Source organism: Phyllostomus discolor, chromosome 1 (genome assembly GCF_004126475.2).
Source record: "Phyllostomus discolor isolate MPI-MPIP mPhyDis1 chromosome 1, mPhyDis1.pri.v3, whole genome shotgun sequence".
Lineage (NCBI taxonomy): Eukaryota > Metazoa > Chordata > Mammalia > Chiroptera > Phyllostomidae > Phyllostomus > Phyllostomus discolor.
This window is the reverse complement of record NC_040903.2, coordinates 157,429,665-157,655,976: the sequence shown is the minus strand read 5'-3', so window position 1 is coordinate 157,655,976 and position 226,312 is coordinate 157,429,665. Positions and strand designations below refer to the sequence as shown.

The following is a 226,312-nucleotide window of genomic DNA, read 5'->3' as shown; positions in this document are numbered from 1 at the left end:
GGCCTACTATAGTGACTCTCAAACTAGTCTGTGCATTCAATTCCTTTGGAGCTTAGGGAAAATTGTTTTATAAAGTCTCATCACAGCAAGGGGCTGGAAGTGGGGGAAATGATGAGATGCTGGTCAAATGTTACAAACTTCTAGTTGCATGAGGTACATGAGGATGTGGTTGGTGTTGTGTGGGCCGCCGTATGTACAGCATAGTGACTATAGTTAATAATAAGTGTATTGTATAAAGTTGCTACTGGAGATTTTATTTTTAAGGTAACAGTTTAAGATTTTATTTACTTCTAGAGAGGGGAAGGGAGAGGGAAACATCAATGTGTGAGAAATACGTCAATCAGTTGCATCCCTCACACCCCCAACTGGGGGCCTGGCCTGCAACCCAGGCATGTACCCTGACCAAGAATTGAACCAGCAACCTATGGGTTCACAGGCCAGCACTCAATCCACTGAGCCACACCAGTCAGGGCTGCTACTGGAAATTTTAAATGTTCTCATCATAATGGGGGTGCCAGGGGGGGGGGGGGGTAATCATATGAAGGATGTGTTTCCTGTGGTAAACATTTCAAAATATATCCGTACATCAGACCATCATATTGTATACCTTAAACATACGTCATATTGATGTCAATTTTACTCAATAAAACTGGAGAAAAAATATCAGATAGGGGGTGGGACTAGAGTACTATTTTGTAGCTACATTGACTCAAATTATTTAGCCCATTACATCAAATATAAACTTTTCATTTTAGCTTACCTTAATCTGGCTCTTTCTTGCCATCTTAACTATTTCTTAACAGTAACCCCTTCTTGCCCTGGCCAGTGTGGCTCAGTTGGTTGGAGTGTCATCCTTCATACCGAAAGGTTGTCAGTTTGATTCCCCATCAGGGTATACAAGGTCTCTCTGGAAAAAGTCCAGCCATTGTTAATATAACAGGAATGGTTTGAGCAACACTGATGTAACCTGGAAGCCAAGGAGTATGGACTGGAATGAGCATGTGTGAAAAATGACGACTTCATTGTACTGGTGAGGGCAGTAGATGCTGTTGAGTGAGCATGTGCACTGTGTGGCTGTTGCATTCAAAATGACTGAGCAAGTAGAGCAATGAATCTGCATCAAATTTTACATTAGGCATGAACACTTCTCTGCGGAAACTTTTCAGATAATTCAGAAGGCCACAGCTAGAGGCAACTGATTGGCCTCTTCATCACAACACACCCGCTCATGCATCACATGTGGTGCAGTTTTGTGAAACATCGAATCACCAGGTGACTTGGCCCCACTACAGCCCAGATTTGGTGCCCCATGACTTCTGGCTTTTCCCAAAACTAAAACCACCTTTGAAAGGGAAGAGACTTCAGACCAGCAATGAGCTTCAGGAAAATACAATGGGGCAGCTGATGGCAATTGGGAGAACTGTGTAAGGTCCCTAGGTACCTACTTTGAACGGGACTGAGGCATCATTTTCCTATGTACAACATTTCTTGTATTTTCTTCAGTTAATGTCTCTATTTTTCATATAACATGGCTGGATACCTTCTGGACAGACCTCATATACCTAAGTTGCAGGTCTGATCCCTGATCAGGGCATGTACAAGGCGGCAACTAATCAACGTTTCTCTCTCTCAAAATCAATAAACATATCCTCAGGTCAGGATTTAAAATTTTTTGCCTTAAAAGTAACTCCTTTATTCAGATTTTATTCAAATATTTCACCTCTGCACACAGTATTTCTACAAATTAAGAATGTCATTCCACTGAGTAACAGTAATTGAAATCTAGATTCTAATCCCAACCGTGATCCAGGGAAGACTTTTCTAGACACATTTCCTTCTTTGAAAAATGAAGAGGCAGGCTTAGAAGTTGGAGTTTCCTTCTAGTTTAAGAAACTGGATCATTAAACTCTAGGGCCTAGTTTGTACAAGCTTTTACATTGTTATATTCCTTATTATAAGAACATTTTGTTGGCTAAATTGATTTATAAACTTGAGAAAGCTTTGTATTTATGTATCAACACGCCTATACAAGAATGCCAAGGCCTTGGGAAAAAGCATGATGCAGTGCTACTTGAATTTGAGTCCCCGAACAGTTACGAGGTCTTGGGTCACAGCCCTATCTGAGCCTCAGTTTCCTTATCTGTAACCTATTCTGTTCCTTACAGGACTGTCCTAAAGATCATCAAGAGAAAGAAATGTGAAAAAAAAAAGTAAACAAAAAGAGCACTATACAATTGTTAGATATTACAATGTTCCTAGTGGCTGATAAAATATCATCAAAGAAAAGTGCTTCCATAAAAGTTTATTGATCCCCACAACAACCCTGTGAGGTAGGGTGATCAGGGCATTGGAAGATGAGATAACTAAATCTACATTGCTTGTTCATGGCTATACTGCATAGTAAATATGTAGAAATTAAACTGAGGTTTTTAAATGTCCATGACTTCATATTGATTCACATGGAAAAAGGCAGAGAGAATATTAACTACCCCCTACCTTAATGCCAAATGGACAATGCCTTGAAAAAATCCCATTTCAAAAGATGAAAGTAGTATTTCATTGCTTATTTCTACAAAGATTTATAAAATAAAAAAATAGTGAAATATTTTACAGTTTATATATAAGGGTCTCATTCAGGGATATGTCCTTCAGTTGTGTATATGATCAACTATTCCAAGTGCTTGGAATGCAAGTTCTTAAAAACTACGAAAGAATGATAATGAGCAGTAGCTTCAATCTTCTTTATTATTCCTCCATGCATCTTGAATAAGTTCTGTGAAATCGGGTCCCAGTTTAAAAAATAAAACAAAAAAACCTCTACCACAGAGATGTCTGGTAAACTTTTATTTTGTTGCCTACCGTCAAACTACTGTCACATTTTAAAAATAGTGATTTCCCAAACCTGGTTATTAGAATCACTTGGAGAGCTTTAACCGCCCCCCCCCCCCCCCCCAACACACAATCAGGCCCCACTGTAAACCCAAAGAGACAACTTTGCAGGGGTTAGGCCTCAGGAATCTATTTCCAAAGCTCAAAGTAACTCTAATGAACAGTCAGGTTTGGGAACTACTGATGTATTTTAAAGTACTAACTAATATCAAAACCGTAAGTAACTAAGTATAATCTTGCTGCTTTTCTTATCCCAATTTCTCAAAACACACATCCCAAGAACTCTTGCCTCTGGGAAAGTAATTTCAATTCAAGATATGGAGAAACATTTTATAAAAATGTATCCTAGTGAGTGAGACTTGGATTCCAATAATTTAAGTAGCATTTAAATACAAGATACTGAGTTTTGTGGTTCTTATTCTGAATATTTAAAATGTATTTCATACAAGTTCCTAACAGGCTTTCAACTCAGGGGAAGACATGAAAAGTAATGACATAATTAAGCACATCAACACTGAAAAAATACTACACTCGAACATAGGTCATGAGAGGAATAAGAAAGTGAATGACAACCTAAGGCCTTTTGGCCCATACATTTTTGTTCCCAGTCCACTCTTCCCCTATAAGGGGAAATAAAATAAACATTCTTTCCTAGTTGCTTGGCATAGTTATTCGGTGGGTAACTATTAACTAAGTTAATTTTAGATACACAAGATTAAAAGAGATAACAAATAAATATCTATGAAGACAAAGAGAAATCAGGTCAGAAAACCTTAACTAGCTAATGATGTACTATGTAACACCATCATGTTAGTACAATTAAATGAAGGCTTCAGTGTCCTTTACATTTCATATTTATGTGATTGACACAAGACGTGGAAAAGATCTGGTCCTTATGGAGAATTCTGTGCTCGCTGTAAAGATTTGTAGGAATAGTGAAATACTTTCTTCAATGATGAGATGAAGTCTCTGTTTTCCAGGTAACTTGACTGAACTAAGCAATGAAAAATGAACTTTAGAAGGCTGAACGAAAGTAGTATCTAGTTGAAAAAGTCATTGGCCAAAAGGAACTTTTTAAAAAAACCATGCTATGTTTAACCCCAAAACAAAACAAACAAACAAAAAAACAAAACCAAAAAAAACCCCAGAGAAATATAAAAAAACAATGTACACATACATTTTCACTGACAGATACAAGAAAATAGCCATTTATAGAAGTCACAATGCTTTTAACAAATTCCCCCCAAATTTTGGGAAACAAGATAAAGCCATCGGGTAATAAATATACATACTAGCTAATATAAAACAATTTATGGTTTCAAATTGTTATTCTTTTAAGACCCAAGGAGAAATTTGGTAATATAAATCTGATTAGGGCTACATATATTACATGGATTAAAAATACAACTGATTAAAACATTCTAACAATAATACAAATATTTAAAAGAATGTCTTAAAAGTCAGACATTTATCACTGGAAATAGCACAATTATAATATGAACTTCAGAGCTGTAATGTGTATATAGGTCACTTGCACTGTGTCTTATTAGGTATCCATCTCTCCTGCATTTACTATAGTCAGTTTTTAAGAGTTCATGTTTCCTGTGTGAACTGTAGGGCCTGGGCACATCTCAGTTCATAAAATATACTCATACACTTCCACTTAACTGAATGGAAGTATTTAAGGTAACATCTATAAACACATTTTTAAAAAGGGATAATGAGAAGATAAAACATTAACGTGAGACAAAGCTGGACAGTTGTCTCTACAAATTATTTAAAATTTTGTTATTAAATTTAAAATGACTCAAGTCAAGTAATGAAAAAAATATGTATTAAATTAGTCTCAAGAAATTTTCTCAGGCCATACAAATTTCCCTTACTTTATTTCTTTAAAGAATCTTGTTATGCTTGATTCAGTTGTCAGTCAACTTGAGGGAACTCTCCCTAACAGGGGACTGAAAACAGTGTTTATTTAAAGTGCCCACTGGCACAATGGTGTAGGTGCTTACATTTCCCTTCTCGTTATGGGAAAGCCCTTTGGGACTGTATCTACTTAATCAGAAAAGCTTTCAGCAATTATAATGCAGGCTGAAAGCTTAGATCTCATATAGTTTTTGGATTTTGCTGTTTGAGCATAAAAAGGGAGCAAGGAAAATGTAACTAGGTTCACAATTTTGAGCAAGAGCATATGTAAAGGTAACGTATGTACATTTTATTTCAAGAAAGACAGAAGACAAACAGCATAAAGATGCCCAGATGCCCTAAAGATAAATACATTTCAAAGATTCTCATTAAAATGAATCTGTAGTATTTTTTCCTGCAAGCAAAATACCTTTCTTTAAATTAAAACAAAACAAAAACAAAACAAAAAAAACAGTATTCTGAATTGCAAATGCTTCTGCTTTTTTTTTTTTTGCAGAAAACCTGCCATGATTATTTAATGAATAAGGATTTTCCACAAAACAGGCTTGCTCTACATGCTAGATTTTTAAACAGTTCAGTGACACAATATACTAACTACATACACAACGGATAATATAGTAAGAAAACACTCAACCTGATGAAAAGTTAAAATTTTCATTAATACACTGAAAACTGACATAACTCATGCCTTTAAAATCAAAAATACAAAAATTAAATGTTTTCCTAAAAAGATTTCCTTATTTTAAGGACTCATTTGAAAATGAAGCTGCATGTAATTTGTACAGTAAGTTGTACAAGTAAACAGGTAATATACATAAAAAATTAAGTGACATACTCCTCAATTATCAGTTGTCCACCTTTAATTTCCAATACTGTACTTTCTTAACAAGCATACAAAATATCAAACTTCTCTTTAGAAAAAAGTGCCGTTCTTTGACATCCTTTACACAAAAACAGTCTGAGCCTGTGGCATGTTAATGCAGTGGAGAGGCAAAGCATACTAACTTTACAAATTCTACCTTCCATAAAAAGCCTCCCGAAAAGGAGATTACACGCCACTATAAAAATATCAACCTCTTGTGGTAGCTGCATTAGAGTAGAACCAAGGCTTGAAGACTATTTTCATATAGCATAGAAAAACCACTATGAGAGCATATTAACTGCATCGGTGGCTTGGGAGTTTACTGTGCCACAGGATTATGCATAGCTACTGTAAGGTACCAAGACTGTTACACAGAGTTTTAAATTGATTGTAACCAAGAGCATAACAGAGGTACTACCAGCCCATGCAAAGTAACTAAAAACAAAAAACACCGATTCACTGTGCTGAATACTTCATTCCTGGAGGAAACCAAAGGCAGCAGTAACCAAATCAAGCCCCAACGGTGACCAAACACATTCTCCTCAAAGATTGGTGAGCACAGTGAAGTCTGAGGTATACCTTTATCCATTAAATCCGTGTGCCATCGCAAGATATTACCATTTGGGAACACATGCCATCACAATGGTTTAAGTCATTTGAATATTAGTCATTTATATATTCTTATCTACCCAGTCTCTTGATTTTTGAAAAGATTTCACCTACAGTAGAATATTACAGAAACAAAATATAAATGCATGTCTTTCTAAATGAAACTTACATGGACTAAAAGTAGAGAATATTTTTAAACAAATATACAATATGCAGGCAGACAAAGCAGGAAAACGGCCATTCAAATGTATAATAAAAAACTAAAAATTGACTATTTCCAGAAAACTATGAAGCGCCTCAACTAAAAGGAATGCATAATGAAATTCTAATCTAATACAGGTCAAAAATGTAAAAAGGTTATAAACCTTAACAGGAAAAATAAAACAACTTTTACTGGCCATTCCTGTTGAAATGAGAATCTTAAAGTAACAGAAAAGTGGCTACAAACCCACTTAGAGCACCAAACAGAGAGAAAATAAAAGTCCATTTTCATCTCTGTTATTATCATAAAATCCTGTGTGACTACAGGTCAAACTGCTGGTGGCAGAAACAGAATTCTTTATAAACTGCAGATGTCCTGTACATAAAAAAATTTCACTGGAGTTGCACTAGTTCTAAAGACTCTTCTGTTTTAGCCTACCTACTGTATGTATTCAATCTGAGAGAAAGTCTCTTTCTGTAACCCTTGATTATTATTGGGCACCAAAGATAAGAAAAGCAAGACGGGGTACAAAAATGCAAAATTTCAACAGTAATGGCAATGTTTTGTCTTAGTCCAAAAGGGTCCTGCATTCTCTCCCCCTTCAGTGATTTGACAAGTCTTTGTACTTAATCAGGGGGCAGCAAATCATGCAAGCGAAATCGGTCTCTGATGTGAGGTCGAACATCTTCATTCTGTGTGTACAGAAAAAGACATTTTAAAGGCCATGTAATTTCGAAAATATCCTCAAAGCATTATAAACATTTTTACTTTACAGAAGTGTACCATTACTGATTTTCTAACTTATTTTATTTGCCAAATATAAATGTACTACACAGAAGCAATTAACTTAGAATTAAATTTAGATTTTAAAAAAACTGCCATTAAAAGTTTTAATTTTGTAAGAATGATTATGCTGTAACAGCGTTTGGTTTGGTCTGGTTTTGCTTTTACCAAATCAAAAGCTAGATAAAAGTGTTAAGCCACTGAATTCTATTTCATATATTAGTTTTAAAATGAATCCATAAATAAAGGAAGAAAATTTTCAGTATAGTTTAAGTAGCATAAGCAATAATTCTATACCTGAACTATGAAAGCAAAATGAAATCGACTTAATGAAACTAGTTTAGTGACTTGCAAGAGGAAGCCCAGTAAAATAGTAAGACTCACTTTATAAATTTTAAAATATTAATAAGTATAATTTAAATAGAATTGATAAGGTTGATAAATGCATGTAATCCTTTTCAATCTCTGTCCTAATCTCCCACCACACTGACTTTTTAAAGCAATTTAAAAGATTTATTTCACTCAAGTTGAGCCAACAAAAACAACAGAAAAAGGTAAGATATACTTGCCAGTTCTACAAGCTTCTCCAGAAATGGAATCAATTTTAGGAGTTCATTGTCATTTTTATCCATAAACCAGCTTTCTATAGGGATTCCATTAGATAGCTAAAATGATAAATAAATAATTAAATCCTTTTTGCCTACATTTTGCCTACTTTGGAAAAGCTTAAAAAAGAAATAAATTGAAGCCTAATTGGGTTTTCAGCATAATTGCATCTTAGTGTATATAAAACTGAACAAGAAATATTCATTGAAACAAATTTTGCATTAATGTAACTAAAAACATCCCTTTCATTCATTCAAGGAACAGTTACTATTAGTTAATGCTAGGCATTGTGAATGCAGGGGTACTGCCAATCTAAACAGAGAATACTATTGGAGAGCATATACTTATTATACACAGGGACCATGTCCCATTCATCGTTTTATTCCCCCCAAATAGCAGGATAATCTAAAACACAGGAACACAACAAATTGACTCAATACTATTTCACTGAAGAGTCCAAAAATAAGAATGTAAACTTTATCTGTTTTATAGTAAATAATCTCTAGGATAAAATATCTTTATTTAAACATTTACATGGAACATTGTGTTTGAGATGAAGGATAAATTAAATGATTTTATCTAGGAACCCAGAAAAAAATTCTTAAAAACATATTTCAAAATGCAAGCAAATAAAAAAGTGACTTACACTGAACATTTTTCAATACCATAGGCAGTTTACGCACTTTATTGTTTTTATTATGGACATTTTAAAACATGGAAGTTAAGGGTAAATCTTGTTTTATCTATACCCAACCTACTTTCCAACATCACCATTCTATACCAATTTATTGTGAAGGAAGCCTCAAGCAGGTCACATGAATATACTCATAATGTAAAAAATGCCCTGGCTGCTGTGGCTCAGTGGATTGAGTGCCAGCCTGTGAACTACAGGGTCGCCAGTTCAATTCCCAGTCAGGGCATGTGCCTGGGTTGCGGGCCAGGTCCCCAGTGGGGGGCACGTGAAAGGCAACCACATATTGATGTTTCTCTCCTTCTGTTTCTCCCCACCTTCCCTTCTCTCTAAAATTAAATAAATAAAATCTTAAAAAGGGTACAAAATATTGACAAAACAGCCAATATATAATATTAAGAAGGTCAAATTAATATTTCACTATTTAAGTCAAATCAGACCAGAAGAACAAGATTAAGCTATTCATAATTATCAAACATGTTTACAATCAAATTACTGCTAGAATAACTCATAAGAAAGCTATTAAATGATATATACTTTATAGTCCCTTCTTATTCACATTTACTGCTCAGATTTTTCTTTATTTATGTTGTACTCAATTTTAAAAGAAACGTTTCCACCAGGAATATGCCAATTTGGCATTTCTAATTCTAAATGCGACACTAAACAGGAAAATGCCACCAGTGAAAATCCTTTTCTCCTGTCATACTATTTGGCAGCATTTGTCCTCATTGTGATTTTTTCCCCCAATATGAGTTTCTTTAGCAACCCTCTTCTTACCTGATATGCAAAGGCTTGTGGTGAGTTGTCAATTATTATAGTTTTTGAAAGATCTCTTCCAAGGATATTTAAGTCTTTTATATAGTTTCCTTGTACACAAACACAATGTTCACGAAAAAGTCGGTGCCCTAAACATAAAAATAAAAACAAATTAACTAAAACAAAGCAACCTCTAAAAAAACAGAATGTATACTGAAATATATACACACACACATACCATAGGTTTAGAGGTTATGACTTATTTTGTCTCACAAAGGAAATTCATGTGGGCCTAAGCTTTGGGCTATAGTTTTACTATAAAACTTCTTAGCAACTATTAAAACCTTACAACCAAATATTACCATGCCTTAAAGAACTCTGGTTTATCCCAAAGTGTTATATTAAATTACAGAAAAGAACTAAAAGTTCTGTAATTTGTTTTTGTAATTTTTACCCAGGAAAGCCCAGTTCAAATGCAGCATCTGGTTGTCAGCAAACACCTGATTTTTAATCAATTTTCCAGATGGCTGACTGAGGCACAAGGGGGACAAGTGACTCGCCAAAGGTCACACAGTAAGTCAGTGGTTAGCCCTGCACTGGAATCCAGGATCCTCTTGGCTTCCAGTCCTTTGCTCTGACCAGAAGACCACACAGCCTCCCTATCCCTGTATATGCCACAACAGGATATATAAGAAGGAATGTTTCTGTGTTGGCATTTTAAAAAATGTTTCCAGTTTCCCTTACAGTTTTTGAGAAAAGGTGTGGAGGCCAAAACATTCCATCATTTCAACTTTTCCCAAACACCCATCTTTTAATTTTGTGTGTGTGTGTGTGGGCGGGGCGGGGGGGGGGTCACTTCAAAAAACAAGGATTGAAATGAATTCAGATTTAACATGTAAACTGATGTTTTACCAATGATAGATACTAACTTGAAAAATTCTGTATCATTTAAAAAAGCTATTAAATGTTTTATAATAGAAACTTTAACAATTATATAATCTTCATTTAAAGCTCAAAAATATTAGTCTCTGTATTTATTAATAGTTGATACAGATTACCTTCAAATACTCCTTTTATATTCATTAATTATTTGGTAGTTTGGCTTCCTTATGTCTTAATCTCACACTAAACATTTTTTCAGGAGCTAGGGCCTACTTATACCTGTATTTTCAATCATGCAATTTCAAGAATGGGGCATTTTCCACAAATGAAATCTGTCTTAGTTCTAGCAACAGCAACACCACCACCCCAACAAAACTCAGCCTTAAATATCAGTGCTAGTGGGTGATGGCAAAGAGCAAGAATTTTACCACCAGACAAAACATAGTATAAATAGCTCTTTCCCCCCTTATTATAAAGAATACTTTTAGTTATATGATAATCTATCTCTAAAAGGTTTAAAGATGGTCCTACTTTGAAAAAATAAGACGAAACAAAAGGATTTAAGCAAACATTTAGATATGAGGAAATTGGTGAGGCAGATACAGCATGCATGTACAAGTCACTACTGATGTTTTTTCCCCAATAGTAGCAAACTCACCCAAGACAAGCGACAACTGAGTATGTATGCATACTAATAGTTACTTTAAATTATACTAAAGCCTCTTCAGTTATTCAAAAATCTGAGGGTTGCATGTATTTGCAGTTTTAGAAACAAACTTTTTTTTTTTTTTGCCAGTCATCAAATTTACATTTGGACTCATGGGATTCAGAGACCTAGGAATTTCTGAGTCTACCTTGTCACCAACAAAGATAATTCCCTACAGCACTCCAATGAAATAAATATGTTAAAGTTTTTCCTGTTTTAAGTTTTCAAAATGTAACAAAATAAACTTAAACTAAATGTGTAAATTTTAGAAAACTAGTTTAAAAGAGGGGTGTTAATTTGTAACATTATAATTGGCATGAGTATAATTTGTCCTCCAGTAAAATGAAAGCTCGAAGAGGGGAATGAAGGGCTTGTGTCCCTCACCAATGTTTCCTGGAATGCTGGAAGTAGTGAGTAGAACTCTTCAGAATGAATGATCAAAGCAAACAAAATAATTTGTATACTTCTGTTGAAGTTGGGTAACATGAGCATAAATTATAATATACTTTGAAAGATAAAATGAAAACTAACTCCAAGGGCAAATTTTAATCCTTTAGATTAAAGAAAAATCACAGTTCTATTTACAAGAAAGAGAAATCTCCTAAGCATGGACATCAGGAAAAGCCTTTTGCTGCAGTTGCAATCACTCAATAATAAAGGTACTAGTAACAGCCCTGGCCGGGTGGCTCAGTTGGTTGGAGCATCATCCTGTACACCAAAGGGTTGTGGGTTCAATTCCCGGTCAGGGCACATACCTAGGTTGCAGGTTCAATCCCTGGTTAGGGCTTATACAGGATGCAACCGATCGATGTTGCTCTCTTTCCCCATTCCTCTTTCTCTAAAATCGATAAAAAATAAAAACATATCCTCAGGTGAGGATTCTTAAAAAAAGAAAAATTAAAGGAACTATTAATAGCAGAAATTAAGTTTAGGATTTTCCACTAAGACAATATGGGAGAAAGTATTCGAGAAAATGAATACCCACCTATTAAGGCTGTTATGAGTTTTTTGTGGCATCTCTCTCACCTCTTGGTCAAAAGGTCAAAGATTAACTCGTACATCTTATATGATGCAACAAAAGACTTTAGTCTCAGTATCTCAGTTGAACTAGTTTTCAAACTGTTTTAAAATTACCCAAGGAACTTCCACCTAACCAGGAACACACTGCATCTGTTGGCTCAGGACACACACAAGAAACTGAGTCCAGATCAGGATAAACTCAGTGACTAAGAGAACTGAAATTTCCAATTTGATTCATGTAACATTTTCTCTCCATGGAAGATAAATTTGCTCTTGAAAAAAGCAATAGAGTTTAATTTGTTCCTTTCTATTGGAACTAACGTTTCTCTATGCCATTAAAAAGATGCCATAACATGCATTACTTCAGAGACATAAGGAAGTGAAAACATCATGCACACAAGTGAAAAATTCCACATACCCCACTCTCTCCCCAGTCCCAAAAGTGAGGATACAGATGTAACAATAAATAAATACATTTGATCTTTGTATCCTTTTAAAAACGTCTGTCTGTAGTTATATCATTAGGAACTCTTAAAGAGTTTTGGGGTTTAAAAAATCCATTTATTTTCACCATTCAACACAACAAATCTCAAAATATGTAGCCAACTGAAAATGGCCATGAAAGTTAAATATAATCATAGTAACTTCATAGTTCAGTGTGACAGACATTTCCACTATTTCTTAATTAAATTTACCTGACCAGTTGCTTTTTAGGGTCTAGTATGTTCAGTAACTTGTCTGCATACACCTTCTTAGAAGCAGTAAAAAGAATGATCTACAAATTCAGGGGAAAAGAAGTAATCATTATACATGATCTAAATATGGGTACGACGTTGAATAAAATAAAAATACTTATGTAATTAATTCATGCATGTTTACCTCATACATCTGAGACATTCGTTCCAGGAATTCCCTGAAGAATGGCCTTAATCTCACATAAACCTGAAGAAATACAAAGAAAAGCTTTCAGCAAGTAAACACATAAAATAGAACCAACTTATTTATGAGATATGTTGTATTCTAACTCTGAATATATCATCAAGTTCATATTCTAAAGAAACAGAAAAGTTTATTACTAAGTACCACTCAAAATATATTTCACATACCAAAATTCACTTTAAACAACCTTTTGGCATGGCAATAATAGTCATTGGTGATCATTTCACTTTCAGCATACAAGAGTACTTCATGGAATATAATTCTAATGAACATTTAAACTAATAATGGAAGGTTTCCCTCTGATAGTTTGATCCACCAATCAGCTCCATCTTCCAGCCAGGTGGCATCCATCCAATTATTAGGCAGGCTGTGTGTCCATCTCTAGCTGACCTGTCTCAATGACCTTCTTCAATAACTACTCAGAATTTCTTCTCAACAATCAGCTGCTAAGAATAGTTTTATTTCAAATTTCTACGATGGTAAATAATGTTCAAGAAAGATGTTTGGATTGGTGGGTTTAAATAACTGAAATTTTTCAGAAATCAATTTAGTTGTTCTACATTTACTGATTCAGATGTGGCATCTAAATTAGTACTAATTGGATACTTGAGATAAAACTAGAATAGTCAAACACCTACAGTTGTCAAAACCTACTGCCACGATCAGGAAAGACCAGAGCACCCAAAGAACTGTCTTATTTCTGTGTCTGTCTACATATAATGTAGCTCTTGTAATACACTCCAGTACTCAAAAAGCACATAAATATAAGTCATAAGCAACCACTAAAACTGATTTACAAAAGACTTTGACCCTTTTAAATTGTATTTGTGACAGAATTTTATAAAAAGAAACTTTTGTATTCCACTTAAAGGTGATTATTAACCTCAAATACCATGAAAAGACATTTGCACAACACCTATTTACCAGATTCACTGGGTTCAGATTAAAAACAAACAAACAAACAAAAAAACTGTGGTGGTAACAAATTCAAAATCTAGGTTTCATAGAGTCTGTCATCAATACATGTTCACAGAAAAATGCCTTCATGATAAAAATCTAGTTCTAGGAATGCTGTATGGGCACAAGAGCGAAATCGTGCCAAGGATTCTAGGAGTCAGGGACTATGTACTACCTATCTTTGTAATTTCCAAAGCCCAAAGGGCATAAAACAATGCCAAATATATCGTAAATACTTGATAAAAATCTGTTGAGTAAATGAAACAGAATTGCCCAAAATTAAGCAATATAGAGAGGCTAGCCTCTCTAAGGATAATTATTAAATTTAACAAGTTGATCACTCGTATAAGACAAATTTTGAAGAAATATGCTAATAATATCGTTTAACCCTACCGCCAGGCTAGAATGATAAGGGTTTGCTTGTTTTCAATCTTATTAATCAGGCATTTTATTTCAATTTCTTGACTAGCCAAAAAGTAAGCCACAAACCCCATTCCTAGCAAATAAAAATAACCAAATCCTCAGTATCCCATCACTATCATTTAGGATGAGTTACAAAAATATTAACTAGAGTTGTCATTAATCTTAACGTTTTCAACCTGGAACATTTGGTAGTTTGTTAGTTTGTGGCAATGGTTGAAAACCACACACCTTACATGTTTGGTAATCCAAGTTAACTGACAGATTTTAGATATATTGCTACCTTAACTGGTAAAATTCTGTTTTTAATTAAGTATGAATGTTTTCAAAATAGATTTGTTATGGTTAAGGAAAAAATATCAATTCTGCCAATACTTTTTAAAAAATCACCTCATCTCAAGGATGATAAACCATGAAACACCTGTTCATTACTAAGGTTTTTATCACATGTACTTAATAAAAAACATTTTACATATGTATAAATTATTTCAATTACCTGTTTATCACTTGCCCCATATTCTGAACTAAGATAAACAGGGCACTTGTAATTTGGGATGTTTCCTCTGAATACTAATACAATTCCATTTTACAGGAATACTTCTATTTAAACAATATTATATAGTAAGTAGAACATTGTACAAAGGTGACATTTACCAACTTCTTTTTTTTTTTTTTTTTTTTTTTTTTTTTATTTTAATCTCTGCACATTTCCCAACTTCTTATATGATTGATTCCAGATCAGGTCAAAACTATAACTCCATTATGTATTCAACTACTTTGACTATATTTAAATATAAAACACATCTTAAGTGATATTACTTTCAAAATGTGCTTGTTTGCTGGGGATAAAAGGTGTCACTAAAGATGAGGGAATTTATTGCTAGGGTGTTTCCTTACCATGAGAATAAAATATAATAATTATTGGCTGTAAAAGTTCCTATCCTGAGAACAATGCCACCATCTGAACAAATCTCAGGATTAAAAGACATAAGCAAAAACCTAGGCAGTTAGTGAAAAAACAAGAATTTGAAAAGGTACAAAGTAACAGTGAGCAGGGGTGGGGTTGGGACCACATGGGGTTCTGCCGTCTGCTGCCAAGGCAAAATCTCAGAAAGAAAAGTAGAAATAGAGGCATTGGGCCAACAGGGTCCAAGACATTTGGATGGACATATTAAAGCAGAAATATGCAGAAGATAAGATGCACTAAGTACTGTCCAATAGGAAACAAACAAAAAACAACTGTACAGTATGTATAATGAGACTATAATCACTTATTGTGTTAGGGCACAGAGCTATATCCACATACAGATGCACACATAGTAATGCCTCCAAATGCTTCAAAATCTATTCCACAGATGCTCTTAACTTCATTTTCTTTCCTTTACATTCTTTCTCTACTTAGTATTTCACCAACCATTCTTCAAACTTGCAACTCTTCAAAACCATGTCATCTCCCAAATGTAAGATTTGCCAAAAGTTTCAGTTCAGTCATATGTATATACCACATATATTCCTCCCAACATACCGAAATTATTCTATCTACATTACAAATAGTTTTAATCTTTTATCAGTAAACCAAATATATTTTGAAATTAAGTTAGTAGTTTAAAAATAACATGCTATAAGAAATAATTATATAAAGTATAATACCAACACATGCCTTCAATTAGATTTACTAGTCCAAAATAGTATTTATGAATATATTCATTATATAAAAGTTTTAAAATAAAATCTATTATAATAATATCAGCAGAACAGTGATATTGGAACTGATCTTACCAAAAACTAAATTTTATATAGAAAAGTGATAAATATGTAACAGGAAAATAACATTACATTAACAAAACTTAAAATGAACAATATCTGACAGTCAGCCTGTATTTTCTTTGGTATTAAGGCAATGGGAATGTTCTCTGACTGTGTATATAGATGGTCATTATAGGCTATAAATGGTGAATAGAACTAGATTTAATAAGAGTAGTCATTAAAATAGCAATCTAGTTATAAATTGATTATAAATATTTTGTGATGAATGAAGTCTAAATTCAAATTCGTGTCTAAGTATTCAATGTCAAAATATATATATTAATTTCTGACTGCCAGTTTTATTTATAATCATGGATAACTTTAATAGCATGACCAAAGAAAGAAAGAAAAAAAAAGGAAGAAAAAAAAAAGGAAGAAAAAAGAAAAGAAAAAAAGAAAAGGAAAAAATCCCAAAGACAAGCAGTTTCAATTTTTCACTTTGTCAGCAAGTGATTACCAAAAAAGCTTATTACATGTAAATCTTTTTTGGAAAAAATATTTCTAAATGGTTTTAAGGACAGAGATAATATGACCTTAACATATTCAAAATGATACATCTTTAATTGTTTTTCCATGATATCCTTAGAATTTATTGCTACGATGTTGTAGGTTTAAAAATAAAGGTAAATTCACTGGAACTCACTCACTTAAGAGTATGGGACCTTTAAATTAAAAAATGATTTGTAAATGCTATTTCATCAGCAGTAAGAATTTAAAGCAGAAGAAAACTAGCAACACCGGGGAATGTGAAGAATGAGATGCTACAAATCAGTAAAATATCTTAGGCTCTGGCCAGGTGGTACAGTTGCCTGGAGCACCATCTCTTACACCAAAAGGTTGTAGGTTCTATCTCTGGTCAGGGTGCTATGGGAGGCAACCAATCGATATTCTCTTTCTCAAAATCAAAACATATCCTCAGGTGAGGATTAAAAAAAAAATAGATAACCACAGGTGTTACCCTTCTGTACACCTCAGTTTCCTGGTCTGTAAGATGGGTATAACAGTACATACCTCATAGAGTTGTGAGGATTAAATACATTAGTGCATGCAAAGTACCTAGAACTGTGCCTGACACACTGAAGCTACCAACAGCTATTACTACTATACACCTTACTATTTAAAAGCAATCAATTGAGAATAAGGTTTAGATGGCTCCTGGGGGATAGTATTTGTAGGTAGATCAATCTGGGAATGAATAGGTAAATGCTAAAACATCAGAACCAATAAAAACGAAAACAACAAAAAAGACTCTGAAAATCCCTAAACTAAAAGTTTCTGTAAAACCTAATACTCGACCTGGCTGATGTGGTTTAATGGATCAAGCACCAGCCTATGAACTGAAAGATCGTTGGTTGGATTCCTGGTCAGGGCATGTGCCTGGGTTGCATGAGCCAGGTCCACCATCGGGGGCGTGCAAGAGGTAATCAATGGATGTTTCTCTCTCACATCAATGTTTCACTCTGTCTTTTTCTCCATCCCTTCCCCCCTCTCTGAAATATAAATAAAATCTTTTAAAAAATAAAACCTAAGTAGAAACAAGTTAAAAAGGAATCTTCTTACAGAGTCCAAATGGGATAAAGTGAAGCTTAGTAGTTATTTTTCAAATAAAACCGATATATATAGAAAATATTAATGTGCTTATTTGAAAATAAAGCTTAGTCATTTTAAGAGCAAAAAAGGTCTTTGTAGTAAAATTAAAATGTTGCCTTTAAATTCTAAACTTTGAATCTTCTAATTTAATATATTTAGTAATCAACTGTCACCACTCCTGAATTTGCAGAACATTTTTAGCTGTTGAACAGAATTGTCCATGTATTTTTTAAAGAACTGCTCCTAATTTTAAGATACATTTACAGCTCTGGCCAGGTGGCTCAGTTAGTTGGAGCATTGTCCCATACACCAAAAGGTTACACGTTTGATTCCTGATCAGGGTACATACTTAGGTTGCAAGTTTAATACCCCGTCAGGGCATGTACAGGAGGCAACTGATCCATGTTTCTCTCTGCCTCTCTATCTTCCTCTGTCTCTAAAATCAGTAAACACATCCTTGCGTGAGGACTAAAAAAATTTTTTTAAACATACATTTACAAAGAATATGTACAATTCCCCATAAAATAGGTTTTATCTTTTGAGAAGTAGTTAACTATAGGTTTCAGCTATATTGTTCTTTTTTAACCTAAAAATTAATCACGAATAACTATGATTAAAAAATGAGTGTCAATGAGCCCTCGCTGGTGTGGCTCAGTGGACTGAGTGCCAGCCTGCAAAGTAAGGGGATGATCACTGGTTCAATTCCCAGTCAGGGCCCATGCCTGGGTTTTGGATCCGGTTCCCAGTATGCATGTGAGAAGTAACCACACACTGATGTTTCTCTCCCTCTCTTCCCCTCTAAGAATGAATAAATAAAACCTTAAAGAAAAGAGTGCCAATGACTAACTATATTTACTAATAAGGATAGGAAATTAACTTTAAAATTGTTTTTAATATTTACCTACAATTAGTTATCAAAATGTTTTTCTGGACCAGCTACTTCATTACTCTTCAATACTAAGTGTCCCTGACCCCAAATGTTTTAAGACACAAATATACATACTACTATTATGCAACAAAATTACGCTCTATGAAAGTTAAAATAAATTCCTCTTGGTTACTATCAATTTAAGTCAGAGCTTCAGAGAAGGAGAAACTTCATTAGGTATTTACTACAAAATTCTCCATTTAAACAATTGCTTTTTTCTTCATGAAGCAAAAATGTTGACTTTTCTTGGAAAGACTATAGAAGAGTTAGAAGCTTCTTATTCTGTGGTATAAAATACTCAAGATCCTTATGGAAATTATCCTAGGCTGTAAGGTCCCCAAGAAAATAAACAAATTATAATAATGGAGAAGAGGCTGAACTTTACTAAACATGGGGTTTCCCACCCACTTCCCCCCAACTTTTCCCATAAAAACAACCTCTACTAATAAAAGTATCCTTTAGCAAGTAGCTCCCTAGAGGATCCTGTCTCTCCTTGAGTGCTTACCACAATCTGATTTCTGGACAGCTGACCCAAAGTTTGTTTGTTGATTTTACTGATCTTCAGAAAGCCACTGACTGGCTAAAGTCTTAAAGGTGAACAGAGTCAAAAATCAGATGCCCCTGCCATACTTTACAGAATGAGGAGTTGGACAACACAGTTACTTTTGGCTGCACTGTGGTGAAACATATGAGGCATCTTCTTTTGTCTTCAATTAGCCACGTTTGGGCTGAGTAGCTCTATTACATCTTCAAAAAACTGAGCTCCAGTTCTTGATGGAGATAGAGGAAGGTCATTGAGGAGGTGGTTCAGCTCAAGAGCTAAGTGAAAAATCTGTCTTTTGATTCAGTCCTGCTTGTGGATAGAAGTCATCTTCTGGATGGAAGAGGGAGTGAGATGACCTAGAGTCTTGAATTGGTGGATCTGCAGGAACAGAAACTAAATACAGTGGAGACCTCTTAACTGAGTAACACCACGAGATGGATTTCCTGACAATGTGTCAATATAAGCTAAATATAAAGATTAAACATGTGCAATGGAACTGATCATGCACCTGTTTTTCCAGATATCAAATGCACTTCTATCATTCTACAAATAAATATTTTCCCAATAACTGTAAAATAATTTATGGAAAAAGTAACAATTTAAAAGGGGAGGGAAGACCCATTCAAACAAAAATGTATATACTTTGCCTTTGTGAGTGCCATACCCTCACTTAAAAAATTCCACTGTTTCAAATTATTATTCCTTCCCATACATTATCTGTCTATATATATATAGTGTTAGTGGTAACATACATTAAATTTTAATTTGAGTTGAATTTTTAAGGTATTTCTTTTATTCCCTAGAAATGGAACTCAAGTATACTCAAGGTGCTACACTGAGGCTTGAATAATCTACCCTTCTGGTAACTTCTAAAACTTGCAATAACTAAGTTGAGTCCTACTTGTTAATCAAGAGAATAATATAAATCACTGAAGTCAGGCAATCTTTAAATGTGAGTAGTGGCCATCTTAAATTTCCCCTTTATCTAAAAAAACCTAAGAAAGCCCACGACCAGATTAGAATGAATCTAATTTTAAATTTCTCTCAATATTAGCGAGAATATTGATGAACATTTGATTACCTATTTCCACTTAGAAAGAATCTGATTATGTAAATTTACTGTATATACTCTCATAATTATTAGACCAAGGGTCAGCAAACTATGGCCAGATCCAAACTGTCACTTATTTTTGTAAATGGAGTTTTTATTTGTACACAGCCACACTTACTCAATTATGTACTATCTATGAGTACTTTTATACTACACAATGGCAGAAAAAAAGTTGCAACAGAGACTGCAAAACCTAAAATGTTAACAAGTGCCCCTTTATAGGAAAAAGTTTGCCAACCCCTGATATAGACAATTATTAAAATACATGTCAGAAAATTTGCACTTCACATTGTTTTGAAAGAAAGAGAAATAACAAGTACAATTAAAATTAGATACAGTCCAACTTTAACAAACTTACCACAAAAAGAAAGCAAAAGTAAAGTAAGTCCCAAGAGGGCATTATCTGGCTTTGATTCAGATTAAGAATTTGATCCTATCTTAACTTTACCTTTTTGTTTTTAAGAGTGTATATACACAAATGCTATGGAACTAACATATTAAGAGTATATAGATAAATGCCACAGAACTATTCACTTAAAAATAGTTATGTTGTAAATTCTACCTCAAAAAATTACTTTTAAGAGTATATACAGTATTTTACAGGTTCCTGTCTTTAAGTGGGCCACATTATATTGTAGTGGTTAAATATGTAAGTTACATCTTACCTAATAATGTGGTTTCTCCAAAATCTCTTAGATCATCTCAGACCCTTGTGTATATTTCTTCTTTGCCAGTAGATGGAGACAACACCACTGAAAGTTTAAAAGACATCATTCCCTGTTTAAAGGGAGCTTGCTGGTCTGAAAACTGGGGGAACTCTAACCCAAGATTTCTTCAAATTATTTTTTAAAAGCAGACAGAATAGCTATGCCAAAACCAGGAATCCAAGGAAATGTACCCAATTTAACTATGGACATCCTCAAAAATTTACTAAAGGGGAACTCAACTCTGTGTATGATATAGTAACTAAATCGTATTAAATTGCAATCATCTCTATAACTTGTAAGATTCAAACTTCCATCTCACTGCTCCTAAATTAGGCAATTTCATTTATTTTTCAGTTTCAGAAAGTGTAGCTCAGAATATGTAAGAAAAAGAGTTCTTTTAATTCAATAGAAGTAGATACAGTACATATAGGATTTTATAAGTATGATCATATGTACTGCTAGAAGCCTTTTATTCAAAATAAGACACTATCCAGCTCCAAATGAAAATAATAAAAACTTCATAAAGAAGAGAACTGAAGCACTAATGGTCAAAGCAGTAAGGAAAAATTCAAGTTTATGGTCACACTGAGAAGAAATGCTCATGAAAAGAAAAGAATCAATCTATTTTCCACGTTATTTCACAATTAAAAATTATATAAACAGACCAAAACCATCTTCAGAAATAAACTTCAAATCTGAAAGCTTAAGAAGTCATCTCAAAATATTATTTTAAAGTAACAACTTACTTTCCAAATTCAAAGCCTGTAAGCCATTGTTCTTAAGTGCAATTCTGAACAAAAAAACAAAGTTATCAAGCTAAAGAGAGAACTCAAGTATTGCTACACTATGTTTATTTGCCAAAGACTCCTGATCTTGAAGTGTACTAAACAAGAACAACCTACTGGCAGAAAATCTTAATAGAAAGATTTACCTTAAACCAAATAATATTGTTTAAAAATACCCAAACCTATAAATCTCTTGTTATGTATATTTTGCTCATCTTCTGACCATATATATCAGAACTAAAATCAGTTTCCATAAAAGGGAAATGAATATAGTATTCAGATGTTACCATACCTACAATACCCATCTAGGTTAAAGTAGAACTGATAAAAACTTCAAAAATAAATCCTCTTAAAACTAATTACAAGATAAAGTAGGTAAACTAGACTCTGAACCAAAAACTTCTATTTAATTCTGAAACTGAAAACTATACCCAAGTTCTAACTGCCTCTAAGAGCAAATAAACAACCATAAACACCTTTTCACCATTCTCATGATAATGTTCTGTGGCTTTATTTAGTTAATCCTTGGGGTTGACTTCCTCTTGACAAACAACAAACTTTTTGACCCTTTCCCAATCCTTCAACAACTGGTAAATATAAAGGTAATACTAATTAAAAAAAACAACCGCCATTAGAGAAAGGAACTTTTCCTTGCAATTTTCAAAGTACAGTCACATATATTAATTCAAATTTTATATTAGGAAAATCTCAAACATAATGTAAAAACTATGGCCAACATACATAAAATGTAATTAACAGTGAAATGTAAATGTGTATTTTGCACTGTAACCTGTTCAACAACACAGATGAGAAATACTTATACCCAAATGTTTTAAGGAAAGCAGTAACTAGAAGAGTATCCTGGAATTCTGTGATGAATATAAAAAATATCAACCAAACTGCAATCTACAGACCATATGACCACTAAAGGAAATAAAAATGACCAACAAGGAATGAGTTTTCTTTATCTCATTTGGATTTTGCAAGAAAAAAACACACACCAGGTATTAACCTGGCAAGTTCTTCTTAGGGATCTATGATGTCAGTGCTCCTGCCTCCACCTGCTGGCAAACAGATGATAAAACTAGCAGAGATCACTCAGTAAAAAAAAAGTTTACATCTTTTGGGTAACAAATTAATTTTGTTTTGTGTAATTTTTAGTATGATGCTACTTTGTGGTAATCCAATAAAAAGCATATTAAACTTCACCAAAAAAATTACAAAAAACTTCTTATATCAGAATGTTATCTAACAGGCCAAAAAGCAAGTTAAAAATTTAAAAATTACCTGATAAATGACATCTTGAAAAAGGACTGGAAAAGTAAGTGCTGCATCTTCTAGCTCATTTAGACTACAGTGTACTAGTGTTTCATCCTTAAAATAAAAAACACATACTGAATGAACCAAGATAGTAAAAAACTTTCCAGTGATTAATTTTATGTATCAATGATCACCAAAAACATGTACTCAAGCACCCATTCATATGTGGACTTTTATATTCATCATATATTATTACTGTGTGAAACATAGCAATTTAGAATGTTCTTTAAAAAAATTTTTTAATTTATTGATTTTGGGGTGGGGAGAGAGAGAAACATCCATTTGTTTTTCCACCTATTTATTTGTTCATTGATTGCCTCCTCTATGTGCCCTGACTGGGGATTGAACCCAAAACCTTAGCATGTCAGGATGGTGCTCTAACCAACTGAGCAACCCAGACAGAGCTGGATAGCATTTTCTAAGGCACTTTTTCTGGTATGGTCCCAGGACCAGCAAACAGCATCAACCATCACCTGGGAACCAGTTAGAAATGAAAATTCTCCAGTAACTCTTCTTCTACTTCAGAAACTCAGCAGGAGTGAAAAAGAGCTCAGCTCAACAGGTTCCCCACCCCTTGCCATAAAAGCCATTTATTTGAAATGCCAACTACATGTAGGATAAAGTTAGCATTGCATGCTTATCAGCAATCTGTTTTGATGAACTCTTCAGGTGATTCTGATGCATGCTCACATTTGAGTTTCCAACTTTTGTTAAGAAAATCGCATACACACTGCCTTTTTAAAATACAGTTGACAAATGAAAGTTTAGAATCTAATTATTACATATATTCCAAAAAATACATATATTCTAGTCAGATATCCTTAAACCTTTTTAATGAGTATTTTCGTACCTGCCTGAATATTGCCAGACATAAAATATTTTTAACTAAATTAGACTTGCCATCTTTGATTACCAAGCACTGTTTCTCATTAAAAGAATAAAGTGAGATCATTCATTCTAAGACATGTGCAAATATTTATATTTCTTAAATCCTGAATGATGAAAAAAAACATGGCTTCCATTTATGTAAGTGACAACTTTAAAAAATAAATAAAGCTGTTAATAACTATACTCTCAATTTTTCAATGCATTTAAGATGAATTAAAATGAGACACAAATGTCCATACCTTGTGATTCCAGATCTTACAAGCTGGAATGTTTCTTTTAACCTAAAGTTAAACTTTGGGGAGGAAGACAGCCAAATATACTCTAGATACACCTCATTTTCTTTTAATAGCACAGTTTCAAGGTATTTTAATTGCATCTTAAAAAAGGTAGTCTTTCCTACAATTAAGTCGTAACTAATTCTACTACTTCATCTATAGCCTAAATTTTGATTATTCTGCTTTATCCTCTTCTGTGAAATAACTCAGCCAAGTCTTATTTTTCCTTCTCATTGAATAAAAAATTATATAGCCAAACTTGTCACATCAACTCCTAAAAGTCGAGCGAGATCACCCTGGCCAGGTTCCAGGTTCATGACCATCGGGGCCTATATGATGGGCACTGATGGATGTCTCTCTCCCGCATCATTCTCTCTCTCTACCCCCTTTATAAAATCAATAAACATATCCTCATGTGAGGATTAAAAATAAAATAAAATAAAATAAATAATAAAATAAAATAAAATAAAAATAAAAAGCTTTTCCTAAAGAAAAAATTTTATGAGAACTAAACTACATCTTCAATTATAGGGTACCAGTAACAAAATATAATGTTTTCTAGTATTACACGACACATTTAGTTTTCAAAGTTCTTCTGGTACCCTAAAATATAAATTTTCAAATCAAATTGAGAGCATGTTAAAAGTTTAATTAGTCAACATTAGATATCATGCTTTTGAGAGTCTATTAATAGTCACTGGTATTAGGTAATAGACAAAAACAAGAATAGAAAAAAAGTGTATCTTGTATAAGGTTAACTCATTGAGACCTAGATTATATTTGGTCCTTCAAGGAAACATAATCCTGGCCCAAAAGTAGGTGAAAGTGGGCATGAAATGAATTTAGAATTTATTGGGAGATTTAAAAAGGTACCTGATACCAACCAAGCTAGGAATTCTAGCATTAGACTATGCTTAAAATAAAAACATTTCAGCACATCTAAGACATATTTATAGTAAATGTGTAAGGCTATTCAGTCACTTACATTCTTTTAGGTATTTTGGGCTAGTATTTTAAAAGTGTAATTTAACTCCTTTATTTTTCTTACATCCACAAATAATATACTTACCAGGTCTAAAACTAGGGAGAATTCTGGTGTGCTTCTTGTTTTCAATGGAAGAGCAGGTTTCCTATTTAGTTGTTCTTCTGTCAGTGGTGGAACATGTTGATGAAATAATAGCTATAAATCAAATTTTAAGAAAATTTCAATATTTCTAGTTTTAATAAATATGACATTATTACTCAACTCAGCCCATCTTTAAATATTTCATTAAATAATGCACATTTAAACTAGTAAACCAAATATGTAAAACATGTAAATAAAACTAAAAATATACAAATGAATATTTCAGTAACTCAGTAAAAGTATTAATACCTATAGGTCACATGCTCATTGCAATATACCACCCAGGTACCCCTTCCTACATGTCTGCTCCAGGAACTTTCATTCTGCTCCAAGTAGGAAAGAAAAGAACTCACGGGTCAAATACTTCCCAGTCTTCTTCATAGGTGGCTTCTGCATGGGCTGATGAATAACCACTGTCTGGAGTTACTGGTGCTATGTAATAAATGAAGAATGTTACTTTTACTCAATGCTGCCATGAAGTACACATTTTATTGTTTTTATATAGGTTCTTCCTGAAGCCCTGGGTACTTTAGGTTAAAGATAAGACAGAAATAATATCTAAACAGTACTCAAGGTAAATTTACTAGCACATAGCTCTAACTTCAGATCCAAAGGAAAAAACTATTGTTACAGTCAAAACAGCCAGCTATATCGTGGCTAGCAGAAAAAAATCCTAGGAGAAAACTTACTGATTATCAAAAAATACACTCCACAAGAATTCAATTTCTAAGCAGATGGTGTTTATATACGTAACTATAAAAATTTCAGCGTGCTCTTATAGCAGTAATACTTCACAAAAGTGCCTTATACATATAGGTAGTCAATATATGTGTGCTCATAACAGAGCCAAAGCTACAATTTAACCTACAATCTGTGAACAATCTATTAAGTCCACAAACCCCTTGAAGACTTATGAAAAAAAATGCCATATGTACATTTTTCCAGGAATCTCAAGGCTGTTTATGATCTTAAATAGTTATGAAATGCTGCTTTATAAAGAAGTCATTGATTTAGAAGACCCATTATGTTACTTCTAATGCACAAATGACTTAAAATAATCAAGAAGCAATTCTTTATTCTATGACACATAATCCGTTCTATGTTTGAGTTAAAATTTTATCAACTGACTGAGCTTTAGAAATTATGTTGAGAATTTTCTAAGATAATAATTACAACCTAAATTCAAGGTAGAGGGAGAAGATAACACACAAACTAAACAGGTAATATCTAACAGATGAAAGTTTAAGACAGATGCTAGGCACAGAATGTTTGTGCCTACCACCCACAGATGTCATACATTGAAACCTAATCTTTGATGTGATGCTATTTGGTTGGATGTGGAGCCTTTGTGAAGTCATGAGGATAGAGAGCCCTTGTGATTGGGATTAGTGCCCTTCAGAGAGCTCACATAGCTTCTGCCATGTGAGGACACAGTGAGAAAACAGCTGTCTATGAACTGGAAAGCAGTACCTCACCAGACACTGATGCTACTGACACTGTTAACTTGGATTTCCCAGTCTCCTCAATTGTGAGAATTAAATTTTGTTATAGCAGCCAAAAAGGACCAAGACAGTGGAACTCAATAAAAATTGCTGTAATTTTTGTAACAACCTTACGCCAACTGAACAGTTCATTAGCACAAGGGGGTAAATGGAAAACTGTATCTTCCAAACACTTCTGTTTCAAATTCCTATTAACCTCAGAGAAATGGGGAAAGGATTTCATGATTCTCCTAATCAGTGTAACTGCAATGTGCCACTTCATTATTTTGCTCATTTATTATTAAGTTTTAAAATTTATTTTTCAATTATAGCTGACACAATATTAGTTGCTGGTGTACAACATAGTGATTAAACATTTATATAACCATATGAAGTAATTAATCATCCAGATAAGTCAAATACCCATCTGATACCATATATAGTCATTAAATATTATTGACTACATTCCCTATGCTGTACTTCATTTTATTATTTTTAGAGAGAGGGGAAGGGAGGGACAGAGAGGGGGCCAAGAAACATAGATGTGAGAAACACTGATCAGTTGTCTCTCATATGTACCCAACTGGGGACCAGACCGACAACCCAGGCATGTGACCCTTGGGTTCATGGGACAGCGCTCCAAACAAGTGAGCCACACTGGCCAGGGCACTGTGACTATTTTTTTATTTTAAAGATTTTCTTTATTTATTTTTAGACAGAGAAGGAAGGGATAAAGAAAGGAAGAGAAACATCGCTGTGTGGTTGCCTCTCACATGCCCCCTACTGGGGACCTGGCCTGCCACCCAGGCATGTGCCTTAACTGGGAATCAAACCAGCGACCCTTTGGTTTGCAGGCCCATGCTCAATCCACTGAGCCACACCAGCCAGGGCTATTTTAATAAGTGGCAAATTGTATTTCTTAACCCCTTTCACCTTTTTCACCCATCTCCCCAAACCCCCTCCAATCTGGCAACCACCAATTTGTTCTCTATACTCTGAGTTTGTTTCTGTGTTATTGTTTATTTACTTTGTTTTTCAGAGGTCCACATATAAATGAATCATGGTATTTTTCTCTGTCTAACTTGTATCACTTCCCTCTAGGGCATAATACCTTCTAGGTTCGCCCATGTTGTTACAAATGGCAAGACTTCATTCTTTATTGTGGCTGAGTAATATCCTATTGCTCATTTATTTTTACTAGCACTCACCACACTGTATAGTAACTTTTGTGTATAGTTGGTTCACCAATTAGATCATATACCCTTCAGGGTTAAGAAGCTTATCTTACTTATCTTATGAACAGTGCCCATCATAAAAAATAGGTGTTCAATACATGCTAGGGGAATAAATAAATGAATGAGACAACTGGAGTAAATCTATTTTTTCCCCTCTAGAAACCACTAAGGTTACAGAAATCCTTTCTCCATCTTCACAGTTATCAGATAAAGTAAATACAAAGGTTTATACAACAACATAAAAATAAAGAACAAACATCAACTGAAAGCCAGAAGCCCTGGACTTTACCATTCAATAGCCTGTAACACTGGGCAAAGCAATCAGCATAAAATGATAGGTCAACAGTAGGTCCATTTGAAGTCCTATTCACCAAGAATAAACTACATGCGTAATCCATGTTGATTTGCTTGTTAGATTCAGTATTATTCTTAAATTATAACAATTTAATGTTAATATATTAATACACTATAATGTTTAACACAGGCATTAATCTTTTGAGAAATTTAAAATCTCTCCTCTATTATGCCACTTTTCTCTTTATATTATTATTGGGTTGCACTACATAGAAGTTTCATAATTATATGCATTTTCTTTGAGTATTAAAAAAGTTTACCTTTTATAGTCAAAAGAAGAACACCATTCTACTCCCTCATACAAAATTATGTTTCTCAACCAATACATACGTACTAGGCTCTTTCAAATACCTAGCACCATAAGGAAGTTTTTTAAATCCAAAAGTAAAAGTGTAAGATCTTCTCCCTCTGGGAAAAGATGGCCATCCTCAATTTTATTTCAGCTTTTAAGCATGATGAAACACAATTTCATTTTTCACCTTATATGTCTATCACAACCCCTCCAAGGTAATAATAAATTATGATCTAATGTTTTTCTACATTTCTATGACAACTGGCACAGAAACTGAACAATTATGTTAGGCCTTTATTAGGTCCCAGTATTAGGCTACAAAGTTTGGGTACAGGGAGAGATCCAGTAACAGAGGCTTCTTTTTGGGGAACATCATCTATGTATGAATGTATGAAACAAATCTGAGGGTATGAGACGAGACTGCCTCTGGACAGGAACTTCCGACCTAAGGGTTAGCTAAAAGTATTACAATTACAATTATAATAATGATATTCATAAAATGAGCACATATTTTGCTAGTTGTGTTAAATTTCTCCAAGTAATAAGACTGGTACAAATAATTACTATAAAATATTATTAGTCAAAGCAGCCTTTTTGAAAAATTCAATTTCAAAATGACTAAATTTTAGGGAGAAAGTTTTATTTCCAATGCTAATTTTCTTAACTTCAAGGAAGAACACTTATGCATTAATCTGCACATTTAAGAAAAATATAAAATACTGTATTTTTTATGAACTATTCTTAAAGATGCATAAGACAAGACATTTTCTTCACCTGTAAGGGGTGGGATATCACGATTAACTGTTTCTTCTGCTTCTTCTAAACCATTATTTATTGATGGCCTCACTTGAACTGCTTGATTTGAATAAGCTGCTCCATTAGTTGATGTAGTAGTACTGGTAGTGATCTCGTCCACCTGTTCCATATCAAGTTGTTTTACTATCTCTTCAGCTTCCACAGCCTGTCCTGGGGAATCGGATCCTGATGTTCCTGAAATCATGATTCAGTGTACTCACAATCATTTAAAAACTTATAGGGAGTGGAAGAATAAAACATTGTTTAAGGGTACAAATTTAAAATGATTAGCAAATAAGCCCTAGAGATCTAATGCATAGTACAGTAAATACAGACAATATTGTATTGTAATCATCAAACTTGCTATTTAATTATGCCAACCAATAAAAAGAAAGGGTAATTATGGTCCATGATAGGATTGCTGATTATTGCTATAATAACGACTGTAAGATATAAATGTATCAACTCAACATGCTGCATACCTCAAATTTGTACAATGTTATATATCGAATATATTTCAATAAAAATAAGATAAAATAATTAAACCCCATAAATATTTAGAGAAATTGAATACAACAGAAACAAAGCTGAGGATACCATTGTTTAGTGAGCCTCTTCTAGACATTTCAAACAGTGAGGAATAGACTATTTTAAACTATGGCAGTATTTGTGAACAGTTTTTAAGAGTGTTCAGATAGTTTAGAAATGCCCATTTATAGCCAGTCATAATTTAGAATTTTTTATTGAGATATAACTGATATATAACACTGTAAGTTCAGATGTACATACTGATTTATATAGTGCAATATGATTAACAACCTGTCATTGGCTAATATCTCTATCCCACAATATAATTATCATTTCTTTTTTGTGGTTAGAACATTTAAGATCTATTTTCTTAGCAACTTTGAAGTATATAATATAGTATTGTTCACTATAATATTCATTACATTAACCAAGTATCATTTATTAAGTACCTACTATGTATAGACACATATACTGCACATATATTTCTCAAAAAGCTCCTGATCCTTTCAGTTCTACGCATCATAGCCATTGTCAGCAGTTGTGATTTTTAAAAGATGTTATTTATTTAAGGAGAGGGGAAGGGAGGGAGACAGAGAGGGAGAGAAATATCAATGTGAGGTTGCCTCTTGAATAGACCCCACTGGGGACCTGGCCTGCAACCCAGGCATGTGCCCTGACTGGGAATCGAACCCATGACCCTTTGGTTCACAGCCCACACTAAATCCACTGAGCTACACCAGCCAGGGCTGAAGTGAATTTCTTCATTATACTCAGCCATCATGTACACAACCATGCTGCCCAATCCTCTTTCCATTATGGAATAACCCCAATCTCTTTCCATTTTTTATGGAATCCTCCAAAGTTGTTTGCAACAACAAAATCAACCTCCAATACTCTCAACTTCCTCAGAGAATATCCCTTTTGCCTAATTACTTTAAATTTAACCTTATTCCAAAAAAACATCTCTTTTCCTGATACCCTTCCCTCAAAGCTCTTTATTCTCCCATACTCAGTGTACTAAGTCAGAATTCATTTCTCTCCATTGCATGCTTTCTCCTTTGAGATTGATGTAGCTTGGCTATATAATTCACTTATCCCCACTGCTGTCATCTGCCATCTATTGCAAGCATCCTCTCAATCGTAGAGGAATTTAACATCTAACTAAATTTAACCAGTTTACTGCTGTATTAAATGCCTGTCTAATTGTTCTTACAAGTGATGTCGATGACTCATCCAATGACTAATCCCTCAAAGCTCTTCAGCTCCATCTTCATTCATACTATTCTTTAGTGGCATTACCATGGCCATAACCTGAACATTACCACTAAGAAACTGTTTACCTCTGAAACCTAAAGTTCGAACCTATATTAATTCCCTACCACAACTTCCTAATCTTCTAATTATCTATCTCATACTCTTATTATATGTGATCTTCATGTTTGATAAAGAGCAGTCTTTTTATTCCAAACACATCCCTCAACAGCTTCTTCCCCACCCTCTTCATCTAGTTAGACTTCATGGTACATCATTTATAAGCCACTCTCCAGCTGGCAGCTTCAGTGTCCTTTGTTCCCTTGTCTTTCCACACTCATCCATCACTGAATCAATGTGACTTACAGGTTTCTGAGAAACAATACAATTATAAAGAGCAGTCATACTCCAAATGAAACCCTCTAATCTTAGCTAGGCCTATAGCATACTTCTCAGTACACTCATGCATGTGTCATTTAGCCTTTTACTTATGCCCACCCCTAACAGCATACATTCTAAACTTTCACCATTCTTTAATCCCTACCGCCAGAATTATCTCAGCAAATGATACCATCTCCTCTTTTAAAGAAAAAAATTATAACTATCAACCCAAGCATTTATTTCTGCACACACCTTCACAGCTTTTTTACTCCAGCATCAGAGAAAAATGCTTTTTCTTCCTGTCTTAGTTTCAATCTTTCTACCTGTTCTCTTCATCCCATCTCTGTTAGGATACTCTAGAAATTTTCATTATTTATTTTTCTCTCTATTTTCAACTTCTTCCCATTAGACCCATCCCTGGAACTTAAAAATATGCTTGCCTCTCACAAATACAAACCATCCCTTGAGATTTTGTGACTTCTCTAGTTTCTTTCATACTCCTGTTCCTCATAACAGTAATCTACACTTGCTGCTTCCTTTCTTACTCTCCATTTTACTCTTCACCCTGTATGTTAGGGTTCCAACTCCAACCACTCCTCTGAAAATGTTCTGGCAAAGGAGCCAGATGATGTTTTAATTGCCAGGTTCAGTGGTGTGTTTTCAATGCTCATTTCCTTTTCTTCTATCTTCATAGCTATTGATTCTGGGTTTTGATATTCTCTCTCCCTTTGGCTTCTATGATATAAAGTCTCTCCAGGATTCCTCCATGTTCCTTTGTTTGCTTCTTTTACTTTGTCCAGTCTTTAAATGTTCCCTACCAAGATTCCGGTCTTAGTTTGCTGAACCAGACAGACTATTTATTTCACTAGTCTCAACTAACATCTCTAAGAAGCAGGTAATACCAGTGTCTACTGCTTAAACCCAGATTTCTAAGCTCCACATCAGAATGACACACTGCTACTAGATATTTTTATTTGGCTGTTTCACGGCATCTCAAACTCGGCATGACCTAAATTAAACTGAATTCTTTCTCTCCCAGGAATTTACTATTTTCTTGTTTTTAAGATTTTCTTTTTTTATTTTTAGAGAGGGGGAGGGAGAGAGAGAGGGAGGGAAACAGTAATGAGTGTAGTTGCCTCTTACACTCTCCTTACTGGGGACCTGGCCTGCAACCCAGGCATGTACCCTAGGCTGGGTATTGAACAGGTGACCCTTTGGTTCACAGGCTGACACTCAATCCATTGAGCCACATCAGCCAGGGCCATTCTCTCTTAAAAAGTCTAACCTTGTGTCATCTTAACATCACTTCTCTTTCACCTACAATCTGTGCTCAAAATTTGTCTATTCTGAAACTCTGGTCTTTTTTTTCTAATACCACAATTAGGTTGCATGAAGTCTCACATGGACTAAAAGTATAATTTTTCTCCCTGCATCCAGCATCTAGAGAATCTAACCTATACACTACGACCAAAGAGATCTTTAGAAAACACATGTCAGTTCTCTAATCATCCCCCAGTGACAAAGGAGAAAGTTCAAATACCTTACATGTTAGCTTTATAATCTGACTTCTTTGTAACTCCTATCTTATCCCTTCCCATGCACTTCTCAAATCTAATGCTCCACCTGTGACAAAATAATTTGTTTCTCGAATACACTATGTCTTTGCTCACACTGCTCCTTCTACCTTTACCACCTTTCAAGATTCAGCTTTTCTATGAAGCCTTTTGTGAACTATCACCCAGAATATAGAACCACTCCATTCTTGAAATCCCTCACTGCTCCATATCTCTATCAATGCACTTATAAAAATTTATTATACTCATTTACATATATTTCTCCTTCTCGTAAAAGGTGAGCTTCTTGAGAGCAGGAACCATGTGTTAATTATCTTTGACTCTCCAGAGACGAACACAATGGCTAAAATACACTAGATGTTCAATATTTGTGGAGTAAATTAAATCTTCAAATTATCCTTCACATTTAAGTATTATTATCCTTTTCCACAGATTAAGAGACTCAAGAGAACTGGTCCAAGGTAACATGGATAAAGAGCGGCAGAGCTGGAATTTTAAAACAAGTTTAACTTCAAAGCCCATTCTTTTCCATTACCCTAAGCATTTATTTCCAAAGATGTTCTAAGAGGCACAGCTCTACAAGATATTAGTAGATGATCCACAGAATAGGATTCTTGGTCAAATATGTCTAGGAAATACTGAGTTAAAAAGTTCAAGGCCGTTTGTTTTATTCCCATTATAGGACCTCACAGCCAAATTAATGTGCTAATATGCATTATTTTGCCCCAGGGCATCTTGATTTTATAGTATACTATTCTCTTAAAAATCACACCAATATGCAGAAACATAATTCAAATTAACATTTTAATAACCAGACAACAAGCATTCAGTGACTATTCTCTATGTACCTAATACTATATCAAACAACATAGTAGGTACAAAAATAAGGACATAGTCTCTCTCCTTCAAATAGTATGCAGACTAAATTATCATGTATTAATTAGGTATTAATCATCTGAAAATATAAGACACTAAATCTTTTTGAAAAATACACTGATAAAGAACCCTATTTTGATTCTTTTGGAAAAGCATTATATAATGAAAACCTTCAATTCATTAGAATTAGGCTAGTTTTACTATGTCTAAATTGAAGATCCCTAGGGGGCAAAAAATAAATAAACAAATGATAATAAAATAAACTGTGTCACAAAAAATAATCTAGTTTCAACTCACTTAAAATATTCATAAAATTTTACTTTATTGATCTATGATACTGAACATGCTTCCAGATTCTTTCTTGCATACACTCTAAAGATTATAGAAGTCATCCCAACAAAGAAAAAATAAAACTTTCCCTCCAGCCCAAAGTTTAGCATCTAGCTTTTCAGATAGTGAAAGCAGAGTTCATTCACTTCAATAGAATTAAACATATTCTATACTTATTTCAGTCACTTTAAAAAAGTGACTTTTTGGAGCTGTGTATTTATAATAAGGCTAAGAACAAACATAAGATGCTGATAAGTAGGCCGCTAAAATCAAATAGAATTAATGGTTTTTACTTACCATTTTTATTTGCTGGTGAAAAAAAGTTGAAGACAGGAGAAAATATGGTCCCCAACAATGTAGTCCTTGGAGGACTGCCAGAGGAAGGGTTATCTTCTAATTTTCCATTCTGTTTTACATGTTGATTTGTCATTTCGTAACTACCAGCTTCTAAAAAAGAAACAACAAAAAAAGATTTCCAGAAATGACTTCTAAACCATTCATTGTAAAAATAATATTTCATGAAGAATAACCGACATTAACATTAGAAAAGTTTATTTTTTAAATAAGTCTTGAAGTAAATCACTTTAGGTCAAATTATCTCTTTACAAATTTACTTATGTTTTGTAAACACTAAAATTCACTGCGCTTTTCAAAGTACAGTTGACTCCTGAACAACACAGGTTTGAACTATGTTGGTCTACTTAAACTTGAATTTTTTTCAATAAATACAAAATTGGCCCTCCATATCCCCAGGTTTTGCATCCATAGATTCAACAGCTTTTATACTACTACTATTATATTGAAAACAGCACTTTCCATCTATGGCTGGAAATCCACACACAGAAGGCTGACTGTATGCATTGTTCTATGCCATTTTATTTTATTTTTTCAGATTTTACTTATTTATTTTTGGAGAGAGGGGAAGGAAGGGAGAGAGGGACAGAAACATGAATGTATGATAGAAACAATGATCAGCTGCCTCTTGCACTCCCCCAATTGGGGACCCAGTCCACAACCCTGGCATGTGCCCTGACTGGGAATCTAACCAGCGACCTTTTGGTTCACAGGCTGGCACTCAATCCACTAAATCATACCAAGTGGGGCTCTATGCCCTTTTATATAAGGGACCTGACCATCTGCAGGTTTTGGTATCCACTAGGGTCCTACAACCAATCCCCTGTGATACTGAGAGGCAATGGAAGTTTTGCAGGAGTCAAAAGTTGTATGTAAATTTTTGACTGTGCAGGGGGTTGGTATCCCTAACCCCTGTGTTATTCAAGGGTCAACTGTAGATTTACATCTAGAATTATATAGACTGAAAGTCTTCAAATCAACATGGGGCAACAGTGAATGAAATAAACTCTTTGGAAGTAAAGCAAGTTACAATATAAAAAACACAAATGCCAACTTTTGTCCTCGTTTATATACATTTTGGGATGCTAACTACTTCATAAAACCTAACCTCCAATCTACTTCTAGTGAACAAAAGCACATAACTCTATTGAAGCAGACTACGTATAGCAATGCCAAAAATTACTTATGGGTACTAAGGTATCATTTCAAAGTGGTTAGAAAAAAATAACCATTTTTTTCTGTTTCTTGTGAATAGAAGATTTTCCATGGGTTTAAAAAAAATAAATTCAAACAAAAGTTTTGATTAATCATTCTTGACCTGCAACCTTACTATATACCTCAGTTCTTTCCTTCTTGTCAAAGTCTCTTTTAACCTATTACTGTATCTCTTTTCTCCCTATTGGTCAATTCTAACAATAGAGATACATTACTGTACTGAGAGGAAAAAGCTAATAAATTATTATTGCTGTTGTGTTTAAAACAGCATTGGTTAAAAAACAGTACTCCATGCTCTTAAATATTGTTCTTTAGAGATTTCTCTGCTTGTCCCTCTTGTTTTTCTCTTCTGAGGTGCTTGATTGGGGTTTGTCAACAGCAACACTGTTGACCTTTGAGCTGGATGATTCTTTCTTGTAGAAAGATGGCCTGTAAGGATGTTCAGCAGCATCCCTTCAATAGGCTGTGACAACCAAAAAGTTCTCCAGATACTGACAAATGTTACCTGGGGAACAAAACCACCCCTAGTTAAAAAGAGCTGGCCTAAGTGATCCAACCCCTTCTGAGCTCTGAAATTCTATGACCGAGAAACAAATTCTTTGTACATATTAAGAGCATATTTCAAATTTGTAATGCAGAAGTCACAACTTTAGTGCTTTTAAGAAGGGAATTTATGAGAAATCAAAAATGTTGTTCCATATACATTTTGATGCTAAACAGTATAAAGTTAGTTGCTCTGCCCTTGTTATTTTAATTCATCAAAGTAGATTTATATTAAGAAAGTAAGTTTTCATTTCACTTCACACTACCAATATTTAATAAAAAGGAAATTACAAAAACAAGGCAGAAATTGCTTAAAGCAGATTTTTATAACAGAAATGGAACATGTTGGGTGAGATCTCTGCCTATACCTAATAAAGCAATTATCTAAATATTAACAAACCTCCATTTACTTGACTTTTCCGTCTTACTCGAGATATCTGTTTGTTAGGTTTTCCTCCTGCTCTTGGTGTTGATGTGATCAGATTATTATCTATATCGCGTTCAATTCTACTCCGTTTTGAAGGATTTTCTCTCTCTTCCTTAAGACATAAAAGGAAAAACATTCATTGAGTAGTCATTCTGCCTTATGGGTTACAACTTTTAAAATGATAAAATATGATATGCACCCCGACCATGTTCATTGCAGCATTATTTACAATAGCCAATGAATGGAAACAACTTAAGTGGTTCACTGTGAATAAAGAAAATGTGTTATATATATGCAATGCAATACTGTACAGCCATAAAAAAAAAGTTGCCATTTGGGAAAATATGAATGGACTTTGAGGGCATTATACCAAGTAAAATAAATCAGACAGAGGAAGACAAATAATGTATGACCTCACTTATATGTGGAATCTAAAATTTAAAGACCGAAACAAACAAAACCTAGCTCACGGATACAGAGAACAGGCTGGTGGTTGCTAGAAGTAGAGATAGGGTAGAGGGGAGAAATGAGTGAAGGAAGTCGAGAGATACAAAATTCCAGTAAAAAAATAAGTAAACCGTGAGGATATAATGTACAGCATGGTGGATATAATTAACAATACTCCTGTATCACATATTTGAAACCTGCTAAAAGAATAAATCTTTAAAGTTCTTATAAGAAAAAAACCTATCTGAAACTAGGTATTGTAACAGATGTTAACTAGTCTTAGTGTGGTGGTCATTTCACAACATCTGCAAATATCAAATCATTATACTATATACCTGAAACTAATGTAACATTGTATTTCAATTATATAGTCTAAAGGACAAAATATAGTTTGATCTACTTTCCCATTTTTCAACCTAGGAGAAACAAAATATCTAACCTTAATAGAAACTATAGGAAAAACCTGAGAGTCATAAGAGTATTTATTAATACAATCACAATACACAAATATAATTATAGCATTCTCACAGTTCAGATCCTCTCCCCAGGGTCCACTCAATTTCCATGCTATTGAAATACTGAATTGCACAATGTGCTCTGAATTTTTAGCTATTTTCCCTTATGCCTTGAACTGCCTAAAAGAACAGAGATCATTTCATAACTTAGGGTAAGAGAGAAAAACCTTACTGGAATTTGCTGGCACATCACACATCACCAAAAATGACAAAAACAAAAACAAACAAAAAAACTCCACCAACAATACAGACTAACACTGCCACAGCCTCTGATGACAACCTTAATTCTTTTATTTTTTTTTTAAGAAAAAAATTTATTGATTTAGTTTTAGAAAGAGGGAAAGGAAAAAAACAGGAAAGGGAGAGAAAAATCAATGTGCAAGAGATACTTCAACCAGTTGCCTCTCGCACACCCCCAACTGGGGACCTGGCCAGCAACACAGGCATGTGCCCTGACTGGGAATCAAACTACAGACCTTTTGGTTCTCAGGCCAGCACTCAATCCACTGAGCCACACCAGGCAAGGCCTAACCTCAACTCTTTAAATATCCAAATTAACATTAAGGACTCTACACCTTAATGAAGTCCTCTATTCATTTACTTGTATCGGGCAAATCCACATATGACTAGCTTATACTATTTCTAACAGTATTGCTGTCTAAAGTATGTCCCAAGCAATAGCCTGATTTACTTTTCTCCATCTACTTTTCTCATTTGTAATTTTTTTCTTCAGTCATTCATAACATTAGCAATTTTCTTACATTACTGTAATAGTGGCCAATAATTCCTTGCTGTTTTAATGAAACCACCTGAAATCTTTTGATAAGGACTAGACTTTAAAATCTATAGTATATATATATAGCAAAGGGAAAAAGGGACTACTGTATAGCACAAAATGCCTGTGATCCATGAAATTCCTCAAACTTTTACGGTTTATCATTCCTTTGTATGTTAAAATTAACATGACAACTCATATCCCAAACACAGGATCTCTATTACCAAAAAATACAGGGGTCTCTTTATAAAGTCTTTCAAGAACAAAAATAAAGCCACAGAGCCCCAACTACACTAAGCTCCATTATCCTTTTAATGAATTATCTTAGTATATCTTCTATTAACATAAATACATATATTTCTGAAAAACCTGCATTCTGTAACACCAAAAATATTAAGGCTTATGGGGAAAAAATACGTCCAGGAGGGTAGAGAAGTCTGCACTGGGGCATATCAGTCGATCCTCTAAAACTCTGTAACCACAGCACTAACAAAAACAATGGCTGGGACCTCCAAAAGTAATTTGGACACCCAGTCAGGAAGCTAAGAGCAGCTGAAATGCTACCTTAAGGCTTAAAGTAAAAGTTACTAAAAACAGAAAAGTAGAAACAAAAGTTTATGGGAGCTAGTAGGAGAAGCTTTAAGCAGGCAGAGCTGCTAAGATGGACACAAAAGGAAATGCAAACTGCCACATGAGAAGAGCCCCTGGTAGGACCAGGCTATACCTCACTGAAAAGGCACCCCCCAACGCAGATTATCACCTTTAATTAAAAAATCTGTGTGTGGCCCTGGCTGGTGTTGCTCAGTGGATTGAGTACCAGCTTGCAAACCAAAGGGTCACTGGTTCGATTCCCAGTTAGGGCACACACCTGGGGTGCAGGCCAAGCCCTCACTGGGGGGATATGTGAGAGGCAACCACACTTTAATGTTTCTCTCCCTCTCTAAAAATATGTAAATAAAATCTTTAAAAGAAAAAAAAAAAGGTCTGTGTGTGTCAGTGTAGAGAGATCTTTTGTCTCTGTAACACCTTAATCTTTTTTTTAACTTTCCCGATGGACTATAGAATTCCATTTCCATTATTCAGGATCCCCATGTCCATCCAATTTAGGGGGAAAAATCACATAATACCAGCACACCACCCATGTTATACTAACCCTATTCCCCTATTTACCAATACTATATACGTTAACTGATATTGTGGAGGTACCACATATTGTAGCAGAATGAACTATATACTATGGTCAATTGAGAGTACATTCAAATACCTTAGCTTGCATCACTCAAGTGGAAGAAGAAACACAAGTTATTAAGATCAAGGTTAAGATTCTTCAATGATTGATAATAAATCCTATTATTCAGAATAATGTATTCAAATGTCTGATGATGGTCCAATTCTAAAATATAGTCAGCCAACCAATCCTGGTCTTCCTTAGATATTCAACTGTATACTTTGGGGACAAGTTTTTGGACATGATATGATTTTCAGAAGAGAAACTATGAAAAACAAGAGTTCCACATTACTGTATAAGATGTTTTAATTAATGTAATAACCCTATAGTGTCTTCTCTGGAATTTGCATTTTTCAAAGTTGTCTCTAAGACAGGCTTTTCAGGGAAAATCTTGGGAAGGTAGTGGTCTTAAATCTCTGAATCCCAAAGGAAATACACATAACTAAAGAGGCAACCAAAACCCAAAGGTAAATTTAAAATAAAACCAGGACACAAGGTAACTCCCCCAAACTCCATGTGGATGAAAACAAACCAACAGTCACAAACTTAAGTGCCCTTATGTACCAGTGCAGAAGAAAGCACAAGGATGCAACAAGGTATATGCATCTGAGAACAGAAGTCCAAAATAGTTAAGAGGTAGGTATTCAACAGAAAGCACGGCAGGCCAATTTGATGAGATCAGGAAAAAAGGGGAAGAGGGAGCTGCTGCCCAATCCAATAGCAAAGGGGTCCAGGGTGAGAGTGAAGCAAGAGCAGATTAGCTTTTATAAACTCTTGAAAATGACCACCTATGGCTCCTTCTAGAATAGGGCTCCAGGCAGGGGAGAAACTGCTGAGAATGTAACCAAAACCAAGTAAGAAATGCACGAGAGAACAAGGGAAAAGAAGTTGCAGATAAACATGGGGTAGGGATAGTGACAGGATAGCTCAAAAAGCAATCACATTTTTTAATACTACACAAAAATAATAAAACCAATTTAAAAAGATACCCTAAATCACAACACCCTCTAATAATTCCAAAAATCTAGTACCATATAAAAATGAGCAAAAAGAAACTATTGATTTCAAATCCCGAAAAAATTATTACAATAAAACACACAAGGAGTAAAATAACATCTCTAAGATGAAGAAAACATGCATGTCAGAAAAACATGCACAGAGAATAGATAAAAATTATAACTTTCTGCCCAGACTGGTGTGGCTCAGTGGGTTGGGTATCGTCTTGAAAACCAAAACATTGCTGGTTCAGTTCCTGATCAGGGGACATGCCTGGGTTGTGGACCAGGTCCTGGGTTGGGAGCATGCAAGGGGCAACCAATCCATGATTCTTTCACACATCAATGTTTCTCTCCCTTTCTCCCTCCCTTCCCCCTCTCTAAAAATAAATATTTTTAAAAATTATAACCTAGTTCAAAACAAGACATTAAGAAAATGATATGAAACATACATCAGAGTCAGAAAAATTCAGAAATGAAGTGACAGAACAAAATAATTAGAAATAAAAAAATCACTTCAGAAACAAAGACTGAACTAGAATGAACATAAAAGTGAATAAACAGAATAGATTATGACTTTAGGAGAAACAGAAGATAAAAAGGTTAAAAAAACTTTAAAACATCAAAATGTGACAAATATTGCAAGACAGAAAAAGACCCAACAGACAGAAAACAGTAGTCCTTGAAGAAGAAAACCTAAGCAAACCATAGCACAAGAACAAAGAAAATTTTCCTCAAGTAAAAGATTTGAAATTACATATTGAAAAAGTACTGTTTAACTAGAACTATCAACCCAGAAAAACAAATACCAATTTGTATCCTAAACTTAATAAAATTTAATGAAAAAATCCTTTGGAGAATAAGGCAAACACTATTAATAAAGGGGAAATTAGATTATCCAACTTTTGACAGCAATGTTTTTTTTTAAATGCCAGAAAATAAATGGAATAAAACTTAAAATAATCAAGAAGAGAAAATGGAAACCCAAAATTTTAATATGCAGCAAAATTTTAATATGCAGCAAAAGAAAATCAGCAAAACTGATTTTCTTTTTAAAGATTTTATTTATTTATTTTTAGAGAAAGGGAAAGGGAGGGAGAAAGGAGGAGAGAAACAATGAAGAACAAGAGAAATGTTGTTCGGTTGCCTCTTACACACCCCCAACTGGGGACATTGCCGGCAACCCACGCATGTGCCCTGACTGGGAACTGAACTGGCAATCTCTTGGTTTGCGGAACGATGCCCAGCCCACTGAGCCACACCAGTCAGAGCTGATTTTCAAATACAAAGGGCACCATTAGCAACATGCAAGAAATCAGAATATTGTTACATGAACACTTTTTGTGACACTACTCAAGAATGAGCTTCAGAGAACCAAAATGACTTCAGACGACAAAAATGTCTACAGACAATGACATGAAGAATGAGAGTAAGCATTAAACATACTGAATATGTGTACTGAGTAGGGTAAAAATAGGTTTACAGTTATGAGTATGCAAAACAGTATTTACTTTTGCATTTTCACTTATTAAGTATTGTATTATTTGCCATATAAACAACTGTAAACCTACTTTTGTCCCACCCTGTATAACAAAGACAAATGAGGACTAAGATATAGTACATAATGACCACAGGCTCAGAATGTATAGCTATAAAACTACAGTAACTATGTATGGTGCCAGTGGGTACCAGATTTATTGAGGGGATAACTTCATACATTATATAAATTTATGAAACAATTTATTTTAGACAACCACTATGCTGTATACATGAAAGTAATAATACTGAATGTCAACTGTAATTGACAAAATTTAAAAATTATAAACTTAAAAATTGGTAAGATATACATGAAAAGCTTTTTTTTAGTCGTTCACTTTTAAGGACATTCTGAGAAAACGTGACAGAATTCAAAATACAAAATAAAGTTCTTTAGGCATAAAATAAATAACACCAAATGATATCCTCAATCTGCAGTAAGGACTGAACACTACTTAGGCGAATGTGTGAGTAAATATAAAAAATTTTTGTGTTTATTACTTCTACTGTGCTCTTAACTAGCTATCTTCAATAGTTACACCTGCTATAATCTCTATAGCCTTATTATGATCTGGTAAATTATTATTTTAAAGTCTCAGATTTCCTATATATGTGCAAAGACAAGAAGAGTCCATTTTTCAATATATGTAGAAACACAATGAGAGTACTCCTGTTTTGCATTCCAATATTAAATTAGGTTTAAAGCTTTTTAATCTAAAACAATTATTTTAGAATTTAGTAATATTTTAAAATAAAATTTATAACTTTATAATTAAAAATAGGTCATTGAATTTAAAAAGGGAGATTAAATGATGTGTGATTTCAATTTATTGCTACACTGATGGAAAGAAAAACATTAGTATTCTCTTACAAAAGGGGGAAATCTACTCCAAAGAAATTGGATGAAATTATATATTACAAATGAAAATATGATAAACCTATTTTTCTTTTAGCCATAAACATTATGTTGTTTTATTATGTCTTATGTTTTAAGACACAACATATTTAAATTGAATTATGGTGCCAATTCAATTGCACTGTCATTTGAAATCTTTCAGCATTTTTAAAACAAGGAATTTAATATTTTAAACATATACGTGTTGATTTCTTTAAAAGCCAAAAACGATTATAGCTTTTCAAACTAAAAATAAAATACCAATGAAGTATTTAAAAAGTTATAGTGTATCAGTTGAAAAGTGTCCATAATATCTGAAAGACTTATAAACTCTTGCATAGTTGCACTTAAAGCCAACTAAATAAAAAGTCAATAAAAGAAAACAGGCATTTCCACCTGCCAAGGATAAAGTTACTCAATGAATTAAAAACTTATCTGCAAACACAAAAAGGAGTTAATATCTGGTCTGCAGAATTGTACTTATGGCTTAACAGATGTGGCTGGACTTTCTGGGGTTTTTTGTTTGTTTGTTTGTTTGTTTGTTTGTTTGTTTTTTAAAGATTTTATTTATTTATTTTTAGAGAGGGAAGGGAGGGGGGGGGGAGAGAAACATCAATGTGTGGTTGCTGGGGGCCTGCAAACCAGGTATGTACCCTGACTGGGAATTGAACCTGCGACACTCCGGTACTAGCACCAATTAATCATCAAAAATCTAATTATCAAAGACCTTCTTTACTGTTAATGCATGGTAGGAAACACAAGTGGTGAATAATTTTTTACATCTCAGTTTACCATGAAATAACTTGTGCTGACATTTGAACTAACTTCAAAAGCAATGATGGATATGACTACTACCACCTGAGTACAAACCAAGGTACTGACACCCAATAGTCATTGTATTTTTCATTGCCATGCACTTGCAGGGGTGAAAAAAAAGGATGGTTCTATTTAAGATTGTCCTTTATGAGGCTATAAAATTAATTAAATCTCAACCCTTAAATATGTGTTAACATTCTGTATGAGACTGGAAGCATACACAATGTACTTCTGCTGCAAATTTGTGCCTCTACAACTGTCTTGAGAAAAAGCATTTGAATAACTGTTTGACTTATAACCTGAATAGATTACCTTTTCTGATGGAAAACTATTTTTACTATTTCTGAAAAGTGAACAAAGCAAGCCTGTCACTTCAAGAAAAACTGACACTTTTTTGTTGTCAACACTGTAATTTGAGCTTTCAAGCAAAAACTGGAATTTTAGAAAACGTGAACTCAGCACCATGAGCTTAACAGCTTACCAATGCTTAGAGACTGTTTTTGTTGAGTGGAGATATTCAGAAATGTGATTTTTAAATAATGAATAATAAAGTTATGTCAATGTGGACACACATGGAAAATCTGTGTAATTCAGTGAACCAATATTTTCCAAATAACCAGTGCATGATATTACAAGGCATACATAGGTAAAAGATCCATTTCAAGTGCAAGACAGACCAACAAAAAGATCATTGCATTGCTTTCAAATTCAATCTTGGAACAAGAAGAGCTTAAGATATTACACCAGTTGTCAAGTTTTGAAATAGTATCAATGGAGTATTTGTAATTATCTAACAAGGACATTAAAATATTCTTCCCTTTTCTCAATACATGTGTAGTTTTCTTGATATGGTTCAATGATAAACTACCTTCTATGAAGCCATGATTAAAGTGATTTGCAAAACTGTAAATAATGTCCTGCTTCCCACAAATTTTTGTTTTCAGAAAATAGTTAAAATTTCATTTGTATTAACATGCAGTAGGTATATAATTGTAATTATGAATATTTTCAAAATTCTTCCGTTTCAATATCTAATGATATACTGATAGATATAACCCACATAAACAAATGTTCTTTAGAGTTTCCAATACCTGTGAGAAAGTAAAGGATCCTAAGATCAAAAACTTTAAGAACCACTTGCTCAAGAAGCACTACTAATGAAATCACAAGTTAAAAAGTCACCTCCCCCAAAAGGAGAAAAAAAATTGAGCAGTTCACAAAAGAAGATCCACAAATGGCAAACAAGCACATGAAAAAAAATACTCAAAATCATTAGTCATCAGGGAAATGCACAATAAAAACACAATGAGCCCTGGCTGGTGTAGCTCAGTGGGTTGAGCATGAGCTGCAAACCAAAGGGTCATCAGTTCGATTCCCAGTCAGGGCACATGCCTGGGTTGCAGGCCAGGTCCTTAGTGGGGGCCATGTGAGAGGGGCCATGTGTTTCTCTTCCTTTCTTTCTCCTTCCCTTCCCCTATTTCTAAAAATAAATTTTAAAAACATTTTTTTAAATACTTAAAAAAAACCCCACAATGAAATACCACCCCACCCCTGTAGAAAGGCCCAAGTTAAAAAGACTAACAATAACAAATATTGGTGAAGATGTGAGAAAGTGGAACTATCATACATCGTTAAGATACAATATAAAAATGGCACAAATAGATGGAAAATAGCCTGGCAGTTTAAGGTAAAGTGTCTTTTTTTTAAAATAGCTATTATTTATTTATTTTAGAGAGAGGGAAAGGGAGGGAGAGAGGGAGAGAAACACTGATGTGACAGAGAAATTTGTATGTGAATGTTCACAGCAGTCATTTTTCATAATAGCCAAAATATGGAAACCCAAATATCCTCTAGCTGATGAACTGATAATCAAAACGTGGTATAATCATATAATAATGAAATAATAATAATAATAATGGAATATTATTTGGCAATAAAAAATGATGTACTGAAACATGGTACAAATGGATGCACTTTGAAAATATTATGCTAAGTGAAAGAAGCCAGACATAGAAGACTACACCCTGTATGATTCCATTTATATGAAATGTCTAGCACAGGCCATCTACTCAGAGATAGAAAGTAGATTAGGGATTGCTCAGGCCTAGGCAAGAAAGAGGAGTTGACAGGTGATAGTGAAAGGGTACATACAGAGTTTCTTTGGGGGATGATGTAAATGGCCTAAAATTGATTGTGGTAATGGTTGCACAACTCTGTGCCTATACCAAAAGCTACTGAATTTATACCGTAAGTGGGTGAGTTTTATGATCTTTGAATTATATGTCAATAAAGCTACCACACACACAAAAATATCATATATAATCTAGCAATAGCAATTTTATTTACTGAAGTTTAACTGAAATATATGACCACACATGGGTTCAAATACAAATATTTATAAGACCTGTATTCACAATAACCAAAAACCAGAAACAATCCAAATGGATAACCAAATCAGGCTATGTATTATATAATAGACGACTACGGGGTGGGCGGTGGGGATGGTTAAGTTACAGATATACATGCAATAACACAAATGAACCCAGAAACTATGCTGAGTGAAGGAAGCAAGACACTGTATCATTACAATCATATGAAACTCCAGAAACGATTAATATGATCTATAATGATAGAAAGCACATCCATGGTAGTTTAAGGTGATGCTATGAAACTATCTGTAAAAATTGCAAGGGTACTTTTTGGTCTTGGGTATATAAATCAGTTAAAAGTCATGAAAACATAATACTTTAAATGAGTGTGTTATTATACTGAATTATACCTCAATAAAGTTAATTTTTTAAAAGTCAATACAGGATATAAAATCGAATCCTAAAAGATAGTTTACCAAAAGAGGGATAAGAGAAACCAATAACAAATGGAATAAAAACAGAATATATAGCAAAATGGGAGCCTTTAAATGTAGCCATATTAATAATTACATTAAATGTAAATAGACTAAATATGACAATTTAAATATAAACACAGAGTGTATTTATACACAGGGTAGAAAATGTGTATCATACAAATGCTCAGCAAGAAAGCTGTGTGACTATAACAGTACTAGGAAAAGTAAAATTCAAGGCAAATGTTATTACTAGAGATAATGAGACATTTCACAACAATTTACACCCAACAATCCATAAAGTGTATGGATCTAACAGAGCTTCAAACTAAATGAAGCAAAAACTGACAGAACTGAAAGGCAAAGCAAATTCAGAACTGTTGGATATTTTAATATCCCTAACTTAGAAAATGATGAAATGATTTTAAAAATGAGATGCTTGATTATTATCAACCAATCTGATCTAACTGATACTTTAGAGAACACTGCACTTAACAATTCCAGAATACACATATTTTTTAGATACACAAGACATTCACCAACACAGGTATGTTAAAAGTATTTAAAAAACCCCAAGAAATAAAATCATAAAGAGTATATTCCTCAATCACAATGATATTAAATTAAAAAATTAACAATTAGAGATATCTAAGAAATGGCCAAATATTTGGAAAATTAAAATAAAAAACACGTTTCTAAATAATCCATGAGTCAAAGAATAAACTGCAAAGATAAGAAGGTAACAAAAATAAAATGTGGTACAGCAGTGCTTTGAAATTTGTAACTTTAAATGCTTCCACTAGAAAAAAAATAAAAGTGTATTTTTAATGATCTAGGTAAGGTGCTAGCAAACTATAATCCAAAAGCCAAGTCCAGCATACTAACGGTTTATGCATGGCCAGCAAGCTAAGAATGGTTTTTAAATTTTTGAATGCTTGGCTGCGAACGGTGGAGGGGACTCAAAGAACAGTATTTCATGACACAAGAAAATTATGTGCAATTCATGTATCAGTGGCCCATGTCATGTTCACTTATTTATGTATCATCTACAATGGAAAAACTGCATTGTAGCTGCAATAGAAACAATGCAGTCTGCAAAGCCTAAAATACAGGGTGGGCAAAAGTAGGTCTACAGTTTTGAGTACATAAAACATACAAGTTGATTCTTATATTATTATTAATTATATTATTTTCCATATGAACATCTGTAAACTTACTTTTGCCCACTCCTGTATTTCTGATTTGAAATATTTACAGAAAAAGTTAACTGATCCCTGATCTGAGCTAAAAAACTAAAAGCGAAGAAAACATTAAAAATAATAAGTAGAAATCAATTAAATAGAAAACAAAATGAGCAAAGACAAATGTTGGTTCTTTGAAAGAGTGAAATTGATAAAGCTGTAGCAAGACAGATCAAGACAAAAATAAATCATAAATTATCCACATCAGGAATGAAAGAGAATCATTATAGCTCCTATGGGCATTATTAGATTAATACAGAAATACTATAAAATCTTTACACGAAATAATTCAAAAAATTGAATGAATGGACAAATTTCCTTAAAAAACATATAAGATGACTGAAACTGAAATAAGAAAGGAATAAGCAATCCCATATATATTAAAGAAATCAAATTGATAATAAAAGCTATCCTGAAAAGAAACTTCTGGTCACATTCCCAAAATCCCACTCCAGAATCACCAGTGAATTCTACTAATTATTTAAACATGAAATATTACTAAACCAATACAAGCAGAGGGGACAACATAATTCTGATCCCAAAATCTGAAAGTAGGATAAACCAAGACAACTACAGACTAAAATCCTCATGAATAAAGATATAAAAATCCTTAAAACAAAACAAAGCAATCAAATCCAGAAATACTTGAAAGTTTGGTTTCCCATTCAAAATAATGTATGCACTACTCCATGTTAAAAGAATAAAAAAGGAAAATCTAAAGAACATCTCAACAGATGCAAAAGTCTTTGTCAAAACTCAACAACATGATGGAAAGTTTTAACAAACTAAAAATAGAAGAGAAGTTCCTCAAACTAATAAAAGATAACTACGAAAACCATTTAGCTAACATCATACTTAATGGTAAACAAACTCTTTTCCCCTAATATCAGCAACAAAGACATGGTGTTTGCTCTCACTACCTCTACTTAACACTGTACTAAAGGTCTTAATCAAAACAAGTGAAGAAAAATAAAAGGGCTAGAGATCAGAAAAGAATAAAACTGTCCTTATCTGGTATATATGATTATATATGTATAAAAACCTATGAAATTTTTTTAAAAGACTAGAACTATTAAGTGAATCTAGCAATTTCACACAATTTCACATAGTACCTGGTCAATATACAAAAATTATATTTATGTGTATTAGCAATAAACAACTAGAAAATAAAAAAATTTACCATATTTTGCTGTGCACAGTATGCTCCCATGTATAATTCACACCCGCATTTTTGGCCCAAACTTTCAGGTAAAAAGAATCTTTTGTTTTAAATTTTTTAATTCAATTTTTTATTTTTTTGTATTTAGATACTAGTTTTTTCTTTATAAAGCAATTTTAGCATTTATTTTTGAACATTAAGGTACAAAAAAATCTTATGTAACAAATAATGACAAAACACAAGAACAGATACTAGGTATTTCAGGTATTATCCATGTATAATGTGCATCCTTATTTTTCCCTCAAAAATTGGCCAAAAATGTGTACATTATACATGGCAAAACATAGTTAATGTATACCATTTAAAATACCATCATAAAACATCAAATATCTAGGAATAAAACTAGTGAAAGTTGTATAAGACCTCTACATTACTGGGAGAAATTAAGAACATCAATTGTTAATGAAGAGATATGTCATGATCATGAATTGGAAATCTCAGTATTGTTAAGATGTCCATTCTAACTAAATTATCTACATAGTCAATACAATTTCTATTATAATTCCAGTAGGTTTTGAGAAAACAAGCTAATTCTAAAATTCACATGCAAGTATAAAGAATCTAAAATTATAAAACAAACTTGAAAAAGAACAAAGTTGGAGGACTTACACTATCTCATTTCAAGACTCACTATAAAAGTCAAACAAAAAAAGACCATGCAGTATGGTATAAAGGCAGATGTATAGATCAATGAAACAGTATATTTCAAAAACAGAACCAAATATACACAGCTTTTGACTTTAAGCAAGTTATCAATTAATTTAATGTGGAAAGGAAAGTCTGACTAACTGGATAACCACAGCAGGGTGGGGTAGAAGAGGGAGAAGAAGCTTTTCCTTCTCTCTTATTCATTCCTTCATTCACTCTCTTACATATTTATTGCAGTCTCATGGGTTATTTCATTCTCCAGGTTATAATCTGTTACTCCTCAAGCTGTAGAACAAGACATGTCTTCACAGAGCTCCAGTAGCTTTTAGTGAAAGATGGCAGTCTTTAGAAACTAAGATCTGGGTGCTAAATACACATAGTTCATAAGCCAGAAGAAGGAAATATATAAATACATGCATGCATGTAGGGTTTTTGTGTTTGTATGTACATACGTATGTATGTAAATAGAGAGAGGAAAGAAAAGGCAAGAGAGAATGTGAATGAATTACAACAAATTACCTTTTCCTTCATTGAGTTCAATCAGCCAGTCTAAGTTTCTAATTTTTTCATTCCATAATATATGATAATTTACTTCTTAATCTAGTTGTTAAAAAACACATCTAGAAAGGGGGACTTAACTCTGACAGGAGGAAAATTTCCAAATAAACTATGAAGCTTGGTAATTCAAAAGTTATAGTTTTCATTTAATCATGTTTTTCATATAAAAGAATGCAACACATCAGTAGATTATAAAACCAATTTAAAGTATTAAAATCACTTTTCAAAGGAGAATAAGAGACAACAGAAAAGAAGAAAAATCAGAGCACATAAAATATATTTAGGGTGAGTTTTGTTTGGTATGTATGGCTACACTACAAGATGTATTTCTATGGGTCATAATTAAAAGATCTAAAGACACTAATTTAGTATAACAGGGAAGGATTTCACTATTTCTTTAGAATTACAACCATGTGGAAATTGATGATCCTTAACTATGAGAGCATAACAGTATTTAGCTAAGAACAGAGGGAAAAAAATCATTTCATTATGGGAAGTTCTAGAAACCACCTATTTAGAAAGGTGTAGAGACATTCCTGGTATAAAGCAAATATATTTTAGTTGTGAGGCCTTCACTTCAAACATATACAAGAAATCTTATATTAAAAGCAGAAAGGCTGCATGTGAAAATTCCTGAGTGCAGTTGCTGACAATTTCATAATTCTGGAATCTGAGAAGTGGTTAAGTATTTGAAACATAAAATGTGGATCTGAAAGAGATCAAAGATTTCATTCACCCCCAACAGGGGCTGAACTGTGGTCTCCCCAAATTCATTTGTTGAAGCCCTAACCCCAGAACCTCAGAATGTAACCATATTTGAAGACAGGGTCTTCAGAAAGGCAATTAAGTTAAAATAGGGTCATTGGGGTAGACCCTAATCCACCAGAGCCTGGTGTCCTTATGGAAGAGGAGATGAAGACACAGACAACACACAGAACAAGGAGCAACCATGTAAGGACACATCAAGAAGGCAGCCACTTCTCCAAATAAAGAGGCCTCAGAAGAAACCAACTTGCTGACATCTTGCTCTTAGGACTTCTAGCTTCCAGGGCTGTGAGAAAATAAATTCCTATTATTTAAGCCACTAAGTTTGCAGTATTTTGTTGTAGCAGCCCTAGAAAACTAAAACACACCCTTTATATTCATAAATACATGTTTAGAACAACCTATGTTTAGATTACCTAAATACTCTCATGGCTAATTTATGCAAGGTTAAGACTAGAACACAGATTAAAACTTGCTAGCAATATAAAAATGGGTCGGTTATAGTAAAATGTCAAGAACACCAGTAGCCACTGGTCCTAGAAATCATAATAGTAAAGAGCAAAAAAGTAGGCTGATATAAGGAGAGCAAGTTTCAAAGCGCCAGACTCATGAAACAGGCATGAAAGCAGTATCAGAGGTCTTTGAAGGGGAGCAGCTCAAATGAGAAAACTTGTCTAAAAGTTCAATTCTAGTCATGTAACTTCAAAAGTCCAAAAGAAGAAAAAAAGGAAAGGTACCAAAGAAATAAAAGTGGCAACAGAGGGAGTTGTCTAACTAACTTGGTTTTGAAAATGACACTTGTGGAACTGACAGAGTAGCCTATCATGCTGTCAGAAAGACTAAAGACAAAGGATAATGATATATTCAAAATATATTTCCTATAAAAAGGATAAGCCTCAAGCTTTGAGCTAATGACAGAATATAAATAAATGACAAAGTGGGTGGCATAGGAAGACTCAACTCTTACTTACTTTCCTCAAGAATAATTTTCAATTCCTACACAAGATAGATAATGCTATACAGACAATATCTAGCTATACTGAGACAGAATGGTATAGGAAAAAGACCACAGATACCAGAGTGAAATGTACCTGGGTTTAAATCTCAGCACTGTCACTTATTGGAGAGGCAGTAGTGTTCAGGGGTTAAAAGTGTAGGCTCTAGTGGAAAGAAGTTGGGCCTTGGGAAAAACCGTCACAATTTAAAGACTGAGTTCACACAAACACTGCACACCCTTTTGAAGAAATAAATTTGGGAGGGTACATCCATCCCCAGTATCAAGGGTCTGGGGAAATCTAATGAATAACCATAAGTTTGCTTGGTGGAAGCTGTGAACACTAAGATACCTGCTGGAAGAGGAAATCCAACAACAAAGGAACCACCAACAGATAACAGAAAAAGCTGAAGGAACCTCAACCCAGGACCTATCTGGAAATACAACTAAATAGTGGAGAAATTACCCAGAACAAACAGTTGAACAAGAGCAAGACAGAATCATCAAAACCTTGTACACACGGAAGAACCAGCTTCAACACAACCTGCCCACACCACCACAACAAAATACAAGAGGTGGTGGACAGAGTGACCCTCAGTTAAGGAGCTGGTGGGAAGGACCCACCAGACCCAACAACAATCAAAACAAACCCAAAGCCAACTTAAATGACAGCCCAAGACCAGTGAGCTCGGGAGATCGAGGAGTCTGCATCACTGAATCTCACAGGTATTCTACCATAGAAGTTCACACCATACACCCAGGGAGTCAGAACAGATAATTTAAGAAGCAGAGGCTGAGCCCTGGCTGGCGTAGCTCAGTGGATTGAGCATGGGCTGCGAACCAAAGCATCGCAGGTTCGATCCCCAGTCAGGGTACATGCCTGGGTTGCAGGCCATGACCCCCAGCAATCGCACATTGATGTTTCTCTCTCTCTTTCTCCCTTCCTTCCCTCTCTAAAAAAATAAATAAATAAAATCTTAAAAAAAAAAAAAGCAGAGGCTAACAAGAAGAGTCTCACAAACAATGGGAAGACAAAGAAACAATCCCCAAATGAAAGGAAAGGAGGAAGCCTCAGAAAGAATGATAAATGAAAGAGAGGCAACTCAACTATCAGATAGTGAGTTCAAAGCAATGGTTATCAGGAAGCTCAAGGAGCTCACAGTGAATTACCAGAAACTACAGGGAAACTACAATGAACTCACTGCAAACTCTATCAACATGAAAAAGGAAATAGAAACTATCAACAAGGGCCAAGAGGAAATGAGGAATACAATTTCTGAACTGAAGAACACAGCAGAAGGAATCAAAAGCAAAATCAACGAGGCAGAAGATCGGATCAGTGAGCTGAAGGACAAAATAGCAAAGAACACCCAGAAAGAGCAAGAAAAGGAAAAGAGGGTCAGAAAGAATGAAGAGGGATTAAGAGAAATGCAGGACAATATGAAACGTAATAATATCCGTATAATAGGGATACCAGAAGGAGAAGAGCAAGGGATAGAAAACCTGTGTGAAAAGGTAATGATGGAAAACTTCCCTAATTTGATGAGAAAAAGTCACCAAATCCAGGAAACACAGAGAGTCCCAATCAAGAAGAACCCAAAGAGGCCCACTTCAAGACACATCATAATTAAAATGGCAAAATTCAAAGACAGAGAGAATCTTAAAGGCAGCAAGAAAGAAACAGGAAGTAACACAAAAGGGAGCCCCGATAAGGTTAGCAGCTGACTTCTCAATGGAAACGCTCCAAGCCAGAAGAGAATGGCAAGAAATATTCCAAGTAATGAGAACCAGAGGCCTGCAACCAAGGCTACTTTACCCAGCAAGGCTCTCAACCAAGATGGAAGGCCAAATAAGGAGCTTCCCAGACAAAAGAAGTCTAAAAGAATACACCTCCACCAAACCAGCTCTGCAAGAGATGCTAAAGGGACTGCTTTAAGGAAAGGAGGGAAAAGAAAGAGAGAGAAACACAGGTACGAAAATGATAATGAATAAGTACCTATCAATAACAACCTTAAACGTAAATGGATTAAATGCTCCAATCAAAGACACAGAATAGCCGAATGGATAAGAAAGCATGACCTACACATATGCTGTCTACAGGAGACCCACCTCAGGACAAAAGACCTACACAGACGGAAAGTGAAGGGCTGGAAACAAATTTTCCAAGCAAACAGACAGGAAAAAAAAGTCAGGGTAGCAATACTCATATCAGACAAAACAGACTTCAAAAAAAGGGCGACAGAAAGAGACCCAGAAGGTCACTTCATTATACTCAAGGGAAGAATCCACCAAGAAGAAATAAACATTGTAAATATATATGCACCCAACATAGGAGCACCCAAATACATGAAGAAAATCTTAGAGGACTTCAAGAAAGATACTGACAGCAACACAATTGTAGTAGGGGATTTTAACACCCCACTGTCAAAAATGCACAGATCTTCCAAACAAAATATCAACGAAGATATTGTGGCATTGAACAATGCCCTACATGAAATGGACTTAACTGATATATACAGAGCCCTCCATCCTAAGGAAGCTAAATACACATTCTTTTCAAATGCTCACAGAATATTTTCAAAGATAGACCACATGATAGGACACAAAACAAGCCTCAACAAATTCAAGAAAAACGAAATCATACAAAGCATTTTCTCTGACCACAAGGGACTGAAACTAGAAACCAACCCAAAGGGAAAAAACCCAAAACACTAAAAATCATGGAGACTGAACAGCATGCTATTAAACAATGAATGGGTCAAGAATGAAATTAGGGAAGAAATCAGAAAGTTTCCGGAAACAAATGAGAATGAATTCACAACAAACCAAAACCTATGGGACACAGTGAAGGCAGTCCTGAAAGGGAAGTTCATAGCAATACAGGCCTTCAGGCCTTCCTAAAAAAGATAGAAATATTTCAAATAAACAACTTAACACTACGCCTACAAGAACGCAAGGAACAACAACAAAGACAGCCCAAAGCAAGCAGAAGGAAGGAAATAACCAAGATCAGAGCAGAATTAAATGACATAGAGACTAAAAGCACAATTCTAAGGATCAATGAATCCAAGAGCTGCTTCTTTAAAAAGATGAACAAAATAGACAAGCCTTTAAGCAGGCTAATCAAAAAAAAAAGAGAAAGGACCCAAACAAACAATCAGAAATGAAAGAGGAGAGATTACAACTGATACCATGGAAATACAAAGGATTGTTAAGAAATTACTATGAAGAACTGTATCCCAAGAAATTTGAAAACCTAGGTGAAATGGACAAATTTCTAGAAAAATATAATCTTCCAAACCTCAATGAAGATGAAGCAGAAAGCCTGAACAGACCAATAACAGCAAAAGAAATTGAAGCAGTAATCAAAAAACTCCCAACACACAAAAGCCCTGGACCAGATGGTTTCACAGGAGAATTCTACAAAGCATTTAAGGAAGAGCTAACCCCTATCCTTCACAGACTACTCCAAAAAATCCAAAAAAGATGGAAGACTCCCAAACTCTTTTTATGAAGCCAGCATCATCCTAATCCCAAAACCAGATAAAGACACAACAAAGAAAGAAAACTTCAGGCCAATATTGCTGATGAACAGAGATGCTAAAATCCTCAACAAAATATTGGCAAACCACATCCAACAATACATTAAAAAGATCATACACCATGACCAAGTGAGATTCATCCCAGGGATGCAAGGATGGTACAATATTTGCAAATCAATAAATGTAATACATCATATAAACAAAAGCAAAGACAAAAACCACATGATCATATCAATAGATGTGGAAAAAGCATTTCATAAGGTATAGCACCCATTTATGATAAAAACACTCAGCAAAGTGGGAATAGAGGGAGGATTCCTCAACATAATAAAGGCCATATATGAGAGACCTACAGCCAGCATCATACTCAATGGGCAAAAACTAAAATCGTTTCCACTAAGATCAGGAACAAGACAAGGCTGTCCACTTTCACCACTTCTATTCAATATAGTACTGGAAGTTTTGGCCACAGCGATCAGGCAGGAAAAAAAAATAAAAGGCATCCAATCGGAAAGGAGAAAACTAAACTGTCACTGTTTGCAGATGACATGATAGTACACATAGAAAATCCTAGGGACTCAGCCAAAAAACTGCTTGACCTAATAAATGAATTTGGCAAAACAGTGGGATACAAAGCCAATATCCAGAAATCAAAGGCATTTTTGTATACCAACAATGAAACAGCAAAGTTTCATTGAAATTTGCTGTAGAAAAAAGAAAGTAGAAATTAAGAAAGAAGTCCCATTCGTTGAACTTTGCTGTAGAAAAAAGAAAGTAGAAATTGAGAAAAAAATCCAATTCAATATAGCAACTAGAAAAATAAAATACCTAAGAATAAACCTAACCAAGGAGGTTAAAGACCTGTACTCAGAAAACTACACAATACTGAAGAAATCAAGAAAGACACAAATAAATGGAAACATATACTGTGTTCATGGATCAGAAGAATTAACATCATCAAAATGTCCATACTACCCAAAACAATTTGCAGATTCAATGCAATACCTATTAAAGTACCAATGACATATTTCACAGACATAGACCACTTCAAAAATTTATATAGAACCATAAATGACTCTGAATAGCTGCTGCAATTTTGAGAAAGAAGAGCAAAGTAGAAGGGATCACAATACCTGATACTGCACTGTATTACAAGGCCACTGGAATCAAAACAGCCTGGTACTGGCATAAAAACAGGCACATAGACCAATGGAACAGAACAGAGAGCCCAGAAATAAACCCAAGTCTCTATGGTCAATTAATATTCAACAAAGGGGGCAGCGTCATAAAATGGAATAAAAATAGCCTCTTCAACAAATAGTGTTGGGAAAGCTGGACAGCTACGTGCAAATAATTGAAACTTGAGCACCAACTTACACCATACACAAAAATAAATTCAAGGTGGATAAAAGATTTAAATATAAGTTGTGACACCATTGAAGTCCTACAGGAGAACATAGGCCGGAAAATCTCACATATTTCACACAGCAACATTTTCACTGATATGTCACGTATAGCAAGGGACATAAAGGAAGAATAAACAAATGGGATCTCATCAAAATAAAAAGCTTCTGCATGGCTAAAGAAAAGAGGATTAAAATAAAAAGAGAACCAACCATATGGGAAAACATATTTGCCAGTGATACCTCAGATAAGGGTTTCATCTCCAAAATATATAAAGAACTTACACAACTCCACTCTAAGAAGACAAGCAACCCAATTAAAAAATGGGCAAAGGACTTGAACAGACACTTCTCCAAGGAGGACATACAGAGGATCCAGAGACACATGAAAAGATGCTCAGTATCGCTAGCTATCAGAGAGATGCAAATTAAAACCACAATGAGATACCACTTCACACGGGTCAGAATGGCCATCATAAACAAAGCAGCAAACAACTGTTGTAGAGGTTGTGGAGAAAAGGGAACCCTAGTGCACTGTTGGTGGGATTGCAGACTAGTACAACCACTATGGAAAACAGTATGGAATTCTCAGAAAACTAAAAATGGATCTGCCTTTTGACCCAGCAATTCCACCGCTAGGATTATATTCTAAGAACCCTGAAACACCAATCCAAAAGAACCTATGCACCCCAATATTCATAGCAGCACAATTTACAACAGCCAAGTGCTGGAAGCAACCTAGGTGCCCATCAGTAAACAAATGGATCAAAAAACTATGGTACATTTACACAATGGAATTCTATGCAACAGAAAGAAAGAAGGAGCTCCTACCCTTTGCAACAGCATGGATGCAACTGGTAAGCATCATGCTAAGTGAAATAAGCCAGGCGGTGGAAGACAAATACCATATGATCTCACCTTTAACAGGAACCTAAACAAACAAACAAACAAACAAACGAAATATAACCAAAGGCACTGAAATAGAGAACAGGCTGACAGTGACCAGAGGGGAGAGGGGAGGGAATTTCAAGGGAAAAGGGGAAGGGTTTACAGGAACAAGTATAAAGGACACACGGACAAAAACTAGGGGGGTGTGGAAATGGGAGGGAGGTGGGAAGGGCTGGGGGTGGGCTGGGATGGGAGTAAAAAGGCAGAAAACTAAATTCAACAACAATTTTTAAAAAATAAAATAAATTTTTAAAAAAGTGTACGCTCTGAAGGCAGTACCTGGGTTTCAATTCCAGTGTTGCTATTTAAAGCTAAGTAACCCTGCACAAGTTATTTAACCTCCCTGTGCCTCTGTTTCCTCATCTATAATGCAGATGATAGCACCTACTTTATATGGTCTGTAAGGCTTAAAGAAGTCATTATACTTAAAGCACTGAGAATAGTGCACAGCACATAGTAACTGCTCAATTTTCATTTGTTCTTTATTGTTATTTTTATCCTGGGCAAGCTATTTATTATATCTTTTGTTGTGATTATTGACATTGTATACATTACCAAAATTCACTAAGCTTCAGTTTTTCTTGTCTATAAAATAACAAAAAATAGTTTAAGGATTAAAGAAATACCAAATATAAAGCACCTAATAGACACTATAGAAACATTAGTTGTCAACCCCCACCCAAACTTTGTAAAGGACAATGATATTGTATTGATACTGAACATGGGCAAGCATTGCATACTCAGTAAAATTAGACACTCAGGAAAATTTTAAATTATAAGGAGATAGTGTAATGACAATATAGACAAAAAAGGAATAACAATTAGAAGGTACTAGAAGCTCATTAGGAATAATACATGACAAGTTAAACTTTTAATTTATTTCTAACACAGGGTTTGTAGACCAGGAGAAAAAAAAGTATACCTTGATTTTAGTAAGACATTCAAATACTATTTTTTATAATAATCTTATTGAATATAATAAAGAAATCTGGGATGAATCATATTAAAATTAAATGAAGTTGTAGGAAAGATTTTGCCCCAAACCATTAATTAATGAATAAGATACTAGTTTGCAAACAGGTTTTTTATGGTCCTATACTAGTTAACATATTTGCGTAAGTAGGCATTAATTTAAAATCTTAGATGTTGGTTAAGAAAAGAAAAAAGAAATGACGGCAGATTCTATAGGAAAATCTTGACTGTTTTAGTTAAGACAAGGGCAAAAATCTAACCAGTGAAGGAGAAAAGAAATACAATATATAACATAATGCCATGTTAATATAGTAGAAGTATGCCCAATTCAAAGGAAGTAAAAAATTAATAGCAGTAAGGAGACACTGGAAACTCTTTTATGAACAACAAAAAGGGGTGACCAAGATAGTGATATATCATAAACTGTAATACAATGAAAACTAGAAATATTCAGCCTAGACAGTGATTGAGGGTTTGCCCTTGGCATGTGCAGGAAAAAAACAAAAGAAAACAAAGGGTAGACCTAGCTGGCGTGGCTCAGTGGATTGAGCACTGGACTGTGAAGCAAAGGGTCACTAGTTTAACTCCCAGTCAGGGTACACGCCTGGGCTACAGGTCAGGTCCCCAGTAGGGCAAACACAAGAGGCAACCACACACTGATGTTTCTCTCCCTCTCTTTCTTCCTCCCTTCCCCTCTCTCTAAAAATAAATAAATAAAATCTTTTTAAAAAGGGTAGATATATTTTCCTAAGATGAAGAACTTGACAAGATTTAGAGTTGCTAAACTGACTATTCTCTATTTGTCAGAGAATAAACTGACAAACAGTAACATTCCCATCAACAAAAATTGAGGACAACCCATTAGGAACTTAAAGATTCAGGAGTTTATATTTCTGAAAGAAATTTAATGCTTGTTATATAATTGCAGTAGATTACTACTAGATTTATAAAAATTAACTCAAAGAAACTTTAAGAGAGAGGGGAAGGGAGAGGGAAAGAGAGGGAGAGAAATATTGACAGAGAGAGAAACATCAACCAATTGCCTCTGGCACAGGCCCTGACCAAACCTTCACCCCAAACCAGCACCAGGAACACACCCAGACCTGGAATAAAACTGGCAACCCCACCCCTTTGTGGGGCCCAAACAATGGAGCCACACTGGCCAGGGCAACTCAAAGAAACTTTTAAAACATTCTATTTAAATTAACAAAATTTTTTTACTTATATTAGAAAAATAAAATAAGATTAAACCATCAATACAAAGAAAAACTCTACAAACATACAATACTCCTAAAGTCTCGGCCAATGCTTTATAGTTACTAGGCTTTATTAGTTATATGACAACAAAATCTACCACTGTCAATAAGTAGCAATAGTGATTTATTTTTCTACTTATCAAAGTAATAAATTTACATTATAATGAAAATTTATAATATATAATAATAATAATCCAAAAAACACAATAGTAAACAGTGATACAATCTACATACAATGAATGTTAATAGCACCATCCATTAATATAGAGTGTATTAAAATTCCTCAAACTGTTTTCCGCCAGTTTGTCATCTACTCTGAATACAACCCTGAGATAGACAAACTGTTGGTATAGTCCCATTTTACTGTCTTCCTGAGGCTCAGAGGGATAAATGACTTTCTGGAGATCACTCAAGTAGGGGCAGAGTATGAATGTGTAGCACCTGACCCTTGGTCAGTACCCATACTTTAATATGAAATACTATGCTTTCATTGCATAAACATTAGAATGCAGATAGATAAATCATCTTTCTAAGTAGACAATGTATTACTATATTGGGTTGGTCAAAAAGTTCATTCAGTTTTTTTTTGTGCGGGGGAGGAGGGGTAAGATGGTTCTAGTGTGATTAGTTGTCTTTAACTTCATTTGAAACAATTTTGTTAGATTGTATTGTGACAGCTGTCATATAAGTGTGCACTTAAAAAGAACATCAAAACTGGTGAATTTTTATGTAGCCATTTTAATATTGAACATGAAAGAAAATAAACACCCTGGCTGGTGTGGCTCAGTGGACTGACAGCCAGCCTACGCACCAAAACAATGCAGTTAGGTACATCTATGTTTCTCTCGCTCTCTTTCTCCCTCCCTACCCCATCTCTAAAAATAAATAAATAAAATCTTAAAAAACAAAAGAAATATGCAACATTTCCAACATATGATGCTGTTATTTCAAGGAGGTAAAAATGCAATTGAAACACAAAAAAGATTTGTGCAGTGTATGGAGAAGGTGCTGTGACTGCTTGAATGTGTTCACAGTGGTTTGAGAAGTTTTATGCTGGATATTTTTTGCTGGATGATGCTCCATGGTCGGTCAGGTAGACCAGTTCAAGTTGACAGTGATCAAATTGAGATATTGTTGAAAACAATCAAAGCTACCAGTATATCATGCTGGAGATAGACAACATACTCAAAATGTACAAATCAATAAAGTTATTGGTGAAAATGAAAAATGTTTTTTTATTTTACGGAGAACACCATATAGATTTTTTGGCTACCCCAGTATTAATAAGAAATTTTACCTTTTGACATGAAAAAAAAAAGTGAGCAAAAGAAAAATGAAGTGAAACAACTCAAGGTAAAAAATTTCTTTTAGCCCTGGCTGGTGTGGCTCAATGGATTGAGTGCCAGCCTCCAAACCTAAGGGTCGCCAGATCAATTCCCAGTCAGGGTACATGCTTGGGTTGTGGGCCAGGTCCCCAGTTGGGGACTTGTGAGAGGCAATTGATCAATGTATCTCTCACACATCGATGTTTCTGTCCCTCTCTTTCTCCCTCCTTTCTGCTCTCTGTAAAAATAAATAAATAAAATCTTTTTTTTAAAGAAATTTCTTTCACTTCCCATAATACTATGCCAAAGAAAAAATCCCAGAAGGCTAAGTGGATCAGTTAAGTAGACTAAATGTTTTCTTAAATAGTCATTAATTGAATGACATTACAATTAAATGAATTTGTAGGAAAAACTTTGCCTAAAACCATTAATTAATGAATAAGACACCAAATGTTAGTATTCTTAAAATTAGTACCACATTCCCTTAAAGTGGGTTCTAACAATATTAGATTTCTCATCGAAACTTTAATTTTAATAATTTAAGTATAATGTAAAACCATTACCTTGGGTGTGCTTCCTTTAATGAATTTTTTAATTGAAGACAACAAGCCGGTTTCATTCTTCGGTGGTTTTTCTCCTCCTGAAGGTAGGCTATCATCAACCTCTGAATATTTCCTTTTTGCTCTGGCAGTGCGCTGTGTTTGGATTTGATTTGATTGCTGAGAAGCCTTCCGTGTTCTCAGCCTCATCTTTTATGGGTGCCACATGTAAAACTATAAGATAAAAATAACAAGAGTTATTAAAATTAATCTAGCATACACGTTTTCCCAGTTTACTTAATATAAAAATATCTTGGTTAAAAAAAGTTCAGGTATCTAAGGCACTGAAATAAGAAATGAATATTTTCAGTGAAAGGCACTGTACTTTGAACTTTATAGTATACATTATCCCAAATAATTTTCTCAGCTTCTGAAATATTATATCCTATGATTGAGCACCAAAGTGTGCATACTTTTTCCACAGCACTATGCTGCCTCCACCCGTGCCAACACTATCATTCATTTAACCATTCATTCAACAAGTATTTATTGAACACTTACCACATTCAAGGCACTGGGCTAAGAAATTACCTAAATAGTAAACAAGATAAAGTTTTTGCCCTCTAGAACCCAAATTATAATGGGGGGAAAAAAAAACCCACACTCAAGCTCTGGGCTGCATTGCTCAGTGGTTGAGTGTCCTCCTGCAAAGCCAGAAGATGCTGGTTTGATTCCTGGTCTGGGCGCATGCCTGGGTTGCAGGCCTGGTCCCCACCTGGGGCATGTGCAAGAGGCAACTGATCAATGCATCTCTTCCTCTTTCTCCCTACCTTCCCCTCTCTCTAAAATAAATAAATAAATAAATAAATAATCTTAAAAAAAAAAAAAAATCCTCAGTCAATAAATGTATTCCACAGGCACAATTCTAATAGCAGTCATACAAGCATAACAAGTTGAATTATTATGTAGGATTCAATCTTACCATACTTAATGGTACTGTAAAAACTGAATTCCCATCAGAAAGAAAATATGAAGCAATCTACTCGAACTATCTCATTTTTTAGATGAGAAAAATTAACGGTTGGCAAAAGCGTCTCAAGACTTAGAAGTTAAGAATATACCCTGAATTAGAATCTGTGAAACAGAATACAAAACTACTAAACTAGAAATAAAGAGATGTGAATACTCTTACATGGATGATTACACTTTAGTATAAGAAAGAAATGTAGTAGTGGAAAATTTGGGTCAAAAGAATAAAACAAAATCCCATGATTAAAACTTATATTTTCCTGAATATTGTATATAATCTTTAGAACTACTCATATTTTTGGTTACTTTTTTTCATTTTGCAATTATATGTCTGAAATAAATATTTTTTAAAGATCTTATTTATTTATTTTATTTGAGAAAGACAGGGAGAGAGAGAGAGAGAGGGAGGGAGAGGGAGAAGAGGGAGAAATATGTGTGTGTGTGATGGGAGGGAGAATGAGAGAGAAACATTGATGTGAGAGAGGAACATTGGTTGGTTGCCTCTTGCACATGCCCCAACTAGGTATCAGGCCTGCAACACAGGCACGTGCCCCGACTGGGAATCAAACCAGTGACTTATTGCTTCGTGGGATGATGCTCAACCAACTGGGCTACACCAGTCAGGGCTGAAATAAATATTTTATTTAATGTTGCATCATGTCTCGGTAGGAACCCCAATGGCTAGCTAGAGTCATTTTTCAAGTTCTTCCAGAGAACTTTACACCATTTTAGCTGATACAAATGAAAATAATTTGGAGTGGAAATAACACAGAATGGTAGTTACAATATCTGTTTTCTGCAAACAAGCTCTACAGCCTTGGCCTTCATGTAAAATGACCAGTTTGGGATGGATCAGTTCTCAAACTTTTGTGTGCCTCCAGGTAGATAAACATTTCCTGGCCCAGCCTGACAGATTTTAACTCAGGAGGTCTGGGGTGGGCCTCAGAATCTGCATTTTCCCAAAAGCACACCAGGTGATTTACAAACAGATGGCCTGTAGACTTTTAGAAAACTGGGCAGGATGTTAATTTATTATGTTAATTTCCCACAAACTTTTACTGAGCATGGGCTCTGCCATGTATTCTAGAGTATGGGGATATAGCTATGAACACAATAAATCAATCTCTTTTCTGTTGGAGCTTCATTCAATAGTTGTATGTGCATGTGTTTGTCGTGATGGGAGACACAGATAAAAAACCCACAACAGATGTATCTATAATGTCAGATGGTGCTAAGTGCTAAAGCGAAACTGAAGTGAGGGTGGGGTATAAAGAGTGCTGAGCAGGATAGGGGTGGTGACTGGGGTTGTAATCAGATAAAACCCATTGAGACTGAGTGAGCATGAAGCTATATGGGAGAAGAGGGAGTGCAAAAGACTGAGGAAGAGGCTTGCCAGGCATGCTGGAGGATGGGCAACCACTGGAGTGAAGCGGGGAGAATAACAGGAAATGGGAAGATGACCAGATTACACAGGGCTGTGTAGGTCACTTTATGGTATTTGGTTTTACTCTGACCAGTTAGAAGCCTATGGAGGACTCTGAATGGAGAACAGATAGTTTGTTCTACTCTTTAAAACAGGTGTCAAACTCATTTTCACTGGGGGCCACATCAGCCTAGTGGTTGCCTTCAAAGGCCCGAATATAATTTTAGGACTGTATAAATATGACTACTCTTTGACAATTAAGCAAGAGCTCAGCACCGGGTAGAAACAAGGTGGAGGGCTGGATTTGTCCAGCGGGCCTTGTTGTTTGCCACCTGTGTTTTAAAAGATTCACTTCACAAAGAGTGGAAGCAGGTGTGTGCTAAGTACTTTTTATGTGTTAGCTAGTTTAATTCTTACAACAAAGAGATTTAGTATTCTATTACCTATCGGCTGTCTGAGTACGTGAAAAATAAAAAAAATTTTTTTATTAAGAAAAGAGGTGTGAATTCTAATCTTATCTGAATCATACCTAAGCAATAGTCACAACTGCTTTTTCAACTGTATAAAGAATACCTTCATCTTGCCCTGGCTGGTGTAGCTCAGTGGATTGTGCGCGGGTTGTGAACCAGGGGGTCGCTGGTTCAATTCCCAGTCAGGGTACATGCCTGGGTGGTGGGCCAGGTCCCCAGCGGGGGCCATGTGAGAAGCAACCACACATTGATGTTTCTCTCCCTCTCTTTCTCCTTCCCTTCCCCTCTCTCTAAAAATAAATAAAATATTAAAAAAAAAAAAGAATACCTTCATCTTAACATCTTGAGGCTCAAAATGCAAAAGGAATTAGAAAAGACTACAAAGTGTGAAGAACGATAAAACTACTCACAATAGTGAATGTATTCACAGAAATTCTAAGTAGTCTAAACTCCTAAATGTGTAGAAATTCCTGGCAAAGGTTAGTGTCTTCACTGAGCAATCAGGAGGCTTAACAAGTTGTGTTTTTACTAGTTCAACGTAATGGTTACAGAAAAAAAGTTAGAAACCTTTAAAATATATATAAAAACTTCACAGTCATACCTCGGTACTCATCAGTTTCAGAACTCGTCAAATCCCATACTCATCAAATTTTGTTAACAAAAAATGTTTCAGCGCTGGGCACCTGCTCAAGACTCATCACATGTGCCAGAACTTGTTATGAATCACCACACTGCCCCACAAGAGAAAATGCTTCAACATTTGGTACTCATCGGTTTTGGCACTTGTGAATTCTGGAACAAATTAACGACAAGTACCGAAGTACACTGTATTACTATACTATACTGTACCTACTTTAACAACAACAACAAAGACAAAGACAAAAACCCAAACTCAAGGGATTCACCAGATATCCCAAAATATCTTTCCAAATAATTATTTTTCCCGATCATCAGTGCTCATAGGTTTTAAGGTGCTATCCCCAAATGAAATAAATATTGCCTTTTCTCCTAAGGAGTCAATGTTAACTTCTTTTTTTTTAAAGATTTTATTTATTTATTTTTAGAGAGGGAAGGGAGGGAGGGAGGGAGGGAGGGAGGGAGGGAGAGAGAGAGAGAGAGAGAGAGATCGATCAATGTGCGGTTGCTGGGGGTCATGGCCTGCAACCTAGGCATGTGCCCTGACTGGGAATCGAACCTGCAATGCTTTGGTTCGCAGCCCAGGCTCAATCCACTGAGCTACGCCAGCCAGGGCTAAGACATGTTTTATTTACTTAATAACCCTATTTACAGGGGGCATAAATATATCTTAATTCCTTTGTCTTAAGCTCAGCAGTCCTTAAAAAAGGAAAATTTGCCCTGGCTGGTGTAGCTCAGTGGTTGAGTGCCAGCCAGCAAATCAAAGGGTTGCTGGTTCAATTCCCAGTTTAGGGCACATGCCTGGGTTGCAGGCCAAGCCCCCAGTGGGGGGCACGTGAGAGGCAACCATACATTGATGTTTCTCTCATTCTCTCTCCCTTCCCCTCTCTAAAAAATAAATAAATAAAATCTTAAAAAAAAAAGGGAATATTCCCATGTAGCAAATGCATAGGGGAATTTTCAAAAAGGAAGTTACTTTTAATCAATTTCTCTAAATATTACTTAAGGGTAAACCTATCTTAAACCCAGAATCACTGAGTGATTCTGGAAATTATAAAATTTTATGAAACAACATATTGATGGTAAAGTAGGTCTTAAAAAACTGGAGACATATAGGTAGTCTAGTTTTATGAGATTCGGTTCATGAAAGTTTGATTGCTTATTGGTCACCTGCTACCAGAATGGTAATGAAAGGCTGAAAATGACCTCTGTCCATGAGAATAAAAAAGTCTAATAGATAAATATACAGACATAGCATGGACTAAAGAAGGTTCTGGGAAAACTTGAGAAAAAATCCTCTCAACTCAAAAATAACTAGTGGGTATTCACTTGAAAACAAGACATGGACATTTAAAGAAGAAAGATGGAATTTAGAGAGTTTGTGCCCAGTCCAATGATGAGTTGTAAGAGGTATACTTTTAGGTCTGAAAGGGCTAGAGCAGTCAGGTCCTTGTGAGCTTTCAAAACTGACCACTCCTGCAACAGATGAAGAAAACACTACTTCTCAATCTCATGTGGAATGCTCATCAAGACAGACCACATGGTGAGCTGCAAAACAAGTCTTGTTAAGTTTCAAGACTAACAAGTACATTCTCTGACCACATATTATAAATCAAAAACAACAACAACAAAAATGTTTAAAAGTACCAAATACATACTTGGAAATGTAAAAATGTAAGTATAAATAAATGAATTTAAAAAATCACAATAGAAAATATTTTCAACCAAAAAATAACAAAAACAGAGCACATCAAAATTTGGGGGATGTAATAAGCAGTATTTAGAGGACAATTATAGACATATATGCATCCAAACAGAGTCCCAAAATATATGAAGTAAAAACTGTAAAATTAAAGTGAAAAATAAGCAATTCAATAATTATAGTTGGAGACTTCGATACCCCACTTAAAAAAAAAAAAGATTTTATTTATTTATTTTTAGAGACAGGGAGGCAGAAAAAAAGAGAAACATCAATGTGTGGTTGCTTCTTGTGTGCCCCCTACTGGGAACCTGGCCAACAACCCAGGCATGTGCCCTGCTGGGGAACTGAACTAGTGACCCTTTGGTTTGCATTCTAGCACTCCATCTACCGAGCCACACCAGCCAGGGAGATAACCCACTTTCAATAACGGATAGAACACAAGACTATACTTCCAGGGACAATTTCTATAGTTTGTTAATAATGGATAGAACAACTAAACAAAAGATCAACAAGGAAATAGAAGACCTGAACAATTCTCTACGCCTAAGACAAATATACATAACAATCCACTAAACAACAACAGAATAGATATTCTCAACTTACATATGAAACATTCTCCATGAGAGACTACATGTTAGGACTCAAACCAAGTCTCAATAAATGTAAAAGGACTAAAACCTTATAAGTATATCGTCTCCATGGTTTCATACAAATATAGTGTCTCTAACTAGACTGGAATGAAATTAGAAATCACAAACAAGGAAATCTGAGAAATTAACAAATATGCAGAAATTAAACAACAAACTCCCAAATAACTACTGTGTCAAAGGAGAAATCACAGTGGGAATTAGAAAATACTTCAAGATGAATGAAAACAAAAACACAACACACCAAAACTTTTGTGATGCCCTGAAAGCAGTGCTCAGAGCAATTTACTGATCTAAATCCTTATGTTAAAAAAAAACCAAAACACTCAAATCAATAACAAAACCTTTCACTTTAAGAAACTAAAAAGAGAAAAGCAAACGGAATCTAAAGCAGAGGAAGAAAAGCAGAAATAAACCAAACAGATAATTTAAAAGAAAAATAACACAGAAAAACCAGTAATGCCAAAAATTCTGGTTCTTTGGGAAAAAAAAATCAACAAAACTGACAAACTTTTAGCCAAGGAAAAATAAAAGACTCAAACTGAAAAAAGGGACATTAATATCAACTTACAGAAGTAAAAAGGATTTTAAGGTAACATTATGAACATTAAGGGAACAGTATACCAACAAATTACACAATCTAGATGAAATGGACAAACTGCTAGAAAGATACAAGTAAACTGGACTCAAGAAAAAACAGAAAATCTGAAAGGCTGATAGCCAAGTAAAGACTGAATCCGTAATTCAAACCAAACAAAAACAAACAAAAACAACATACAAACAAACAAACAAACAAACAAAACAACGTTCCCTGGCCAGCACGGCTCACTTTGTTGGGTATGGTACTACAAAGTGAAAGATCCCCGGTTCGATTTCTGGTCAGGGTACATGCCTGGGTTGCTGCAGACCTGGACGCTGGCTGGGGATGTGTGAGAGCCAACTGATTTATGTTTGATTGATGTTTCTCACATCAATGTTTCTCTCCCTTCCCCTCCCTCTAAATAAATAAATAAATAAAATCTTAAAAAAAGAGAACCTTTCCACTATGAAAAGCACAGGACCAGATAGCTTCACTACTGAGTTTCACCAAATATTTTAAAAATTAATACAAATCCTTTCCAAAAATCTTACAAAAAGAATTAAAAAACTCAATCTATGAGGCCAACATTACCCTGATACCAAAGTTGGACATAAACGCTACCAGAAAAGCAAACAAAAAACCCCTACATGTTAATTATGCCTTAGGAACATACATGCAATAACCTCAACAAAATACCAGGAAACCAAATGAAGATTAATAAAAGGATTATAGACCATGACCAAGTGGGATTTACCCCAGGAAAGCAAGGGTGATTTCAAATAGGAAAATCAGTGAATATAATCAAGAGAAAAAATTCACATGATCATTTCAACTGATGCATAAAAAACATTCTGACCAAACCCAACACCCTTTAATAATAAAAACATCCAAGAAACCAGAAATAGAAGGGAACTTCTTCAACCTGCAAAAAAGGCATCTATGAAAAAATCCACAGCTAACATCATATATTATAGTGAAAACTAAATACTTTACTCCTGAGATAAAAAATAAGACAAGATGTTCACTCTCACTTCTTCTCAACATTTTACTGTAAGCTCTAGCCATGCAATCAGGCAAAATAAATAAATAAACAGATAGATAAAATAAAAGGAATCCATGTTAGAAAGGAAAAAGTAAAACTATGCCTTTGCAGATGACATGCTCCTATATAAAGAATAACTATAAAAGCAAAAATTGGATAAACTTTATGAAAAAGTTATTTGTTCACCAAAAGACACCAGTAAGAAATCAAAAGTCAAGCAACAAATTGGGATAATATTCAGACAATATATGTATTACAAAGCACATGTATGCAGAATATATAAAGAAATCCCAAACACAAAAAGAAAAACCAGCCAATAGAAAAGTAAAGCAAAAAATTTGAGAGGACACTTCATAAAAACTAGACGATTGGACACAAGTACATGAAACGATACTCAATATTATCATTGAGAAGTACAAGTTAAAAATCCCAACAGCACACTAATTCCCATCTACTTGAATGGCAAAAATTACAAAGACTGACAAGAAATGGTAGCAAAAATGTGAACGAGAACTCTCATAATCTGATAGATATGCAAGGTTTTTGTTAAAAGTTCAGCAATTTCTAATAAACTAGATTTTTGATCCAGTAAGTTCACTTCTAAGTTTTTATCCAAGAGAAATGTGAACATATCCACAACATACTTTCATAAAATTGTTCCTGACAGCATTATTTAAAATAGCCTGAAACTGGAAAAAAAAAAAACACAAAAACGCCCAGCAACAGAAAGATGAATGTGTTGTTTTCATACAGAGTAATAATAATAATCAGAAACAGAAAGCAACAATTACTAGTACCAATGTGACACTTCCAGCCAAGATGGAGGCATAGGTAGATACACTTTGTTTCCTCATACCAAAAGAAAGACGACAAATTTAAAAACAAAAAAACAACCAGAACTGCCAGAAAATCGAACTGTATTAAGTCCAACAACCAAGGAATTAAAAAAGAAACATTCATCCAGACTGGTAGGAGGGGTGTAGAGGGACAGCCAGGTGAGAGAACTTATGGCAAGGCAGCAGCTGGAGAAATGGGAGGCCCAACATTCACCAGTAGACAAATTGGGAGGAACAACTGGAGGGCAAGACAGACCATGCAACCCAGGGTTCCAAAATAAAGCCTCAAAACCTCTGGCTATAAAAATCTGTGGGGGTTACAGCAGTGGGAGAAACTCCCAGTCTTACAGGAGAGTCCACCGCAGGGACCCACAGAGTTCTAGAACATACACAAACCCACCCACCCAGGAATCAGCACCTGAAGGACCTAATGCCCTTGTGGGTGGTGGGGGAAGTGACCGAAAGTAGGGTGAGAGCCTAGCAAGCAGCACTGTTCCTTTTGGGACCTCTCCCCCACATACAGCGCCACAACGCAACCCAGGTGGGTTGCCCTGCCCTGGTGAATACTTAAGGCTCTGCCCCTTACAATGTAACAGGTACACCGAGACAAAAAAATATGGCTCAAATGAAAACAGATGAAAATTCCAAAAAAGGAACTAAGCGACAGGGAGATTGCCAAACTATCTCATGCAGACTTCAAAACACTTGTAATCAGGATTCTCACAAAACCGATTGAGCTCCGTCACAAAATGAAGGTTATACAAAGTGAAATAAAGAAAAATATACAGGGAACCAACAGTGAAGGGAAGGAAACCAAGAGTCAAATGAATACTTAGAAATAGAAAGAAGAAATAAACATTCAACCAGAACAGAATGAAGAAACAAGTTTTCAAAAAAAATGGTCCTGGCTGGTGTTGCTCAGTGGTTGAGTGCTGGCCTGCAAATCGAAGGGTTGCTGATTGCATTCCCTGTCAGGGGACATGCCTGGGTTGTGGGCCAGGTCCCCAGTAGGGGGTGCATGAGTGGCAACCACACATTAATATTTCTCTCCCTCTCTTTTTCCCTCTATTCTCCTCTCTAAAAAATAAATAAATAAATATTTTTAAAAAATGAGGTGAGGCTTAGGAGCCTCTGGGAAAACTTTAAACATTCCAACATCCAAATCATAGGGGTGCCAGAAGGAGAAGAGGAAGCGCAAGAAATTGAAAAATTATTTGAAAACATAATGAAGGAAAACCTCCTAATCTGGTGAAGGAAATAGACTTCCAAGAAGTCCAGGAAGCTCAGAGAATCACAAAGAAGTTGGACCCAAGGAAGCACACACCAAAGCACATCATAATTAAATTACCCAAATTAAAGATAAGGAGAGAATCTAAAAAGTGGCAAGAGAAAAGGAGAGAGCTACCTACAAAGGAGTTCCCATAAGACTATCAGCTGATGTCTCAAAAGAAACACTGAGGCAAAGAGACTGGCAAGAAATATTCAGAGTCATGAAAGGCAAGGGCCTATGTTCAAGATTACTCTATCCAGCAAAGCTATCATTTAGAATGGAAATGAAAATTCTATTCAGATAAAATGCTTCCCAGATAAGGACAAGTTAAAGGAGAGTTCATCATCACCAAGCCCTTACCTGAAATATTAAAGGTACTTACCTAAGAAAAAGACCAAAACTATGAACAGTTAAATGACAACAAATTCACAACTATCAACAATTGAACCTAAAAATCAAAAACAAACTAAGCAAACAACTAGGACAGGAACAGAATCACAGAAATGGAGATAACGTGGAGGGTTATCAGTGGGGAGGAGGAGAAAGGAGAATGGAGGAAAAGGTACAAAGAAAAAGAAGCATAATTGCTAGGTACAATACAGAGAGGGGGAGGTTAATAATAATATAGGAAATGGGGAAGCCAAAGAACTTGTATGTATGACCCATGGACATGAACTAAGGTGGGGAGGGATGCTAGAGGGAGGGTGAGTGCAGGGTGGAGGGGGATAAAGGAGAGAAAAAAAAAATGGGACAACTATAATAGCAAAATCAATAAACATACTTAACAAAAAAATTTAAAAATAAGTACGTGAAACAAATCAAAAAATAAGTGAAACAACAGATTGTGAAATATTCTCACACACATCATGCTAAGCAATGGCAAACACAAGAGTACCTGTTTGATGACACCACTGAATAAAATCTATGGGGCAAAAATAATCTAAGGAGAAAAATATCAGAATACAGGCTACCTTGGGAAAGGAAATGTCCTGTACTGTGACAGAGGTGTGGATTGATTTGTCAAAACTTACAGCCTAAATCAACGTGTTTCAAAGTACAGAAGTAGGCAATTTTTACACAAATAAGTGCCTGTAAAAAGTTCTTAGCAATAATAACCATCAACTAGGCAGGAGGAAGTTGGGAGTAAGTGGGGTATAGATTCAACAAGAAAAAAATGTTCACTACTGAAACTGAGTGATGGTTATATGGGGATTAATAATACCATTCTGTTAATCTGTACATATAATTCGTATTTTCCATTAAAAAAATAACAACAAAAACCAACCCAGACTACCAAAGGTACTGACAATGTTCAATACTTGACAAGAAACTGCTGGATGTCAAGTAAAAGAAAGTAGGATAGGATCAAATAAGAAAAGAGAATGTCTAGAAAAAGTTGAGAAGAGGAACACCAACTAAGCAATCTCAGAGCGCAATTCTCCATATTTTCAAACATGGTAAGAAAACCACAGAAAGTTCCATTTAAGTAAAAACAAACAAACAAAAAAAAAAACATGAACCAAACCTCCTTCCAAAAATTGAGGAAAGCAAGTTTCACGTTAAAAAGTAATACAGCCCTTATCAGCGTGGCTCAGTTGGTTGGGCACTGTCCCTTAAAGCAAAAAGGTTGTGGGTTTCATTCCCGGTCAGGGCACATGCCTGGGTTATGAACTAGGTCCCTGGTTGGAGGCCAGCCAATTGATGTTTCACTTGCAAATCGATGTTTCTCTCCTTCTCTTTCTCCCTCCCTTCCCTTCTCTCTAATCTTTTAAAAAAGTGACAAAAGAATGAGGACAGCACAGAATAAAAAAAGTATATATAAGGCTTCAGTAATCAAATTCCAGCTGGAATTGCTATTTTGAGACTGTTGTAAGATAAATCAATACTTGGATTTCCAATCCAAGTCTGTCATCTACCATGCCATCTGAGTCCTTGAGAAACAAGACACAGTATGGATCAAGACAGACAGGTTAAAATCCCTGAAATTCTGAATATGGCCAAGTTAAAAGGCAACAAATCCTCTCCCCAAAAAGCAACCATACAGCTGGACAAAATGACAAAAACTACTTCAGTACCATAGAAATCAACCAGAGGCATATAACAATTTGAGAATGCTTATAAAACTGTTCAATGTGGGGTAAGAATATTGAAAGTTTGTTCTATTCACACCTGGGGCTGCTCCTGTCTCCTATCCTCCCACCTGAAAGTGTAGATGATTTGGCAAGCTGAGAGGACTGGCAGCATTGAAGTCACCATAAAGAGATATTCACATGAGTTAGAGCAGCTGGACAATGACCACACTCGGTGGTATCATCAGTGTAAGTTATAATGTTAGTATAAGTGATAATATCTGTGACAGGTGAAAAGCTGCAGGGTTTGTCGGGACAACCATATTGCTGGCTGAGGCAGCACACATGCACAGCAGAGACTAAGAAGGCCCAAGTTATCTATATACTCCTGGCCAACCCTGTGGCTGCACATATGAACAGAGCAGATATGAAATGGACCAGTGGAAAATAAAAGCTGAGATAGACATGCAAAAGGCCTGAACTTTGAATGTGCACCCCACAAAGATTCAAAGGCAGAGGAAGAAGTCTTACTGTGCAAGGTATTTGGGCACAATGTGTGTTATATCATTAGCTGAACCACAAAAACTACACAGGTACAAAGATGTGCCCTGGTATGCCAAGCTTAAAACAATAATTTTTTTTAAAGTCACTGCACAATACAAAGAGATAGATTTCTGAGATTCTATCTGTGGAAGACAGTAAAGAACCTTCAAGGCAAAAAAGTTCTGAATCGAGTGGCTAAAATATGTTATCTAAAATTGTCAGTTTTCAACAAAAAATTATGAGACATGCCAAGAAACAAGAAAATATGACCCAAACTAGGGGAGAGGGTGGGGTGGGGTGGAGCTGTAGTGAATATGTATTGTGTACCAGGCTTACAACAACTCAAAAAGCACCATAGGTAAGTGTTCAATCTGTATCAGATGAAATTCACTCTGATCGCTTACAAGTTTGACAAATTTCTATTTCTACTGGCTATATCTAGCCTTTTCTGATATAAATTTTAAAATCACAGAAGTATGGGGGAAAAGCTCACATAATTCCTCAATTCAGAAATGACTAAAATGAGGGTATATACTCTGCCTGTTTAAATATGTATACATATTTTTATAGTTAGAATTATACTACATGTAGAATGGAAACATATTCCCCCCCCCCCCCTTTTTAAAGATTTTATTTATTTTTAGAGAGGGAAGGGAGGGAGAAAGAGAGAAAGAGAGAAACATCAATGTGTGGTTGCTGGGGGTCATGGCCTGCAACCCAGGCATGTACCCTGACTGGAAATCGAACCTGCGACACTTTGGTTCGCAGCCCGCGCTCAATCCACTGAGCTACGCCAGCCAGGGCTATATTCCCCCCTTTTATACTATAAATTCCGTACTAATGTTCTTTTAAAAACCTGAAAACATAATATTTAATGGCTACTTAATGTTCAAATATACAGATAAATGTTCTCTAATTTATGCAATTATTGACCTGTTAAAAATTAAATTGTTCATAATTACTCTCACCTCAAATGTAATTACTTTGTACATAAATTTCAGTCCATATTTGATTATTAAGATAGTTTCCTAGATGTGAATTTATTAAATCAAAGATTATTAACATTTGGTGGCACCTCTTGAAATACTAACAAACTGCTATTTAGAAAGATGGTTTCACCAGAATACATAGAATGCCTATATAGCAGAATCATGCACATCAGAATATATTTTTAATTTTTTAATTGGTTGCTAATTGAAAGTAAAAATTATTTTAAGTTGTAGTCATAATTAGTAAAACTAAATGCTTTAATTATATTTGTAGGCTACCTGTATTTCCCATTAAGTGCCTGTGCATGCTTTTTTCTAATTTTTTTCTAATAATTTACAACACTACAGTTGAAAAAGATTTTAGTTTAACCTTCCCAACCAAAGCAGAAATCTCTCAGGTAGGACCCTGACCGGTGTGGCTCAAGCAAAAGTTAGTGAGTTCCATTCCTGATCACGGCACACGCCTGGGATGCAGTTCCAGTTCCGTCCCCACTTAGGAGAGGCAACCAACGGATGTTTCTCACATTGATGTTTCACTCCCTCTCTTCTCCTCTCCAAAACATAAATAAATAAAATAGCAATCTCCCAGGTAGCATTCCTGTCTAACCTAATGTCTCTTTAATCATTCAGGCAGACTGAATCTGTTTGAATGATTAAAGAGACATTAAACTCACTACTTCATAATGCAAATATTATTAAATGTTAAATAAGTTCTAACAAAAATATCTTTTAAATAAAACTTGCAAATATGTACTGCCAACTCCCTTACTTAATACCAAAGAATCTCTAAGAAGAATTTAACTCCAGCCACTTGATTAACCATAATTTTCCTCATTTTTAAACCCAAAGTTTAAAAAATTTTTCATTTTAACACTTTAGAACATTTTTAGTTTGCCACTTTGGCTCAATTTACAACGTTTAGATATTTGCATTAATTCTGCTTCAACTCCCCAAAATAACAAGACTGTATTAAAAACTTTAAAAATAATCTACATTTCCAAAGATCTCAATAAATATTTGCTAAATTTAATCTCTTGGCATTTCTTGCAAATTACTAAAATCCTAAAATAAAGGCTTACATATCTATGTTTACCTGAACACTGAAACACAATCTAACAAAGCACACTACCAAAGCACTGTGTAAAAAGTATTGTCAACTTCAGGAAACCAACTCTCAACCTATGCTTTTAAAAAATTACCTAATGAACCCTGGCTGGCGTAGCTCAGTGGACTGAGCGGGGGCTGCGAACCAAAGTATCACAGGTTTGATTCCCAGTCAGGGCACATACCTGGGTTGCAGGCCATGACCGCCAGCAGGCCCCCAGCAACCGCACATTGATGTCTGTCTCTGTCTCTGTCTCTGTCTCTGTCTCTCTCTCTCTCCCCCCTTCCTTCCCTCCCTCCCTCCTTCCCTTCCCTCTCTAAAAATAAATAAATAAAATCTTTTTAAAAAATTACCTACTGTAACTACACTGATCTGAACACAGGAAAGTTTAAGTGATATATAACAAACAGCTGTTCTTTGTTAACAGCTAGCTATGTGCAAGGGAGGCACTATCCTAAGTGCTTTCACAGATGGTACCTGGCTCGTGATGGTTCAACTTACAATTTTTTACTTTATGATGGTACAAAACTGATACGCATTCAGTAGAAACTGTACTGCAAATTTTGAATTTTTCACTGTTTGCCGGGCTAGCAACATGTAGCAGCAGTGAGCCATAGCTCCCAATCAACCAATTGATCACAAGGGTAAAAAACTGATACACTTACAGCCATTCTATACCCATACAATCATTATTCTTCAATTTCAAATACAGTAGTCAGTAAGTTACAAGATAGTCAACATTTTATTATAAAGTAGGCTTTGTGGTAGATAATTTTTCCCAACTGTAGGCTACTGTTAAGGTAGATTAGTTGTAAATGCTTTGTCACGTGATAATATTTTCAACTATGATGGGTTTATTGAAACATAATCCCACTGTAAGTCAAGGAAGATCTGTAACAAATTATTTCATTTATTATTTCAACAATATAAAGTAATATCCATTATTTCCATTTTAAGACTGAGAAAAATGAAGTGGAGATGGCAGAAGTATTTAATAATTTCCAGATGCTATCAATAAAAATAATCAGCAATGTAAAAACAGTGTACTTATCACCAACAAAAAACCTTAACTAGTTAAAAGTTACCAAAAATTCAAATTTTCCTCTGAAGTTTTTTTTACTTCTACTCTTTTCTAAACAGTCATTCACAATGAGTGATTTTCCTGAGGAAAAATAGCGTTAACTGGCATACAGCTGTGTTTACAAACTGGTAGTTGGGAGCTCAAAAATCAAATTTCTTGTAGAAAGAAATCTTTCTACAAGAGTTCCAGAGCAGCTCCTATGGCATATTTCTACCCATAATATAACTAAAAAGAAAAATCTAGAACCCAAACCATTATACAAACAATGGAAAACACTATATTCCATATTTCCAGGCTTATCTGTATCCATATTAAAATTGTAGAACTTTAGTCCTGGGGAAAACTGTATATCCAATGCAAAAAAGCAAAAACAAAACAAACTCCAAAGAAACCCGAACAACAACAAAAACAAACCCATCACATACACAAACAAAAAACAAACATGAAGCTGGATCCTTATCTTACACCATACACAAAAATTGACTCAAAATGGACCAAAGACCAAAAGCTAAAACAATAGAATTCTTAGAAGAAAACATAAGGGGAAAGCTCTTGACATTGGATTTGGCAGTGAGTTTTCTGCACATGACACCAAAAGTACAAGTAACAAAAGAAAAAAAAATAAATTTGACTACATCAAAATGAAAATTTTTGCACATCAAAGAACACTATCAACAATGTAAAAAGGCATCCCATTAAATGGGAGAAAAATATGTGCAAATCATGTATCTCATAAGGTATTAATATCCTGAATATATTTTTAAAAACTCCTACAACTCAAAAACTTTAATCAAAAATGGGCAAAAGACTAAAACAGAATCAAAAACTCAAATCAAAAAAGGGCAAGACTTAAACAGACATTTCTCCAAAGAAGACATACAAATGGTCAATCAGCACATGAAAAAAATGCTCACTCTCACTAACCACTAGGGAAAATGCAAATCAAAACCACAGTGAAATTCCTCTTTACACTTACCAGGCTGGCTATTATCAAAAAACAGAAAGTAACTGTTTGTAAGGATGTACAGAAATTGGAATCCTTGTGCATTGCTAACAGGAAGACAAAATGATGCAGTTACTATGGAAAATACTATGGTAGTTCCTCCAAAAAATTAAACATAGCCCTAACCATGTGGCTCAGTTGGCTGGGCATGGTCCCACAAAGCTAAAAGTCTCTTGTTCAATTCCTGGTTAGGGCACATACCTGGGTTGCAGGTTCAGTCCCTGGTCAGGGTGTGTATGAAAGGCAACCAATTGATGTTTCTCTCTTTCTCTTTCTTCCTCCCTTCCCCTCTCTCTAGATATAAATAAAAATCTTTGAAAAAAATGGTAAAGAATTACCATATGATCTAGCAATTCTACTATGTATATACTCCAAAGAACTGAAAGCAGGGACTCAAACAGATTATTTTGTATAACCATAGTCACAGTTGCCAAAAGGTAGAACCAAGTGTCTATCAATGGATAAAATGGAGAAACAATACACAGTATATACATAAGATGAAATACCATTCAGCCTTAAAAAGAAAATTCTGGGCCCTGGCTGGGCAGTTAAGGTGGTTAAAATGCTATCAGGATGAGCCAAGGTTACAAGTTTGACCTCTGGTCAGGGCACGTACAAGAAGTAACTGGTGAATGCATAACTAAGTCGGAATAACAACATCTCTTTCTCTCTTTCCTAAAGTTAAAAAAAGTTTTTTTAAAAAAGAATATAAAGTAAAATTCATATCCAAAATGCTACAACACGAATGAATCTTGAAGACATTATGCTAGCTAAGTAAAATAAGTCAGTCACAAAAGAAAAAATATTGTATTTTACTTATATGAGGTTCCCAAAGTAGTCAAATTCATTGAGATGAAACAAATGGTGGTTGCCTGAGCCTAGGGAAGAAGAGGAAAGAGAGTTATTGTTTAACAGATAAGGAGTTTCAGTTTGAGAAGATGAAATTATAGGTCTCCATCACTTTTTCTTAAGCCACTAAGGTAAAAGTTTCCCTCAGAACTCTGGGTTGGGAAAACAATTTTGTTTTCTTTTTAAATAAAATACAGTGAAAAGGGGAAGGACAGATAGAACAGGGACAGAAATAAGGTATACCAAAGGGACTGAGTAAAATTATCCCTCCTGTTCTGCCTTTTAAATATTTACTTCTAAAACATGACAAAATAACCTATAGACAAAAAAAATAATGGCCTGTCAGGTATACCAAGTACAGAAATATCTCATTTAAATTATGGATTAAAAAATTCAGTATGTAACTAGTTTATCTGAGCACTTCATAACAGAAAATGGAATGGCAGAATAAGCAGAGTTGGGAGAAGACAGGTTCTAGGAAAAGACAACAAAAATTATAGGAGGAACTGACCACAAAATAGTTTGAGGGGAGCCACAGTGTTTAGGGAAGAGAAAAAAGCAATCTATGGCCAGTTAAGGAATTATTCTCTTTCTTTACAATCAATCTAGCCAACCTGATTGCTTTCCTTTAGTCTAAACGAGTGATTTTCAATCTTTTCCAACTCAGGACACACAGAAAGTAATTACCAAAATTCTGTGGCATACCAAAAAATATGTATACTTTGCTGATCTCACACAAAAAATAGGTATAATTTTGATTCATTCACATCAGATGGCTATTTTTGTACTGACTGTTGTCATTTTTTAACTTGACAATCTAAGATAAAAGAGGTCTTTGACTAAAGAGTGTCTTTGACTAAATAGTCAGGTATTGCATGTTTTAAAAATTCTTGCAGCACGCAGGTTAAAAAACGTGCTCTAAACCAAGGAAAAGGAAAGAGTTTTTCCCAAGGAACCTGAGGCCAAAGAAGTCACAAAATTATAAACTACAGCTCCAGAAAACAGAGGAGAATACCTCTGATTAACTGGAGTTTTGTATAAAAATCCATTTATATACATTAATTGGCTTCTGCCTATGCAATAGAAAGCTAGGAAGAAATACCTAACAACAAAACTGAATAAAAAACAAAACTAAACTTTTCTTGAATCCATCAGGAGATAAGGACTTGAGGCAACCAACTATAGAGCCAACAAAAGATAAGCCCTTCCTCAGAGAGAAAGAATATAAACACTGGCTCACAGGTAGCAGAGCAAGGGAAGAGACGGTGGTATCATAAAAGTAGGTAAAATGAATTCATCTAAAAGGTAAAGAAGGGGCTAAGCATAAGCATGTAGTTCCTGAGAACTGCAGACATAACAAGAATCCAAATCTTTTTATTTTTATTTTTTTTTATTTTAATCATTGTTCAAGTACAGTTTTCTCCCCCCCACTCCCATTCCAGCCCACCCACCCAACCCTCCCCCCTTCCCCCCATTACCCCCCACCCCCTAGTTTTTGTCCATGTGTCCTCCAAATTTGTTCCTGTACAAGAATCCAAATCTTGTAGGATCTTTGCCACAGACCTCCACCAGGTGCTCACAACACGGGAACATCAGATTGGATAAGTATTCCTCTGTGGTGCAGGACTGGAGGAGGGGAACAGCCTTTACTAGAAAAATAATTCAAAGCCCCAACCAAATCCTTCTCTCACAGAAGGAAAAAAACCTTTAAGGCTGGGATGGGAACACCAGTCACCCACAAGAACACAAATGAAGACATACTTAAGAAAGGTGGTACAGGGAAAGACCCTAACCACTAGGAGAGGGGCAGGAAATAATCTTGAGCCCAGATCTTATACCAGTGTCATTAGAGATCTCCCATCGGTAAGAAAAAGACTCAGGAAACTTTTCCAAACACAACGCGGCCTATCTAAGACTGCAAATGAACCAGGACAACAGAGTCAGTCCAGAGTCCACCACCAGGCTCACAAGCACTGATTAACACAAAAGTAGTCTACCACTGGGAGAGGATCAGAAGCAGCTAAATTCCACATAGAGTCACAGTCACACAAGGAAAGACAAAAACTGAGAGTCAACAGGAAAACCAAGAAACACTTCCCCACACTTTAACATTAGCCTAAGCACAAAGTAACACTAGAGAAATTTGAAGGTACTTAAAGTATCCTTGGCAACAAGACCCAAACTCATCTTAACTCCATCCCCTACACTAGAACTCCAGGACAGCAATTTTCCAGGTATAAATACTATATACTCAGTCTTTATTGTGATATTCATGATATTCAGGATTCATAAAATATTACAAGACTCACAAAAAGGAAGAAAATACAACCCACTTTTAAGAGACAAAGCATTCAACAGAAACAGAAATCAATGAGGTTAAAAACAGAAAACTAATGAAATCAAGTTGATTTAAAGAAAAAATCAGTAAATTGATAAACCTCTAGCAAGACAAAAAAAAAAGGAACAAGACACAAATTACCAGTATCAGGAACCTGATCATTAGACATTAAAAGAAAATTAATGGTTACAAACAAATTTATGCCCATTCAACAATTTAGGAGAAAAAAATCAAATTCCTCAAAGAAATAAATAAATAAACAAAACCACCAAAGCTCACACAAGAATAATGTGAACATCACTGTATTTTTAAAAATGAAACTGTGAGCCCTGGCTGGCGTAGCTCAGTGGATTGAGCACGGGCTGCGAACCAAAGTGTCGCAGGTTCAATTCCCAGCCAAGGTACATGCCTGGGTTGCAGGCCATAACCCCCAGCAACCGCACATTGATGTTTCTCTCTCTCTATCTCCCTCCTTTCCTTCTCTAAAAATAAATAAATAAAATCTTAAAAACAAAAACAAAAACAACAAAAAAAGGAAACTGTTGAAAAACACCAACATAGAAAACTCCAGCCCAAATGGTTTCACTGAAGAATCATACCAAATGTCTTTAAAAAAAAAATCTACACAAACTCTTCTAAAAAACAGAAGAGAAGTAACCTCTTACCAACTCACTTTTATGAAGCCAGCAGACAGGAGCAAGACAACGATGCCCACTCTCACCACTCTTATTCAGTACAGTTCTGGAAGTTTTAGCCAGAGCAATTAGGCAAGAGGGGAAAAAAAAAAAAAAAAAAAAAGGCAGATGATAGAAAACCGTAAAGGCTCCACCAAACTATTAGAAATAATTCTAAAAATATAGTAATGTTGCAGAATACAGCTTTCCTGTATACTACCAATGAAGCTTCAGGGGGAAAAAAATGAAAAAAAAAAAAATCCTTTGCAATTGCAACAACAAAAAAAATACCTAGGAATAAACTTAACAAAAGATGTGAAGACCTAAAAAAAAAAAAAAGATGTGAAGACCTATATACTGAAAACTATTGGGTTAGCCAAAAACTTCATATAGCTCTTTCCATAAAATAAAAGATACATTTTTCATTTCACCAATAGCTTTATTGATTTGGATATTTTGAGTATGTTGGCTATCTCCCACATAATAATAGAACATTGATTGTTCTCAATTAACGTCTTGGTTTGATCACTATCAACTTCAATTGATCTACCTGACCACTGAGCATCATCCAGCGAGAAATCTCCAGCACAAAACTTCCCAAACTAATTCTGACACAATTAGTCACAGCACTTCATCCATACACTGCACAAATCTTTTTTTTTTGAGTTTCAACTGCATTTTTACCTCTCTTTAAATAATAAAGCATAATATGCCAAAAATGTTGCATATTTTCTTCCACATTCAATATTAAAATGGGTACACTAAAATTCACCAATTTTGACAGGTTTTTAAAAATGCACCCTGATATAACAGCTGTCACAATACACTCTAACAAAATTGTTTTGAATGAAGTTAACAACTAAGCACTACTAGAGAGAGTCCCCTTATGGGAAAAAAACCAATGAACTTTTCAGCCAACCCAATACAAAGCATTGTTAAGAGAGATTAAGAAAGACACAATGAAATGGAAAGATGTTCTGTGTTCATGGAATGGAAGAATCAACATAGTTAAAATGGACATATTACCCAAAGCAATACATAGATTTAATGCAATCCCCACCAGAATCCCAATATCATTTTTAAAAGAAATAGCACAAAAAAATCATCAGATTTGTATGGAACCACAAAAGACCCTGAACAGCCAAAGCAATACTGAGAAAAAAACAACAAAGCCACAGGTGTCCCACCATCTGGCTTCAAATTATACTACAGAGCTATGATAATCGAAACAGCATGGGACTGGCAGGAAAACTGACACACTAACCTATGGAACAAAACTGAAAGCCCAGAAATAAAACCATGTTATGGTCAAATAATTTTTGACAATGGAGCCAAAAACACACAATGGAGAAGAGAAAGCCTCTTCAATAAATGGTGCTGGGAAAACTGGGAAGCTACATACAAAACTACATTACAATCTGTCCCTATGTACAAAAATTAATCAAAATGGATTGAAGACCTAAATATAAGACCCCATACAATAAATTACACAGAAAAAAACATAGGTAGTAAGCTAATGGACTTTGGTTATAAAGAACATTTTATAGATTTGACCCCCAAAGCAAAAATAAATGAATGGGACTCTATCAAAGTAAAAAAGCTTCTTCACAGCAAAAGAAAACAACAAAACCAACCAACTACCACCACCACCAACAAAATGGGAAATATTTGCAAACAATGCTTCCCACAAGAGGTTAATATCCAAAATAAAGAACTCATGAAACTAAACACCAAACAATCCAATTAAAAAATGGGCAGAGGACCTATAGAAATACCTCTCCCAAGAAGACATACCGATGGCCAACAGATAAGTGAAAATATTCTCAACTTTACTAGCTATTAGGGAAATGCAAATCAAAACTACAATTGGATGCCACCTCACGTCTGTTAGAATGGCTATTATCAATAAGACAGGTAATAACAAGTGCTGGAGAGGTGTGGAGAGAAAGAAATGCTCACTTGCTTCTGGTGGGAATGTAAACTGATACAACCACTATGGAAAACAGTATGGTAGTTCCTCAAAGTTAAGAACAGTTACCATATAACCCAGCAATGCTTCTTCTCCGGGTATCTACCCGAAAAACTCAAAACTGTTTATTTGCGAAGATTTATGTACCCCTATGTTCACTGCATTATTCACAGTGGCTAAGACATGGAGACAACCAAAGTGTCCTTCTATAGAGGACTGGTATACACTATGGAATACTACTCAGCCATAAGAAAAGATGAAATAATGCTATTTGTGATAATGTGGATGGACCTTGTGACCATTAGACTAAGTAAATTAAGTCAGAAAAAGCTGAGAACGATATGATTTCACTTATAAGGGGGATGTAAAACTGAAACTCATAGACACAGACAACAGTATGGTAGTTACAAGAGGGAAGGGAGTGGGAGTTGGGAGGCCAAATACGTGGTGATAGATGATGATTTGACTGTGGCTGGAGGGCACACAATGCAATATACAGATCATGTATCATAGAAATGTACACTTGAAACCTATGTGGGCTATATTAACCAATAGCACCTCAATAAATTTAATAACATTTTTAAAAATAAATATATGTGCAAATAAAGAAACCACTTACCAACTCATTTTCATGAAGTCAGCATTACCATAATACAAAAATCAAAGACAATACATATGAACGAAACCAAGTACATGTCAGTAATTGCCTACATAACATTGGTAATAACCAAATTTTATTACCCAAACTTAAAATATAAAGGGAAAAGTTTTAAACATACACATACAGTCTCATCTTGTTAATCCGACTATTCATCTTAGAATTTGACACATCCTCTAGGTTCTTTAGAGTTCCATTATCAGTTAAGTTCTTTTCTATTATTAATAGTAAGAATAAAACAGGTAAGTAGGAAATGACTGATCTGGGGAAATAAATCTACTACTAATTAATAGAAGATACAATTTAAGAGATTACAACAGAAAACAAAGAGCAATGGGGCAACAACATTTACAGCCTAAGAACTCATGAAATTGTGGGAAAAAGTATATAGTGAAAAACATTCCCACTTTCTCAACATTTCAGTATCTCACTTCGTATTCATAAACAGAAAAAGCTGATTGCTCAAAAATCTAAAACTGGGCAGTGAAGTTTGCTTTCTGTTTACCTGCAGCCCAGCTAAAAGGAATAGGGTTGTGGGGGAAAGACTCTCTTCCCACTGCTCATTATAAATTGACACATAAATTCTATTAGTTTCTGGACCACCTCTAAATTTTAGACTCACATCCAACACCCTATGCAACACTTTCACTTGGCACTTCAAATTAATCTTATCTAAAACTGAAATCACTTTTCCTATCCCCATGCTGGTTCTTTCTATTCTAATGTCCCTACTACTATCGTCTTGATCAGAAGTGCCATCACCTACCTAATCAGTCAAGCCAGAAACCATCCCAAACATTCTAGGCATTCTTCCTCTCCCTTATGCCCTATGGGCCATCACCAAATCCTGATTTTATCTCTAAAATATTTCTCAGTCTTTCCCCCATCCCCTAAATTCCACAAATCTGTCTTTTTCTTCCCATCAACTCCCTTCAAAATAAAGACTAAACTCTGGCATTATATTATATATATAACTCTATAGATTCATGTCTTTTTTTCATTGCTATTTGCTGCCTCACTCTTTGTATTCCAGTAATAATAGTTTCCTGACCACACTATGCTCTATCATGCTTCTGCTTTTCTCTCTGCCTCAAATATTCAATGAATTCTTAACCTCATCATTTAAAAACTCAGTGAAAGTATCACACACACCAGTAAGTAACCACTTCCACATCCCAAGCCTGTGTAGACCTGTGATTATCTCTACCTCAGTCCTTAGAAAATTATATTGAAATAATCTCTTTTTAAAAGATTTTTATTTATTTATTTTTAGAGAGAGGGAAGGGAGGAAGAAAGAGGGGGAGGGAAACATCAGTGTGTGAGAGATACACCCATTGGTTGCCTCCTTCTGCATCTCACATGCCTCCAAATGGGACCTGGCCCATAACCCAGGCATGTGTCCTGACTGGTAATTGAACCAGTGACCTTTCTGTTTGCAAACTGGCACTCGATCTACTGAGCCACACCAGTCAAGGCTGAAATAATCTTTTTTTTTTTTTTTTTGTCTTTTGTAACTGCACTAGACTGCAAGAGTCTTGAAGGCAGAGATCTTCTCTGTAATTCCAGTAAAGTGACACACAAGATAACTCAATCTCTGTTGAATTAAACCACATTTTTTCTCACTTCCCTAAAAAAAAAAAGGGGGGGGGAATCACTGGGTGGGGGAGGGGGACTATGTCACTGAAATACAATCTTCATAGCAGTAATCAATTCTTCCTCACAAAAGGTGCCTATAAATAAACTAAAAATGTTCCTTCCTCATAGAATTTCCTTCCTCTTCAAAAATCCCTGATCCCAAACAATATTTGAGCCAAACAATTATGATTGCAAACTACCTCGTGTTAAAAGATTATAATAATGACACAAGCAAAACTCAGTTGATAATTTGCCTTAAGGTCTGGAGTATATAAATTTCTATTAAAAAATAGTACATTGTATATGAAGGATTCTTCCAAAACTATCTAGGACTAACCCAATGTGAATTCTTACAAACGTTTACTGAATGAAGGGGATAAAAGGGAAACAAAATAGGATAATAAAATTATGAAAAGATGTTTAAAGGTAATAAAAACTTTAAAGGTAATAAAGTCAGGTTTTTCACATAAAATGTGGTATATATAAATCATAAGTTGGCTATATAAAGAATATATGCATACAGGGTGCTGGAGTAGGCTCCTGAGGGAGTTACTACAGGAATAACCTCTCTGGAGCAAGAGGTACCAGTCCTGAATCTTTCATTAATTAGCTGTGACATTGATTAAATCATGCAATCAGTCTAGCACTTTATTTCCTCAATAGCAAAGAAATTATTGGACATCAGATCTGTGCATTTCACTACATGTAAATTTTACCTAAAGAAAAGAGTTGTCAAAATGAGAAGTGAGTTATTAAACTGAGCTGTTTTCATCCTTCTATCACACACAACTCATCCCGAAGCACCCCAATTAAGACAAACATTTACTATATGCAGTTATAAAGCCTTCTGGCTCGTGTGGCTCAGGGAACTGAGTGCTGGCCTGCAAACTGAAAGACTGCTGGTTCCATTTCTCGTCAAGGCACATGTCTGGGTTGCAGGCCAGGCCCTCAGTTGGGGGTGTGCAATGTTTCTCTCCCTTTTTTCCTCCTTCCCTTCCCCTCTCTCTGAAAGTAAAAATTTTTTTAATAAGTCCTCAGAATGGTTCATCATTAAGAAAGAAAGATGTTACTGGACAAGATGACCCCTTTGGTCTCTCTAGCTCTAAATTTCTATGGGTTTGTTAATTTATACTCTATTACAAATGGCATCACTACTAAATATTTTATGTTAAAATTTATGTTCATGAAAATAATCTAAAAATCACTGCCTTCATTGGCACCAAATGACATTTTCAAAAGCATCAGTTTCTATTTCACTGTCTATTATTTCTAACTCGACTAATCTGAAAGCAAAAGCTTCACGTATTACAACTTGTCTACTTTTACTCTCTACTAATTCCTTAAGCCTTCATTAAATAACTTCAGAGAAGGAGGTTTCTCTGGCCCTCCCACTTATCACCTAATAAAAGCCAAAAGTCAACTAGGGCAAAAAGAATAAACGGAGGAATATTACATAAAGCATCAACTCCAACATTCTTTATTGAACCCTTCCCAACAAAGTATGTGGTAAATACAGGTAGTCTCTCTGGGTCATCATTATTTCTGATGTATGATTTTTGTTTTATTAGCTAGTATCATGGAATTCCTCAGAAACTATTAAAGAAATGTATAAACAAAAACATTTGTTAAAATATGAGAAATATACAAAAAAAATAAAAAGCTGCTGCTGAGTTAGGTTGATACAATTAAGGAGTTTTTCCCTCTTAAGGTTTTCCTCAATGAACAACCAAAAGAGAGAGAAAGACAATTTTCTAAAACCATGATCAATTAGTTTTCTCTAGAGAAACAAAACATGTTAGATTACTGATGACTAAAACACTCCATGAAAATGTCATTATTCTGTTTGTTAATCACTGAAAACACTTAGGCACAGTCATTCAGATGTATTTTTTTAATCTTTTAAATATATATTTATTGATTTGAGAGAGAAACATTGACTGGTTACCTCCTGTATGTGCCCCAAGGGGGGGACTGAACCCACAACCTAGGTATGTGCCCTGACCAGGGATCAAACCTGCAAACTTCAGATGTACAGGATGATGCTCCAACCAACTGAGCCACCAGGCCAGGGCCAGATACATGTTTTCAATTACTAATAACACTCCAACTCAAAACCTTGTATGTCCTCAGCAGAAATACCATTAGAGCAAAATCATTGTTACAGACAGAATGAGACACTATGTCCTTCTGCTGAGGACATACTTGCATTTCTTTAACTTAAGTTTTAAAAGAACAGTAATTTGGAGATTAACTATACCTCCAGTAAATATAATTTAAACAACCTGTAAAAAGCATTCTATTACATGGTATGAAAGAAACTCATACCAATAAAACTTTGTAACACAAGTGTTATTTTATTAAAAATATAGGCTAGGAACTCATAAGAACTGAGTACCATAATATTCATGAGAAATTTTCCCTTTAAAAAGCACACAGGAAATTTGTCACTCTAGCTTACCATTTTTCATCTTATTACTACAATTTCTATAAAATATACATATTCTAACATATATATTTTAATTTACTGGGGTGAGTCACCTGTACACATATAATTACAATGTACTCGATGGATACATTAACAAAGACAAATTGTAGATTCAAAAAGTGAACTTAATTTCAGTAGTTTTCCCAAAAGTGTTTTTTTGTTTAAGTAGTTTTCAACAAAACAGAACAAAAGGAGAGAAATAACTACCTATTTATACTCTTTTGACAAAAACATCTAATTAAAAAAATTAATTTTATGCTAAACTTACTCTCTCATGCCAGTAGAAATCTGAAACCCTCAGAACACATGAATTTGATACTAAGAAAAGAATCAATGAGATGTTGACAGAGAAGAAAAATAGTTATTAACTAAAAAATTTTAAAATTATAAAGTAAAACATCAAGGTCTTTGTCCAACATAAATTTGCATTAAATATCTGAAATAATTTTGCACTATTGTTACCACTACATACCAAGGAAAAACTAATGATTCAATAAACTGATAATAAGGTTTATGAATAGTGAATTTTTAAATTACTAATCAAAAATAAAGTATAAGGATAATTCTGTAAAAGATTGTTTGCTACTACTAAATAAAAATATAAAAAGGTATATTCCCAATCAGGGAAAAATAAATGACTGTTTGAAATGTGACTGTGAATATTTTTTGAGTAATTTTTATCAGTACATCAGAAATTTCAAGGACTGTATAATTATCTTATTTAACAAAATGCACTAAAGCAGGTGTTTGTAGGGTCAGTGAGAGGTTCGTCATTTTCAGCTCAATAGGATGATCATACAAATTTGGAAAATACCAGGAAGAAAGCATTTATTACTAAATAATCAGTTTTTTCCTCAACTAAAAAGATATTCATGTGTTCCAGATATTTTTCTTTAACAAGTAACACTTTTTTAAACTAAAATGTACTTGTAAATTCCTACTTAGAAATTACTTTAACTGGTCAACATGAAAAACTTAAAATATCAAGTTATGCTGCTAACAGTGTCTTCCCCTTCTTATTATTAGCAATGTCTCTGCTTTTTAAGTTCCCATACAATTTCTCAATATCAAAGTACCATATTTAACCTAAAGAAAAAAATATCCTCCCATCCAAGTACTAACCAGGCCCAACCCTGCTTAGCTTCTGAGATCAGACAAGATCAGGCATGGTCATATTCTTTCTAAACTAGGAGTGTCAAACTCATTTTCATTGGGGGACACATCAGCCTAACAGTTGCTTTCAAAGGGCCAAAATAATTTTAGGACTGTATAAATGTAACTACTCCTTAACTGTTAAGGAGTTGAAATTACATTTGGCCCTTTGAAGGCAACCTCAAGGCTGATGTGGCCCCCGGTGAAAATGAGTTTGACAGTTCTGTTCTATCTATATAAACCACTATTACTAAATACGAATCCCAATTATTTATAAAGTACTCAAACACCTTCCAGTACTAAAGTTTTGTGCTTCTTTAATCCAAGTAGTAAGCACATTTACTTCTCCTAAAAGTATTATAGCTATCATGAAAAACTGATCACTAGAACCTCAACTCAAAGCACTGCTGTTGATTCATGTTTTAATCTAGACACATTTCCTTTTCTACAATCTTTCTAAATTAATACAGGAGAGCCTATGAATACCATAAAACACGAAGTCAGTAATATAATCAATTGGCCTACTGTGACCTTAAAGTTTAAAGACTTTGTATGTAAATCCTTACAACACTCTTTTTAAAATGGCATTTTACTGTTTCTCTTTGCTCTTTTCTAAAAATACCATACTAACTGGGGGACCTACAGAAGAAGTAAAAAAACAAAAAGGCTGGCCAAACCTATAAATCATATATATCCTTAAGGTCCCACAATTCTTCCTGGGATCACACTTAGTCTCACCCATCATTACTGTCAGATTCAAAAGATTCCCAAAGGACCCCAAGAAGCCCAAGCTTCAAACTATGATTCTACACCCAAATTGCCTTTCGCCCCTAGACAATTTTCCTGTGTGTCGCACCTGTCCTAATCACAGACATTGCATAAAAGCGTACTTCTATATTCCATTGCTTCTGAACCCTCACCTGTTTGTAAACTACAGCACGTTTACTTGGCAAACTAATCTGTCCCAATACTGTCAACAAAAGACAGTACTTTAAAGTTTCTCTTCCAGAAAATTTGTGATTTTAAACAGAAAATTTTAGGAAAAAATCCATAACACATAGGAAAGACACAAATAAAGTTTGGCAATGGCAATTCTCAAACTATACTTCCCAGTCGACCAACTATTTATAGGTCCACTACTCACTTGTAATGTAGCTCCAATTACAACATAATATAGTTTGAATTAAAAATTAATGTAGTCATATAATCAGTAGTGAATATATGCCTGGCTTAGATATATGTCTCATGGCGAATGTCAAGTAAGTGGAGACTGAAACTGCAATTGTATGGTTTTATCATAAATCCCCTATCTTCAAAGTAGAGCAAATGACCCCCTGTAGCCAATGCAGCAAAAATGGTCAGATAACTTTTAAGTAATCTCAATTACTTAGAGCACACCATCCATGTATGAAGTCCTCTCAGCACATTTGACATTCGGTATTTAAAGCGTCTTTTCTACTTTATGCTTTCGTAACAACTTGGTAAATTACAAATATAATTAGATAATAGAATACTTTGAATTCTGACAGACCACTTTATTCTTTACCACATTAATCCAAAGTATTGTCTATAAGATCATTTAATAGCATGTTATTCAATCTTCAATTAATCTACAAGTCTAGAGCCTAGCTAGTCTTTCTGAACAACAGGTCCAAGTTTTTTTAAAACAAGAATTAATCTCAAATGGGGAATCAGTTAGATGTATTTGGGAAAGATGCAACTTTGAATAACATAACTAGCTCTATCTGGATTGTAATATTATAAAACATACCAATCCGATTCGGTTTTTCTCTGCAATCCTATTTGGAATTTCTATATAGCTACAAGTCCAACAAGGTTAAGGACTATATAACTTAGAACTTTTATATCCTTTTAGAGCATTATGAAGAGTGCAGGCACTAAATGAATGTAAAATTAAAACAATCTGGGAGAATTCTTGAAGACAAAATCTACATACAATGCTCATTCAGTTACCTGTAAACCAAATTTTATTAAAAACATTAATGCTTTATAAACTACCTTAAAAAGTCATTAAAATACAGATAAAGCCTACACCAGACCAATAATTCAGTTTACATCCTCTTAAGTCACACATTTGGTCCTATTTTTTAAACAAATTGGCTCAGCAAGTATCTAACATGCCCTCACCTCCACTTCTCACTTCCTATTTTTTTGGTCCTAGAAGACAGTATGAAGTTCAAGTCAATCCTAAAAAGCTGCTTCGAGTAAGAGCTACATTTTGCCTTGACTTTCTTTATGACCTTGGGTGAGGAATCTACTAAATTACAGCAACAATGATGTTTGTGTGTTCCTATTCATTACGGAAATTTAATCCTAATATACTAACAACAGTGAAGTCTTCTAAGCTGGACGGAGTGCTAAAAAAGCCTTTAAGTCATAAGCATCAAAAGATATGTAGTAAGAACCACATTTTAAAAACTTAATTTGACTAATTAAAAAATAAAGTATAATTCTGAAAAACAACAGCTTCTTTATTACTTCTTTATGGATAACTAGTCTGCAATGCAAAAAAGAAATAAGAAGAAGAATAAAGGAAAACTAAAACTAGCTGTAACTAGCCATTTCCTTGCCTTAATAGCTAAACACATGAAAATTTAAAAGTTGTAAAAGAACAGAAACAGTATATTTAAAAATCTGCAATCTGAAAGTTATTAAGATAAATACATCATTTAAGTCATTAATCTGTATACTCATAATGGTATTGTTTTATTAACATTAGAAAGGTAAATCCCTGCCTTGGAGGAACATCTACTAAAAGTACATTTCATTTCATGATCTTAGGACAGTTTACTAGCAGTGTCGCGTTAGGCTTCCCTAAGGTACTCTTAAGTGTTTAACATCATTCACACATCCAGCCACAACTAAGGTAATAAGTAAATAAACACGATTTACTTCTCCAGTATTTACCTCGGAACTCTAATCAAGAATGCAAAAGTAAACATCCATGCAGGCATTTAATAACCAAAGAAGGCGTATAATACTACGGACGATAAGATTCACCCTTAACTGACCACTAAAGAAACCAGAGGCCTTCCACATGCGCTGTAAGTAACAATGTCAACTCAACATTTTAGCAATACAGAAGATAAAACGGAACTTGATGAAATCTCTTCTTCCAGATCCTCAATAGATGTTCATAAAAACTGAGATAGAGCAACGCCCCCCTAAAAGCACACTACTAGGAAGAATTGAAATAGCGAAAACATCAGGTGGGCTAAGATTAGAAAAACTGATCTAACCCAATTATCCGGGGGGACCACAGGATTTGGGGCGAGGAGCGTGAGCCCGGGGTGGGGGTGGGTAGCAAAGTGAAATCTAACCCCAGAAATCACAACACAGGCCGCGCAGCCTGGGAGCTGAAGCTGGCGGGAAGTGAGCTCCTTTTCTGTTCCCAGGGGAAAGTCCAGAGAAGAGCGGCTCCACACAGCGGACGTACGAGGCGCCGACAGTACATGCCTACCTAGGCGCGGGAGCCGCTGGAGAACCGGGTTGAGAAGGGGAGGAGATCCCTGCAGACGGCCCTGGAAGAGGAGGAGGACTAAGGTTGGGAGCAGCGGCAGTGTGTGAACAAGGGGGATTACCTAACTGTGACGACAGAGAAGTGTCCTCAGGCTCCCGCGATGGTCCCGACTGCGCAACGTGTGGTGTCTTTCCCGCTTAGCCCGCAGCAGCAACAGAACCAGCTCCTTCAGCCAGTCGCCATTTCCCGCCTACCGACCTGCTGCACTGCTCGGACAGGGACCCGGATGGAAAGCGGCCTCTCCGCGCAGGCGCCTTGACTTCCTCCTCCCCCTCCCGCCACAATTCCGCGAGGTGGGAGGGAAGGAATGCAGACGGCCACAGCGGCAAAAGAAAAAAAAGAAAAGAAAAAACTTTTATTTCCGTGGAGAGCGTTGGACTTCCTGCCGCCGGAAGAAACTCGCGAGCTTGAATTCCTGACAAAGATTGAACTCAGGGCCTTACGACCAGATGAAATAGCAAAAACAAAACCTATCAAGATACGCCAAGGGCCTGAGAGATATTTGTACTTTAGGGGCCGCCGTAGCTGGCAGTGTAGTGATCGCAGTGAGAGTACAGAGTAAAGCGTTGGGAGTGGAGAGGCGGAGACCCGAAGGACGGTTTTTCCTGCCGCTACTAACGGAACTGCTTAGGCAGAGCTAGGAGGAGGAGCGCGCCCTCGCCCCGGAGGCGGGGCTTAGCATCGCGTAACGCGCTGGAGCAGAGGCGGTTTAGTAACCCGGGCGCGCCAGGTGGGTGGAGCCAAGTTGGCTGAGTAGGACTAACGGTTTGGCGCGCTAGTGGAGGTAGAGTTAGGGAGAGCTCTGCTTTTTCAGTTCCGAGGTCGGGATTAGACGAACCCTTCGTTTTTTCTGGGATCCCGGTGGCCCCTAAAAATTCTCTTTCACTGGCTAGATGGTATAATAGTTGCTCGTGGATCTGTTATACAAACCCGCGCCTTTCGACTCCACCACTTGTCGGCGGTGATTCTGATAAGTCGAGTTATTCAGACAAATGGGTTTCTACCGGCGGGTCTAGGTCAAAGGACGGTCAGCCTTACAGGTGAAAATGTACCAACGCGGACCGTCTAATCCTAATGGAATATCAAAAAAACCAAGCTGAATGATTGGAAGTGCACCATCTGTTTGGTAAAACTCCGGCTACTTTCATAATTCAGTCAAAAAATATTTATCGAAACAAAGGTGTTAGGATCGTACTATGTGCAAGAGGTACAACAGTGACTGGACCTGCCCTCCCAGAGTTCACAGTGTATTGAAGGAGACAGACAAAAAGAATTTAAATATAGTGTGATACACTGACATAAGTTGTAAAACAAACAAGAGGTGCTGGTGAGGGTGTGGGAAGGCTTTTGTGATATGATATCTAAGTGTGACATTAAGGAAGAATTGATGCTACAGAGGAAGAGTATCAAGCAAACAACAGATGGAAAGGTCCAAAAGCGAGATTTCTTTGAGCAGTTGGGGAAGTAGTTCTGTGCACCGGGAATGGAGATGGGGGAAGATAGTGGAGAGACAGGAGACTGAGAGGTAAGCAGAGAACACCTGTAAATCTGTTTCAAAGTGTGAAGCAGGGGGACTCTTCTGAAAGCTTTGTATACTACAGATCCTGTCAGAGCTCTGAGTTGTTTGCACGCTATATCTTCTAAGTACAAGAATGCTCTAAATGAAACATTTATTGAGAGCCCGTGGTATACAGCGTGCAGAACGGGTAATAGTCCACAAAATAACAGATACCTGCCCTGGCTGGGTGGCGCAGTTTGTTGGAGCATCTTCCCGTACATCAAATCTTGGGTGAGAGCACATAACTAGGTTGCGGCGATACAGAAGGCAAACCAATCTGGAGGAAACCAATCCATCCATCCTCGTTTCTCTCCCTCCTCGCCCTCCCCTTCTCTCCCTCTCCCCCTCCCCTCTCCCTTCTTTCTCTCTCAAAATCAAAAAACATATTCTCAGGTGGGAACTAAAAAAATAATAGTAATAGGTTCCTGAAAAACTAATTGGAAAGCAACAAATAATTACTGATTATCCAGTGTGTCATAGAAAGCAATAGATTATAAACTAAACAATTGCCCCAATTGATTAGTAAAATAAAATTTAAATCAGATAAAAATATATTTCTAAAAAATATTTCCAGATAAAAATATATTTCTAAAAAATATTTCCAATATTACTACACTCTTAAAGTAAAATATGCCATTTAGAAAACATTTTTGTATACATTTATATGCATTTTGATTCTCCCAACAACTCTGTGAGATAGATACCATGGATATTAGTTTTCCCACTTGAGTTGAAGAGCTGAAATGTTTTTGAAAAAGAGGGGAGGAGAAAGAGGAAAAAAGGTGTTTATCCAGACAGTAAAAATCAGCTGGTAAAAAATGCAATCAAGACTTAAGTCCTCCTTGTTACATAACATCATACTGTCTTCTGTGTGAATGTTATTACTATTAAATATTAAGGTTTTTTAAAGATTTTTTATTTATTTATTTTTAGAGAGGGAAGGGAGGGAGATAGAGAGAGAGAGAGAGAGAGAAACATCAATGTGAGGTTGCTGGGGGTTATAGTCCGCAACCCAGGCATGTATCCTGGCTGGGAATCGAACCTGGGACACTTTGGTTCCCAGCCCGCGCTCAATCCACTGAGCTACGCCAGCCAGGGCTAAATATTAAGTTTTGAAAAGTTGCTGGTAGTAAGCCTAAATGCTTTTGCAATTTAACATTTTAACATTATTTAAAAAAAGATTTTATTTATTTTACACAAGAAGGGAGGGAGAAAAAGGAGAGAAACATCAATGTGTGAGAGATACATGGATCGGTTGCCTCTTACACACCCCCATCCAGGAACCTGGCCCTCAACCTAGGCTTGTGCCCTGACAGGGAGGGCACAGTCCTGTGATTTTGCAAGCCAGCCACTCAATCCACTGAGCTGCGCCAGACAGGGATTAACACCATTTTTCACAGAAGATAACTGTGTTTTATTGTTTACACTTCAATCTTTTACATCCAGTGGTCTCTTTCTACTAGCCTCTTTTCTGCAACATCTAAGTGGATTGTTGCAAATATCAAATGAGATTATTTAAGGAAAATACTTAGCAAGATGTTTTTCTTGTGCATTAAATGGTAGTTAATGTCATTAAGCTTCAGTAACAACCTAGTGCAAGATTTTAGAATAAGCTAAAGGTTTAAAAATATTAACTTAAAATGAAGTCTGAAGTATATTTAGATACAAAACAGTGGACCCAAAAAAATGTGATGCAAAAAACTGGTGGCATGCATGCTTTGCAAGCTATTTGAAACTATTATTTTTATGAAAACATTAATGAAATAGTGTTTGCTAAGTAATGTCACAGGAGTATCTCGAGTCTTCAACAGCCTTTCAGTAGGTCCCACATTTCAGAGTATATGGAATATATTTACCTTTTTTACCCAATACATATAAGGCATTCCTATGTTAATTCTATCTCTGAGTTATATTTTTATCACTTTTATTTTCCATTCACTAAGAAGTAATATAATAAATACTGAAATATCAGAGCTGGTCACTTTGCTCCAATATTGTGATCAATTGATGGCAATGACCTTTTGAAACTTAATATGGTCAAAACTAATTCAATTTTCTCTCAAACCCGCTACACTCTGTGTTCTCCACCTTACATAATATAGTTTTTCTTTCTCATATCTAATGGCAAATTCACTGTAAATGCAATAAACTAAACTTCAAAATATATCCTGAATCCAAACACTTCTTGTTACCTCAAATACCTTCCTAGTTCATTCTTGAACTTCCTTTAGTCTTTCCAACACAGAAGCCAGAGTGATTTTTTTTTAAAGTTTATTTTGAGAGAGGACAGGAGGGAAAAAAACATCGATGTGTGAGAGACTCAGCAATCAGTTGCCTCTTGTACACCCCCAACTGGGGACCTGGCCTACAACCCCGGGCATATGCCCTGACCAGAATCTAACTGGCAACCTTTCGGTTCGTGGGCTAGCACTCAATCCACCAAGCCACATCAGCCCAGACTGATTATTTTAAACTTCATTATAAATTTTTCATCACCCTTAAAATCTAGTCCCTTTATTAACTAACTCTTGGCTACTTCACTGACTACATTCTCTACCTCTTGCTCCTTGTACTCAAGACTTTTGTATTTGTTGTTCTCTCTGCCTCTAATTCTCTTCCCCTAGACTCACGCTATTTAAAATGCCATTAGCCATGTATGGCTACTAAGCATTTGAAATGTGGCTAGTGTGATTGAGAAACAATTTTACTATCATAACTTTTATTAAAAGATATTAAAGTTAATACTTGAGTGACTATTTAATAAGGTTCCCATTTGGAGTGATGAAAAAGTTCTGGAACCAGGTACTGGTGATGGTTGTGCAACATTGTGGATAGATGTACTTAATGCCACTGAATTGTACACTTTGAATGTAAATGTTCAATGGTAAATTTTATGTGTACCTTACTACAATAAAAAAATTGCTCCTTGGTATTTACCCAAAGGAGTTGAAAACTAAGGTCTACATAATACCCAGCACATGAATGTTTACAGCACCTTTATTCATAATTGCCAAAACTTGGAATAACCAAGATGTCCTTCAGTAGGTGAATGGATAAACTATGGTACATCCATACAGTGGAATATTACTCAGCTAAAAAGAAATGATCTTATGAAGTCATGAAGAAAGACATGGGGGATCTTAAATGTATATTACTAAATGAAAGAGGCCAATCTAAAAAGGCTACATACTCTATGATTCCAGTTCTGGCAGAATGTGCATTCTGGCAAAGGCAAAACTATGGAGACAGTGGTTGTCAGGGGTCTCGGCTAAGAAAGGAGGAATAAGTATAACAGAAGATATTTTTAGGGAAGTGAAACTATTCTGCATACTTTAATGATGGATGGATGTAATTTGGCCAAACCAATAGGAAGCACAATATAAAGTGTGGATCCTAACATAAACTAAACACTTTGGTTGATATTGATGTGCAGTGTTGACTTATCAATTCTACATTTGTACAGGATATTGATGGTTGGGGGAGCTGAGGGTGGGCAGATTGTACTTTTTATCCCATTTTACTGTGAACCTAAAACTGCCCTAGAAAATATACCAAAAAAAGTTAATACTTGATTCAGTTATTGGAAAACTTTTTAAGTATGCTTGGAACATGAGTATGTGAATATTCTTATTCAACTATAAATTATATGAATTCTATATACTATAAAATGTTTCCAATGACAATTCATTGTCTATATTGAAATGTGCTGTAAATGAAATATATATATATATATACTATAGACTTAGTACAAAATAATATAAAATATTAATAGTATTCTATATTTATTATATATTAAAATGGTAATATTTTGGATATATTGGTTAAACATCAAAATTTTACCTGTTTTTAAAATGTGGCTACTGGAAAATTAAATTACGTAGATGGACCTTCCTGATCATCCTATTTTAAATAGCACTTCTCCATCACTGTTCCTTTATTCTGATTTATTTTTCTAATGGCATTTATCAGTATGAGTATAGAAAACATCTCTATCTGGCATGTAAGTTCTATGAAGGCAAGGACTTTTTTGCTGTTGTATCTCAGTACTTAGAACAGTTCTCTACACATATTCAGGGGTGTCCAACCTGCAGCCCACGGGCCACATGCAGCCCAGGACAGCTGTGAATTGGCCCAACACAAAATCAAAATTTACTTAAAAACATTATGAGATTTTTTTGCAATTACCTGTTGCAATGTATTTAATGTGTGGCCCAAGACAACCCTTCTTCCAATGTGGTGCAGAGATGCCAAGATGTTGGACACCCAGAGAATGATCATTGTCCTTTCATGATAGAATATTTAGGTATATGATGTTCAAGGGTGGGATGGGCAGCATCTTGAGGACTCAATAAATATTTGAAGAATAAATCCCAAATCCACATTTCTCAGTCTCTCAACATTTCAACTGTCTATTTCCAAATACTCAATGGAACAACTACATTTGTTGTATGCCTTTAAGTTCATTCTACTGTTATTTCTATTCTGCTATTAAACTCATCCAATGCATTTTTCATTTTAGTTAGTATACTATGCAGTTCTAGAGTTCCTGTTAGGTTTTTTGATAGTTTTCATTTCTGTGCTGAGATTCTGTTTACTCATCATACATTTGTTTAATCTCTGAACATGTTTTAATACCTGCATTAACAAGTAACAAAAATATAAGAAGTAACAACAAAGGTCATGCCAATTTTTAAAAAACTACGCATCACATTTTTTGTGTGACTTTGTATATTGTAATATTTTTATTGAATACTAAACATTGTACATATTTTGTAGAGATTCTAGATTCTTATTATCTAGATTAATGATTCTTGTTCAGGCAACAGATTGGTCTCATTAAACTAGTATAGGCTTGGTTTTATGTTTTGTTAGTTCATGTCTCTGGAAAGCCTGAGGAGTTTCACAAGTTCCAGCCTGCCAGAACTCAACTTTCATACTCTGTCTCCTTTTTAAAGATTTTATTTACTAAATTTTGTCATGTATAAACCACACCCATGTTTTGTGTGCATTACACATGGGATTATTATACCTATTTTCATACGCATGGTATGTGATCATTATACGTATGGTATGTATAATGTGCATCCTTATTTTTCCCTAAAAAATTTGGGCAAAAAAGTGCGCATTACATGCAGCAAAACACATTATTTCTTTTCAGAGAGAGGGAAACAGTGCCAGAGAAACACAGATTGGTTACCTCTCACACACCCACAACTGGGGGCCTGGCCCACAACCAGGTCCTGACCGGAAATTGAATCACTTGTGATCTTTTGATCCACAGGTTGGTGCTCAATCCACTGAGCCACACCAGCCAGGGCTCCCATTACAGTCTTTTCAGAGAATGTTAGAGCAGGTTTAGAGTAGGTTAACTCTAGGACATGGTTTTTACTCTTAAGGTACAACCTTTCTATGATTTCAACTGGATATTACAGTTGTTAAGGAGATCTCCACTTCAGCAGGCACAGAAACCTAATGTCTTTTAAGCACTGCTTTTATGCCAACACCTGTTGAACTTGGGTATCTCTGTTGTATTCTCAACTGTGTAGCAACTGTGATCTGGTAAGCATCAGGTGGTCTTACTCTGATTATATACAGCCCTGGACCTGTGATGCTCCAGTATGGATTTCTGGGGTCACCTTTCTGAATAGCTCTCTCTGATGCCCAACCCCATAGATTTCAACTGCTTCAGCTGCTCCCCACTATGATCTCTTTCTTCTCAGCTCAGCATTCCAGCCTCTTTTTGCCATAGGTGATTGTGGGGCTCAACTGCTTGAGTTTCCCTTCTCTTGGGATTTTCAGTTTTGTGTTGCCAGAAAATAGTTGCTCAATATATCCTGTCCAGTTTTATAGCTGCTACTAATCTAGAAGGGCTAGTCAAGTTATTCAATCACAGCCAGAAGCAGAAGTCTGCCTTACCTCGAATTTTCTGAAGTGGAGCTAAGGAAAGAGAAGCAGCCCCTCTCAGGTGGCAAAACTAAGAAAATGTGACCTGCTAGAAGTCTTAGTTAGAGCTTCCAATGAGGGAGCTGGTGTGAGAGGATGAAGTAAAGAGAAACAGAAATGGGAGTTGGTGTAACAAAGTTGGCAGTATTCAGGTTGAAGTTTCAATTGTTCTCAATTCCAGGAGACTTCTGCCCTTTCTGCAATTTGCTTATCTGGACCATTAAATTTCCTCCCTTTTCTGATATAGTTGGTTGAATTTTTGTTTGGCAAGCTTAGTGAGGCAAGTCTTTTAAAAGGAACTGTTATAGCAGAATTGGAATGGAATATTGATGGCTCACATGTGATGTTTAGACTTTGGAAATGTACTGATGTTAACAGAAGTTCCCAAGGTCAGCCATTTTGGGAAGTGACTATCTCCTAAATTTGGGTTTGTTTTTTTTTTAAACAGATTCTCTGTCCTTATATTTTAGCAAATTTTGTTGTTACTGCATTATACAAATGAGAAGTCAAAAAGGCACACTATCTTCAGATCTTTTTAAATAAAAGGACATATTTTAGGAATCATTTTGAAGTCTGAATATTTTCTCTGGAATCATCCTTCCATGTATATATTTTTTTAATTTTTTAACTGTTTTTCAAGTACAGTTTTCTTTTACTCTTGTGCCAGCCTCCCTAACCCCCCCACCTCCCTCCCATTTTCCATGTATATTTTATATTCTGCATTTACTCTTTATGCATCAGTAGCAAGTGACCTGAATTTATAAGTTTCTCCATATCTTACCCCTTCCATACCACTTCAGATGCATTTCTCTCCTTCTTGCTCATGATGTTCTAGCCTCACAACTGTAATGTTTCAGTGGAGTAAAAACCTGAAAATTTGTAACCTTAAAAACCTTGGAATCTTGGAACTTTTCTTTTTAATAGCTCTTATCACTATTTAAAGTGATCTGGCTCATGTGTTTACCTTGTATGTTGTCTGGCTGTTCTCAGTTGTTGAATGTAGTAAGCTCTATGAGTAAAGAAATCTAGTTTATCTTATCCATTGCACAGTCTTACTCCCAAGAACAATGTGGGCACATAGGAATCGTTCAGTATTCATTGAATAAAAATCAGCACTACAGCCAATAGCCTGGTATAAAAATTCCTACCTTTCTAGTTTAGCTTAGCTTAAATATTCTAAATTTACTCAAATTTTAACATTAAAATGTAACTGTTTGCATAACGTGTGATGTGTGTATATGTTATTAGAATCAGAAAAATAGTAAAGCAAGTTTAATTTTTAATTTATTAGAACCCAGTAAGTGATGATTTCAAAAGCAGAGTTTTCATCAAATTAACACTTAATTCAGGGCAAAAATACATTTAAAAACCTAAATCTTAAGGCAGAGTAAAACATTACAAAACCAGCATGTCTAATACAGACTGTAGAATGTCAGAATTTTAAGAGACTCACATAATATTTTATAGCATTAAAATGTTAATACAGTTGGAAATATTATCAATTGGTCTAAGATTTCTCAGTTTATAAAATGTCTACACTGCTAACTGAAGAAATTTGGCTGCATAAGTAACAGCTACCATATAACCAAGTGATTGTTTTTATGACAAAAGAACTAAGGCAAGAAATTTCATGGTTTTCATTTGTAAAGATTTTACAGTATTAAACATAAGCTATTACTAGGAGTGTATTTTAGATTTACTGTCCCATCCTAATGCCCATAAGATATATGTTAATTCCCTTTAACTCCATTTTAAAAAATTATGTGAATTATCACACCTATTCATTTATAAGCCTGACTCTACTCATAGCAAAGGCATGAATTCCATACTTTGATATGGTAGAAAAACAATTTTAGTAAATCACTATATCTTTTCCTGGTTGCTTAATAATTTCTAAAGTCTAATAATTTTTGTACCTCCAATAAGTGAAAAACCTGTAAAAAAATCTCTAAAATTTGAATTTTGACTAGGACCTGAGTATGGGGCGGGGGGTGGTTAGAGGGGTAAGAGCATTTCATGTTTATGTGCAATTACCAGTAGCCCTTCTGAAACACAGAGTTAGCAACCTTAAATTACTCCTTATGATCAAAACCTTTTATTTTGGGGTTGGGGAGTTAGGTTTAAAGTACTTTAACTCAGAAAACAAGGATTATCTAGCTTACATATTCTACTGAAAAGTGTCAAAAGACAAAGCATTTAAAATAATTTTGTAAGACTAGCAAATATGAGGTTTATGGGTTCTTAACTAACATTTAGGTAATTACAAAGATTCTTCATCTTTATTACAAACTTTTAAGCTATTTTAATAAAATGGCTGTAGACCTCACTGTACTTCTATTTATCTGTGCATTAATAAAAATCTGTTAAAACTCCTTACTTAGTAATTCTGAAAAAGTCTCATCAAATTATATCACTAAAAGTACCAGAGGAACTTTGAAATACTGATTGCAGATTCATCTCAAAGTTGATTTAGACTCTTTCAGAATCTGGCATTTAAATCATGAATATATTCACCAACTTGAACTCTGAAAATATAAAAATTTTAGCCAGTGCTGGTTATAGTTAAACAGTACTGGTATTATGTGAGAAAAATAAAAATTGAAAATATATTGTCAATCATGCATTTCACAATTTCATGAACTAAGGTGTAACTCATAAGTATTATATCTTTGCAGGTTATTTCAACTTTCATCAGGCCTCAGCTGCCAGCTTACCTGCCGAAACACAGCCACACTCATGTAAAATAAAAGGATTAGAGAAGTGATTTTGCACACATGCTGCCCAATGTTTGGTTTCCACGTTCCCCCTTTTTATCTAACTATTATTCTAGGTATAATTCCTGGAAGAACATGAGATAAGGGGTAAGATAGAACAGAACACCTGTTGGGCTAACTAGAATATATTAGTATACAAAAAGTTTTTCAGCTGAATAACTGTTCTCACTGTGGTTATCTTGTGTGCAACTTACAAACAGTACAATCATTTTTTCCTGTTTGTACATTTGTATAAAGAATTAGGCTCAATAAAATGTAAAACATACATTAGTTTGCTTTAAATGCAAAGACACCTGTTTTGCTTACTTTTTTTTTTTTGGCTCATCCAAAAAGGTCTCTGCTTTACTAATACAGTATGAAAAAGTTCATATATGTACATGGGTACATTCCTTCATTAAAACTTTTCCTTAAATCTATCTCAATGTATCTTTACAACTGATACAACTGATCTTTACAACAAAAGTCAAAAAAGACAAAGTAGAAATGATTCCATTTTACAGCACTTTAGGTTTTCTGAAGTTCTTCTTTAGGACTTAAAGGACATCATTTAAATGTGGCTTTCCATAATCTCCAGGATCCATTTGAAGTTCTCGTTCTTCATCATCTGAAAGGGAAATAATTGTGTATCAAGAATATTATTTTTAAAATTGCAGAAATACAATGTAAAAAATGTCTCTTTTTTTCAGGTAGTTTTAAGGTAATTTTTTTTCTTGTTATTTTACACCTTCAGCAAATAGTGTTCTATTTCTCAGTTGCTTGGCTAAAGAGCAAAAAGTCTGTACCTATTTTGGAAAATTAATACTACTTAATTTTAGCAAATCTTTTAATGATGGATGGATGGAAGGAAGGAGGGAGGGGAGGGAGGGAGGAAGATAGACAAATACAGCCAAGAAAACTTTAGGAACCCACAAATGTTGAGGAGTTTATCTGTTTATATATTATCTCTATATAGATGAAGTTCAGTCCTTTTAATTAAAACGGGTAGAAACCATTCTGTATATATTTTCATGCCTCTAAAAACCAATTATTTTTTCTAATTATAAAATTAATCCATAGTCATCAGGTAAAATTTAGAAAATAAAAATAACTCAGCCTGGCTGGTGTAGCTCAGTGGATTGAGTATGGGCCTGCAAACCAAAGGGCTGCTGGTTTGATTCCCAGTTGGGGCACATGCCTGGGTTGCAGGCCAGGTCTCTAGTACCTGGTGCTCGAGAGGCAACCACGCATTGATGTTTCTCTCTCTTTCTCCCTCCCTTCCCCACTCTCTAAAAATAAATAAAATCTTAAAGAAAGTAAAAGTAACTCATAATCTCAACATTTAACATTTTAGTGAATTTCTTTGTTTCTCTGCAAAGAGCTTACCAGTTAACTCCCTAAGTGGAGTATACAACCCAAAACTTAACCTTTGCTCTACCAAAAAGAAAATTAATTACATCATATTGTTAGATAGTAAGTCCGCAAAGTCACTTTGAGTAACTATATTAAGCAACTCTGTATAGTGCTTTGGAGTTTTGACTTATTCGGCTAGTCACAGGTTTTTCTGAGTCCTTCATGGGTATCACTTGTCACTTTACTGTCAGTTTATCTGACAATAGCAACCCTTCTTTTCTAATTTTACTTTTCTTCTTTTCTAAACTACAAGTTTTGAAATAAGATTGCTTAGAGTATTAAAATGTTAGAATAAGAATGAAAAGTATTTCAACCCAAGCCTAAGAGGTTCCCTTTTTAGTACACAGCTTTTAAAAATGACATCTTTTGGTTCCTCGAGTCTTGAAAAATGACTTCTTGCCCTGGCTGGTGTGGCTCAGTTAGTTGGGCATCATCCCACAAAGTGAAAGGTCAATGCTTCAATTCCTGGTCAGGGCATATTGCCTAGGTTGTGGATTCAGTCCCCATGTGGTATATGTTTTATGTATTAATTTTTCATAATGATGTTTATTTCTTCACATTTTTTCATAAAAAATGACAAACTTCCCTTTCAGTAACTGTCCTGTTTAACTTATAGAAATTCTCATTTAGAATTGCAGAAAACTGGCCCTGGCTGGCGTAGCTCAGTGGATTGAGCGCAGGCTGCGAAGCAAAGCATCACAGGTTCGATTCCCACATGCCTGGCTTGGAGGCCACAGCCCCCAGCAACCGCACATTGATGTTTCTCTCTCTCTCTTTCTCCCTCCCTTCCCTCTCTAAAATAAATAAATAAAATCTTAAAAAAAAGAATTGCAGAAAACTGTTTTATATCATATTCTAACAAACTGATCTCATATCTTTTTTTTTTTAAATTGTAGAGAGAGAAGAAGGGAGAAAGAGAAACATCGATTTGTTGTTCCACTTATTTATGCATTCACTGGTTGCTTCTTGTATGTGCCCTGACCAGGGATCTAACCCACAACCTTGGCATATGGAAAATACTCTAAACAACTGAGCAACCCAGTCAGGGCTTTGATATCTTTTATGAAAACCCCAAATCTATTATGTGTAAAAGCTGACATTATATCCATAATCATATTTGTATTTTAAAATTATCTTTACTTTATACAGTTATCTTTGATTTTAAAAAGGAAAAGAATCACTGGCACCTAGGATCCATATGATGGGACCTTACCTATAGTTCTAAGTACATCTTTCAAGACTTTAGTAATTAAATGAAGACAATTACCATGAAGTGCTGGGGAAAGCTATTATATAAAGAACTTGGAGAAATTTAACAGGCAAGTTATTGAAAAAATACTGTTACTTTTTGGTTTTCTTAAATGAGTAATTATAAAGAGAAAATAAGTGCAAAGATCTAAGAATAGAAAAAAATGAATTCTAGTCCCGGCTTAGACACTCAACAAACATGATGTAGTTCCTAAACCTCTTTAGATCTCTAATTACCTTCTCAGTAGAATAAGAATAACAGCTGTTTTTTGTCTCAAAATAAAGTAGTGCATATGAAGGCAGCCTTTCAAGGTCCTCTAGAAATATAAGGAGAAGCTTGTTGTTTTTTATTAATTTATGTTCTTTAGCAAAGTTTTAATATAGTGCCTTCATGTTGTTTTTCAGAATTTCAGAGGACTTTTGGAATATTATCTTTCTTACATTGAGCTATCATTTACATTAAGTAGAGTCCCTTTTCAGTGTAGCTATTCTAACCGGAATTCAACTTTCTACTAACAACTTACGCATTTATCTGTTAAAGTGTGATGAAATTAGCTAATCAAATCTGACCACTAAATATAATTCTATGACCTAATGTTTTATTTCACTTTACAAAGTAGCAAAATCTAGATACTTCACAACATGACTATTAGAGAAATATAATATAAAGATATTAATAATGTATTAAATAATTTTTTAATTACTTTTGAGGTTAAGAAAGGACCATTGCCACAATGCAAGTTCTACCAAGCAGTGAGGTTCCATTAAAACATACAGATTAATCTATAGTCTAAAGTGCCATTATCCCTAAATCAGGCAACCCAGAGAAAAAAGGTCTAGATTTGCTTTTACTTTTTAAATCATTATTTTATTTGACAAACACTTATAATAATGTTACAGTGTGAAAGACTGTGTTGTAAATGCTGAACAAATATTTAAATCATATAATCCACATAGCTGTTACGTTAGGTAACTGTATTTATCCTTATTTCACAGATGAGGAAATTGAGGCATAGAGGTTATGTAATTCACAGGTGGCAGAACTAGTAAGTGGAACAGCTGGAATTCAAATCCAGGCAGTCCTATTTAGAATCAGCACTTAAGTACTATGCTAAGCTTCCTTCCATAGATATACTCAGTAATATGCATTACATATCTTATAAACAAATTTGGAACCTCTATGAGATTAAAAATAAGAGTACATGGAATTTGTAAATATCCATCTCTTTATTACAATGAAGAATAAATTAAAAGATACATCATCAGATGTGCAGTCTTTCCACAATTTTTTTCTTTTTTTAATATATTATTGATTATGCTATTACAGTTGTCCCATTTTCCCCTCTTCACTCCCTTCTACCCTCCTGTACACCCTCTCCCACCCATATCCCCCCCTTTAGTTCATGTCCATGTGTCATACTTATAAGTTCTTTAGCTTCTACATTTCCCATACTATAAGTTCTTTAGCTTCTTACCCTCCCCCTATCTATTTTCAACCTACAATCTATGCTACTTATTCTCTGTACCTTTTCCACCTCTCTCCTCCTCCCACTCCCCTCTTGCTAACCCTCCATGTGATCTCCATTTCTGTGGTTCTGTTCCTGTTCTAGTTGCTTGCTTAGTGTCTTTTGGTTTTGCTTTAGGTGTGGTTGTTAATAATTGTGAGTTTGCTGTCCTTTTACTATACATGTTTTTTTTACCTTCTTTTCTTAGATAAGTCCCTTTAGCATTTCATAAAATAAGGGTTCGGTGATGATGAACTCCTTGAACTTGACCTTATCTGAGAAGCACTTTATCTGCCCTTCCATTCTAAATGAAAGCTTTGCTGGATACAGTAATCTGGGATACAGGTCTTTGTCTTTCATGATTTGGAATACTTCTTTTCAGCCCCTTCTTGCCTGTAAGACCTCTTTTGAGAAATCAGCTGACAGTCTGATGGGAACTCCTTTGTAGGTTACTGTCCCCTTATCTCTTGCTGCTTCTAGGATTGTCTCCTTCATTTTTACCTTGGCTAATGTAATGATGATGTGCCTTGGTATGTTTCTTCTTGGGTCCAACTTCTTTGGGGCTCTCTGAGCTTCCTGGATTTCCTGGAAGTCTATTTCCTTTGCCAGAATGGGGAAGTTCTCCTTTATTATTTGTTCAAATACATGTTCAATCTGTTGCTTTTCCTCTTCCCCTTCGGATACCCCTATAATTCGGATGTTGGAACGTTTAAAGATGTCCTGGAGGTTCCTAAGCTTCTCCTCGTTTTTTAGGGGGTTCTTATTTCTTCATTCTTTCCTGTTTGGTTGCTTTTTTCTTCCTTCTGGTCCACTCTATTGTTTTGAGTCCCAGTTTCCTTCCCATCACTATTGGTTCTTCGTGCATCTTCCTTCATCTCTTTTATGGTAACCTGCATTTTTTTCGTCTAATTTGCACCCCAAATCAATCAATTCTGTGAGCTTCCTGATCACGAGTGTTTTGAACTGTGCATCTGACAGATTGGCTATCTCTTGGTCGCTCAAAAGAATGAATCCTGGGGCATTAATCTGTTTTTCTGTTTGAGACATGTCTGTCTCTGTCTCTGTCTCTGTCTCTGTCTCTTTTGGTCTGGTCACTCCTGTTATGGTGAGGGGTGGAGCCTTAGGTGTTCACCTGGGCTGGGCACCCCAGTCGCTAGATTGTGACATTGTATGTGGGGGTGGGGGGAAATAATGGCGGTAGCTCCATTCTCCTGGGACCTCAGTCCCTTCTCTGGGATCCTGGGTTTTGCGCTCTGCCCTGTCCACAATCGCCGTCTTACTGGGTCTGCTGGCTGCGGCTTTCGTACTCAGGGTCCACCCACTGTGATCTTGCGCGCCCCAGATGCCTTACGCGCTCACAGTTGCCTTATGCGCCCAGTTCTCCCTGTTCTCGGTGCGCCAAGACCCGCGCCCAGCTGCTCCCCTCTGCCCCTCCTACCGGTCTGGATGAATGGGTCTACTTCAACTTCTTGGCTGTCCGACTTCCATTCAGATAAATTCTGTCAGTTCTGGGTGTTATTCTGGCTCTAAATTGTTGTTGTTCTAATCTTGGTTGTGCGTGGAGGTACGGTGCGTCCACCTATGCCTCCATCTTGCCGGAAGTCCCACAATTTTCTTTAAGAAGCCAGGAAAATATTTTTTTATACCAATGTAAATATATTTATTTTAGGATGTTTCAGGAAACCAGGAACTTCAAACCAAAATAAGGCAGGATTGTAAACACAGGAACATTAGGCTTCACTTAATTCCACAAGAAAACACTGTAGATAGTGCTGAACCAAATAATCAATATGTATGAAGAGGCATCAGAGTTAAAGCTGGAATCCTTTAGCTTGCTATGGCAGAGGTGCTGCCCAAACCTCCATTTCATAATTCAGGGTTTTGGAGACCAAAGCCAGATTGTCTTTAGCTGAAGCCAGAATCCCAGTCCTACAGCTGGAATCTCTAATCTCAGGTACACAACACCCTGAGGAAAAACTCCTAATACCAGAGAGAGCAGATAACTCTGGCTGCAGAATCTCAATGGCTGGAGTAGTTTCCGTTTTCTTTCCTGGGTTTGAGGGAAGATGTTTTTTCAGGCATGCTGAAATCTGAAATACATTTTCCCATAATACTTGTGTTATATATAGTGGTGCCACTGTGAGTGTAATAACGACAGCATTTTAGCACTGAGAACACTAGTTCAATACTCTCACATTACAGATGAAGAAATTTTGGCCCAGAGAGTTTAAGTGACTTGAAAAGCAATACACAGTTGATCTCTCAATTGTCAGGCTAATGTATTTTTCCACTCTACTGCCTGCTTTTGCTACAAGTGCAACTGGCCTGGAAACTGAACCATTATTTCTACCCTGAAGCTATGCTTTTAAATTCCAAATATTCAAACTTAACTAGGGAATAACCATAGTATCTCCTCCCTACTTTTTGAACAGTTAAATACTATACCTAAAAATTTTACCAGAGAGGAGGGAGTAGAGGGATAATAGGGCAGGGCCATCAAGGAACATGTATAAGGGACACATGGACAAAGCCAAAGCGGGTGCGTTTGGAGGTGGAAGGCAGGGATGGGTGGGTAGGGGGTGTTGTGGGGTGAAAACAGAGACAACTGTACTTGAACAACAATAAAAAAAATTAAACATGAAACATTTTTAAACATGAAAACATGTTTAAAATTATTTGGGTCTTCAGTATTTCTTTTTAGTCATTTCATCCAAACTTATCCCTCTTTAGTTGCTGGAGGCTGATGTTTTTGCATCTTTCTGTTCTTTATGATAAGGGAGTACCCTTGGTAGCTGCCCTCTCCTCTGCTGCTATCATTTAGTGAACCCCAAAATGAGATAAAAATGTTAAATGGTAAACCTCAGTTCAAGGTAAGATTCACTTGCAAATGAAGAAATCAAAATTTACCAATTCTTCCTACTTCACTAAGGATATCATCCTAGGTCATTTCCTTATATTTCTTGAATTAATGAATCAATAAATTAATTTCTTGTGAAAGTAAAGGCAGGGCAGCATGAGGGTACTGAGGGCCTACAGTGGAAAGTGGCAATGAGAACTGAGGGTAGGCAAGGGAGGAGGGTACCAAAAGAGAGAGAGAAGCACTAAAAATAAATGTATCTGCTATGGATAAAAGCCACAAAAATATTAAACTAAAGTTCTATAATAAAGGCCATCACCTTAAAGATAGCCAAAATATAAGAAATTATTTTTAATTATTGTTGAAACTAACTAAAGAAACCTCAAATTATCTGAGATGATAGCAGCCCTTCTGAAAGAAAATTAGAAATGTTTAAAATGTAAAACCAAGCAAGCTTATGAGACCAGAAGATAAAGGGTTATTGCCCTAGTCACAGTTACAAGAATAAAATTAAATGAGAAAGGGGAAAAATATCACTTAACATTTACTGAGGGCCCTCTGGGTGGTGGGGAGAAATATGAAGGCAGAAAGGATACAAACTCAACAGTAAGCAAATAAATAAAAATTCCTGTACTCTGAGAGCTTAAATTCTAACTGGTGATATGATATAAATGTAAGAAAAGGCCTTTAAAGCAACATTACAAATAACTTGCAACTAAATGTAATCCAAACAAGTCACAAAAGCAATAAGAAAAAAATGGTGTAATTTATGAAGATGGATGAGAGTAAAGAAAAGGATAGTATAATGTATTCAAAAGTACCAAAAAGTGTTGAGAAGTTTTCATTTAATGTATCCTTAAATAACTCAACATTTATTAATCTCTTTCTAGTCCCAATGACCATTCTCCCAAAACTAGAATGGGTTATCAAAGCGATGCCTAGGTGGAAGTCAGAGCTTTGGTTTCCCTTTTTCTATTAGCTATGTAGTATTCTAGGACAACTATGTTTTCTTCTGAGTTTTATAAAAACAATTCGTGTCATGAACCTAAATAAAATTTAATTAAAAAGAGCTAAGGAGTAAATCAAGACAGGTTACATTAAAAAAATATTTCATGCATAATATAAAATCTAAAATACATGTATTAACTTTAAAAGAAAGTTAGTAGTTTTATAGAAAAAAAACTACATAAGTACTACTAAATGATGTAAGTAGGCAGAAAACAGTCCTAAAACTTGCAATAAAGCAACATACTCTGATATACATGCATGGATAGGGCTGCATGCACACAGGTAGATTCTAGGTTAAAGCTCAGAGTAACACAGTTAACAAGAAAAAGATGTTGAATCTGTGTATGAAACATAAACAGACAATCTTCACAAACTGATTGTTAAATATAAATTTAAGCCTCAGGAAAAAATTTCAAAAACAGCTCTTTCTATGCTGAATCAGCAGTGAAATAATCTTATCTCTTGACTATTCCTTTGTGGCTTCCCTGATAACAAAAAGGCTGTCTGGTCAATATTTGTATCTAGAATAATGAAATGCTTTCAGATGAGAAACTGGAAAAGAATTATTTTCTGGAATAAATTGCCTAAGGCAAAGTCAAGAGCCATTTAAAACAATTTAATTCTAAAACTTCTCAAGATTCTGAGTTTCAAACTATATCAATAACACATATAACTAAAAATAAAAAAATAATTAAAATAATTTATCTACAAATCTACTAATGCCACTATCATAACATGGTTTTTAAACAAAATTGAAAAACTGCACCAAATGGGATCAATTTTACCTACCAAGGATCAAACTGCACCAAATGGGATCTGCATTAAGACCATACTGGTGCTAATAAGCGGAAAATTCTACACAAATTCAAACCAAATTGGAATGGTGGGTTTCATGGGTACAGCATGGAGACCAGGCCCACGCTCACCTTGGACGTCTTCCTCTCCACCATCACCATCTTCTTCCTCATTGTAAGCCAGCTCAGCCTGCTTGTCTGCCTCATACTCACCTACGTTACCATCATCCCCATTATAATCCGCCAGTTTAGAGCCATGCTGCGGATCAACAGGGGATTCATTCTCATCAAAGAATCGGCCTGTGAAGTAGGTAGAGGATTAATTCCAGAGTAAAGAGAGAGAAGAAAAAGGAACCTGTACTGAAGGCAGATCAGAAAGTAAACAAGTGAAAACCTGGCCACTCTCAGGACAATGCTTATAATAAAAGATACATTTTGTGAAGGTTATTCAAGAAAAAAGGAAAAAGAATGAAGACAGAAAATACTTTTATTTAAGAATTTCTCTTTTGTGTTAATTTTAGTACTTGCTACTTAAAGGTATTAATGTTTTATTAAAGAAAAGGGCACCATATTCAGTATTGTTTTCCTAATCAATGACTTCTCTGATATAAGTATTTGACTAATTTAACACTTTATGGGGAAGAATACTTTTATTACTAGATACAATATATACTTGAAATTGTAGTCATTTATTGCTTTATGATATACTACTTTCCATGAATAATTTGATAACTTTCAAAATATAACACCAAATAAATACTATGCAGGCTAATTTCTTTCATGATACTAAGAAAAACTGACACACCTGGGAACTATCTTAAGTTCCTTCAGTACCAGAGATTCACTATAACCATGAATTGGTTTCCAAGGAGTAATGGCAGAGAGTAAACTATCAGAATCGTAATGGTATATTTTTGAAAAAAACAACCCAAGTAATTCTGATTTATTCTTTCCCATTCCCTAAACTAGATATTTAAAAGTCAATGGTAGAGGAGACTTAAGAAAGTTGACCTACATGAAACTGTCATATTATACACATTAATTAACTAGAAATCAAGAAGAGCTACAGATGTAACACCTACTCTATAAAGCTACTCAACAACCAGGCATTAAAAATAAAAGTTAGGAAAAACTATGATCTGACTCATAAACACATGTTAACTCTACTTTGATATTAAATTTAAGTAACAAAGCAGATTTTATCCCAATCCCTAAAATATGACATTAAATTCCTCATGGTGTAAGAATTTAAGATTTTTAAAAAATTATAAAAATCTTTTTTAATAGGACTAAAATTTTTGGAATTATATTGTACAAATTTTTGCAATGAGACATTCAGGGGAAAAAATAACTTCTTTTGCTTGGAAAGCAAAGTTAAGTACAAATGAAAAAAATATGGAGGTATTAGTTATTCCACAGATGCCTCACCACATCATCAGGCCAATATATTTCTAGTTGCTGAGTGATGAGTCAATCAGGAAAATAGTTAAAAAAACAAATCACATTTACACAAAAGACTTTTAAAGCTGGGTGGTGTGGCCAGTAAAAAAACAAACAAAACACAAAAACAAAACAAAACAGAAGGTCACTCAATCTATTATTCTAGAATAAGATTGAGTATGTGTAATAAATAAATGGAAAATGTGATAAAAAGAAAAAAATAAATGAATATACAAGAGTTAAAAGGAAAAACAGTAACAAGAATAGGTAAACAGCCCTGACTGGTGTGGCTCAGTGGATTGAGCTCAGACTACAAACCAAAGGGTCGCTGGTTCACTTCCAGTGAAGGGCACATGCCTGGGTTTGTGGGCCAGGTCCCTGTTGGGGGGTGCTCAAGAGGCAAACACACATTAATGTTTCGCTTCCCTCTCTTCTCCCTTCCCTTCTTTAAAAATAAATAATAACATCTTAAAAAAAAGAATAGGTAAGCTATTTGTGAGGACACCCTAATGACAGTAACACAAACAAAAAATTGAGTCTTTTTTACTAGTATCTCTTTCCTATAAATCATGCCAATGTAAGAAAGTAAAAGAGAGAGATTTATAGAAATCTATATTTTCTTCTTCCTTAATATGTAAATTTACTATGGGCAAAAACACCTAGAGCAGTGAATTATCTTTATACACTGTGAAATTGCTGTTTAAGTATACAAACATATTATTGTAGTTAACAAGAGGGTTGCTCAAAGTACCATCTATTTCCTCCAAGAAAACATTTTCAATTTTTATCAGTTATGAAAAAAGTTATTACAAAATATAGTTAATATTGTCAGACATGGTATATAACCAAAGAGATGGCCCATCTGTGCCTATTATAATATTCCAACATAACAAATATATAAAGTTTCTTTTTTTAGTATTTTGATGATCCTGACTACTGTGAATTTAGTTATAAAATTTTAATACTACAATTACAGTGATATTCAGCAACAGTCAGAAAATCAGTGGTAAGAATGGATGACCATACAACTGTCCTTTGTAAAATAGTAATTTGTGCTATCTTATATACAGAATTTTCATCTCTGTAGAAAAAGCTAACCCTTATAAACAATGAGGGATAAGCCCTGGCTGGCGTAGCTCAGTGGATTGAGTGCGGGCTGTGAACCAAAGTGTCACAGGTTCGATTCCCAGTCAGGGTACATGCCTGGGTTGCAGGCCATGACCCTCTGTAACCGCACACTGATGTTTCTCTCTATCTCCCTCCCTTCTCTTTCTAAAAATAAATAAATAAAATCTTAAAAAAAAACAATGAGGGAGAAAAAGAGCCAACTACACAACACTGTCAGTCAAGTTGTGGACATCAGACAAACTTCACATTAAACAGGAATGGATTTAACAGTATAAATAAAAAATGCATAATGCTGATTAATATAACAAACTGTAAACTACATAACTGTCAGGCAATATTTGCAAACAAAGTCATACAACAGAAAAATTAGTGTGGATTAGAGCTAGAAGATATTTCAAAAAAGAGGCATATATATGGGACCATGACAGAGAGAAGGTAAGAAACATTCAAAAATAAGAATGAAGATGGAGTATTTAGGAAACAGTAAAGAGATTAATTTGACTATTTATATTAGAAAGTGCAAAGAAGAATATAAAGAATGGCAGGTTTGATCTCCAGTCACAGCACATACAAGAAGCAACCAATGAATGCATAAGTAAGTGGAACAAATCTGTTTTCTCTCTATACACCCCCTCATCCTCCCTCCCTTTTTCTCTCTAAAATCAATATTTAATAAATAAATAGATAAATAAATAAAAAGGCCTCCTATATCTACTAGGCAAGATCACAGAAGGAATCATGAAATATATATAAGTACTGGGTTGGACAAAAAACTTTTGTTTTTTGTAAGATGACTCTAGTAGCACTTAGTTGTCTTTAACTTCACAATTTTGTTAGATTGTATTGTGACAGCTGTCATATCAGCATGCATTTAAAAATTTATCAAAGTTGGTGAATTTTTGTGTAGCCATTTAAATACAAGACAGAAGAAGATAGGCAACATTTTTGGTATATTATGCTTTATTATTTCAAGGAGGGTAAAAAAAGCAACTGAAACACAAAGAAAAGATTTGTGCAGTGTATGGAGAAGGTGCTGTGACTGACTGAATGTGTCAAAAGTGGTTTGCAAAAGTTTCACGCAGGAGATTTCTCTCTGGATGATGCTCCAAGGTGGGGTAGGCCAGCTGAAGGTTGATAGTGATCAAATCAAGACATTAATTGAGAACAGTCAATGTTTATACCATGCAGGAGATAGCCCAACATAATGAAAATACCCAAATCAGTAAAATTATTGGTAATAATGAAAAATGTGTCTTTATTTTATGGGGGGAGAAAAAGAATTTTTGGCCAACTCAGTATCTACTATGCTTTTCATCCATCTATCCAACAAAGATTCACTGGTGTGACAGAAAATATGCTATGCACTATGATACAAAATATATTTACAATCTACATTTCCAGTAATTCAGAGTATTAAGGGAGACAACATGTAAACAAGTAAGTAGAAAGTGATGCTATGTGTGCTATAACACAATAATTTAGAAAGCTATCTGAATGTGGGAGGACTTGGTTTCTATTTAATAGAGGAAGTTTGAACTTCATACAGGAGACAATAGGCAGTTGTAATGATTTCTTTAAACTGAGATCAGGAATCTAATCTGCCTTATGTTCCACAGCATTTCCAGGGTCTAGTCAGGTACAAAGCTATAGGACTTAGACTAGGAAGAATATCAGAAAAATTGTTAGGTACAGGTAAATCAAATACATTTACAAATGACAAACTGAATGAATACATGGCACAATGGTATAGAAAGAGTCTAAGAATGTTTCTATAATCCTAGCCTAGAAACTAAAATAATGGTGCCTGACCCAAAATGGAATAATTGGGAATGTATGGGAAAGCAAATGTTGCTTTAGGTATACTGAGCTTGAGTTACAGTAAGATATCCACATGAAAATAATTTATAGATACATATATGGAAACTAGACTAGGTATAAAGTGAGGGTTAGATGTGTAGATTTAAGACCCATAATGTAATGATAATAGGTTACACAATGAGAACATAATTTCTCCTTGGAAATAAATATTTACAAAAACAGCTTTAAGTCAAAGAAATGATCCTGGGAAAAAACTGTATTTGGAAAGGAAAAAGGAGTAGTAAAGTTACTACATGATGGTACAAATCTGTGATGTGTTTCAACAGGAATTTAATATCAGACTTTGTCTCTGAAGAATTTTACCTATTTAAAGATTTTTAAATTCAGTCTGTCTCTTATAACCACAGTGTAAAGCTGTGCCCAACCAGTGAAATAATACAGTAATCATATTAGTTTGGATAGCCAGATTTCCTTATATTGTAGCAAGATTCCAATTATGTACTTAAATAGTATTTTCACCCTGATGGCTGGTTGAAATTATTACTTAGAGACTATTAGTAACAAGATAGCTTTATCCAGCAGTTGAAACGTGAAAACACAAAGAAGCAACATATACACTAGTTATTCAAAGTCTTCAGGCAGTATCAAGTTGGAAAAACAAATCATAAGAGACTGTTCATATATTTTAAACAACATAATAGAACCTCATATAGAATGACACATATTCTTTAAAACATATTAAATATCAGACTGTACACTTCAAAGACCAGTAGAAAATTAAAGGATAATGGCAAATACCTAGAATATTCTCAATCACAAAAGCACATTTGAATCAAGATAGCTAATGGTATATTGTAATTCTATACTATAAGCCAAAGCATATTAAATTATTCTTTAAAGGTTTTACTTATTTATTTTTAGAGAGAGAGGAAGGGAGGGAGAGAAGAGAGGGAAAGAAACATCAATGTGGTTGCCTCTCACGTGGCCCCCACTGGGCACCTAGCCCACAACCCAGGCATGTGCCCTGACTGGGAATCGAACCAGCGACCCTTTGGTTCACAGCCTATGCTCAAATCACTGAGCTACACCAGCCAGGACTATAAATTATTTTTTTTTCTATATTAGCTCCAGGTCATTAATGGGTTTCAATTTCTCAACTATCCTATTGAAAAGAGGGTTATATTTTTCATGTCATTCTTTTAATATATTGCCACTATTATAACAAAAAGAATCAATCTGACTTGGTTATTATAACTCTAGAGAGAAAAAAAGAAGGAAATTTTACTCTAAGAAGGCAACCCCTTTTTGTAGTCTTCATCTACTGATAGTATCTACTTTGTACCATTCATTTGGCAATGAACACATTCAACTGACTCCTGCATTATTCAATTTAACACCTACAGTTTTGACTATTTCACGTACCCCTGAGGGTCCATTACATATGAAAACTTAATCTGTTGAGACATGAGATAGACTCATAAGTGCTGGGAGGGGAGGAGGGTGTACAAATTGTGACAGAAATGTTACTGCACTTCCTTACAAAACAATATTTAGGGAATGCTACTGACTGAAGTTTTGAACTGTTTACTCTGATTTCATTATCAGGAATATTTTGGGGCCAAAATACCATACTTATTTTGCATTTCAGGGTATGGGACCTCAATGTAATGGGCACAGGAAGGAATCTGTTAATTTACTGGACTTATGGAAGATAAAGAGAAACAGGAAATGAAGAAGCATGGTAGCTAGAAATTATGGCTAACACCATCTGAACAATTTGACCATTCCCATTACCAATGCAAAGAGGTTCAACTTCTTTTTCTGCTTTTTGATATAATACACAAATTGCCTTTTTGTTATTTTTTTTTTCCTTAAGACTAATATCTGTGAGGGGAAAAAAGAAGGGAAGGAAAACACACAATTCAATTGTTTCGAGGTCAAATAATGTTCTCCTTTGCCTCTCTGCTCTCCCTTTTATTTTTACACCAAATTTACTGGACTAGCTGCAACACTAGGATAGGATAAAGGGCCTGAGGTGGAAAGTAGTTTGCTTATTTTTGGAGAATACCAGGCATGCATCACATATTTATGGCAACTACATTAATCTAAGTACATTAAATATTCAGACATTCCAATTCAACTTCAGTGTTAAATATTCTTTAACATTCAGAATAAATAAGGCTGTAACGTAATTAACAAATTCTTATATGCTGAGCTTGATTTATTGCCTTTCTGAATCCATATCAAGAAAATGTCTTAAGACAATATTCTAACACACTGAAGAATGAACAAACCATTTCTTCAAATATTTCACAAAAATTTTTCTTTTTAATGTAATACTATGACTTACATTTATAAAAGTTTAACAGATTTTTCTATTTTTATTATTAAATATTTTCAGATATATAAAGAAGTATGGAGCATATAACATCTGTGTTCCTATCATCCAGAGCTTTATCAAATTTTAACTTTTGGACACACTGTTTCAGAATTTTTTTTGCCATACTGTGTATTTATTCAAATAAACATTACAAATACAATTAAAGTTCCCTGGGTATGTCTCCTTAGCATTCTCCTCCTATCTTGAAGATAACTTCTATCTTAAATTGGTTGTTAAGCATCTCCATGAAGGTTTATGTATTCATTAATAAATAGTAATTGACTGACAGGCTTTCAAACTTACAGCATCTGCGCAAGAAAGAGTTAATTCAGCATGTCTGGGTTGCTCAAACCCTGCAAATTCCAAAGAAATGCATGTCTTCAAAATTGGCCCTGGACTGGATCCTGGCAGATAACTTGAGTCCTTCTGCCTGATAGGTGACTTTGTAAGACTGAGGTTTTGGGCCATGGTATACCAGTTTGACTGGATAAATTTATCTTAACAAAGTGATTTATGGTGAAGATTTGTTTTTGCTAGGTGGACAAGGGGAAGGCTAGGGACTGGTTGGTTAGCTGAGTTCAGTCATTTGAGCACTGAGTGACTACATGCGGATACTACATGACTGACCCCTAATAAAAGCCGTGGACACCAAGGATCAAATGAGCTTCCCTGGTTGGCAACACTTCACGTGTGTTGTCATATATCTTTACGGGGAATATTAAGCACATCTCCATGCAACTCTATTTGAGGGAACTCTGAAAGCTAGTGTCTGGTTTCTCCTTGAACTTGCCCCACAAGTCTTTTTCATTTCCTGATTTTAATCTGTGTTTTTTCACTGTACTAAACTGTAACTGAGTACAAAAGCTCTTTTGGGTCCTATGAGCCCTTCTGCTGAATCATCAAGCCTGAAGGTGGTCTTGGAACTCCCAACACAGCATCATCTTGTATCTATTCTAGAACTTGATTTATTCCTTCTACATTATGTCTTTGAGATTTATCCATGTTGATAAATGTGGCCTTGTTCATTCATTTTAACTTTTACATACGATTCCATTGTATACACAGTATATATACCATGATTTATCCATTCTCATTAGAGTATTTGTAGGTACATATTAGGTTCTAATTAACCTTTTGATTAACAAAAGTTCTTCATAAAATCCAATTTATTTTGTTTATTTATGGTTAGTTTTTTTTATGCAGGGAGGGGATCTGATTTGATCTGATACTTGGTTTAAGAAATCTTTGCTAAATCTGCATCGCAGAAGAAAACAATGAAGATATTGTTTTCTTCTAGAAGTTCTATTTGCTTTCAATTTTAAATCTGCAATCTATCTTGAATTTAATTTATGTATATTGTGTGAGGTAGGGGAGTAAGGTTAATATTTTTCCATTTTGCTATTCAACTGACCCCATACTATTTATTGAAAAGACTATGATTTCCCCCATTGAACTGCACTATCAACTTTTTCATAAACCAAATGTACATAAATGCATCATTAGTTTCTGGATTCTATATTCAGTCCCATTGGTTCATCTGTCTATTTTTGTGCCAATATCATTGTCTTAGTTACTTTTTCAATACGAATTGTAAAAGCCTTGATATCTAGCAGTGGAAGTTGCTAAGTTCTGTTCTTCTTATAGACTGTCTTGGTTATTCTTAGTTTTTTGCACTTCCATACAAATTTTAAAGTCAGTTCCTCAAAATCCCACCCCCTAAAAATGCTGCTAGAATTATAATGGGATAAGCATTGAAATTCTATATCAGGAGTCTTCCAAGATGGCAGCATAGGTAAACATGGCTCACCTCCTCGCAAAACCATATCAAGCTTACAACTAAGATACAGAACCACCATCACTCAGAACTGTCAGAAATTGAGTTCAATGGAAGTCTGACAACTACAGAATTAAAGAAACCACATCCATCTAGACTGGGAATGAGGAGTGCCAGCCCCACACCAGGACCCACAGCCCAGGGTTCCAGTGCCAGGAAAGTCAGTCTCCAAAACTTTTGGCTGCAAAACCCAGCAAGGATAGAGTTGGTGGAGGAAACTTCTGGAGTCCCAAGCAGTTCCTCCTCAGGAACACACACAGAGATTTAATCAGAGTCACTTCTCTGACCTCCAGCATCGAGGTAGCAGCTTGAAAACCACCAGTGGCATACAGAGACAAAGTGAAGTGTCTGGCATCAAGACAAGAGCTAGGGACAGGCTTCTTCCTCCAGGCAGAAAGACAGGCAGTTGTCTCTTTTCTGGACCCTTCCCACACAGAGCCACAGAGCTGGCAGGACTGGTGCCATATCTGAGACTCCATCAACCTGGCTAACACAGTTTGCCTGACCCTTGAGATGCCCAGAGACTCTGCCTTACCCAACTTATGGGTCCACCCAAGCTGCTTTTCTGTTTGAATAACTGGTCTTGGCTCGTGCTTCAAAACATCCTAAGTTCTCTCAAATAAGCAACAGCCAGCCTCAGTGAGCCCCAAGCTCCATCACCTCTTGCTAAGGGCCCACAGGCCCAGCAGTAGAGTAACCAGCCTTGATTCACAGCTTGGCTTCTCCTGGGAATCTCCAAGCCCAGCACAGGTAGCAGCCATTTCAGACTGCTTTATAGCTAAGGCAGGGTGGCCCCAGGAAAAACACAGGTGGGGGCTGACCTTGAACTGGACCACCCAAGAAACCCCAAAGCCTACATACCCAGTGGGTAACTACAAACCACAACCGAGTACCACCACCCTGGCCCGAAATAGCTGATCCGCCACGGAAGCCAGAGGTTGGTGGTCAGTAGTCACAGCCAGTCCTAGCCAGTCCTGTGGCTAACTGGCCTAGGTAAATCCCTCCCACTGACCTTCAAACAGCAATCAAGGTTTAGCTACAAGAGGAGGGTATACTCAGCCCCCATGAAGAGTGCACCTCAAGTACCCAACTTCAGTGATAGGAGAGTCTATGCCAATGGACCCTGCAGGATACCTAGTACATTAGACCACACTACCAAAACACAGAGTCAACACAGCTCTATCTAGTACATAGAAACAAACACAGGGAGACTGCCAAAACACAGAAACAAAGAAACATGGCCCAAATGGAAGAACACTTCAAAACTCCAGAAAAAGAGGTAAAGAAAATGAAGATAAGCAATCTATCAGATGCAGAGTTCAAAACACTGGTTAAAAGGATGCTCATGGAACTAAGTGAGGACCTCAGCAGCATAAAAAAGATTGAGTCAGAAACAAAGGTTATACAAATTAAAATAAAGAACAATTTACAGGGAAACAACAGTAGAATGGATGAAGGCAAGAATCAAATCAATGATCTGGGACATAAGGAAGCAAAAAGCAACCAATCAGAAGAAGAAGAAAATAAAATTTAAAAAAAAATGAGGAGAGATGATGTAAGCAGCTTCTGGGACAACTTCAAGCAATCCAATGTTCACATCTTATGGGTGCCAGAAGGAGAAGAGAAAGAGCAAGAAATTGAATAATTATTTGAAAAAATAATGAAAGAAAAATTCCCTAATTTGGTGAATGAAATAAACATGCAAGTCCAGGAAGCATAGAGAGTCCCAAACAAGATGGATACTAAGAGGCCCACTCTAAGACACATCATAATTAAAAGGTCAAAGGTTAAGATAAAGAGAAAATCTTAAAAGCAGCAAGAGAAAAGCAGTTAGTTATCTACAGGGGAATTCCCATAAGACTGTCAGCTGATTTCTCAAAAGAACTTTGCAGGCTAGAAGGGAATGGCAAGAAATATTCACAGTTATGAAAAGCACAGATGTGCAGCCAATATTACTCTATCCAGCAAAACTATCATTTAGAATCCAAGGGCAGATAAAGAGCTTCCCAGATGAGAAAAACTAAAGGAGTTCATCATCACCAAACCATTATTATATGAAATGTTAAAGGGATTTATTTAAGAAAAAGAAGATCAAAACCATGAATAATTAAATGGCAACAAATATGTATCTATCAACAACTGAATCTAAAAAACAAACTAAGCAAACAAGGAGAACAGAGACAATCTTGGAAACAGAGAGTGTTTTGATGTTTGCCAGATGGCAGGGGAGTAAGAGGGAATGGGTGAAGAAGTGAGGGGATTAAGAAGTCCGAATAGGTAGTTACAGAATAGGCATGAAGATTTAAAACACACTATAGGAAATTGAGTAGCCAAAGAATCTACGAATGAGCCATGGATATGAACTATGGTGTGGGGATTGCCTGAGGGAATGGGGTGAGTTGGGTGGAGGGGGCCAAAGGAGGAAAAATTAAGACACTGTAATAGCATAATCAATAAAATGTAATTTAAAAAACGATATTCTAGATCAATCTGACAAGAATTAACACCTATAAAATACCAAGCCTTCTAATCTATGAATATAAATTTATTTATGTATCTAATTTCTGTCAATATTATGTAGTTTATGGAGGTTCTTGTGACTATTTTGTAAGATTTTTTTCAAGGAACTGATGTATTTTATATTATTAAATATACTTTCTATTTTAAAATTTAACTTTATATTTGGTTGGTAACATATAAAATACAACTAATTTTTATATTAGCCTCGTATCTAATAACTGCTAAATACACTTGTTTGTTGATTATTTTAAATTTTCTATATACAAAATCATGTTTGCAAAAAGTATCCATTTTTCAGTTTATTTCTTCCTTTCCAATATCTATATTGTTTATTTCCTTTTCTTGCACTTTATTTCACTCACTAGGATTTATAGTAAAAACAAAAATAGAAGTGATGGTGGTGGTTATCCTAGTCGTCTGGATTTTGGGAGAAAACTTTTGATACTTTATCATTGAGTAGGATGATTGATTTGGGATTCTTGTAGATATTCTTGGTAAAAATATTTTATTGATTATGCTATTACAGTTCTATTTTTTTCTCCCCTTTATTCCCCTCTGCCCTGTACCCACTCTCCCACCAGCATTCCCCCACCTTAGTTCATGTCCATGGGTCATACATAGAAGTTCTGTGGTTTCTCAATTTCCCATACTATTCTTAGCCTTCCCCGTGTATTTTGTACCTACCATTTACGCTTCTTATTCCTTATACCTGTTCCTCCATTCTCTCTCATCCCTTCCCTGATGATAACCCTCCGTGTGTAGCCTCCATTTGTTCCTGTTCTAGTGGTTTGCTTAATTTGCTTTTGTTTTTCTTTTTTTAGATTAGGTTGTTGATAGTTGTGATTTTGTTGTTGTTTCTGTTCATAGTTTTGTTTTTCTTCCTTTTTCTTAGGTAAGTCCCTTTAACATTTCATATAATAAGGGCTTGGTGATGAGGAACTCCTTTAACTTGACCTTATCTGGGAAGCACTTTATCTGCCCTTCCATTCTAAATGATAGGTTTGCTGGATAGAGTAATCTTGGATGTAGGTCCTTGCCTTTCTTAACTTGAAATACTTCTTGCCTGCAAGGTTTCTTTCGAGAAATCAGCTGAAAGTCTTATGAAAACTCCTTCATAGGTAACTGTCTCCTTTTCTCTTGCTAGTTTTAAGATCCTCTCCTCTTTGATCTTGAGTAATGTAATTATGATATGCCTTGGTGTGTGCTTCCTTGGGTCCAACTTCTTTTGGACTCTGAGCTTCCTGGACTTCCTGGAAGTCTAACTCTTTTGCCAGACTGGGTAAAATTCCTTCATTATTTGTTCAAATAAGTTTTCAATTTCTTGCTGTTGTTGTTCTCCTTCTGGCACCCTATGATTTGGATGTTGGAAAGTTTAAAGTTGTCTTGGAGGTTCCTACACCTTTCCTCGTTTTTGTTTTTGTTTTTTAAATTCTTATTTCTTCCTTCTGTTCTGGTTGAATGTGTCTTCCTTCTCCAAACCATTGATTTCAGTCCCGGTTTCCTTCCCTTCACTGTTGGCTCCCTGTACATTTTCCTTTATATCAGTTTTCATAGCCTTCTTCTGTTTTGTGACCATACTCAACCATTTTTGTGAGCATCTTGATTACCAGTGTTTTGAAATCTGCATCTGATAGGTTGGCTGTCTCCTCTTCACTTAGTTCTTTTTCTCTGGTTTTGATCTGTTCTTTCATTTGGGCCATATTTTTTTGTCTTGGCCACCTGTTACATAGTAAGGGGTGGAGCTCAGGTATTTACAAGGGCAGGGTAACCCAAGTCACTGCTTTGTCTCACTGTATTGGGGGAGGAGTCCCAAAGGGAACAATGCCACTTGCTCAGCTATCAGCCGACTTTCAGTCCCTTCCTCCTCTACCCATAAGAAAAGTGGGCCCTTCTGGTGCTAATTCCCAGGTGGGTGGTTTTATGTACCTTCTAGGACCTTGTGGGTCTCTCCAGTGAACTCTCCTGTGAGGCTTGGAGTTTCTTCTGCCACCTCAACCCCCACAGGTTTTTTCAGTCAGAGGTTTTGAGGCTTTATTTCCTCACTCTGGAACCATAGGATGCATGGTCTGCTGGGATCCCCCATTGTTCCTCCTGGTTTATCTGCACGCAAATGTGGGAACGCTAGTCCACCAGCCACCACCTCACCTGCCCCAGTCCTCCAGCTGCTGCCTTGCTGCAAGTACTATACACTGTGGCTGCATGTCTCCTCCTCTCCTACCAATTTGGATGAATGTTTCTTCTTAACTCCTTGGTTGTCAGACTTTCATACAGTTCTATTTTCTGGCAGGTCTGATTATTTTTTGTTTTTAAATTTGTTGTCCTTCTTTTGGTTATTTAAGGTGGCAAAGAATATCTACCTACGCCTCCATGTTGGCCAGAAGTCCCTGGATTCTTGTAGATACTCTATCAGATTGAAGAATTTTCCTTGTAATTCCAGTTTAGTTTGTTGATTATCATGAATACACATTAAATTTCCTCAAATGTTTGCAACTACAAAGATTACTATTTGATTTTTCTCATATATTTTGTTAAAGTGGTAGATTACATAGACTGCTTTTCAAATATTACCTTGCATTTGAGAATAAATCTAACACAGTCATCACGTATATCATATTTATCTGTATATTTGATTTGCTAATATTTTATTCTACATTAAGAGGGACTGTAATGTAATTTTCCTTCCTCATAACATTCTTAGTGTTGCTGTCCAACTTATGCTGACTTCATAAAACGAGTTAGGAGTGTTTCTTCCTTTTCTATTCTTTGGAAGAGTTTATATTAAATTGGTCGTATTTCTTCCTTAAATGTTTAGAAGAATTCAGCAACAAAATCATTTGGGCATGAAAATTTCATTAAGAGAAGGTTTTAAATTACAGTTTCAAGATCTTAAATACACATGGAACTATTCAGATTTTCCATAATTCTTGTATAAAGGTGTTTTCCTAGGATATTGTCCATTTATTCTAAATTTCCAATTATTTTGGCACTAATTCACAATACCGCATTTAATATCCTCTAATATTGTTATCCATAGGATCTACATTAACAATCTTTTTTTCATTCTTAATATTGGCAATTTGTGCTATCTCTGTCTTGATCTGTGCTAGGGATCTTATTTTTACTCTTCAAAGAATCAATTTTTGGTTTTGTCGACATCATTATCAATTTCATGTAGTGATCCTGAACTCAGTAACCTAGCCAACTTCTGTTATTACTTCTAGCAGTGTGTCTTTTGGGATGTAGTCAAACTTTTGATTACCTATTGAACTTTGTGGTTATTGGTTTATTCAGGTTTTCAAATCTTCTTGAGCCAATTTTGGTAATTAATAACTTTACAGAAAATTATACATTTGATATAAGTTTTGAAATTTATTGTCAAAATTTTAGGTAATATTTTCCTGTGATTTAAGTTATACATTCTTTGTTGTTCTCAATACTATTTACCTTTTTTATTTTTCTTCATTAGTATTACTAGAGTTTTGCTTATCGGGGGTTTTTTTGCTCCTAATTAATTCTTTATCTTCCATTTCATTAATGACTGCCTTTGTCTTTAATTTTTTCTTCCCTATACATTCTCTTTTTAAGATATGAACTATTTTATTTTATTTTAAAAAATATTTTATTTATTTACTTTTTAGACAGGGAACAGGAGGGAGAGAAACATCAATGTGTGGTTGCCTCTTGCCCGCTCCCTACTGGGGACCTGGTTGCAACCCAGGAATGTGCCCTAGAGTGGGAATCAAACTGATGACCCTTTGATTCCTAGGCCTGCACTCAACCACTGAGCCACACCAGCCAGGGTTCCCCTGTACTTTCTTTAGGTGAATCTTTTCTCTCAAGCCAGATTATCTGAGACCTAATCTCAACTCAGCTATTTACTAGCTAAGTAATCTTGGAAGTGTCATGAAACGTCCTAGGTCTGTTTCCAATCTATGAAATGGGAATAATGATAGTACTTACACATGGGTTTGTTGTGTTTCTATATACAAACAGTTTAGGACAGCAATTGGTACATATTAACTACTCCAATGTTAGCTATTATTAGTATTACCATCATTAGTGGCAGTAGTACAACTACTACCACCACTTCTATTATTACTACTACTATTTTTTAGTTGAATTCAACTCATTTGATTTTTAGATTTTTTTCTTAGTGCTTTTGAGGTCATAAACTTAGCTATAAATACTACTTCAGAGGTATCCTTCACATTTTGAGATGTGTGGTATTTATATTATTGTTCAGTCTGTAAATTTTGAAATGTCCATTATAAATCCCAAGAAGTTACTGAGGATTGAATTTTTAAAGTTTATAATGTAGAAGTTTTTAAAACAATGTTTATGATATAAATTGCTTGAAATGTATTAAGATTCTTTGGGACCTAGTATCAAGCTAATTTATGTAATTATTCCATGTATACCTGAAAAATGTCTTTCTCTTTATTAAGGATGTATAAACATTTATATACTTGAATAAACTTGGTAATTTTTGCCTCAAAGTTTCTATAGTCTTGGCTTTTTATAAGTTTTAATGGAAGTATGTTAAAATATTTCACATTAATCATGTAGTTGTCAATTACTTCTTGACATTGTGTCAGTTTTTTCCCCTCTATTTACTAGCTATTTTTCAATGATTATTTCCTTTTATTTCCTCTTTAGAGTAGATAGTTCCTCTTGTTATTAGGGATTATACTTTCATTTTTTCTTTTACACTTAAAATCTACTTTTCATCTGTAAATACTTTACAACACAGCTTTATTTTTATTAATTTTCACCAAGGAATATCTCTTTTTTTAGGTACATGTGATTTATTCTTTAGGGGTTTTTTTTTGTTTTTCTTTTCTTAAATATATTTTATTGATTATGCTATTACAGTTGTCCCATTTCCCCCCCCCCTTCATTACTCTCCACCCTGCACACCCTCTCCCACCCATATTCCCCCCCTTTAGTTCATGTCCATGTGTTATAAGATCTTTAGCTTCTACATTTCCCATACTATTCTTGCCTTCCCTCTGTCTATTTTCTACCTACCATCTATGCTCCTTATTCTCTGTACCTTTCCTGGCTCTCTTCCTCCCACTATCCTGTTGCTAACCCTCCATGTGATCTCCATTTCTGTGGTTCTGTTCCTGTTCTAGTTGCGTGCTTAGTTTGTTTTTGTTTTTGTTTTAGGTGTGGTTGTTAATAATTATGAGTTTGCTGTCTCACCAAGGAATATCTTTAAAAAATTATGAACTCTACATTACATAAAATGTCCATCTTAACCATTTTTAAGTGTATAGTTCAGTGGCATTAAACACATTAACACTGTTGTGCAACAATCACCACCATCCATGTCCAGAACTTTTTCCATCTTCCCAAATTGAAACTCTGTATTCATTAACTAATAACTCTCTTTCCCTACGAAGCCTCTGGCAACCACCACTTACTTTTAGTGTCTATGAATTTGACTACTCTAGGTACTCCCTGTAAGGCCCCCTACTGTGAAGAGGAAAATGAAACCAAGTGCTCAAAGCATGGCTGGGGATCATTTGATGTTGCCCCCATGTAGAGTGGCTAATCAGCTGAATACTTTTACTCCAGTAGGAATAGCAATAATTATAGTAGCAGATGTAAAGTATGCCCGCGTGTCTACGTCCATTCCGACTGTAAATATATGATGGGCTCACACGATAAAGCCTAGAAATCCAATAGATATTATAGCTCATACTATTCCTATATACCCGAAAGGTTCTTTCTTGCCTGAGTAGTAAGTTACAACATGGGAGATAATCCCAAATCCTGGTAAAATAAGAATATATACTTCGGGGTGACCAAAAAATCAGAATAAATGTTGATATAGGATAGGGTCTCCTCCTCCGGCCGGATCAAAGAATGTGGTATTGAGGTTTCGATCTGTTAGAAGCATGGTAATGCCGGCTGCCAGGACAGGAAGAGATAGTAGCAGAAGGACGGCTGTGATTAGGACAGATCATACAAACAGGGGAGTTTGATATTGGGATAGAGCGGGAGGTTTTATATTAATAATTGTGGTGATAAAGTTGATAGCCCCTAGAATAGAAGAAACCCCTGCTAGGTGTAGGGAGAAGATTGCTAGATCAACAGAGGCCCCTGCGTGTGCAAGATTTCCTGCTAGTGGTGGATAAACTGTTCAACCAGTGCCAACCCCCGCTTCGACTGTAGATGAAGCTAACAGTAGTAGGAAAGAAGGAGGTAGGAGTCAAAAGCTTATATTGTTTATTCGGGGGAATGCTATATCGGGAGCTCCAATTATTAGAGGGACTAGTCAGTTGCCGAACCCCCCAATTATGATAGGCATTACTATGAAGAAAATCATTACGAAAGCATGAGCCGTAACGATAACATTATAGATTTGGTCATCTCCTAGCAGGGCTCCAGGTTGACCGAGTTCAGCACGGATGAGGAGGCTTAGTGCAGTTCCTACTATACCTGCTCAGGCACCGAATAGGAGATACAGGGTGCCGATATCTTTATGGTTTGTTGAGAAGAGTCAACGGGAAATGAACATAGGTAATATGGCCGAGATAGGCATTAGACTGTAAATCTAAAGACAGAGGGTAATTCTTCTTATTACCAGGCCCTGTGGTGCGTAGCACATTGAATTGCAAATTCAAAGGAGCAGCTTCAATCCTGCCCGGGCTTCTCCCGCCTTTTTTTTTTGTAAGTGGAATTTTAAAAGTATTTGTCCTTTTAAGGCTGGTTTATTTCACTTAGCACAGTAACTTCAAGGTTCACCTATGTTGTATCACATGTCCATATTCCCTTCCTTTTTATTTGCTTTTATTTAATCTTGATTGTTTTTTTTCCATTACCACTTAATACCCTTATACCCCCCACCCACCAGCAATCACTACACTGTTGTCTATGTCCATGAGTTTCTTCTTTTTTGCTCAAAAATATGTAATGCTTCATGAATTTGCATGTCACCCTTGTGCAGGAGCTATGCTAATCTTCTCCATATCACTCCGATTTTAGTATGTATGCTGCCAAAGCAAGCACTTCCCTTCCTTTTTAAGAATGAATAATATTCCATTGTACATATGTACATTTTGTTTATGCATTTATTTGTTGATAAACACTTGGGTTGCTTCCACTTTTGGCTACTGTAAACAATGATATAATGAATAATGGGTGTATAAATATCTATTTGGGTACCTGTTTTCAATTCTTTTGGATATATACCCAGAAGTGAGAAATATCTTCTATAGTCCTTTTAGTTTTACATTTTCTACATGTAGGTATTTAAGATTAAGTTGTAAATGCTATATACTGTAGCTAAGTTTTTGTGTCCTTTTATTGTCTGTTTTTAAAGAGATAATTTTAATCTATTTATATTTATGTTTTTTGTAGTACTTGATACTTTATTTCTTTGATTTTACTGTTTAGACTCACTTCTTTGTTATTTCTTCCTTTCTTTCAATATTACCTTCTCATCCTCTTCTATCCACTGTTGGATGAAAGCAGTAGACTGTATTTCAATTATTTTAGTGATTATCCTTAAATTTGAAATATATCTACTTCATAAATTTTTCTAACAAAATTTCAAAGTATTTAATATTTCTGTCCTCTTTCTACACAAGACACGAATCTTCTCATTTTACCTTTGAACACCCTACCTTTTATTATTGTTTATTGTTTTTGCTGTCTTAACACAAAAATAGTTTTTTAAGAAATTAAATTTACCAACAGCTTTGATTGACTTGAGTTCCCATTATTTTGTCACTGTTACATTTTCTTTTTACTAAAGAATAATCTTTACTCTTCTTTCATTGAGGGTCTATGAGAGGTAAACTCAGGCTTTTGTAATTGAGTATGTCTTCACTTTGCCCTTGTTTTCTTCATTATCTGGCATAAGATTCTATTTTGATTATTTTCCAATTATCACGTGAAGATATTAATCATTTATCTTCTGGCATTCGATTTGCTGATAAAAAATCTGCTTTGAATGTAATTGTCGGTCCTTGGAAATAATCTATATTTTCTAGCATCATTTACATTTTTTCCTTAATTTTTGGATACTCTGATGTTTTCCTACAATGCTTAAAAGCAAAGACTTTCTTCATATATCCTACTTGACACTCAGCAGGAAAATTTTATCTGAGAACTAATGTCTTCCTTTAATTGCAAAAAATTCTGAGCTCTTCAAATACTCCAAAATTCTTTTCAAGAATTGATTATTCCCTCCATTCTCTACCTAAAATTCCTATCAGGCATACATACATCTTCTGTTTCTCTTACATCTGTCATATATATGATATATGTTTGCTTCTAAATCTATCTGTCATCTGTTTCTGTCATTCTGTGCTATATTCTGATATCTCAAGATAAGTTGTCAAATTACTTTAGTCAACTATGTCCCTGGTCTACCATCTCAGACACTGATTTATCTCAATGATTGTATTTTTCATCTGTAAAATGTATAATTGATTTTTTAAAAAGATTTTATTTATTTATTTTTAGAGAGGGAAGGGAGGGAGATAGAGAAAGAGAGAGAACCATCAATGTGAGGTTGCTGGGGGCCGTGGCCTGCAACCCAGGCATGTACCCTGACTAGGAATCAAACCTGCAACACTTTGGTTCGCAGCCCGCGCTCAACCCACTGAGCTACGCCAGCCAGGGCGTATAATTGATTTTTATATCTACCTGTTTTGTTTTATTCCTGCCTGTTTTTTTTTTTAAGATTTTATTTATTTATTTATTTTTTAGAGAGGGGAGGGAGATAGAGAGAGAGAGAGAAACCATCAAATGTGCGGTTGCTGGGGGTTATGGTCTGCAACCCAGGCATGTGCCCTGACTGGGAATCAAACCTGCGACACTTTGGTTCGCAGCCTGCGCTCAATCCACTGAGCTACTCCAGCCAGGGTTATTCCTGCCTGTTTCTTAAATTCTTCTTTTTTTGAGAAGGTTATGCCTTCATCTATCTCTTTGAGCACCCTTAAACATATTTATTTTATAGTAGAGCATTACATAAAATTATTTTCATGTTTCAATTGTTGATATTTTGGCTATCTGTCTTAGCATTAATATTTCTCATAGTTTTAGAGTTTTGGTTTGCTGACTAATTTTCAGTGTGTGTGGGTATTTATGTTTTTTTTCTCTTTTTTCCCCTGTGTTCACTCATATTATCTAGTCATTTTACATTATGTATATATATGTAAATATATATATATTAGAGAGAGGACAGAAGGGGAGAAAGAGAGAGAGAAACCTCAATTCATTCCACTTATTTCTGCATTCATTGGTTTGCTTCTTGTATGTGCCCCAACCAGACATTGAATCCACAACCTTGGCATATTGGATGATACTCTAACCAGATAAGCGCCCAGCTAGGGTTTATCTAGTGGTCATTTTAAAGATGCTTTCACCCAGTTACACAGTCTAGGTGAGCTGTTACAATCACATCTCAGTTTCTATCCCATGATACTACTGGAGAGAACACATATTCAGTATAGAACCAATGGTGGTGTAATTTAGTGCATGGTCACAGGGCTGTGATTTTAAGTTCCTAACTCCATAAGCCTTCAGGTTGCTAAACATTGTAGTCCTCAGTGGCAGTCAGCAATAGCTCTATTTTCTGTATGTTCTGCCAAGGGAGATGGGGCAATAATCAGGTCCTGGCTTTAAGTAATAAGCCTGTTATAATTATAAGTGGGTCCAATTTATTATTTATTTGGCTCTTAAGAGCCTAATTCCAGGAAACGTGCATTTCCAGACCTGGAACCTAATAGGTCCAATCATTCAAATCCTTCCATTATTCTGTATTTTTGTACCATTTCTTGACCACAGAAATGTTTAGTGTGTTTTTAAGATTATCAATATCCTTTTAGTTCTCTCTTTTTCACATTTTGTCTATCATTATATGTGTGAGCAGAGTGGATATGACAAAAGTGAACTTACTATAAGCCATTTGAACCAGAGGTTGAAAATATTTTTAAAAGATCCATACATTAAAAAAAAGTTGGTCCTGGTCAAGTAGCTCAGTTGGTTAGAGCATCATCTCAATATCCAATGATGGGTGTTTGATCCCCAGTCAGGAAACATACAAGAAACAACCAATGATATATAATCAAGTGGAACGACAAATTGTGTTTCTCTCTCTCTCTTCCTCCCCCCGCCCCCTCTGAAATCAATACTTTTTTTTTTTTTAAACCCTGACCAGTGTGGCTCAGCTGGGCATTGTCCCGCAAACCAAAAGGTCATTGGTTTGATTCCTGGCCAGGGCACATGCCTGGGTTGCAGGTCCTGTCCCTGGTTAAGATGCATGCTAGAGGAAGCTGATAAATGTTTCTCTCCCTTTCTTCCTTCCTTCCCTTCTTTTTAAAAATAAATTAAAAAAATATTTTTTGAAATGTTTTAAAAAGAAAATTGTGTACTCTATGATCACTAGCTTGTCTCTCCAACGTTGTTCAGAAGAATCATTAACCACAGTTAAATAAATAAATCCCTCCTGCTATTCACCCTGGAGCACGCTATACAGAAAAGTCCATATGAGATCAGCTTGATCAATAATAACCACCTATAATTTGGAGTATCTGTCCTTGTGACCTTCAGTATGGGGCTGACATTTGAAATGAACCATTTTCTCTACTCAAGGCAACTAGATAGGTAGGCTATGCTCTTCTTACCTGAAAAACAGGTGGGGAGTCCATGGATTCTCAATTTCAACTACTTTGGACAGTGTCTGACTATTTCTTCAAAATGTGCCTCCAGGATACTTTAAACTAAGTATCCCTCAAACAATATTTTGTGTCACCATACAGCCTACATTCTACATTTTATTTTTTTAAATTCTCACCCAAGGATATGTTTTTATTGATTTTAGAGAGAAAGGGATGGGGGGAGAGAGAGAGAGAAACAATGATCAGGTGTCTCCCATATGCAACTGAACAGGGGATAGAACCCACCACCTAGGTATACACCCTGAGAGGGGATCAAACTGGCAACTTTTCAGTATATGGGTGACACTCCAACCAAGTGAGGCACACAGCCAGGGCCTACATTCTACATTTGCAGTTAACCCAAGCCATATATATCTTCCAAATACAGAAAAACATGCCAAAACCATCTAGCCATTTATATATGATATGGCAATACAAAGTTAAGTTTATGAAAAAGTGCCTATCTTTATAAATATATGACTATGATATATTAATCTATAAAACAAAAATACTGAATTTAAAACTGCCAAAAGATCTGTGATGATTACTGTGTATAGTGAGTTTTTTGCCCCCATATGTAATAATCAATACTTTCAATAAAATTTTCAGCCATGGTTGGGCAGCTCAGTTGCATCCTTATAAGCCACGGTTGCAAGTTTGATCCCTAGTCAGGGCACATATAAGAATCAACCAATAAATGCATAAATAAGTGAAACAACAAATCAATGTTTCTCTCCTTTCCTCCCTCTCTAAAATAAGTAAATAAAATTTTTAAAAATAAGATTTTCAACTTGTTCCAACAGCATAACACTTTGAATGTATAGAATCAAGTGCTTTTATATTCATCACCTATTTACACTTCTACTATCATTTGCATTTGTTGATCTCTCCATACATCTAGTCTCTAGATGAAATAAAATCAGATAAAGATATAGACTAAGGCCATAGGTGTACTGTCTCTGTAATGTAAAAGCAGTCAAGTAGGGCAGAAAAAGAGACTCTTTCACATTCCCAGACTCCGTTATTCCACTTTGTATTTTCCATCTATCAAAGGTGTCATGATGGTAAGTGTTTTGGCATTTTTAGTGCAGTACCTTTTCTCTTAAGACCACAGTTTCCTCATTTGCCATTTTTCAATACCACTTCTCAGTCTGGTGCTGTTTACTGCTAAATTTCAGTTAATATTTCCCTCTCAGGCTCAGTATAACTTCATGTATCTTTCTATACTGCTATGGATTCCAAATAGTTAAGCTCCTGCTTAAGAACAAGGTTTCTCTTGTATAGTCTCATGCTGTAGAAAGGAGCCACAAGTTTGAACGTCTACAAGAATCAGACAAGTAATATAAATGGATGTGTTATGTCCGAGTGGAGTTATAAGAAATGGGACGACAGAGCTAGTCTCATTCTGAGGGAATAGTTATAATTAGTTCCAGTGATTATGTCAAACATTATGGTTTAAGAGAACCTAAATATTAGGAATTTTATGTGAAATCTTTTGATTTTTAAATATTGGCAACTATTTCATATTTTTAAAAATTACTATGTGGACCAAAAAAAAACTCACATGTGATTTTCAATTTCTGCAAAAGATTGTTTTGCTACTTGTTTTGGAAACAAAAACACATAGATCTAGACTAACACAAGATCACATTCTTCAAATTCAGCTAAAGCCTGGCCATTTCTATAAGCCTGAATTGCCCTAATGAAGAAATAGGCTTATCCCTTATCTGCTACTCCAAAGGTTCTTTTACTTATTTTGAATACAGAAGGAAAAATAAAGTGAACAATTAAAACCATAGAGAGAAATGAAGAAAATAAGAATAAAATGGCAAGATATTCTTAAAACACAGTAAAAATGGATAATAATATATTAAAACTAAGGTATACCACCAAACAATAGAGGAAAAATTGTGGTTATAAATGCATAATATTCTGCCTAATGGACATTCAATAAGTTTGTTTAAGTAAATATATTAGTAAGAAAGAGAAGTATAAAGAATTAAATAGCTATCTAAAAGTTTAAAAAGGAAATAAAATGATAAGTCACAAGTAACAAAGAATAAAATATAAGATTAGAAATTAAAAAGTGGCAAAATTAGTTGGTTTTTGAAAAAAATTAAAACTGATAAACAATTTTTTAAAAAGAAAAAGTTTAAAAGTGTCAGAACTAAGAATTTTAGAAGAAATTTAAAGTAGAAAAATTCTCATAATTATAAATTAATAACATTTATGACCAAGTAATCATTTTGATTGTATGACTGCAATTACACAAAATTCCAAAACTGATATAGCTTTACAGAACTAAGGTTGACTTTAAGGAGTCAATACTTATAAAGCTCCCTTTGCAAAAACCAACCTACACCTGGTGAACAGGGTTCCCAGCTTTATGTGTGAGTAAAGAACATCACTTCCTGAGACTCAGGAACCTCAGACTATCTTAGGAACTTTGAGAAAAGAGGAATTTACCTAAGTCTACAGGTATTATGGGTAAACCCTGACAGAAGTCCTTGGCTTGGCTTCCTAGCCTCCAGAGGCTTTTAAAAGTCCAATCTGATATTTTTTCTTATGAAAAGTTCCAGCAAAGTATACTCAAAAGACCTATATGGTCAATCACTATTCTTGCTGTACTTATAAATAAATAATCAGGCCAAGTTTCATAAGACCACACTTACTCTGCAAAGAAATTAGTCTTACTTAAGACTATCTTTGATAGAAATGAGGATGACTATAGAGAAAAAGAAATATTGCTTCAGTAAAAAATTATAGCACACATTCTAATCCTATTTATTGTCTTTAAGATTTTGTTACCCACCTGTGAACTGGACTGGATCCCGAATCCTTCTATGTCCCTCCAATATCTGGCTACAGATGTCCAAATTAAAGTTTCCAATTTTTCTCCCTGCCTTTGTCTTTGAAGCACTAAAAATCCCTGCAAGCTGAAGCTGAACAATTTACTATACACTTTAGAGAAATCACCCCAATAGCGCATGAATGAACAACCACTGTACCTGCTGTTGCATGGGCCAATTAGAAAGTTCACCAGATCACCTAATGACATCACCAGAGCTATTCAAAGTGTAAACCAGAAAAATCTCTCATATTGCCAGTGCCTGTCTTCATTCCATTTGAAGATTCTTTAAGCCCAACATCTAGAAAAGCTTCTCGATTGCATGCCTTCTGAACTAAAAAGATGAGTTTTTACAGGGTGGGACACAAGTAGGTTTACAGTAGTGAATATGTGAAACAAAGTTTATCCTTGTATTATTATTTATCAATTATTGTATTCATTTACACACAAACAACTGTAAGCTTACTTTTGCCCAACCCTATAGTTGTTCCAATGATTTACTTTTGTTTCCACAGAAATGCCTAGAACTGAGAGACTGGAATCAGTGGGTTCTGAGACAAGCTACCAACTCAGTTTCTGGACTATGAAATTTCTTGGAGAAGTTTCAGACAAGAGAATTGGTGGGCTTCAGGATATAATACCCCAAAATATGGCACCTTGCCATATTAAATACTATAGTCCTCCTTTACTCATAGTTTTGCTTTCTGTGTTTCAATTACCTACAGTCAACCTTGGTCCAAAACTATGAAATGGAAAATTCTAAAAATACCTAACTTGTAAGTTTTAAATTGTATGCTACTCTGAATAGTGCGATGAAATGTCATACTGCCCTGTACTGTCCCACCAGGGTCATGAATCATTTTTTTGTCCAGTGCACCCACACTGTATATGCTACCCACTAGTCATTTAGTAGTCATCTCAGTTATCTGATCAGCTGTTATACTATCACAGTGCTTGTTTTGAAGTAACTCTTGTTTTACTTAAAAATCACCCAAAGTTTAAGAGTAGTGATGCTGGCAACAAGCCAAAGAGGAGCTGTAAAGTGTTTCCTTTAAGTGAAAAGGTGAGTATAATACAATAAGATATTTTGAGAAAAAGAGACCACATTCACATACCTTTTATTATAGTATATTGTTATAATTGTTATTAGTTATTGTTATAATTGTTATTAGTTACTGTTCATCTCTTACTGTATCTAATTTATATATTAAATTTTATCATAGATATGTATGCACAGGAAAAACATTTTATGTATGTATATACATATATACACACACATATATACATATATACACATATACGTGTGTGTGTGTGTGTGTGTGTGTGTGTATCTCCTGGTCTCAGGTATCCCCTAGGGACTTGGAACATATGCGCCATGGAAAAGGAGAAACTATTGTATTTCAAAATGAAGGAATTTGATAAATGGCATATTCAGGAAGGACTTTCTAATCTTCTCTTGAAGCAAGTCATAAAACCCACATGTGCAAGGTACCTTTCCTGTACCTGAAGGAAAGGAACATCCTTATATTCAAGACAGAGTAACACTGAGAAGAATTGGAAAAAATAAAACTTGCTAAGTTTCCCTTAGTTTACTACACTTAGCTCACCCCTTTGTCCTATCATATCTTTCCACAACTTTCCACTCTTCATCAGATTTTGCATAAAAACACTCAGGTTTAACCATTTCTTTGGGTCTTTCTTCACTGCCTTATGAGGAGTTCCCTGACATGTAAAATTTATATTAAATAAATTTTTATGCTTTTCTCCCATTAATCTGTTAGTTTAATTTTCAGACCCAGCCAGGGACCCTAAGAAGGCCAAAGAAAACTTTCTTCCCCTACAGCAGTAAATTACATAGTAATATGACACATACACTAATGAAAGTATGTTCAAGGGATTGCAGTAGTTTGAGAAGGGAGTGAATGACTTAGTGCAGCTGGTATAAATAAGGAGTTTATTAAATAGGGGACAGCAGAGCACGACTTTTAAATATGATTATGAATTTGCTGGAAATAGAACAAGAAAATAAAATATTCAAAATTTCCCCAAACTTCAAAAGTATAGAGGAGGTGCTGTGATACAGAGAAAAAGCAGGGACCCTGAAGATGAGGGATCTAGATAATGGTTCTGGTTGTTCCACTATTTACCTCAAGCAAATTAACCCTCTGGATATAATTTTTCTTGTTTTTAAAATGAAGGAATCATATCAGAATAGAGTGTCAAACTTTAATGTAAATATAAGTAAAGCCTAGGAGAGGGCCTGCAATTATTTAAATAATTATAGGTGATGGGGGTGCTACTGGCCCAATGACCTACCTATACACTGAGTATTTGAACATTCAATTATCTCTACAGGTTCCTGGTACCTTAAAAGTTTATTTCAAATAATTCTATTACTATATTGAATTGTTTTAGGCAAATAAGATTTTGAGAAGAAATAAAACCAAAGAAGAAAATTATAAAGCTAAAAAAAGAAGAAAATCATCAGGTGAAACTACACCGAAAAAAATCTTTTCCTTTTATGACTAAATACAGTTTACCCTCTAGAAAAGAAACAGTTAAATATAATCACTATCACAGTTACCAGGATAGTATATCTTTTAAAATACTTATAAAAAGAATTTATTGGACATATGAACAAGCAATTTAACATTTCAAGAAATGAGAAATACCAAAAGATAAGTTATAATCTATGCAATAGTGATATATAACTTGAAAATACAATGAAAAAATGCTCTCTTTTTAAGTGATAAAAAAATTCAATCTTTTAACAACAATTTAACTTGGAAAGTCAGATATTTATTCAAAGAAAAGTATAAGACTACAATGAAGCATGAATAAATGAAGTCTTAGATGTAAGGACAAAAGATAGTAATATAATTTTGCCCAATTTAATTTGCAGATTTAATTCAATACACACTAAAGTTTCTAAGGACTAGTTATAGTCCAAACTAATAGTGAAATTCTTCTGAAGAACAGAGAAAAAAATTAGGATTTTTAAGGTAGGCTCAACTTAATAAAAACAGTAGTTTGCAAACCCATACGTGATGTTGTGGTTTGTAATAATAAACATGTATTTGGTCTTCATCCCCTTTTCTGGCACAGAGCTCCTAAACCCTTGGCACATCCTAAGCGAGGTGGCCTTTGTTATGTTAATGAGACTGCTAGCACAACTGACCAAGTAATTAGACATTGGAACTTTCAGTCCCATCCCCCTGACTTATAGGGAGTAGAGAGGGACTAGGTGTCAGAACCAATCACCAGTGTCTGACTATTTAACCAACCATGCCTCCATAAAAACTGCAAAGGACAGGGATCAGAGCACTTCTCCATTGGTGAAAAGGTAGAGATTTGGAGATAGCAGTGAAGTGCTTGGAGTAACATGGAAGCTCTGCACTGTCTTCCCATATCTTGACCTAAGTATCTCTTCCGTCTGGCTGTTCCTGAGCTGTATCATTTACAATAAACAGGTAATCTATTTAGTAAAATGTTTCTCTGAGTTCTGTCAGCTGCTCAAGCAAATTAATCAGACCTAAGAAGGGGGATCTTAGAAACTCAGATCTATAGCCAAAAGGTCAGAAGCACAGGCAAAAACCTGGACTTGCAAAGCAAAGCTGGTGAGAGTGGCAGTCTTGAAGGACTGAGCCCAAACCTGTGAGATCTGAGGCTGACTTCAGGTAGACAGACAGTGTCAGAATTCAGTTGAATTGTGGGACATCTGGTGTTTAGGACTGCTTGGTGGTGCAGGAAAGCCCTACATACATCAAAATTGGTATAAAAATTATAATCATTTGCTAGGAATATAAAAATTAGAATAAAATGAAAATTCTAGAGATGGTTATAAATAGTGAAATAGTGTGATAAACAAGAAGTAAATACCACAAAGTAAAAGTAAGTAATAAGAATACTGTGACAGATGGTTATGGGAGTAGAGGAAATCATTTGGGATCACTATAAATTCCAAAGAGATTAAATAACCAATTAAATGGGAAATAAATAAAAATGGAGTAGTATTATTCATGGCCAAATGAAAGACTGATGATTTTCTGTAAAAGAAATGAAGGTTTGTCATAAGAGTCAAGATGGATATGCTTGAATACATACAAATAAAAATCTATTGTGTCATATTCAAGTAAGTTGAAGGATACAAGATCAATAAGCAAACATCAGTCATAATTGAAGAAATGTGGAGAAAAGAGAAACCTTGTGCACTGTTGGTGAGAATGTAAATTGCTACTGTCACTATGGAAAATGGTACAGAGGCTCCTCAAAAAATGAAAAACAGAACTACCATAGGATCCAGAAATTACACACAAATACAATACTAATTTTACAAGATATATGCACCCCAATGTTCAGTGCAGCTTTATTTATAAAAGTCAAGCCACAGAAACAACCTAAGTGTCTATCAATGAATGAAGAAATGAATGCATAAAGACAGAAATTGCCTGGCTGGTGTGGCTCAGTGGGTACTGAGTGCTGGCCTATGAACCAAAGCGTTGCTGGTTCAATTCCCAGTCAGGGCACATGCCTGAGTTGCAGGCCAGGTCCCCAGTAGGGGGAACACAAGAGGCAACCACACATTGATCTTTCTCTCTTTCTCCCTTCCTTCCTCTCTCTCTAAAAATAAATAAATAAAATATTTTTAAAAAGGAATTGTGAATATATATTTTTTCAGCCATAAAAAAAGAATGAAATCTTGCTATTTACAAAAAGGATGCATCTGAGGGTGTTATGCTAAGGAAATAAGTCAGACAGAGAAAAATATAAATACCATATGCTCTTATATGTAGACTCTAAAAACAACAACAACAACAACAATAAACCAAACTCACAGATACAGAGAACACACTGGTAGTTGCCAGAGGCAGGGAGTGGGGGTAGGGATGGGAGAAATGGGTAAAGAATGATAAAAGGTAAAAAGAAAAAAGATAGAATTGATGTAAAACAGACATAGAAAATTTGTATCATATAAAAAATATTGACTTCGTGTATCTACACTGGTTAATATATGCTAATGTACATGATAAATATATATATGTAACACTGATGCACACCTATTATTTCTACAATATGAAAATAAAATGCCATATTCTAAATCTCAAAGATGAAATCAAATATTAGCATATTCTTAGAAAATTGCATTAAAAGAATTTAAAACCAAAAGCCAAAAAAAATCTAAAAAGGAAATTAATTAGATTTGAAATAATATCAAAATGAATAAAACACTTAGGAATAAATTTAACCAAGAACATATAATACTTATACACTGAAAACTATAAAAACATTGCTAAAAGAAATTAAAGATACCCTACATAAATGCAAAGACATCTGTTTTCATGGACTGAAATACTTAATATTGTTTAGATGAGAGTGTGCCCCAAAGCAATTTATAAATTCAATGCAATTCCTATTAAAATCCCAGCCGCATTTGTAGTAGAAATAAACAAGCAATCCTAAATTCACATGGAATTCTAAGAGATCCCAAACAGTCAAAATGCTATAAAGAAGGACTCACATTCCTGATTTCAAAAATTACTACAAAGTTAAAGTAATCTAAACAGTGTGTTACTATCATCTGATCTGAATGGAACAGAATTAAGAGTTCAGAATAAACCCAAGTATCTGGTCAACTGATTTTTAACAAGGATGCCAAGAATGTTCAATGGGGGGAAAGAAGAGTCTCTTCAACAAATAGTGCTGGAAAAGGACTCATGGACAATGGACAACAGTGTGTTCATTGATAGAGAGAGAGGAGTATAAATGAAAATGGAAAAAATGCAATAAAGATTTTAAAACAAATAGTGCCGGGATAAATACCCACATACAGAACAATAAAGCTTCATCCTTACCTCACATGATATACAAAAGTTAACTTAAGATAGATTAAAAACCTACAAATAAAAGCTAGAACTATATAGCTCTTAGAAGAAAATATAGCGGGAGATCTTCATAACCTTTGATTTGGCAAAGATTTCTTAGACATGACACCAAAAGTATGAACAACAAAAGAAAAATAAAAAAAATTGGACTTCAAAATTCAAAAACTTTCTGTATCAGAGGACATTATCAGAGTAAAAAGATAACCCACAGAATGGGCAAAAATAATGAGAATCTTATATCTAGAATACATAAAGAAGGCTTAAAATTGAACAAAGACAAACAACTCAATTTAAAAATGGGCATGAGAGCTGAAGAGACATTTTTCCAAAGCGGATAAACAAATGGCAAACAAGTACATGAAAAAATGCTCATTGTCATTAGTCATTAGGAAAACACAAATGAAGATCACAATGATACCACTTACTAGGATGGCAATAGTTAAAAAAAAAAAAGGAAAATATTAAGTGTTGACAAGGATGTGGAAAATTGAAACACTCATGCATTGTTGGTGGGACTGTAAAATGGTGCAGCTGCTTTGGTCACTGGGTGAATGGATGAACAAAGTATATTCATACAATTGAATAGTATCCAGCCATAAAAAGAAACAACATGGCTGAAACTTAAAAACAGCATGCTAAGTGAAGGAAGCCAGACAAAAAAGCTACAAATTGTGTGATTCTCTATATATGAAATATCCAGAATAAGTAAATCCATAAAATCAGAAAGCAGCTTTAGCCATTGCTAGGAACTAAGTGGTAGGAGGGAATGGGGGGTGACTATTTAACAGGAAGAGTTTTCTTTGAGGGTGATGAAAAAGTTCTGGAATTAGACAGTTGTGATGACTGTACAACACTGGGAATGTACTAAGTGCCATTGAATTAAACACTTTGCTGAATTTTATCTGTATTTTATCAAAATTTAAACATTATTTTAATAAAAAACTTTTACATGATAAAATCTCATGTCAAGAAAGGCAACTGAAGCCAAAAATCATGATAAAGGTAGTAATTTATAAAAGGTAAGTGTCTGAATATCTCAATTATTTATAAAGATTTGACACAAAGATATAGGATTAATTTCCAAAGTTACCAGGCTTAGTGGTCAAAACTGATGCATGGTTTATATACCAAGAAATAATTATAGTAAAATTTCTTACAAAAATGGACAGGTCACAAAAAAGTAAATGCTTATTAAAACATCTTTAAGGAACATATTCTAAATGTCTTATAAAGGAGTTAAAATGCAAATGTGGTCAAGTCATAGTGAAATAAATTTAAACATCTCTAGTGATACTGTGAAACTGTTCTAGAGAATAATCTGAGAAAAGGTAACAGGACCTAGAAAGCTAATCAAGTACTTTGACCTAGTCATTTCAGTTTGGAATACAATTTTAAAGGAACACCCAAAGTGGGAGAAGGATTAAGTACTTTGAGAAAAGACATTCAGTTACTACAGCTAATATGAGAGAATATGAAATAATTTAAATAATAAAAGAATAGAGCTAAATGAACATTATTATTGCCTAAGCACAATGTATGGATATATGTATATGTGAGTATACACACACACACACACACACACACACACATTTAAAAAGACAACTATGTAACTATCTGATAGGTTAAAATGTATGTAAGAAATAATGTAGAAGTAAATGACAAAATAGTGCTCACATTGATTTCAACCCTATATATACATTGAAAAGAATTTGGAGTATTTAAAACTCAATAGGCTCTTTTAAAATTAAGTTGTAGGGAATGATAACTTCCTGGCAATGATTTTCCAGTTATAGTCTTTGCCCAAAAATTGGTAAAAAAAACAAATGACCAAATATGTAAGGCAAATAAAAAAAGTATAGGATAAACTATAAATTTAGAAGAAAATCTTAAGTGATCAAATTAAGATATATTATTTAGCTACTCCCTTACTCTAAACCTCTTTTTGTTGAGATAAAAGTTTTCAGACCACTCTTCCAACAAGATTTGAGGAAATATTTTAAAATGTTGGTCACGTTCTTAAAAATAAAAACGTTTTCCACATAATATTTTAGTCAAAATACACAGATATGCTTTCAAATAACAAGGAACAAAAGTCAATTAAATACATCCAAACTATATGTTGATATATACCTGAAATACGAATAACTGTCATGAGACCAATAAACATATCTTGGATAGATTTAAAAAATGTAACACTGTGTAGTACTCATCACACAAGCAACCTCTGTACAAATACTTCCTAGATACTGTTTTGAACATAGAACCCATCAAAAAAGCAAACAAAGGCAAACTGGAGGTTTTAGACATTCTGTTTGTTCAGAAGTTAGAGGGAAGAAGCCTTGAAAAGCAGAAGCAGTAAAAATGTATAGTTTAAGGGAGCTGTCTCATATGGTTTAAGAGACATTGCACTGCACCAAATGCTCTCTACTACCAAATTTTTTTTTAAGTTCCTGAGAATCTACCAGAGTTATAATGAACAGGTCTTGTCCATACATCAAACTCAATACCTCTGAAACAATTAAGCACTCATACTTTATTACACAGTACTATGAATATGTTCAATTTCTTTCACTTCTCTCCTAAGACTTAAATGAAGTAACCTGCAGTAGAAGGGAATGAAAAGGAAGCAGCAGGGAACCATCCACTATGACACTCTCACCAGGTCTATATGTCTCCCAGAATTCTTTTTTTAAAACTATTTATCATCTTCTCCTTATAATCATTCACTTAGCCTAGTAAAGTATATTTTTCTCACAAAATCCTAGTCATAAGAACTACTAGCATTGTTTAAAAATGAACTCACCTAAAATTTATTATTTAACACTGGCAAACATGAGAAGCTTTAAAAAAATCATCTTTAAGATCTCTATTCACTTAAAACTTATTTTTCTTTTAAATTTTATCACCATTATACTTTCTGCCAATATGCATATAGCTTTAATATACATTCATTAGTTAGATATATAATACCTCATTATAATAATAAAGATCTTAATTGGGCCTTATAAACAAACATTGTATTTAAAGAAATTTTTTCAGCATAATATTCATCAACTGATTCTTACTTTGTTTCAACTTATGGAAATCACCGACTCTATCCTTGGTAGCCTGCTTTAGGATAACTGTTTGAATTCTGGGTTCACTCTCCAAGTTTGGGGCTGGAATTAAACGCTGAAGAAGATTGGAAGGGTTCTGTTTTGAAGTTCCAGGGTTTCCATTGTGATTTATATGAGAATCTATGACAGAAAAACATCAAGTTAAGGTTTTACTTTGCAGAAGAATTTCACAAGACCTGCCTTAGAAGAGTTAAGACATACTGTAGTATGACACTGGGTAGTCAAGAAGCTTTCTTTTCTTAAAATATTTATTATAATTTCTTTAACCAAATCTTATAACCAGTGTGCTTCTAGCTGTGTGAAGTTTACTAATCAGTCCCCATGAGCATCTCCAGTACTAATTATAAAGCTATTTACCAAAGGGATATATAGTAAAAACTAAAAAATTTAAATGGCAATGATACGGGTTGGATGACTCTTTTCCTCCCTCCAAAGAACATACTGCTGTCAGAAATCTCCAAAATACAGTAAAGCTTTTAGAAGTTTCAAACTCTAAGTCATTTTCATCTACACAATTACAACTATTACCTCTTGATTTAAAAAAAATTATTGATTTTAGAGAGAAAGGAAGGCGGGGGATAGAGGGGAAGACAAAAAGAGAGAGAGAGAAACATTGATTTGTTGTTCCAATTATTTATGCATTCATCGGCTGATTCTTTTATGTGTCCTGACAGGTGATTGAACCTGCAACCTTGGTCAATCCAGACAATGCTCTAATGAACTGAGCTATGTGACCAGGACCAATTTTTTTCTTACTAGAATCTCCTGGATATATAACCTTTCTTTCCCCCACACCCCCTTTTCCTCATCAAAGGCTTGATTTAGATCCTTATTATAATTAATTTTAATTATATCAGTCCTCATTTTAGGAGATCATTTACAAATAGGTATTCAGAAAACAAATACTCATAAGTACAGAGTTGGGAGTTTAAGACAGGTGGACCCAGTAATTTATAGAAGGCCTCTGTGAGACAAATTTGAACACATTTTGAAAAGACAAATATAGGATGGCAAGATGGAGGTGTAGGTGGACACACCGTACCTCCACGCACAACCAAGATTGGAACAACAACAATTTAGAGGCAGAATAACACCCAGAACTCACAGAAAATTTATCTGAATGGAAGTTGGACAGCCAAGAAGTTGAAATAGACCCGTTCATCCAGACTGGTAGGAGGGGCAGAGACAAACAGCAGGGCGCGGGGTCGTGGTGCAGAGAACAGGGTGCATAAGGCAACCGGGAGCTCGTAAGGCATCTGGGGCACACAAGATGGCAGTGGGTGGACCCTGAGTACACAAGCAGCAGCTGGCAGACACAGTGAGGCGGCGATTGTGGAGCAGGGCAGAGCGTGCAATCCAGGATCCCAGAGAAGGGACTGAGATCCCACGGAGAACAGAGCTACCGCCATTGTTCCCTCTCCACCCCGCCCCCACATACAATGTCACAATCTAGTGACTGGGGTGCCCAGCCCCAGTGAACACCTAAGGCTCCACCCTTCACCATAACAGAAGCAACCAGACCCCCCCCCCCCACCAAAAAAAAGAGAGAGAGAGAGATGGCTCAAACAGAAGCACAAATCAGTGCCCCAGAACTCATCCTTTTGAGTGACCAAGAGATAAATAACCTATCAGATGCATAGTTCAAAACACTGGTGATCAGGAAGCTCACAGAACTGGTTGATTTTGGGCGCAAATTAGATGAAAAAATGCACATAAAAGAAATGAAGAAAAATGCACAGGGAACCAACAGTGATGGGAAGGAAACTGGGACTCAAAATAATAGAGTGGACCAGAAGGAAGAAAGAAACAACCAAACAGGAAAGAATGGAGAAATAAGAATTCAAAAAAATGAGGAGAAGCTTAGGAACCTCCAGGACATCTTTAAACATTCCAACATCCAAATTATTGGGGTACCAGAAGGGGAAGAGGTAGAGCAACAGATTGAAAATGTATTTGAACAAATAATAAAGGAGAACTTCCCCATTCTGACAAAGGAAATAGACTTCCAGGAAGGCCAGGAAGCTCAGAGAGTCCCAAAGAAGTTGGACCCAAGGAGGAACACACCAAGGCACATCATAATTACATTAGCCAAGGTAAAAATGAAGGAGAGAATCCTAGAAGCAGCAAGAGATCAGGGGACAGTAACCTACAAAGGAGTTCCCATCAGACTGTCAGCTGATTTCTCAAAAGAGACCTTACAGTTAAGAAGGGGCTGGAAAGAAGTATTCTAAGTCATGAAAGACAAGGACCTATATCCCAGATTACTTTATCCAGCAAAGCTTTCATTTAGAATGGAAGGGCAGATAAAGTGCTTCTCAGATAAGGTCAAGTTAAAGGAGTTCATCATCACTGAGCCCTTATTTTATGAAATGTTAAAGGGACTTATCTAAGAAAAGAAGATAAAAAAAACATGTATAGTAAAAGGACAGCAAACTCACAATTATTAACAATCACACCTAAAGCAAAACCAAAAGACACTAAGCAAACAACTAGAACAGGAACAGAACCACAGAAATGGAGATCACATGGAGGGTTAGCAACAGGGGAGTGGGAGGAGGAGAGAGGGGGAAAAGGTACAGAGAATAGGTAGCATAGATTGTAGGTAGGAAATAGACAGGGGGAGGGTAAGAATAGTATGAGAAATGTAGAAGCTGAAGAACTTATAAGTACGACACATGGACATGAACTAAATGGGAGGAAGTGGGTGGGACAGGGTGTACAGGAGGGTGGAAGGGAGTGAAGAGGGGAAATGGGACAACTGTAATAGCATAATCAATAAAATATATTTAAAGAAAAAGAAAAAGGCAAATACATACAGAGAGAGATGAAAGGGAAAGTAGTCCAGAAAGGCAGAACAAATAATTCTTTTGCTTTTAGTAATATATTAAATGTGCATTAAAAAATTTATTGATTGATTTTAAAAAGACAGGAAGAGAGAGAGAGACAGAGAGAAAGAGAGAGAGAGAAGCATCAATTTGTTGTTCCACTTATATATGTATTCATTGGTTAACTCTTCCATGTGCCCTGACTGGGGACCAAACCTACAACCTTGGCATATCTGGATGACACTCTAACCAAAGGAGCTACCCAACTAGGGCACAATATATATTTTTAAATGATTACTTCTTCCTGAGCTTTTATCCATCATTTGAAAATATATAACATTAACTGGAAAAATGCTACTTCACTATGCTGTTAAATGACATGTTTTATTCATTACATAACAACACATGACCAGGAAATTGGTTTTCAAGTACAAATTTAAGAATAAGATTTCATACCTGGAAGCATATTTGGGGAGAGGGGTTGTCCAGTTGCATGATGGGAGATGGCTTGATGACTTCCATATTGAGAAACAGAAACAGGAGGCTTCTTCAAAACTAAAAGAAAAAATTAGATCCATATTATTCCCACTGATTTTATGATTTCTAAAAAACCAACCACCATAAATATATTTACACTGCACTAACCTTATGATACTTATCCTAATTTTATAATCCTTATATAGTTAATTTGTGGTTACTAATTGGTATATTGCACTATCACAAATTTTCGTGATCAATAAATATGAACAGAATATAAGACAGTAGGAACTCTATCTTGTTTACCACTATATTCCCAACACTTAGAATAGTGCCTGGCATATAAGAGGAGCTCAACTAAGATTTGATGAATGTAAGTAAAAAATCTCTTCAGATACAGTGAGACCTTTATATATATATAGCATAAATAAAATTTGACATTTATAGATTAAGTGAACCAATAAAAATATGTTACTCTAAATTGCTCAGATTTAAATAAAAACTAAGTATGAGTGATACAACAAGTTGAGATTTTACATTCAAAGAGAGAAAATTAAGCTGTACCCAGGGCTTTACTAACAAAAATATACATACTTACAGTTGGGACTTTCTTCTCCCTTAGGAAATGAAGGCAACAGGGAAAGAGATATATTTTCACTCACTACCACTAATTCCACTGCATCCTTGGGCAGCTTAACATGATAGAAAGAAAGAAAGCAAGGAAGGAAGCTAGAGAGAAGAAAGATAAAGATAGAAAAATAGAAAAGCTCATCTCTAAGATATAGTTAGTGGCACATTTTATAGTTCTAAAACTTTGGTGGCTGAGATGATGCTATATAATCCTATTTCATTATATTTTTCCTGGGCACAAGGGAAGATCTGCCTTTCTTGTGGTTAAGGCCCACGAGACTGAGTTGTAATCATGCGAATGTACGTGAAACAGAATGTGACACTTTCAAGTATGGTGATAAAATCTGTGCAAATCACCTATAATCTGTCTTCACTTTTTGCCACAATTTAGGAGGCTACAAATGAAGATGGTGGCTTCAAATAATGAAAGGGGACACTGTTTGAAAATGAACTGCAAAAAGAGACATCCTACCTGCACCAGACTATCATATGAGCAATAAACAAACCTTTATTGTTTTAAGTCACTGCAATTTGGGGGTTGTAAATCAATACACCACAGTCTAATCAATCCTAACTAGTACACTTGGGTAATTTTTATAATCCTCAAAGTTTATTTTAATCACTCAATTTTGTTTATTATGACATAGATCTCTAAACTTAAGGACCCAAGAAATTTAAAATTCACTAAGAAAGCAATCTACTCAAATTTATAGAAAGTTGAGGTTTTCTGTATCTTATTATGTTCCCATTACCTTGTTCCTACCATCAGCAATAATACCCAATACCCACTTCTGCACATAAGACAGCTAAATGACAACTATCAGCTAACATCTTGAAAGAGGAGTACTATGTCAGGTTTAACATACAATTTTGATTTGATAACAGACTCTGAGGACACTAAGCATCCAGTAGATATATTCAGAAAGAGAAGTCAGTCATGATCTACAAATTTGATTGCTGTTTGACCATAGCTGGCTCCAGCACCATACAAATCAGAAAACAAGAGAGAGTACCTCCACTATTAAACAAGAAGTTATCATACATGTCCTTAGTTTATATGATAATGCCTCCTGTTTAAGAGCATGGTGCCTATTTTCAGGTAAAACTATGGTTTAGATAGGAAAAAGCTGGATTAAAAGAGACTTTAGAAAGCACCCAGAGGAATTTAAATCTGTTATAGTAGAAGCAGAGCAGTAATAATGGAGCTCTTCAAGTTTGACATAATACATATTCCTAGAGAAAGTATGGAAAAATTAAAAAGCACAAAGAAATTTAAAAATAACTGTCATTTCACCATTTAAAACTACTGTTACCATTTTGAGAATATCTCTTCAGTGTTGTGGGGTTTTTCTGGTACACTATACTATATGAGGTCTGTCCAGAAAAAAATACGACCATTGTTAATATAATGAGAACAGTTTGGGCAACATTGATGTAACTTGGCAGCCAAGGAGAGTGGACCATAATGTGCATACGTGAACAATGACGACTTCACTGTACTAGTCAATGCGGCGGCAGATGCCAATGAGTGAGCATGGGTACTGTGTGGCCATCACATTCAAAATGACTGAGTAAGTAAAGCAATGAAATTGCATTAAATTTTGCTTTAAGCTTGAACATTCCTCTGCGGAAACTATTTGGATGATTGAGAAGGCAGCAGATCTGAGCAACTGGTGATTGGCAGCTTAATCACAACAACACACGGCTCATGCATCACACCTTGTACAGAGTTTTTTGGTAAAACATAAAATCACTCAGGTGATTCAGCCCCCATTACAGCCCAGATTTGGGCCCTGCGACTTCTGGCTTTTCCCAGAACTAAAATCATCTTTGTAAGGGAAGAGACTTCAGACCATCAGTAAGATTCAGGAAAATAAGATGGGGCAGCTGATGGCAATTGAGAGAACTGTGTGAGGTCCCAAGGTGCCTACTTTGAAGGGGACTGAGAAATCATTGTCCTATGTACAGTGTTTCTTTATCTTGTATTTTCTCCCATAAATGTCTCTATTTTTCATAGTAAATGGCTTGATACTTTCTGGACAGACCTTGTATACCTTAAACAAAATTAGGTCCCATCATATATATTATTTTATCAGACTTATTTTCTGTTTTCCTCTGTATTACTTTAAATTTTTTTAAATTAAATTTATTGGGGTAGCACTGGTTAATAATATTTATAAACTTCAGGTATACTTTATAATACATCTATATACTCTATTGTGTGTTTACCACCAAAGTGTACATGTATGTGATCCCCTTTACCCTCTTCATCCTCCCCCCACCTCCTTTCCCTCCGACAATCATGATTCTGGTGTCCGTATCTATGAGTTTGTATGTTTATTTTGTTTGTTCATTTGTTGCTTTTTATTTTATATCCCATATGAGTGAAATCATACACTTCTTGTCTTTTTCCACCTGACTTATTTAGCCTAATACGCTCAAGACCTATCAATGTTGCCACAAATGGCAATATTTCATGTTTGTTAAGGCAGAATTGAATACCATCGTATATATGAGGGGGAACCCCAAAAAACCCAAAATTATCTTCTGGAGAACAGACCCCTTGTAGTACAGGTTTCTCCCGCTAGGTGAGGATTCTAGGAACCCATCTGTATCAGTGTACCAGCTGGCATTGTAAGAGGCTGTGTTTGGCTTCAGTGAATTTTTTTTTTAAGACTCTTTCAATGCATTTGCCCATTTCATGACAGGTAATTTACAAGCACACCTGCTCACATTGCTCAGTGTTCAGCAGTTTTTGAACAAAAAAAACCAGCATGACCCCTGTGCCCCACCCTCCCTATTCACCCAATTTCACCCCGAATGACTTTGTTTCCCTAAATAAAAAGAGTTCTCAAAGAAAATCATTTTGCCAGTATGGAAGAGGTGAAACAAAAAAAAAACAGCAGAAGCACTAAAAGGCATCAAAACTGACAGTTCAAAAGCTGTTTTTAGTAGGAAAAAATCTCAATAGGTTGTATTCCTTCAAATGGAGAATACTTTGAATGGGACTTAAGTTTAAACATGTAAGAATAAATATAAAAGTTTTTATAAATAAATCCCATTTGGGGAGTGGGCCCCCCATACATACAATTCTTTATCTAGTCATTTTTAAAGAATGCTTATGTTGTTTCCATGTCTTAGCTATTGTGAATAATGTTGCAGTCAACATATGGGTACATATATTTTTACAAATAAGTGTTTTCATAATTTTGGGGTAGATACCCAGAAGAGAGATTGCTGGGTCATATACTAGCTCTATTCTTAATTTTTTGAGGAATCTCCATACTGTTTTCTATAGTGGATACACCTATTTACTTCCCACTAGCAGTGTGTGAGGGTTCCCTTTACTCCACATCCTCTTCTACACTTGTTATTTCCTGTCTTATTGATAACAGACATTGGAACAGGTGTGAGATGGCATCTCATTGTGGTTTTGATTTGCATTTCTCTTATAACTATTGATGTTGAATACCTTTTCGTATGTTTGTTGGCTATCCATCTATCTTCCTAGGAAAAATCAATCTCCTTTTAAAAAATTTCAGCCTTATTTTTGTTGGACTAAGGGGAAAGGTAGATTTATTTATACCTAAGACAAGGTAGTTAGAAGTTTTTCCCAGGGGTCAGAATTAATAGTTAATTAGTGGTACTGAATCAAATAAAAATCTGGAAAACTACCAGTGAACTTGGAGAAAACTAAGAATGTTAATCTCACTCTTTAATTTTGTGTAGAATTCTTCAGACTTTTTATCTATACAGGTATAAGAAACCAACATTTCCTCCACATAAAAATGAGATTATATTATACTTTGTTTATTCTAAGTTGCTTCTCTCATTTAAAAACCATAGGTATATTTGTATGTTAATAAATACAGCTCAATATCATTACTATTTTTAATGACTACTACATTTTATAGATATAACCCTCCCTATACCATTTATGTGGTATTTAATTTGTTATTATAAACAATTTTATGATGAGTATTCTTATACCTACATGATAGAGTAAATTCTCAGGAAAGTCCTAAGCATCAGGTCAATGGCTGTGTGTACTTCCTAATCAAATTAAGAGAACAGTAAATATGAGCTCAAAGACAATAAAAGTATGGGGGAGGGAATTAAACACTAAAAAGGCTGCAAATAATAATTTATAATATTGAAGCAGCTCTAAACCTTTATATATTTTACCCTGGACCTCTCCTCTGAGGATTATTGAAAGCCAGGAAAAATATACAAGTCAACAGACAATAGTATGCTGCTATGAGATAATATCATTAATAACTAGGCTGTTAAAGATATATCACTGATAAAGCCATTATTAAGGCAAAATGCCAAAATAAAATGATAAATTCTATTTACCATAAAGACAACATACAGGACACAAAGCCGCTAGAGCACATGGTTTTTATACTGCTTTGGTCCTGGCTTTTGTATTTTTTATAAAAGAGAATTCTCAGTATGGAAATTCAATCACTCAACAATATTTAAGTATCTACTATATGCTAAGCACTGTTCTAAAAAGCTGGAGATTCAGTAGTGAACAAAACAGACCAAGTTATTGCCCTATGACACTACATTCTTGTTGGGTGTAATAATAAAAAAAGTATGTATTGAATAGATAATAAATGTTAGAGTAAAAAGTGTTAAACATAAAGTAAAACAGAGATGTGATAGAGAGTGGTGGACAATACTATTATAGATAGTTTGGTCAGGGAAGGCATTTTGGAGAAGGGACATTTGAGCAGAGGTGTGAATGAAGCGCAGAGGAAGAACATTCAGGCTGAAACCAGCAAATACAAACAAAGGTCTTGAGACAGGAGATGCACAATGTATCTGAGAAACTGCAAAGAAAGCAGCGAGCAGAAAGTGTTAAAAGAAGAGACCATGCATAGACACAACAGTAAAAACATTAGGAGTAGGTGGTTAGAGAACTAAGGACTGAGACTATGTCTGGTAATTCCAAAGGAGGCTATAATAGTACTAATTATAATAGTAGGTCCCATTATCTGAGAGTTCTTAGTATGAAGCAGGCACTAATCTCATGTCTCCCTCCAATCTATCTGAGATAGACATCCCCTTTTACAGATGTGGAAACTGGAATTCATAATAGTAGAGATGAGACATACCTCTCACTTGACTTAAAAATTTAAAGTGTCATTTCTGAAACAACTGGATCAAATACTGCAAAACTTGGTAGGTTTAAGTTAATCCACCTTCACATCTCTATTAGCTTTTAGTTGAAGCCTCTACTCTGAGAGCCAAAAAAAAAAAAAAAAAAAAAAAAGAACCATTCTTGCTTTACACTCTCTTTTTCTTTCCAACGACTGGGCTACAACATTAAAAACATGCATACTCCCAGTTTCCCACCTTACAGCTCTTTACAATCAAGTGCCTGTCACTATGGAGAAGGAGTATGGCACTAATAAGCAATAATCCTCAACCCTGGCACTGTTACAGAACAGACCTGGGGAGGGAGGTATATGATATACTATTACTGAAAGGACCCCCCTTTTTTTCTCTGGGGGTTCCCTCCCTGTACTAGGTTCACTTTGCCCGCCACAGAGGAAAGACGTCTCTCAATGCCAGAGATTGGTGAAAAGGAAAGGAATTATTTATTTAAAAGCTATACAGACCTAGACTAATGACTTAATGTCTTCATTAAAATACTAAAGTCCTTTAGAATACCCACAGATGCACACAGTCCTTCCTTCTCCCTCCGCCCAGTCTTGGGTACCATATATCAGGAAAAGAAGTAGAAGTGTGTGATTTGGGCTCTTGGCACCATCAGCTGTGTTGCCACCACAATCTCCAGTTAATCCAAAGCCATGTGGCACCTTCTCATAGCCTACCAGTCAGTAAGAGTCCTTTCACCCCTTTCCTTCCAGGCAAAGTTTCTCCTACTTCCTACGCCATGTGGCAAAAGAGAGCACCCCAAAGCCGCATGGTCTGACTCTCACCAAAGCCTCGGGGTTCTCCCCCCGTATGGCTGCCACGCCTGGGTTTAAATCCCCCTGCCAATATTCCTCTGTAGCCCCATTTCCGACTCCTCCCACAATCAGTTACACCTGCCAGCATTCCCATATTCTTTCAGCTTTACTGGACTGCCATGGTAAGTCTGGGCAGGTGTGACCCCATGGCATGGAGTCAATCTTCTCCAAGCTCTCACACAGGTACTGTAACCAGAGGGAGCTGCCTCCCAGTTACATCTTGGGTGGAAGTCACTTACATCCCCCTGGCTCAAAGCATGGCCACAGCTATTTAACATATCTATGCAACCAGGTAAAGGTTATAGATTGTTAAATGACCATCCCAGAGGTTAGTTGCAAAGCTGTTGCTATATAACACAGCTCCCAATGGCCCTGCTCCATGTGTCCCATCCCCTAGCTCAGCCTTGTGAGGGGTGAGGATATCCTATATATTTTTCTAATATTTCCTGGACACCTTGAGTTCTGGACCCCATTGCAAATCCCTATTTGGAGTCCCCCTCTTGGCTGCACCCTGTTATAGCACCACTTCAGTATTACAGATACCAACCCAGACAGACACTGAATATAGGGATGGTACCATGGTATCTGCATTTATCAAAAGCTCCAAATGTGGTTCTGTTGCACGGCCAAGTGAATAAAAACTAAATAGCATGGCCTTTGGATTTAGATAGATCAGGGTTCAAGTCATGGCTTTATAATTTATTAACTGTGTGACTTTGATTTAGTGCCTAATTTTTGAAGCCTCAGTACTCAACTGAAAAATAGGGATAATGCCATTTACCTTGCATGATTGATTTGTGAGAATATCTGCTAATACTCTATCAAATAGCAATATATTATGATATTATGATATAAAATAAGAAATATATATATTTGGAGGGTTTTCTGTCCTATTTCTGGCAGAGCTTCTTAAACCCTTGGAATTTCCTAAGTGATGAGAGTAACTAAGGTATCTTTTGTTATGTTAATGAAATAACTTTTGAAAAACAACTAAGGATGGGAGCTGGCTGCCAGTAGGAGCCAACCAGGTGGTTAGAGGATGGGAACATCCAGTCCCACCCAGATTTCAGGCAGGGGAGAGAGGCCTGAGGTTGAATCAATTACCAATGGCCAATGGCTCAATCAATCATAACTATGTAATGAAGCCTCCATAAAAATCCAAAAGGACAGCTTGCTAGTCCTTTTTCATACAGCTTCTATACTGCAGCATTAGAATGCTTACGTGTGCCACTGTGTCAGGCCCCAAGCTTAAAGAGGATAGAAGCTCCCTTGTTCCGGACCTCACCCTATATATCTTTCCATCTGGCTGTTGATTTGAATCCTTTAACACTCTTTGTAATAAATTGACAATCTAGTGGTAAATGACTTTTCTTGACTTCTGTGTGCTCTTCTTGCAAATTAACCTACTGCAAAGGGGTGGTAGAAACCTCTGATCAGAAATACAGGTAGCAACCTGGGCTTATGACTGGCATCTGAAGTAGAGGACAGTCTTGTGAGACAGTCCTCCACAGGTGGAAGTGATTCTATCTCTGGTTAGACAGTGACAGAATAGAGTTGAATTCTTGGACACCCAGCTGGCTTCTGAGAATTGCTTCTTAGTGTCTAGAAGCCACACACACACTAGAATTGGGGCTGAGAACCCCTTTTCAAATATATATTGAAGTATTTAGAGTTGTCAAAGTTATGCATTTATTGTTAGAATAAAGAGAGTTCAACATGCAGCCTGAAGAAATAAAAACATTTAAATGTAAAACTGATGGAGGAATTCAACAGTTAAAAATGTTTAGCTTTAGACTTCCAGTCAAGATGGAGGCATAGTCAGACATGCTCTGCCTCATCAGGCACCATAAAAAGAATGACAACCAGATCTCAAAGCAAGTAACACCCAAAACCATCAGAAAATCAAGCTGTATGGAAGTCCAACGACCAAGGATTTAAAGAAGCCACACTTATCCAGAGGGTAAGAGGGGTAGAATCATGGAAATGAGGCAAAGAGGAAGTGTGGTGCAGAAAAGCTGCGGCAGTGGAATGCATGGTACCACGTTCACATATGTTAGATAAATATCGGGAGGAATACCTAAAGAGTGAGCAATCCTAGTCCTAGGCCAGACTGTCCTGCCCAGGGTTCCAGCACTGGGAACATAAACCCCCATTACTTCTGGCTGTAAAAACTAATGGGACTTGAGGTGGCAGAAGAAACTGCCAGATTTTAGCTGCTTAAAGAGCCCGCAGGGGGCTTAGAATGTACACCAACACCACAGCAGCAACAAGAAGAGCACCATTTGTATAGAGGAGGTGGGTGAGGTGACTGGAAGAGGGGTGAGGGATGAGCAGGCCTTCAGAAGCCAGGCAATGGCACCATTCCCATTTTGAGCAGCACCCACCAACATAGAGCCACAAAGCAGTGAAGCAGGTTGCCTCAACCTAGCAATTACCTAAGACTCTGCCCCACACAATTCACAGGTACCTTTTCTACATAGGCCACACAACTAAAACAGAAAGCAAAATCACCTCTGCCTAATACACAGAAACAAACACAGGGAGGCCACCAAATTCAGGAGGCGAAGAAATATGACCCATATGAAAGAACAGAACATAATCACAGAAAAAGAACTAAATGAAACAGAGACAACCAAGCTACCAGATGCAGAGTTCAAAACACTGGTGATCAGGATGCTAACAGAACTCATTGAGTATAGCCACAAAATAAAGGAAGAAATGAAGGATACAATAAGTGAAGTAAAGAAAAATATACAGGGATCCAAAAGCAAAGGGATGGAAGCTGGGATTCAAATCAATGATTTGGAACAAAAGGAAGAAATAAACCGGAACAGAAAGGAGAAACAAGAATTCAAAAAAATGAGGAGAGGCTTAGGAACCTCTGAGACAACTTTAAACATTCCAATATCTGAATCATAGGAGTGCCAGAAGGAGAAGAGGAAGAGCAAGAAATTGAAAACTTCTTTCAAAAAATAATGAAAGAAAACTTCCCTAATTTGGCAAAGGACATAGAGACACTAGTCCAGGAAGCACAGAGTCCCAAACAAGTTGGATACAAAAAGGACCACACCAAGACACATCATAATTAAAAAGTCAAAGGTTAAAGATAAAGAGAGAATCTTAAAAGCAGCAAGAAAAAAGCAGAGAGTTATCTACAAAGGAGTTCCCATAAGACTGTCAGCTAATTTCTCAAAAGAAACTGCAGGCAAGAAGGGACTGGCAAGAAGTATTCAAAGTGATGGAATACAAGGACATACATCCAAAATTACTCTATCCAGCAAAGCTATCATTTAGAAAGGAAAGACGGATAAAGTGCTTTCCAGACAAGGTGAAGCTAAAGGAATTCATCATCACCAAGCCATTATTACATGACATGGTAAAGGGACTTATTTAAGAAAAAGAAGATAAAAAAACACTATGAATAGTAAAATGACAACAAACAACTATCAACAACTGAATCTAAAAAACAAAAACAAAAACAAACAACCAGAACAGGAACAGAATCATAGGCATGGAGATCATTTGGAGGGTTATCAGCTGGAAAGGGGAAGGAGAAGGGGGAGAATGGAGGAAAAGGTACAGGGTTTAAAAAGCATAATTGGTAGCTAGAAAATAGACAGGAGAATGTTAAGACTAGTACAGGAAATGGAGAAGCCAAAGAACTTATATGTATAACCCACAGATATGAACTAAGGGAGGGGAAGGCTGGAGGGAAGGGATGTACCAGGTGGAGGATGAGAAATATAATAGCATAATCAATAAAATACACTAAAAAATTTTTTTTAGTTTTAGCTTATAGTTAATAGGGTTAGTGATTAATAAATGCAGAAAACTGTTGTTCCAGGAACTGGAATGTATGACCAGACCGAACCTGACTTCAGGAGACCCAAAAGCAATTCAGGAGGACTGTGATCATATGGTATCTGAGCCATTGTGCTCCAGGGAGGGAACATCTGCCAACCAGGACCCAGATAAAGTATCATTGGGATGCTAGGACAATCTCCAGACTGCAACTTTTATCTAACTAACCTTTCCCCTTAATTCCAAACCCCTTACCTAGCCTTTTCTTCTCCTTATAAAAAGGGCTGGCTTGAGATGTGATGTTAAGATGGTTTTTAAGGGTACATAATCCACCGTCTTCTCAGATTACCAGCATCTCAATAAAGTATCTCTAAGATTCAATCCTTGTCTCTACTTATTGGTTCTCATAGTGACAGGCAGCACAAACACCAACTTTTCTAGTTTCCAAACTACCAGTCCTAACCAATTTATTGAGCCTCCTGATTACATAGTTTACATAGGAATCCTGAGTAATATTTGGAAAGGTTCATGAAACTTTGATTAGCAATTGCCATAAAAAATATTAATCATTCTGAAGCAAGAATATTAAATGCAAAATAATGATGTAACATTATTTTTTAAAATATTTTCTTTATTTATTTTTAGAGACGGACAGGAAGGAGAAAGAGAGGGACAGAAACATCAATGTGTGGTTGCATCCCCCCCCCCCGCTGGGGACCTGGCCCACAACCCAGGCATGTACCCTGGACTAGGAACTAAACCAGCAATCCTTTGGTTTGAAGGCGTGCGCTCAATCCACTGAGCTACACCAGCCAGGGCTGATGTAGCATTCTTACGTTTGCTTTGTGTACATGAACAGATATAACATGCCTAACTGAGAGCACCTGCTGCAGGGTTTCGACCTAAAGAGAAATAACAGAGGTCACATTAGCACTCAGAGACGATATTTCTCTGGCCCAGCCATAGTAGAGAATCTTCACTGCACATTTTGGGAATTCAGACGAGATGCTACAAGTCCTGCTACAAAATAGGTATCATACCCTAGAATTAAGGGCTCTGTCCTCATATCTAGAACAAAATGAAAACTGACCTGCCCTAACTAAGCACAGAACCAGGCCTGACTAAAGGAAGAGGATCTGCAAGTAATTCCATTCTCTTCCAGAACAAAACTCAACACCTTTAGTTGAAGACAACAAAATCAGTATTTCCTTAGATTAGATTCAGACAGCACACAAAACAATAACTAGACATACAAAGAAGCAGGGGATCTGACCTATAATCAAAGAAAAAAGTAATCAATGAAAAAAGTAATCAACAGAAATAAACTCGAAGATAATCCACTTGTTAAAATGAGCACACAAGGCCTTGTTAACAATTGTTATAAATAAGGTTAGTCCAAAAAAATTCAGCCTTTGTTACTATAATAAGAACAGTTTCCACAATGATAGTAACCTGGCAGCCAAGGAGAGTGGACCGCAACATGCATGTGTGAACAATGACGACTTCACTGTACTAGTCAGTGGGGGTACTAGATGCCACTGAGTGGGCATGTGCACTGTGTGGCCATGGCAGTCAAAATGACTGGGTAAGCTCAGCAATGAATCTGCATTAAATTTTGCATTAAGCCTGAACGTTCCCCTGTGGAAACTATTTGCATGATTCAGAAAGCTGCAGCTATGGGCAACTGGTGAATAGCAGGCAGCTTCATCATAACATGCTCACTCATGTACCATGTCTTATACAGAGTTTTTTTGACAAAATGTCAAATCACCCAGGTAACAATTGGTCAGCCAGTTGAACTCTGCATCGGATAGATTGCTGACCTCCAGTTTGTTTAGTTCTTTTTCTCTCACTTGGGCCATTTTTCTTATCATTTTAAAATTTTTTAAAATACATTTTATTGATTATGCTATTACAGTTGTCCCATATTTTTCTCCTCTTTATTCCCCTCTGCCCTGTACCCCACTCCCACCATCATTCCCCCACCTTAGTTCAGGCCCATGGGTCATATATAGTAAGTTCTTTGGCTTCTCCATTTCCCATACTATTCTTAACCTCCCCCTGTCTATTTTTTAGGTAACTACCATTTACGCTTCTTATTCCCTGCACCTTTTCCTCCATCCTCCCTCCACCGACCCCCCACTGATAACCTTCCATGTGATCTCTATTTCTGTGATTCTGTTCCTGTTCTAGTTGTTTGTTTAGTTCATTTTACTTTCTGTTTTTAGGTTCACTTGTTGATAGTTGTCAGTTTGTTGTCATTTTACTGTTCATAGTTGCGATCTTCTTCTTTTTCTTACATAAGTCCCTTAAACATTTTATGTAATAATGACTTGGTGATGAGGAACTCCTTTAACTTGACCTTATCTGGGAAGCACTTTATCTGCCCTTCCATTCTAAATGATAGCTTTGTTGGATAGAGCAATCTTGGATGTAGGTCCTTGCCCTTCATGACTTGGGATACTTCTTGCCAGCCCCTTCTTGCCTGCAAGGTTTCTTTTGAGAAATCAGCTGAAAGTCTTATGGGAATTCCTTCGTAGGTAACTGTCTCCTTTTCTCTTGCTGCTTTTAAGATTCTCTCCTTCTCTTTAATCTTGGGTAATGTAATTATGATGTGCTTTGGTGTGTGCTTCCTTGGGTCCAACTTCTTTGGGACTCTCTGAGCTTCCTGGACTTCTTGAAAGTATTTCCTTTTCCAGATTGGGGAAGTTCTCCTTCACTATTTGTTCAAAGAAGTTTTCAGTTTCTGGCTCTTCCTCTTCTCCTTCTGGTACCACTAGGATTCGAATGTTGAAACGTTTAAAGTTGTCCCAGAGGTTCCTAAGCCTGTCCTCATTTTTTGAATTCTTATTTCTTCATTCTGTTCTGGTTGAATGTTTATTTCTTCCTTCTGCTCCAAACCACTGATTGGAGTACCGGTTTCCTTCCCTTCACTGTTGGTTCCCTTTATTTCACTTTTCATAGCCTTCACTTTTTCTTCTATTTTGGGACCATACTCAACCATCTCTGTGACCATCCTGATTACCAGTGTTTTGACATGTACATCTGGTTGGTTGGCTATCTCTTCATCACTTAGTTGTATTTCTTCTGGAGCTCTGATCGGGTCTTTCATTTGGGCTGTACTTTTTTGTCTCCGTGTACCTGTTACATAGTAAGGGGCAGAGCCTTAGGTGTTCACCAGGGTGGGGCAACCCGCCTCACTAGTTGTGCTGCTGCATGTGGGGGAGGAGTTGGAGAGGGAACAGTGCTGCTTGCTCAGCTCTTGGCTGGCATTCAGTCACTTCCCCCACTACCCACAAGCAAATTGGGCCCTTCTGGTGCTGATTCCCGGGTGGGTGGGTTTGTGTATGTTCTAGGACCCTCTGGGTCTCTCCAGTGAACTCTCCTGTGAGGCTAGGAGTTTCTCCTGCCACCTCAACTCCCACAGGTTTTTTCAGTCAGAGGTTTTGAGGCTTTATTTCCCTGCACTGGAACCCTCAGTTTCACGGTCTGTCTGGCTTCCAAATTGTTCCTCTCAGTTTATCTGCACACTAATGTGGGACTGCCCTGTCTGCCAGCTTCTGCCTTGCCCGGTCTGCCAGCTGCCACCTTGCACACCCTGATCCTGCCACCTCACTACAAATCCTCTCTGCCTGGCTGCCCGCCTCTGCCCCACCTACCAATCTAGATGAATGTTTCTTCTTTAGCTCCTTGGTTGTCAGACTGCCATACAGTTCAACTTTCTGTCAGCTCTGGTTGGTTTTTTTTTTTTTAATTTGTTGTTGTCCTTCTTTTGTTTGTGGGAGGAGGCACAGTGTGTCTTCCTATGCCTCCATCTTGGCTGGAAGTCCAAGAATTTGCATTCCTATCAAGTTCCTGGGTAATACTGATACTGGGGTCCAAGCACCACACATTAAGAGTCACTGGATAACTTCACTGTCTTAAAAACAAATCATGCTGACTCTAACTCCATATTTTTAAACACATGTTATTGCTCTTGTCCTTACTTTTATTTTAGGGAACTATACTGTGACTTAGAACCCAAAAGATAGGCATGAAAGAATTTGAGGAGATAACAAAAGAATACAAATGAAAAAACTAAACTTTATTTGAACCTCAAACACTCAGCAACTTCAGTCATATACAATAAGCTGTAACCACAGAAGTAATCACTGAGATTGCTTTTACAGCCAAGAATAACCACAGATAAGCCATTACTTCCGATTTTCTTACATAATAAATTGGAGTCAGCAGGGAGGGATACTTACGATAGCTAAGAAACAGAAATGGCAAGAAAAACAAAGACATGGAAAAAGACTAGATGGTGTTAGGAAAGCAGCAGTGACAGACTTCAAATGGAAATGGATGAGTAATAAACATTAATGAAAAAGGAGTTATACAGTGAGGAGAAGTGACCATAGAAGAAAAAATAGTTAATAAACTATTTAAAGTATGGGATAATTAACTGAGAGGACAAGTCAAGTCCTAGAAAGGGACAAGCCTAATTCCCTATGTAAGGGAATTATTATGTCGTATTAAAGCACGCCAACAACATAACAATCTGGGAACATTTAGTATGAAAGAAATAAGCCATTCATACTTTCAGTAAACACTAATGGCTCTAACACAGCATAAGAGTCATGAACAATAACTCTGAGTCAAAAAAGTAAAGGTTCAAATATAGTTGACTGTTATCAGGCAAAAAAAGTACTATATACACTTCAGCAAAATTTTTCATAAAAATTACATCCACAAAGTTCTGACAATTAATGGGTAGTTAATTAACTGGAAACATCAATCATACAGATATCTGTGACTTTCCTAAAGTGTTACTCAAAAAGAGAAAAGGGTCACATGAAAAATAGTAAGATGACATTAGTTAAGTACTCTACTTTTACTTACCAGTTGGAAGGTCTTCAACTTTTGCAAGGTCATTCTCTTCTATTCCAGGCATTCCTGCATCACCACCTGGTTTGATTTGCTCTGCCCAAGTAACAAAAGATTTAATTCTTTATTTTTTCTTATATAAGTGGAAATTGTTTTGAAGGAAGGTAACAATCAGTTTCTAAATCAATAAGCTACACCGACTGAATATCTTTATATCTTGCTTTGGACATAGGGTTGTAACTCTAAAATAACTTACTGTTTTTTTCTCTATCAAAGGACATAAATTTGAAACAATACAGACACCTAATCATAACTGAACTAAAATCAAACAATATTTGCTATGATCGGAGGAGATGTTCACTTCAAAATGAGAAAAGTCATTACCCTGTTAACACAAAACCAAACAATTATAATACCTTTTCCCTGTTGAATATGATTGCTCGAGGGCTCTTCATTCTTCTCTGCAGCATTCTCAGGTACTTGTGGAACATTTTTAGGTACTGCATGATTGTTTGTACCCAATTCACTTCCACCTTTTAATTCAAAATTGTTGGCCTCTTGCTGTTAAATAAAGATTTGGTAACAGTAAATATTTTTCAGTTCAAAATGTTAAATCATTGATACAACTATTAACTAAATGTTCCAAAATAGTTCATTTTCAGAAACATATGCCATGGGTTCAAATTTCAAACACCTGGAGATGTCGGATATATTATTTTCTGTCCATACTTAATATGAAGTCAAAGCATAACCAACACCTTTTAAAAGTCTCTAATTACCACCAATGGCCTAAAATATTAGACAGAGGTACTTCTCTTTGACTATTCTAAGGGAGTGGTCCTACAAGAAGACAGTCTTGCTGAGCACTGTAGGTTACTGTGGAGGTCTACTGTTGGACATTATCCTGGGTGCTGTGGGAATATGGTTAGACCTGACTTAATTCTACTTGTGGGCCAGTTTTCTCTTTTGTATTGGTTGAGTTGCCTCAGTGGAAAATTGAGAGAGACAAAGAGCCAAATAGATATGCTTCGGTTGCAATATGAGTCCTTATACCTAATATTTAATGCATTTACACATGGTTTGTCACTGGTAAAGCACTATGCAATGTAATCATTAAGCAATGTTGTAAAAAATAGTACTAAAAAATCTACAGGAAATCTAGAATTACATGAGCCAAATTTAAAAATTTTTCACAATAAAAAGAAAAAAGGTGTCCTGACTGGTGTGGCTCAGTGGGTTGGGCATTCTCCCATGGGCCAAAATATCCAAAACGTCGTCAATTGGATTCCAGGTCAGGGCACATGCTTGAGTTGTGGGCCAGGTCCTAAATTGGGGGAGGGGGGGTGTGAGAAGCAACCAATTGATATTTCTCATATGGATGTTCCTCTCCCTTTCTCCTTCCCTTCCCCCTCTCTAAAAGTAAATACACTCTTTAAAAAAGAAAAAGAAAAAAGGTGCTTTGACAATACAGTGTACCTGGCAGATAAAATCAACAACAAACATTTGTAGTGTGCTTCATAGCTTACAAATTGCTTTCAGATTTATCCTCTAGCAGAGATAAACAGTGTGAGGAAAAATAAAACTGACACTTAAAGAAGTTAAGTAACTTGTCTAAGGTTACAGAGCTAGAGAATTGTGAAGAAGGAATTCAAACCACAGTCTTTCTCACTCCCACATTTTCTGGGAATTTGGTAAGCAATAGCCAAATCTCAGAACTTAACTGTTAATAAGTGAAATGACAAAATGAAATTTTTGTGTGTGTCAGCACGAAGGACAGGGTGAGAAAATCAATGGGCACAACCTGAGCAGCTCTTCTGCATCTCTGTATATTTTACATCACAGGCTATGTTTATAGTATTCTACTGCTTTGTAGATGTGGAAAAAACAAACAATATTAAACAAAACTTAAAAGTCAATGAACTGCTGTTCAAAATACTTTTCCATTCAACAGAGTTAACTAGTTAACAAAGCTACCCCTTTGATGTGTTATTAATGATTGTACCTTTATATGAATGGACAATATTAAATATTCTTTAAAAATAAGAGGGTTTTCTAGGTGTAAGGCTGGTGATTTGGTAAAGGGGCACGCTAATTGTTTTTTTAATAAATTTTTTCTCTGAAGTAATTTTAACTTCACTCAATGAACTCTCACTCAATTTCCTTTAATGCTAACATCTTATATTAGCATGGCACATCTGCAAAACTAAAAAGCAAACATTAGTATACTATTAATCAAACTAGACTTTATTGACTTCACCACTTTTCCCACTACGTCCTTTTCCTGATCCAGAATCCAATCCAGGATACTACATTGCATTTAAGTCCTCAGGTCTCCTTAGTCTCCACTGGTCTATGACAATTTCTCTTCCTTTGTAGCATGAAAGCAATAAACAAATGAGTGTGACTATATTCCAAAAGATCCTATTTATAGGCACAAAAATGAAAATTTCTTAACAATTTTCCTATCACAAAATATTCTTTTGATTTTTCAACCATTTTTAAGATGTAACAACCATTCTTTGTCCACAGATAGTATGAAAACAGAAAGCAGGCTGGATTTAGTTTGCTCCTTCTCCAGAGTAATTTCTAATTTCTTGGTTAAAAAAAAATCCCTGAATACAACTTACACTTGTTTGATATAGCTTACATTGGATTTGTTCCTATGAACAGAATCAACTTGTTACAGTAGTTGAAGAAAAGGGAATAAAGGGGTGGGGAGTAGAATTAGGCAGTTTGTCTAAAGGTTAAGTATTGGTTACCCTAGAAAGGAATTCTCTAACCATCTCCCTCCTCCCTGCCTGTTCCAATTAGGGCAGGATAAAGGCAAACAATTGCTGAAAAGTATCTTAATTAATAATATAAAAATAGCCCAGTACAGCAGAGCAGAAAAAGAGAACTACACTAGAAAAAGGGAAAAGCTCTCAACTGTGATTTTTGGAAGAACAGAAGAGAGCAAACTCACCCCATTATTTATATGAGCTTATAATAGTACAAATGCAACAGCACCGCCTCTTCCTCTTCCTTTTGTGTTCTGCTATGCTCCTCTAACTATCCAGTGTGTCAGTAATATCTTCTGCTTGTTCTCATTGCCTCTGTGCCACTAGCTTGATCAGGCCTGCCATCTTCCAGCAATCTACACCCACATTTCTTTAAGGTAGGTTACAGACAGGCAGCAGATATTCCACTTTGTAGATTCAAAAATTGAAATACAGAAAAAACAATGCTCTCAATATCATGCTAGAAAATACTGAAACAGGTAAGAATGAAAACCTGATTTTCTTAACTGCTAGCCCTTCAGAAGAGATGCTACCAGAGAGCAAGATTATTATTTTTCACTGTAACCTCTCTTTACTTTAAATTACAAGACTTCTTACAAATCACAGCTACTTAGATAAGATTACAAGGTGTAGAAAAATGAATGTCCAATGACTAGTAATCTTTAGACAAATTCCCTCCATTTCTAGCAGGGCCTTTGGTAATATACAGGGTCTGGCACAAATAACACTCATTTTTTATTACAAAATCATAGGCATATAATTCTGTAACATAACAATATCATACTCAGGCACACCACATGACATTTTAGGGGAAATGTTCAAATTAAAACTATAAATTACCATACCCATATTATTACGCTACCAACCACACTCAAGCAGGTGTTACTTCTGCTGGACCCTGTATATCCACTGAAAATAGATAAATCAATTAAAAAATTTGATACTCCCCAAAATTTACATCAAAATAGTGGCCAGCATTTCATTTCTATGTTTTAAAAAGGAATACAGAATAGGAGAAATTTATAACTAAGGGGAAAGTTTCTGAATTATTTTTCTGATTCTCAAAACAGAATAGGAATTAATTGATTTTTCAGTAAAATTTTCTCCACTTTACAATCTGAGAGATATATTAAGAACAAAATTATTTTTAACAGTCAGATAAAAGATATTTAGCTAAAATTAGTTTTAAGAGTTAATGTCATATTTTTGCAAATATGTAATTTTCTCAACAATAAAACCATTGCAAGTCATTTTTAAAATCAGGCAGGCTAGAATACTTAAAATACATTGTTTTATGACAAAAATACATATTTGAATTTCTTAATTACAAGATTTATAACAAAAACATATTTTGATTTAAGTATTCTTTTAAATTTACCTTTTGTTCCTGCAAAAACTGGTCTGCTAACTTTTTAATATTTTCTTCATGCTGTGCTCTTAATTCCTTGATTTGTTGTCCACACTGAAAACTAAATTAAAAAGTCATTTTTTAGACTATATCATCTTGGACTATATTCTCAAAGTTGTCTAGAAGTTTAAAACTTAGATTTACAAAGATGAAGCATTTAGTTTTAGCAAGGGAGTGGGAAATGGAGGACAAAGAATAGACATAAATATAGCTCATAGTCAAAATTCTTACAATATTTGAATCTTTAATAGAGGATAAAGAATACTGATAACCTACATATTTTATAAAAGTTTATTTTTTAAGTTTTCATTTATTAAAAAAATTGTCAAAGCCAATTTCAATCACAGACAGAAGAGATAAACACAACAGAAAACTGTGAGACCAAAATATAGTAACAGATGAGAAAAAATAGAATTCTGAGAGTTAATAGGATTGGCAGCAGATGATTCATCCAATAGTTAGTATTTTAACACAAAAATAAAAGTCAAAATCACAAGAAGAGCAATAATGGGCCCTGGTTAGGTAACTCAGTTGGTTAGAGCATTGTCCTGATACACCAAGGCTGAGGGTTAGATCTCTGTCAGGGCACATACAGGAAGCAACCAAGGAATACATAAACAAGAGGAACATTCTCTCTTATTTGATATTTCTCTTTCCCTCTAAAAATCAGTAAAAATCAGTACTACAAATAAATTTTTTAAAAGGAAGAGCAAGAATGGAAGAAATTAGTAAGAGAGACTAACCTCAAGAAAAGTGGAAAGAAACAAAAAAAAATGTAAAGGACTTCCATTCAAGGTGGAGGTGTAAGTAGATACATGCTGCCTGCTCGCACAACCAAAAGAAGGACAACAACAAATTTAAAAACAAAAAAATTACAAGAACCATCAAAAAACTGAACTGTATGGCAGTCCAACAACCAAGAAGTTAAGAAGAAATATTCATCCAGACCAGTAGGAAGGGTGGAGAGGGCTCCCAGCAAGGTGGTAGCTGGAGGACCCAGCAAGGCCACAGCTGGTAGACTGGGGATCCACATTAACATGCAGATAATTTGTTCCCAGGGGAACAAATGGGGAGCCAGACAGACCACACAAACCAGAATTCCAGTGAGGGGGGAAAAAAGCCTCAAAACCTCTGACTGAAAAAACCTGTGGGAGTTGAGGTGGCAGGAGAAACTCCTAGCCTCACAGGAGAGTTCACTGGAGAGACCCAGAGGGTCCTAGAACATACACAAACCCACCCACCCGGGAATCAGCACCAGAAGGGCCCAATTTGCTTGTGGGTAGTGGGGGAAGTGACTGAATGCCAGCCAAGAGCTGAGCAAGCAGCACTGTTCCCTCTCCAACTCCTCCCCCACATGCAGCAGCACAACTAGTGAGGCGGGTTGCCCCACCCTGGTGAACACCTAAGGCTCTGCCCCTTACTATGTAACAGGTACGCGGAGACAAAAAAGTACAGCCAAATGAAAGACCCGATCAGAGCTCCAGAAGAAATACAACTAAGTGATGAAGAGATAGCCAACCAACCAGATGTACATGTCAAAACACTGGTAATCAGGATGGTCACAGAGATGGTTGAGTATGGTCCCAAAATAGAAGAAAAAGTGAAGGCTATGAAAAGTGAAATAAAGGGAACCAACAGTGAAGGGAAGGAAACCGGTACTCCAATCAGTGGTTTGGAGCAGAAGGAAGAAATAAACATTCAACCAGAACAGAATGAAGAAATAAGAATTCAAAAAATGAGGACAGGCTTAGGAACCTCTGGGACAACTTTAAACGTTTCAACATTCGAATCCTAGTGGTACCAGAAGGAGAAGAGGAAGAGCAAGAAACTGAAAACTTCTTTGAACAAATAGTGAAGGAGAACTTCCCCAATCTGGAAAAGGAAATACTTTCAAGAAGTCCAGGAAGCTCAGAGAGTCCCAAAGAAGTTGGACCCAAGGAAGCACACACCAAAGCACATCATAATTACATTACCCAAGATTAAAGAGAAGGAGAGAATCTTAAAAGCAGCAAGAGAAAAGGAGACAGTTACCTACGAAGGAATTCCCATAAGACTTTCAGCTGATTTCTCAAAAGAAACCTTGCAGGCAAGAAGGGGCTGGCAAGAAGTATCCCAAGTCATGAAGGGCAAGGACCTACATCCAAGATTGCTCTATCCAACAAAGCTATCATTTAGAATGGAAGGGCAGATAAAGTGCTTCCCAGATAAGGTCAAGTTAAAGGAGTTCCTCATCACCAAGTCATTATTACATAAAATGTTTAAGGGACTTATGTAAGAAAAAGAAGAAGATCGCAACTATGAACAGTAAAATGACAACAAACTGACAACTATCAACAAGTGAACCTAAAAACAGAAAGTAAAATGAACTAAACAAACAACTAGAACAGGAACAGAATCACAGAAATAGAGATCACATGGAAGGTTATCAGTGGGGGGTCGGTGGAGGGAGGATGGAGGAAAAGGTGCAGGGAATAAGAAGCGTAAATGGTAGTTACCTAAAAAATAGACAGGGGGAGGTTAAGAATAGTATGGGAAATGGAGAAGCCAAAGAACTTACTATATATGACCCATGGGCCTGAACTAAGGTGGGGGAATGATGGTGGGAGTGGGGTACAGGGCAGAGGGGAATAAAGAGGAGAAAAATATGGGACAACTGTAATAGCATAATCAATGAAATACATTTGAAAAATTGTAAAGACTGTGGCTGTCTACTGTATAGTAGTCAAAGGATAAAAATAGATGGTTCATGCAAAAAGAAACAAATAGTTAATATATAGAAAAATTTTAGCCTTGGCTGGTGTGGCTCAGAGTATTAGTGCCAACCTGCAAACTGAAAGGTCGCCAGTTTGAGTCCCAGTCGGGGCATATGCTTCAGTTGCAGGCCAGGTCCCCAGTTGCGGGGGTGTGAGAAGCCATATCTCTCACACATTGATGTTTCTATCCCTCTGTTCCTCCCTCCCCTCTCTCTAAAAATAAAATACATAAAACCTTTAAAAATTCTTTTAATTTTCACTATTAAAATGCAAATTAAATTTCCTACATATACTTATGGCATTACCTTACTCCTATACTCACAAAAATAAGTTAGTTATAAAAGCCCATATTCATGGGGCTACAGGGAAACATTTATGGTATAAATTAATGCCATCATGTTAGAAAGCCACCTTTCATATATGTGTACTGAGCAACAAAAGCAATAAAACATTCTACCTCAGGAACTCTATTTTTGAGAATATACACCAGTGAAATAATATAAGAGGGAAAAAATCCTTTTCACATAAAGAGTTTCATAGCTGATAGTTATAACAGTGAGAAAAGGATAACTACTCTAATGGTTCAGCAACTGGGAGAGATTAAACAAGCTTCGGTACATTTACAAGCTGAAATAATATATTGCTTCTAAATATGTTAACCTTTAATCCTACAGGTATATAGAAAATTATTGAATACTGTTAGGTCTAATTACATATATGTAAGTAGATGCATATTGATAACCTACAAGAGTAAGAAAGCAGAAATGGATAAATTATACTTTAAAATATGGTGAATCTTTCTAATTTTTGGTGTATAGACCTAAAAATACCTTTTACTTTAAAATCGATTAAAGGTGTAATTAATAGAGGTTTCTAAAGATTGATTGCTAAAGTGAAATAAGCCAGTCAGAGAAAGACAAATACCATATGATCTCACTTACATGTGGAATCTAATGAACAATATAAACTGATCAACAAAATAGAAACAGAGGCATAAATACATGGGACAGACTAACAGCTGTCACAGGGGAGGTGGGTAGGGAGGCCTGGATGAAAGAAGGTGAAGGAATTAGCAAAAAAGCACATATGCATAACCCACAGACAACACTGTGGTGATGGCCAGGAGGAAGGAGGAGCAGGGACTGGGAGGAGGGGGGCAAAAGGTTGACAGGGCCAAATGGGGACATCTGCAATAGTGTCAACAATAAAAATAAAGAAAAACAAAACATTTAAAAGAAGTGTGGCTGCTAGAAAAGCCCCTAAGAGATTCCCCAACCTCATCACCCACTAAGTGTATACAAGGGGCCTGAAGTAAACAGGAGGAGAAGCAGCTGGCACTCAGTCCTCAGCTATTCTGAGGACACCTCCCAGTACTGTCTTCATCTTCTGGATTCCTCTTTAAAAGAATCGTGGACACTTAATCTCCTTTCAGTCTTTGCCACAGCTAATTCAGTAAAACCAGGCAAGATTTTCTCTCACAGGACCAGACAAAACATGCCTTGTAAGAGGAATTTTCATGGTATTAAACATACCAAAATAAAAGAGAAAGACTTCAACAGAAAGACAATAGAAAACCAATTTAAAAGACCTAAGAAAACAACAACAAAAAAAAGAGACAGAAGCCAGAAACGAAAAAATGAATTGTCTAAAAATTGGACAGATATTTCAGATTCATAAATATTTGTTGAATGTAGCACCTTACCTCTCATATTCTAATCTCTTCACAAGGTAAGTATTGTTCTTCCTATAGTCCTGAAGCTGGTCTTCTTGTCGAAGAAACTCCTGACGAAGCTCAGCAAGTTGCTCTAGGCACACAAAGTAAGAATCAAAAGAACAGAATTTATTCAAAGTGAGAAGTTATGGGATTTTTAAAAATTATATATATTTCTCAATTTCTTTACTCAGTTAAATTATATAATTAGCACCCCATTTAATTGCCTTTTATAACATATGCATGGGCAAATAAACTTATTTTTAAAACAAGATAGTCTCAGTAACTTTCACATCAATCAAAAATATTAAATTACACATTTTTCACATTATCTAGACATATAAGCTGTAAAAACAGTACAAAAAAAAAACCCCTACCTACCTCTTTAAAACTATCTGCTTTATAAAAGTAGGTGGGAAAATCATATTTGTTAGATGTGTTTGCTATGGGTATATAATTCATGATTTCTTTTTTATTTTAAATCACATTTGACTCCCAACTTAGGTGCTAATCACTTTACATCTCATTTCTACTTCTGCTACTGATGCTAGGTCCACACATACAAAAATTCCATTTCAAAGCTCATAATTTCTGGACTAGGGCTGAAAATTTTAGTTATAATGAATGATATGAAATTCTGAACTGAAAAGTAAATTAAAAGCTGGGCAAGATGCTCTTTTGTGAACATTTATCCATAATCAGTGGGCCTACATTTTCCAGAATTGCTCTCTCTTCATCTGATCCTACAAATAAAAGAAATTCAGCCAGAGAAGGTAAGTATCATTTTCTTTTTTTTTTTTTAAGATTTTATTTATTTATTTTTAGAGAGGGAAGGGAGGGAGATAGAGAGAGAGACAGAGAAACTTCAATGTGTGGTTGCTGGGGGTTATGGCCTGCAACCCAGGCATGTACCCTGGCTGGGAATTGAACCTGGGACACTTTGGTTCCCAGCCCATGCTCAATCCACTGAGCTACGCCAGCCAGGGCTGGTAAGTATCATTTTCTTAGATAATTAAAAAATTATGTAACAGCCTTACCAGTTAAGTAAAAGTAGTAGTTAAGAAAGCCTTAGTTTTTACAAATGAGGAGAGATGTATATTCTCTATAAGCAACATCTATTAAGGCTAAAATATAATGTCTACCCAGAAGTACCAATATTATAGGTAAAATAAAACATCTACCTTTCATGAAGGCTTACAGATTTTTTAGTCTTACGACTTTAAAGGCACTCTAAAATTACTTGGGATATAAGTTTTTAAAAAGCAGATGTAAACATACATTTATATATAATTACATAGGAATATAGAATATTAAAGATATATAAACATATCTGTTTATATATAAGTATTTATATGTTTATATAAATATTAAATTTAAATGTTTAATATAAGTATTAAACATGTTGCATAAATATAAATATATATTGAATATATTATAAAGTAAATACATAAATACACAATTACATAAAAATATAAGGTAAAAAAAATCAACAATTATGTTTAGTGGTGGAATTCTGAGCAATTTTTTTTCTGTTTCTAGATTTATTGTGAAATCCTAACTGTGGCAATGACAACAAATAAAAATTTTGAAGTCACATGAATATTAGCTGAGGTATATAAGAAAAAAGTTTAACAATACATATAATAATAGCTACTGTATAATATAACAATCAGGAATAAAATGATTCACATAAAATGTTTGTATTTAATAAATATATTTATATATTCAAGCCACATTTTTTATTTAAAAAACTTTTTTCATTGAGATAAAACATTGTATAAGTTTAAGGTATACAACATGCTGATTTGATTCACTTGCTGTGAAATGATTACCATTGTAGCATTAACTAACACCTCCATCATCTTTTATAATGACCGTTTCTTTTTTGTGGTAAGAACATTTAAGATCTACTCTCTTAGCAATTTTCATGTACATAAAAAAGTACTGTCAACTATAATGACCAAACTGTATGTTAGATTCCCAAAACTTATTCATCTTATAACTGAGTGCTTGTACACTGTAACCAATCTGAGGCCAGGTATCCCTGAATAACATATTCAGCTTGTTACCTGATCCCTGGCCCCATGTCTTTTTTTTTCTTTTTTAATTTTTTAAAATTTATTTTTAGAGAGGGAAGGGAGGGAGAAAGAGAAAGAGAAACATCAATGTGCAGTTGCTGGGGGCCATGCCCTGCAACCCAGGCATGTGCCCTAACTGGAAATCGAACCTGTGATGCTTTGGTTCGCAGCCTGAGCTCAATCCCTGAGCTACGCCAGCCAGAGTGGCCCCATGTCTTAAAACACAGAGGGCTAGAGGTAGCAGAAACTTTGGCCTCAGCTATGGGTATCGAGTCTACAGAGACAATGAGACCCAGCAGGAAGCAGTAACAAAAAGCCTTGTAGCTTAGAATCAGCCAGTTTAGAGAACCTGTGCTAAGGCAGGAAAGGTTCTAGAACTAAAAAGTTAATGCAATTTAAATATATAGGTACACGAGTGTGTGTATGTGTGTGTGTGTGTGTGTGTGTGTGTGTATGAGGCTTTAGTGTGATTTCAAGATTTAAGATGGTTTCTCTGCCTCTCCACAAAGCTTCTAACAATATTTGAATTCCTTTATCAGGAAATAAATGTTTCATTTCTAAATGGGGATAAAAGGCTTAAATACAACTGACAAAGAAAAATAAAACATCATTATAAGTGAGTTCCAGTCCATGTAAAATAACAGATTCTTTTCTATGTGAACACAGGTAAAAGATTATAAAGCAGAAAACTAATTTAGTGGTTTGAGTGGTAAAAATAAAGGCTTGAAGTGAGAAAGTAAACAGAAGAGAAAAACAAAAGACAAAAGTCTCCTGTATAACAATTTTACTTTCAACTGATTGCCATGCCATTTTTCCCCCTGAAGACACTCTGTGTTTACTGTGGCTGCTCCAGGTCACCACAGCAGGATTCCCAGAGAAAGTAAGTTAACATGAGATTAGGTCTATGATTGATTGTGCAGGATGTTCTATCTCAGACAGTAACACCAGGGTATGTTACAGAAAAACATGGCCATACTTCCTCAATTTAACTTCAAAAGACTGGGGATATAGTTAAGAAAGGGGTGGCCTAGGATCAGCTTTACAAGCAAAAAAAGTATTTACTTCTAGAAAAATTTGATTTCAAATTTTCTTTCAGTAATAAGCATAAAAATAAGGTGAGCTATTCAAAATAAATTGGTATATACCAGAATATTCATTTATCAGGAATTAAAAGTCAACTCCTATTCCTTTCATTTCCCTGGAGATTTTTAAAGGATTTTAGTGTGTATTAATTCCATTATATCCAGTATTAATTTCAATGAAAATAGTAAAATTTGGGTTTTATGGTCAACTTATCAAGAACTTTGTTTCAACAGAAATAGTTGCCACAGTGCAAAAATCACATTAATAAAATCAAAAGTTGTACGGTTATGAGTTCAAACAAAGCCTTTTTCTCTGCTGAGTATCATATAAAATTTCAAAACATCTCAAGATCTACTTCAACACATATGGTACAAAAAGATTTTTACTCAGTAACATAGGCTGTCAATTTCTTTGACATATATAGCAGAAGCCACAAGATTTCTTATTCAACTGACCTACTAAAATGTAATAAGAAATATACTTTGACAAAAAACAGAATCATTTGTAAAAACTGCAAGCTGGAAGCAGCACTGACAGTGTGGCATCTTCTGTGGCATCCTAATGCACTCCTGTAAGTCAAAAGGAGCAGAACGTGGATAGAAATGCAACAAAAATTTATGTGGCCACCCAGGAAGCAAATTTCTAATAGAAAATCAAAGCTGTTCAAAATCACAGATACTAAAAATATAGTAATTCCTACTTTTGGATTACAACACACAGATAACACTTCCTAATGGTTTTGCTAAATCAATTCAGCAAAACTTCAATAAATTACAAAACCAGCTAGGGTTGGTTTCTCCAAGAGGATGATAAAAATAAATTATCTAGTTCTATCTAAAGAGGTTCAAAATGGTTATAGAATAAAATTTAAAGTCACTGCATGCAAAGTTTTAAAATACACAGTGTTGTAACCAAAGGGTATGAGGGAGAAGAAGGGTGGTCCTCAGACCCTGAACTTCATAGGTCAGTGGTGTTGTGAAGTAATGTAAACAAAGCATAGAGCTTGTTTTTCTTATGTATTATTTCCAATAAAAACTTTGGTCATTTCCTACCACTTCATCTAGATGAAAAAATATATACCTTCCCAGGTTCCATTCTGTTCCCAGGGAATTTAAAACATAAGCTTGGAGCACCTGTCCCAAGAATCCCTAAACCTGAATGGATTATTTTAGCAGATTGGACACAGTACAGAGGGATCACCTCTTTTCTTTTCCCTAGAAATTTAATGACCTCTGAAGCTATATTTCAATTTTCTTCGAGGATTCTTTATTATTATTATTTTTACTCTTTAAGGATTCTTTTATCAACGTTTCATTGCATGGACTCTGTTTACAGCAGAAGATTAAAATGCTGGCCTCAAATTTTAACTTGCATTTATTATATTTAAAGAAATATTTAAATTTATTATTATATCTTAAAACAAAAAGATAAATGTTTTGTCATCAGAGGAGCTGTGTTCAAAAACTTTATTTCAGTTAGCTGTTTTACTATTCATAATTCTTGAGGATTTTAGACATTTAGTGACTTTATCCTTAATCTGTAATTAAGTTTCTTACCCTTTAAATGATGTATGTCTGCCATCTGATATGATATGTTGCTCTGTAGTTTAACCTGAAAAAAATGAAGTTCTCATTTTAGTAAAGAATATATAATTCTGCTCATACTTACATTTTTCCTCACATTCACTTTAAGCTTGATCATAAATGCCAAAGACCCTATCAATATGTACACCATCTCTTTCCAAAAAGAATTAGATGAATTCTGATTCTGTAATACTCATTTTAAATTTGCACAAGAATATTCATTTTACTTAATATATAGTGTAACAACTTTCAAAAGTTTTAAATTTTCAGTTGAATATTGCTTAATGGTATGTTTTTTTTCCAAAATCTAACCAGAAAAGACCTCTTACTAACTCTATATTTAAGTAGAATTGTTTGAATCAATTAATGTCAATTCAAAAGTAATTAATGATTATCAAACTTCCATAGAATAACAAATATTACATAGGATTCACTGCTGTGATCACTGTATTCTAGAAGAGTAGACTACTGCTGTGTTTCAGATGAGAGAAAATGTTGGTCTAAGCCAGGGGTGGGCAAACTATGGCCTGTAAGCCAAAGGATGGCTAGCTAAGGATGGTTTTTACATTTAAAAAATTATTTTTTAATTTTTCAATTACAGTTGACATTCAATATTATATTAGTTTCAGGTGTAAAATATATTGATTAGACATTTACATAAGTTACAAAGTGATTCCCCTAAATGAGGCTTTATATTTTTAAGTAGAAGGTAAAAATAATCAAGGGTAAAATTTCACGTATAGTATGAAATTAAAATTTCAGTATCTATAAAGTCTGAATGGAAACAGCCACATCCATTCACTTACATATTCTCTATGGCTGCTTTATACCTACAGTGATTGTGACAAAGACCATACGGTCTACAAAGACTAAAGTTTTTACTATCTGGCCCTTAACAGAAAAAGTCTGCCAACCCCTGATCTAAACTAACAGAATTTCAAGAGAGAGAGAAATATACATGTGGTCTGTCCAGAAAGTGTCCAGCCATGTAATATGAAAAAGAGACATTTATTGAACAAGATAAAAAATACAAGAAACATAGCACATAAGATAATGTTTCATGCCAAGATCCTGCATCAAAATATCGGACGCAGTAGTTTTTAGAATCCTCAGGTCAGCTTCTAGTTCTCACACTGTCAGTTGCCAATCTTTGTTGATTGCAGCCTTTACATGTTCAACATTCTCAAGTATTCTGCTTGTTGCAGGCCTTCTGGAATGTGGATCACTTTCAACAAATTCTTGACCATGTTTGAAGTGTTTATGCCACATTTTTATTATCTCTACACTCATTGTAGCATCCTGGAAGGCCTTCTAAATCACCCAAATAGTTTCTGCAGAGGAATGTTCAAGCTTAACATGAAATTTGATACAGATTCATTGCTCTACTTGCTCAGTCATTTTTAATGCTATGGCCACACAATACATGTGCTCACTCAATGGCATCTACTGCCCTCATTGACTAGCACAGTGAAGGCAACATTGTTCACACATGTACATTCCAGTCCACTTTCCTTGGCTGCCAGGTTACATCAATGTCATGCAAACTGTTCTTGTTATATTAACAATGGCTGGACTTTTTCCGGACAGACCTAGTATGTGAGAACTATCAAAGGGGAAGAATGAATAGTCTTGCTGATTAATCAGATATAGGAGTAAAAGAAGAAACATCAAGGATGACATTTACATTTCTAAATCAGGGGGATTAGATGAATAAGATTACAATATTCCATAATAGGGAAACACAGGAGAAACAGATTTGGAGCAGAAGGGAGAAGTATAGAGATGATTTTTCTCAAATTTGAACCTGTTGAATGTGAGGCACTTGTGACATACCCAAGAAGAGATCTTCAGTAGGAAGGTGGATAAGTGGGTCTGAAGCTCAGGCATTAATTTAAGAGTCATTAGCATAAAAATGGCGATTAAAACCAAGGGAATGAGATCACTGATGTAAAGCTGCAGAGGCAGCAGGAAAAACTAACACCGACAGCTATAAGATCAGTTAATCACTAAGAATGCTCTCTAATAACTTCTAATTAGTCTACTTTCCCATTTCCTTTATTTTCACGATGAATTCTTTTTTGCATTTTTGCCTCTCCAAAGAACACAGCCATACTTTCTTCTTCTTTTAAACAAATTTATATTACTTTGTTTTTACCCATTTTTGAGGCTATTCCTGCTTCTCTGTACTTTTTTTTTCCTGCATTCTTTTTTTTTTGTTGTTCTGCATTCTTTTTTGTTGTTGTTGTTGTTCTGCAAGGAGTAGCTTTATGTCTTTTTTAATATATTTTTTAAAGATTTTATTTATTTATTTTTAGAGAGGGAAGGGAGGGAGAGGGAGAAAGAGGGAGAGAGAGAGAGATCAATGTGCGGTTGCTGAGGGTCATGGCCTGCAACCCAGGCATGTACCCTGACTGGGAATCGAACCTGCGACACTTTGGTTCGCAGCCTGCACTCAATCCACTGAGCTATGCCAGCCAGGGGCTTTTTTTCTGCATTCTTTATTCTAAACATGCTTTTGAAGTTGCGAGAGAGATGCTATCCTTGAATACAAGGCTATGAGTGGCCTCAGCTTTCCTGGACTGTTTCTGTTATATCCTCACACACTTAAAAATTCTTTTAATGGAGGAGGGAAAATTCAATCTACAGTCTACAAAAATAAAAAAGGGTTATATGGGCAGAACTGCTTTATTCTTATCACTTTTATTTTCTTTTTAATCTTTATTGAGAATGAAGACACCGATACCCACAGCTCATACATGAAGTCCTCACACTTCAAAAGGTAGTCTGGAACAACATATTTTACAGGGTATTAAAAAAACATAGCATGTTTCAGTAAAAGCCTTTTATTAATCCAAGTATAATGAACTTATTTCCAACCCCATTCCTTTGCCATATAAGGATTTTTCAGTTAGCTTCTCAGAACCCCTCACAGCATATTGTTCTCCTGGCATCTCATGTTCTCTATTATTCCTGTCCATCTTTCCAACAGGATTCTCAGAAAAACTTTATATTCAGTATTTAGTATTATCAGCAGGTACCAGTTCCCAATTTCTCTCACATCTTATTAACACTAGTTTCATTGTGCTAGTTACCTCACCTTCCACATACACCTTTGAACAGAGGTGCCAAGGATTTGCTTGAAGATGCCCCAGAGCCTAGCTGGCAGATAATTAAACCCAGAAGTTCTCTTTCAGCTGCAGTATTTTATTATGTTGCTCAATTTTAGAATCTAGATGTCTGCTACTAAATTATCTAAACATCTTTTTGATACTGCAGTATTACAGGCATCTGATCCCTTTTCTCTCCATATGTACACCCCACCCCCAAAATTCTTATCTAGCTCCTAAAATGGTTTGATAAAGAATTCTTCTAACATTCAATGTTGTCCTTTTAAGGACATCTGAATGTGGTTTCACTTACCATGACACTTACTTATATGTAAAGCAATAACTTAATTTTGGTTTTAATCTTGTTTTCTACCGTCTTGAGTCTGTTTATCAAGACTTCTCCCATTTGGTTTCTAATTTTTAACATTTGCTCCAATTTTTCAAGTTTGTGTTTTATTTCTTTGCATTAATCATTTCTGCATATAGATGGGTCTCTTTAGTTCTTTAACTCCTTTGGCTTTGACCCTTTTCTCTGAGAACCTTCACTTCTTTTAACACTTTTAGCATCTTATGACCTTCCAAAGGAAGCTTGGCTTCCCTTCTGATTATTCCTTCTCATAGTTTGGATTTCCTCGTGTCCTAACAGAAGTTTGCTCATCTTCTAAATGACTCTACCAAAACTTCTCAGTCATTAAGAAATCAGAGTTCTAACTATACTGCATAATTGAAAAAAAAAGACATTTCACTTTGCCACATACACTCTCTGCTGAACTGGCAATGCTATAGGAATATTTTCTTTCTTTTTGTTTCTAACTATATTCCAGACAGGTAACAGTACATAAATTCTAAGAAGAATTATTTAATCCGTATTTTATAAAAGGATTCTCACAATCTGGTTTCACAGGTCCCTTTTTGATTACTTTCAGACTTTTCCCAAAATATCCTTATTTACAATATGCAAGAAAGATACCATGTAATTACTTTATTTCCTCTTTCAAATTCCCTTTAGGATGAGGGATAGGTGTGGATGGAGAGACATGAACAGATGGATAGACAGACAGACAGACATATACATTCCCAAACAGTCTCATCTTGCCTAATTTACATCTATGGTCAGACAGACTTCAACCTAGATTCTAATATTGGGTTGTCCAAAAAGTCAGTTACATTTTTTTCTATACAAGGGCTCTAGTGAATGCTTAGTTGTCTTTAACTTTATTGGAAACAATTTTATAAGATTTTATTATGACAGTTGTCATATCAGTATGTGTTAAAAAAATTACCAAAATTGGTAAATTTTTGTGTAGCCATTTTAATACTGAAGATGGAAGAAGATAACGCAACATTTTTGGTGTATTATGCTTTATTATTTAAAGGAAGGTAAAAACACAACTGAAATGCAAAAAAAAGATTTGTGCAGTATTTGGGGAAGGTGCTGTGACTGATCAAACGTGTCAAGTGGTTTGCCAAGTTTCTTGGTACAACTGACATTTTAGCCAAATGGTTCTTTGCTGTGGGGCTGTCTTATGCACTGGAAGATGTTTAGGAGCACACCTGGCCTCTACCCACTAGAAGCCAACAGTGGGAGATAGCCAACATACTTAAAATATCCAAATCAATAAAGTTATTGGTGAAAATGAAAAATGTGTCTTTTATTTTACGGAAAAAAACTAAATGGACTTTTTGGCCAACCCAATATATCCTCCAAAAACCCACAGTACTCAAAATGCCTTGCCTCGTCCCAGAGTTTACTGGGAAGAGCTTCATATTCAGTCCTTTTAAAAATAAAACATTTTTCTCCTTTTTTCTCCTTTTTTCACATGCAGTCTTATTTTCTTTTAAATCCACACCTGAGGATATGTTTATTGACTTTAGAGAGAGAGAGTAAGGGGAGAGAGGGAGAGAGCGAGTGAGGGAGAGAGAGAGAAACATCAATGTGAGAGAGAAACATGAATTGGTTCCTTCTATACATGCCCCAAATGGGGATCAAACCCGCAACCTAGGAATGTGCCATGACCAGAATTGAACCAGCAAGTTTTTGATGCATGGGCCAATACTCCAACCAACTGAGCCACCTGGCCAGGGCATATGCAGTCTTCTTTTTTTTTTTTTAAGATTTTTATTTATTTATTTTTAGAGAGAGGGGAAGAGAAGGAGAAAGAGGGAAAGAAACATCAGTGTGTGGTTGCCTCTCACACATTCCCTACTGGGGACCTGGAACACAACCCAGGCATGTGCACTGACTGGGAATGGAGCTGGAGACCCTTTGGTTCACAAGCCAGTGTTCAATCCACTGAGCCACACCAGCCAGGGCATGCACTCTTATTTTCAATAAGACTTATTTTCAGTAAGATTGTCGCTCTGTTTTATTTCTACCCATAATGTTTATCAGAAATAATAATTCCATGAGAACGGGAACTGTGTCTCTCCTTCATCCCTGTGTGTCCATCCTCAGGCACACTGCCTGACACCAACAAACAACAGATGTTTGCCAAATGATTCCCTAGATTTTATGCTCCATCCTCTTTGTACTACATATTCTCCTAACTTAAGTTGTACTTTATCCATATTTGTATAATTCTAATTATCCTTAAAGACTTTTTCTGAACTCTCTCATTTACTTCCCCTTAATTATCACCTTTATTGCCTTATGCTTTACCCCTCTCCTTCTGTAACACTTATTTCTCTGGGATTTGGAACCTGTCTATTATAGCTGATTATCTAAGCTCTCTTTGACCTTTTCCATGTTAGTCTCCTAAAATGTGTTTACTATCCTTCCCGAGACCTCTTCTTTTTTTCTGTCTTCTAAGCACATGTTCATCTCTCTCTCTTTTTTTTTTTTTCTGGTAAAAATTACCTTCTCCTGGTATTTTCCTATAGCATTTCTTGCCCATCCACAGGTACTTCATTTATTTTCCTCTAATCTTTTTTTTGTCTATTACCTAAAACCTAACCTGTATATTTCTACCACCTCTTTCTGAAGTTCTTTTAATGTTTTCCCCATCCTACATGGCTGCTTTGAATTAATTTTGGCAGCTATTACCATCTCAGTTGCTCCCCTTCTCTTTTCATTCTGGGACCTTGGAAATGGCTCGCTGTGCAGGCTTCACTTTCATTATGACCTGTTCTTGGGTAATCGGCACAATGATGACCATGGACCCCAAAGGTTATATATAATTGGCTTTTTCTGGCTCCTTTATCTCCACATCAGATAGATATATTTTTCCTGATTATATCTCAGGCTCAGATGATTTCTAGAAACAATTTTGTCTTCTGTAACATAACTGTCAAACGTGGCTGATGCTCAGAATTACCTGGGGAGTTTTAAGAAACATACATTCTTGCCTCCCTTACCCCACTCCAGTGTGATTCAGTAGTCTGGGAATGGACCTAGGAATCTCTTTTTTAAAGTTCAAGTGACTCTGATAAGCAGCCAGGCTTAGCGATTACTTATCTAAAGTATGTCTTTGGCTGGCATCTATACCAGCAGAATAAAAATGGAATGTCATTAAAATAACAAATAGGTATTAAATGCTTATTCTGTGCCAGCTCTTGTGCTAAGTATTTTACAAGTTTTACTGTATTTAATTCTCACAATCACCCTGTGAGGTAGGCTGTCCATTTTGCAGATGAAGAAACTGTGTCTTCTATCATATGCCTACAGTAGATTCTGTATATTCTGTCAAGCAGTCCCAGACCAGAGTCAGTGTTCATGACCACTGTGCATATACTAGACCAGGTAGGTGACTAACCTTGTTTTCTTAACTACTCTTTCATTGCACACATATTATTCAGTCAACATTCCAAAGACACATGCAAGTTTTATTGACATGTTAAAGTAGTAGTCTCTCTTGAAGCAAGCTTTGGTTGAAACTATACTGTTACATTTGTAAAGAATAAGCAAGGTGTTTGGTCTTGGTAGGCTATAATGAATCACCATAAAGCTTTTTACTCACTCATTCATTTTTCTTCATTCATTTATAGAGCATTTACTGAATATTCACTATATGCTAGGCCTGAGGATACAAAGTATTTAGTCTGTTCAGGAGAATTACAGTGTTGGTTTATTCATTCATTCTGTCACAAGAAAATATTTATTGAATACCTACTAAGTGAAAGACACCACAGAAAGCCTAGAAATACAGCAATATACAAGGAAAAGGAGAGAGATCTGGGTAAAGGGTACACATTTTAGAGTCACCAGCACAACTGAAGTTTTCTGAGTGAATAGGATTACTTAGGAAGAGAACAGAAAGAGGAGATGAGGACCTCAGACAGAAAACTATGAACTATAACACTTAATAACAAATAGAGGTGAAGCCAGCAAAGGAGACTACATAGAACTGAGAGATAGAAGAAAAACAGAAGTCTTGGTGTCATGGGAGACAAGAATACACAGTGCTGGGTAAAAATATGATGAGAAGCAGGAAGAGAAAATAAAGATGTGAACAAAGACAATTCTCTTTTCAAGAAATTTGACTCTGAAGGGGAAGAAAAACAAGTATTTTTTAAGTGCTGAGGAGAAAGTATAGATCGATTGAAATAAGAGGAGAATGTAATAATAATAGTATAAGGTCTTTGAAAAGATGGAGAAAATTGGATACAGACAACAGGTGGAGAGACTGATCCTGGAGAACAAATAGGAAAGACATATGAGTAGAGATGTGGGTATGCCTATATATTTGTCAGTGAAAGTTTTATCAGCTCCTGTGCAATTCTTGGACAAGCAGAAGAAATATCACTTGCAGGGCTGGAAGAAGAAAAGTAGTTTAAATAGGGGTTAAGGAGTGAGGGGAAGTCTGAGGACAGTAAAAGCCTGAAAGTTGTTGGAACAGGTATGTGGACTAGAGAAATGCAATTTATAAGAGCCATTGAGGAAATTCCAGCCAAGATGGAGGTGTAGGTAGAAACGCTTTGCTTTCTCACACAACCAAAACAAGGATAACAACCAATTTAAAAACAATAAACAACCAGAACTGCCAGAAAATCAAACTGCAGGGAACTCTGACAACCAAGGAGTTAAAGAAACATTCATCCAGACCAGCAGGAGGGGAAGAGATGGGCAGCCAGTGGGGAGAAGACACACAGCAAGCTGGCAAACCGTGTGGGCCAGGCATGGCTGGCTGACTGGGAAACTAAAGATGCAAAACCTCTAGCTGTAAAATACTGTGGGGGCTGCAAAGGCAGGAGACACCCCCAGTCTCACAGGAGAGTTCATTGGAAAGTGGTGCTAGAGTGGAGCAAGTGAGCGGCATTATTCCCTCTCTCACCCTTCCTGCACAGACTGCACCACAACACAGCAAAGAGGGCTGCACCACCCTGAGGACTACCTAAGGTTCCGCCCCCTTACAACATAACAGATGCACCAAGACAAAGAAATATGGCCCAAATGAAAGAACAGATCAAAACTCCAGAAAAAGCTAAACAACAAGGAGACAGACAAGCTTACTGATGTGGAGTCCCAAACACTGGTAATCAGGATGCTCACAGAATTGATTTAGCTCATTCACAAAATGGAGGAAGAAATGAAGGCTATACAAAGTGAAATAAAGAAAAGTATACAAGGAATCAACAGTGAAAGGAAGGAAACCAGGACTCAAATTAACGATTTAGAACAAAAGGAAGAAATAAACATCTAACTAAAACAGAATGAAGAAACAAGGATTCAAAAAAATGAGAAGAGGCTTAGGAGCCTCTGGGACAACTTTAAACATTCCAACATCCAAATCATGGGGTGCCAGAAAAGGAAGAGCAAGAAGTTGAAAACTTATTTGAAAAAATAATGAAGGAAAATTTCCCCAATCTGGCAAAGGAAATAGAATTCTAGGAAGTCCAGAAAGCTCAGAGTGTCCAAAAAAAATTGGACCCAAGGAGGAACACACCAAGGAGCATTATAATTAAGTTACCCAAAATTAAAAATAAGGAGAGAATCTTAAAAGCAGCAAGAAAAAAGGAGACAGTTACCTACAAAGGAGTTCCCATAAGACTGTCAGCTGATTTCTCAAAAGAAACTTTGCAGGCAAGAAGTTTTCCAAGTCATGAAAGGCAAGGACCTACATCCAAGATTGCTCCATCCAGCAAAGCTGTCATTTAGAATGGAAGGGCAGAAAAAGTGCTTCCCAGATAAGGTCAAGTTAAAGGAGTTCATCATTATCATGTCCTTATTATATAAAATGTTAAAGGGGCTTACCTAAGAAAAAGGAAGTAAAACAAAACTATGAACAGAAATGACAACAAACTCACAACTATCAACAACTGAACCTAAAATAAATAAATAAATAAATAAGCAAACAACTAGAACAAGAACAGAATCACAGAAATGGAGATCACATGGAGGGTTATCAGTGGGGAGGGGGAAGGGAAAATGGGAGGGGAAAGGTAGAGGGAATAAGAAGCATAAGTGGTAGACATAAAATAGACAGGGAGAGGTTAAAAATAATATAGGAAATAGAGAAGCCAAAGTATTATATGTACAACCCATGGACATGAACTAAGGGGGGCTAGGAAGGCTGGAGGGTGAGAGGGTGCAGGGATGAAGGGGGGATAAAGGAGAGAAAAATGGGGGCAACTGTACTAGCATAATCAATAAAATGTACTTAAAAAAAAAAGGAAAGCCAGTTGATGTAGCTGATTACGTACCCGTCTGGTTATACAATTTTCTGCAGCTGTGCCTGAAATCAGCATGTAAAGGAGAGAATAATTGCAAGGAACTAAACCAAAACAAAAGAACATGGATTCTTAGCTCAAACGAGGAAAGTAAAGAATGAACAGGGCTGCTGGAAAGGAAGAATGAAAGGATCAGCAGTTCAGATGAAGTTGAAAAAAGTATAGTTTATTCAGCAGTTCTGATCTTTTTTGATCTATTCTCCCACAAATATTTAAGTTTGAAGTTCATAATCTAAATTTCAAGGACTTGAAATCCGATGATCAGGTTTATGTTACACTAAATTAATAATCAAGGACTTTGGTAGTCATTAGTGTTGGCAAATATTCCTATAATAGTTCTCATCCCAGGCACTTTGTAGGATTGCCCCTCCCCATTCCTTTGAAGTTGGATGAGGGAGGGGCAATGAAATGTGAGCAAAATGACATGAACCACTTCCAAGCATAAGCAATTAGGAGCATAGTTCGTCACTCTCTCATTCTACCACAGCAACCAATATTTCAATAGTGTCTTCTTAGTTGGCCTGAGTCCCAGAATGAGGAACATACAGAGCAATACCTCTTGTCGAGCCACAAAAGGTATTTTGGGTGACTGATAAATTTTAAAGCCAAGTAAGCGGGTACAGATGGTGGGCTATGAAAGGGAAGGAGAGAATGAGAGGTGGGTAGGAAAAGCAAGGCAGACCTGGAAAGTATGAGAGCAAGAGTCTCCTCCCTATCTGCCATATCAAGCCCATAAGGCATTTCCACTTGCACTTCTCACAAAGTCCTGAAACTTGAAATTTAAAAAAAATCAAAATAATTTCTCCACAAATTAGCAGTCCTTCTCAACTTCCCCATTACTTTCAGTGCCATCGCCAACATTTTGATTCTGCTTCTTCTCCTCATCCCATTCACCAGCCTATCAATGCCTATAACTGCATGCATTCACACCCCATATAAGCCATGACCAAGTCCTGCCAATTCTTTTTCAATTTCTCTCAGATCTGACTCTTAATTCTTTTTATGTTCATGGTGACCACCTTGATCTACATGGACTACTCTGGTCTAGCTGTGCTAGAATTTAAGCTCCGTAAGAAGAGAGATCTTATTTATTTGCTCACTCCTGTAATACCCTGACACAGTGCAGGCACTCAGCATGAGGACATTTCCAAACAGTAGTGAGAAACATCTTTGCAAAAACTTGTTCTCCATCAAGTCTTTCCTCTAGTCAAGATCCGGTGATTGAGTACTTTACACCATAGTGCAGAATCTAAAACTCTTCTACCAAGAATTTAATGCCTCCCATAAAGTGGGCACCCTTTTCTCTCTCCAGTGATCAGAAATGGTCTCCATGAAATAGTCAAGGCAGTTCCAACGATCTCTAATAATTAAACTACTCTTTACTGTGTCCATGCATTGTCAGCAGTGTGTCCTTCCCTTTCCTTTTTACTACTAAAAATTACATTGACTCCTTTAAAATCAGAACCAAAACTTAAATTGATTCTACAGGAGTTATGCTAACTTTTATAGATAAAAATTTCGTTACATTCACTGTCCCCATCCTTCCAATATGCTTCCAATTTTTTATACTCTTAGGCTCTAGTCACACCTTCCACCTCCAGGTCTCCTCTAATTTAGTGATGTCCCAGGACCTCATCCCAAGACTACCCACCAATGTTGCCAAATCTTGTTTTAGATCCTGAAGGTGCCTTTACTTTCTTCCTATGTTAATTTATTCAGCATATATTTATTTTGCACAAGTCACTGCTCTAAGCACTGGGGATATTGCAAATTACAAAAACAAAAATCCTGCTCTCCTATGAGGCTGGGTATACAATAAAAAGTCATACAATATATTAAAAACTAGTAAGTGCTGTGGAAAAAATACAGTAGAGATGGAAAAGAGGGGAAAGCCTCAACAAAAAGATGTCATTTGAGCAAAGACTTGTAAGAGTGAGAATTACCATGCAGCTAACTGGGGGAAGTGTCCTAGGCAGAGGGTACAGCCAGTGCAAAAGCCTTATCATAGGGGAATGACTTATGTTTCAAGGAACATCAAAGAGGTCAGTGTAGTGTGAATCAAGGAGCAACAAGAAGGGTAGTAAGAGATGAGGTTAGATAACTGTGAGGGATGGTATAGTGCCTGCAATTGAGATGGAAGCCACTGGAGTATTTTGGACAGATAAGGAACATGATCTAACTGACATTTTAACACAATGTTGTGCTGAAAATTGTTTGAAGTGGGAGTAAGGACAGAAGAAAGGAGGCCAATTACACTATCACCAATAGTCTAAGCAAGAGATGGTAGTAATTTAGACCAGGATGGTAGTAATCAGGGTAGGGAGAAGTGTTTGGATTCTGGATATATTTTAAAGCTGAGTCAGGATTTACTAATAAACAGGACATGGGGGTGAGAAGGAAAGAGACAAAAATGACTACAAAGTTTCTGGCCTGAAGAATTGATAGGAAGGAGTTACCGTTAGCTGAGTCAGGGGAGACTGTGAACAGAAGTTTTGGGGTAGGGGAAAGATCAGGGAGGGATTTGGCTTTAGATAGGTTAGGTCCAAAACCGTATTTGCCATCCAAGAGAAGATGATGAGCAGGGAATTGGATAGCAAGCCTGGAATTCAAGGGAATAGTCTGAGCAAAAGACAGAAATTTGGAAACTATCAGTGTCTAAATATTTAAAGAGGTGGCACGGATTGAGTGCAAAGAAGAGGTCCAAGGCTACACCTTGAAGCATTCTATTTGAGGATGAACCTTCTAGAAAAGAACAAGAAGGAATAGCAAGTGAGGTAGAAGGAAAGAAAGCTACCATTTCCCAAAAGCCAAAATGAAGAATTTGTTTCAGGGAGGAGGAAGTCAAATCCTGCTCATAAGTGAAATAAATTGATGACTGAGAATTGACAAGTGGATTTAGCAACACTGAAATCACTGGTACCTTGAAAAGGACACTTGGTGGCGTGGTGGGAGCAAAAGCCTGGTTACTGTGTATTTAAGGGAATGCATTTAAGCTATTCTCAACATAGACTATCAGAGGAATTTACTTTTCAACAAAAATCATTCTACCGAAGGCCAAAATAGGGTTACAGCTTACTTGCTACAAAAGTTAACTCTACTGATCATACTCATTACTATCAAATAAAAAATTTGATGATAGAGTTGCCCCTCAGTCTTCTGATACTAATTTTCCCTGCACTGAAAAGTTTGCTTCAGTTCTCAGCACACAGAGTGAGGATATGTTCTAGAGTTTCTAAGGGTTCCAATTTAATATAGTTTTGTTCTGTTAATAAAGGGGAACCCTTATATGTGCAATTATTTTATGCCACTATAAGAGTTTCTATATTAAAATCTTTTCTCAAACCAAAAATAATTGTTTTCAGACAGGGGCTGGGGAGAGGGAAAAAGGAGAGTTTTGTTCAATGGGTATAGAGTCTCAGTTTTACAAGATGAAAAAGTTCTAGAGATCTTTATACAATAATATGCATACAGTAAACATTACACTTAAAAATGGTTAAGATAGTAAATTTTATGTTATGTATTTTTACTACCATCTTTAAAAATTTCTTTCAGACTATATTCATTTTGAAAAATACGTACACTATGCAGTTAACTCAAATAAATCTCTAACTGGAGGTATTCCATAAGTAAATTGGAGGAATAAGTGTTTCTCATTTGGGGAAGGGGCACCATTTAAAGAAGTAAAACTTGTAAAAAAAAAAAACTTTCCCTACTAAAGTATAAAATAGTTTCCTCCAGGAAAGGCAAGAGATACTATATAGCATTAGTGTAGAAGCATTAAGTATAAGAATGTGTCATTTATAAGTAGAATGTACATAAGCACAAAACCATCTTATATGGGAAGTTTTTATCCATATTCTTTAGTAACATGCTCTTTCAAGTTTTTCTCTAGGTCTTTTTAGTTGGTTCTATAGTAACTGTTCTTTCCTCCCTTGATGTTAGTTGCTCTTCTCTGGATCTGTCCTAAACTTACATCATGTAATGAAAACTGAACAAAGTGCTGCAGGTAAGAAAAGACTATAATTATGTAAAGGCCTAATGGCATAGTGTTTAAAAGAACAGGCACTAAGGTTAAATTGCCTGGGTCTGAATTCAGAACCCTTGACTTATTAGCTCTATAACCTTGGCATACTGCTTAACTTCTCTTAAGTTGCAGTTTCCTCATCTGTAAAATAAGAATATTATCTGCCTCACAGGGCTGTTAAAAGTATTATATCTGAGATAAACAAATCCAATAGTGCCTGACAAATAGTTAAGCACTTAATAAATGTAAGTTGTTGTGGTGGTGATTATTGTTGTTATTATTATTTAAAAGGGCTGTTTTAAATTTAGACCCATAATTCTTGCCTAAACTTCTGCAGTAATGTATTTCCTAACTAATCTTGGCTTCAATTTTCTTTTCTCTACAATTACCCTCCATACTATGTCCATAGTTATCTTTTCAAAATAAAAATTTGACTATATTGTCAATGGTTTCTTAAATATGACACCAAAAACATGGGCAACAAATGAAAAAACATATAAAATTGAATTTCATCAAAATAACAACTTTTGTTCATCAAAGGACACTATCAATAGAGTGAAAAGCCAACCCACCAGGCAGGGAGAAAATATTCGCAAATCATATATCTGATAAAGGTTTATATCTAGAATAAGTAAAGAATTGCTACAACTCAACAAAAACAGACAATTCAATTCAAAAATGGGCAAAGGTCTTGAAGAAACATTTCTCCAAAGGAGATTAAAAAATGGCCAAGGGGCACATGAAAAGATATTCAACATAATTAGTAATCAGAGAAATGCAAATTAAAACCACAGAGGGATACAACCTCACACCCACTAGGAAGGCTGTTGTAGACAAACAAACAAACAAACAAACAAAAAGAAATAAAGAATGATGATAAGGATATGGGGAAACTGGAACTCTTATGCATTGCTGGTGGGAATGTAAAATGGTGCAGCCACTGTGAAAAACAAGTTTTACAGTTTCAAACATAGAATTACCATGTGACCTTAACAATTCCACTCCTAGATGCATACCCAAAAGAAATAAAAACAGAGACTTAAACAGATCTCTGTATATCAATATTCAAAGGAGTGTTATTCATAAAAGCCAAAAGTTGGAAATAAGTGTCTGTCAATAGATGAATGAATAAACAGAATGTAGTATATTCCATACAATGCAATATTATTTAGCCATAAAGAGCAAGTTCTGATACATGTTACAACATGGAGAAATCTTGAAAACATTATGCTAATTGAAATAAGTCAGCTACAAAAGGACAAATAGATATGATCCCACTTATATGAAGTATCTAGAATAGACAAGTTCGTAGGAACAAAAAATAGAATATACAGGTTAGCAGGGGATGAGGGAGGGAGACAGTTATTGCCAATGGGGAGAGTTTTTGTTTGAGACGATAAAAAAAAAAAAGGCCTAAATATGGACAGTGGCAATAATTATGTAGCATTGTAAATGTAGTTAATGCCATTAAATTGTAAACTTAAAAGTGATTAAAATAATAAACTTTATGTTGTTTATATTTTACAGTAAAAAACAGTAACAGTCTAGCCCCACATATCTTTACCGGTAGCAACAAACTCCCTTCCCTCTCACCACCAGTGAAGGTACAAACATACTTTCAAACTTCCCTAAGTTACCTTATGATCCTCCTGTCCTAAACCCTTTCTATGTTTGGTAAACTACTCTTCATCCACTGGGATTCATCTTTAGTGAATCTTTTCTTTTCTGACTTACCTCAAGCAGTTAATCAACTGTTCTTTTGTACTTACAAGTCCTTTCACAAATAATTCTACTATAGCATTTAATCATGCATTATATTGGGTTGGCCAAAAAGTCCATTTAGTTTTTTCCATGAAATAAAAGACACATTTTTCATTTTCACTAATAATTTTATTGACTTGGATATTTTGAGTATGTTGGTTATCTCCTGCTACTACTGGCTTACAATGGGTAGAGGCCAGGGGTGCTGCTAAACATCTTCCAATGCATAAGACAACCCCACAGCAAAGAATTATTTAACTAAAATGTCAATAGTGTTAAGCAACTTCACAAACCACTTTTGACACGTTCGATCAGTCACAGCACCTTCTCCATACACTGCACATATCTTTTTTTGTATTTCAGTTGTGTTTTTACCTCTCTTGAAATAATAAAGCATAATATGCCAAAAATGTTACGTATCTTTTTTTTAATGCACGCTGATATGACAGCTGTCACAATACAATCTAACAAAATTGTTTTGAATGATGTTAAAGACAACTAAGCACTACTGGAGCCATTATAGATAAAAAATATATATAACGGACTTTGTGGTCGACCCAAAAGGTTATTTCTCTATGTGTTTCCCTATCAGAACCAGTTCCTTGAGGACAAGTATTAAATCTTACCATCTTTCTATCTCTAGCATGGAGAACATGGTAAATATTCAACTTTCCCAAATAAATGACTTATGCATATAATGTGCTTTGAAAAGTAATCAAGCACTATATCAGTAAAAGGACTTATTTCATTTTACCCTTTGTGAATTTATTTCAAATTACTTTCCAGCTTATGAAATAAGTCCCTGATGTTATGTAATATATAAGATAACTAATTTTTTTCATTATAATCCCACTAAACTAATCCCAGGGTTTTTTTTTTTTACATTTAATTGCTAAATTGAATCAAAAAATATTTTTCAGTTTCTAAATGAAGAAAATGCTAACTAGATGAACACCCATGAATTTCAAAGAAAGGGTACACTCTATGTATGCTAGAAAGATGAGTTGATTCTGAATGGTCTTACATCACAATATTTTTATTATGTTTTTCAAAAAAGCAGGATAACCAGGTATGTAGATAATATCTGTGGTAACCCTCGCACATATTTATGCATATTCTGGTTAAGACCCAATGCAACCTGCTGAATCAATCATCAAATATTTACTGAGTCCACTCACAGCACACAACGCCAAATATGTAAGTGTTTACAAAGTTTAGAGTAGATTTCTGTAGTCAGGAAATTCACAAAATAAAGGTGAATGACATGAAAAAAGTAGATCCAATATATATGTGCAGATATGGTCATTCACTCAACAATTTGTAACTGGGTATGAACCAAGTACTCAAAACATATGCCAGGAACAGTGGGAATACAAAAATTAATAGAACATGCAGCTCTGCTTGGCTCACAATCTAGTTATGGAGAAACAATTAAAAATAAATAATTAGAGTAATTAACATTGACAACTCTTCCTCAAAACTCTTTTCCTTAGGCCTACATGATACCACAGTACCAGCTTTTTCTTACTCTCTCTAGCTACTCATCCTCAGTTATTTGAACCTGCTCGTCCTCTACTACCCTTATATGTTGCAAGTCTTTGCTTTATATGTTCAGCATCTCACTCTAAACCTAGGCCATTCCTATGACTTCAACAACAATTACAGATAAATCTGTTCTTAGTCATTTCTGCTGAGTTCCAGACAGTTATGTCTAACTGCCTAGTTGTTATTTTATAGATTCCTCAAGCTCAATTTACCTAAAATTGTACACTTCTCAAGCTAACTTCTAATCTAAGGTTCCTTTCTGAGGTCACAGCACCACCATCAACTGGGTTGCACAAACCAGTATCAAGGGATTCTTCTTTGACTCTCCATCACCCGTTAAATGTATTATGAAATCTTGTTAATTCTATTTCTCCCCATTTCTGTTCCTTAAATGACCCAGTGTGTCTCCATCAAGGTGCTACTGGCATTTGGAGCAAGAGAGTTCTTCAAAGTTAAGGTGCTCTCCTGAAATACAAAACATCTAGCCTTCCAGGATCCATGCCTAAATGTCATTGACACTCCCCAGTCATTAGAACTAATCAAAATGCCCTCCTGAGGCTGGTACTGGCCAGGTTAAGAATTATACTGTGCTTGGTTGAAGACTCCATAATCTTCCATCAGCACTATTAAAACAATTTTTTTAAATAAAACCCTTATAAGTAATTCTTTTCCTACATCAACTTTTTCTTCCCTCCAGTCATTTTCCTATTTTATAGCCAGAGTAATGTTTTAAGCTCAATTTGATCAAATAACTCCTCTATTTAAAACTCTCTGATGTTTCTGACATTAGGAGAAACCATTTAGTCTTTTGCCATTAAGGATAATGTTAGTGGACAAGAAGGCAGTGTGGGTAAATATGGCTCACCACCTCATACAACCATATCAAAAGTACAAATAAACTATAGGACAACCAGCATTCAGAACCATGAGAAACTGCATGAATAGAAGTCCTACAACTACAGATTTACAGAAGAAACCACACTGACACTGGTAGGAGGGGTGGTGACATAGAACAGGCTGATCCCACACCTGTGTGTGACAGATAAAAATCAGAAAGGATAGCTCAGCAGCCAGTGGTCCCAGTCACATACTAGGCCCCCCACCCAGAATTACAGTACCAGGAAGGTAGGTGTCCATAACTTCAACCAGCAGGGATTGAGACAATGGAAGACAGAAACTGCTAGAATCTCAGGCAGTTCCTCTTAAAGGACCCATGCAGAGACTTACTCAGTCTCACTTTCTCTGAGCTCCATGCTGGGGCAGCAGATTGAAAGGCATAAGAGACACATGGAGAGAAACTGAATTGTCGGGCATCAAGGCAAGAGCCAGGGGCAGCATTCTCCTAGACAAAAGTGCTGGCAGAGGCCATTGTTCCTTTTCTGAGCCCTACCCCTACAAAGACACACAGCCAGCAGGCGGGCACTATCACTGAGACTCCATCAACGTGACTCACACTATTTACCCCAACCTGGTGATTCCCTGAGGCCCTGTCCCACCCAACTTTCAGGCCCACACAAGCTATTTCCAGTGCCTTTTCCATATGAATGGCTTGTCTTAGACCATGCTGCAGATTTTCCTAAATTCTCTCAAACATATGGCATCTGGTTTTAGCAAGCCCCTTATCTCTTGCTAAGTGGCCCCATGCCCAGCACTAGCAGCAGCTGGCCTTGGTTCATAACTTGGTCTTTCCTGGGCATATGTAAGCCCAGCACAAGTAGCATCCATCTGTAGATTGTTTTGTAGCTAGTGCTGTGTGACCCCAGACAGAACACAGGTGGTAGCTGACTTTGGACATGACAACAGCAATCTGGTCAACTACAATCCAGCAATCTGCTCAACTACAAGAGGAGGGTGTACTCAGTCCACATAGTAAATACCCATCTTGGATAATAGGGGAGGATGTGCCAATGGACCCTACAGGATACCTACTACATTAAGGCACTCTATCAAGCCTGGGAGATATAGTAGCTCTACCTAATACATAGAAACAAACACAAGGAGGCTGCCAAAATGAAGAGACACAGAAATATGGCCCAAATAAAAGAACAGAACAAACCTCCAGAAAAGGAGCTAAACAAAATGGAGAAAAGTAATCTATCAGATGCAGAGTTCAAAACACCATTTATAAGGGTGCTCAGGAACTTAGTGAGGACCTCAACAGCATAAAAAAGATCCAGCGAGAAACGAAGGACATGCTAATTGAAATAAAAAACAATATACAGGGAAGCAACAGTAGAATGGATGAAGCTGAGAGTCAAATCAGCAATTTGGAAAATAAGAAAGCAAAAAACAACCAATCAGAACAGCAAGAGTAAAAAGAATAAAAAAAAACAAAGATAGTACAAGGAGCCTCTGGAACAACTTCAAGCATACCAACATTCTCATCAAAGAAGTGCCAGGTGGAGAAGAAAAACAGCAAGAAATTGCAAACCTATTTGAAAAAATTAATGAAAGAAAATTTCCCTAACTTGGTGAAGGAAACAGACATACAAGTCCAGGAAGTACAGAGTCCCAAAGCAAGATGGATGCAAAGATGCACACACCAAGACACATCATAATTAAAATGCCAAAGGTTAAATACAAAGAGAGAATCTTGAAAGCCATTAGTTACTACAAAGGGGCTCCCATAAGACTGTCAGCTGATTTGTCAAAAGAAACTTTGCAGGCTAGGAGGGACTGGCAAGAATTATTCAAAGAGATAAAGAGCAAGATTATTCTGCTCAGCAAAACTATCACTTAGAATTGGAGGACAGATAGAGAGCTTCCCAGACAAGAAAATGCTAAAGGAGTTCATCACCACCAAACCAGAATATATGACATGTTAGAAGGTCTTCCTGAAGATCAAAAATATGAACAATAAAATGGCAATAAATACATATCATCAACTGAATCTAAAAAAACAAGCTAAGTAAACAAGCAGAACAGAAAGAGAATCATAGGTACAGAGAATGTTTTGATGGTTGCCAGATGGGAGGGGGCATATGGGATGGGTGAAAAAAGTGAAGGGATTAAGAAGTACAAATTGTTAGTTACAGAATAGTCATGGGGATGTAAAGTACAGCATAGGGCACAAAGTAGCCAAGGACCATGTATACAGGACCCATGAACATGGACCATGGTATGAGTATTTCCTGGGGAAGTGTGAGGGGAGCTGTGTGGAGGCAGACAAAAGAGGAAAAATTTGGACAACTGTAATAGCATAAACAATGAAATATAAAAAAAGAATAATGCTAGCTATGGAGTTTTGATAGCTACCCCTTATGAATTTGAGGGACTTTCCTTCTAGTCCTATTTTGTTGAGTTTTTTTTAAATCATAAGTAGGTATTAAATATGCCAAATGCTATTCTGCAAGAATATCCAATTTCTCTTGTCCAGTACAATAAGGCAAGGAAAAATAAAATAAAAAGCATCCAATTGGAAAGGGAGGAAAAAACTGTCTTTATTTTCAGTTAACTTTATTGTGTAAAGAGAATTCTAAGGCATATATATATATGTGCACACACATATATAAAATATAGATATAAAACACATATGTATATACATATTTTTAAAATCTATTAGTAATGTGTTTTAGTGGCTTTTTTGGGTAGACTCCTTATAATTCCTTAGATTCCATTAGTACTAGAATTAATTAGTTCTAGTTCAGGGGAATGATTCAATATACAAAAATTAATAGCATTTCTATACACCTGCAAAGAACAAGTGAAAGTAAAAATAAAACTCCATTTCTTATAACATCCAATACATGAAATATACTTAGCAATAAATACAATGAAATATATGCAAGTCCTAAACCCTGAAAATTATAAAATGTTGCTGCAAGAATTTAAGAAGACCTAAAAATAGATACATCATGTTCATGGATTACAATAGTCAATATTAAGATTTAAATCACTCCACAATGATTTATAGAATTACTATGGGTTGAATTGTGTACCCAGAAAGCTTTATTGAAATCCTAACCCCCTGGAACCTGTGAATGTGGCCTTACTTATAATAGTCATTGATGATGTAATCAAGTTAACATAAAATCATACTGATTTAGGGTAGGTCTTATTCCAACATGATTGGCATCATTATAAGAAGAGAAAACAGAATGCTATATAAAGGGTAGATGGGGAAGATAACACCATGCAGAAGCAAAGACACACGGACATACTGGGAACACAGCCATGGAAGATGGAGACAGACACTGGAAGTTATGCTGCCATAACTAGAGTTATGCTGCCATAAACCAAGGAACAGCTAAGATGTCAGAAGCTAGAATTTCCTTCTCCTCAGTAGGAGCATGACCCTGACAACATCTTAATTTTGGACTTCTAATCTCCAAAACTGTGAGATAAGAAATTTCTGTTGTTTTAAGCCACCCAGTTTGTTACAGAAACCCTAGGAAACTAATAGACATAGTGAATACTAAAGTTATTTGATTTGCAGATACCTGCTTTTATATACAATATGTAATTATATTTTATATATCATTTTATATTTTAAAATATGGGTATATATGTAAGATACTGTGTGGCAAATAAAGTTTACTGGAAAGAGCAAGGATTTTTAGAATCAAATACATCTGAGTTTAGAATTCTGTCATTCTCCTACCTCTCTTAAGCCTGTTTCTTCATCCATAACATGAGGATTCATGAAATAAAATTAATTTTTTACTTTCATGAAGTAAAAGCTTGTCCAGTACAGAGTTTGATATTAATAATAGTAGCTCCTTTCTTTCCTGGATGCATTGGTATAGTTAATTCTGAGAAGTTTAGTCCCATATTGTTTTTTAATCCACTTTTACTTAGTTACTTTTCAATAAGTAAATCCTTGAAGGGTACAACATTACACAGATTCTGTGTCCAATGGCCTCATCAGGAAGGTGGCTTTGGAATTTAGCACAAACAATTCCATTGTTGCCATGAGTACGGGTTACCTTTATTACTCTGGTTTTGCTTTGTTTGCCATCAGGAGTCACTGTGTCAATCTTTGCTTTGCATATATAAGCACACCTCTTGCCTAGACAGAATTCAGTTTCATCTCAATCATAAACGCCTTCAAGTTTAAGAAGAGCTGTGTGCTCCCTCTGGTTCCAGAGACCCTACTCATAGCCAGCAAAAATGGCCTTGGGTCACAGCCTTCCAGACATATTTGTCGTTCTGCAAGTCCTATTCCCAGCAGGTCTATAGGCTCCAAGATGGTGGATAGAGTTGTATTGTTCCCTTAAAACCCAAATATATTAATTAAACTGTCAAAAACATACTGAGCACTTACTGTACTGTGCTAAAAAGATCTTAGAAACATATCTCCACTTTTCCTTTATGTCTCCCTTTCTTGCTTTCATATCTCTCCACTTTCTTTTGCTCCCATAATATGGAACAGAGTAATCCCGGGAGGTTCCGTGGCCATAAAGTGAACTGATTCTTGGAAAATGATGGCTTTAGCTATGTAGAGAAAGCGTAAAAGTACATCCAAGGAGCTTCCTTACACCCACTTGATAGAGGAAAAGAAACTATTATTTTAGTGTGGCATGGGCTATCTGTCCTCTGAAGTGACAGGGAGTACTTTTTGAACTGTGACTTCATTGAGCAAGCAGAACTACTTTTTTGTGGATGAAGACCTAAGTTTTTTTCCACTTTAGATTCTTCCTCGGTAGAGAATTAACGTTTCCTTTGACTTAAAGTCCAAGCTTCCCTCAAGGCACAGGATAGGTTTGCAGTGATTTCAGTTTCTCACAGGGCTTTGCCAGTTCTCTTTCTGATTCCTAATTAACTTTTATCTATTCTTTCCTAGCCAAATAACTCCACCTTGGAACAATGTTGCTTCAGAGCTTTTGATCAGTTGCCTCTCGTGTCTCATTGTTTCTCCTGTCCCTGCTTCTTGAAACTTTCCTCCCTTAGTTTCGATAACAACCATTTTCTCTAATCTATCCCTCTCTCATTCAATGTTTATATATAACCTGTGCTGTCATCCTTAACACCAATTTCATTTCTTCATTCATCAAATACATTTGAGTTTCTACTTTGGGTCAGTTCCTGTGATACATGTGGATACAGCAGTAAATGAGAGACAGATAATAGTATACAGGATATGGAGCTTATAATTGAGCAGGGAATAGAGAGAAGGACCTAACGTAGTTTAAGGTTTTGGGGAAGACATTTTTGAGAAGGAAAGTTGAGTCCTTTAAAAAGATTAGGCTTTAGTGAGGTAAAGAATGAGTGAGACGTTTGAGGCAATAAGAAGCTTTGGAGAAATAAGAGGGTTCCAAGTGTAGGGCATGGTATATTTCAAAGCACAGAATAGAGAAAAGCAGGAGAGTTTGAGGATCTAAAAGTATGCGGATTGGAGGGAGAATATGGGATGTTGGATTGCCAGGCTAGAGTCATAATGAGAAAGGATTTGTGAGCTATGGTAAGGGCAATAGGAAGCATTGATTGGCTACTCTTCTCCCACTTTCATTGCTATATGTTAATTTTTATTGTTTAACAACTTTCAGTGAAGTATAATTTACATTCAATAGACTATTCTATTTAAAGTAAACAATTTGTTGACTTTGGTAGCTTTAAACATCTGTGTAACCACCGCTACAATCAAGATATAGCACAATTTAGCCTTTCCGCCCCCTGCCACTCCCCTCTCCCCGTTTCCTCTTGTCCCTTTTTCATCCCTCCCTGTGGCCTCAAGCAACAAGTCTTCTGTTTTCTATCATTATAAATTAGTTTGCTTTTTCTAGAATATTATATATAAATGAAATAATAAATATATATTCTTTTATGTTGGGCTTTTTCCATGCAGAATGATGATTTTGAGATTCATTTGTTGTTGAGCATATCAGTAATTCAATCATTTTCGTTGCTAAGAAATATTCTGTTGTATCCAGTAATATTCTGGATTTACCACATTTTATTCATCCATTCACATACTGATGGAAATTTAATTTTTTTCAAGGGTTGTGTGTGTGTGTGTGTGAGACTAACTACTGTGGATATTTGTGTATAAGTCTTATGTGGTCATGTTTTTATTTCTCTTGGGTAAATACTGCTGAGGTGTGAAATGGCTGGGTCATACAGTGTGTATATAATTAACTTTATACAAAACAGCTAAGCAGTTTTCTAAAGAGAGTGGTGTATCATTTCATACTCCCACAAGCAGTATGTGAGAGCTATAGTTGCTCCACAACCATACTAACACTTGGTATTGTCAATCTTTTTTTTTAAAGGATTTTATTTATTTTTAGACAGAGAGGGAGAGAAACATCAATATGTGGTTGCCTCTCACACGCCCCCCACTGGGGACCTGGCCTGCACCCCAGACATGTGCCCTGACTGGGAATCCAACTGGTGACCCTTTGGTTCACAGGCCGGTGCTCAGTCCACTGAGCCGCGTCAGCTAGGGCGGTATTGTCAATCTTTTTAATGTTAGTCATTTTAGTGGTTGTGGAGTGGTGTCTCGTGGTGGCTTTAATTTGCATTTCTTAATGACTAATGAATGATATTGAGCATCTTTTCATGAGCTTATTTGCCATTCACAAATCTTCTTTGATAAAATGTTCAAATCTTTTGCTCATTTTAAAAACTGGGTTGTCTTATTATTGAGTTGTAAGAAGTTTATATACAGGGTGGGGTAAAAGTAGGTTGTTCATAAAGAAAATAATACAACAACTAATAATAATACAAGAATAAAGTGTTTTGCATACTTAAAACTGTAAACCTACTTTTGCCCCGCCCTGTGTATTTTGGTAAAATTCTTCTATCAGAAATATCTATTATAAATATCTCTTCCAATCTGCATCTGGCTTTAAAAAAAATAGTGACATTTGAGGAGCAGTTTTAAATTTTGATAGTCTGATTTATCATTTTTTTTCTTTATAGTTTAGGCTTTTTGTGCCCTCAAAAAAATCCATGCCTATGTATATTTTCTCCTGTGTTTTCTTCTAGAATATTTATAGTTTCATCTTTTACATTTTGGTTCATGATTCAAGTTAATTTGGTATATTTTGCAAGATAGCAGTTATTGCTCTTTTTTCCCCTATAAAGATATCCAGTTGGCCCTGGCTGGGTGGCTAAGTTGGTTGGAGTGTCATGTCATACACCGAAAGGTTGCAGGTTTGATTCCCATTCAGGGCACAAACCTTAGGTTGTGGGTTCGGTCCTTAGGGTGCACCCCAGAGACAATGAATTGATGTTTCTCTGTATCTCTCTGTATGTTTTTCTCTCAAATCAATAAACAAAGAGTGCTGGCCAGTGTGGCTCAATTGGTTGGAGCATAGTTCCATAGACTGAGGGGTCACAGGTTCAATTCCCAGTCAGGATACATACCTAGGTTGTGGGTTTGATCCCTTGTTGGGGCTCACACGAGAAGGCAACCAACTGATGTTTCTCTCACATTGATGTTTCTCTCTTTCTCTCTCTCTCTGATTCCCTTCCTCTCACTCCAAAAGCAAGGGAAAAAATGTCCTCATGTGAGGATTAAATAAATGAATAAATAAATAAGATACTCAGTTGTTTCAAAAAACATTTTTTGGCAGTGTTATAACTTTATTCAACAATCAGCAGTTAGTTCTCATCCACATTAACTGTTTGTAGATTTTTGAAAGTGGTGACGGGTACATAGATGACCAACATACAGAGCTTGGTTGGTGAATCTGCACCCTCATTACGTTTTCTGGACAACCAGAATGGGATACAGTATGTGACATTCCTTATTCCTTTGGCCCAGACAGCTTTGTTGAGCCTGGTGTCAATGCTCTATCTTGAGTTCCCATTTCCTCCATGGCAAATTTCCAGATCTCTTTGAGTGCACAAGGGGCAAACTTCTTGAAACCCACTCCATCGGTGCGCTTGTGGATGTTGATGATGTATTCTCTGGTCACTACTTTGCTGATGGCAGAATGGCCCTTCTTCTTCTCGCCACCCTTCTTTGCGGGAACCATTATGCTGGGCCCAGGTTGGAAAGAAAGATGCAAGGTATTGTGGGAGAGGGAAAGCAGGATTCTGTTTCAGAATTTTTTGTTGAAAAGACTTTCCTTTCCTCGTTAAACTACTTTGGCATCTTTGTCAAAAATCAAGTGACCATATAGCTGTGGGTCTTATTTCTGCACTCTACTCTTCAACACTTTATATGCCTATTTTTTCATCAATATCACACTGTCCTGATCCTACATCATTTTTTTTTCTGATCCTACATCTTTATAGTAAATCTTGCAATCAGAGAGTTAAGTCCTCCAACTTTGCTCTTCTTTTTGTAAAGTTGGCTATCCTCAGTTATTTACATTTCCATATGTATTTTAGAATCAGCTTGTCAGTTCCTACAAAAAAAAATAAGTCTGCTAGAGTTTCTATTGAATCTTGTATTAGTTTCCTAGGGCTGCCAAAACAAAATACCACAAATTTCATGCCTTAAAACAACTGAAATTTATTCCCTCACAATTCAGGAGGCTATTAGTCCAAAATTATGTTGTCTGTAGGGCCATGTTCTTTCTCTTGAAGTCCTTAGGGAAGGACCCTTCCTTGTCTCTTTCTTAACTTCTAAGGGTTGTTGGCAATCCATTGGCTTGCAGATGCATCACTCCAATCAAGACCTCCAGCTTCCCATGGTCTGCTTCCCTGTATGTGTTTGTGTATCAGTGTCCAGATTTTCTTCATAAGGATTCAAGTCACTGAATTAGGGACCATCTTAATCCAGTAACCCATAACACTGCATCAGCACTGAAGACTGTGAAGAACTCATAGGAAAAATTTTTAAATATGATCCTTCCTTAAGGAATGTAAAATTGCATCAAGAAGGCAAGGTTAGCTCATAAGTTGCTATTAGTAAAGGTGAAGAACAAAATTAATTAGTGTAGCTCAAACAATAAATACAAATTGTGCACAAAGAAGGACAAGCATGCTCCATGTCAGAAGTCCCAGGGAGCTTCATGGTAGATATAGATCAGATGCTAAAGATTAGTACAATCTCTGGTAGAAAAGACACAGGAAAGAGGTAAGAAGTTAGAAGTAAAATGGCAGGAACAAAGGTATAGAAACAGTAATTAACATGACATAGAAAAGCAGAGAGGAGACAAAATTAAGCAAAACAACCTGTCTAGAACACAGTCTGGGTCAGGAGATAGTGGGAGACACAGGTAGCTGGCTTCTGACTTGATGTAGTGAATGATGCAGCCACTTTGAAAGTAAGGTTTGATAACTGAAAGAAATAGAGACCAGGGCAGGAGACTAGCTGGGACGCTACTGCTCTCTTTCCAGTCAATGCTCTCTATTCTGCCATCAGTGATGGTTTTTTTCCCCTTAATTCAACCAATTTCTCAACTGCCTGTTGAATTACTAAATATGAGAAAATGAAGGAACCAAAGATAACACCAAAATTTCTAACCTCAGTCTTAATAATGGTTGAATGAGTATTATATATAGGGACCAAGAAGGCAGGAAAGACATATAGTTTGAAGAGGGGGTATGAGTTTTGTATGGTTTATGAATAATTTGAGATAGCAGTTAAAACTAGAACTTGGCCAGATTATGGCAGGTGAAGTAGAGACAAAGGCAGTAATCATAATGTGCAGCATATTAGAAGAACTCTAGAAGGATGATTCTTAAATTACAGAGGAACAACCAGGCTTCAGGGTGTCAGCTAAGACAAATATGGGAGGAGTCAACTAAGTCTAATTTGAAATGGAACCAGGAAATGGCGGGGGGGAAGTCCAAAAAACAGGAGCAAAGGGGTGAGGCATGTAAGCTGGAGCTGCTACTGGATCTTGAGCAGAAACACAGATAGAGTCCCATTCTGAAGAGAAAGCAGGACAGAAATAAGGAAATAGCTGTGGAAAAATAATAGCTAACACTTACTGAACATTTTTTTACTATGTAGTAGGCATTGTTCTAAACATTTTAATGAATTTCTTCATTCAAACTTCACAAAAATAAGAAAGATAACTATTATTGTCCTCATTTTACAGATGAGCAAACTAAAGCACAGAGAAGTTAAGTAATTTGCCCGAGGTTATATATAAACTGAATGGTGGAGCCAGGACTGAGCCCATAGTAATGAACATCTACTATGTACCAAGGTTTATACATATATAAATTTGGTACGTGTATGAGTACTGTGTACAGCACAAAAACATGTGCACATACACAAACATACATATACAAACACACACATAAGGATTTTTTAAGTACTAAACTTCCCATCCTCTTTTCTGGCACATGACCTTTTCCCTATTCATCCAAAGGTATATACTGCCTCAGAGAAGATTATGAATGTTAAAGGGGAAAGAGCTCATTTATATTGTTCAGCTTCAAACTTCAAAATTGACTTTTTTTGCATTTGTAATAAAACAAATATTTTGGGGAGGACTTTTCCTACATTTTAACAGCTCCTTTTATTTATCAAAGACTTGATTTGGCCCACCTGAACCACATAGCTTTAGTATAATATACAGGTAGCTAAAATTCAATTTAGAATAAGAGAAATGTCCTACAGCTAGGAAACAGAAGAAAGGGCCTTTCTGACAGAAGAATGAATGTCATGGATGTTGTGTATGTCATGGATTCCTCTTGTTATAGGCGGAATTATGTTCCTCCGAAATCCACATATTGAAGTCTCAAACCTTAGTACTTCACAATCTAATCTATTTAGAAATAAAGTCTTTGAAGAGTTGATTACATTGAAATGAGGCCATTAGAGTGGGGCTCTAATCCAATATGACTGGTATCCTTAAAAGAAGAGGAGAGGGCCCTGGCCAGGTAGTTTAGTTGGTTATAATGCCATCATGATACTCTGATGTTGCAGGTTTGATCCCAGGTCAGGGCACATACAAGAATCAACTAATGAATGCATAAATAAGTGGAACAACAAACTAATAATCTCCCTTCCTTCCTGTCTTCCTTTCTTTCTTTCTCTCTCAAAAAATCAATAAATAATTAAAATAAAAAATAAATAAAAAGAGGAAGACACACTAGGGATGTGTATGCACAGAGGAATAACCACGTGATGACCAAGCCCCAAGAGGGTGGCCATCTGCTAGCCAAGGAGATAGGCCCCAGAAGAAACCAACCTGCTGGCACTTCCACCTTGGACTTCTAGACTCCAGAACTGTAAGAATATAAATTTCTGTTGTTTTTAGCCACCCAGTCTTTTGTATGGAATTTTGTATGGCAGCCCTAACCAATTAGTACACCACTTTAGGCTGTAACCCTTTAGGGGGAAGGCAAAAAAGTTTGGAGATCTCAGATCTGTACAATACCCAGGCAGGTACTGTGATCCCTATTTTACAGATGAGAAAATGGGCTCAAAGTAGTTAAATAACTTGCCCCCAAATCACATAGCTAAAAGCTGAGCTGAATTCTAACCTAATTTGCAGCCTTCAAACCTTGAAATGTTTCTTATCTACCAAACAAGGGGGAACCCCCACCAAAAATCCAGAATTATCTTCTGGAGGCAGGCCCCTTGTAGTACAGGCATCCCCCTCTAGGTGAGTGTTCTAGGAACCAGTCTGTATCAGTGTACCAGCAGCTGTTATGAAAGGCTGTGTTCAGCTTCAGTGAATTTTTTTTGAAGACTCTTTCAACACATTTGTCCATTTCACACGGGTGATTTACAAGGGCACCTGCCGGCACCTGCCCACACCGTGCTGAGTGTTCAGCAGTTTTTGACCAAAAATGGCATGACCCCCTTGCCCCACCTTCCCTATTTACCCTAAGCAACTTCTTTTTTGTATCCCCAGATGAAAAGAAGTCTTCAAAGGGAAACATTTTGCCAATGTGGAAGAGGTGAAACAAAAAACAGCAGAGGCACTAAAAGGCATCAAAATCAACAAGTTCAAAAACTGTTTTGAACAGTGGAAAAAACATCTCAATAGGTGTATTGCATCAAATGGAGAGTATTTTGAAGGTGACTGAAGTTTAAACACGTAAGAATAAATATGCAATTTCTAAAAAAATTAATTCCAGGATTTTTTTTGGGGGGGGGGGTGGGGGCAGGGGTCCTCCCTCATTTAGGCCTTCTGTTCATTTGGGAAATGAGTACAGAAAGCAACAGTGAAATTTTAGATCTGGAAGGGGATTTATTTATCCCTTTATTTTCTTGGTGAGGAAACTGAGGCCCAGAGAACTCAAGTAATTTCCCTAAGATCACACAGTAATTTTAGTAGTAGGGGTGGAAACATAACTCAGGTTCCCTTTCTAGCATCTAGTGCATTTTGGACAGCTGCTCCTAAAATCTTATTGCCAGCCTCTTACCCTCAGAAAAGAGAGTACTTTAATGTTATAGTTCATCTGAGGCTGCTCTCCAGGGAGGATAAGGATTCCTATGAAGTCAGCTGGAAAAATTTCCAGAACCTTTACAGCTTCCTAGAATCTGGGTCAGGGTCCAATAGCTTGACAGCCAAGGTCCAATCTAGACAAGGCCACAGTAGAGTGACTTTCAGATAATCTGGGGGCTTGGTGTTCCCTTAAAGGGTAGGATAGGCCTCCTCCTTCTTCTTTTTGAAAGATGAGAAGAAAGTGGTAATACGCAGAGGACAGGTCTGAACTAGGAACAGGTCACTTAACATCAAGCCCCAAATACTCCAAACTCCTTAGAATATGTTCAAAATCTGTTTTGAACAGTGGAAAAAGTCTCAATAGGTGTATTGCATTAAATGAAGAGTACTTTGAAGGTGACTGAAGTTTAAACATGTAAGAATACACAATTTTTCATAAATAAATTCTGGAGTTTGGGGGGAGTGAGGTCCCCCCTATATACTTCTCCAGATATCAAGGGAGTAGCAGCAATAAAGGAAACACCTCTGAAAGACAAATTTCATCCATACTTCATCTAGACCAAGACCACCCTTCCCAGTAGCAGTTCAGAGCCTCCTCATTGACTCCAAGAACAAATTTTCATAAGCACTACAACAAAGATGCTATAATAAGCTCAAAATATGGAATTGATAGATGAGTAAGAGATAAAGACTTGTAAGCAAGCTGCATAGACTATCAGCCAAACAAAAGTAGTTCAGATACCTAGAAAAACATTTCCCAGTTAGAGTGCTTTGTTATATTCTTCTGTACCATGATAATAGGCTGTAAAAATAGAAATCTGTGATCAAATTAACTGAGACTAGTTTAAACAAAATTAAATAGATTTCTTTACTAGTAGATTTCTTAGACACTTTATAATAATTTCTGATGAAAGTGAAAGAACAAAGTGCCAAAGCAGGCCTGTAGCTGAACATCAAGAAGGCAAAAATCATGACTAAGGAAGAAATACACAACTTTAACATTGATAATGAAGACATTGAAATTGTTAAAAAATGTTCTTACCTTGGTTCAGTCACTGATTCAAATGGAGACTGCAGCCAAGAAATCAAGAGAAGGCTGAGACTTAGAGGGGGAGCTTTGGAAGAATTAGAAAAGATCATCAAGAGCAAAAGTGTCATTAGAGGCCAAGGTTAAGATCATCCATACCCTTGTATTCCCAATTAGGTTCTGTATGGATACAAAAGTTGGACAGTGAGAAAGCTGACAGGAAAAAAAATGTTTGATTTGAAATACAGTGTTAAAGGAGCGCTTCATAGATACCCCAGACTGCAAGAAAGATGAACAAGTAGAGCAAATTCAGCCTGAAACATCACTGGTGGCAAAAATGACAAAACTTTAAAGTTGTCGTACTTCGGCACATCATGAGAAGGCAGGGTTCCTAGGAAAAGCCCATAATACTGAGGAAAACATAAGGCAGCCAAAAAAGAAGAAGACCAAATATGAAATGGACTGCCTCCATAAAAGAACATAAGACATGAGTCTATAGGAGCTTAATAGGGATGCTGAGGAAGGACAATGTGGACATCACTCATTCACAGGGTCACAGAGTTAGAGGTGACTCAACAACATGTAACAATTATGGACTCCAGGAGAGGATATACTACTTATACTGGTTTCCTTTTTTCTTCCTGAGCACCTATTAATAATTCCTAGGACAGTATTATGTTTAATACCACTTTTAGAAATGCTTCTCCAGGCCCAGAGACATATGAAAAGATGCTTAACATCACTAGACATCAGAGATGCAAATTAAAACCACAGTGAGATACTTCACACCAGTCAAAATGGCCATCATAAACAAATCAACAAACAACAAGTGTTGGAGAGAATATAGACAAAAGGGAACCCTAGTGCACTGTTGGTGGGAATGCAGATTGGTGCAGTCACTGTAGAAAACAGTATAGAATTTCCTCAGAAAACTAAAAATGGAACTGCCTTTTGACCTGGCGACTCCACTATTAGGATTATATCCTAGGAACCCTGAAACACCAACCCAAAAGAACCTATGCACTCCAATGTTCACAGCAGCACAGTTTACAATAGCCAAGTGGTGGAAGCAACCTAAGTGCCCATCAGAGTGAATGAATGGATCAAAAAACTATGGTACATTTACAGCTGGAATACTACACAGCAGAAAGAAAGAAAGAGCTCCTATCCTTTGCAACAGCATGGATGGAACTGGAGAGCATAATGCTAAGTGAAACAAGCCAGGAAGTGAAAGACAAATACCCTATGATCTTACCTTTAAGTGGAACCTAATCAACAAAACAAACAAGCAAGCAAAATATAACCAGAGACATTGAAATTAAGAACAATCTGACAGTAACCAGAGGGGAAGTGGGTAATGGGGAGAAGAGGGGGAAGGGTTTTCAAGAACACTATAAAGGACACATGTACAAAAACCAAGGGGGGTGGACTCAGGGGAGGGAGGGAAGGATGGCTGGGGTCAGGGAGAAGTGGCGGGGGAAAAATTCCTACAACTGTACTTGAACAACAAAAAAATAAAGTAAAATAAAATAAAACAAAAAAGAAATGCTCCTCTAAAGAGAAAGCAAAGGCCTAAGAATAGAGTCCATTATTAGGTGCTTGGAGGGAAAAAAATCCAGCAAAGAATACAGTAAGGAAAGTAGGAAACAAATCTGGGGAGTTCAATATTATAGAAGTAAGAAGAGCAATAGTCTCCAAAAAGTTAGAGATAATCAACAGGACCAGACTACTAAGAAATTAAATAGATTGAGAATAAAAATGTTTTTTGGATTTCACAAGGAAGACTGTCACTTGTGACCTTCAAGTGAATGGCTTCAGAAAGGGGGAAGATAGAAGGCTGGCTGACTGAATAAATCAAGATTAGGATGGAGATGAAAACAAGAAGTTGATGAAGCATTTATAGACCATCCGTAATTGGAGTTCAGCTAAGAAAGGAAAAAAATTGGTTCGATGGAGTATATAGAGGCATAAAAAATTTCTTAGAATAGGTCTTCTTATACTTGTTTGAAGCATATATACTTGTTTGAAGTATAACTATAAAATTTCTTATACTTGTTTGAAGGTAAAAGTGAAAACCTACTAAAACTGATAATTACAGTCCAGTAGATTGAAGAAATGGAGCCCAGAGTATAAATTACTAGAAAAGACTTGTTTCATTTCAGATTGGAGAGAAGAACTTGAGTAGTAATACCTAACTATTCAGAGTCTGAAGACCTCATTTAAATACTAAAAAATTTCACAGATTTCTGCCTGCTCCATCCAAAAGAATTTTTGTTTTCAGAGTTCAGAGTGTAGTGTACATAAATTTGCTGATCTCTTACTCCTCTCAGAGGATGTCTATGTTGTGATGAAGAGGAGGGGGTTATAGAGAAGCACTTACCTAGGCCCTCAATCTTTGTGAAATAGAACTAAGGTAGAGGCTGGTGACAATAAAGAAGTTAGGAGCTCATGGTATTTTAATTTATAATAACATACTATAAATGATTTTGATATACAAAATAAAAACTTATAAATTATAATAGAATCACACAAAAAAAATGCAAAAATTACCAAAAAGCATACAGAAAGGCATCTACTTATCCCACCCAGAAATTTTCACAAATCTGCTATACCAAAAGAAATTTCATAAATCATAAATTAATACAGTTCCAATATGCTAGTAAGAACATAGACTATTTAGTAGCAAGTCTTTAGTTACAGTCCAGCTTTGAACTTTTAAAATTTAAACTTTGTATGGCTTTCCATCTGCATAAAACACCAACCATAATAGCTACTTAAGTACACAAAAATTCATTTTTATTTCCTTTCAAAAACAAAGTAAAATGACATGAGATTCTGTGGCACAGAACATATTTTTAGATTCTACCTTTTTGGCTAATTTCATTAACAATTCATATTGAGTACGTAATTTTGGATTAACTATGCCCAAGTCACAAATGTGGTGCATATATGGTTCCAGAGCCTATCATAACATTTTCAACACAAAAAGGCAGTAATATTTGATTCTTTAACTAATTAATACACTGACCTATAGAGATTTATGAAAATCCATACTGTTTTATAAATATATAGTGACTACCATAAGTAGAGGAGTTAGAGGAGGCTCCAATCTTGAAACAAAGAAATTAATACTGATCAGTGTGCATGGAATAAGGCTAAAGCAACAACACCCACACCAAATCTGGCAGTCTTCCGATTTGTGTATCTGTGAACGTAAGGCGGCCACATAGGCCAGATGATTACCACTGCCAGCTCAGCAACTGAGCTTGGAGAAAAGGCGGCATCCACACACAGGCCACTCTTGAGAACAGAATTTACAGCCAGTTTCCTCTGGCAGAAACTGGGCAATGTGGCAGTGATAAACCAGGCAAAGTCCGACAGAAACAGAGCTGTTGGGCGGTAAAGGGGAGCCCCCGGGGCTGCAACCCTGGAAGGCTAAGGCAGCCGCTAGTGGTCTAACACCCCCACCCCGGAGCTGACAGTATGGGAGTTGAAGCGGGAGGGCTCGTCCTTACCTTGTCATCTTCGCATCTCTTCCCCAGGCCCTCCTTGGCCTGCAGTCGGCTGCTGAGACGGCCGTAGTCGGCCTCTTTCTGGTCAATCTGCTTCTTGTGCGAGTCCACCAAGAGCAAGAGGTCCGAATTGCGCTTCTCCAGGCGCCCGCGGGCCACTTCGGTACGTTGGACCTGGCCCTGCAGCTCGGCCACCTCCTCTTGAAGCAGGACGTGGCGGGAGGAGATGCTCCAGTAGTTGAAGGCGAGGATCGCGATCACTATCAGCAGCACCCCCAACACGAAGGAGGGCAGGCGGCCGCCCCGCCGGTTAGCCCCGAAACCCACCATGGGGACGAACCGGGCTGTGCCCTGGAGCCTCAGCGCCGACACCTGCCGGCAGAAGCTCAGGCCTGCGCTGAGTTGCCTGGGGGACGCGGCCACTGGGCCAGCTGAGGGAGTAGGCGGGCCAGTGCGCTCGCAGACTAGCCGGAGAAGGGGGCGGGGCCGCAAGCCCCTCCCCGCCCCCTCTCCTCAATTCGGGCCCAGACCCGTTCTGGAGGCTTTGAAAACGACCCTGCAATAGCAGAGAAGAACCCAGGAAACCTAACAGCCCACACCTCGGGCCCAAGACCTCAGGGTTAGAGGGCGGGGAAAGGAGCCGGAAGGGGGCGGATTTAATTCTAGTCCCGCCCACCAGCTGTGTCTGGGTCGCTTAGGGGTCCATTTCCTAGTTTCCGCAGACGCCCCTTCTTCTCGCGAGAAAGTGGGCTTCTCTCGCCTTTTGCAGTCTTATCTCGCGATGGTTGTATCTGTGGGAAGTGTTCCGTTAATTTTGGCGGATTGTGTTAGTTGTTGCACCTGAGCCGGAGTACCTTCAATTTTTTTTTACCTGCTCAATTCAACACCTCCCCTAAGGTGTAGGGAGTGCCTGCTCTGCCCCCTCCTGAGAGTTTTTGCCTTTGAAGACTTATGAGACTGCGACCACTATGCAGGGAAAATATTAGGTGAGCTGCAGACAGAAGATGCGACTAGAAAGGTTTTGTACTTGCTTCAAAAGAAGGAAATTTTCTCGTGTTAACGATGTGGAGAGAACACAAAACAAAAAAGACAGTAAAATAGCGGTGCCCCAAACATTTTCTTGCTTGAGAAAAGCAAGAAAAAACAAGCTTTATATCCGAAAGGGGTGGTGCCAGCCTGGTTTCCAAGGTTACTGCTTTCAAGAAAGGAGAAAAATTTAAGAATGTGTGAGCTTCTGTTCTTAAACTGCTGCTTTGGCTTCAAGCTGGGCTTCCAAATAGAAAGTCCAGAAATTGCCCTTTATGAATGATAACTAATTCTGTTACCGACAGCCAGTACATTCTAAATCATACAGGTCTCTTACAAAATGTTTTTGCATGCCTAATCTCATACTGTACTGTCAACCACACTTTTAGAGATGAGGAATCCAAGACACAAAAATGTTCCAGGAACTTTTTCAAAGTCCCATCCACGTCTTGTTTGAGACAGAGTTGGGCTGAGATCCAGATCACTGTTCTGTAACATATTTGCTCTTTGCATTATACCTGGCTGTTACTATATTCAGCGTTAATTGTGGTGATGCAGATAAAGACCCCACCTCTTTTGTCTGCATATTTCCTTTGAACTAGCATAAAATTTTTAGAAGTTATAGGCTTTATTCCTGTTTAAGGAGAAGATGGAGTTACTTTATTTTTCAAACCTCAGGCTAAAGAACTTCCATTGGCATAAAACCTAACGGACACAAAAAAATTGGTATTTTCATTCAAATCAGAGTGATATGATTTTCTGGCAGGAGGATGTCATCTTTGAATAAGTATTCTATGCTTTGGATCCATTTCAAAAATAAAGTTACTTGCCTAATGGTCCTGGAATAGCCTGGAAGAATTATTGCACCTTCAAAGTGTGATAACTTCCATCTCACAGATGGAGAAAAACAACCAACCTCAAAATTATTAATATTTAATTCATGTCAAACTTGATCCCTTTGCTCTGGTTTCATGAGACCTAAGAAATCCTATCCAAGCTCCAATGACAAGCCAGTTTGACAAAATGAGGCAAGGCAGAAATGCGAAATCATTGAATATAAATAATGAGCTTTCCCATTTATCCTTTCCTCAACTTCATATTGACCTTGCTTTGATTAGCCAGGCGTAGAAAATTAGTCTATCAAGAGATGTTAACTGTTGAAGATGTAACTCTTTCTGAAAGTGTTTACATTTTTCGCGTCCTCTCCCTCTATGGAACAGCCTGTGTCTACCTCACCCCCAGGAGTATTAACTCAGCCCTTCTCCAAAGCTCCAAGGGCCCTTCTACTACTACCTCTGTAACTTTCTAAAAACTTTCTCTTATAATTTAAAAAAGAAAAAAGTGTTTACATTTTTCTATAGGATTCCAACATGTGAAAGTATAATATAGAAAGCACATTTACATTTACATAAATTATTTACATCAGATGCTTCAGAGAACTATTTAGTACCATTATTCCATTTTTAGAAATGCAAAAGTAATTTACACAAAGTCATATGTCTCCTAAGTAGCAGAGCTAAATCTTGAAAGTCAATTCTTTTTTCACTCCTTCCCTCAGGGAACAATTTTTTTTTTTCTGTTTTAAAGGCTACCTCTTCAAGCTAATCCCCCTACTAATGAACCCAATCCAGCTGTCATCACAGTGTATAAGTGCTCTCCTATAATTGGTTCTGGATTAGGCATTAAACAAATTGGAGTAAAATTCAATTCCTTAAGCCAGATGGTCAAAGTTAATGACAACAGTATGTCATGTTGTTAGTATGTACTCTTTGTATGATGTGATGAGAATAGAGTTCTGTGGTCTTCCTTCCCAAAACTCATAATCCTAGTCTAATCATGAGGGAAACAGACAAATCTTGATTAAAGGCATTCTATAAAATTACTATAATCCTACAAACTGTCAAGGTCATCATAAACAAGGAAAATCTGAAAAATTTTCACAGCCAAAAGAAGGATAAAGAGGCATAATTACTATTGGGTTGGCCAAAAAGTTCATTTAGTTTTTTCATATGATGGCTCTAGTAGTGCTTAGTTGTCTTTAACTAATTGTCTTTATTTGAAACTATTTTGTTAGATTGTGTTGCAACAGCTACCATATCAGCATACATTTTTAAAAACTTATCAAAATTGCTGAATTTTTATGCAACCATTGTAATTTTGAAGATGGAAGTAAATATGCAACATTTGCAGCATGTTATGCTTTATTATTATTTTTTTTTTATGTATGTGTCCTGGGATTTCAACATGCACCCCTCTACTTGACTTCCATAATCTGGTTTTAAAAAAGATTTTGTTTTTTATAGAAAGGGAAAGGGAAGGAGAAAGAGAGGAACGTTGATGTAATATGTGAGAGAAACATCAGTTGGTTGCCTCCTGCACACACCCAGCCTGGCGCCTGGCCCACAACCCAGGCGTGTGCCCTGGCTGGAAACTGAACCGGGAACCACTTGGTCCACAGGCCAGTGCTCAATCCACTGAGCCACACCAGACAGGGCTATGCTTTATTATCTCAAGAAAGGTAAAAATGCAATTGAAATGCAGAAAAAAAAAGGATTTGTGCAGTGAATGGAGAAGGTGCTGTGGCTGATCAAAAGTGTCAAAAGTGATTTGTTAAGTTTCTTGGTACTATTGACATTTTGGCCAAATAATTCTTTACTGTGGGGCTGTCTTATGCAGTGGAACATGTTTAGCAGCACCCCTGACCTCTACCCACTAGAAGCCAATAGCAGGAGACAACCGACACACTCAAAATATCCAAATCAATAAAGTTATTGGTGAAAATAAAAAAATGTGTCTTTTAATTCACAGGAAAAACAATAGACTTTTTGGCCAACCCAGTAAGTGTACTGTGGTATCCTAGACAGAAGTCTAGAACAGAAAAGAGTCATTAGGTAAAAACTAAGGAAATTTGATAAAATATAAATATGAATCTTACAAAATATAGACTTTAGTTAATAATGTGTCATTATTAATTAAATCATTATTGGTTAATCATTATTGGTTAATCAATTGTCATAAATGTACCATGCTAATACAGGATGTTAATAATGGAGGAGACTGTATATAGGGTATATGGGAATTCTCTACTATTTTCACAATTTTTCTGTGTTTCTAAAATTATTCTAAAGTAAAATTACTTTTAAAAAGTCAGTTCCTGTCTTTTGGGATATCTTTTAGGTTATCAAGTATAGACATAAATATATTCTTACAACTAGAAAGACAGGATAATCATACAGAAATAATGTTTTAAAATTTCATTGAGGAGTAAGCATCTATTATAGAGTGGCAAGTGTGGTTGAATAATAGGAATTTTTCTGTTTAGATGGAGTTCTTTAAAGACAGAAATCATGTCATTTATTTCACTTGTATAAACCAAACCCTTTTTTAAGTCCAAAACACTATTTAGAATATACTGACTTCAATATACGTTGACTCAAAAAATTTGATGTGCTGGAGTTGAGCAGTGGAGGGATTATTTTGTAACTTATTCCTCAATATTTAGGACATTGGGATTAGGTTACAGAAAGTCACAGCTCATAGAAATATCAAATACACAGATGTAGGCAAGTTCTTTCCATTGTAAATGAAAAGGAAAACTCAGCTTAAACTGGTTTAATCTAAAAAATAAAATATTTAATTTAAAATATATGTATATTAGGATACTAGGATAGTTCACTACTGGAAGAGCAGCAGGAACTGGGGTACCTATAGGGGACTCAAGGCTTTTGTGACTGATTCTTTCTGTTTCTGTCCTTTGCTTGGCTTTATTCTGTCCTACTTCAGGTCGTCCTTTTCCTCATAGACAGAAAATATGGCCCCAGCATCCCCAGGATCATATTCTGCCAGTTCTATGATCTGAGAATTGAGGGAAGTCTGTCTTCTACCTGCTATCAGAATAAAAATTACCAGGGAAGGATTCTAGTTGTTCAAGCCTAATCGTGTGCATACCACTTATAGCCATCTCTGTGGCCAGGGAGGTGAGATATTATGATTGGTGGAGCACAGGACACTCCTGTGTGGCCAGTGGGCAGTCTGATACCAAGAAACAGTGTTGGGTAGACCAAAACAAATGTTAGCTACAACCGAGTTTTCTTTATGTTGAGATGTATTACCTCCCTCCAACTAAGAATAGTTAATGGGTGAATAAAGACATGGTGTTGCAGGTTGGCTTCCCCAAGAGACAGACTCTGAGAAGGATATGAATGATAGAAGTTTTCTAGGGAGTGTTCTTGGGATCACTGCTCACGGATGGGGAGAGAAGGGAGGAAAACAGGATGGACAGAGGGGAAGTTGGGCTGTTACACAGTCTCATTGAAAGCCTAATGCGATTCTCTGAACTCTGAAGCTGGGATGGCCCTTCAAAGTAGTCCTGAGTCAGAGGTCCAGGCCTGTGTACCCTTACATCAACCAGGTTTTAGAAGCTAGAGGGAAAGGGCTAGTAGTTGTGTGCTAACTCTAGTCAGTAACAATGCCTGGAGTGCTGTATTTAAAAAGATTAAGAAAGTGTATCTGGGCTAAGTGAGAAAAAAAGCTATGATTAATTAGCAGTTTGGTCACAGGCACAGGAGGAGGTATGCTGCTGTATATATGAGGTGGATGCTATAATGTGAGCATCCTTTCAGAAGGGAAGGACTTCTTCCCCTGGCTGCTGAGAATGCTGCCAGCAGATAGCCCTCAGCCATCAGGCCCCTCCACAATCACCTCTTTAGAGGGCTACCTTGTAAAGGGAATGCCTCCTTCACATGGCAGCCTACAACCAATACTAGTGAAGAGAACACACATTTGGTAAGTTATAATACTTTCCTATGTCAAACCCATTTCCTACAGTTGTATAGCAAGAGGCGATATGCCATAAGGGTAATGTGAACTCTGGAGCAAGAATGGGTGAGTTAAAAGTCTGTCTCTGTCGTTTACTAACTTTGTAACATCAGACAAAGTACTTAACCTCAGTACTCTAATTTTCTCATTTCCAAAATGGCATATCCATTAGGATTAAGTTTGGTTCTATATAACAGGAAAGAATAACATAAAGACAGGATTTTCTTGTCTCTCACATAAAAAAAATCCAGTAGCAGACCATCCAGAACTGACATGGCATGTTCCTTCCAGTTCACTGCTCTGTCATCCCTACAGAAAGCACCTCATCTTCACTTCCATGTGTGATGTTCTTTTTTTTAAATTTTACTTTTCAATTACAATTTACATTTAATATTACTTTGTATTAGTTTCAGGTGTATAGCATAGTGGTTAAATAATCACACACTTTATAGAGTATTCCTCTTTGATATTTCTAGAAACCACTTGGCAACATACATAGTTATGACAATATTAATGCCTATATTGTCTATGCTGTACTTCACATCCCCGTGACTATTTTGTGACTACAAATTTGTACTTCTTAATTCCTATTTTGTAACTGCCAATTTGTACTTCTTAATCCCTTCATCTTTCACCCAGTCCTCCAACCCCCTTCCTATCTGGCAACCACCAGTCTGTTCTCTGTACCTATGAGCCAGATGTGACCATCTTGATCAAGGAAGCAGGAAAGAAGGAGAACACCTGCCTCCAGTATTTAAGAAGAACTTCGAAACTACATTGCCACTTTTCATTGATCTGAACTTAGTCACATGATCACCCCCAGAGACCAAGGAGGCAAGGAAATATAGCCTTACAGCAGCAATGTCTTCAGTTGAAAATTAGGGTTTCTTGGTAAAGGAAAAGGTAAGAAGTATAAGGAAGTAAAAAAAACTGCCATGCCGCAAGTGGGGAGAATAATAATGCCTATCTCATATGATTATGTGAATTAAATGAGTTAATACATGTACAATGCTTAGAATAGGCACTGTACATATATTAGAAATTATTCAATAAATGTTGCTACTAAATTGTACTTAAACAAAAATTAAGATAAATTTTTAAAAAATGTTGCTACTATTGCTACTATTACTAGTAGTTTTTAGTTTGTGGGGAGGGCAGGAATGAATCTATGTGTTTATTAACCTTTGTCTATATATTGAATAAATAATTTATACAACATGTCACTACTTTTTAAAAATGTCTCAGATGGATAAATGTCTCTATTGTGATGGATAACATTAAAATTTATTTTAAATTTACTAGTGATTTCATCATACTTGTTTTTTCCTTATGTCCTGCTTCCCAAGCTATATTATGTCTCTGAGCCTTTGTTTGGTTATTCCATGTTGGAATGTCTTTCCCACTTCTTTCTTTCAGCACCATATTCAACATTAATAACAATAATACAAATTTCTCAGATACCCATACAATCACAATTCTATTATTAATATAATACTTGACTGAGAAAATACTTAATTGAAAGTTTATTAAAAATGAGTAATGCTTTTAAGTGAAATTAAAGAAAGTTATTATCATAGCATTGTATTATTGGAAGCCTACTTTGTTCAAGCTTTTATTATCAGGGCATGTACATTACTTATTTAATTAGGTAATTAAATAATTAATTATTTAAATATCCATAGAGTGCCTATTACGTGTCAGATAGTGTCATAGGTAGGAGGTATTGCAGTGCACGTAGCAGAGACAGAAACACTCTCCTGAACCTTTCAATCTCTTTCTCCGCTGCCAGTGCCTAACCAGGGAACTATTCGGTCTACCTCCTTAAAACATTCCTGACACCTCCCACCCCCTCCAGCTCCAAGTAGAACTGATCATTTTCTTACTGTGTCTCCTTGATATTCCCTAGATTTGTATCACAGCAATTTATTTGCTGTGACATGTCTGCCTCCTAGTAAACTTTTAGTAGATGTTTTCTGCTGGACCACATTAACAGATAGTATGCAGTATAGCTGTAATTTTGTTTTGACCCTGCATCATTAGGCTTACTTCCCCTTCTCTAATGACTGCTTACTTTTTTCTTCCCAGTTTCTTTGGATTTGTCTGAAACAATTTTTGAATATTCTCTTAACCATTTCACCCTTACGTTTTTTTCTTATATTCTCTAATTATGAAATTTTAGAACAGGAAGACAATTTAGAGATTGCCTAATCTAAAACTTCCATTTTGCAGTATAAAGATAAAGATGGAAATCTAGAAAAATAATGTGACTTGCTCAAAATTATTCTAGTTTGCTGGTTAGCTTTCCTCAAGATCCAGCATAAATCCTCCATCTTTGAGATCTTCCTGAAACTTCCAGTTCAGCTCATCTCGTTCTCTTCTGAAGTAAGCACTTACTGCCTACAAATTGCATTGTTTTGGCAATTATTATAGTATGTAATACTGCCTAACTTACATTGTTATTCAACTCTTTCATATTGGTGTATTTTGACTGGCCAGTTAGCTGTAAACTCCAGAAAGAACAGATTTCATCACTTCTATTTTCTCTCTTCTTAGCAGATAGCAAGCACAGTAGCTAGTCGATATTAAGAAAATACAGATTAAATAAACTAATAGACACATAGTAGAGATTTAATAAATACTTTTGACTTATTAACCATCACTTCTTACATATCGCTCCAAGAAACAGTGATTCTTGTTCTTTAATATTTTGCTTCTATTTCCCTTGTAATTTTTAAAAACAGACTTGGATTCTTGGCAATCAATGAAAAGACGGTCATGCCTCTGCATAGTCTACTGCAATGTATTTGTACTGGACTTGGCAGAAAACCGAAGGTTTCTGCCCTATTTTTTGTTTTCTGCACTGCGGTTCAGCTAATCTTCTAGCCCTTGGTGGCTTTCTCTGCTAGACATTGTTCTGCAGAGTGACCCAGTTAAATGTGGCCCCATTTAATGTTGAGGTACTTTATGTGGGGGCTGGTTTCAAATGATTATCATGTAATTTTCCAAAACATTGTTTTATTTATTTTGGTTCCCTGGTGCAGTATATCTGCTTCTGCTTCTGCTAGCCTGGCATTACAATAAATCCCCCTGTGCTGAGGTAGAAGACACAGCAATGAGCAGAGCTAGTCATGTGTTTTATAGTGCCCTTAAAAGCTATGGAGGTTAAAAAAATACTTAAAGTTCAGACTCATTTATCCATTGTCTGAGCTTTAAGTATTTTTTAACCTCTGTAGCTTTTCACTACATCTGTTAGTTTCAGCATGTTGTTTGTACTGTTTTCAGCAGTGCAATCCCTTGATCTGTATCAGGTAAACACAATGATGGATTGAATTCACGTCACTGCTCGTGTTCAGATGCTGTGTTTTGATTGTCAGTATCTTGGAGAAGAAGTACATTGCATCCTTAGAACAGAAGCCAACGTTTGCAAAACACCACATTTTTCACTAGGGTAGTATAGTAACTTGAGATACTAATATGTTTTAAAGTATGTTTGTGAGCACTTCCTTATTAACATTATGTTAGTATATACAATGTTCTTTCTTTTGGCATTTGGACATTGTTAGGATTATTTAAAATCCATATTAAAAATTATTGGTATTTTATATAAAATCGGCTAATTTCTATGACCAAGTAACTTATTTCAAATGATATGTTAACTAGATCATACTGTACCACATTGTGCTATTTCATGCCTTCATGCTTTGGTACACCCTGTTTCTCTTCCCTTGAATGCACTCCCTTTCAAGGAAGTCCTTTATGATCCTATTTGAATGTCTCTTCCTGAAGAGCTTCTTCTTTGTATCTCTATTATACCTAACTTACTCGTCTGATATTATACTTATTATACGTGTATTATAGCTATTATTTACATATTTATTATCCTGTTAGATTGTGAGATCCTTAAAGATGAGGACTTTGTCTCATTTATCCTTCTACCATCTAGTGCTGTAATTGGCATCTATTATGTTTAATGAATAAATAAAAATGACTTATTCCCTCTGGATATAGTTAATTCATCCTTAGTCACTGTGTCACATAAGGAAAATCATAAAAGTCTGAATTTTTTCCATTTCTTTTAGAAATTGAAATCATTTAATAATTTACCCTCATGATTGTGAATGTAATGCCTGCTTAGAACAACAACAACAAAAATTAGAGAATCAGAAAGGAAAACAAAATGTGAAAATTGCCTATAATTCCACTCATACAGGTATAACCATTGGTACCATGTTAATATAGATCTTTCCAGATTTTTTCTATCTACATATGTACACATATACAATATAAACAAAAGTGGTATATCATAATATACTGTTGCATGATCTGCTTTTTCACTTAATATCTTATAGGCAACTTTCCATGTGAATAAATTGAACACTAAATATTCACTTTTGGTAAATGCATAGAAAGATGTACTTTATTTAACCAATCCCTACAGATGGGCACTAAGTATTTTATGCAGATTCCTATTGTTACATAGAACAAAGTCACCCTCTACCACAAGGTACTTAAAAAATATAAATAAGACCAATTCCATTTTCTCAAGAAAAAAAAGGTTGTGTTAAAGAGATGTACATAGGCTGGAACTGGACCCAGAAGTCCGTCTATCGGGAATTAAGCTCTAGGAACCAACTATTTTTTTTTCACATTTTTAAAATTGTTGTTCAAGTACAGTTGTCTCCATTTTCCCCCCACCCCAACCATCCCCAGTTCCCACCCTTGATCCTACCTCTCTTTGGTTTTCTCAATGTGTCCTTTATACATGTTCCTGAAAACCCTTCCCCTTTTTCTCCCATTGAACCCAGCTATTATTTCTGATGCCTCTGTCTCTCCTCTTTCTCCACATCTCCCTAATATTCTCTTATTTCTCAGAGTGTGTTTGTTTCCTCTTTACTTCCACTTGAAGATAGCTTTGGGGTGGCTTGCTCCTGACTCAATGTATGACCGTCTTTCAGTTTCTCTTACTGCTTTTCAGTTTGTAGAAGTTCAAATATATTCACCCCATGCCCAGAGAACGATCTTGTACACTCCACTTTGGATTCCACGGCATAGAAACTAGAGACGAAGTGGCAAGAGATGAAAATAAAGAGATAAGTGAGGACCAGATTGTGGAGAGGCTCATACTAAAAGGTGTGGATTTTTACCCAATAGTAATAAGAAGCCACCAAAAGTTTTTAAGAAAGAGTGACACAATCAGATTCATGATTTAGAAAAAGTTTTCTAGTTAAGTGTGATCGTGCCTGCAAATTTATAGAGGACAGAAATACCAGGTAGGAGACTTGTACTAATTTAGGTGAGAAATGAGCCAGGGAAACAGTTTTTAATTCAGGCAACTAGATCCATTCAGGGGTCTTTCACTGAAATAGGGGACCCTGGAGAACTGATCAGAAGTTTCTTTCTAAATGAACTTAGAGCCTTTTCTGTACCTGCAGAAGATTTTCCAGTTGTAGAGAAAAACTGCACACCATGAAGCCCTTGAAACTTTATCTGACAACCTCAGATCTTTCTACTCTCTTAAATCTATGTAAGAGCTGTGTGAGGATGTAATTATCTTGAGTTTTAAGCCAGGCAGTTAATTTTATACCTCTGGCTTTATCCTATGTCATAATTAATCAATTTTCTTGACTGAATACTATGTCACACCTTCCACTTCCTTCTGCTAATATGTGAGAGATACACATTTTCCCCTCTCTGAGAAGCTGTTTTGGAAGAAACATCTGTCTAGACTGTTCTTCACTTCTAGGAAATATTAGGATAGCTGACTGATGCTTTGGAAAATGAATTCCACAGAAAAAGGGAACAAGATTCCTGGTTTAGTCAGCTAGGTTTGTAACAATCACAAATAATCCTTTTAGTCTAGGAGTGGAATGGTAGGTAGGACCTGTAAAGTTTATCATGCCTTGTGCTCCTTGCACCCAGATCTGCCTTTTATTCCTCATGAAGGACCTACTCAAGCAAGACTGATGGCCAACTCTCCTGAACATGCATGGGGCAGGAGACTTCCCTCCATTGCCTTTCCTCTTTTTCCTCTTCAACTGGGTGGTGACTTTTAGGTGGGAACAAATTAAGTGTACGAATTTACTAACTTGAAACACTGTTTGTTAGAATATACATCTTAGTTATAGTATTATCTGATCCATCTTACCTAAATCTAATGAACTATTCCCCAAAAACATTATCCAAGAATTAACAAGGATTTACCTTTTGCTTAGAACTTCTTTAAAAATTGTCTATAAATACTAGCTTAAAGTTTTTCTTTTAAAAAATAATCAGATATTTAAGAATACTAATTAATTGTAAACATTTCCCATGGTATTAAATATTACACAGTGACATGGTTTTATTTTTAATTTTTAAAAACATTTATTAATTTGTGAGAGAGGAAAGGAGAGAGAAACATCAGTGTGAGAAAGAAACATCCATTGGTTGCCTCCCATACATTCCCCAAATGGAAATAGAACTGGCAACATAGGTGTGTGTCCTGAACAGGAATCAAACCCACAACTTCTTGGTATACGAGATGATGCTGCAACTAACGGAGCCACTCTGGCCAGGGCCACAGTGACATTGTTTTAATGACTACTGTTTGCAAACCAACTTATGTATGTGCCATAACTTCAAAAATATTCTGTCACTGAAAATATATATGGTTTTCTTAATTCTAAACTAAGTATAATGCTGGGTGAATATTTATAAATGATACTTTGTTTCTATTCCTAAAGGATTTCTTGGG

General features: G+C 35.8%; 2 protein-coding genes, 1 long non-coding RNA gene, 1 other non-coding gene and 2 pseudogenes across 7 annotated transcripts; 1 reads left to right on the top strand and 5 right to left on the bottom strand.

Moving 5' to 3' along the window:
- Positions 1-3,837: 3,837 nt before the first annotated feature.
- CTDSPL2 (CTD small phosphatase like 2) lies at positions 3,838-94,741 on the bottom strand. The gene is given in 14 exon segments (XM_036032720.1): positions 3,838-7,180; positions 7,841-7,936; positions 9,349-9,475; positions 12,631-12,710; positions 12,815-12,877; positions 23,010-23,096; positions 25,275-25,372; positions 25,375-25,385; positions 25,685-25,763; positions 29,468-29,683; positions 34,726-34,875; positions 36,941-37,079; positions 62,451-62,660; positions 94,219-94,741. Coding segments are annotated over 13 exon segments (1,398 nt in total). The 5' UTR covers positions 62,637-62,660; positions 94,219-94,741; the 3' UTR covers positions 3,838-7,114.
- On the top strand, positions 84,908-100,507 carry LOC118502045. The gene is made up of 3 exons (XR_004904721.1): positions 84,908-85,215; positions 87,585-87,586; positions 100,496-100,507. It is a non-coding gene; the product is annotated as an uncharacterized LOC118502045 (long non-coding RNA).
- A 2,412-nt stretch (positions 100,508-102,919) lies between these two features.
- GOLM2 (golgi membrane protein 2) lies at positions 102,920-214,380 on the bottom strand. Of its 4 annotated transcripts, XM_036032685.1 has the most exons (11): positions 213,739-214,370; positions 178,820-178,874; positions 174,094-174,196; positions 169,609-169,699; positions 165,870-166,014; positions 165,469-165,549; positions 150,152-150,250; positions 146,820-146,990; positions 113,361-113,528; positions 107,302-107,381; positions 102,920-105,031 (listed from the first exon to the last, which is right to left on the bottom strand). In XM_036032685.1, the coding sequence occupies exons 1-11, from the start codon at positions 214,063-214,065 to the stop codon at positions 104,975-104,977; spliced, it is 1,377 nt and encodes a 458-aa protein (XP_035888578.1). In that variant the 5' UTR covers positions 214,066-214,370; the 3' UTR covers positions 102,920-104,974. The 4 variants fall into 4 exon arrangements, with proteins under 4 accessions (XP_035888578.1, XP_028361156.1, XP_028361157.1 ...); XM_028505355.2 differs by lacking the exon at positions 107,302-107,381 and having other exon boundaries at positions 213,739-214,380; XM_028505356.2 differs by lacking the exons at positions 107,302-107,381; positions 113,361-113,528 and having other exon boundaries at positions 213,739-214,368.
- LOC114493577 lies at positions 131,259-131,365 on the bottom strand. Its single transcript, XR_003684211.1, has one exon. It is a non-coding gene; the product is annotated as a U6 spliceosomal RNA (small nuclear RNA).
- Positions 198,982-203,143, bottom strand: LOC118502042 (annotated as a pseudogene).
- Positions 204,455-207,716, bottom strand: LOC114491320 (annotated as a pseudogene).
- Positions 214,381-226,312: the final 11,932 nt, after the last annotated feature.

Coding starts and splice junctions, on each gene's coding strand:
- GOLM2 (XM_036032685.1), bottom strand. CDS start 214,065: ATGGTGGGTTTCGGGGCTAACCGGCGGGGCGGCCGCCTGCCCTCCTTC. Junction 113,529..146,819: donor TTTCCATAAGTTGAAACAAA/GTAAGAATCAGT, acceptor CCTACTTCACAG/GCCGATTCTTTGATGAGAAT. Junction 105,032..107,301: donor ATTCTTATTCTACTGAGAAG/GTAATTAGAGAT, acceptor TTTCCCTTTCAG/ATGATGAAGAACGAGAACTT.